The sequence below is a fragment of the Argentina anserina genome, chromosome 1 (genome assembly GCF_933775445.1).
Source record: "Argentina anserina chromosome 1, drPotAnse1.1, whole genome shotgun sequence".
Taxonomy (NCBI): domain Eukaryota; kingdom Viridiplantae; phylum Streptophyta; class Magnoliopsida; order Rosales; family Rosaceae; genus Argentina; species Argentina anserina.
In genome coordinates this window covers 225,280-451,075 of record NC_065872.1, presented here as the reverse complement: position 1 = coordinate 451,075, position 225,796 = coordinate 225,280, and the positions used below count along the sequence as shown (strand labels likewise).

Below are 225,796 nucleotides of genomic sequence, written 5' to 3'. Positions count from 1 at the left end.
TATTTTATATGCTGCATGCTTTGCTAGAGTCAGGTTAGACATTGCAGCATCGGCACTCAATTCAGGACACCGCCAATGTTCAACAAAAATCTTCCATTCACATATGGGGTATGCTATATTAAGGCCCATTAGAACTGATGGACTTTCCACATCACTATATTGGACCAAGCCCAATAATAATAATGTTTTCCAAATTTAGTGATACGGAAAAATGCTACATGGCATTACAAACGTACTGGGTTCCTCTTTTGTTTATTATACGTCTAACCTCAATTGTTACAATTGTTAGTGGATTGACTTGACTTATCATGGGAGTTTAATTTTTGCTACCAATTAGGGTACGTGCCCCCTCCTTGTAGACGACTATGCCGATGGTCTCTCCATGGGACCAACGGACTAGGGTTGATGATGGGGGTAAATTAGTGAGGAGTTCGACGTTCGATCGAGTCCTTATTTAGCAAGCCAACAATTGATATATACTTGTTGAGTTAATCGTTGTTATACAATGTAGTTCACCTAGCTAGGCTTTTTAAACTTGCATTGTGTCTCCATGTAACGTACGGAAAAATTATTATATATATCCGTCACATATCTTACGTATTTGTTCATTTTATTGTGATTGTTTCCGATTAATTATTGTATGTAAATAAACTTTTGTCATTTTCACCGCGTGCATGTTAATTATATAATGTCGTAATATAATTAACTTAGTACACCACATGACAGTATCACATGACGTGGTGGATACACAAAATAATTACTAAAATCAAATAGTCGATCTACTTGCATGGGTTGTTTCCCAAGGCTGTACGTGCAACAGTGTTTAAGGGGCCGGATCGAGTAGATGAACGCCCGACTGCTCTCACGTCGATCCAAGTCATGCTTTGATTAGGTCGATAGATAGATATGCTTAATTAATCGATACAACAAGAAGGGGGGCCGGAAGTCCTCATCTAGCTAGCTAGCTTCAAATGCGATAAGCCGGTAGCTAGCTATAGTAATATTACGTACCATTATTACGTATATAAATATATACGGGTCAAAGCCAGCACCGTAGCCGTCGGGACCTGATCGATCAATATTAGATATTGCCTGGCTGCTAGCTAGGATCTTCTATATCATGGGGACATATATGTCTCCGCTCACTTGGGTCAATTAACTTGATGTTACGTAGATTAAGTAGTTAAAGAAACTGAATAGTTGCATGTCTCAACTTTGACCTTATCGATCGATCGGGCCATACTTATTAATTTAACACGATACCTGCATGGATCGGAACTGTTGGCCTGGTGATGGAAAATATATAATACAAATCTGTATGAACAGGATGAAGCTTCCACTCCAGTCTCTGCAAGTCTGCATGCATCCAAATGAGATATTTATTTTGATAATTAAACAAATACACCAAGTCGATCACTGCTAACAATAGCATGCAATTTGATTTTGAAGAAGAGCAGGAAACCATTAATTAAAGCAACGCGTACGGTATGTATGGCAGAAAGCACATCTCGGAGATCATGGGCATCGTTCTGAATCATCATGAAGTAATGCATACATCTAAGACTTTATGGATGTGCAAAGATGGAAGCATATATGGGTTAGGTAGGTGCACTCCGTCGACTCCATAACAGAGATCGAGTTTTGCGTACCACTATCACTTACACACTTAGCAACACTACTTGTAGTCAGTGCATCGATCGCATATCAGGTTCTCAAATATTAGGATAAGTAACTGTCGGTAACGCTAACCTAACTATCTATATCAACATCACTTCGGTATTCTTATGCTTATTAATTATCTAAATTATTTTGGATTCATCAAACACTTAACCTAAACATTTTGGTCTCAATTCATTATCTATGAGTACGTCTTTGTTAATGATCTATCATTGTATATGTATCATACACGGTTCAGAACATTTTCTCCTGTTCATATCAATCATGCTTACACTCGCTTACGAAATTAACAACATGAAAAGGTTCAAGACTAGCTTGGACCAGATTTTGCATGGCCAAATGGCCAATGCCTCTATGCCTGTCTTGATTGACACTTTATTAAGAAGTGGTACCAAAAGAATGTCATGTTTGCAGGGCCGACACTGTGTCAAATTTTCTTCAAGGCGAAAAAAAAAATTAGAGGCCTCTAAGCTACAGTTCTATTATTTGTCTTTTTTTAGCCCCACATTTAAAATTATGGAATCGCGAGGTGTCCGTGGTAAATGTGGAGTAGAGATGACATAGCCGTAATGAGTCTACTTATGCGAGCGACATATCCGCACCTATTCTGACATTCAGTTAATTTCGATAACAAAATTTCTTTGAGGGAGTAGAGTGTGAGCCCTTGCCAAAAAAAAAAATTCTTTTCGGCATTGTTGTCACATTAATCGACATTTTTTCGAGATGTCAAATTTTTTGTTTATCATTTTTGTGTTAAACTACGTGTCGTCGCGAGCGTGTGAGTATTCACGAAATATTTTTCTACATATTTACGAAGTTTACGATTGTTTAAGTCGCAATTTTCAGTTATTACACTTTTTACATTTTAAAATCTCAATATTTGATCTTCGCCGTTGAATTTAAAGTAAAATGAGAGCCTAGGGTGGCCTCTCCCACACACAAACCTCTCTCTCATTTTTTTTTTCATTCTCTCTCTCTCTCTCTCTGTTTGAAACAAAGAAACCAAGAGATTGCGACCTTTAACCGGCCGCACCGCCGCAATCCAGCCACGTCAGGGATTGCCACCACTGCCATTCTCTCCCCCTCGACAAGCTCTACACAACCCGGTCATAACATGTGAGATTTGAGCCGATCTCTATCCCTTCAAAATTGGAGGCCCTTATTTTTGGAGGCCCCAGGCGCAGGCCTGCTTCCCCTTGTCCCATGGGTGGCCTTGCATGGTTGATGAGGCATGCTTATATCAGGATCGGTCATAAGTATTCAAGGGTCTAGTGCGAAATTTGAAATTAGACTTATATAAAAATAATTATTAAAAAAGAAATGGCATTCGATTTTTTATTGAGATTTTGCTATAAATTAGTGGCTTTATTGACTAATTTTTGTGATTCCTTAATAAGAAATTATCAAACGTCCCATTTTTTCAGATATAAATTAGTTCACTGTTCTTCTCTCTCTCATGAGTTTAGTTGATATTATCCAGTATCAACGACCTATTGAGAATTCTATAGGTAATTAATAAGAATACGATTGTGGGTGGTTTTTGGTGTTTCTACGTAGAAGTTAAATTAGGATATCAAATTATCGATTGATAATTATAATATATTTTGATTTAGAAAAAATATTAAAAAAGTGCGAGTGGGTCTTGCACCCAAACGTTTGCAAACTTAGCCAATAAAATATAAACTCTCTTGCCAATAAGACAGAAATGTATAAAATAATTTTAATCAGTATTTATTAGAGTTTTAATTTTTAATAAAATATAAATTCAGAACTTCACGAATGAGAGGGCCTTGTACCACCGCAGCAGTGACGCACCATGGCCGGCCCTGGCTTATATATAGCTGCCAAAGCAAATCTATATGAATCCATCTTAACCTAAAAGCCAAAAGGACCGAGGTAGCAGCTGGCTAGGACCAGTTATAAGGGGTTGAACAGGTACAATGAAAGATAAGATCGACCGCATTTCTGGCCTTGAAAAGTTGAAATATTCTCCATGTATCGATTGAATAATCGCTCAGACTCGCTACTTCGAGCATTCCATCTTCGAATTTAAAATATATTTAAATTCCGCAATAAGTGAACAAATATATCAGCAGATATCATTTCTTAATTAAATTTTCTATCAATTGTGCAGAAAGCTGAATTTGTTTCTATTAGCTAGCTGGCAAGAACTCGGGCTGGTGATTAATCAATTGACGTATATCGCTCACACGCTCAGTGGGTTAACTTAAAGAAGTATATGATTATAAATTTGTTGAACAAACTATGTTTGACAATTGATCGACAAGAAGTCCATTGATGGATCAACGGAACTCGATCAAAAGGTTCAAAACGTTGCTGAGCAAAGCCTGAAACTAACCCACTAACCACCACATAGCCATAATAGAGAAGACTCGATCAATCAAGTACGTACAATTATATTTATGGTTTGTTTGCATAAACAAATAATGGTTTGAAATGTTGTGCGGAAGCGACTAATAATTACACACACGAGTCCAATAATGTCGATACTCCCCTCACTTTAGTCACTCGGTGGAATTCAGGTGTGAAGTTTTCCACAAAAGACCTCAACATTAGTGTGTGGTATCAATCCATATAACACAAAGATGACTTTTCACATTTTATAATATGAGATTCCAAATAACTCAAATCTAAGCCAATCAATTTCCAACAATCTCCACCATGGCGTGATTCGAGTCATTACCAATTGTCTCACGATCCGAATAGCTCCACCTAATCACAAACATCAATCCAAGTCCAAATCTTGTGACCCCAATCCAAATGGGAGCTTCACCAAATTCAATTGTACGAGACACCGAATTGCAAGCTTAACTTGGGCTCTGATACCAATTGTTATGCGAAAGCGGCCAACAATCTCACACACGGGTCGAATAATACCGATATTCCCCCCACTTGAGTCACCCGGTGGAGTTCGGGTATGAAGTTTTTCACAAAAGACTTCAACATTAGTGTGTGTGTTATCAATCTATATAACCCAAAGATGACTCTTTACATTTTTCAATGTGAGATTCCAAATGACTCAAATTTAAGCCAATCAATTTCCAACATGAAATTTATGAATAAAGATGAAGATGAGAGTTGATAGATCGAGACTTGGTGTTGATTTGTGAACTATCAAGGGACTTTATATTCGTGTAGCCCCAGTAGTATTCTAGTCAGTAGTAGTAGTACTTGTCGTATACGATATTCAACAAATCAAACGACGCATACAACATGGTGAGCGTGCAGGCCAAGATTTGAGCATATAATGGTCACAACTCATAACTCACAAGACAAGAGAGAAAGAACACTGCAATTGTGTATCTGCTAGCTTGGGAACTCCTGTTATAAAAACAGTGATAACATATATAATTTAATAGGCTGAATTATAAATAATTATAAATCAGAAACGAAGAACACGAAAAGAAATTCAACCAAAATACCGAACGATTGATGATGGAAGAACTAGTCGAGACGTGTGTGATACCACACTGTCCTTAAGACGTTTACGCCTCCTCTGCCGGTACAAGGATGCTTGGCGCTTGTCTCCCAGGATATAATGACTAAACGATTCTAGGAAGTTGCACTACTAACTAGAACCTTCAACGAACTCGAAAGGTACCTCTTTCTATCACCAGAGAAAGGCTAAGAATTTTGAGAGTGGGAGAGGATTGTGTTTCGAATGGAATGATTTTACAATTAAAGAATTATGGCTATTTATACTGTGAGGATTTGCAATCAGCAATTAATAAGATGACTGTTATAGAAATCAAAAGATCATAACATATATGAGTTACATATGTTACAAACATTGATTTCAATTATGTTATAATTCTCCATAACACACAATAACTCAGTTGTTACAAAAAAAGAATTTGAACAGTCAAGAAAATTTAAAAAGTCAAAACCGAATTTTCGGAAATGCAAAAAGAATATGCGTTCCAACCCTCAATTCAGTGTTGCATTCGTGTCCGCAGGTCGCACAGACATATACGAGTTTCCCTTGTGACCTAGGATTTGCACTCCCTGCGCATGTGCGAGAGGGTATAAAGGAGCTTACACACTTTACAATCCATACACAATGGATTCTATATAAAGTTTTTTCAATATTTCTCTTTTCCAATGTGGGACAAATACATTTCTCTCATTCTAAGTAGCCATCTTTGAGTGACAATTTCTTATTCACCCACAAACCAAATTACACAAACAAGCATATGATCTTGTAGCCCTCATTATAGAGAACTCAAATATATGTTCATCTCTGATTAATTAAATTTAACTTAATTTAATTAATCAATTAAAAATTAGTTTTAAATCGTTTTTCCAACCATTTTCCAACAACTCCATCTTCATATCTATATGGTTTGGATTTGGACCACACCCTCACACACTCGGATCTCTTCCCTACGTAGTCAAATTAAGCTGCGGCTGCAGTCGCATAGCTTCAAAGAAACCGTTGCAAATCTATAGTATATAATATATATACTAGAACATTGGCTCGAGGACTATAATATAGATTCAAAGAGATCGAGTTCTTTGTTCATCTCTTCTAATCTATCAGATACGATCGAGCTTTTTATTTTTATATATATGTAGGCTCCGATTATGAAGATGGAGTTATTATTGAAACAGTTGACATATCAACAAGCTTAATTATAAAATTTTATGGGCAGTGGGAGCACCACTATCAACTCAAACTGCATACACGTACTATGCCCATACAGCCAGATACAGGTAGTCGATCCAAAAGGGAAAGTGTTAGCTATTAGCAAGCGAGACAGAAAGCTAGAGTCTTGTGAGGCATTTATGATGCAAGCTAGGTAAGCCTTAAACCAAAATCAACTGCTAAAGCTTTCTACGTATAGTTTGATTTAATTATCTGCAAGGCAATACAGAACCAGCTCACCTCTCATGACTCCCGATCTCTAAATCTCACTCAAAATCTGGACATATGCGCAGAGAGAGAGAGAGAGAGAGAGAGAGAGAGATGGTCCACCACCAAATTAAGCAGCTAGCTAGGCCTTGCAACTTGAAGTAACATATGCATGCATCAGAGTGGAGTTCCCTACTAGTATATATAATTGAAACTCGGCTAGTTAACTTCAATATACCTCGATCTCTATATCTCTCTCCCCTTATTCTGGAGATATACAGAAGAATGCTCTCTCATTCAAAGAGAGATAGAAGCTAGCCTATTTTTTTAGGATAATAGTATAGCACCGTCAGTGGATAGCAACAGTAGCAGTGCCATTATGATCTTCTCTTACTCCATATTAGTGCTCATGCTGTCTCTAACAGCCACCACCATCAATGTGGTTGCAACGACGAAAGAGCAAGAGCTAGATCGAATTTCAGCACTGCCGGGACAACCGCCTGTTTCTTTCTCGCAGTATTCTGGCTACGTCACCGTCAACAAGAAACATGGCCGAGCTCTCTTTTACTGGTTCACTGAAGCCACTGCTTCTCATCAGAACAAACCTCTCGTTCTCTGGCTCAATGGAGGTCAGTACTCAGTTTTTAACACCATGATTCCAAGAACTATTTAGTTACACTATCTATATATCCAGCTCAAGTTTCAAGTAAAGTTTAATCATTTCATTATCATTAGGTCGTTTCTAGACAGATCTTCTAGCTTGAGTTCTGGAAATTTGAAGTAATATGAAATATATTAACCGTGAAACTTACATGAGTCATCAAATCCGGCCTCATTGCATATGTTTTCTCATTCAAGAATAAAGGAAGAGAGACATTTTGTTCATGTTGTTAGGTGAGTCTTGTATTATGTGTGAGTGTGATTTATTTGGGGTTTCCCCATTGACGCCAAAATGATGAACAAATTATTAATTTCTGCTCCACCAAATTTAATGTCGACCCATAAATTTGCAACCCACCTATACCGTTGATCCTTAACTGGTGCTCAATGCATGCTCGATCAATATCTCTTGCACGTGTTGCCGACCCCATCCCCCCCCCACGTGCCGCTATCCTAGATTCTCCATCGACATATATTAAGGCGTGCGTATTTCAGTGAACCTGAACAAGTGAGCAGCCCAAGCTGACCTGCTAGCTCTTACGGATAGAGAACACACCAGACAGAAAGGATAAATATAGCAGAAACTTACGGTAAAATTCTAATATACATATATTATGCATTTCACATATGAGGGTCAGAAAAATAATATTTATTATCAACAGTCAGATGTAGATGTAGAATGTATAACATATCTTAATATATACTAAATTAACTTAAACTTAATATGGCCTAAGTTTCCACGGTTCTCTTCCTCGTGAACTCTATGTCTCTCTGTGTTTCTCTGTGTCTGTTTAGGGTTTATTCCTTTTGCTTATTAGCAGTCCCCATTTTGAAAGCCTGTGGCTGCAGAAACACGGTCGAATATTTCTCGTCACCTTTTTTGGTTAGTTCTTTTTTGTTTTTGGTTCGTGGCTTCTATGGTATAGTTGTTGCTTGTTGGGTGTGATCGATACACCAAATTCCAACCACAACAAAAGTGATCCAACTTTTCCATTCCCACTACTACTGTCAAGGACTGTGCATGCTACGCAAAATTCCATTAATTTCATATTGTCCAAGCTTGTAAGAAAGGATCGGAATTATCTCTGTATTCTTGTTTCTTTCAAGCACGCTTGTTCAGAAGAGATGATGGTGATAATGACGTCGCGTTTTTTTTATGCTTTGCTTCCAATGTATATAGTGAAAGATACAATTCCTGAATTACCTACATGGTTCAAACTTGGAATAGCACTTGCTAGTTACTGTTGATGACCATAGTTTTAATATAGTGGATTAGGTGGTGTTCAATTTCTTGTTGACCATAATTCAAATAGAATCGATTACGTAACGTAGTAAAATATTTCTTGCCCTTCAGGGCTCAGGTGACCAGAAGAACTTTGATATATCTAGGCATTTTGGCCTAAAGTACGTAACCCGTCACGTAAGTAATGAACTATAATCTACAAACTACGAATGTACATGGTGCAGGACCGGGTTGTTCATCTGTAGCTTATGGAGCATCGGAAGAAATCGGCCCGTTCCGAATTAATACAACCGGTTCATCTCTTTATCTCAACAAGTATTCATGGAACCGAGGTAAATATATGAAATTGAAAATCAAAAGTTTCAAAACTTCATTGAATTACACAGAACTATATGCACATGAAATATACATTCAATCACTGAATTACATGAAAGGTTCACTGCTATTACTATACTGCACTTGCAGAGGCGAATGTTCTCTTTCTTGAATCGCCTGCTGGTGTCGGTTTCTCATATACAAACACAAGCGCTGACCTTAAAGATTCTGGGGACAACAGGACTGGTAAAGAGATTGAAAATGACTTCTGAATTTGTAAATGTTAATCTTAAAAAATTCCTTACCTTATCTTCGGTGGTTGTCACACAGCTAAGGATGCTCTAATCTTTTTGCTCCAGTGGTTATCAAGATTTCCTCAATACAAATATAAAGAATTCTACATTTCCGGGGAGAGCTATGCAGGTAGATCGATCAGAGTTCATTACATTTACGTTCATCTAAAAGCTACTGTCCGTATTACAAAGTTACAATACTACTATATATTGCATATGCAGGGCGTTATGTTCCTCAGTTGGCAAAGGAAATTGTCAATTACAATAAAGCACATTCCCATCCCATTATCAATCTGAAGGGATTTATTGTAAGTTCACATCACACATATCGATTAGAATTGTCAATCCCAGAAACATATGTATGGTCTAGAATTCATGAACTTGATGAGTTCAAAAATACTAATGCAGGTGGGCAATGCTGTAATAGACAATTATTACGATAGCATCGGAACCGTGGCATATTGGTGGACACATTCCATAATATCTGATCACACCTATAGATCAATCCTCGACCACTGCAATTTCACAGCTGATAAATCAACAACACAATGCGATGACGCTGTATATTACGCAATGAACCATGAATTTGGAGACATTGACCAGTACAGTATTTACACACCATTTTGCTTGACAAAAATTAATAACTCCAACAGGCATCCAAGGCTTAAAAACACTCTTCTGCGCCGACGCGGGTATGATCCCTGCATTGAGAATTATGCAGAGAAGTACTATAATCGGCCAGATGTACAGAAGGCAATGCACGCAAATATTACTAAAATTCCTTACAAGTGGACTGCTTGCAGGTTTGTAATTTTCTACATACTATTTGAAAATCGAGGCGTAGAAAATCTTATTATGTTGAAAATGTAATTTGAAGAAACTTCTTGTACTAAGTTTTGTATTGGCATGCAGCGATACTATTTTCAAGAATTGGAATGATTCAGAAGATTCCATGCTGCCTACATACAAGGAACTGATGGCAGCTGGTCTAAAAATATGGGTTTTCAGGTAGATTACAATGTACTAATTTATATATACCATGTAAATATATATTGTAAGTCATACTATTGTAAGTCATTATTGGTTTTCTAGTATATATGCATGTTACTGGATGACCCTAACTCCCGAAGAGTTCAACATTGTATATATTCTAATAGCGAGGAAACCAAAAACTACATTTGGTTGCAATTACGTACTAGATAGTTTTCCACAGCATGCATTGATCTGGAACTGAAGTTGCCAAGGACAAAATCAAAAGAAGCGGATATAATATATACATATATGCTTACCTAGCTTTCTGATCTTATATGCAGCGGGGACACAGATTCAGTAGTACCAGTGACTGCTACAAGATTTTCTCTTAGCCATCTCAACCTTACTATCAAAACCCCATGGTATCCATGGTACACAGGAGGCCAGGTATTTTACAGCTGAAAAAAAACAGAAATAGTGAGATAAATTAATTTCATTTGTTTGCCTTAATATTTTGTAAAATAAAAGCGAAGAAACGAATTGGTTATACTTCCTTAATTTTTTTTTATTTGTTATATTTTGTGGGGCTTTATCAATACTTCTTTAATTCATAAGGTGGGAGGATGGACAGAAGTCTACCATGACTTAACCTTTGCAACTATACGAGGCGCCGGCCATGAGGTTCCACTGTTTCAGCCAAAGAGAGCTTTCGTGCTTTTCCAATCATTTTTAGCAGGAAAACAATTGCCAAGACCTAATAATACAGATCCCCATACAAAATTTGGCTGGTGATGGAAGTTATGGAAGAGCTAGCTAGGCAATTGATCAGTTTAGAATCATTTATTCAAAATATTCCTTACATATTCATCTTTTCAAGACAATGTATTTAATTTCAACTTTCAATTAAATATATAGATCAAGGTGAATCGTAAATTTTGAATACCTCTCAAATCATACAATGCAAAGCACAATAAAATGTATCTCTTCTAAAGCTCTGAACAACAATATGCTTATCTTTCTTTAAAATCAAACCAATTTCTCAGCATATAGCAGCTGTTTCTTTAATTAGTATGTGGTTATAGGGTGCAGATAATCTGTTTCAGAGTGATTCGCTAATCATATATGAACTATGAACGCATATAACAATTAAAACTGCCCAAATTAATACAACTGTAATGAAGATTGACAAGAAACCACAAGTAGAAAATTAAAACCTTGAGCTCTGAAATGTGGCCAATACCTCTCCCAATTAGAAGAAAACAACGTCAGAGACAAACAAGAAAATATCTCCTCTCAATATACGTATGTCATGCATATAAAACTTCATCCGTTAGAAAACTTCCTGTAATTCTGTAAATAATATGTGGGTGTGAGTGTGAACCAGTTTTCCATAATCTTGAATAGGAATGAAGCTCCTTTTCATACTAATTAAGCTCGCACACATTGCCCGAACCCAGCTGTTCCAGTACTGTAACACGTCTGAAATCAAAACAGAAAGATCCGTAGCCCGATTCTTGTGTGAAGAATAAGCCATGCTCCCATTCACCAACAACAAACGGGACAACAAACACACGACCTAATTCAAGTGTATTAATTGTGTAAACACACGACCATATCTCAATTTTGTTTCCGTAAGAAGTATCCACAATAGCAATAAATCCCAATAATCAAGGTCCCCTGTAGATAAATGGGCGTTGAAGGAGACGTCATGACTCGTGAGTTGATGGTGGTGATAATTTTGCGGATATGATGAAGCTATCTTGCAGTATACAGACCACTACGAAATTAAAGTGTCCAACCCAGTGGATTTGGGTTTGTCCAACTTTTCTGCGCAGGCCAACCCAATAGTGGCTGGGCTTAGACAAGCAGAAATACTAGTAGAGCTGCTATTCGCTACACTGCTCGCTCTGCATGATCAAGGCATCAAGCAGACTGTTCATTCTCCGTGATTCTTATATTGTTCCACCCAACCCTCCCATATCAGAAGCATATCAATTATGGGGCAGTTGGTAATGGAGTTTGACTGTTTCCCAACTCTAATCTATTCTCCTCAATTTCCATCCCACTTTGTTTTTCTTATCCTAAAACTTGATGCTAACCACCAAAAACATCAACCCATACAAACCTATCCCACACAATGAGACAATTGACAAAGAAATCAAACAGTGCCAGACCTTGCCCTCTTGCTAAAACCACCCATTCTAATTACTCAAAGCCCCTCACATCATACATACATAATGATAATGGGAAACATGGGTTTGCAGGAAAAGTTCTTCTCTTTCTCTCTGATCTGTGAAAGATCAAATCTTTAAACAAATGGGTGGGGGCCCAGAAAAGTTGGTTTTCATGGTCTTCTTCACGTCTGAGCTTGTTCTGCAAGGGCTCTCTCTGAAATGGAATTTGTTTTCAAGACTTCCCAGCAATGAAGGTAACCTCTGGTCTGTTTGCATTTACCAGAAGGGGCCCAGCCTCCTATGGATTTGAGGGGCAAAATGGGAAATTGGCCATCTGGTACTGGTGTGGTGGTGGCTGCAACATCACTAAACAGAGGAAAAGGCTATTAAGCATGGCATCCTCAACTGTTACTGGCTAGGAAGGTAGGCGCTGGTGCCACACAAAAAGTCCAGATTGTAGGTGGTGGATGGGCAGGATGGCATCTTCCTCCATTGATTGAGAGGAATATCAAGAGAATTACCACCATGCCCTGCCCCCAAACATTAAAAAGCCATTGAAGAATTGATTTGTAGTGGCAAACTTTAGTGACTGGCATGAAGCCAAAATTGGGACTTGTTCTTCTTTTGTTATGCAAAGACCATTGAAAGCTGTGTGGGGTTAAAAACAGCTAAGAGGATTGAGTGGAAGCAGCCTTGGAATCAAAGGAAAAACCAGAAGGGGGGGGGGCAGTATGGTAAATAGGCACTAAAATTGACCTGGCCTGGTGGGTATAATATATCACACCAGCAGCAGCACCACCACCACCATGGTGATCCAAAGCATAAAAATATGGTAAGAAAAGAAAGGAGTCTCTGAGCATAGCAATAGCAACAACAACTGCAACAAACAGAAACAGCTTCATTTTTATCTCTTTCTTTTCTTTCTTTGCCTGCCTTTATTTTTTATCATCATCATCATCAAGCCAAGGCAGACCCATCTTCAATGCCTACTCACTCACTCACTCACTCTCTATCTCTAGAAACCTCCTGTGTCTTTTCTCTCACATCATCACACAGAGAAAAACGCACATCCAAAGAAACCCTTCCCCATCAAAAACAAAGAAGAGTCCACACCACACCCAACTCTTCTCTCTCTCCATCTCTAACTTCAATGGCCCAGCTGGACCAAAATTTATGTAGAAGAAAGAAAAACAAAAAAAGAAGGAAGGAGAGAAAGAAAGAGATGATAGAAATGTCCTCCAACCAAACCCACCACACCAGCCAGCTCTCTCCATAAAACTAACAACAACAACAACATCTTACATCTCCCATGTTTGCCAGAAATGCCCTTCTGCAACCCCCCAAAAAATCCCATCTTCTTCATCACTGTCTTTCAATATATTTTTCACCAAGAGTTATGTGGGCTCTTTTGGGTTTTTTCTTGTTGTCTTGGTCAGAGTTTCACAGAGAAAACAGGAAAGCAAGAAATTTCTCCTCCCTTACTTCTCCTCTCTGCCTCCTTTATTATTTCTCTTCCCTTCCTTGTCCTTCTTGTTGAAACCTCCTTTTATTATTTCCTATCCCCTCTCCTTTTCATCACCCCATCTTCTTGTGTCTCCCACCTTTCTCTCTCTCCCCCCCCCCCCCTTTTATTTCTTGGTCTTTGGCTTCTGGGTTCTCTGTGAAAGTCTGTGATTGATCTGATGAAGGGGGTTGTTGCTGCGGAGCCTTCTTCGTATGCTCTGTATCAGGATTCTAGGGCCAGATTTAAGCATCAGAGTCTTATGCAGGACTTTGAGGAGCTGCAGAAGGTATATAAAGTTTCTGGCTTTTCATATTTCTTTTATGGGTTTCATCAGATCTGTGTATGTTATTGTTTTTTAAGCTGGGTTTTCCTAGATTTGGATGCTTCTGTGATTGTTTTTGATATTGAGCAATTTGAGCTTTTTGCAGCCTGATTTGAGCTGAAGAATAAGTAATTAGTGTCTTGGATCTATTTCATTATTTTGTTAGATAGAGATGAGATCTGCTTTGCTGAATTTCACGATCGTTTGTGTTCCCTCTTTGCTTGAGCTATGCAAGTCTGTAATTTACGTTACTTTTGTTTGTGTATTAGTGAGGACCCTAAAACACTTAGCTAATTGAGTAGTAGCCAATGACTTTTGTACTAAGCCAATTATTTGCTTGGATTTCTCCGTGTTTATGAGTAACGGTTCAGCTCGTATTCGGGTGGCCTTGTATGAAGTTTTATAATTTTGCGTCTAAAACTCTAAATCCGTATCAAGAAATTTCGAAATTTTATGATTATCGTGTTGTCAGTTGATAGATATTGTGTATAACTTTTCATCGTATGCAGCTAAGGTTTGCGTGTTATTTCTTTGCAGGATGCAGAGACGATGAAGAACAGATTTGAGATGATGAAACAGAAAAGGTCTATCCTTACCGCCGAAGTCAGGTATAGCATATAGGCTTTTCCACACCTTTGTTTCAATGAGAAGAAAATATGGAAATATACTGACTTGGTTAATGTTGATCTCATTGACTTGGCAGATTTTTGAGGAGAAGATACAAGTACATGATTGGGAAGCAGTCTATGAACCCTAAACCAAAGCAAGACCTTGTGCAAACACAGAAGTTCAAGGTCCAGCGTACCGATGTTTCGAAGGGAAATAATCACAGTAAGAAGGAATCTGCTTTGAGATACCAAAGGGTACGAATTAGTAATGCAATGGAAGTCGCCAAGCAAAAATCTACTCCAAATTCTGACTTGAACCATAAGGCAAGGACTGTCAGCTGGAAGGAAACTACTCTGCATAACTCAAATCCAGTTATTGACTTGAATCAGAAGGAGATGATTCTAAGTGGGAAGGAATCAACCAAGCGAAAGAACACTCCAGTTTTTGACTTGAACCAAGTTTCGGTAAACTCATAGTAACTCTTCTAAATACTGTGCTACCAAGTCCTGGTTATTTTCAGTGCAAGGAATAATGTCTCCTTTGTTTGGTATTGTCACAGCTAGAGGAAGAGGAGGAAATTCAAGCCAACTGTGAGCCAAACAAAAGTATACTTAGAGGGGGTATTGATGAGCAGCACAGTGATATGAAGTTGCTGGTTTGCAGGACTATTGGGAATGGATCGAACCGAACAGGGAAGAGGAAGATAACTTGGCAAGATCAGGTGGCCTTGAGGGTTTGATTACTTTCGCCTTGGAGAATTAGTACATTGAGAAGATCATATAGGGTTGAAAAGTTTGCGTAGCCTTGGCAAGCTATAGACTATAGTTTAACTATTATTCTTGTTTGATTTCTACCTTCGTGCCCTTTTTAGTTTCACCTTTCTTCGCTGTAAAGTAAAACATAGTTAACACATAATGAGCACATATAGATGAAATGTTAAAATTGTACCTCAGGATTCAGAGCTTTGTACACTGTTTATTATTTTGTTGAACTGGACGATGTAAAGCTTCTTGTTCTGTGTTCGTTACATCGTCCAAAAGCTTCTTGCCCTGCAGTTCATTAGATACGTCCAAGTTTTATTCGTCTCTCAGTCCAGTTCCAAATGCTTGGCCTCTAGCTTTAGATGAACTCTAAGATAATCCCAGTGTATAATTTAGGTTAGACGGCCTCCTTTATAAGCAGTTAACTCTCAAAAGTATGTTCTATAAGGTCAGGACTCAAGACTCAAGTTGATTGGGTCACAACCTTGATCAAGAATGTTATTGGAAATCAGTCGTAAGCATTCTACAGGAGCATAGAACCGGCCAACTTTAAGCATGGAATAGTACATGTTAGATTTACAAAAGAATCCAATCTAGAACCAAAATGTACTGGCGTATCAAAATTGACAAGGAATATCAAGCAGTCAGCAAACATTGCCCTTTCGTCATCCATATGCCTTATTCAGTTAACCTTGCTTTGATCAATTTTTCATAAGCCTCCAGTTTCCTAAAATTTTCTGCCGCCTCAGTAGCCCAGGATGATAGTTGCCGGGAAGAGGTTGTGGTTGACACGTTGACATTATCTTTAGTCGCATTACTGGTAGGAACATTAATCTTTAGAATTTCCTCAAGCAGCCTTCCAGGTTCTGTCTCCTCACTTGTTCCCCACGTTGGCACAGCAACTGCGGTTGGCATGCTCACATTTCCTCCCTTGGTCACGTAAATATATTCCTGAAGCCTAGTAGTTTCTGCCTTCTCAGGAGCCACCAAAGATGCCACAGCAATTGTGGTTGGTATGCTCGCATCTGCTTCTTCGATCACATTAGCAGCAGCAATACTATTCTTTGTATCTTGCTGAAGCCTATGTAATGCCTCCTGCGAAGCCCCTGATGATGCCAAGGACTTTGTGGTGGCAATGTTCACATTTGTTTCAATGGTGGTTCGGAGTTTATTCTCTCGCAGTTCCTTCAGCTTATCCATATGCTTCTTTCCCCTCCCATGTTTCTCCATCACCTTGAAATTGTTGCTACCAACTTTACAAATTTCACAGACGAACTCAAATTTTTTTGTTCTTGTTGGTTCTTCCTTTCTCTGCATCATGTGCACTGTTCTTATTACAACATTGTTCCTCGAATCCTCTCCGCATTGGTCTTCCTGCACTGGCAGCTCCACTTTTTTCTCTTCTGAAGTTTTCTCTTTTAAAATACTTGTATCCTTCTTGTCTGAACCATCACTGGCTTCGTTAGGGTCAAGCAAACACCTTTCTTTGGCCCTTATTTGTAAGCTTGCAGCATCAGTTGTCTCTAGCACTTTAGGCTCAGAAAGTTTTGCAATATTCTTTAATATTGGTGCGTTACTGGAGCTATTTCCTAGTTTTTCAGCTCCAAGCCGTCTTTCGCTGGCCTTATGCTTCCTGCCATTAAGGTGACCTTCAAATGTTTTCTCATTTGCTACAGTCACTTGACATAGAGCACAACTCCATTTTTCCTCGGGTACCTCCTTGGGTATCTTCTTTTTCTTTCTCATACTATATCGATGTATCTCATTAAGACCCTCTGATGGCAGTAATTTCCGCTTCAGTCCAGAAAGATCTGGGTTCGGTTTTGCCTGCAGCAAAACACTTATACACATAAGAGATCCATTTGATACTGAAGACCTGTTCATTGCTATAACTGAAACAGAGCCACAGTTTTTGAAGAAAGGGCTTGACCCCCAAGCAAGATACACCTAAACCCGCATGAGGGCTATTCACAAGAAAATTGAGAAGGTGAGGGAGTATTTTCTTGGTTAAGTAGGTTGATCATTTGCCACAAGTGCATTCAGAATAGCCTCTCATTCATGTTTTAAACTCTACAAGTTTTGTATATATTTTAGTGCTAAACAAACTTGGAGAAGAGTATAAAAGCTAATATCAAAGCAGTAACATAGGACTACAACAAAAGAAAAATAAGATTTATCAGAAACAAACCACATGTTTAAATCAAACCACTAATAAATGTGATGCATATAGAAGCTAATCATAGAACTTCAATAAAAGAAGTTGCACACTTAATAAATTATGGTTAAGTACAATTCTTGAAGTCCATTTCTAAATCAGAAGATTTTTCAACAATTCATGATCAAAGCACCAATATTTAATAGAAAGAAAACCTGTGAATCTTATTTATGACACTAATGGTTGTATTAAATAATCCCTTTATTCACTACAACTCAGAGACTCAAACTGAAAACACTAGCAGGTCACAGTAACGTCATAACCATGTTGATCAAAGAAAGTCTTATACCTAATGAAGAACTATGATGCTCACATTGATGCCAACTTTCTCAAGTGTCAGTCCACAAGGAAAAGGTTACCACATGCACAGGAACAAGGGTGGAACAATCCAAAAAACTAAAGCTGGAATGCAATTGACTATTAGTCTCATCTTTAACCTTGTTTATACCACTATCCAGTAATCACAAAAGAATCGTCATAACTCATAACATAATCACCACTAAACAACATTTACTTAGTAACCGACTAACCAGAACGATTAGCCTCCCCTTGTTCAGCTCCGGAGAACTAGCCGCCGGGGTCAACTCCTTGTTGACCTCCAACTTCCCCGGCGCAGGTTCCGGCAGCCGCGGCACCATAGCCGACGGTGAACTACTCCGAAAGCTAAACCCGAAGCGATGGTCGAAAGACTGGGCCCGCATTGGGCGGCACGGGTCCTCAAACCCGAGCCCGTCGTCGTCGGCTTTCTTCATGGCGAGCTGTCGCTCCAGCATGAGCTCTCTCCTGACCTCGGCTTCGAGAACCAGCCGCCGCGCCGTCTCCGCCGCAAGAATCTCCTCCCTGATCCTGTCCTTCTCCATCTGGCGCTGCAGGGCGTCGCGGGCGTTGGTCGGGTGAAGAATCGGGTCGCGGAGCAAATAGTCCGGAAAAAGAGCCGGATTCGGAGTCGGATCAGGGCTCGTAATTTGACCCGGATTCAGGGGCGGAGGCGAGACGACGGCCCAAGATGGAAGAACCGATTGGCCTGAAAGATAGATAGAGATTCTTGTGAAGAAAAAAAGAGAGGTGAAATTTCAAATGGAAAGAGTAAGTGAAATGCGGACCTCGGATAGTGCGCTCGGAGGAGAAGTAGCGGACGGTGGTGGCGGTGGTGGAGGGGCGGTCGTCTCCGGCTCGGAATTTGAACTCCATGGAGGGGTCTGATCAGGCGTTACGAGATGAAACCCTAAATGCGAAGAAATTTGAGAGAGGAAAACGAAAGATTAGGGGAGGGAATTTTGGGGTTGATGGTTGGTTGTTTTCATAAGAACAAATTTGAGTAAGGAAATAGTGACAAAACGGCGGGTTCAAATTATATAAGGAACGCCGGAAATGGAAGACGAATAGTGGTAGCTTGTGGGCCAGATTTTAGATGCAGGCCCAACCCCACGACACTGGATCCCAATGAGAAAAGAATGAGCTCATTTCAGAACCTATTTCTATACTCTCTAGTCTGGGCAAAAGAATCTCTCTTTTTTTGGTCAAGAAACTAACGGCTGCATCCCATGACAATGAGGCCATCACCTTCGGTCGATCCTTTGCCATTGTCTATATTCTACACAAGTCTCTCTCCTACCCAAAAAGGCAAAAGCATATCTTAGGAACATGAAAATCCCTCAGGTCCATGCCACTGCCGGCCAATTTTCCAAACAAGAATGCGACGCTGCATTTCCCATGCTCATCTCCATTTGTAGTATAGTGCGTACAATCTAATATTTAATTTTCTTCCTTCCTTCCTTTTGATCAATAGATACTAGCTTCTCGTAAAGCACTTAGGAAGTGAAAACTAACGCGAAAATTGTTAAATTTGGCTCATGCCAAAAGTTCAATATTTGGTTCACCGTGTTTATACACTTTGAAATTTCCACTGACAACTAGCTATATTAAGCAGGTCTTTCAAGAAATTTGATTATTAGAGGCATCTTGTTCTAAAAGTACATAACAATTTACTACTTAGCAGTATGACATTTAAGGCCAGATGCATTTTCAGGAGTCTTGATCACCTGGTACTCAACTGCTGACCAGGAAACGAGGCTGTGCATTTCAGTACTTCAGTTTTCTTACATTCAAGACCAACACGTGCATCGCACTTGTATGAGACTAGTGACATAAAAACAAATTTATTGTACACGAGGAGTATGGGCCTGGACAAAGCTGCGGTCCGAAATATATCCGTAAATATCTGGCCCAAGTCATAGTCCCATGCCCACCAACCTCTAGGCTGTCTTACATCCTCACAAATCAGAGATCAGAAGACAGGGTCAAACTCAGACTGCTACACACAGAGACAGTTGTGGTTGAGATCTCTACGGCAACCAAAATATCTGAATCCTCACCACCTCCGGTGGTCGCGCCAAAAAAATGCCGAGCCGCTGTGCGATCTGCTGCGAGATTCTGATAGCTATCCTCCTCCCTCCGTTGGGAGTTTGCCTCAGGCACGGTTGCTGCACCGTAAGTCCTCTTCTCCGATCTCCTTTCTGGTTTCTTGAACTCTATGTTTGTGAGAAACTGAGGCTAAATTTTGATGGGTACTGTTGGATTTTTACAGGTTGAGTTTCTGATATGCTTGTTGCTGACATGTTTGGGTTACATCCCGGGCATTATCTACGCGCTCTACGCGATCGTGTTCGTCGATCGCGATCAGTACTTTGACGAATACCGCCGTCCTCTCTATGCTCCCGCTTAGCTTGGTTGATGTCGTTGTTCAGTGATTTTCACTGTGTTGTGGACTCGATTCGATGCGTTTGTTTTTGTTCAGTGTTTCTTATATTCAATAAACTAATCTGAGTGTTTGTAATTTGATGATGTGGGATTACTTTTGTTGATGATGTGGGATTGGATAGTATATTATGTTCAGGTGAGGAAACAGAGCCATATATAAGCTTTTAGCCTCATGGTTAGATTCATGTTGTTCATTTCTCAATTGCTTGCTGCTGAGAGGAATAGTTACTTAGTTTGCTATTGGTGAGCTATACATGCAAATTAGGGCTTTATTGAATTGGCATTTGGGGTTCAAGATGAAGTAAGAGTGATGCAATGCATAACTAGGAAAAGGCTTTCAACTTTGTATTACATAGTGCTTAGCATAGAATCAGCTTTTGCTTTCGAATACAATCTAGCTAGGAAGGAACTGTAGGTTTATACAAGTGATGGATATTAGGAGTATTCATGACCCAAGTGAACATTTACCGCTTGGCTCTATGCTGCAATGTCAGTAAACATCATAGAGCAGCCTTTGAGTTGGGTAGGCCTGGAATGAGTAGTATCAAAAAAGAAAGCTAGCTGATGGTCTCCGTTGCATTATATATTCACACACACAATGCAGTCACAGCTTCTGGTTTGTAACAACAAGGAGAGCCAGGGGAAGATGACTTTGATGGAGCTGCCCATGGAACTGGTGGTGGAGATCATGAAGAGACTGCCTGCAAAGTCGGTGTGTCGCATCAAATGCGTCTCTAAGATGTTGTTGAGCATAGTCGACTCCCCATCTTTTGTTATGCTGCATTCTAAACTTGTTCTTGATCTTGATTCTCATGATCTACCACCTGCTTCCCCTCTATATTTCCTGCATTATCGCCTACCATACTCATCCAGCAGTTCTGGAAGTTTTCCTTCTTTCAATCACTTCATTACGACCCCTCTAATGCCCATGGTGCTCAACTTAGTGCAAAAAGACTTATTTTGCGGTCATCCAATCAAACCTTTTACAGTCTACAAATTTGTTTTCTGCAACTTACAAGATTCTTCGTATTACAGTCTATTGGTAGATACAAGATTCTTCGTATTACATGGATTGGCTTTCGGTTTGTATCCCTAGTGCTTGTACTGGGCACAAGCGAATGGCGACAGGTGGCCTCACATCCATTACCGTATTGGTTATATTGGCCTGATTATATATCTGCACTTGGAGATATGCATTGGCTCTTGGATAATCATATACTTTCTCTTTTTGATGGGATCATATACTTTCTTTTTTTCGGCTTTAGACGAAAGAAAGGAGTTCTTTCGGATTCCCTATCCGTACAAATCACTGAATGTGCGCCGCCATTTAGACTTTGATTAATTTTAGGGGATCTATGGCAATCGTTGATTCTACATCACTTGCGAATATCAAGATATGGGTGATGAAAGATGACAATAAAAAACAATGGATGTTGGATTATTCCATTGATACCCGCATGCATGAATTAGATCCTCAATTTAATTTTCCATGGTTTTGAAAGTTTAATGTTGTGAATGAGAGCATGTAATATTTTTCGGAAAGCTTATTCAGAATATTAATGTGAGTTTGTACCAACTTAAATAAACCGTCAGATTTCATTAAATATGCATTTATTTTTTAAAAGAAATATTTATAGATATTAATGGTTGAGATTGCATATTAAATATTGGTCTACTTGGCACTTTGATGCATTGAATACGTTCCATACTTTTCGTACTAGATGATGATAAATCAGACACTACAACATTGTTTTTGGATTTGAGAGTACTTGTTACCAAGAATCGTTTCAAATGTCAAATTGAGGGTGGCTTGATGCTTAGGCGGATCAAAAGCCTTTATGGGAGCTTGATATCCCTAATAGATTATGCAAATATAGAGGAAGAACAAGAACCAACTACTTATAGAGTTATAGTAATTGGACTGAAGGAGAAGCAAGCGGGAATAACTTCTTTTACTCGACAATGTAGCACAGCCCCCGCATTAGTTTTTTACTTATTTTGATCCGCCGGAAGCAAATTGAGGGTTTATTAGAAGTCGAATAGAGATACAACTTACATTGGAATGTAAGCATCAATGTGATCCTTTTAATCGAAATTAGATTTTTATCGTGCTCGATTACATGCTAAGTCTACTTATCCTTGAATGAAGAGGTAGCCTCGTTTAAAGAATTTCCACAATGGCGTTGTATATTTATTAGTTATTAGCTAATTTGATAACTTCAATTACTCTATTACCATTTTTAATTATACTAATCTTTACTATTATTCCAAATTTACACCTCTATTACCTGACTCTCATATGAACTATTACGTGAGATTGCTGGAATAACATGAAAAAGAAAGCAAAAAAAGAAAACAGTTCAAGACGGGTGGGATTTCTCGAAGAACAAATTAAGCAAATGTCATGTGAAAATTGTAGCAAGGATTGTAGTTTAATACAAAAGGAACAATGGAACATGTTGTAAGCGCAATTCAGTAAAACATTACAAATAAATAAATGAAAATATTTTATGAAAAAATAGATGTAATCATCTATCTATTCATGTAAACAATGACACGCGGCAAATTTAGGGAGTGAGCCATCCAGTATAAAAGTCCCCCACCACCGAACAAATCGAACTCGATCTCTCATACACTATCAATATGGATCAAACCAATGACGACGAGTCACTGCCCGAGTCCGAGTCCGAGTCCGGCTGGGCCGAGTTGACCCGCGAGTGCCTCGCCGACATCATTGCCCGCCTCTCCTTGGAGCACCGATGGCGTGCCATGCTCGTCTGCCGATCATGGCTACTCGCCTGCAGGGACCCGCGTCTCAACTCGGCCTTCGTCCTCCAGCCCGAGTCCGAGCCCAAGTCGGCTCGGTGGTGGCCCCCCGAGTTAGGGAGAAAGGTTGATTCCATTCTCCGATCTGTTGCCGAATGGAGCGAGGGGTCGCTCAGGGAGATTCGCACCAGGAACTGTTCTAATGCGTCTCTCTCCTTCGTCGCCCAAAGGTATAATAAGAGACCAAAATTTCGTCACTTATTTATATTTCGTATTTGATTCATTTTTCATTCTGATTCGGATTTTATAAGAAAGTTTGGGTTTTTATGGAATAAGATGAGGAATTGAAAAGTGGGGAGCTTTTGGGTTTGTGGGTTTTGATTATCTATGTGAGTGGATCGATAGGATGATACATAAAAATTTGATCTTTGAGGTCTGAATTTGAGTATCCTGTGTGTTTCTTCATTGGTACATTTGGAATGTTGTTTGTTAGGTGCGGCTTTAATTGGACTGTTGTGGGTAATTCTAAGTTAGATATGCAATGTGATGTGTGCTTGTAATTGTACTTTTCTAGGTGCCCAAACCTTGAGGTTCTTTCGGTCAGGAGCTCCCCGAATGTGACTGATGCATCCATGGCCGACATAGCGTTTCGGTGCCACATGATTAAGGAGCTTGACATCAGCTATTGCCATGAAATATCTGACGAATCTTTGTTGTTGATTGGGAGGAATTGCCCTAATCTAACAATTGTTAAACGGAATGCATTTAATTCGCTGGATCCTTCTGAGCACACTGGGATTGTTCCTGATGAGTATATGAAAACTTGCCCTCAAGATGGAAATTCGGAAGCTGATGCAATTGGGAAATCTATGCCGAATCTGAAGCACCTTGAACTAAGGTTCTCCAAGTTAACGGCTAAAGGCCTAGGTTTGATATCTGCAGGGTGTCTGAAACTTGAGTACTTGGATGTGTTTGGGTGTGTAAACTTGACTAGTCGTGATATCGACAATGCAACATCCGAGCTGAAGAACTTGAAGGAAATTAAAAAGCCAAATTTCTACATCCCTAGGTCAGTTTTCCATACAGAGAGGTATGGACACTGGAGGCTGTATGATGAGAGATTTCAAACAGATGTTTTCAGAATCTAATCAGCTAACTAAGCTTGGAACCAAAACATCTATGGGGCTGCAGCATCTATATGCATTGCGTTGCAGCGTCGTATTTCAAACCTTGCTCTATACTAGTAATACTACTATAATTCAGCTGTGTTGTATCTATATATGCCGTGTATCAACAGTACATGTATATTGGTGAAGACATTAAACCATGTATCTGTTTTCTTTTAGGACATAATCTCTTATACTGCCTACTTCTTTTAACTTGTTTGTGCTTTTCTTCCTATCTGGAAGAATAAATGATTTGATAATTATGTAATCCGTGACATAAATTACGATTGCTGGACATGGAATAGTTTGATATGATGCAGTCATCCTTGTTTGTGTTTCGTCAAGGATATATTTGTATGCATATCTAACAGAACACAATTACATCTGATCTTGTGATTAATGTTGCACATACAATTATGATTTCGGGCAATTGGTTCCGTTTAGGAACTAGATATCACACTAATCGTTTAGTCTTTTACCTTCCTATCCCAATGAGAAAAGAATCCGGGCTCCATTGCGTTATGCATGTGCAGGGTGAGGCCGGGAAACATGCATGAAGTTGCAGCTTCTGGTTGGGAACAATATGGAGAGCCACAGACAGTTAAATTTGATGGAGCTTCCCATGGAACTGGTGGTGGAGATCCTGAAGAGAGTGCCTGCAAAGTCAGTGTGTCACATCCGATGCGTCTCTAAGATGCTGTTAAGCATAGTTGATTCCCCTTCTTTTATTTCGCTGCATTCTAAACTTGTATTTGATCCTGATTCTCATCCGGTGGTAGCTCCCCCACACTTTATCCTGCTTTTTAACGTGTCATTATGTTCTCTTGAGCTTATTACCACCTTGCAATCACTGCATTACGGCCCATGGTGCTCAACTTAATGCACGACTTATTTTGCAGTACGTCATCCAGCCTACCCTTATACATTATGCAATATGTCTTCTGCAACTTGTTTTGCATCAGACGTTTGAGTGATGATGCTCTCAGCTTTTTGATCAATCCTCTTCAGGGAGAAGTTCTAAGGCTCCCACCCAGTCAGTCTTGCCCAGCAAGTTTGTGGTCTAGATTCCCAAGAGGAGCATGTTTTAGAGGATCTATGGCCATCGTGGATACTACATCACGTACGAATATTGAGGTGTGGGTGATGAAAGACTACAACAAAAAACAGTGGATGTTGGATTATTCCATCAATATCCACATGCTTGAATTAGACCCTCAAGTTGAGTTTTTGCAAGCTGAATGTTGTGAATGGGAGCATGGAATACTTTTCGTGCCAGATGATGATAAATCAGACACAACACCATTCTTTTTAAATTTGAGAGGACCTGTTGTTACTAAGAATCTTGTCAAAGGTCGAATTGAGGGTCGCTCGAGGCTTAGGCTAATCAAAAGTCTTAATGGGAGCTTGATATCCCTAAAAAGTAAAAAACTATGCAAATTTGGGGGAAGAAGAGAACCAGCTACTTATTCCAATTGGACTGAAGGAGAAGCAGGCGGGAAGAACTTCTTTTACTTGACAAGGTAGCACCACAACCGCATTAGTTTTTGTTTTTACTTATTTTGATGAAGTGTAGATCTAGATTTTCTTCCTGCGCATTTATAAGCTAAGTCTGCTTCTCTTCAGTCCTCATGTCATGCCATCTCTTAATTTAAGCATAAAGTTAGCCTTTTTTGTTGAAATTTCCGCATTGACAATTTCACAATCATAATCTATAAAGTTCATACGAAGAGGTATCGAATCTGGAGGCTGTATTGTGGAGGCTGTATTGTTACAGATGTTTTCAGAAAATAAAATGTTATCTAAGCTTGGAACTAAAACATCTTTGGGGCTGCAGCATCTATATGTGTTGTGACGTAGCTTCTTTGTGTTGATTTTATGCATGCTGTGTATCAGGCATCGTGCTAAAAATATGTAAGGTGAAGATGTTAAACCATGCATCTGCTTTCTTTTTGTACATCATCTCATATATTGCCTCCACAATTGTGCTTTTCTTCACAATCCTACTTGGAATCCGGAACAGTCCTTTTCTTTGGTTTTACACATTATACACAACACAGTCGAATTTAATTAGTCTAATATGATAATACCCTTACTGAAGCAATGGATTGAAAGAAGGCAGCTTAACATTGGAATTTTTCGAAAAGAAAAAAGAAGTTCCTGAGTTACAGGTTGAGTCCTAAATGATCATCTTCATAGACCAGGCAATCAAACCAGAGCAAATATGAACCATCCGATGATAATGTGCCTGATTACAGCTGAGAAGAATAAAGTGGGAGGTTTACCCAGGAAAGAGGTTGCTGCATTGCGGCTGGATTTTGGACGGTTAATGTCCGCGGCACCACCATATGTTCCCTTTGCTTTCTGGGAAATCTTCAAATGATGAACTACATGCATTTCTCCATGTATTTTTCGATGGCCTTTTCCACTGGATTTGGCCATTATATCATACACATCTGCACATACAACTTCACAATGACATAATGAGAATAAGATAGAGGGATCAACTAAGAGAAATTTGTATACTAGTGCTTACCCTTAAGCTGCTTATCTTTCTCCTGAGGTTCATGATCTCCAGCTTTAGGTACTATAGAAGTGTTTTCACATGCAAATAGAGCAAGCAGGCACAGAAAGACGAGGGTACAACACCATGTTAGGATACTCATTTCTCAGTTGTGTTCTAACAGCTGAAGAGGACACTTAAAAAGAGATTTCAGAGTTACTGCTTATAGGAACTGTTTAGCAAAAAGAATGAAAAAGCTAGCAGCATCTGGGTTTTCATGGCCTGTGAGGTAAAGCAAGATTCTCACTAATAAAAGTAGGAAATTACTTAATACATCATTCTTCTAATGGAGAATTTATTCACAACATACAATGTCAGATTGAATTGTCAGTCACTTTAGTTCCTTGGATACATATACTATGATGTTAATTCACTGCTGAGGATCAATATAATATACGTAGTCGATCGAGATTTATAGTTAGAAGAGGGGCTGAGAGAAGAATAAAGAGAAAACTTTGATTTACGTGAACAGACTTAGAAAAAATGCAAGGGAATGTGATGCCTTGCTTTTCCTTACACAAGATAATTAACTTGCTTCTGATATAAACATGTCCAGGACCAGGTGCTTCTTCCATGTTCCTACAATTAGTTCAGCGATCCAAGTGCTTCAATATGAGAACAAAGTGCTTCTCTCACTTAACTTTCATATATATGCCCTGCCTGCCAACACCATCCTTTTCACAATGCAAGCACCTAAAATCCATTAATAACAGTATTCAAAATTAACCTTGCTCTCTCACCAGAGTTGGTATTGAAAGATTTGAAACTGGGTTTTCAAATCTGAAACTTTGGAATCAGAAAGCTATATGACCAACATTCCAACAATGTATATAGTATGGTTGTTTGTCAGATACATTTCTCCAACAACGTACAAACATACTCGACTCTTTTCATTGTTCCAAGTTTACAACACAGGTGCAATATATTACAATTGTAACATGCAAATTTGATGACTCGTTCTCCATCAAAAGAAGAATGAATTCAAGCAGTACAGCTGATCGCGATAGCAGTAATTTGCAATTTCAACTCTCTAAACAGAGCCAACACGGCAACATCACGTTTATTACAATCCTGACCTAGGAGAGAAAGAGGTAGAGTGATAAACATATAAAATAACTGAGATGAAGAGAAGGTATCCGAGTAGGAATGGCTGCTGATACTTTACGAGGTGGTCGACGTAGTCTGGGAACTCTAGGAATTTTACCAATCTTCCTACTCAAGTAAACCACGGTAAGATTGTCATTTGCATGCTGTTGCATTTTCCGGGCCGGAACTTCACTATGTGGATTCGAAAAGCTTTCATGAGCTGCACTAGGGAGGGCTTCAGAAAATAAAAGAAGAACCAGTGCGAGAGAAAGCACAAGTTTCATCCGAGCCATGTCTGTTCCGAGCAAAACGTAGTTTACTAAATGACTATGGAACACCAATGACTGGCTGAATGGATAGAGAGGATTACCGATTACGTATATAAGGTAGTACGTAGCTCCATGGGGTGGACCATTTTTCTGGTCGACTCGCTTGACCACTAACTTAAAATGGCTAAGGAACAAGATATACTAGAGGAGAAAATAGAGAAAAAACCCAAAATGATACCTGAAGTATCGTGAAAGTTATTTTTTGGTACCTATAAATTTTTGTTACCTGAAATGGTACTTGAACTATTGCACCGTTAACCAATATGATACATCCGTTAGTTTCTCCGTTAAATTGATGATGCAGTATGTATTTAGAGTTTTTTTACCAAATATAGTAAAACCTCATTAAATAATACCCGATTAATTAATAACCTCGCTAAAATAAAAAAAAATTTCGGTCTCAACTCGGAACCAACGTGTTAAATTAATAATTCACTAAATTTATAAAATAATGGAAGTTTGAGAATTTATTTAGCTAGACCCCATCAAATATATAAATTATTAGTGTCATAATTTATATAATAAATTTTAAATTTATGAGGATTTCATTAAAAAATTTAATTAATATAATCATCATCAAACAATATAATATTTTAAACAATGTTATACATAAACAAATAGTATATTTAATAAAGTATACGTAATAAATTAAACAATGTAAGTAAAAAAAAATTTCTTCGACAAAATGAAACAAAATATTTATTATATCTTGATAAATTAATAAATTAATAGATTATTAATTTATTAATATATTAAATATATCGCTAAATTAATAAATTTTATTAATCCTGAGACTATTAATTTATAAAGGTTTTACTGTAAGTAATAGGAAAAACAATAATTTTAAAATTAAATTTTTTTATTATTGTTAAAAAAATATATATACTAAAACTTGTGTTATGTTTTGTGATACAAGAGTTGATTTTCCTCTTAAAATTACAAATTTAATAAAAAATATTGTAAATAAATTTGCAAATAATATATGTATGATTTATCAAGTCCAACAATTTTTCAATCAATTTGGTGAATTTGTGAGAATTTTGAAGGAAAAGAGATAGGAAATAAAAAAAACAATTGTGTATAGACCATTTTGTCCTTTTAAATACATGCCACAACGGAGAAAACTAACGGATGTACCATATTGGTTAACGATGCAATAGTTCATGTACCATTTCGGGTAACAAAAATTCGTAGGTACCAAAAAATACATTTCACAATACTTCAGGTATCATTTTGGATTTTTTCTCGAGAAAATAATGGGGAGATGAGACCAGAAACGAAATTGCCAAGAGTAAGAGCCCCTCGTAGACACGCCACCATAGTTAATTTCTTGAAAGATACGGAAGTGCACCATCAACTTCATAATCGGATAAGATAAGCATGCCTTTTTGGTTTAGTGCTGTGTCGAAAGTAGTCTCGCATACATATTTAGGGAGCTAAAATTAAAGAATTAGCCAATGAGTTCTTTGTGATTTTTGATATACTACTTGGAGAAGGATGAGCAGCAGCAGAGACGAACAATAAAATAGAGCAACGATCTTTCAATTTACTTGAATTCGGTGTTACAACTTACAATACAGGTTTGATAAAAAAAACTTACAATACAGGTATAAAATTAATCCCGAGACCTACAACAGAAAGAGGAAGAGGGATAAACACAGAAAATAAGAGAGACCAAGAGAAGGCAGCTGACTAGGAATGGCTGCTGATGCTTTGGGACGAGGTAGTTTAGGAACTTTACGGATCAAGTTCATGTGAATCCCAAGCTTCCTATTCAAGTGAAACATGCCAAGATCATTATTTGCAGGGTGTTGCATTTTCTGACCAAGAACCGCACTACGTGGATTCATGAAGCTTTCATGAGCTGAACTTGGAAGAGATACAGAGAATAATAGAATAACGAGTGTGAGAGCAACCGAATATTTCATGGGACTCATGACTGCACTAAGCAAAAGGTAGTTTGATAAACGAATATGGATCGGAGGATTACTTATAGAGTTATAGGGTAGTATCTGGATGGTGGACTAGTAATTTAATCGACACGCTTGAATAAATTGACTCCTTAAACAAAAATGGACAGGGGACAAGATGAAGACGATGTCAATTACGGTAGACCAAAAAATAAAGCTTCTACAATTATCTAAAGTTATAGCCCTCCAAAACAAACACGACTCTACAAATAATTGCTTGAAAGATATAGAGAAGCATTCAAAGAATTGAAATTAGTGTACCGGTAGCACAGAAATATGCGTCATGAATTTGGAAATTGACCAATTTGGCAAGAAAAGGAAGATGCCTGAGACCACACACAAGCAAGACTTCAATGACTAATTTCAAACCGCCCATTGGGATTACGTGAAACTGAGAGGTTGAAAAGGTCAAGCCACTGAGTAAGAATATATAGCTCAAGAAATCAAAAATATAGCTCGCCAACAGAAGAAAGGAAGAGAGTCCAATATGACTGCTGATATCTTAGCAAAAAACAGTATCAATCATGAGCTTGGTCTGATCTTCTTTGAGAGTCCTCCTATCCATGCTGCTCAGCAATATCTGGATGACATAGCTGCTGTTGCTAGCGCTAGAAGAAGTTCTCACTCTTTTTCTTAGAGCAAGTCCACCCATTCCATTTTTTAGGACCTGAGTCTTAATTCACATCATCACAAGACCCAAGTAGAAAAATCAAGTTTACACCCACAAAAAAAAGGGCTTGGGTCTTGCCAGGGTTTCCCTCATGCCACCATTTTTTGTGACCCAGGTCTTTCCTGCCATGTCAGCCTGAGCCCACAATTGGAGGTAACATCAGCCATGTGCAGCTTGAGCCCACAAATGTCTTTAATCTGGATCATTCAATTCAACTCATATTTGAATTTAAAGGCCATGAATCAATAATTAATTTAATTATAATAGTAATGAAATAAATAGAAAAAATATGAAACAACTGAGAATTTTTTTTCTAAATTTTTACCAAGGGCCAAAAATAAGATTATAGACAACTTTGGAGTATTCTCTATATAAAAAAAATTCAATACTTACTATTTATTATGCATCATAATTTATTTATAACCCCTTATTAACAAGAAAAAAGTAATACAAAATTTAATAATTTATAAATGTCACGTGGCGACCCAGGTCATTAACCAAATGAGAAACAAATTTGCGGACCAGCAAATGGGTGGAAACTGAGTGACCCAGGTCTTTACCCACGATGACCCAACGGGTGGACTTGCTTTTTCTGTTTTTGGGTCTTTTTGACCCCTTATGTAACCAAAAAAAAGAAGAAAGGAAGAGTTCAAAGTATTGGTGACAATAGCACTGCACATATGCTGGCTCTTATCTTCCTTGAAAGGCTGAGATCCAAAACAGAAACAGTGTTTATATGATAACCATTGATTCTAGACCTTTACACATACTATTTTTAATGGGTTAGAGAATTCAAGTGTACAAGTAAGCTAAATTAAAAGAAACTTGTTACCACATTCAAAAAAGAAAAAAGAAAAAAAGAACTTGTTACCTTCCCAGGTCTTCATACAAAATTTGGTCAGTGGAACAGCTTATCTAGTATCTCACGTTTGATCTTCTGCAGTGACATGGTAAGGCTTACTTGTTTGACCAACTCACCTATGACTCGATCCATATATAACGCATATAGCCCATTTCTGCTTTCCAAAAGTTCCAATGCTTTACGAGCGTGAAGAACTGATGCCACCCACTCTTCAAAGAGCCCTGCAATATCACAATCTTTAAGTTATTCCTCAGTTCTATATCATGCTTGGTCAGTAGGTAGTACCGAATTGATAGTACTGAAATAAACTACTTTCCGAGTCACAGGAAGTTCTACATTCCATGGAATATAGTTTGGTATGATCTAGGATTGTTAAAATACAGACAGGTTAAGTTCTGTAAACAGGACTGGCAATCAAGATACATACCGGTTTCAAAGCCTTCATCCTTTGACCATACTGATAGATAATCAGACACCAAAAACTCAATAAGCTGGATCCTGTCAGTTACATAGTCTAATATCAGTAAATAATAATCATTAGAAAAGCTCATTCCAATGGGAAGGTGGGAAGAGATTTCCCAGTAAGGAATGTGTTCCAGAAGACTTACAGTATGAACATGCATTGATGCATGTTTGTAAAAGCTTCATCAAATGGATCTGTGAAAAGGAAATTCTCTGCCAGAACGGCGACTCTCTGAGAAAGTGCATAAAGTGCACGTTGTCCAAAGTAAGGATCAGTACCAAGTTTTCTGATCAAATGTTGGACGAAGAACTGCCCATCATAGTCTGATTGTTTTGCTGCTGGAACAAAGTAGTAAAATAAATAAGTGATATATAACAAAAACTGAATGAGCATATTAGTAACATTTGACTGAAATGCCATGATTCCATATGATTAAGGATTATAGCATGACAAAAAATCTTTAGTTTGAATGGATAAGTTTGAAATCTGCTACATCATTAACAGAGCATAACCACAGACAACAGTTTACCATTTCCTTGAAAGGGGCAACATATCCTCGTAATCATACGCGTGATTAAGCTGCTGACAATTCCTTCTATGAGGTCTACATTCTTTCCAGTTGATAACAGATTCTTCAACGAAGCTTCAAAATATAGACAAAAGTTACAAAATGAAGAATAGAACTGAAAACAAATTTCCTGGATGCTATCACAGTCGAATGATAGTTGAACTACAAGAGAAATAAGCATTTGCTACCTAAAATAAAATCTACCGCTTGGTGTGACCAATTCAAAAAGCTAGCCTCCTCCACCTGACATCCCGAAAACCTGAGTTAGATAGAGCTACAACTAATATTTAAACACCACAGCAGCACAATGCATAAGTAATCATCTCTTTAGTGTTCGAAAACTGATACAAACGTAAGCTCTAAAACTAACCGGAGAATCGGTTTCACAAAGTTCCACAAGAAAGTCAACTGAGGCCCTAAGCAGCTCCATTTCATCTTCACTGTTCATGTCTGCACCAAGAACAAATACTAGCCTCAAATTTAATTCATACAAATAAGCAAACACCTTAAAGCTAACTCCATAGCTCTTATGACTAAAAACAAATCAAAATCCGAGCATAGTTTACATAATGTTCATCGAAATTAAGTATTGCACCTGATAATTGGTACCGCCGGGAAGAAGAGCCGGCGGTTCTTCTCCTCCTCTCCTTGAATCGCACTGCAATTTGTCAAAGCATTTATTAATTAAAGCAAGAACTATAATGAAATCTGGAGAAATAAGAAGACGAAGTAACCGTGTCTGAGAAATCGGCGCCGCAGGACGTCATTGAATCTGCACTGAGAAGCCTCCGGCAGCCGATTAGGGCTGAGTTTCCCCAAATTATCGAAGAAATAGCATTTGCAGGATGCGCTTTGCGGAAACAAGTCGCAGTGTGAAGAATCTGAAACCGAATCGGCAACATCCATCAGATTTGAAATCAGGAAATGAAGAGAGAAGAGATAGAGAGATTAGGATACCTTCGGCTTCTTTCAGATCTTGCCGGAGTCTCAAGAGCTCTTGCTTTCGCTCCTTGGCCTGAAGCTCAATCAGGACATCGGAGTCAATTAGGGCTCAATTTTGGTCAATATTAGCCGAGTTTGAGTGAGAAAAAGGACCTTTCGCTTCCATCGGAGAGCGTCGGAATTCTGAGAAGGAGATCTTTGAAGACGCTTTGATCGGAGAAGAGAGATCGCCACCGCCATTCTGAGCGAGTCGTCCGGCGGCGCTGAGTTTGCGGCCGCCGGCGCTTGTTCGCTGCTTGACATTCTCGTCTCGACGGCAAATCTCGCGGGAGAAGTTTTGTAATTTTATTATTTTTGAAAATGAACTAAAATACCGAACCGGCTAGCCCAATAGCTACGTTGTGATTAGACTAGCGCGTCTGTTTACATGTGATTAGTACCGAGACTCCAATTGCATGATTTCGTTACCATTATTTGAGTAACTATTATCTCTAACATTATATGTTTAACATTATGAAAATAAATTTACCGACCACTATTTTTGTGCCAACTCTTTTAAACTCATGACATATGTCCTATTGTTCAATTATTATCTAAATATACGTTGAAAAAAGACACATGACATTGAATTAAAAAAAGTGGACACAAGAACAGTAGTGGACAAATTTGCTTCTTTACACTAGTATACTAACACTTCACTTGAAAATTGTTTGGTTTACTAACAAAAATCTCACTTGAAAATCATTTGGTCTAGAACAAAAGTCTCATATGTAATCTGAACAGGCATATAGAGAAATTGATCACTTTCACATTTGTGTATGAACTACCAAACAACAACTTAAAAACTTATGCTCTTGTAAAACAACATAAGCATTTAAGCCCCTAGATCAAGAGCCAATGCCTTCCAGCATCAAGGACTGATAATTTCAATATCAATCAAAAATACAGAAATAACATTTACCACTACAAATCCAAATCCCAAAATTAGATCAAGTTCCATTATAGTGGAAGGGCAAAGACAGGGCATGACACTTAAGAATTAGCCAGGTTCAACATAGAGTAAAATAAACAAATAACTAATCAAGTACAAGACAACAAATTGATTTCAAAACTAACTCTTCAAGGGCCAACTATCCTCCAGCAAGTTGCCACATTTCATTAGCCACAGCTAGAGAGCAAAATTCATGCCACATTATGATTTGATTTCCTCACACTCTACTATGACCTCAAGAAATATACAACTCAAAAAAGAAAAAAAAGAAGAAAAATTAACCTGTTCTGACTCCACCCTTGTCTAATAGTACAGTAGTTCACCCAAAAAAGGGTGAAGGGTAAGGGAATTGGGATGAGGTGAAACAATAAGACATGGATACAGAAACTAGAGTTGCTCCTGCAAAGATTCAGAATAGACTCCGGCAGGCCTCAATATCAGATGCTTCTGAATCCAGCACAGCTTGCCCTGAAGGGCTAGAACTGATAACCTGCAGTCCTGCATTGAATATAGCTTTCTGATAGTAATCGTCATCCACCTCCTTCAAAACTTCTTTCACCACCTTAAAATCCAAAGCCCCAACTAAAATTAATTTCGCCATGACTTCACCAAAATAACTCGGTGCTTTAGGCAGGTCAATGCCGATATCACTCAGCAAAGATGCATAAAGCAAACATCCACTCCTTATGTCATTCGCTGTAAAGACCTTCTTAGAATACAAATGCCCGAGAAGCTTCACAAGTGGTTCAACGCAGGATGTACTTTTCTCTAGTGCAAGAAAGATGGCTTCTTTGACAACCTCAGGATGGTAAGCTGGAGACCCTAGCTCCTCCACACACAGTAATGCTTCATCTAAAATTCGCACATTGAAATATTCCTCCAAAAGGGAAACAGTTTTTTTCTTAAGTTCATCAAGCTTTGACTTTGAAGCCGGAGCTTGAGGCTTTTCAACAGATACAGATGCAGTAGGAACAGGCCTAGCAGGCACAGGAACCTGCGTAACAGACTCGGTGCCAAAAGAGTAGTTGGTTGAGCGAGCAGGAGGAGCACCACTACCCTGCAACAAGGCACTAGGTCGGCCACTAGTGAGGCCAGCACTACCCTGAGGTAACAGCCTTGTGTTCACCGATGGTGATTTGCCACTAAATGGCATCTGGCCCCCACGTCCAGCTTGCTGCATACCAGAACCATCACCTCTTGAAATTGACCGGGTCTTAGCAACCTCCCAATTGTCATTGTCCATTCCAGGCATACCAGGCATCTTCCTAGTTCCTGGAATCCCAGGCATACCAGGCATCATACCCCCTAAACCAGTTCGGTTGTTGGGGAAGGGCCCAGGGCTGGTACTCGCTTGAGTACCAGAGAAGTTCCCACGAGCAGTTCTAATGCTACCAGGACGTAATCCAAGATTCTTTTCTGCCTCTGTGTGTATTTCACTGATGGTTTTGGCTTTCACCTGTAATCAAAGTTCAGAAAGTTATGTGACACCAATATTCTAGCACACCACTCAAATATATGTAGATAGCACAACAAAATTACCTCCTCACGCCTGGGAACCCAGTTATTGGACCGCAAATCAACTACATCGCGAACCATAAACCTCAGCCTTGGAGCCAACTGAGGGATTGTTGCCAGTATCTTCAATCGGTTAATGTACGAATCCATTATAAGACGTGATTTTGGATTCTCATCAAGCTCTTTACCAATAGTGGTAAAGAAATGGCATATGGCCTCCACATTTTCCTCAGCAGGACAAACTTTGGTGTCAGGACCTAAGAGCTCCTGTTTCACATAACAGAACACAATTACAATGATATCTAGATAAATCAACAAAGAAGTGAGGAATTAGAGAGAGGGAAATTCAGGACCAACCCCAACAATGTGATGGACAATCTTCACAGGCACCATCTTCTGCTTCAGGAGCTCTCCAATTAGACGAATGTTTCCAAGAGTACGAATCTTAGCCAATCTTTCTTTATCCTTACGCTCCATTTCTTGTTCAGGGGCAGTCATCTGCCGCACTTCTTCCCTCAATTTCTCAGCACCATCAAAAGCTTCTTGGCAATTGTTCAAGAGAACACGCTTGAAAGTGATTTCTTTTCCATCTGGTTCATCTGATGGGAACTTGGGAAGCTTTTCATTAAGATCGGAGCATAAAATTGCATACATTGGACAAAATGTAGGTTCCAGCACAGCCTTATCGAAGATCAATGTAATGACATCCTGCATGACAAAATTGGCTCAGAATTTGACAACAGTAGTTATGAAGAACCAACAAAAATACTACTGATATGGTCATATAACTAATACAAAAAGATGATAACCTTTAGGATATCAGCTGAGGTAATCCCAGAGTCCAATAGCTGTCCTTTAAGGAGATCAAATTTTTCTGGGGTCAGCTTGTTCAATATCCTGCATGTACAAACATAAGTTAGCATTCAACAGTGGTCCGGCAGCGGCATCACTAAGCATATAACACTAGAGAGGTCATATTGAATAAAGCATGCAGTGAGCAGATGGCATAAGTATGTTGCCATATCACAGTATCTTACCCCTTTACAGTCTTCAGAACACGGTCCTTGTCAGATAGGGTACCTCTTCTAGCAGACCATGGGACCTCGGCTTTTACAAGAGCAGGAACCGGCCCTCCCTGAAAACATGACCAAAAAAAAAGGTTAAGTATATATATATATATATATGAGCAAGTAAAAGGCAGAATACAACACCAAATCTAACCATAAATAAAAAACAAAAAAAGGTTAAGTTATATATATCTTCAAGACGTGGAAATCAATTCAAATGATATACATATGGTTAATAGAATATTACCCCTTGGTTGGAAGGGTTTTGCCCCCTCTGATATTGTTGTTGATTAGGTTCCTGCTGTCTATAATTACCAGGCTCTCTATTCTCCCGAAGTGCATCAGTAACTGGTGCACGACGGTTGCGCCAATCCCGGTTGTCTGGCTCAGGATAATGAGCCAGTTGATTTGGCAACTGAAAATGAAGAAATAAAACCCATAAGTAAAACACGCAGCACAATATTACGATCAATTATTCTGCAAGGCTATATCATAACTCAATAGTAACTACAATCATTAGAAATGATAAACACTATGTATTGATATGAAACAAAAGAGATACTGAAATTAACTTCAACACTTGAAAAAAGAGAGCAGGTTGTTAGAATATTTCTGAGTTAGAAAGATACTGACATTGTTCACATTGGGTTCTGCACGAACCCAAGGTTGATCTTCACCAAGAAGAAACTCAGCTTCGACTTCTTTTCTGGCTTTTAAAATCCCATCAGGAACCACAACAGCCTATCAAGAAAATCAAATTAATTCCAAAATTCAGTAAATTTAATAATCACCTAATGACTTGTACATGATATCACTTTTACAATTAAAACTGTATTACAGAACTGGATTACCTCTCTAAGCTTCAAGATCTGCTCTCTAGAGTACTTCACACGGTCACGACCCTCAAATCGCGAATCTCCAGCCTGTCCCATAAAAAAATTTCAAATCTTTGAAAAGTATATAGTTTAATGATGTACATGAATAAAACGAGCACATGCTAGCAGTAACAATACAGTGGTCATTCCATAATGAAGCAACACCAATTTTTTTTTTAAAAGTTAATTAGCCGTGTAAGTCTTTTCTAAGCAATCTAATATAGCCAATTGTTCACCTAAAGCTTATGTATAGTTGTTCATCTATATATACAGCAGGCACACATACTAAGCACCACCAAGAATTAAGACCATAACTTGTTAGCTATATAATACTAAAGAAAGACAGAGGTTCACCCAAATGACAAAGACGAGTAAAATCTGCAGAAGTCAATTTGAAATAAAAGCCTTGATCTTTAACTGTGTGCAAGTCCTTTATGAGCAAACTGAACTCGCGGATTGCTCACCTAAAAAGCCTACATGTAGCTGTTCGTCCAAGCAAAGTACACATATGAAGTGCCCCGCCAAGAAAATTAGGACACTACTTACTTCTCCATCAATATTACCTCAAATTATCAGTAGTTTTTCATCAACCCGCTCTAATACAAAGGCAGCTACTAGCTAATATCGTTATGTAGGCCACAATAAAACTCTCAAAATCCCCAAAAAAAAAAAGAATCATTTAAGCTGAAAAGTGAAAAATCTTCAAGAAATCAACAAACACAAGTCATCAAACACTTGTTGACCAATATCTCAGATATCCTCCCTCACTGCTCCAACGCACATAATTCATCCAGACAACAATGTTATAACTTTTTCACAATTCATCCAAACACAAATCGCAACAAGCGGATTAGGTAAACAAGTATCTAATGCAAGGGCTGAAACTAAAGATCCAAATATAGACAATTGATATGGATTATATACCTTGATAGAGAAGCCAGCGCCGGCACCGCCATGGGGACGATCAGAAGAAAAGGAACCGAAAGCGAGGGAAGAAGGGTGGGCGGAAGAAGAGTCGAAGCGAGGACCAAGGAGTCTACCACGACCGCCACCAGGTCTCAAGCTCAATCCAGATTTATCAGCCTGCTGCATACCTCGATCTGAATAAACTTGAAAGAGAATCCGGAGTAGACGATTTGATATAACAAAGAAAGAATTAGACTCAGCGAAAGAAAGACGCTGAATCTGATGGGATTGGATTTAAATAAATAAGAATAAGAGAAGGATTCCGGAAGCGATGAGGATTTGGTTACCCCCCCCACTCTTCGAGCTCAGAAGAGGAGAGAAATAAGAGAGAAATGATCCGTGGGGCGGTGGACGAGCTAAAAACCCTTGCTGCCGATTTATTTATCTATTTTTGTTTTATTTCCTTTTCAGTATTTTTAGGTATGTCGGGGGAGTGTTATTACGTTACTGTCCATTTGAATGTGGGCTTTTGTGTCATGTTCAAACCCAGATTTCAATCGGCCCATAGGCCCATTTTCATACAGCTAAATGGAGGTCTCCTTCCATCCCTGCGCCGTTTTCGCCATTGAAACTCAACGAGGAATTAAATTTCAGAGCTTCTCTTCCTCTCTTTACATTCAGACCCAAAACAATAGAGAGACCCTAAGTTATGTAATCCTTCAGTTCCATCCATTTAACCTCTGGCGAAATCGGGTCTCAGATTTCAATTCAATCATCGGGTAGTGCTGAATCACTGGCAGCAGTATCTGGAAAACCGAGTTTGATCCGAAGCTGTGACCAGGTGAGTACTATTAATCTTCACCTGTTTCAGTATGGGTTAGTGTGCAGATGGCTTCCAAAGTGGCAAAGCGTAGAGGGCGATTAAGAGAAGACAGGATAAGCCAAATGCCGGATGATATTCTCGTTCCCATACTCTCGTTGCTTGATGATACATTTTCAGCTGTGCAGACCACCGTTCTGTCTAAACGTTGGAACAACTTATGGGTTCCCATTTCTAGAATTAGATGTTTTCGGCGCTGTCCACCGGGTTATTATGAGAATCAACGTGATGATCGTCTCATGACATTTGTTGATCGTGTTGTTTCCCTTCATGACTCGTCAGACATCCGAGAATTTGAATTTGTCTATGACAATCGTGATTGGGAGCGAGCACCCATGATAGCCGATGATTACGCTCGTATTCATAGATGTATTAGCACTGTTGTTGAGCACAATGTTGTCGAGCTTTATCTTACTATTTCTAATCGATTCGATGCTGAACCAGAAGCCCCTTTCTTGCTTCCTGAAAGTCTTTTCATGTGCAAACCACTTGCTGTTTTGAAGTTGGTTTTCATCCGTAGTATGAGTTTCTCAAACTGCCCAACAGAAGAGTGTTTCCCAAGCCTCAAAGTTCTTGATATTAGAGTTGATGATACTGACCCTCATCACCCAAATTTTGTACAGAACCTCTTTACCTGTTGCCCTGTACTTGAAGATCTGAGGATCGATGCGATTCTACGTGATTATAATATCAGTATTTCTGCTCCTGAGTTGAAGACATTACGAATCTCCATGTCATCCTTTGACGTAATCTTTTTCATTAATGCCCCAAAGCTGGAAAAATTGGTTCTGTGACTTCTGTCTGATGACATGTTTCATCCAAACAACTATCTATTTGAGAATGGAAAATCTCTAATCAACGTTAAACTCGAATGCGAAGTTGAGATTAATAGATCTCCTTTTGACGTGATTGCTGATCCTGCTTCTCTATTTGCAAAAAATTCCAATTTTGAATATCTGTCTCTTAGTCTCCATGGTGTGAATGCTTCCTACTTGCCTGAGTTTGTTAGTCTGAGTCAATTGGTACTGGTTCTTCATGGTTTCAATAAGTGGGAGTTTATTATACAATGTCTCAACAGAAGTCCTAATCTGAAGCATCTAGTCTTGAAAAGGAAATGGTGTTATAGACAAGACGAGCTTGAATGGAACTTTTTCAATCCACCTGAGCTTCCAGGTTGTTTGGTGTCTCACATCCGGACTATCTCCATAAAAGGGTTCAAGGGACAACGGGATGAGATGAAAATGGCCGAGTTTTTGTTGAAGAACGGTAAGTCTTGAAGACAGTGAGTATTCAGACTGGACTGTGGATAAGGGACTTCTGTATCCTCTCTCTCTCTCTCTCTCTCTCTCTCTCTCTCTCTCTCCTTAGAATCAGACGCCTCAGAAAGGATAGATGTATTACAACTTGCAACAAAATTGCATCCCACTTTTATTTGGCAAACCAAAAGGTAATGAATTAAACAAATACACCATACAAAAGTGTAAAAAAGAGGGTATATGGTGCAGAATGTTATTCATATAACACAATTATTCAAGACAATAGCGAGGAGGCAATGAATGTGTTCTGATAACAACACCAAAAACACACATAGCAAAAGAGTTGGAAAATCTCTCACAGTGATACGTTTAGCAATGAAGTAAACAAGTTTGTTGTGTCTCAGCTGGGAAGGGGCGTAGTTGGTGATTTTGTTTTTAAGTTTTGTTTTGATTCATGATCCTTCAACCCTTACACCGTTACACGTGACCAAAAGCAAAGACCCCAAGCTGCCCCCTGCTTCGCCAATCTCCCATTCCATTCCGCACACGTTGCCGCTCACTTCAGTCCTCTACCCATTCTGGAAGCAACCCACCGTTTCGACCACCTTCCATCGCTATCCCAAATCAACCACACATATTACACCACTGCCCAATCTGGTCCTCTCGTAATTTCCCTATATTTTAAGTCCATATCCTCAACCCAAAGCTACTTTCCTCTTCCCCGCCCTCTGGAGGGAACTCAAACCCTCCAGAACCATCTCACGCCTTCCATACTCTTCTCACCGCCATTTCTCAAACCCTCTCCATCTCTCTCGAACTATTCCATTAACCCCAATATAAACCCCCTCCTCCCTCCTCCCTTCCCCCCAAAACCAACGTCGAATTCTGAAAAGCCATCAAGAAATCTCAAAACACTCACAAACACAAAAGCCCTCTGTTTTTTTCCTTGCTGTGAAATTTATACAAGTCGTTTTTCAATGGCGGCCAAGACTGAAGGCAAAGCAATAGGCATCGACCTCGGCACCACCTACAGCTGCGTAGGTGTGTGGCAGAACGACCGGGTCGAGATCATCGCAAACGACCAAGGCAACCGCACCACTCCTTCCTACGTGGCCTTCACCGACACCGAGCGGCTCATCGGCGATGCGGCCAAGAACCAGGTCGCCATGAACCCGGCCAACACCGTCTTCGACGCCAAGCGTCTGATCGGCCGGAGAATCTCCGACCCGTCTGTCCAGGCCGACATGAAGCTCTGGCCTTTTAAGGTCATACCCGGCCCGGCCGAGAAGCCGATGATCGTCGTCACCTACAAAGGCGAAGAGAAGCAGTTCTCGGCGGAGGAGATTTCGTCCATGGTGCTGGTGAAGATGAAGGAGATTGCCGAGGCTTTTCTGGGCCAGACTATTAAGAACGCTGTGGTGACTGTCCCTGCTTACTTCAACGACTCTCAAAGACAGGCCACCAAGGACGCCGGAGTTATTTCCGGGCTCAACGTCATGCGGATCATCAACGAGCCGACGGCTGCTGCTATAGCTTATGGTCTGGACAAGAAGGCGTCGAGGAAAGGTGAGCAGAATGTGCTCATCTTTGATCTTGGAGGTGGTACTTTTGACGTGTCGATCTTGACTATTGAGGAGGGGATTTTCGAAGTCAAGGCCACCGCCGGTGACACTCATCTCGGCGGTGAGGATTTCGACAACCGGATGGTGAATCATTTCGTGGCGGAGTTTAAGAGGAAGAATAAGAAGGATATCAGCGGGAATGCCAGAGCTTTGAGGAGGTTGAGGACTGCTTGCGAGAGGGCCAAGAGGACTCTGTCTTCGACTTCCCAGACTACGATCGAAATCGATTCTCTTTATGAAGGGATCGATTTCTATTCAACCATTACAAGGGCGAGGTTCGAGGAGCTTAATATGGACTTGTTCAGGAAGTGCATGGAGCCGGTGGAGAAGTGTCTGAGGGATGCCAAGATTGACAAGAGCCAGATTCACGACGTCGTTTTGGTGGGTGGCTCAACTAGGATTCCCAAGGTTCAGCAGCTTCTGCAGGACTTTTTCAATGGGAAGGAGCTTTGCAAGAGTATTAACCCGGATGAGGCTGTGGCCTATGGCGCTGCGGTTCAGGCTGCGATTTTGAGTGGGGAAGGTGATCAGAAGGTTCAGGATCTTCTGTTGCTTGATGTTACTCCACTCAGTCTTGGGCTTGAAACTGCTGGTGGTGTTATGACAACTTTGATTCCGAGGAACACGACTATTCCGACGAAGAAAGAGCAGATATTCTCTACTTATTCGGATAACCAGCCCGGAGTTTTGATTCAAGTCTATGAAGGGGAGAGGGCAAGGACCAGGGACAACAATCTTTTGGGGAAGTTCGAGCTCACCGGCATTCCACCAGCGCCTAGAGGTGTGCCTCAGATCAATGTGTGCTTTGATATTGATGCTAATGGTATCCTAAATGTGTCTGCGGAGGACAAGACTGCTGGAGTGAAGAACAAGATCACGATTACGAATGACAAGGGAAGACTGAGCAAGGAGGACATAGAGAAGATGGTGCAGGATGCAGAGAGGTACAAGGCGGAGGACGAGGAGGTGAAGAAGAAGGTGGATGCTAAGAATGCTTTGGAAAATTATGCTTACAATATGAGGAATACAATCAGGGATGAGAATATTTCTGGGAAATTGGACCCTTCGGATAAGGAAAAGATCGACAAGGCTGTGGATGAGGCTATTCATTGGCTGGAGGGGAACCAGTTGGCTGAGGTGGATGAGTTGGAGGACAAACAGAAGGAGTTGGAGGGGATCTGCAATCCCATTATTGCTAAGATGTATCAGGGTGCTGGTGCTGGAGGTATGCCACCTATGGGTGATGATATGCCTGGTGCCCATTCTAATGGTTCTGCCACTGGTGCTGGCCCAAAGATTGAAGAGGTTGATTAAGCTGAGAAATGTGCAGGATGAGCTGCTCTGTTTGGCTTTTAGGTTTTTGAATGTAATGTAATGTTACTTAAGCATATATGGGTTTCTGTCCTGTTTTTGCGGTTGTGGGACTCAAAAGCCATAGTAGTATCACTAGTATGTGATGTATCATGAGTTTCTAATAGCTTTCAATAAAAAGTTCAGTTTACTTCTGTAAGACTCAACTTGAGTATCATCTTTCATGTCTGCCTGCTTGAAATCTGCTTCATAACAATTCTAACTACGAAATTTTACTAACATGCTTTCATTTTATATAACTAATGAGTACAACGCAGTTTCAAATGCTTAATTAAGCTGCACAGACCTGACGCTTTAACTGTTTTTTTCTTCTTGAAGTGAAAAACCTTTCCCTTGATTCTCACTAGGAACTTGCGTATTTTTTTGTGGCAGTTGAGCTCATATGTTATGGGCACCTTGCTGCAGCACAAGTACACTGCAGTTCAACTTCATCACCAGGCGGTGACAGTTGAGAGTAACCCGGTGCCTGAGCTCCCTAGGAGAATGTCGGTGCTTCCATGTTCTTCTGTTGATTAGGTTGCCCTAAATCATCTAGCAACCTAAAGTGACACAAGACTTGTATCTCTCATGGGATATTGACCTATAAAATGAATCAATTCAATTAATCAAAATACATTATTAGAGTATTAAGATCGAAACTTCATTGCGACCTAGACGAACATGGGCATTATGTGCTACCTTTATCCTTCAGAGTACTTGTAATGGATCCTAGATGAGAATAGGTGAGCTGTGAGCTCAAATGTAATTTCAAAGCCTTAATTATTACTCATAACAGAGTAGCTGAAACATGCCTCTTCATTTTATTCTCACTTCTTCAAACGAACTAAATATATTAGTCCTACAAGACGGAATTGAATTTTTTTTATAGAAAAAAACGTATTGAGGTCAAATGTTAATAATCTTGAGGATTCTATCATCACATAAAAGACAAAGCTCATCACATAAATCTGGTCTATAATTCTACACCCGAAGCTCAAACAATTTTTTTTGCGGTATTTCATTTTACACCCATTTTTGAAACATGTTTTTAAAATAAACCCACTTATCATTTAATTCTAATTTTTCCTCAAATATTTTTAATTAAACTTATAAATTGTCTTTCGTTTTAACAAGAATTACATAGGTTGCCACTATTTAAATCTGATTAGTCAACTATGGAATTAAATTCTCTTTTAAAGCACTCAATTATAGATTGCTTGTGATTCCTTTAACTCATTATTATTGCTAAAATTATAGAAATTATGTTTACAATATTAATTTAAATTAAGGTAGATAATGAATGTAATACTTATGTTTTGGTAATTTAAATTATCTTTCTTAAAGGTAAATTTTTATGTTGAAACTTAAAAATTTTTAGGTTGATATTTGCAACAGTAATTTTTTTCTATATTCATTCATCTATTTATAACCTAACATAAAGGTAGAAGTTAACATTGTTAGCTTAGTTAATAGGTACGAGACAACCTAGTTAATATGTATCTCTTTTAATTTCAACCTAAATATTAGAAGCATTTGTTTAGAAGTTTCACTTTAAAAAACAGTAATGACACATGGAAACTTTATAAATTTTATATTGTACCTCTTATTGAGGAAAACATGCATATAGAGAATTTTAATATACATCTTTATTAGATTTTGTAATGTATATATATATATATATACATACTTATGCTTCTCGTTCCAAAAAATAGTATTATACATCTTACAGTGAATTTATGTTATAATATACCTAGCATGAAGAAAATAAAATGTCATTCAAGAATAAAGATGTGTACGTACCTTACGATAAGAATTTCTCATATAATCTTCGTTTCACTAGCACTTATTGCTTAAATACAAGAATTGTGTAAAATTTTACAAAGTCAAATAGATTGATGGAAGAACAACAACAAAAGCTACGAAAATTTTGCAAAACTGAATAGCTCAGTAATCAATCTATATATATATATATATAGATTGAAGTTATTAATATAAATTTAGAATAATGAAATAATTATGGACGAAATTCACTAATTCCACATTCAAATTGATGTAAAGACCTAAGATTAAGGAAATACTCTAATCTAACTTTTTTTTATATTAGAAGGGCAAATCAGACATTTATAAAATGAAAAAGTATTGATAATAAAAAATTGTGGGTATAAATTGAAAGAAAAATTCAGTATGGATGTATTTTAAAGAGGAGGCTTTAATATTGGGCTTATATCTAATTTTCTCAAATTTTTTTCCTGGTTTTTCATGCATTTGCGCGCATATGTGATGCGCACCTTGCTGGTGCACAACTGCACAAGTAATGCAATTTATAAAGGTCGAAGATCTAAGAAACTTCATCATCAGGTAGGGACAGTGTACTTGATCCTAAAAATATAATGCCACTATGAATCTGCGATACCTCATCAAATAATTGAAATTATGCCTCTGTGCTACATTGTCAAATAAAAGAAATTTGAGAAAATTAGAGATAAATCCGATTTTGGAGCCCCCTTTTAAAATTAAACCCGTACCCTTTTTTTCTTTTGATTTAGACCCAATTAATATATATAATAAGTATTTATTATTGTTATTTTTATTCTTCGTTTTCTGTCTTCACATTTTTGCCCTTTAGATTGAGTAAAGCAAAATTTGGTATTTTCTCAATTTCAACATAAGTTTGAATTTTAAATATTAAACTAAAATTTAGCTCAATTTAAATGTATCATAATCAATTACATTATGACTTTCTTGATTTTGTACCTTAAGTACGTGTGTGTGTATATATACATATACTTGTGATATATTTTTATTTCCTAATGTGTATGTAATTTATTTTCTGATAAAATATCAGATTTTACCTAGAGTTCAAAGTCTCATTTCATATGAATCATGAGAAGAATTTTTACTTGCTTCAAAGAAATTAGGGGAAGAAGACAAGAATCGATAGTTTTGCTTACATGTGACTCAACAGGGTAATTGATAATCGGAGAACTACTCTAAAAGAAAAGAAAGGGTTGGAGAAGCATAAGAAATGACTCACATGAGAGTAAGAGTTTTGCATATTCACTTTTAAACTCATATTTGGTGTCTTTTTACATGCACGAATGATATCTGATTATAAGGTACATAGTGATCTTGTTCTTTGTTAAATTTTATCTTCTTTTTAGGTATATTATTATGATCGAGAGAGTTTTTTACTCATAATTATTTGCATTTCTAATTTACCTATTATGTAGGGCTTCAGTAATATAACCTTCAAACTAAAGCATAGGTATAATATAGTGACAAATCTAACGAAGAGGTATAATACAAAATTGGAGTCTAATACATAGGTATCAAACGAAAAGAAATATAAAAATAAATTTCCTACACACGAGATGATTTTCAAAACCTCAAGTTAACTACAAAAAGTATCTAATTAGATATCTTATGCATATAGCCAAAAACTACCAATATATACATATCTTCTATAAATCGAAACTCATTTTCACATACTTTTTCATAAGTTTTATTAAAAAGTTCCATGATTTTCTCAATAATTATGAAATTGATTCAAATAAAATGGTTAGTATTATAGAATAATTCATAATTAAGGTAATTAAGACATAAAGTCAATTAAGAAAAACGTAAGTTAAGACTAAGAATTACAAATTTGTAATTAAAATATTAATATAGTGAGCTTAATTTATGGAATTTGGTACATAATTTGCAACATGGATTAGAGGGAATGTATAATTAAGTGATTTAGAAACAACCGATTGTTATTTGTATTAGTGGCAAAAAAAATAATTTTGATCAAAAACAAGTGTGATTTCTTATATCAAATAATTTATTTTTCCGTTTTTATTCAACTTAATTAAAAGAGTTGTAGAGGTGAGTTTATTTTAAAATGGGTGTTGATTTTTAGGTGTATAATGAATTACCCCAAGAAATTTTCCCGCTTTCTTCTCCATCAGTCCAATTGCTATAAGTAGCGGCTGGTCTTCCTGCATCCACCGAATTTGCATAGCTTTCTTAGGAAATCAAGCTCCCATTAAGACTCTTGAATTGGGAGTTTAGGCACTAACGGCGCTCAATTGGACAAACATTCTTGGTAACAAAGGGTCCTCTTAGATCTAGAAACAATGTTATTGTGGTCGGTTCATCTATGAAAAGAATGCCATGCTCCGATTCACAACAAATAGCTCCGGAAAACTTAAATTGAGGATCTAATTCAAGCATGTGGATATTGATGGAATAATCCAACGTCCACTGCTGCTTATTATATTAATCTTTCATCACCCATATCTCAATATTCGTACCAGATGTGGTCTTCACTATGGCCATAGATCTTCTAAAATTAATTAAGTGTGACTGGCATCTCCCATCCTGTAATATATATGGATTGGGAGTCCAAAATAAGTCTTCTTTCTTGAAGTCGAAAGAAAGTATATGCACTTCTCCTTGAATTCCTTCTCTTGTATAATCAGACACCAACCAATGCATATCTCCATGTGAACATATCTTCTGATCAGACCGCTTTAAAATTACACCCGAAGGTGGAGCTGAGGATACCTGTCGCCATTCACTTGTGCCAAGTACAAAAACTTGGGATACCCAGAAGCTCTCCGGTGAAGATTTTGGAACGGAAAATGAGTCGTGCATTAAGTTGAGCACCTTGGGCATTGGAAGGGTCGTAATGAAGTGAATGAAAGGCAGATAGTAAGCTTGGTGGGTCAGAATCCTGGCGTGATACTTGATAGTGCAGGATGAGTTGAGGAGAAGCAGGATCATATAGAAAATTAGTGTGCAGCTTAACGAAAGAGGGAGAGTCGACTATGCTTAGCAACATCTTAGAGACGCATCGTATGCCGTACACCGACTTTGCAGGCACCCTCTTCAGGATTTCCACCAGTAGTTCCACGGGTAGCTCTGTCAGATTCAACTTTGTTGTCCTGTGCCTCTTCTTCATATTGTTGCAAACCACAAAGCCCTTCTAATTCTATTTACTTGAAAGATTTCTGGGTAACTATTTTTTGCTCGAGGATTGTGTTTCGAAAATCGAAATGGTCTGAGAATTGAGCACTGTATTTATAGAATAGCAAGTCAATGAAGGCTTTTGTTTCCTTGAACCTTATGGGGTGTGGCTTTCCCAGAGGCAGTAGGATATCTTTAGATGAACTTCCCAGAGGCGTTGGGATATCTGAGGTGGGCCTCACTATGGGAGGTTAAATGTTGAATGGGCCTTCATGATTGGGCTAGGTACAAACAAAGAAAGCCCACGGTCTCTTTCTTCACGACTTGAAAAACAATGGATAAGAAAGAAGAGTCTCACTCAGTGGAGTAGAGCTTCGCCGTTTTCTGAAGCCATGGCTGGGATGCCCACCAGCTTCGCATCCAAGCCTGCCATCCTATCCCGGCCAACCGCCAAAACGACGCCGTTCCCGTTCCCGTTCTCACAGTCCAACCTCTTCGGCCTCCGCTTTAATAACCTTTACCCGTTTAACTCCAGCTCCTGTAGCTCTCTCTCCTCCGCCGTCAGCAGCCCCGTCACCGCTCGTTTCGGCGGCGGGGGGCCCCGCAGGTCGAGTAATGACCGCCGGAAGCAGCAGAGCGATGCCGAGGATGACGATAAAGCCCTTGATATCTCCACTATCAGGTTAATAATACTTGATTTGATCTACTAGTGTTGATTCTGTATTTCTGTTGTTTATGTTCTTCAAAATTGCGACTTGAATTTGGTTATGGATGGGATTCGAATAGGTCAGCTTCGGTGAGGCTTATTGATCAGAAGCAGGAAATGGTTCGTGTTTTTTTGTTTGTTGTTGATTTAGTTGCTGAGATGTTGGTGGGAAAATGCAGTATGAAGGTCTTGAAATTTGTGAAATGTGCTGTGTAGGTTGGAGTGGTGTCAAAAAGCGAGGCGATTCGGATGGCCGATGAGGCTGACCTTGATTTGGTATGCATTTTTTGCTACTACCTCTTCCTTATATTATCCGAAAATCTTGAATGCTGTTACCTGCTGCATACTGATTTTGTATGCATTTCAACCATGCTGGCTGCCATTGTACTTGCTCAACTATTCTGTTGGTAGAAATTTGTAGAAGAACCGAGAACTGTGTCTTACAGAAAAAAATTGAGTTCTTTGTTAGCTGTATTGGTGACTGCCATTTGTGTGTGAAATATGTTACTTTTTCGCACAAGATTGAACATGGACATGGTTTCAAGACTAATATCGCATCCATTGTTGCAGGTAATATTGTCTCCAGATGCAGATCCTCCTGTTCTCAGGATTATGGATTACAAGTACGAATTTTTTTGTTAGCTATTAGATAAAGTCCATACTTCTCTCCATGTTGACCATTCCTGTTTCTTATTACCGTTAAATGATCAAGATGTCCTCATAAGGAATTTACCCCTCGTACATGTATATCATTAAGGAGGTAATAAGCAGAAACGTTCAGCATTAATTTTAGTTGCTGGGTATGTACTTTCATATCTTGTAGTCTGTGATGGCATCGGTAATTATCCTTTTCAGTAATGGAAGATTGTACAATAAATTACAGTGAACAATATGTTGCACTAGTAATTAGGATTGAAAAATCAGGGTGTATACTTACTACATGGTTCTCTGCGGTTGATCTACAAATACAATTTTTTATTTTGAATTGAGTAGTGAGCTTAATTATCTCTACCTTTTGCTTTTCTCAGTAAATATCGGTATGAACAACAAAAGAAGAAAAGAGTGTCCCAAAAGAAAAGTGCAGGCAAGGGTTTCTCTATCTTGAGCATGCTGCATTTCTTTTTAATTCATGCAGAAGCATGACCTCGGATTTGAGGAAAGTTACTGACTGAATATTCTCCTTCTTTTCTTAGCCAGTCGCATGGATTTAAAGGAACTCAAAATGGGGTAAACCACTGATTCTGCTTTCTTTGTTTATCCGCATTCAGTATTATTTTATTTTGTCATATTATTTTAGTCTTCTAGTATTCACACTTTATCCAAGTTTATGTTATATAACTAGAAAGCAATTATTTATTTCATAAGCTTGCCATCACAATAGTTTACATACTGGTAATAATTGGCTTGTATCAAAGATAATAAAAGGTTACTGTCTAGGAACTAATGTGAAAGAAAAGAAAACACGTTCAATTTGTTTCAAACTACAAAGAGAAGACCTTGCTTTCACAGCACGACATGTGATTTACAACTTAACTGGTTCAATAGGAATTATATCTACAAATGAGGAACTTTTTGTATCATCATTGAAGAAAATTTTACTGTCTCTTGACCAGAGGTATCCAAACCACATAACTTGAACAAAGCCTCATAATGCATCTCCTCATATCTCAATGACCTATCTCCAAACTTTTGGTAATGGAAACAAATGAGAGATTTATTTCATTTGAGATTTCTGTGGGGGTGTGACTAGCTCCTCTAGTTGTGATAAATGTCATATCTGTTAGCCGCAACTCAAGTTTAGGTATATTTATGTGTAATATTACCTGCTATGCTTTAAATTTATTATTTACTAAAGGTCTAAATTTGAGACTCGGAGCAGATGTTGCATATCATTTTTATGTATGAGTTTTGCTCACATTATTGTTATGTGTACAGTTACAACATTGATCAACATGATTATTCTGTACGTATGAGAGCTGCCCAGAAGTTTCTCAAAGATGGTGATAAGGTAGGTTGCTTAAATTTCTCAAGGAGGGCCTTCTTTTATTATCAAAGGATATCCCTGCGCTACACTCTTATATTTCTCTGCTTTGATATTATTCATAAGGATCATGACTAATTGCTGTAGGTCAAAGTTATGGTCAACTTGAAGGGTCGGGAAAATGAGTTCCGAAATAAAGCTATCGAGCTTCTCAAACGCTTTCAAAGTGAAATTGGGGAGGTACTGATGCCCTATCTCTGCTTCTAATCATTAACAGAGTTGCACATAAAAACATAAATTGTTGCATGACTCAACTTCCAGCTATTTATGTACAATTGTACGCTTGATGTGCAGCTTGCAACAGAGGAAGCCAAAAGTTTTAGCGACAGAAACATGTTTATAGTTTTAGTTCCAAACAAGGCTGTTCTCCAGAAAGCTCAAGAGCCGTCAAAGAAAAAGGAGAACCCTCAAGTGAATGAAGTGTCAAGTGTCTGAATGGACTCAAAGTTTCATGCAGGTTTAACAAATGTAAAATTCAGTGCCATTTCAAAGGAGGAAAAGTAAAAAGAATCAAGTGGCATCATCATAGTTCTTCAAACTAGGTTGGGTGGGTATCTCTGAGGTTGTGTATATCATTAGTGTAATACATGTATTAGAGTGTTAACTGTTTTTTTTTTTCAATCAAGGGCTCAAAAGTTACCAAGTTTTGTAGATCGTACTTTGAATAACTTAATAGTTTCTATCTGAAGCTAAATATATGTAATCAAATATGTTTTGACAAAAAGAAGGTCATCCATCCATTTTAGAACATTTTGAAGAAAAGGCATAATTCACGAAGGGCAAATACCCAAAACCAAGCCCCCAACCTCAATTACAGCAGTAAAAAAGACGAGTCAATTAGGACAGAGAGCAGCTGATCGACCACAATACCCCCAGGCTCAATTTCATCATGGTTTGCTGCCTAGTTAAATATATATTTTAACCAATGGATTGGACTAGTGTCCGCAGGAAAACATTTCCAGTTTCTACTGGGAAAACACAGAACTCAAACCAAATTTAGAGCAGCAGGAACTTATGTTAGTGGGAAAAAAATACCATTTCTACTAGGAGAAAAAATTATTAAACACTTTCCAAAATGTTAGTGGCTGGATTTCTCAAAGGAACAAGAATATACACTTATTCATTCCTATAAATACACAAAATCCTACAGTAACATGGCATAAACAACCACAAACAAATGCACTAGCAGGCTTGTTGCAATGAACTTCTTGGGAATAATACTTTTTCTCTTGTTATTAGTATCCACATCTATAGCTGATCAACGCAATGTCTTCGATGTGACAAGCTCAAAATATGGTGGTACACCCGACTCAGATATTTCAAATGCATTGGCAATGGCGTGGACAGATGCGCGCGTGTGAATCAACATCGATGAGCATTGTTCTTGTTCCGAGGGGACTATATCAATTATCACAACAGGCAACAATGGAAGGTCCCTGCCGGGCTCCTATACAGTTTCAAATCCAAGGAACATTACAAGCTCCAAAAGACCGGAGCCAACTCGATGAATCTTGGGTTTACTTTAGGAACATCAACATGCTTACCTTGACCGGAGGTGGAACTTTCGACGGGCAAGGAGAGCTTTCTTGGATGGACTCTACCCCCGTCGATATTAGTTTCAAAACCGTTAACAATTCCATCATTAGTGGCCTAACTTTCATGGATAGTGCAAAGTTCCACATTAAAGTTCATGACTCCAACAATGTCAAATTCCAACGGGTCACAATCACAGCACCAGAAGATAGTCCTAACACTGATGGAATCCACATAGCTAAGTCATCGAGGATCACAGTCTCTGACTCCAACATTGCAACCGGTGACGATTGTGTTTCAACTGGTGATGGCTCCAGCCAAATTCTAGTGTCCAACATCAACTGCGGACCAGGTCATGGAATAAGCATAGGCAGTCTAGGAAAGTATGAAAACGAACAACCAGTGGTTGGTATCACGGTCAAGAACTGCACGCTTACCTGCACAACCAACGGCGCGAGAGTCAAGACATGGCCAGACTCTCCGGGAACTAGCGTGGCTACTAATATACTCTCCCAAGACATAATCATGGTGAATGTGAAGAACCCTATCCTCATCAACCAGAACTATTGCGACAGAGGCAAGTCTTGTAAGTTAACGATTGTAGTCGCAGTTCACCGTGCCGGAATGTGGAGTTGTCCGGAATTGACCTCACGTACAGTGGAGACGAGAAAGAGAAAATTACATCCGAGTGTAGTAATGAATAAGTAGCGTTACTAAGGCTCTTGCTTGTGAAAATCTAGGTGACATACCTCAGGAGGCAGACACACCTCCCCCTCCGCCAGAGGTAGACACACCTCCTTCGGTGACAATGATATATGAGCATCCACATCCTCTGCCTCACCCGCCGGCAACATTTTCAAGGGGAAACGACCGACAATGGCGCTCCTGGTTTTTTTTTTTTTTTATAGTAATAGCTTGTGTTCTATGTTTGAAGAGGAAAGAAAAGATACGAACCGCATGTACTTATATCTGAAGTTAGTTTGTATCCCAGATGATTATGATCCAAGTTGACAACCTAACTTTGTAAATTTAATGTAAACAATCTTACTGCTTGAAATCTAGCAGTAAACCTTTGAAACAAGATCAATTGGAGTTTGATAAATGATAGAAAAAACCGTCTTGAACAAAAATGTTTGTAGAAGTGCTTGTATTTCTTATACTTTATAAATCTTCTACTTCGATGAATGTGTTTGTAAATTTTGTTCATGTTTTGCTGCCTACTAATATAGATCTTATGGTCTTCTGCTAACCTGTTTAGATGGCGAGGCTTGAACTCACTCACCTAACAATAGGAACTTAGCTTAGGTTCTAAGTTCTTAAATCCCAAGTATATGCTCTCGTGTAGTTTTCCTAGCTTTTGAAAGCAACGGTTTGGCTGTATTTTAAGTTTTCCTGTTTGGGCAAATGTTTTCCTCATCACACATATCGTCTATGATTTAATCATCATTAAGGTCATGAGAAATCTTTGGATTATCATCTAACAAGTAACAAACAGAAATTATCATCAAACTGAAAAATACAGAAGAACTAGAGAAATGTGCATATCATGTTTCGAGTGAGGTTGTGGAAAAGGAAAGAGCGAGAGAGAAGGGTATGTAGGCAAACATAGAATCAATGGATTATAATTGAAGAATGGAGGGAAGGAAGCTTAGCTTCAAGGCAATGGGGACCCTGCAACCAACAACTATAACATCTCTTATGTGGAGACTTTAACATTAGGTGACACCAAATATCCCATGACACCCCCTACCTAGTTCCATTCATATAACACAAACTCCTCATTCACCATCTCCATCACCATTTCTCCTTCCTATTCACAGCTGACACACCCACCATGGAAGCCAGCGCCGGACTTGTTGCTGGTTCTCACAACCGCAACGAACTGGTCGTCATTCATGGTCATGAAGAGGTACGTAACTAGTTTGGTTAGCTAGTGCAAAGAAAAGGTTATAATATATCTTATGAATACGTAAATGTTTGTGAGACTAATATGTAATATGAACTTTGCAGCACAAGCCTTTGAGGAACTTGGATGGCCAGGTCTGCGAGATATGTGGAGACGAGGTTGGACTGACTGTGGATGGGGACTTGTTTGTGGCTTGCAATGAGTGTGGATTCCCTGTGTGCAGGCCTTGCTATGAGTATGAGAGGAGAGAAGGCTCTCAGAACTGCCCTCAGTGCAAAACTAGATACAAGCGTCTCAAAGGAAGCCCCAGGGTGGAGGGAGACGATGATGAGGAGGATGTGGATGATATTGAGCATGAATTTAACATGAATGAAGATGATCAACACAATAAGGGTATCAAAAACAATGAGCAAATTGCCGAAGCAATGCTCCATGGGAAGATGAGTTATGGAAGAGGACCAGATGATGAAGAGAATTCTCAATTCCCACCTGTGATTGCTGGTGTCAGATCTCGCCCGGTCAGTAATCATTTTGTTTTGAGCACCTAGCTACTAGCTTTGCTAATAACACAAGCTCAACTACACACATCAAACTTTTTTTTATGTATATTCTTGTTCCAACCATTGACACTAGTATGCCTATATTCAGGTAAGCGGCGATCTCACATACTTATCTCATGGTTATGGAGATCAACCTTCTTCACTTCATAAACGAGTTCATCCATATCCACCTTCTGAGACTGGTAAATGATCAAATTGATTTCCATATTCTTTCTCAACATCATGTATATATTGGACCAAGTACTTTTTCACTGACCCTGATGCTGCAAATGCAGGAAGTGAAAAATGGGATGACAGGAAAGATGGAGGGTGGAAAGAAAGAATGGATGACTGGAAATTGCAGCAAGGCAACTTGGGAGGGCCCGAACCTGATGACATGAATGATGCAGACATGTCAATGTAAATGCTTCAAACAGAGATCACTGCATTTTCATGTTTACATTTTGAAGTCATATATGCATGATGTGAACTTTAATCAATACTGCAGGATTGATGAAGCTAGACAGCCACTGTCGAGGAAAGTATCAATTGCATCTAGCAAGATCAACCCATATCGAATGATCATTGTAGCTCGGCTGTTTATTTTGGCTGCATTCCTCCGGTATAGACTAATGAATCCGGTTCATGAAGCACTTGGTCTCTGGTTAACTTCTGTCATTTGTGAGATATGGTTTGCAATATCATGGATCCTTGACCAGTTTCCTAAGTGGTACCCTATTGAGCGTGAGACCTACCTTGATCGCCTTTCACTCAGGTATACATATACAAAAGCACTAGTGTATGGAACACAAAAACTGAGCAGACCTTGCTATTGCAGTGTCATATTCTACGTACTTAAATAGTCAACATCTAATTTTCAATTGATACGGTACTAATCTTACATGGGTAACTAATGCAGGTATGAAAGGGAGGGTGAACCAAATATGCTCTCCCCTGTAGATGTATTTGTGAGTACTGTGGATCCCATGAAGGAACCTCCACTTAATACAGCAAATACAGTCCTTTCAATCTTGGCCATGGACTATCCTGTTGAAAAAATCTCATGCTACATTTCTGATGATGGAGCTTCCATGCTCACCTTTGAGGCCTTGTCAGAAACAGCAGAATTTGCAAGGAAATGGGTACCCTTTTGTAAGAAATTTGCTATTGAGCCTCGAGCCCCCGAGATGTACTTCTGTGAGAAGATCGATTATCTCAAGGACAAAGTCCAGCCAACATTTGTCAAGGAGCGTCGAGCCATGAAGGTCAGTTTGTACTACTTGACCCTTTTAATATATCAAGGTTTAAGATATAAAAGGCTGACCATTTTTGTTCTGTTGGTGCAGAGAGAATATGAAGAGTTCAAGGTTAGGGTAAATGCTCTTGTGGCCAAAGCCACAAAGGTTCCTCCAGAAGGGTGGATTATGCAAGATGGGACACCATGGCCTGGAAACAATACTAAGGATCACCCTGGTATGATTCAGGTCTTTCTTGGTCACAGTGGAGGCCTTGATACTGAAGGAAATGAGCTCCCTCGTCTTGTATATGTGTCTCGTGAGAAGAGGCCTGGCTTTTCACATCACAAGAAAGCTGGTGCCATGAATGCTTTGGTAAATTTGAACTCGTTCTGCTCTTTTTCTACTGTTTAGTCACATTAAGCTCACAATCTCTTAACAACTTCTATGCATATACATTCAGGTTCGTGTCTCTGGAGTGCTCACCAATGCTCCTTTCATGCTCAACTTGGATTGTGATCACTATGTTAACAACAGCAAGGCTGCAAGAGAGGCCATGTGCTTCTTGATGGACCCTCAAATTGGAAGGAAAGTTTGCTATGTCCAATTCCCTCAAAGATTTGATGGCATTGATAGGAATGATCGTTACGCCAACAGAAACACTGTCTTTTTTGATGTAAGTCACTGCAGGAAATCAGCTTATCCCAATTTAATGACTTGGAAGTGCTGATGTTCATTTTCACTGTCTTTTAGATTAACATGAAAGGTCTGGATGGAATTCAAGGTCCAGTGTATGTGGGAACAGGATGTGTTTTCAGAAGACAAGCTTTGTATGGATATGATCCCCCAAAGGGTCCTAAGCGCCCAAAGATGGTAAGCTGTGACTGCTGCCCATGTTTTGGACGCCGCAAGAAGGTTCCCAAGTATTCCAAGAATGATGCAAACGGAGATGCTGCAAACCTCCAACTACAAGGTGGCCATCGTTATCAGTGTTCTTTACCAATTTGATACCTGTATATACAAATTTTTCTGGCCTAAAGTTAAGAGTTATGTTCATGTTGAGTAGGCATGGACGATGACAAGGAGCTATTGATGTCCCAAATGAATTTCGAAAAGAGATTTGGACAGTCGGCTATTTTTGTGACTTCAACTTTAATGGAGCAAGGAGGTGTTCCTCCTTCTTCAAGCCCTGCAGCCATGCTTAAGGAAGCCATTCATGTTATCAGTTGTGGTTATGAAGACAAAACAGAATGGGGCATTGAGGTAAAGTCTGAACAATATCACAGTTTTGTTGATTTACTATCAAGCTAGCTAAAGTAGATCATCTTCATTCTTTATGCACTGTAATTGCCACTTTTGCTTGTGCAGCTGGGTTGGATTTACGGATCTATTACAGAGGATATCTTGACAGGTTTTAAGATGCATTGCCGTGGTTGGAGGTCAATTTACTGTATGCCAAAGAGACCTGCATTCAAGGGTACAGCTCCCATCAACTTGTCAGATCGGCTCAACCAGGTTCTTCGTTGGGCACTTGGTTCCATTGAGATTTTCTTCAGTCGCCACAGTCCTCTGTTGTATGGCTACAAGGGAGGGAAGCTCAAGTGGCTCGAGAGATTTGCTTATGTCAACACTACTGTCTACCCTTTCACCTCCCTTCCTCTTCTCGCCTATTGTATCCTCCCTGCCGTCTGCTTGCTCACCGATAAATTCATCATGCCACCAGTACGAACTTTTATTTATTTTCCTCGATCATTGGATGTGAAGAAATGATACATTAACTGTAATTTAACTATGACACACCCAGTGAAGAAAGAGGTGTTTCCTGATACAGTGAGAAATCTTAATTAGTTCTAGAAATTTTGACAAATGTAATGTTATCACCTGACCAAGTTCTGTTTCATTCCAGATAAGCACATTTGCAAGTCTCTTCTTCATTGCTCTGTTCCTTTCAATCTTTGGCACGGGCATCCTTGAGCTGAGATGGAGTGGAGTGAGTATAGAAGAATGGTGGAGAAATGAACAATTCTGGGTGATTGGTGGTGTGTCAGCTCACCTCTTCGCTGTTATCCAAGGTCTACTGAAGGTTTTGGCTGGAATTGACACCAGCTTCACTGTAACAGCCAAGTCTTCAGATGATGGAGATTTTGGAGAGTTGTACGCCTTTAAATGGACAACTCTACTAATTTCTCCAACCACTATCTTAATCATTAACATGGTTGGAGTAGTTGCTGGTATTTCAGATGCCATAAACAATGGGTATGAATCATGGGGACCTCTATTTGGAAAGCTCTTCTTTGCCTTCTGGGTGATTGTCCATCTATATCCATTCCTTAAAGGTCTTATGGGGAGGCAGAACCGTACGCCAACAATTGTTGTCATTTGGTCAGTGCTCCTGGCTTCTATCTTCTCCTTACTCTGGGTTCGAATCGACCCATTTGTGATGAAAACCAAGGGACCTACGACAAAGCAATGTGGAATCAATTGCTGAAAATACTTGAATGTATCTAGTCTTTCTTGAAATTAGCATCTTCAGACACATTCTTGGCTTTACAAACTATGAAATCTAGACGAATACAAAGGAGATCCATCAGAGTGAATAAAGATAGAGCATAAAGTTTTTTGTAGCTTGAATGCAATGTACACAGTTTTGTATGCGTAAGTGAATTGAAAATGTTGTGCTATTTTTACTTCTGGCAAGTAGATGTTTGTGATGAAATAATGTATGTATCATTTGCAGGTTTGTCTTTTACTTTGTTGTAGATGGTATAAATTTCCTACTTAAAAAAGAAAGAAGAACAAAATCTTACCAGTGATAAGAATAAACTGCAGACTAGATGCTTGGATCAGGGTACACCTTTACCAGTGTTGAATAACTTCGTTTTCACCAGTAGTCTCCACAAGAACAGACACCGTCTTTGAAATGATGGAATCTATTAGCATCCCTAACTACAATAACTCTCTCTGTAATCTTGGATATAAATTTAGTTGCATTATGACAATCCAAACAAACCCGTAGATTCTTGATGATTCTGATTTCTGTTCCAGGTGCCGTCAAAATAAGGGCAAAAGCAATGGCCAACTTCTCACTATGAACGTTCACCATTAGCTCCTTCTCTTCCTCCTCCACATCATGCAAAGCAGTTCCAGTTTCAGTTTGAAATCCTGCCTCCCTCATTTTCCCTGTTAACTTTTCTAGCATCTTATAGATTGATGTTGTTTGAGGATGGGAATGATCACCACAAGTGAAGATATGTTGGGTGTCACCAATCTCAAGAAGAGTGCATCCAGGAGCCTTTGCCAAATTTCTATGCTTGGCTACCTGCCGGACTGAAGCAGCCTTGGGAAAGTTACCATCGGCTGATAATATATTAGAGAGCAAGACATAATATCCGGTATTATCTGGATCCAATTCAAGTAGCTTTTCAGAAGCCAAACGTGCGAGTTTGGTGTCTTTGTGTATCTTACATGCACCAAGCAAGGCTCCCCAAACAGCAGCCCCTGGCTCAACTGGCATTTTATTTATAAACTCCAAAGCCTTCTGCAACTGTCCAGCTCTGCCAAAGATGTCAACCATGCAAGCATAGTGCTCAGCTAAGGGCACGAACTGATGGTTATGAACCATTCTGTGGAAGATTTCATCTCCTTCTCTCACTAATCCAGCATGGCTGCAAGCATACAAGACAGAGAGAAAAGAAACGCCGCTTGGGGGAATCCCGGAGTCCAACATCTCATCAAAGAGTTTCAACGCCTCATAGCCATCACCATGGAGGCCATAACCAGATATCATGGCATTCCAAGTGACTACATTCTTCTCCCTCATTAAGTCGAATAGTTGCCTGGCTTCCACAATGCTCCCACACTTTGCATACATGTCAATTAAAGCAGTCAGCACGTAGATATTAGACTCAAGATTTTTGCTCTTAATCAAACCATGAACCCACTTCCCAAGACTTAAAGCTCCAAGCTGCGCACAGGCAGAAAGAACAGTAGTAACGGTAGTGGGATTTGGACAGAACTCAGAAATCATTTCTCGGAAAAGAGCTATCGCAGTCTCTGTAAGCCCATTTTGGGTATAACCTGATATCATCGCATTCCAAGACGCCAAAGTTCTCTTCAGAGACTCATCAAAAAGCTGCCTGGCCAACTCAATCTCATTCAGTCTACAGTACACAGTAACTAAAGCAGTCGAAACAGAAGGATGCGACACAATGCCAGATTTCACACATAAACTCTGAAGGGAGCCAGTGAGCTGCAGATGACCAAAAGGACAAGACACAGGAACCAACCCCACAACTGTGCTCGAACTAATTTTCTCCCCACACCCAAGCAACTCCTTAAACAGACCAACTGCCAACACTGTCTCATTATTACAAGTATACCCGGCAATCATCGCGTTATAACATATCAAATCCGGCTCGCCAATCATCCCAAACACCATCCTAGCGGCCTCAATCTCCCCGCATTTCGCGTACAAAGAAACCAACCCAGTAAGCACATGTACATCCTCATGAAACCCAATTTTCAGGGCCAGACACTGCACCCACATCCCTGCTTTCAGCTCCTGCAGTTCGGCCACCGCAGGAAGCAATGTCGCTAACGTAGTCGAATCAAAACCCGTCCCACCCAAAATCATGTCCCTGAAAACCCTCACCGCGTCAGCATAGTAACAATTTCTCACCAAACCAGAAACCATAGTGTTCCACAGCACCGTATCCTTGTCAGGCATTTCGTCGAACACCTTCAGCGCATACTCAACTCTCGAAATTTTAAAGTAGAGGTCCACCACAATTGAACCCACGTACAGATTTGATCCCAATCCATCGATAATGGAGTGGGCGTGGAGCAGAGCCCCGTATTTCTCGTCCTTAAACCCGGAACTCGCGGAGATGGCGAAAGCGTAGGTGTACTTATCAGGTTTAAGAGCGGTGCTTTTCCGGAGATGGGTGTAGAGAGAAATCGAAGACAGAGGCGAGGCGTTGGCGGCGAAGCCTTTGATGAGGACGTTGAAGAGGAAGAGGTCGGGTTGTGAGACGGAGAAGACGAGGTCACGTGCGTGGCGTATGGCTTTGAGGTCGGAGAACTTGTGGGTGAGCTTGGTGACTGTGACGAGGTCGTCGTGGTAGCCATTGCGGATGATCTGCGCGTGGGTTTGGGTCAGGTGAGAGAGTGTTGTGGCGTTTCTGAGGACGCTGAGGAAGAAGTTCCGGTCTTTGTGTGCCGAGGAGTAGCTACTTATGTTTCTGCTGATCATTTCAGTGTTTTGTCTGATGAGTTTGAACTCGGGCACGGCGGCACAGTCGTACATATACTAACCCAGTTGTTTCTACCGACGAAGACCTCGTCGGGATTGCTAGTGGAAGACATAAGGAAAGGTATGATACGGATGGTTACATATAATTTCTTCTATTTCATTTTCTTGGCATCTAAATTGACATTTCCAGAACCATGCTTCCTTTGCATTTTTTTTTTTACTTTTCATCAGCGTAAATACAAAAAGCTACTACTACCAGTGGAAGGCACCGGAGCCGATGGCTCTTTCGCTCGGGGAACAACACGTTGACATATCACGGCTTAAAACACAATTTACATTATTCACAGGGGAACCGAGGAGACACTTTTATCTCAGCTCGAGTATGTATCCGTTCGGAATTGGGAAGCTTGTGTGATTAGCTTAGAGGCTAGTCAGGGTCAAGGAGGTGTCTCGGTTGCCAAAATTGGCTGCTGGCAGTTCCCAAATCTTGTTTCATTTGTATGAGTTGCGTCGTAAGGCTGTATTCCTCTACCTGTTTTTACGAAGAATTAGAAGTTGATAAAAGCCAATTACAAAGGAACGAGGGCACAATCATATGGAGAACACAACTTGTGGCCAGATTATTGTACCTGCATAGCTGCTGCTGAGGCCAGCAATGCTTCACATTCGTCAAGCATGGCTTTCTCTTGCGCTGCTACAACAGCAAGTTCTGAAACCAAACCATTCACCCCCTCCACCTGTTCATATAAAGATAAAATTTCAAATTATTAGGTACATTCTTTCGACAGATGATACCCATCATAGACAGGTTTTCGGTTGCAAGAGATCTCTGAATTGGTGTTTAGTTCTAGTGCTACCCAGGTAACCCAGTACATGTAAAAAAAAAAACAGTACTGGAAACAGAAGGGGTTGAATAGAGCACTATATTATTGTTGTTGTTAATTTCCAATAACATAAATCTCACCCTTGAGAGCAAAGAGCATATGGAGGACCCCATTGCTTGCATCACATCAACAGCTGACCAGATAGCTACCTTCAAAGAGTCAATATCCGTCTGCAAAAGTATAGCTTATAGTTATAAAAAATATATTAAAAAAACAAAAAAAAACCTTTCATTTATGAAGAAAAAAAGTGATTTTCTTGCAACATATAACATACCCTTGCCCCTCCAGTTACTGGAAGCCGGAGAGTGCTTGCCTCCAAATCTTCCATAGCCCCGGAGAAAGCAGCAATATGATCTCTTTCAAGTAAAGCCCAGTCATCAAGGTAGTCCATCTGGACAATTATAATGCACAAATATGGAATCATATAAAAATTGTGATCTCACATTATAGTGCGTTGACTTAGAATCAATGCACCAAACCGGAATATTGACAATAAAGAAACCGCTGTTGTGCAAAAGAGGCATTACCTGATCATTCAATACTGACTTCAGCTTTTGCTCAAGATTTAACTGCTGGAGTTTGATTCTTTTCCTGATTACTAAATCCCACAAACTTAGTGTAGCGTTCCACACATTCAACAGAGTTCTCTGCATCGTCAAATAAAACTCTCATTAAATTTGGCTTATCCTATTATAAAGAATTAGAAACACACATTTCTTACGAACAAACAACACTCTAGTAGTTCAAAATTGCAAAGATCTAAGAAGGATTGGTGTGTGTAAAAGTGTTTGGAAGCCACTTGGATCAGCAGGACTGTCTCCAGATATGACATGACATAAAAGGATGTTCGCAGTATTACAGATTGTTAACAGAATGAGCAAGGCAGATGAATAGGCTTAAAAGTTTGCAATTTACACAGACAACCCACCTCTGCAGTTACTTTCTGAATATAAAGTACAGCCTCTGCCCTGGCATTAGCAAATCTCCACTGCAAAAATCTATTGTGAAGTAGCCGCAGCTGATGGGCATCTTCAATGTAAGCTGCACTCTTTTTCCCCTTGAAATCAGCAATGAAACTAAGCACAGAAGTCGCACTGCTTGATTGACAAGAAGCACTCGAAACCCTCGCCTTCGATGGACTAACTCCTCTAGAAGGAGGAGTAGAGGGTCTTGAAGACCGAGAGGGACTGGCACCCCTTGAAACAGAAGGCGAGAACAATGAGGCCTTATTGGGAGAGGACGGTCGCGATAGGGATCTGACTTTAGGAGTTCCACTTGACAACCTCTCTGAAAGCCTATTAGACACAAGCTTATGCAGTGTACTATCATCAGCTGAATTTGCTCTACCAAGTCCATGGACTGATGATAACATCGCAGCATCACCACCCGATTTCTGTACCGGCTTTCCCAATCCATCAGCTGCAGGCATTCGCCTCAGCATAGGCACACCAACTCCGGGAGCTGGTGTCGCAAGCTTAAGGATCCTAGGACCAAGATCCATGCTTCTATTTAACGAATTGGAATTGGAATTTGAAGATACTTTGCCACCTATTCTACTAGGCCACCGATGCTGATCTATCAATCTAGAATGCAAGCTGTCCACCGGTTTAGAATTCTCCGATTGATCAGACACATTCTTCCCTCTAAGCGGGCTCCTTTTCCTCTCCGGCGTGAGCTTCCTCGGAGCTCCCTCAGCCTGTCTATGAGCCACATTGGACGACGATCGCAGTGTCCGATCCGACAAAGCACTAGTGACAGGCTTCTCCTTCTTACTAACAGGAATCGAAATCGAATCAGATTGAAATGAAACACTCAAACTCCTCATCGTCGAAGGCCACAAACCACCATCAGCCAACCGGCCATTTCTTCTCGACGAAACATCAGCCGCAGAATCCTTCACCGGCGTCGATGGACACGCCGGCGGCGACGGCGAGGGAGGCGTGGCGGGCCTTCTCCGGTCGGCCGACAGTGATCTCTTTGGCGCCAAAGATGAGGGAGACCGCGGCGTCCTCGAAACACTCGGAGATGGAGCGCGTCCGGCGGTTGAGCTAGGGCGGGAGGGAGTAGGTGACTTGTAACGGGAGCTAACTTCCCGGATTCGAGGGCGGCGCGTGGAGGAGGCGAGTGAAGAAGGTGCATTGTACTTTTCGGCGGGAACCAACGGTGGCCTGCGCTCAGATTCACCTACATCCATGAAATCAGAGCATCACATTGATCGCTGCTCTCTCTTCACCAAAATCAAACCCGTAAATTCCAATGCTGCTTCAAAGATTGATACTTTTCTCTGCAATAAATCTGCCAAAAACAAGTAAAGAAGCAAAAAAAGAGTCAAGGGGGGGGGGGGGGGGGCAGTCTGGAAAGAGCAAAGAATAAATAATCAAACTGGTTAAAGCATACATCTTTACAGAGGCTCAGATCCAATTGGGAATCAATTCCACAGTTACAGCGAATAATTAGAGACCCAAATCCAGGAGGGGAGGGTGATAAGGTCAGGGAATTGAGGAGGGCACACAACATTTGTGGGCACAGCGATTTACGGAGAGTCGGTGTCACTGACGGTTATCAGGAATGGGAGAGGTTAGAGTTGTTGATTACCCACCAAATTATAACTGTGATGAAGGGTGGTGTAGGGTAAAGGGGGGGGGGGTACCCTAGGAAAGGGCGGAGAGAGTGGAGAGATGAAGGTGTAGGATAAGAGAGAGAAAAGAGAGAAAGGGAAAGGGGGAAGAGAGGGGTGGTGTACAAACTGGCTTTCAGTTTCTTTCTTTGGTGTGGTCCTTTCTCACGGGACTGCCATGGTCGATTGGGCTTGAAACGGGTCAACTTCAAAACCAACAACACTGTAACAACTAAGCACTAAAATGCAATAATGCATCATCAATTTCCTAATATAAGCTCCTGAAATTTACTTACTTTACTATAATTATTGTACTGTATTGGTTGTCCAGTCTCTAAGTTTTTGTGAAAGATTTAAGTAAATATTAGTTGATTCTGAGAGCTTAATATTATAACTTATAAGGTTCTATTATTCGAAGGTTGAAGCTTGCAGGTGGTGATGTTCTTGAGGGAGATGTGGGAAAAAGACATGGAGGTCCACGTGGACGAAGGATCATTGTCCATCCCCATGAATTTTACAGTGTTAAAAATTAGAAACCAGGGACAGAACTCAGAACCATATATGGATAGAAAATCAAGCCTAACACATCCCTTATGTTGGAAACTTGGAATTAACGATAAACCGATGAAATGCAGTAATAGAAAATTGAAGAGGAAAATGAATCCGAGGTGTGAGTGATCCATGTCATTGAACCGGGTTTTGTCTCTCATATTGAAGACACGTTCCAGGTATTCACTGCTCATCCAAATCTCTCCCTCCGTATATACAAAAATTCAATGAATCTAACCGAAAATTTCATACCTTGAAATTCCACCAATCAATTCGAGAGAGAAATTAGTGAGATCAGCAAAAACCATAAAATCACAAGCAATATACAAATCAAAGACTTACCGAGGGGATGTTTTAGAGCTTTGATTCTTCGAGAAATCAAATCGCGAGGCAGCGTGGCGAGGGGGAGAGGTTCGCCTGGAACGGAGGGGGCTTGTAGGGACGGTGATCGGAGAGTCGAGATTTTCCGGCGAGAGGTTTGAAGCGGCAGAGAGGGAGAGGGGGAAAATTAAGGAAAGGTTCAAAGGCTGTGGTGGTTGATTTGAGGAAATAATTAAATTTTTTTAAGACCAAAAGAGAAAAAAAGTGCATTTTTTAATTCTTTTAAATAAAATAAATTAAAAAAAGGGGGAAGGAACGGTTACAGTTAGGAGGGACCGGGAAAGAACGTTGTTTTCGCGCCACCTCTTGGCGCGGTTCTCCTGCGTGGCACCCCACCTAAACACTTGGTGTTATATAGAGGGGTATAACTGTCTTAAGTTACGAATCCAAACGTATTTGTAACGTTTTGCGCTCCGGATGTGGTCATCTCCGGCGCTTTTCCGAACAGTCCAATGATATCACACACTCGAAGACTTGTCAGATATCCGTCGGATATGCCGGAGACGTGTCGGGAAATTTCTGCTATGTTCACAAAAGACAATGTTACCCCTATCTAGGCTATGTGAAACTCTTGAGGACCCGTGCAAGCGGTTTTTCTACTTTTTTAAACCAGCCCATCGTTTTTACGGTCATATTTAGCATAGAGATAGTGTTAGATGAGTCGAATTATGATTGACCGCAAGAGAGAGCACGACCAAACATTCTAATTGTTTTTAACAATTTTCTGGGGAGGTTTGTTTTTGGTGAATGTCTAACTTGCTAAATCATACCGACATGCAATTAATCAGCAACTCATTGTATAAAACCCCAGAATAAGGGTCAAAGCTAAGCTAACTACATTTTCATACTGGGTGATATTTCGGGTTTAAATTGACCTTCAACGACTTGGCAAGGCTGCGTCTGGAGGAGTAGTCTTTATCGATGGCCAACCAAGAATCATGTCCCTGGCTATATGCATGAGTACACGGATGTTCTATTCAATTCTTTCACAAGAAGCAAGCAGTTTTGTTCTGTTTTGTACATTTCGATCTTGTTGTCAAAACTTTTAAGTTCATTTAATTTTATCTGGGAATAAATGGCCACCAAAAGCCACAAGACGAATTATTACGTAGGACAATTCTATGAAAATGATTAGTCCAAGAAAAGAGGTTTATGATTAATTTTGGTATTCAAGCCAAAATAAAATTAAGAAACAAGCATGTACTGGTGCATGGTGAGTAATCATGATGTATGAACTAATCAAGTAGCTAGCTAGGTCTTTCCTTGCTTTTATTTTCCCTCCATCACCACTTCAAAATTCTACATGATAAAAAGCGCAGAGTCAAAAGCTCCTTCTCCTTCTGTCAAAAGCAGCTTCTGCTTGTTGTGCATATATTCCTTTTATGGATCAATGTTCTAACTTTCTAAGCTTTCATGTTTGCTAGACATTCCTCTGATCATTTGATTAATCCTTAATTTGATGTCTTTAGTTCCTCCCCAGCCTGACACTAACTAACCAGGCATTACGCACTGGCAGTGGCTATAGTATCGAATCCCTGCTACTTTTAGCCGAAAGCTGGAGATCGATCGGCCCCATTGATATTGATGTACACCAACATTGATCGATTGGAAAAGTTCGTGATTCGGTGCGACAGAATCATGGAATATGTGAAGAAGTGCATGAGAAATAAACTTATAGGTTGAACAACTCTAACAGAAACTTTCAAGTCATTATATTCTGAAGAATAAAGCATAGATTGGACATCATAACTAACGATTTAAACATCTGAAATCTATATAAACCGAAGTATTGCAAAATATCTCCTAATGGTTCCTCTTCTGGCATGAGAACGTCTACTACAGTTTGTAACGCAGATGCAGCGAATTTAAAAGAATTGTATTATATATAAGAGGTCAGATTATGTTGTCTCACTCTTTTGTTAGTTTGATTTCAATAAATTAAAAACAGTTTGCCATATTAAAAATATATTATATATATGAGAAGTCCCTTTTGATAGTTTGGAATTTGGACACCTCATACGTTATGCAACTATCTGCTTTCAATTAGAAGTCAAAGCCTAAATTGAACTCTTTGTGAGACATCCCCATCTCTTTGGCCTACCCAGTTCCTCTTGCTTGTTCTTTCTGGATTTATTCACTTGTGAATCCTCCAAATACGAACAACTCACCATAAACAACGTTCATATGTATCATATACTGTAGTATTATCATGAAATCAATATAGATTAAGCTCATAATTAAGTAGTTGAACATGCATGTCATTCCATGTTACAATTTAAAATGTTCCTAAACAATATCAGAAAGAACTATGCAGTGATTACAATATCAATAATGCATCATTGAAATGCAGATTCTGCCAAATCTTCTTCTTGAATTAAAACTTGGAAAAGGACCAAATGATGAGGGCTCTTGTGCTAGAATATAATAATGGAATGCAATCATGGCGAATCGAACCCATGCATATGCCATGCCCAAAGCATGTCCCTACTATTAAACCAACATATGCATCTTCTATATTGTAGCTCTTCAAGGAAGAAAGACCAAGCAAAATCTGCTACTTGTTCGAAATTGTCACTATGTGCTTCCATCCCATGTGGGCAACAATGTCTACTTTAATTGTTCCACTAAATAACATGAGCAATGTTGATTATTCTGAACATAAATAATCCGCATTGACCATGTTGTCGTTCTTGTATTCATAATATATATGAATATACTCACCGATTTTACTTGTGTTTGGTTTCTAGTTCACAATGCACACCTTGGCTGCTTGGCAGATACTACAATTACAAAGAGGACGACCATTATGGGAACACAATGGTTCTCAAGTCTGAATACATTGCATGTACGTGTTTGACGTGCATTAAATAAAGAGATTAGATTGCAGATTATAAACTTCTAGAGTCAAAACGATGTACGTGATATATTGCAATATTTAGGTTTTCTGAAGTGGAGTTAAAACTTAAAACTACACAGGGTCCTGAATCTTACAGGATTTTCCCAAGTCAATGTCGCTTGGAACCTGGAGGGCGTCTGCCAATCTGTTCGTCTTTGGTTTTGTTTCAGTAGGAGAGACGTCTCTATATCATCAAACAGAAGGCTCATGTCATGGTGGCAATCATCCTCCTTTGCGACGAAAATCAAGTCTCAGCATTATATCCAATGCAAAAGAAAGTAATTGGTCAGATAAACTCTCGAGCGGGGACAGAAACTTCCTGTTCCATCATTTTGAATCCTTGACAGAAGTAGAGAAATTTCATCACTGCACAAGCATAACAACAGGAGGTTATGTTAAACATTACACACTAAAATAATCTTTTTCTTCTCTAGCTTCTTATGAATCATGCAAGTATCTACCTGAGGTCCCAAGATCTTCAACATAGATGATTGAGATTGTTTTGAACGCCAAACGAACTTGAAACCATGAATAAGCTTCTAGTATTCCAAAAATCCAGCACTTCGAGCCTTACCCAAAATTGACTCTATGCCATCACTACACAATCCAAAATTTTTTGCCACTGCAAAACCAGCATGCATACCATCCACAGCTGCACTTACAATCCCTCCAGCATAACCTGCTCCTTCACCAACAGGATAGAGACCTTTCAAAGATGTGCTCTCATAAGTTTCAGGACTGCGGGGAATCTGGATAGGAGAACTGGTCCTGGTCTGAAATGATATTATGATGGTGTAAGATACTGACATATCATTAGTGGTAACTGGTAACGAGGTACAACCCATTAGTTACATATCATCCTCGTAATATAAAAGTTCCTGAAAAAGCAATAACAACTTTCTGGTAGCTGGATTACCTCCACCCCGTGAAGAAGGGCCTCTTTGGAGATAAAGCCTGGCAACTGAAGGTTCAACATTTTAAGAAAACAAAAATATATTAGTAACGAGTAGCAGTCTAGCACATTAAGCATAAAAATACTGGAAGGATCAAAAACAAACAAAGAGAATTCTATACCTCTTTGTCAAACGCTGAAATTGACTGCTGCAAAGTCTCCGTTACATAATCAGGAAATAACTTGTGAAGATTTGCTGCCTTCACACCTAATCGATAACTTGACTGTGGCACAGATGTTACTGGAAAAACAACCCAACCTTCGCCTTATTAGCATATAATCTGATGGAACAATGACAAGATCAGTCAATATGATATAATAATATACCTGATAATTTATTGTCCATAAAATCTGTTACTGTCTGCACAGGTACCACAAAATTTCCACCTCCCATTCTTGCTGCTCTTTGCTCAAATTCTCTCTAAATGAGTACAACATCAGAACAAGTTTTGAAGTTTTAGGTCTTACGATGCTATTTTAGTTTAAATCATGGAGGAGATACCAATTAAACCAAAAAAGTATCAAATGAGCAACCAGACTTGATCTATCTCATATCACATTAGCAAAAGGAAAAGGAGAATATGGAAAAGGATTTGGGTTCAGGCCAAAATAAAATGACAAAAAAAAACCTTGACCTAGTTTTCAAGTTGCAATCACTTGTAACAAAAGCTGGAGGCACCAAATTCGGCACCTGTATACTGAATAAGAAGAGAATGGATCTAACAGCAAAGATACCTGAAACTCAACCCCTGCTAGAGGTCCATGGAGATTCAATGCACCAAAATCTTTCATTGAGACGGTCACAACTAGTGCAGCATTTGCCCACTTTGAGTCACGCCGAGAAAATGACATGCCATTGACACATATTTCAGATGGATTTGTACTTGTTAAAACAACCTGCAAATACCATTGTAACATATTACAGGTGAATCCATGATCATGCGTAATTCATAAATTCATTCAACTAGCCATTTGAAAGCCCATTAGTGGTTGGTTGGAAATCATTAAAACTTTGGATAATATGGTGCATAGAAAAGCAAAAGCAGCAATGGGATCATCAAAAAACTCAAAAACGGAAAGAAGTACCTGACCACCAGGACACATACAGAAGGAATAGCAGCTACGGCTAGTTGCATGCAAAGCTTCAGCCCCGTCCTCTCTACTTACGTACTTTGCAACCTTGTAATCTGCCACTGGTACTTTACCGCGTCCTCTGCAAACCTCAGTTGCCAATCCAGAATACTGCTTGGTAGAAAAAATTTATATGATCAGAAAGAATGTACAAAGACACATTCAGAGTTTCAAATCAAGCTGAATATGTAACCAACCTGTAAGCTGTTTACAGTTTCTTGAGGATGCTCAATGCGCAAGCCAACCTTCAGCAATAAAGCTTTTATCAGGTTTACAAAGTATTTTCAGAACTCAAGCACAAGAAGCAATGGGATTTTACATTGATACTTGTCATTTTAGCCACAAAAGGATGGTATCCAAACTTCAAAAACAGATGGAAAGATAGAAGCTCTATGGTGACTATGTTCAGCCATATATCATATGTATGTCATATGCCAGAGACAACTACTTGATTATATTAATTATGCTACTGATTCACTACTTTTATATGCTTCAGTGCTGTTATCATTGAACACAACTATAGCATCATAAGTCTCCAGAAAGCATGGTTATGGTCGGAAGATTCATGAAAGCATGCATAACTACATAGATACATGTATCTCTGAATACTGAAATAAAAGGAGGTAAATTAAGTAAATAACTCACAGCAAAATCTTTCGGGATCAACTCAATGTTATGAGACAGAAGTGTCTGATAAAGATCCCGTGCAGAATGTCCTACAGCCAGAACAACAGCATCGTATTCCCATCTCTTACTACTAGACTGTAGCCTGTCAACTGAATCAGAAACTTTGACACCTACAACCTGGTCATTGTCCACAAGGAGATCATCCACCCTTGTCCCAAATTTGATGGTAACCTGAGAATGTGAGTAAAAAATTACAAACAATTTAGGATATGTAAGAAATGATAAACGTATATGTAATAATGCAGAAATGGTTTCTGGAAGAAAATGTATATGTTACTCACACCCAGCTTTAGTAAATGTTGCCGAAACTTGCGAAGTAGTGGAACCAACTTATCTGTTCCCAAATGAGGCTTTCCGTTAACTAAAATTCCTTCTGGAGCTCCAAATTGAACTAGAGTTTCCATAACCTGCGAAGCAAGTCTCAATCAACTCACATAATAGTGGATAAAGGCTTCATTTGAAAGGAAGGAGACCAAGTGATACACTTGTTAGCACACACGCATAGTTTAAATATCTAAAACTATAGAGAAGAGTTCTAACCGCCAAAACACTGCCACTGTTTCTTCCTATCCTAGTCACGAGCTTTCCATCACTCCAGGTACCTGCACCACCCTGCCACGAATAAGTCCTTGATAAATGATTCAATAGTAAAGATAAATGTAAGAATGTGTTTCATTGAACGAGAAAAACATCTAAGGTGAATCAAGTTATAAGTATAACCTCTCCAAAGCAGAAATTGCTTTCTGTTTGCAGAATCCGGCGGACAGCCAAAGCACCAATGTCACGCCCCCTCTGTTCAACAGGCTGACCTCTTTCTATCAAGGTGACATCTGCACCAAACTCCGCAAGAACAAGAGCAGCAAACAGCCCAGACGGTCCACTACCCACCACCGCAATTTTCGGTCTCCTAGCTGTCGGAAATGTATATGATCCTTGAGACCCATTCAGCATTGTATTTTCATTTACTCCCGAAACTGAACCCTGATCTACTTGTTTCAAGTCCTGTATAATACCCGTCAAATCTCCGGACTTCCTCACTTAAGGCATGTGTTCTACCAGCCCAACTTTAGGCTCCAACTCCGAAATGAATTCCCAAGCACGAGGCTCTAAACTTAATAGCTTATCAACATCCATTTCCACTATGTAAACGAATTTCGGTTCTTTCAGCCTCTACATACAAAGTCATCACAGTACTTCTTACTTAACCAAAATTAATCCAACTCTTCTTCATCATCCAAACAATTAATTACAGGAAAATAAAACTGAACCCCTAGGCTAAATGTAAGTGAGTATAAACAGTTAAACACACACACACCTTCCTCGCATCAAACGATTTCCGAACCACCGTGAACGCCTCCAACGGCAGCATTGAAGCGACCTGTGAAAGCCACAAAGATTAGTATCACTACCGGAACAATTGAATTTCAGTGAGCTCTTGAAAATTGAATTACCGGAAACTCAAGCACTTTGGCGATTTCTTCAAGCAAGCTCTGGGAGACGCCGAGGAAGTCCTTTCCGGGGTCGCGGTCGACCGGAACGGCGAGCTTGGAGAGCCGCCAGATGCCTTGGTGTTTGTTCTTGACGTTGCCGACGATGTCCGTGTGCTTCAATTTGAGGACCTTCCTCTCCGACGGGTATCTCTGCTTGCCGGACCTTTTGCCGCTGAATATTTTGAGTGATTGACGGCGAGGGGGAGGTAGAGCACGGCGGCTAGGGTTAGGGTTTGGAGGGCGGAGGAGATGGAGATGGAGGTGGAGAGAGCCAAACTTGGAGGGAAGAAGTGACATTTCTCAAGAGCTCTGGAGTTGTCTCTCTCGCGCTTCCTGGCATTTGAGATAAGAAAAATCCATACGACGCCGTTTTAAGGATGCAGAGAGCCAGCCGACGTCGTTTATGGCAGATCAAACTATACGACGGGTCGCTTCGCTGCAGGGTCGTATCTTCATCACATCTCAAACATGTAACATTCATATTAGATGTTTACAATACCATCTTTCACAATCACTGTATATGTTTTGCTTATTTCAAAGCATCCAATCATCTACAAAACTTTAGAATGTTTATCATTTATCGTGATTCTCCCACAATAACTAAGCACGAAATAATACAAGCAGAGGACTGATGGAAGAGGTGTAAATAACTGAGATCTACACTTGACGTGCTGAAGCTTTCGGCGAGTTAGACTTTCCGAGAGAAATATTCTAACTTCACCAATTGCCTGCATCTGCGTCATGAGATTGGTAGAAGTCATCTGGTCGTACAATGTTCACTTCTTCAAACTCATCGTCATCTGAAAACAACCGAGAAAACTTTTAAAATGTTGTTCGGAAACAAACACAAGTTGAGAAAATATCTACACAATGCACCTGTCAGTTAAATTTCAGAGCATATAATGCATTCCGAGTCTAGGGACCTAAAGGAATTTACAGATATAAATCCCAGGCCTTTGTTTAACTTTCAAGGATAGAGCACTAGTACTACAAACTGCGAGTAGTCTATACACTCATTATAAGAGGTTAAAACATGATTAATAGATATATCAGAAAGCTATTATATGAATTGTCAGTCGAGAACTAATAATAACTATATGCATTGATATGGAATACTCAAAGATTATCATAATAATTTTTTATAACGACAAAGAAAATGCATCTGTAACTCACACTGCTACTCCATGGGAAGGTTGACTATATAAAGCGCAAAGAAACACACAGGTGCATCATCCACAAAGGTGGCTCTGACACACCGGTATCAGTATTCACCCATTGGTTTGATCCATATAAACCACAAACAACTCAAAAGAACTGGATAAACATCTCTAAATACGAGCTTGGACTGAACTTAGGTTACAAATAACAAAGAAAATAATTAACCAAATTTAGCTATATATAGCTATATTTCTTCCCTGTGCACAGAATCATAATCCAAGCATCAAACCTTTGCTTACAAACAGACTCAAGTCAACATGATGGCACAACTGAAAAGAACCGTGCATATACCAGTACAATCAATTAAACTGCAACTACTATCTTTATTTTTCTTTGAGAGGAAAAAAATTACTATCTATTCTATGAGTCATATTTGCAAAAGTCAATGACCAAATTATAAAAAGATAGAAGACCATACCCTTTCTCAAGGTCAGTGCAACAATGCCATCATTTTCCACCTGGAAAGAGCAGAAAGGAAAACCGATTTACAATTATGGTAGATCTACATATCGAGTGCTCAGTTGATCATTAACTAGAAATAGGTCACAACACAGGAATGAAATATAGTTGCAGAGAGAGAGAGAGAGAGAGAGACAGAGACAGAGACAGAGACAGAGGAACAATGATAATCAACTCAAGTAATATGTAAAGGTTGTATGGTACCTTCTGGTCTGCCAATGTCTTTGAATCTTCCAGTACTTCCCCAGTACTGACTAGGATCAAGCGCTGATCATTTGCCGGTTGATCAATAAGGTTTTGCAATTTCTGCTTAATATCTAAAATTGTCTCAGTTGGTTCACACTGGATGAAGTACGTTGTCTTACTACGCTTCACACGGATATACATGGCCTGGGAAAAGGATGTCACTAATCAGGATATAGTTTCCCACCAAGTGAACGACAGTTTAGAGTCCAAAAACAACAATTACCTTGACCATTACAGGCTACAGACAATTTTCAACAATTTTTTTTGTTTTCTAATTATAACACAAAAGAGATAACAAAAGATCAGCTAAATAAATCTCCATGCACAGAGACCAAAGGGCCCTCAGCATCGGACCATATCCACAAGCTTTATAATCTTTTAAACTGCCATAGTCTGATTCAAGTTGTTTTCTGAAACATCCTTTCAAGTTTTCTCAAGTTGCTCTTTTTTCCGAAAGGAAAAGTCCAATCCTCTTCGTACAAAGAAGGTTTGATAGGCCCATTTGTGTAACATATAGCCAATAACAAGGCTTTACACGAGAAACTACATAAAGGAGGAGACATCATATTCTGTTACATAAGTAACAACACTAGCTTCTTCCCATACCAGGAGACCCATGGGACGTTAATTGAACTCACTGTCTTGTTTTATGTAGTTTTAATAGCAACTGAATGTCAACTAGATGTTCAGAACAACTCTAAGCAAGTAAATTTTTGGGTAAGAAAACAAAATGGCCCCAAGCAACTTAACTAACCTCAGGTTCTCATTCTACTCATACATATTAACACTCAACATAATTGTTTAAAGCAATAAAGAGGATCATACACACACCATTGTTCAACTGTGACCTCAAAAAGAGCACGAACCCGCTGCTGCCACAAAATTCCTGCTAAATTCAAAACCAATATCACATGCCCATATTATGCATCACCAATAGAATCACAATCAAGCAATATGTAACAAGGAGATCACAATTTGATTCATGATTCTGAACTCGCAATAGTATCCAACAAATTCTTCAGTAAACTAAACATGGGTAAACGTTATTTTCAGAAGTATTGCGTATTTCGTCTTCAATGACCATAAACTGGGAATTCTATATATGGGAATAGAAAGCAGAAGGACCGATTTGCAAAGATACGGTACTCTGAATTGTTTGGTCGGAATGAAGAAACCAAGACAAGAATAACATTAAAAACAAAGACGAGAGTTGAGATGTGCAACCTGAGAACGCGAGGAGTAGTTTTGCTGGCCTCAATGGCTTAACGAATCGAGTTCTGACTTCTGAGCTTCTGAGCTTTACCCCCTCCACCGGCTCTTCATTTTTTTTATCCCAAGGATTCCCGGTAAAATTCCCGGTAATTTCTTTTGGGTCTTCCTTGAAATACGCATTAAATAGCAACAATTTTTATTTACTAATAAAAATAAATGTAAAGCTAACAACTTACCAAAGCAATTAGTTACGAGCAAGATGAGAATACAGTGAATTTAGTATTAAGAATGGCTTCTTTTCATGTTTGGTATTAGTAAATGTGGAATAAGTGAAAAATCCGCACAAGTTAATATCGGCGGATAAATCATATTTATATGCATATAGCATGATGTTTGGCTAGTTTAAATCATCTAATTTTTGTTTTACTAACTACTTGTTATCACTAATGACTAATTCATCTGTTGTTATAGATGTGTGTAATCCCATTGCTCGGCAAAATCATGCATTTGTAAGAACATGAATGCATCATGTTAAAGACTAATAGACTATAGCCGGTCATATTCGAGAACAAATCTATAAATATATCATATGCGAGAGAATGATACACTACTAGTCAGTGATTTAAAATATTCAATTTACTTATGATAAAAACCGTAAAAAGTATATATAATATGCAATAGTACATTATATACTACAATATTATATATACTTTTTACGGTTTTTATCATAAGTAAATTATTCACTTCATCTCGCAATTGCATCTTATTTCACTAGCAAAGTATAGGGTTTGAAGGTGTTGATCATTCGAGTTAGAGTTCATTATTTTCGTTTTAGTATATCTTTCTTTTTTTTGGTACATAACATATATATTGACGTCATAAGTCCTAGAAAAAATTGGAAAGAAAAGCACGTAACTTACAAGGTTGTGAAACTTTATAAGTGGGTTCAATGTTGGTTTTGGAGTGCTTAGACTTGGGCGGCACCATGGGCAACACATCGTCCATGCTCACGCAGTACGACATCGAAGAAGTACAGCAACACTGCAATCACACATGTAACTGCCCAACAATCTCTCGCTCTTCCTTAAGTTTATCAGTGAATCATGAACCTTAGGATTCCCATTTGACTTTGATCTCTGTCTGTCTCGTCTAGTTTCGCAGCAGGAGATAGTTTCTCTGTATCAGAGATTCTGTCAGCTCGATCGCAGCGGCGGAGGTTTCATCTCCGCCGACGAGTTCTTGTCCGTACCTGAATTTGCAGTCAATCCTCTCTCTCAGGTATGCCTTTTCCCCAAAGAAAGGTTAAATCTTTTGTGATCTGGGAGTAGTAAAATTTCAAAGATTGATGCTTGTATTGAATCTGATAGCATACACGTGTGTTGGATCTACTCGTTTCACAATTGATATGCAATCAGCTTATAATTATTTTACTTCATGCATGTAAGTTTTCTGTGTGAAAATAGGATAATGTGCAATGTCATTCAAATCTTGCAGAGATTGTTGAAGGTCTTGGATGGATTGAACTTTAAGGAATTCGTAGCATTCTTGTCAGCATTCAGTTCTCGTGCAAGCTTGCAGCAAAAGATTGAGTGTAAACTTCGACATCAATAACTCACTTTTAGAACTATAAGATTGTTACTTCCATGTTTCTGAAGTGCAGTTTGGTTTGTTCATCTGTTTGTAGTTATATTCAAGGTGTATGATTCCGATAACAACGGTAAAGTCACGTTCAATGACATGCTGGATGTTTTACGGGATTTGACAGGACAGTTCATATCTGAGCAACAGAGGGAGGTTGGTCATTATCCAAAAACGGTTTCTGGCTACTTTATTTCTTGCATGGATTGCTTGATGCATATTTCAATTTATAATGTAGTACAGCTGACAAGGATTTGCCTTTTAAATTTTAGGCTTCATACATACTTTGATTACATTCTCACTAGAGTGCGTTATTCAATTATAAAGGAAGTGGTAGATGGGATTAGTACTTAGCTTAAACAAGTTGCTCTACAGAAGAGCATGTAGTACAAGTTAGCTGGAACATGTTTAATCGCCTAACATATTAGCTTCTCTTTTGAAGCTATCAGTCTATAATAATCTTGTTTTTTCCTAGGGAGTCAGTTTTGGTTTCATGAAGGATTAAAAAATTGGTTCATATGCCAAACAGGCGAAAACAGTACTGAACTCAAAGTAGTATGCGCTCTCTGCAGATTAATTGCCTTCTTGAAAGTATCTTCCAATATTACATCCATATAACATTTTTGGTAATTGAAAAATTCACTTTTATTTCTAACAAGTTGTTCTCATTCGAACTTTTGTGGAGCTTTTTGTTGCGTGTTTGATGTGTTTGTGTGCATTTTTCTACAGCAAGTATTGACCCATGTCCTCGAGGAATCAGGCTATACAAAGGAATCTTCACTAACCATATCTGACTTTGTGAAGGTAATGTACCTAATATAACTCATATATTTCAGTTGATGCACATGATTATTGAATATTGATACAGGTCATATGTCAGTGTGACATAGCTCTTCTTTCCTTGTTTCATCTTAACAGTTGCTTGATTAGCTGATTATCTTATATATCTGGATTAGTACACTGGTTATAGTCTTATAGATACAATGAATATAGATGTTGTTGATAAACAGAGTTTCTAGATAAATGTTTCTGCCATGTGCATGGGAACATGGATTGAATTATGGGACATAAGACTCTGAATCTTCATATTCCTTCTCATATATGAATTCCAAGCATATGCCCTCAACTAGAAGTAATAGCTTGCCCTTGCACCAGTCCTAGGTTATAGGCACAGACAGATACAGAGATGATTCGTATGTGACAAAACCTTAATGTAATGTTTAATATCTCAAGAAGTAGGCATGTTTTTCAGCTTTAATTATTTTCTTATCAATTTGCAGTTTTGTTGACCTACCTTTTCTATTTATTAGTAAACTTCGTGAGTGCTTCAGTTCCAGAATTAGCAAAGGTTTTGCAGCAACTTTATTGAAATTTTCTGTTTGGCCTTTTCAGACACTTTGAATTATTTATCAACTGACCTTGCATTTCAAAACACCTCTATTCATATTAGGAGATGGGACGTTCTGCTCTTGTTTGGATGTCTGTAATTTGTACATTAAGTTAGATTCATGTAATAAGATGCAGGAGGAATTTATGTCCGGTTATTTATGAGAAAACACTAATCCCTCATTGTTTACAGACTCTTGGAAACTCTTCTTTGAAGATGGAGGTTGAGGTTCCTGTGGATTAAAATGGGACAAATCTCAAAGCTAAGTTGCTCATGTATGTACCATGCATTTTGGGAGCTATCACACAACCTAGAGCCAGTAGAATTAAGTAGGATTGAGTGGTAGTTCAGCTTGTAGAACAATGTAATTTATGCACAGACCAGAAGGCAAATAATCTGGTTTCTAGTTCGGCTTGTAGAGTAATGTGATTTCTGCACAGCTTCTGTCATTATCTTGAAAAAATGTTTCTTTGTTTGAAAGGTGTTTCAAAATTACATTCCATCAACCTGAGGATTTGCTTGCGTTGAGTGTTGTGGCTAATGTTCATGTTAGTGTTTTATCCTTTTAAGCATCATGCTGACATTGGTAGTCAAAATCCACGGCCACATTCAGCTAAGCTGATGATGCTTATAAGTTTTGCCTAATCTTACATCATTTGCCACTTGCGTACATTACTATCTCGATATACTTGGAGTATTTATGCGTTATGGTAAACTGTCATCTTCAACTTCATACATCATTAGGATTTCCTTCTCCTCATAGACTATTCAGTTGGACTTTCACTCCCTGGACGGCACCGTCCTCAGCATTGCAATAATCAGAGTCTGTTGCGGGGACAAAATCAAATCAATTGGGCATGGAAAGCAATCAATTCTCAACACCCCAAACTTAAATTTCGTATACAATCGAGTTTATGACCAAGCTCTCCTCGCCCCTACCTTATTCATTGCTTGAATTGTTTTCCTTTTTTCTCTTCCACTCTGCTGTCCATTAATGAGTATGTCAACCACGCTTGTGCAATGTGGCTCCCCAAAAAATCAGAATATCATTTGCCGGAATATCCTGGCTCTTTCATGGGGTACAATGAATGATTCAACAAAATAATAACACTAGCAAAAGAACCTGTCTCTTCCCTTGATGATTTGGTCATAACACATCAATATTGCTTGTGCATGACAATGGACCGAAAGAAGACCAGAGCTTTAAGTCACTCAATTCCATACTCTGCGCTGTGTTCTAAATCCCAAATCCAGATTCTAGGTTGTGTTTTCTATCACCACATTCCAGGGTGTGTTACTATAATTCTATAACCATAATGTCTATTGGATTCTCGTTTATGATTATGATGATGGTTAAAATAGTATAGTTCGACTCATCCAGAGCTCTAGCCAAATAGATAAAGAAGGAAAGCATATATAGTTGACGAGACATATATATAAGAGATGGTCGGCCATCGGCAACCAGTCGACTACTGCTGCCGATCCCGGTGGGACCATATTCTGATTTGTAGCCGTTAGAACTGCCACCAACGACTTTTTGAAACATATAAATGGCCCCTGAGATAGCGGTTGCGGGAGAAAAGGAACACGTAGAGGCCCACCTCGACATGATTAAGAAATCAGATTAAGGCCTCCAATCGATGGCCATGCTGGAGCTGTAAACACGATGTAATACGACCCCGTTTTGGGTTTCATGTGTTTAGGTTCATACACCTCGTTTTCATAGAGAAAACAAAAAAGGAAAGACAGTTCTGTTCTTCCTATTCATTCAATGCGTTCCTTCTGTTTCAGATAATGTTGCCAAACCAGTGCTGCTTTTTAAGGAAGGCAAAACAAACGTAAAGCTTTGTGATGAATAGACGACGAAATATTTAATCTTTGGTATGTAATGCATTTTCCTTGGTCATTTCCATGTTATTATATCATTTATATATATGCTCTAGAATTCTAGGAAGGAACTCAGAGCCTTCGTTGCTGTTTCTGATTTTGTATTCATTATAGATCCGAAAAAGTTCGATTTTGTTGGATTTGATGTTTTGTTTAGAATCTTGCATGTCTTCAAATTGTTCGTTTCTGCGCTCGTGTTGTTCTTCTTGTCGTTTCTGGCTCAATATCTCACAAGAGTGAATCTTTGGCAGCGATTTTTTTCAACTGTGTTTTGCTCTGAGAGCACATCCCACCAGGTAACATTATAAATTTATAATCCAGTTTTTCAATATGATGATTTGAAATTTAATGCCATAATCAACACAATCTATGTCAAATATTAATTCTGAAGCAATGTTTTTGATTCTTGATAGCTGATGGCATTGCATTTGATTCTAGAATTGCTGCAACATTGAATCATAACTAGCTGAGATGGCAGAGTCATTTGGGATGCCTGAGACTGATATAACAGCGCTGACTGAAGCGCTCAAGTCTCAACAACACCTTCTGCAGAAGCTTTATGCTGATCTTGATCAGGAAAGAGAAGCTTCATCTACTGCAGCTGATGAAGCTCTATCAATGATACTGCGTCTGCAAGGTGAGAAGTCTGCTATGAAGATGGAGGCCAATCAATACAAAAGACTGGCCGAGGAAAAGATCTGTCATGCTGAGGAAGCTCTAGCGATTTTCGAGGATCTAATTTATCAGAAGGAAATGGAAATTGCTTCTTTGGAGTTTCAGCTTCAGGCTTATAGGTACAAACTCTTGAGCCTGGGTGTCAGTACTGAATTAGGTACTGCCGAAAATGTGTATCCGGAAAACTTGTTGCAGCAAAGAGGTGATTCTGGGGAAGGGAGTGGTGTTAGTGGGACAATTAGAAGAATCAATTCTCTGCCTCCACTTGAGCTTCAGGATTTCCTCAACAAGAAATGCTCTATCGAAAGAGAGAGTGAATATGTACCAAAAGAAAAACCCATGATACCAAAACCAGAGTCTGCGATGAAAAAGGGGGACAGAAAGGTGGACAAGGAAGTTACTTTCCAGGGCCTTGATACGGAGAGGAAACCGAGGAATGCTTCCAGTGGCAACCTCAATTCGATTTGGGAACAGATTAAGAAGTTAGACGACCGAGTGAAAGAGATATCAGATTGTAAAGATTCTGGTAGTAGAGGAAAATCTGTAATTTTGAAGGGTCCAGCTAGGACATGTTCGTTACCTCCAATTCCGAAAGTAATCCCAAGCACATCCAATGATACAGAAGGTGAAGATATTATTGCTACCCTGGATCGAGTTAATCGTAATGAAAATGTGCAGAAAAGGGAGACAATTACAAGTACTTCATGCTCAACTGGCATCCATGATGTCTTTGAAGTTCCACAGAGCTATGAATGCAGTCCTAAAACCTTGGACAGTCCTAAAGCTTTTTACAGTCCTCAAGCTTTTGAAGGGGAGAAGAAAGAGCTTGATATGTTGACGTTTGGTGTTGAGAGTTCTAAAGCTTTTGAAGGTGAGAAGAACGCATTTATTGGCAAAGAGGATTTGCCATGTGATGAGATCAGTGAATTGCATGTTCAAGATGAGACAGAGAGGATCAAGAAAATGTTTCATGGCAAGTTACTCGAGAATAGAATGTTGAGTCGAACAACCACTGTTGATTCAACTGCAAGGGAGAGAGTGGCTGCTGCGGTTACTGAAAATCAAGCCAGATTTCAACAGTTGTGGAAGAGAATAGAGCGGCTTGAGGGAGAGAGAAGTAGTGTGAGAAACGAAATAAGTCATGCAGGAGAAGAGGAGATGAAGTTGTTTAGGGATATACGCGAGCAACTTAACTTAATTCAGTCTGAAATACATAGTTGGAAGCCTAAGCAACCTCCTCCACAGGATGACAAGTCCTTACATATTGTTCAAGAGGTATGAGTTTGTGACCTTTTTTCTTTACTGTACTTTTGCTGCCATTTGATTGACATGTTGATGATATATTGCGGTTTCTTAATTTTATTGAACAGGCAATGCTACATTTTTGGCTCTGATTCAGCAGTCATATCACCAATGAAATCAATGTATCATCAGTTTTGAAGATTGCATTTGCAAAAAAAGGAATTTGTAAGAGTATCCTGACTTTGTCTTCTCCAGTGACTGGTGTGAATGAACCAATAGATCGATTCTTTGATTTGGATACAGAATGTTAAATTTGCATAGTGTGCATTATGGACTAGGTGCTGACAAAAAAATGTGTCTTCTTAGATTGTACAAGGAATGCTTCGATGTAAATTGTTCACTGTTGCAGATTGTAACATGTAAGTCATATAGTCTTATATTGATCATTGACTGCTGTGTACATAAGATTCCAAGTTCCTAAAAGTGCCAGGAGTATTTCCAGAAAGTCTAACTAACTGGTGTTTAGTTGCAGAGGAAAATTGGAATAAGTACCAAAAGGTTTAGTAAATTAGTAAAACTAGGGAACAGAAGAACTCAGAAAATTGGGTAGCAATTTAGTCGAAATGGAGGACAGAAAACAATCAGAAAAAGACAGTTTCTTTAAATGTATGTGTGTGGTGTATTAAAATATTTTTACAGGACACCCTTTTTTTTTCTTTACCCTCTGATCTGAAGCAAACCAAAATGTTGCAGTTACTTTTCTAAAGAGAGTTCTCTATTTGTATGGAACTATGGCTAACTAGATTCATTGAACTGGTTGATAATTAGGATATTAGCACCCAGACCTTCCACTACTAACCTTAAAATAGGCCATTCTATATCAAGGGTAGGTAGAAAGATAACTAAATGCGTTTTGGAATGTGGATATCAAATCTGTGTTGGTTGCCACAAACACAATACTAAATATTATAGTGGTTATCTATAGTACGAAATCTTAATTTACTGGTTTCTTGAATCAGAGTAATATCTTTCTCCTTTTTACAATGAATTCTCAATATACTTCTCTAATTATTTAGTTACAGAAGGCACTGAAGTCTAGTCTAAACCACATAACTTGTACAGATTCAAGAAATAGTTGCCACAAAATCCATTAGTAAGAAATAAATGAATTCAATGATTAGTAAAGTATTTCAACAAAACTGTTCTATCACATTCCAATATTAGACTGAATCAACCGTAGTGTCCACTTCTTCGATCAACAATGCTGATGAAGGATTGGAGATGTACTCCTTCACCCGGCTCATTTCATGAGCGACATCCTGCATATTTGGTCTCAGTGAAGGATTGTGCTGTGTGCACATAAGACCAATCTCAATCAACTCCAGAATCACATCCCCCCATATTCTGTTATATTGCTTCGGCATTGAAGCTGGGGCACACCTTTCTACTGCTTGTTGGACTATAGGCTCGAGCCTCTGGGGGTACTGAGTTTTAATCCATTCCTGTAAGCTTGAACCTTTGTGAAATTCAACGTCTGTTGGTCGCCTTCCTGTAACAATTTCTAGCAGAAGCACCCCAAAGCTGAAAACATCTCCCTGAGTCGAAGCACATTTTCCCATTCCATACTCTGCATGTAGTGAAAAATCCAATTGATTAATACTGGCTAGCAGAATGTGCATTTGAATTTTATCATTTTTGAAAAAATTTACATACCAGGAGCTATATAGCCAATGGATCCACATAAAAAGCCATCTGCTGAGTTGAAAGATGTCGAATCAATCATGGAAATAGTCTCGTCTTCACCTTTAACCAGTCTTGCGATTCCAAAATCAGTAACTAAAGCTGTCATGTCTTCATCTAGTAGAATGTTGCTCGGTTTGAGATCACAGTGTACAACTCTGACAGGTGAATGGTGGTGCAAATAGGCAAGTCCTTCAGCTACATCACTGCAGATGCTCACCAGCTGGATCAGATTCAATCCACAGTGGCTTGATGACGATGAGTAAAGATGCCTCTCGAGGCTCCCATTCGACATCAATGGCAGAACGAGAGCCTTAAAGTCCGGTCTACTGCAAGTTGTGATGATTCTAATCAAATTTCTGTGTCTGGTTCTCTTCAAGACTTGGCATTCCCTTTTAAAGCTTCCAGAAATCTCTTCTTCTGTCTCCAAATCCAAAACTTTGACTGCAATCACTGTGTTATCATGAAGAACACCCTTGTATACGTGTCCAAATCGGCCTGAACCTATCAGGCTTGAAGCACTGAATCCACCTGTGGCTTCAATGAGCTGCTCATATGAGATTCTCGGGTACTTATGCTCTTCTTTCCCTTCTTCTTTGTCATCATCTTGCAATTCCCTTTCATTAACAAGTCCCAGGTGCCTTTGGATTTTTGATCTGTGCATGAGGGGGTAACCAACTAGGCAAAAAATGGGAGTGATGATCAATGACAGCAGGACTGAGAGTATAGCCAAATGATGAGAATTCTTCTTTTTGCATCTTGGCATGCCTTTTATTGAGCCACAGAGGCCAGCATTTCCGAGGAAAGAGTCTACAGTCAGCAAAGAAAAGGCGCCTTTGTTTGATACATTCCCAGAGAAGCTGTTGAAAGAGAAGTTAAGTTCCTTCAGAGTCAAGGATTGCTCCAGAGACTCTGGTATTTCTCCAGCCAACTGGTTTGAAGATACATCAAGTTTCTGCAGAAAAGGCAACTTTCCTATTGATTCAGGGACAGGCCCTTGTAAGGAATTTGATGAAATGTTGACAGACTCAAGGGCAATGCAGCTCCCAAGTTGCGAAGGGATTGTGCCAGAAAGATTATTGGAAGACAGGTCTATTGCTAGCACCATGTCCATTTTACTTAGCTCCATGGGTACCTCTCCATGTAAGTTATTACTTGACAAGTTCAAGTATAACTTCAAGCTCCTTAACCCTGCAACTTCACTAGGAATCACCCCGGACATTTGATTGTGAGAAAGGTCTAGTATCTCTAAGTTGATGCACTTTCCTAGACTTGGTGGTATCGTCCCTGTCAGTTGATTGTCGTAGAGCAATAGCCTTCGTAACTGGGAAAGGTTTTCAAAACTATCTGGGACTGAACCAGAAAGCTTGTTTCTCGATAAATCTAGAAGGCCTAGATGGGGAATACCACCTAGTTCAGATGGAATCTCACCAGAGAGTGAATTGTTCGACAGGTATACCCGTTCCAGCTTTCTCATTTGGCATAGTTTGGATGGGATTGTTCCATTCAAATGGTTACTGGACAAGTTCAAGAGGGTGAGGTTGACAAGGTTTGAGATGTGAGGAGGGATTGAACCATAAAGAAGATTATCATCTAAATGAACTTGTACAAGATTGGTTGAAAGATCACCAATAATAGGCGGTATCTCTCCCCCTAGGTTATTCCCAGCTAATTCAAGCTCTTGAAAGTTAGAGGCATTAACTAAAGAGGTAAGAAAAGGTTCAAGGTTAGTGTTACCATCATGGCTCACAAAGTCATTGTAGGACATGTAGAGGTATTGCAATTGTGGCATTTTCGCTATAATCTCCGATGGCAGCTCCCCACTTAGCATGTTGGACTCTAAGTCAAGCCATTCAAGTTTCGAGGAGTTTGAAAGTGCTGCAGGAACCTGTCCAACTAGATGATTGGACCAAAGTAGAAGAAACCTCAGTTTTTGCAGCTCACATCCATGTAATAAAGGAATTTTTCCGCTCAAAGAATTGTTAGACAAGTCTATGTACTGCAGAGAATTAGATGAGTGATTGCAGAAAAGCGGCATCGGAATTTCTCCCTCTAGCCGGTTGCTTCCTAAATCAAGATACACCAATCTGTGAAATAAACCAAGCTCAGCTGCAATGTTTCCTTCAAGAAGATTTGATGATAAGCTGAGCTGTGTGAGCTGAGAAAGAGAGCCTAGCTCTCTTGGAATGTGACCTTCGAACAAGTTGCTTGACAAATCAAGAATGGTCAAGGAAGAAAGATTAGAGAGAACTGGTGAAATAGTGCCTCTTAAGGACTTTCCACTAAGATCAAGCTCCACAACTTGGTTTCCGGCATTGTTGCAACTGATGCCAGTCCAATTACAAAAATGAACATCGTCCAAATTAGAATTCCAGTCCTCTAGAGCATGGTGAGGGTCTGAAACAATCCCGGACATGAATGAAACCAACGCTGCCTTGTCTCTCATTGCTTGAAGATGATGAACATTTTCTTGGCTTGAAGCAGCCTCGGCAGCCACGAAAATGATGATCAAACAGAGAAAAGTGCAGATGAAAGTTCTATGATGAAGAAAACCCATCACGATTATGAAATTTGTTGATCAAATGAGCACAGCAAAGTGATGGGAAACTAGAAAGAGATGAAAATAAGAGAGGTTGGAATGCAATGAAGTAAAACATGCATGCACCAACTTACATATATGAGATTAAACGATGAAGCAGGTAGAATTTGATTTTGATAAAAACAAGTTGTGCCTAACTGCCGTTGAAGGCATTGGGGCGCCGGTGATGTTTGACTGTTGGAAACAGTGCCAATAGTAGTTGTACAAGTGTGGAATGGCAACCTGACAAGTCATCGTCTATAAAAGCCGTATGTACGTGGAGATGTAATGCTATACATGTCAGCATGATCACCTTGCCTAACCATTTTCATATCTAATTAATTGGATGATTATGCTGCTAATCAATTGATTCAGAGGCGAGTGTCGAGATTAGTGGATGGTGTGCTGTGTATGTGGGTTTGGGGGGATGTTAAGATAATATTGGATGATAAGCATGCTTCAAAATTAGGCTTCAAGAAAGAGAGGGGAAGTTCATCTGTGGTCGAGATTACAGACATGTAGCACGTCCCGTTCATATATAACATACATCATACTTGGTATGGTTTTTGACAAAAATGAATTATCTTGAGTATTAATTTTATTTCTAATACTAGCCAACAGGATAAACATGTCATATAATAGAAACGCCAACCAAAAATTTCGCATTAAGAAATCATAAAGATGGTATTTAAGTTCTTTGTACTTCGGTACGAGTAGGTATATATGTCGGCTCAGCAGCTCCAGCTTGTGCATTTAGACTTGGCACCACTATTCATTCAATTTCATTGATTGGCACCGTAGCACTAAGATGCACAATTAACATGCAACTAATTACTTAAACAATTAGAACACAACAAGCTCATAAAACCTAAACCCTAATCTATTTAGTGTGTTGTTGGCACAAATTTAAAATAATGATTGTGGAGTTAGGTTATATAGTTTTAGGAAAAAAGCCATATTTGATGATCAAGTAATCTTTGTAAGACTCAGAATGGGGTTTATCTGTTCATATGCATCACCGACGGACCAATTGCTAAGCTGGTAATCATTAACTCCTGAAAAAAATGACACACTGCTTTACAGAAGATGGACAAAGCTAGAACTACGTAGAAGTCCTACAAAGTCTAGAACAGCTTCATGCCGTCAGCTTAGTACTTTTAAAGAAGTTACCATATTTGAAAAATAAATAAATCATAAACTTTGTTTTTTAATTGTAGTTAAATTTTCAAAGATGACGTTATCAAACCGCTCACTGTATGTGATCGTGTTAGGTGACATGTTAGACTTACCGTCATATTTCAGAATTACTATACGTAAGACTCTTATACCATTAGACATGGTAAAAAATGATTGGATAGCCATACAAAGCTTCATAATTTATAGAATTAGGCCTAAAATTGGACCTCTACAACTAAACCATAAGAAATATTTGGGTTTGTCACTTTGTCTTTAGTATTACACAATCATTTTAAGCAACTGGGCCTTTGCCTTGCTTCACATTCAAAGCCTTGTTGGTAATTTCTCCTTAAAAATACCGAAAACATAATGAAGAAGAAAATATCTTTGGAAATGGACAAGGGGAAGGTTTAAGGGAGGTTTCATATACCCTTCTCCTACTCCCCAATTCACTCTCCTTGTTGGGTATTGCTCTCAATGGCTTCCACAGCCTCCTCCTCCTCATTCTCTCCCAGCCCTCATACCCACTCCTGGAAAAGACCACCTCCCAACAACAACAACAACAAGCTCCACTTCCTCTTCAGCAACTCCAACTCCAACTCCCTCTTCTTCTTCAAGCCCTCCTCACTCTCTTTCAAACCCCCTCCCCACCCACAGCCAATCAAATTCCACCAGCTCCACGACTCCGTCCACGACAACCTCGAAAACTCCATCAAACTCACCCACCACTCACCCCAGAGAATCTTCATCCAGGACCCACCATGGATTGCGTCACTCTTTCTCAAGGGAATGTTCAACAAAGCCAACAAGGAGCTCAAGCTCGAGTCCAAAGACATCGACCGGAGGAAGTACAATCTGCTGCGGCGCCGCCAGATTAAGGCGGAGACGGAGGCGTGGGAGAAGATGGTGGACGAGTACAAGGACCTGGAGAGAGTCATGCGTGAGAAGAAGCTGGCCCCGAGCTTGCCCTATGTGAAGGCTTTGTTTTTGGGGTGGTTTGAGCCTCTCAGGGAGGCCATTGCTAAGGAGCAGAAGGCGCAGCAGACCAAGAAGCACAAGGCCGCGTTTGCGCCCCACATTGATCTGTTGCCGGCGGATAAGATGGCCCTGATTGTAATGCATAAACTCATGGGGTTGGTCATGATGGGGAATCAAGATGGGTGTGTTCAGGTGGTGCAGGCTGCCGTGCACATTGGTATGGCTATTGAGCAGGAGGTGAGTCAGTTAGTGTCGGTAATGTCTGTAATTTAGATGCATGTTTGTTTTATAATGAGCTTGACTCAATGCTATATATGTGTGTCATCGAAATTTCCTTGTTTTGAGCATTTTCAAACTGAAGTGAGGTGGAATTGTGATTTGAAGTTATGTTCTTTGAACTCTAGGTTCGGATTCATACTTTTCTAGAGAAGTCCAAAAGTCTACAGAGAAAGAAGACTGCGGCTGCGGATGATGATGAGATGAGCAAGGAGAAGGAGATACTAAGGAAACGAGTTAATGGTTTACTTAGAAGGAAAAGACTGGTTGAGGTGCAAAAGTTACTGAAGAAAGAAGATATGAAGCCCTGGGGTCGAGATACACAGGCTAAGGTTTGCTCACTCATTGCTTTCACTATTGTGTATATTCAATATGGCTGAGTTATTCTACGGATTTCATTTTCTTTAACATTTGTGTAATGTCATATTTCAGCTGGGAAGTCGTCTGATAGAACTATTAACAGAAACAGCTTATGTACAACCTCCACTTGACCAGTTAGCAGATGGTCCACCTGACGTTAGACCTGCATTTAGGCACAGATTAAAGGCTGCGGCTAAAAGTCCAGGGTAAGTCTTCGAACCATTAGATACCGTCAGCAGTTCACTTTTGAGAACTATATAGCACGATGCAATTCTATAACTCCTCAGAGTTTCATTTAATTTTCTTTTTTTAGTCAGGACTTGTTCAGATACCATAAATTGGCATATTATTCCTTTGCAATAAGATGTCTTCTTTGGTCCTCGCAGGCAGAAACTTGTGAAGAACTATGGAGTTATTGAATGTGATCCCCTAGTTCTTACCGGACTTGATAAAACTGTAAGTTGAGATAGCTCCTTCCATTTGAGTTTATATGTTCAGTACACTTGAAAATAGTTGCATTGTTATATACACATAACATACTGTCAATTTTCTGGCTTATATTTATAGTTAAATTGCCCAAGCTTACCTAATTGTTCCTCATTCTTAGACATCGATTTGGAATATATGTCCTCTTGTTTTGGCTTCCGTGATGTCTAGTGACATCTAACTGCCATTTTAAAGCTTGTGTATCTCCCAAGTATGCATTGTGTTGAACATGTCTTTGTTCTTTTGCACTGACCTCCCGTGCATTGTTATATTGATCATACCTTTACTCTCTTTGTGTCACAGCCCAACTAAAAAGTAACTTTTTGTCTTTGTTCTTGACAGGCTAAACATATGTTGATTCCTTATGTGCCAATGCTGGTGCCTCCCAAAAAATGGAAAGGGTAAATAAAAAAAAAAACTTATTTACATATGTCTCTTAGATATTTGTGTCAGATAAATCACAAGCCTGCCAATAGCTGTCATTAACATCTTTTTTTTTTTAATATTTGAGAATATTTCCAGATACAACAAGGGCGGGCATTTGTTCCTACCTTCTTATGTCATGCGTACTCATGGATCTAGGAAGCAGGTAGATACAATGAGAAATATTCCTGGAAGACAGATGCAAAAAGTATTTGAGGTATATAACTACATAAGTACCATTTACTGCTTATTTCTTCTTTTGTTGCAATAGGTCAAGGCATGTTCTTTTTCTCATTTGTTAAGAATTGACTTTATTCCTATCCCCACTCTTTTGAGTAGAACAATGACCATGATGATATGGGATACAGTTAAACGAAATAAACTATAAATGAAGTGGATTAATTATAACTGGACTATTTTTCCTCATTTGTGCGCAGAAGCTAATTCAATAGTATACTAATACACGACGTTTAGTCCTTTAACATGTACATTCTACACGGAATGAGAATGATATTCACTTTTGATATGTGCACAGGCCCTCGATATGCTTGGAAGCACCAAATGGCGGATTAATAAAAAGGTTCTTAATGTGGTGGAGAGCATCTGGGCTAGAGGTGGCAACATTGCAGGCCTCGTTGATCGTGAAGATGTGAGGACATATATATCTTGTGCATAATAGTACATACCACTCATTACTATTTCCAGCATTTAATCAAGCTAACCATTATATAGTACAAAGTTATTCTTATTTTGGAGGTGTCTAGCATGGGTTCAAATAAAGATGTCATAATCATGGGGAAACCAATCCTGGAAATTTTTACCACAGAATCTATTTCTTTTAGAAATTTTGTCACTAAACAGGAAATTTGTGAAAAGAAAATATATTTTAGGATATGTGAGCACTTGCAGGTGTCAGCACCGTTGAAATGAGTTACCAAATTTAATAGCAATTTGATTGAAGGATCTCTAATATATTGTCGAATAAGATTTATCCTTAAATATCTGTCATGTTCATTGATCCGATGAAAAAAAAGAATTAGACAAACTGACAGTTAGTCAATTTCCTTTGTCATAATTGGTGTTGTTGGTCGACTTCCTTACATTTCCAGTTGGTAGATGTAGATGTTCTCCTTTTGCTGATAGAATTAGTCTGGTCTGAATATTCATGGCGTGTAGGTACCTGTACCAGAGAAACCACCATCTGAGGATTTAGCAGAAATTCAGGAATGGAGATGGAGTGCACGAAAAGCAAAGAAGCTTAACCAAGAGAGGCATTCTCAACGATGTGACACTGAACTTAAGCTCTCTGTAAGGTCTCATCCCTTATCTTGTAAGGTTGAGGGCCTGTTGATATGCATTGATAGTTGAGCCAGTCACTAATCTAGTCAAAACTTGAATATCTAGTGACTTGCCTTGAATTAGTACATGAATACATACACGTGGTCAATGAATAGTAATTAAACAGGTCATACTTGTGTTTGGGTTGCATATTTATGAGACTAATCATTTTGACGGGATTTGACCATGACTCTGGAATAATTGAATATATCTTCATATTTCAGTCTACCAAAATCATAATGGTTCTACTGATTCTGAAATAGGTTGCCCGCAGAATGAAGGATGAGGATGGCTTTTATTATCCCCACAATCTTGATTTCCGGGGCAGAGCATACCCAATGCATCCCCATTTGAATCACTTGAGTTCTGATCTATGTCGTGGAGTCCTTGAATTTGCTGAAGGGCGGCCATTAGGGAAGTCCGGATTACGATGGCTAAAGATCCATTTAGCAAATTTGTATTCAGGTGGTGTTGAAAAGCTTTCATACGATGGGCGAATAGCATTCGTGGATAACCACATTGATGATATATTTGATTCGGCAACAAATCCTGTTAATGGAAATCGGTGGTGGTTAACGGCTGAAGATCCTTTACAGTGCCTAGCTGCATGTATCAGTCTATCCGAAGCCTTAAATAGCCCATCACCACATACTATCATTTCTCATTTGCCCATTCATCAGGTATAATGCTTCTTTGGGCTGCGGAGAAATAAAGGGGGTATTTTAGTTTATCCAAGTTACATATGTGTTTATATTACCTGCTATTCAAAGCGATACTTATTTATTTAAACTTCACAAATTGATATGCTTTTCTTGTAAGTAGCAACATTTTTGTAGGTCTGTAATTATACTCTTTGAACATAAATGCCAAGAAGCCTAGATCTTAATTTTTGCCTATAACCAAGCCTTGAAAAAGTGTGAAGACCTCATGAATGAGAGACAACACATTTGAAACATCATAGACAAGAATGCTAAGCAATCCAGAACATTGTATCGAATTCGGCTTATTGCATCAGTAGATTGTATTCGGTTTCTTTTAGGAAAAGGCCTTGCATTTTAGGGCCATGATGAATATGAGAATTTGAGCAATCAAGGTAACTTTCGGGAGCCTTTACAATTTCTTGCTGATCATGATGAATATGTCAGAGCTTTGGCATTGCTTGATTTTTCATTCTCTGTCATTTACTTTCTTCAATTTGTATTCAAGATCTTTTGGTTGTCTATTGTTCTTTGGGGAGTTGCATTAACAGCTGTCTCCAATTTTTTTTTAGGATGGTTCATGCAATGGCTTACAGCACTATGCAGCCTTGGGAAGAGATACTGTACGTGCTTTTCATTCTCATACATTCGAGTTCTTCGAGCTCTTCTGGCTTCTATTATTTCCCACCAGCAAACTGTTCAATTTGTTTTGTTGTTTATGACTTCCACTTATTTGATCATATTCTGTAACACACTTTGCTTAATTGATGTTTATTTTTAATATTGATTTGTTATGATGTATTCAGTTGGAAGCAGCTGCAGTCAACTTAGTTGCCGGAGAGAAACCCGCTGATGTGTACTCAGAAATAGCTGTGAGGTATACAACTTCTGAAAAAAAAAATGGTCTCATCTATCCCATGTTTTGTGTTATGTTAAGGAATCGTTTTACCAAATATGAAGTTTAAGAAAGACCATCGGGCACAACAATGTGAGGAAGATGCACCTTCTATAATATCACATAAAACATGTGCCTCACTACCACACCTTACAATATACACTGCATTTTTTGTGACTGTAGATACACTCAATATTACGTAATTGGACTCATCTAGCATATGTATATGTTGCCAGGGTACATGACATAATGAAAAGAGACAGCAATAAGGACCCAGCTACCTGCCCAAATGCTTTATTGGCTAGAGCCTTAGTCGATCAGGTTGATCTTTCTTACTTCTTCTGGATTTCAAATTGCAATATAAAATGAAGTGTTTTATTTTCTTTATCAATCATATGCCTGTTTATCAACTGACATTTATTGGTTTTGTAAACTTTCAGATTGATCGGAAATTGGTGAAACAGACAGTGATGACTTCTGTATATGGTGTTACTTATGTTGGGGCTCGTGAACAGATAAAAAGAAGATTAGAGGAGAAAGGCCTTATAACTGATGATAGACTATTGTTCACTGCAGCTTGTTATGCAGCCAAAGTAAGCAACCAGAGATACCAAAACTTCTTAAATTATTTGCAGAACGAAAACTAAGTGGATAGTTTCTTGGATTTCATTTCATTATTTGGATAATTAGTATATATAAAATGTTTTTTTCACCTATTTAACATGTTTGGTTTATACATTACTAGGTTAAGGATCTGTTAGAGAGATTCCCTCTCCACAATCAAAACTGATTGAGTGATTATAGCTCAGTTTTGATCTTCTGTATCAATTGTATTTAAAGCTCTTTATATGCTTTTGTAACTGTAGCTTATGTATAGAGTTTACAGGATCTTATTAGGGTTTCCTAACTGCCAATATTTTTTTTAAACTATCAATAGTACATGAGTATACAATTACAAATTTCACAGGTCATTTCTTAATATTCACTTATTTAATTTTTCCAGGTGACGCTGGCTGCCCTTGGAGAGATTTTCCAAGCTGCACGTGGCATAATGAGCTGGCTTGGTGATTGTGCCAAGGTACTTTTTTTCCTTTATTGTTTTGGTCACAAACCGAGTAACTGATCATATGTTCTGGCCACTACGTGGACTGCCTGGTAGACTTAAGTTGTTATCTGAAACTTTTCAGGTAATCGCTTCAGAAAATCAGCCTGTACGTTGGACAACTCCTCTAGGTCTTCCAGTTGTGCAACCATACTGTAAAAGTGAACGACATCTTGTAAGTTTTGACAGATTATATTAAATTTACTTTCATAGAGAAATCAGCATTTGGTTCAGTCTCAAATATTTTTTTTAAATAAAAAGCATATGGATTCTTGTGCTGAGGGGTTGATGTTCCTCTTTATGATACTTTTGCACTCTTTTCATCACAAAGGTCACATTGCTTTTGTGTGGCACTGGCACGGGAAATTCCACTTCCATTTTCAAATCTATTTTGGATGTGGTTTCTAGTGCAACTTTTAGTTGTAGGCTTTCCAGCCTTATGGTCAACACCACTTGGTGTTGAGCTGATGCCCATTTTTTTATAACAGCATTACATTTTTCTGATGGGTTGGTTTTCAATATGGAATGAATTTCGTGAAAGCTTCAAAAAGAGGTTTCTCTTCCACTTGAGATTCAATGAAAGCTAAAATAGAATTAAACAACTGTTGGAAAACGTTGAACGCAGGATGACTACCCCTTTCATGGTGCAATGACTTTTTTTTTTCCTGACAATTTAGCAACTTTTCTGTCCTTGGATTTGCAGATAAGAACATCCCTTCAGGTTCTGGCCTTGCAGCGGGAGAGTAACTTGGTAAGCTTACATAACCATCTATTTTTTTTCCGAGCTTGTTATTGTTATAATTAATTTGATATTGATACTCTGGGAACTCCAGGTAGATGTAAGGAAACAAAGAACAGCATTTCCTCCAAATTTTGTTCACTCACTTGACGGTTCACATATGATGATGACAGCTCTTGCCTGCAGGGATGCCGGCATACGCTTTGCAGGTTGGTCTCCACTCTGTAGTTTGTATCTCTGTATTAGACTAGATTTCATTAATTCAGTTAGACCTTTCAACTGGAGGCATGTTGAAAATTAAAATGGCATAAATTGTGTGTATCAAGAGCAGGGTGCTTTTGAATGTAAAAGTTTAACTGTATATTGGTGCTAATATATAAAATAGCTTCAACGTGCTGATGAGTGATGTCTGCTTCTCTCTTTCGAATCATATATCGTCACTTGTATGCAAGAAATGAAAATGTAGATGATATCTCCACTATGAAGTTAATTTCTTCTTACTTGTTTCTTATAATACAGGGAAATGATCACTCATGCCTGTGGCCGCATATCGTGTTTAGGTCTTAGTGTAAAAAATTGTGTTCAACGTCAAAAACTAAATTTAATGGTTCGCAAATTTGAGGATAAATACTGTCTTTTTTTCTTCTCTCTCCAAAAGTACTCAATTTTGCTAGAAAGATATTGGAGCTGACATCCTGCTTTAAGTTCTCTATAGCGGGATAAATATGTGGTTTAAATTGTTAAGTCTCTGGTTTTAAGTGGTTTGAATTGTGATAAATATGTTTATTTCTCACAAACATGTTAAATTATGTTATATTCTCATAGATTTTATACCATGTGCAGGGGTGCATGACTCCTTTTGGACACATGCATGTGACGTAGATCGAATGAATCAGATTCTGCGGGAAAACTTTGTGGAGCTATATAGCAAGCCGATACTTGAGAATGTGAGTTAATATGCCTATTTTCTTGAAATTGGATTTTTCTTTTCTCTGACTATGGGTGCTTTGATACAATTAGGGAAGAAGGTTTTAAAAAAAAAACAATTTGTTACTGAGAAACAGACTTCCAAAGTTTCAATAAAACAGTTGAAAAGCTACTTTCAATTTCTTAAGTATTTCTTCGATTTTATACTATGATATAATGAAATTATGAAAAGAACTGGCATCTGGAAAGGTGTTTTGCAACATTATGATATACATAACCAGAATCACGTTCGATTATATCGCTTTGAAAGTCTTTAACTTTGATTTTAACTCTTCCCTGACATATAAGAAACTTTTCTGAGCTGCCCCATCCTAAAGTTATATTACTTCTGTTAAATTCCTTTGTGTGACTTTGTGATAACTCTGATTATTTCCAGTTGCTTAAGAGCTTCCAAGCAGCATATCCGGAATTGACGTTTCCTCCCCTCCCAGAAAGAGGTGACTTTGATCTGCAAGAGGTTCTAAAATCCCCGTACTTTTTCAACTAAGTTTTCATGATAAGCAGCAATAGAAACCAGCATGGGGATAGCATTGTCACTTGTACCATCCCTGATAACCCAGAAGCCTTCATCAAGAGTTCTTCGAGATATGGATATAAGTTGAAATGGGTAACGGGAGGTTGCTTCTGAGAGAGCTGATAGGGAAACGTTTGATTTCCAATGCGCTGGATTCTGAAGCAAGTCTGACTGATGGAGTGATATCATCCTCAGATTAATGATCTGGTTCCCTGGTATAGAGGCGAACGATGTACAGTAAGGCAGACTCTTCGTCCGAAGTTAACGGTTCTATATTCATCTCAAGTGGGAAATATTTTCGGAGGCCAGAGACATACAAGCTGGGAAGTGTTTCCCGGCCATAGGAGCTAAATTAGCAAAGTTCATCCGTGGTGCAAAATTCTTGTATCTGAACATAGAGGGTAGAAAGAGATCAGAACATGTTATTTTTGGCATACCTGTATAATTGTGAATGGAAAATTCTTGCCAATTTTTGCGCAAGTGTAAAGAAATGAAGGAATTGCATTGATGGTTCTATACTTCTATACAAATGAAAACTTTTCAACTTGAAAACAATCCTAAATAAGTGTGCTTCAAGCTTAAAAGCCCTCAAAAGTAAATATTGCTTTTGGGTTTTGGCCAAACTTCTAACCCAAAAATTGAGAAGTGCTAAAAGCTTCTGGTACAGGACAGTAGTTATTGACTGCACAATATATACTTATATAGAGATAAATGAATACACTGCGGATTCATAACACCACCTGTAGATGGGGTATAGTGGCATACATTGTGTTTAAGGTATATACATCAGCATCATCAACTTTACAATCCCATCTGCTTCATCCACAAGGACCACTTTACAGCCTCCAAGTATGCATCATTTTTTCGCAGTGCAGTAATCAGATTGATGTATGTAATGTTATCAGGCTCTATACCATTTTCTCTCATTTCCTTGAGCAAACGGACAGCATCTTCAACCATTCCTGCAATTCCATATGCCTTGATTAATGTGTTATAGCTGCACAGATCAGGTCCCAGTCCACATTCTTTCAACTCAGTCAGCACCCCAGCAACTTCATCAATCCATCCTTGCTCTCCATAAATATTGAGCATAATGTTGTAGGTGTGATGGTCTGAATCACAGCTTGTCTTCTTCATTCTTTGCAAAACGCTTCTGAACTGCTCCATTTGGCTTTCTTTCCCATAAGCATTCAGCATACTATTGTAGACTTCAAGGGAAACAGAAAATCCTTTAAACTGCATCTCTCGTATTGTTGAAGACATGCTTTTGAAGTCTTTGTTCCTCCCATACGCAGCAATAATAGTATTGTAAGAGATTGTATCAACCAGATCCCATTTCTGGGCCATCAAGAACAACTTCTTAGCCTTCTTTAAAAGCTTGGCCTTCCCATATACATCAAGCATGACATTGAAAGTTATGGTATTAGGTACAAACCCACGTTGAAGCATCTGATCGAACATCTCTGAAATCTCATATATTGGCAAAGCACGAGAACAGCAGTTTATGACACAATTGTACATTTCCTGATCCCAAGTCACTCTACTCTTTGAGATTTGATAGTACAGATCTTTCAACTTATCTAGTCTGCCACATTTCTGATAAATGCGGAACATATCACGTAACATGTAGATGTCTGGAACTATGCCCTCCTGTTTTTCCATTGTGTCCAGAACAGAGCAAGCATTTTCCAGTGAACCAGATTTGACATACATTCTAACAGCAATACCGTAGGCAATCATGTCCAATGCAATTCCTGATGATTTCAACTCGACATAAACTTTCTCCGCTTCAGAGAACAGGTCCATGATGCTGTAGATGTCTATCATTGTGCACATGATGTGCATGTTTGGCTTGCCATCATGTCTGGGCATTTTATTGTATATTGTAACAGCATTCTCAAGATGACCCAACTCTTTACATGAGCAAATTAACAAATGGTACAAGTTATCTTCAAAATGTGGATCCCTCCACTTTTTTTCCCTCAACAATTTCATAGCATCATCCACCAAGCCGTGCTTCACATAAGCCATGACAAGACTTGAACAAGAAGTCCGGCTGGCAAGAACATGTTGATATAAAGAACCTCTTAAAATGAAAGGCACTTTATCAATCCTTCCGGCCTTCTCATATGCTTGCAGAAGAGTACCGAGCATTGATGAATATTGGCATCCTAAATTCTGCATATCATCCAGAGTTCTGATGGCCCCCTCTTCATCCTCATGCTTTGCTTGCAAGTTTATTAGTGTGTACAGGTTGGATGAATTAGGCTTGTAACCCAAATTCTTGAGCTCTTTGTAGTACCAATCTGCTTCCTTATAATTGTCAGCTCTACCCCAACCCTCAATCATGGAACGGTAAGTTGTTTCATCAGGCTCTAATCCGACTTTCTTAATGCCTAGAAACAGGTGATGAGCAGAATCCATTTTAGATGCCTTCCCATATCCGGTTATCAATGTATTGTATGCAACAATGTTTGGAGAAAATCCTGCTTCTTTCATGGAGACTAATACAAGTTCTGCATCTTTAACTTTACCCTGCTGACAATAAGCATTAATCATTACCAACCAGTTATCCAAGTTCGGTATCACCCCATCTTCTTTCATTACACCAATGATCTCTTCTGCTCTGTCATACAAGTTCATACGAGTGTAAATTGTGATCATTGCTGAGTATGCAGATTGACATACAATCCCAAAGTTCCTCATTCGAGAAAAAGTGAACTCGGCTTCCTCAACATTCCACCCCTTCTGGTACAGCCCCATCAGCATACCAAATGTCGCAACATTCGGCTGGACTCCATGTTCGCGCATCATTCTAAACCACTTAGCTCCCAACTCCACACGCCCCAACTTACTACATGCATAAATAAGGGTATTGAAGACCTGATAACTCAGCTCACATTCGAATTCAGTCACCATTTCCCGAATCAAATTCTCAGCTGCATCCCAATTTTCTCTCCTACCCAACACACGGAAAACCGAGTTAAAAGAACTAACATTGCATTGGAGTTTCCCATTGATTCTCATCCACTCAAAAAACCTGAGAGCCTTGATATCACTAGACCTCTCAAGCCTTTTCAAAATGTCATTACAATGCTCAAAGCTCAGGTCAGACTTGATAACAGAGTAATCAACATCAAATTCACTGTCACTGACAAACAAATTCTCCAATTTCCTAACCCACTTACTCTTTCTTGAACTAGACCTCAAGCCCACTTGTCTCTTACTCACTTTCTTTGTCCCACTACTTCCCAAATCAATTTCAAGTCTTGAAGAATCTGGGTTCTGCTCATTTAAACTCTCATCTATGGGCAGCTCAGATTGGAAACGAGTGGCCTTAATGGCACTAACCCTGTTTAGAGAATTAACAACAGAAGAAGCTCTACTGTAGCAAAAAGAATCGAACTTTTTAGAAGAATCTAATGTCTCCAAAGAAATGGGGAATTGCAGTGAGGCCATGAAAGAGAAGCAAAGTAGTACTAACCGAGAATAGAGAAAAAGCTCCAAACTTTGATCATCAAATGAAGAGGTGTGATTAATGGAGGGAGGAAATGGGTGCTTCCCAAATTGTAGGTAGGTGGGTAGGAAAGGGCATATAGCGTTTGGATTTGTGAGGTAGAGAAGCAGTGGAGGAAATCTAAAGGCGCTCAATTTATTTGTAGCTTCTGTGTTCTCTTTTCCCGGAGTTAAATTACTAGGAGATTTTTACTACAAGTAAATTATTTTAAACTCAAATGTAAGATCTTTCTACTTTCCCAATCCGTATAGGTAAAGTATACCCTTTACAGACGGCGCCATTGCATTCCCTTATATATGGGTGAGGGCAGGAGACATGAATTCACATACAGCTTGTGGTCTGGAACAAGATGGGGAGGCACAGAAAGTTGAAATTGATGGAGCTGCCCATGGAACTGGTGGTGGAGATCATGAAGAGACTGCCTGCAAAGTGGGTGTGTCACATCCGATGCCTCTCTGAGTTGTTGTTGAGCATAGTTCTCAACAAGTTTTTGGTCCAAATTCTAAATCAAAGCATGTTTGGACTGGTATGGGATTAGATAGTATAACCAATACCTACAAGATTCTTCGTGTTACAGATATTCAAAACATTGCAGATGATCCTCTTGCTGGAAGCTGCTACATATCTCAAGTGATTGTACTCGGCACAAACGAATGGTGACAGGTACCCTCAGCTCCACCTTCGAGTACAATATCACATTACAGCAAGAACAAATCCATATACTTTCTTTCGACTTCAAGAAAGAAGACTTCTTTTGGATTCCCAATCCCTACATATTACGGAATGAGAGCTACCAGTTTTAATCAAGTGTTTGTAGAGGATCCATGACCATTGTGGATAATCCATCGGGTGCGAATATTGAGATATGGGTGATGAAAGAATACAACAAAAAAGAGTACATGCTTGCATTATATTCAAATTTTCGCAAGCTATTTGTTGTGAATGGGAGCATGGTATACTTTTCCTCCTACTTAATAAATCATTGTTTTTGGATCTGAGAGGACCTGTTTTTTTTTTGGTCGAGAGAGGACCTGTTGTTACCAAGAATCTTGTCAAATGTCCAATTGTAGTTTGGTCGGGGCCTAAGCGAATCATGAGTCTTAATGGGAGCTTAATTTCCCTAAAAAGCTACGGTAATTTGGGGGATGCAGAAGAATACTTGTAGCAATTGGTCTGAAGGGGAAGCAAGCGGGAAGAATTTCTTTTACTTGACAATGTAGCACCACGGCATTAGTTTTGTAACTTTTGTTCGAGGTACCGAGATGAAGTTTCTGGTCTTAATAGTTAATACTATGATATCATAATTTGTTTTTGATTCTTAGTTGTTTTTTATTAGATCGTTCAATAGAAGCTAAATAGAGTTGCAAGTCAATGAACCAGGAGCATGACTGCATGAGTAGTGGGAAATTCAATCTTCAAGCTGACTTCAGAAACCTCTAATGAGAGAGCATTCTCAACTCAAATGTACCAATAAAGATTTCTTTTGTCTCCTTGGTGTAGCTCTGATTTGGTTTCAATGGTTAACTCTACCAATACTCGATCGTCATAACTTTATAAATTATAACTTCGCATGTCAAAAATAAGACAGACATGCTTTCTCATTACATTACAAACATTGAGTGATTAAGAAACTATGGTCCTATGAAACCCAGATGCTACTAAAGGCTTCTTCAAGTGCCCTCTTCCTGCTTATATTTGGACTCCACCCTCCTGCCCTTGGACCTCTCTCTACTCGCAGCTGCATCATTTCTTCGTCATCATATCCATGCATATCATGCACCCCTCCGAGTGGCAGAGGTTGTGGGCCTCCCATGCCAACTGGTCGTGGTTGTCCAGAAATAGTAGGTGCATATTGCCCCTGCGTACCAGTACCAAATCCTGCTTGAGAGCCTTGGTTCAGAGCCTATAAATGAACATGAGACATTAGCTGAGAGAACTCTTAAAATCAGGATCAACTGGTAAGATTCACGATAGCAACAGTCATAAAGAGTGCCACTGAAACTAGATTCTCCTGGTTCACTATCACTAACTCAAGAATTTTAATATTCATACCACATCAGCATCATCCTGTACAGGCTGACCCTTGCTTGCTGCTAAAGCTGCAGCTAGTTCTTCAGCCTATATGATTAATACCACCAGCATTAGAACCTTGAAATAAATTTCTACAATGTGGTAATAGGGATATCCAGCATTGCAGCTGCACTTTTTTTCTGTTTACTTTTCTTTTTTGCATAGCATATAACGGATGACACACAACAGCAGCGCAAAGCTTTACCACTTACAAAGGACAAAAACAGCAGGATATAAACAACAAAAGCAAAGGAAATGCAACTGAAATATTATTTGGGGTTACCTTGCGCGCTCTATTGATCATTATTTGCTCAGCATTTTCTTTCTCATACTGTGCAATTCTGGCATCAATAGCAGCGACATCTTTTCCTTCGATATAGTTAAATACTAACACAGAATGATTTTATCTTTAGTCAGACTATAGTTTTTGTTAAGAACAAAAGTAGCTACTGAGCTGAAAAGCTTACTCATATTCTCTACTTCCTCCAAGTAATCATTGTACTCTCTCAAGGAAGGAAAATCGTCTTCTCGTTTATTGAATCTACAGTCCATTGTCTCCATCAGTAATGAATTAAATAACTGTGATGTTTATACTGACTAAAAGTAGAATTCGTCTTCTCGTTTATTGAATCTACAGTCCATTGTCTCCATCAGTAATGAATTAAATAACTGTGATGTTTATATTGACTAAAAGTAGAATACGTAATTAAGCACCGCAATACTGAATAAGTCAGTAAAACCAATATGTCATTCCATGTTATAGTCTAGATGCTATACAAAATAGCAAAGCAAATCCTATTTTCTCCTGATCTTCTTAGCTCCTCTATTGATTACTTTGAAACTTTACAAATTATCACTTTAGTCTGTGACAGTGATGCCTTTCTAAATACCAAAGACAAAATATTTCACCGAGTCTAACTAATTTACTCATTCTACAAAATGACAGCCATTCCTTATGGATTACTTATCACTTGAAAGATTGTTGGGTTGATAGAAGAGTCCAGGATTATCTGAATCACATATCAACCTATTATTTTCATCGATTGGAAACTAACATAGTCCAATGCACCTACCAAAATGCTAGTGTCTTGATGCATGCGAGAACAGCTATCCACATTTAGAACAACGGTTGCATAACAACATGCGAACAGAAGAAAGAGTTCCACAAATGAGAGAGAGAGAGAGAGAGAGAGAGAGAGAGTTACATGCTCGCGATCCTTCTCCTGAATGCTATCTCCTTAACTTGGGGATTAGAACTGCCAACCACCATTGTTCTGCCCCCAAAGCCTTCTCCTTTTTGCTCCTATAACATTAAAACCATCATAAGTTCCGTACTACTATACAAAAACGCTAGTATATGTATTATAGACGAAATTTGAAGATGGTTCTCAGACCTATATGTGGTAACCTTTATGAAAGGTACTAAAAAATTGCAATCACCAAAGGTCTGCAAAATAAACTATCAAGTCAGTATTCCGGCCAGAATGAAACCACATGCATCAACTTGGAATAGCATTCTTTTTCCTTTACAAAGATTACCCAGATTTCATTATGGAATTGTAAAACACTACATACTATATGGTACACCGAAGCAATGCATCAACTCTGATCCCCTGAAATCAATTTAATCTAATTTGAGTTACTTCAATCCCTATCTGAAGAAGACTAAATGCATATAACCCACTTGGAATGTTGCAAAAGTAAAACGAGAAGAACCCAATCCCGCGAGAAATCGAAGAGAAAGAAGCTCCTTCCATACCAATATGAAGCATATGTAAATCTCTAACAGTTATCAATAAACAAATTAAAGGGATAGAATAGTTGTGTCACCACAAACTTGAGGGTCATGCCAGCTGAGAGAGAGAGAGAGAGAGAGAGAGTACCTGGTTTCGTTCTCATGAGACGGTCGAGGACGGCAAAAAGAAGAAGAAGAAGAAGAAGAAGGCACTGGGGTTGGTCTGGACCGGGTCGGGCTGCTAACGCAAATCATCCAAGCCCAAAACCAAAAATAACAAACGTGAAACGCCACAAACACAAAGTCCTGTATTCATTTCAAAAGTCCACCTGTTTGATACTCAAGGGTGCACTTAACTCGTTCACAAACCCAATCATTTTGCAGTTGCATGTTTCCTGTTTTATATTATTGGGTATATGTTTGAGCAAAACGGATTGAATTCTAGACCGAATGGGAAATCTATCTTATGTGTATATACATTCCCTATTCGAACGGGAAAAAGGACTTTATTGCATATATTATAAGTAGGGGAGAGAGCAGGCAGTTCAATTTGAGTTAATTTTGTTTGATCTGATATCACTAGGTGAAAATGGAGATGTCGATAATTAGGCCCCGCAAGAACATCAAGGAAAAGTTGAATTTGATCAACCTACCCGTGGAGAGAGTGCCTGCAAAGTCAGTGTATCACATTGGATGCGTCTGTAAGATGTTGTTAAGCATAGTCGACTCCCCCTCTTTTGTTTCGCTGCACTCTAAACTTCTACTTGATCCTGAGTCTCATCTACCAAGTACCACCTACTCCTCCTCAACTAATCCTACGCAATCTCTATCTAACTATTTGGCCCGTGTGTCACTACTTGTCGCCCTTGCATACCCTTCATTACAATCATTTCCATACCCAAGGTGCTCAACTTGATGTACGAGATATGTTGCAGACGTCTTCCTATACCATCGACCGATACGTTGTATCTTTTGTTTTCTGCAACTTGTTTTGTATGAAAAAACAAGGTGTTCATGAACTCAAGTATTGCGCCCAGTCACAGCATTGCGCAGCAACTTTATGGTCCGTCTTCCTTTGTTGAGTTGATTTGGACTGGTATGGGATTTGATGGTATAACCAATACCTACAAGGATTGTTCGTGTGTCAAACATTCGTGGTCCAAAATTGTATTCAGAGCCGTGGATACAACATCAGGTGTGAATATTGAAATATGGGTGATGAAAGATTACAATAAAAAACAGTGGGTGCTAGATTATTCCATCAATATCCACGTGCTTGGATTATATCCTCAATTTGAGTTTGAGCAAGCTTCTTGTTCTGAATGAGAGCATGGCATGTTCGTACATAAACCAGGCACAATAACTGTGTTTTTGGATCTAAGAGGACCTGTTGCTACAAAGAATATTTTCAAATGTCCAATTGAGGGATGCGATGTGCGGTGTCAGCGAATCATGAGTTTTAACGGAAGCTTGATCTCCCGAAAAACCTATGCAGACTTGGTCGAAGAAAATGAACTAGCTACTTATAGCAATTGGGCTGAAGGAGAAGCTAGTGGGAAAAGTTTTTTTAATCTGAAGAAGCCTTGGGATTCAATTAAGTTTATGGTACCTGTTGTGATGATATTAATTTAATTTGGTTTCTTCTACTCTATATTTCATTGCCCTGCTTATGCTTGTAACAATTTGACTGAAAGAGAAGCAAATTTCTTATACTTGAAGAACTCTGAAGAGGCAGTAGTATTCCATCACGCTTAAGCGTACAAAGGTCAGTCAATAAGAACATCTAAAATGTAATGTGTTGCCTCTACTGCATGTCTCTTCTCAATCACTTGACCCCAACAACTAAAAACACTGCATTGCACTCCATGAACCTTTCTTCGAAGAGAAACTTTCTAAGAGTCATTGACAAGTTGCATAGATGGCATTGAGGACCCTGACAAAAAGTTCTTAATAAGAGTGAGCGCTAGCTTTGGTTTGTGCAGCGGGACTTCATGGCCTGCTCCCCTCACTGATACAAATGTCAGCCCAGCATATTCTTGAGTCCAGCCTCCAACCTGTTGATTGAGTGTATTAAAATGTAGGTGTCAGTGAATAAGTTTTCTTAAAACAACAATGTAACATTTCTTATGCTGTTTGTAAGGAAATATATGGAAGGAAATTGCTATAAGAAATTCTTACCTGCCCCTCATCGTACCAGGCACGCCAAGGTTTGACAGTTGGAAGCTTAAGGGAGTCTATACTGTATCGGGTAGATGTAACTGGGATTACCGCATCTGTATCACCGCTGCCATAGCAGGAAGCATAAAATAGCAAAGTAGAGTGTTTAGCATGAGTTGACTCCAGGCATTCAAAAGAAGCAAGGTTTGCTAGCTGAAGTTCATTCAACAACCATATTATAAAATGCCTCCTCCATGAATGACACAAAATAATTCCACATGCAATTTATATCAAATATATGCAAAGCAAAACGATTGGAGAAGTTAAATTTGGTCTGTCATATATTGCTTGTATATGCAGTCATGATGTATGTGAACATCTTATTTAGAAAGAATCTATGTTTACAAGGTGTTGAAAGGAACCTGAACATCCATATACGAAGTCCTGAATGGATCAACTCCCGGTAGACATCCAGCACTGTCCTAGGAGAATCCTTCCAAGTAGTGTACACCACATCACTACAAATGAGAAAAAATGGATAGAACATAAGATGAGAGGCTCTTTGAAATCAAAAGCATAAATTCAGAAATATCCTCATGTGCAAATAAATCTTAGTTACAGGCCAGGCATCTTTTCTCAGCTTCTCCACCCAAGCTCAGACATGGAGAGAGATATAGAGATTGAGTTATACCTGCAGGTTCCCCATTTAGATGGTGCATGGTGTTGATCAACATGAAGAGCCTTTTGAACCTCAGGTAGATTGAAGTATACAACTGAGTGTTTCTCAGTGCAAGGATCATACTTTTCATTGATTCGGCCAGCCACCTACCAAATGCAATTACATTTTATCATAAATATCACAAAATAAATCAATTATAAGTGTTTTAAAAGCAGGAGTTGAAACATCACTTTTAGGTTGAATTCGGTCACTCGTTGCATCTTTTCTTTTGATGATGAAAGCTTGCTGTTATTAAAATCAGACCATTTGCAACTAAAGAAGGATACTGTGAATATAGTAACTTCAAACATTTGTAAATTAAACTTGTTTAAGGATCACCACACCACAAACTGCACACGATCACAACTACGCTATCATTCCTCAAACTATTGTAGCTGTTGAAAGCAACTCCCAATCCCTCCCATCTTATTCAGGCAAAGAAAAAGAACACAACTATAACTAGAAACTCCAAAGAAGTTTTTTTTCCCCAGTTTTCTTTCAATGTATAATTCTTAGGCAAGTTTAAGATACTGTACTATAAATTATTTGTTCGTTGCTATCAGCTGAAATTCCTCAAACTATTAACTGAAACCAAGACCTGTAGTTATACTCTCTAGTTCAGAACTTTATCCATTGTAGTAAACCATACAAAGTAACAAAGAAAAGAGTCCAGGAAAATGAGACTCGCAATTTAACTGTTGCTTGTGTGTGTGTGTGTATTTGTCAAAAAAATTAAATATTTTTCTTTTCTTTCTGAGAGCAAACTCGCATCTTAAGTAATAGAAAATTAGTGTGTCTCTCACATGCATTCGTTTCAACAGACGATTTGACTGGCTAACATTTGCAGGGCAAGACGGAGTGTAAATGCTGTAAGGGTCAATGTTTCCAAGTTCTGCACTAGCAATGTCTAGAATGCTATCACATGAATTTGAGGTGTGTATGAATGACTGGAAATCACAAAAAAGGTTAAGCGCCTTGTATGTTTGATCAGAAATCAAACCAGCTGACCACATAAACTGGAAAACCCCCAAGTGATCATGGTAATCATCCGTAAGAGCATTTCCCACCTGCATGGTAGATACTTTTTTCCTTATTTTCATGTATCCAGAAAACATATACAATATCTATAAAAAAAGGAAAAACGCATTGTATGATGTTTTCCATTGTGAAGCAAGAAGTTCATACCATATAGCCCTTCAGATTAATTGCCTTTTCCTTAGTTACCAAGTTGTATTTCACAATTGCTTGGCTTAACTGAGGAACATAATGTCCTGGTAAACAAGTTTGGATGGTTAAAACCAGAACACCAGGTCACTTAGACAAGTCAGTTGCCTCTACTAAAGTTCCATGGTAATTAAAGGGTTACAGAAATTACTTGTGTATATAAGCAAATTATTTTTGTGTACCTGCATAACTCTCTCCTGTGATATAAAAGTCCCTTCCTTTGTACTGGGGATAGCGCTCAAGCCACTTCAATAGAAATGCCAGGGAGTCGCTAGCTGAAAATAACAGGACTGTAATCTAACGGAAATAAGCTAAAAACAGAACAGATCATAATGAGATGCAGTATACAAAATAGTACCAGTCCTTATATCTCCATTAGATAGCAAATCAGAGGTTGTGTTTGAATAAGAAAACCCAACGCCAACAGGTGAATCAAGAAAAAGAATGTTAGCAACTGCGAAAAAAAAGTACAAGAATTAGACATGCTTGCATATGATAATCACTAAAAATACAGTCCACAGCCACTGAGAGCACCTATAGCTCAAACACAAGATATTCATCAGTAAATACAACTTCAACCTTGCTAGAATACAAAAACAAGTAATTGAAATCTTCACTAACAAGTCCATGCATTACCTTGATTCCAAGAGTAAGGATTCAAATACAAAGTCTTCCCATCAGCTTGAATATGAAATGGGCCAACTTCCTCTGCCATTCCATAAGCAATTGATGAACAACCAGGTCCTAACACAAAGAAAAACCAAGCCGCATATCACTAACAATACCAAATTAGCAAGTCAAAACAATAACATCACAATGAAACTTAAAACTTGAATCATTTTAGAAGCTGGACCTCCATTTAGCCAGAGAACAAGGGGCTTAGAAGCAGGGTCCTCAGCAGCCTCAACAAACCAGTAGAAGAGAGCCCTCCCAGCATCTTCATTAACATTGATGTACCCAGCATAGTGTGCAAAGCTCACGTTGAAGGTCTGCCCCGGAAGCTTAAGGACTCTATCCAATCGCTGTTGGACAAGTGGGTCTGTTGGAACAGTGGCAAAAACACTACCCAGATGAAGATTGAGGAGGAATATGAGAACACACGCCCATCTGGGTTTGAACATTTTTGGAAGTTAAGAGATAGATGATCGGCCGATGAATCAAGTCGCTGGCTTTGCGAGTTTCAGGTGATATATAGAGTACTACAAACCGATGAGGTAAACAATTGTGGACTAGAAACAGAAAGCCATCAGTTTGTTTAACAAGTTGAGACCTTTTCTGTTTTCCAGAGCCAACTAACTATCTATATAAAAGTGAAACTTTGAAGGAGTACACACCTAGTTTAACCTGTTTAAGCAGTAATTACCTTTGGTTATTTTCCTACAAACTTGGAGAGGGTGGTTTGGATATTAAAGTATCTATCTTTGCCTCTAATGGTCTTTGTCAGGTTGCTTGTGGAAGCAGGAATGTTGAGATAGCCACTTGTCATTTGAGTTTTGAATGATCGTGTTAATTTTTTTGGTAGTCTTTCTCTTACCAAACAAGCATCCTCATTTGTTTTTAGTATTGACTGCTACGGAAAATGTGTACGTTAAGGTTTGCAATGCATGATGTCAACAACTTAATTCCATTTTTTAATTCATTCTATGATATATGAAGTATGATTAATCAGACACTTTGATACTCAATGTTTCAAAGACTACAGTATGGTACCTAAAATTAGATTTTAAGTGACATGTTGGTACTTATGTTGACTTTTTTTTTATATATATAGAGAATAAAATTGATATTTACTATTATTTATCAAAATAAAAAAAAAATTATGGATTCAAGACTAATTTCTATCACGCTGGAATTTATTATTTTTGTATCGTTTGCGAGAAAATAAACATAAATTAATTTTAACTTTTAATTGAAGGTGAAAAATTATATTTTTATTTAAAAAATCTAGAATTTATGATTTAAATACACACGAGAATACTTTTAATTAATTAAATGTAGCCTCACATAATAATTTTATGAGACAATTGAATTTCATAAATATAAAATTGACTTATACTATCAACATGAACAAAAAAATATTAACTTAAACACATAAAACAATTAAGATTTGAGGATAATAAACACATAAAACTTATTGTATTTTTATAAATAATATACTTAAATGTCTATTTTGTCATTCCATTAGTCAACATAAGTACCAAAGTGTTTTATAAAACCTAACTTAAACTGTATTTTTTGAAACATTAGGTATCAAAGTGTATGATTGGCCATACTTTAAGTACCATAGAATGAATTTACCAATTCCATTCATTGTTGTATGTGAAATGTACAAAACTTAATAGGATAGACAAAAACTACGCTATAGTTATGCACAGAAGGCCGATGTGTCCCGTATAGTTGCATCTTGTTTGTACATATCAGTTAACTTTACTTCAAGTCATTGCACGAGAACTTTCAACCTCTACGCTTCAGAGAGATCTACATTCTCATTGACCGGATTTGTTGATCCAGGAGATGGATCTGGGAGGCCATCAGTATCAAAAGGTTGAGATTGATGCTTTGCAGCCGCTTGCAAGACCCGGTTTTTGACATCTGAGGAGGAAGGAGCTGTTGGCAGACCGATGCCATTCGATTCCAATTTTCCAGCTGCCCAAGAAAATGCCTGAGCTCCAACTTGTGCCGGAACAAGCAGCAACCTTCAAGAAACAATAGAGACCAGAATCCACAATAAGACAACATTGAATCAACACTAGAACCATGGAGTTTATTTTCCTATTGATATTACTCCCAAGTAATATCACATGTTATTTTCTGCCTACAAGACACATGAATCTTGATTTAGAATTCTCATGTCTGCAGACAGCAGTTCTAAGTAACTCCTATTTCCAGGACTTCAGAATGCTGCAAATCCTAGTTCTGGAGAGACCTTAGAGAATAATAAAATTAGCTTACCGCACATCTTGCTTAAAATCTTCAGCATTCTCATAAGATGCCAGCCGCCGATAGATGGTCTGGTGAATTTAAACAAAGAGAGCAATGAGAAAGGAAAAGATTCAGAGATTGTATAAAATTGCTTTAAAGCAAGTTTCGTATTAAGCAATTAGATGTCTAGCATATGGTTTTCTTTATCCAGATGACGGGAGAAGGACACATGTTGGGTATCTCAATTATCTTTTTCAAGTACTCAACATAAGCAGAAATACAAAAGTAAGCAATTAATTAAAGAACTCATCAGAATACCTGACCAAGGCCAACAATGCCAATTAGTTGTAATGTCTTTTCCCACTCTGAAAACACAACGAAAATAAGAAAGCCATTAATCCCAACGATAGTAAACCCTGTTCCTATTTGCTATCCCACATCCTAAACAATATCATAGATAAAGTGCATTGAATATATTGGTAAAACTCACTTCTTACAAATGGAAGTATCAACAATAAAATGAAACTTAAGGAGAATACACACACCTAGTAATGCATACAGTCCTGCAATCAAACCCTGTAAAGAAGGTTGCTAAAATATTAGTAAAGAAAAGAATCCATAGTACTGGCCAGGTTAGAATAAATCGTCTTTGTAAATGGCATATGGAACAATAGATAAATATAAACCAGACGCCTCTAGGAAACTCAACTAAAGATCATGAACGGACACTTGGAATAAGGTTTCCAATGTGAAACTCAGATGCATATATGTTCAAGAAAATGATTAATAGTCATCATGTGCAAATCCATCCCTAATGCCTTAACCAATTATATCGAATATCTTGTTTCAAACAAAATTAAAATGATGTTAACATAGTGGAGATAATAATTAAGATATCAGACGAGCAATTTCTTACCACACCATACCCAACTACTTGCAGTGGAGAAGGACTGATTTCCTCCAGAATAGCCTCAGCGTCCTGAAATTATACAATGGTTGCAATTACGAAATGAAAATCCCAAAATTGTATTGTACGGTTTGTAACAGTATCAGAGGATAAAAGTATTAATTACACCAAGATATCGGCAAGCATTTTTTTATATCCTTAACAAAAAAGTATATATTGATCTTCCTAATAATGCTCCAATAACTGTGGACAAGATCACATCAGAGATAATTTAAGAAAGAAGTTGATTATATAACCTACTTCATACATTTCCCATCTTTCTTTCTTTCTTTCTTTTCCTAACAGAGTTTATTATTTGTTCATTTGCAGTAAATGGTTACTGCAAACAATGTTGTTAAATAAGCAAGAAATACACAATGGTTGCAGAGTTGCAGTCAACGTGTTACATTTTACCCAAAACTAATCAAATAAATAATTTTCTAACTTATAAGACATGAAATTAGAAGAACAAGCAGCAGTCAAAAGTAATAACTCATGTACCTCATTAAGTATGGTCAGTGTTGTCTCAGGTTTGAGTTCTTTAATTCGAAGACCATCTTTTACCCAAGATCGAAAGCCACCTTGAACCAAGTAAGGATTCTGTCAATAAATTAAAAGACCACCAGATTATTAGTATCACTAACTAAAGAATCTACTAAGCATGTGGTTAAAGGTACAGCATAACTATCTTCATATTTTCATAAAACCAGTCAACTGTTTTCTTGCAGAAAAGAGCATTAACTTGCCTTAAGCCCCATTCTTCTCAAGGATCTTGCAATTGCTTTCGAACGAGTACCATCAGAATCCATAATTATGACCTTGGACCTGTCCTACACAAAGTATAAAACAAATAAACCTTATTATTCATGACTCAAGACAGATGCTAATCAGGGAGAAATCAGAAGGTAGTGAATGATATAGGAACCTGAAGACTCATGCATCACTATAATTTGATTAATTTCCCCTTAGTTTTGGGCATTAGAACTCTGTACTGAGTTTAGAATGTGAAGTTCTGAGGAATCTTATTTAAAGAACTTCATAATCATAAAATAGACTAACCTGAACAATCTTCAAGTTCCGAATAACAGCAGCAGTTAATGTGTCATCTAGATCTCTTCCATTCTTTAACAACTTCCCTACTATGGCATCAACCTGAAACTTCATTGAATATTTCAACTCAAAATTGCAGGAAGTATGTGGAACTATGCTTTAGTAGCAGAACTTACAATTTTGAACTTTTGACATAACACTAATTTGCAACAGAAATACTGTTTTTTCTGTTAATTTATTAAAGCACTAGAACACTTGTAACAGCTCGTTTACCAAATCAGTACTTACCTCAGGTAGAGTCACATTTGCATAGCGATAGCGAGCTGCTCGTCTTAGATCAGGAATACCTTCTTTTTCTCTCAAACCCTTCACAGCAAAGATAAAATAAATAAATTTATAAATAAAGAGTTCTCATTGGAATTAAGAATGGGTAAACTTTGAAGGGATATTCATATTGCCTTTAGAAGAACTCAATTTATTTAATATGGGTCAGAAGATTTTTCCTTTTCTCGATCATGTGCATTTGTATCATCATACTAAACTAGAGAAAGAATAATATTATTATCTTGGAATCTTTTGTTTCTCTTAGCTTAGGTTGAGAAAATTAAGAATTTATAATATCATCAGCTCAAAAAATTATGAGGGTCATATCTTGCCTCAGGTCGGACGTCAATGAGAACAGCATTCTCCTTCCCTGTCAAGAGCTCCAACGTAGATTGAGGAGATAAATCTCCAGAATAACCACTGTATGTCCGCACCATATAAATGACCCTGCAGCATATCTGGTATGAAATATTAGTTTCGCACAAGACAGGTTTATGTTTCTTGTATAAATAAAAAGGAAAAGAAAATGGGATAATAATTATTAAAAAAAAAAGGATATCCATACCATAAAGTGGCAAAGGTGCCGAGGAACAGAACAAATGGAATGATTGGATCATTTGGATCCAAGCCAAGATTTTCTTCCAATCCCTCAATAGCAATATAAACCTGCTTTCAAGACATTAGCTTCAGCTTATCCATAATTGAATAGATAATACTTGCTAGCTTAATTAACATTAAGCACCGCTATCAAATGTGTGGAAGTTTGCTTGGCAACAAGAACATATATCATCCACACATTACGTGAATAGTTGTGAATCTAGGAAATATTTTCAAGTGGCAGTCCTCAAGAACAACTATACCTGTTGCAAAGCAGCCTTGGCAGGCCCCAAAAACTCTGATGCTCTCTTTTCTGACAAATTTAGTGCATCACTGATGTCAGGAGGAAGAAAGGCCTTGGAAGATTGATAAGAGTTAATAGCGAGGGAAGCCACATTTGCTAGAGAATCGTCCACTACAACAACCGTGCGTCTCAACAGGTCAACAGCAATCACACTTCCTTTACTTGTGGCTTCCTTTAAGTCAGTTGAAAAGTTTGTCAATTTAGTACCAAAATTGTCCAGTTTGATCAGCAGTCGAAGAAATTCCTTTAACAACATTATCCACTGCTTCATTGACTCTTTCAACAACTGATGATATTGACGAAGAGATTGTATCTGCTGAGCTTTTCACAGCATTTTCGCCCTTATCTACGGACTCACTGAAGGACTTGCTGACCCCATCAATAAGATCCCCAATACTAGAGTTCACACTGGACAACTGATCATTGTTCATGTCTAGGGAGTCTGATATGGAGGTAGAAGTTTCTTGTGTCAAATCAGTAGCTGATATGGTTTCTGGTTCTACTTGTGTAATGAAAGTACCGCTATTCACAGTGGATTGGTCAGTTAACTCCACAAGTCCTTCATCAATGGTCAATACATCAGAACTGTCTACATATTTCAGCTCAAACCTTCCCAAAGGATGCTGGTAATCTACATTTCCACCAGACGAACTCAACATATCTGAATACTTGCAACTATTATATACTGATTCGTTTGGGCAGGAACTCCTGTCAACAAAATCCATGGGGATAGACTGTTCTGTGGTTTTCACAACATTCGAGTAGAAAGACTTGGTTGCATGAGCTTTCACCGAGTCTCTTTGGAAATGCATAGCATTCGACAAGCTCCTGTAATCCACAACATATCTGGCCTCGAAATTCTTGTGGAATAGAGAAATTGGATGTGATCCTCCATTCAACAAACCCTGTAAATTCCACCATATACACACACATAAACCAGAAAGTACTTATACTTGCAACTATCAATGCCATGATCACAACCAAAACGATCATAGTCCAATGTATATAAACTAATAATAAAGCAGCATAAGCTCAGCATTTGGGATTCAAAACTTAAAGCCAAAGAACTATGCTTTGCATGAAATTTACAGATTGGGTAAAGCTGTCAAGTCCTGACCTGAGAATGAGAAGAGCAGCAGCTAGAGGTGGCTGAGCAAACAGGTAACATTGTTGTCATGTCAACTAATAATCAAGCATTTAGTTTCATCCTTAGCACCTGAAAACACCCGCGTATATAATTTAAAGAAGAGCTATTGAACCAAAACTCAAGAACCAGTCTTTGAGTTGTGTCAGGGAATATCAGCTCAGTAGCTTATACTTGAGAAACAAAGAAATCTGGAAACTGGGTTTTCTATATTTGTCTGCACTCCTGCAGTGATAGAAAGAATATGATGATGATAATAATAATGGAGATATAAAGAGGAAAATCGTGTGGCTTTGTTCAATCCATTTTAGCTTCATCCTGGCTCTTGTTTGCCTCCCGGATTCTTGTAGGGTCGTGTTGACAATATTGTGGGCTGTTTTTCTTCTAGGTCAACTAGAACTAGAAGGCCAAAAGCCCAAAATTAAACTAGCAGGCCTCAACTTTATTGTATTCTGAAAAAAGAATTTGTGACAATTTGTAGTTAAGAATTGAGTTTTCAAGGCATCTCTAAAAGACTAGCTATTTTTAAAAAAAATCTAAAATTTAGCTAGGTTTTTGCTAACTTTGATCTCTAGCATAATAGCTAAAATGTATTTAAGTTTAGCTTTAACTAAAAAGAATAGCTAAATTTGACTAGAGTTGAGAAAAAAATAGTTTTTCGTTAAATTTTCTAATTTTAAATTTATAATTCAATTTAAGTCAAAATATTTACTAAAATGTACTTATTAACAAGCTAGTTATAGTTTATTCTTAGCTATTTATAACTATTAAGATAACTCTCATTATTAGAGATGTCTTTAGTGGTATTGTACTACTTTACTACCAATTCATCAAACTAGTAACAGCTTTATTGTTGGATTTTATCACCCACGTCTCTCTCTGCACCGTTTCTTTAAATCGAAATTTATGATTATTTTGAACTCATTATAATCGAAATATTTTAAAGAATTGTGTATATGATATTAAAATGGTGCATAAAAAGTATTAGGTGTATTGTCTTTTACTCAGGTGCCCACTTGAAATGAAACCGAAAGATGAAAGAAAAGTTTTGTCCCAAAGAAGAAAATGATTTATTCATGGAAAATACGTACACGAAATATACTGTTCTTTTCTTTTCTTTGGAAGGAGGAGGAGAAGAAAGAAGAAAATAGAAAAGATTTATATTTTGTCCCAAATAAATATTGTTTCCGGTTTTGGTCCTAACGTCATTCATATTTTCCGATGCCAGTTTCTGTAAGACCGGAGAGAACTGGAGAAGAAGAAGAAGTACTCTTTTCAATTTCTTCTTCAGATCGGGATCTCTCAACATGGAATCACCTGGTATTCTTTATCTTTCTGATCTATCTATCGCTTTTTTTATTTCTCATCCTTTTACCTCCTGCCTTTCAATTTCAACATCTCGAATTGATATACGTATTCGTAGAGGTTATGCAAGATCATACGCCCTCCGCTTTCTTATATATTGTTCGAATTTGAAGCTGCTTCAATTCCACACCTGCAATTTTTAGCTCCAACACTTGAGGATTGTGAATCTCGCTTTTGGATTTGAAATCTGTTGTGACTTGTTAGTTTTCTGGTAGCATAAGCCTGAGTAGGAAGAGTTGAAATTTGATTTTTGTTTTGGTCAATTGTGTTTGTTTCAGTTGGAGGTGTGAGGCAAACGTCTGTGATAGTTGTGACATTGGAGACTGGTGAAGTATATGTGATTGCGAGTTTATCGTCTAGGCTTGACACTCAGGTCATTTATGTTGATCCCACTACTGGAGCTCTTCGCTACAATGCCAAGCCTGGTTCTGATGTTTTTAAATCCGAGAAGGAAGCTATGAATTTCATTACAAATGGCTCAGAATGCTTGTGTAGGAGCACGACCTATGCGCGTGCGATCTTGGGATATGCTGCTTTGGGCAGCTTTGGTTTGCTTCTTGTGGCTACCAAGTTGACTGCTACTGTTCCGAATATGCCTGGCGGAGGGTCTGTGTATACGGTGACTGAGAGCCAGTGGATCAAGATTCTGCTTCAGAATCCGCAACCGCAGGGGAAAGGAGAAGTGAAGAATGTTAATGAGTTGACTGATATGGACATTGATGGCAAGCATTACTTTTGTGAGGCAAGGGACATCACTCGGCCATTTCCTAGTCGAATGTGCTTGCGTGAACCTGACGATGAATTCGTTTGGAATGCTTGGTTCTCGATGCCTTTCAAAAACATTGGGCTTCCACACCATTGTGTTACCCTTCTTCAGGTTTTGCTTCATTCTTGGACCGTTGCTTTCTCTTACATGACATTTATAAAGCATCAGCCATCAGAGTTACAGTTCTTGCCAATTTTTAGGTCCACAGTTCAACCAATTTCTTTTTATTATACTTATCTTCCTGATTTCCAATCACAGAAAATACAGACACTACAAGTAGAAAAGAGATTGTTTGTAATTAAGATAGCATATGAAATACCATAGTTGCGTGTACTGTTCTCTTACCTGTATTAATGTGTAGGGTTTTGCAGAATGTCGAAATTTTGGATCCTCAGGGAATCTGGAAGGAGTTGTTGCTCTCATAGCTCGTCGTAGCAGGCTGCATCCTGGTACTCGATACTTGGCTAGGGGATTAAATTCATGTTCTAGCACAGGTAGTATATATCCATTAACAAATATAGTGATCAGCATATGCTATTCCTATCCTTTTATAATTCAAGACAGGAAGCCTGTTTTGTAATTTGAGTTTGTTTTTGGGCCTGCGTAAACTTGTTTGCTAGGCTTGCTTTTGTGATGTTTGTTTCTTGAAAATGGCAGGAAACGAAGTGGAGTGTGAGCAACTTGTATGGGTCCCTAAAAGGGCTGGCCAAACAGTTCCTTTCAACACTTATGTTTGGCGGCGGGGTACAATTCCAATCTGGTGGGGTGCAGAATTAAAGATCACTGCTGCTGAAGCAGAAATATATGTTTCAGACCGTGATCCTTATAAAGGGAGCGCAGAATACTACCAGCGGTTGAGTAAAAGGTACGATGCACATAATTTAGATGTACCTGATGGGGGAACTCAGAACAGAAAAGCATTAGTTCCGATTGTATGTATCAACTTGCTTAGGAATGGAGAAGGAAAGTCAGAATCCATTTTAGTACAGCATTTTGAGGAATCTTTAAACTACATCAGAACCACAGGAAAACTTCCTTATACTCGAATTCATTTAGTAAACTATGACTGGCATGCAAGTACCAAGTTAAAAGGTGAACAGCAAACGATTGAAGGATTATGGAAACATCTGAAAGCACCCACTGTATCTATAGGCATTTCTGAAGGAGATTATTTGCCTTCACGAGACAGAATTAAGGACTGCAGAGGAGAAATCATCTATAATGATGATCTAGAAGGTGCTTTCTGCTTAAGATCCCATCAAAATGGTGTAATACGTTTCAACTGTGCTGATTCTTTGGATAGAACAAATGCTGCAAGTTATTTTGGCTCTCTTCAAGTTTTTGTGGAGCAGTGTAGGCGGCTAGGTATATCGCTTGACAGTGATTTGGCATTTGGTTATCAGTCAATGACTAATTATGCTGGGTACACAGCTCCTTTGCCGCCGGGATGGGAGAAGAGGTCTGATGCAGTAACAGGGAAAACATACTACATTGATCACAATACTAGGACCACAACATGGATGCATCCGTGTCCCGATAAACCTTGGAAGAGATTTGATATGTCATTTGACGAATTCAAGAGATCAACAATTTTATCTCCAGTATCCCAGCTTGCAGATCTTTTTCTGCTCGCTGGTGATATTCATGCAACACTTTATACTGGTTCTAAAGCTATGCATAGTCAAATCCTCAGCATTTTCAATGAAGATGCTGGAAAGTTTAAACAATTTTCTGCCGCACAGAATATGAAAATAACTTTGCAGAGGCGATACAAAAATGCAGTTGTAGACAGCTCTCGTCAAAAGCAATTGGAGATCTTCCTCGGAATGAGATTATTCAAGCATCTTCCATCAGTTTCTTTTTACCCTCTGAATGTATGTTATTCAGGACTCTCAGAATCAATTTTAGTGATACTTGCTCTTCTGTTTCAGTTTTATTTGATTGTTTTCTGCATATCTCTATACTTCTTTTTGTGCTTAGCACATCTGACAATATAGCAAGTATCGTTTCTTGCCCTCATGAATTCACTTGCAGGTAAATTGATAATTCAAGTTGGCCCAACTCTTTGAGGCTTTTAATTTGTCCTTCTCACATTTATAGATTAGCAATTTGTGTTTGATTCCATCTAGTACTTTTAGCTACAATGTTGAAGGCCCATTTATTACTTTGCAACTGAGAGCAGAGAAGTTTCACAACTGTTGAAAAAAATTGTAATAAAGGAGGCTGGCCTTGAATTTAAAATGCAGAACTGGTTTCTGTTCCAAGAATATTGGCTTTTCCTGGAGATTTTATTGAAATTTTGGCTGTAGTTGTTAGAGCTGATCATAGCGTAGAATTTGAGTTGAGGCCTGTAGATCCTGTAAATTCTGGCTATGTATGATTTAGTTACTTCTATTGTCTTATGATTTGCTTTTTGCCCACATTGATATGACAAAACTTTTCTTGCAATTGAATAGAAAGATTCTTTTTAAACAACTTTGATAAATTTCTATATAATTGAATCGAATTAGGTCTCTCATCCTTGCACTGTCTGACATTCTGATAATTGCAGGTAGTCTCTCGACCATCTGGTTTCTTCCTTAAGCCAGTTGCTAATATGTTTCCAAGTTCCAATGGTGAAGCCGGTCTTCTGAGTTTCAAAAGAAAAGACCTAATCTGGGTAGAGCCTTCTTTATGATTTACATTGCAAGAACTATTATTACCAACGTCATTTTGGTATCAATTCTTACTCATAATAGTTTCTATCGATCAGGTTTGCCCACAAGCTGCAGATGTGGTTGAACTGTTTATCTATCTAGGTGAGCCTTGCCATGTATGTCAGCTTCTTCTCACAGTGTCCCACGGTGCAGATGACTCGACCTATCCATCAACAGTTGATGTAAGGACAGGGCGCTGTTTAGATGGGCTGAAACTGGTTTTAGAGGTCTGTAAACACACTTCAATGCTCTTATTATTTTGAATTCAAAGTTGTCCCTCTGAACTTAGTTTGTATGTAGAATCACTGTCCCATCACTCCCATGTATGTATTACAACATAATGAACTAATATATGTTAAACAATAAATGAAAGTATAGTTTAGTTATGGTTGTTCGTGTTAGTTTCTTTTACTTGAAGCTAATGTACTTGGTGCAATGTTTCAAAACTTCTGTTACATTTCTAATGCTTCATTGGATTCTGATGACAGGGTGCTTCAATACCTCACTGTGTAAATGGAACAAATCTCATAATACCCATACCTGGTCCAATTAGTGCAGAGGATATGGCTGTAACAGGAGCTGGTGCACGCCTTCATGCTGATGACATATCGACCCTTCCATTATTGTATGATTTTGAAGAATTGGAAGGAGAACTTGATTTCCTCACTCGTGTAGTTGCCCTTACATTTTATCCCGCTGTCTCGGGAAAAACCCCTATTACTCTTGGTGAGGTAAAAAGAAACTCGTATAACTAGTAATTGATTCATCACAGTTTTTGGTCTGTGATTTTCATATTAAGGTATTATTGTACACAATTTCATTCTTAAATTTCTCAAAATGCACTTGTCTGCCACAATATGATGTAGTATTTTCTGAAGGTATGTAGTTCTACGGCAGCATCAATTGGACCATATTTTTTAGAGAGTGTTTTGTTTTAACAGTTCATTCCTTCTGTCCTTTTTCAGCAACTTAAATTATGGTTTTAGTAACATGTGTTTTGTCTTTTTATAAATGTCTTGACCAAACAAAGCAATGTGGAGTGCAAATTTTATTGCCATATTTTTTCATGAGCTTTTATAGTTTTCTATTTTATTTTGATTTCTTTTAACTTTTTTGCAGGTAGAAGTCCTCGGAGTTTCTCTTCCTTGGAAGGGTGTATTTAATAAAGAAGGCCCTGGTGCAAGATTACCTGAACAGGCTAAAACCTTTCAGAATGAAACCAAACCATCTTTTTCTCGTTCATATACCAACCCATTTTCTGGTGCTTCATCTATTGATGTGCCACCACCAGTGCAAACAAGTGCATCAGCAAACAATTTGGTTGACCTGTTGACCGGAGAGATCATTCATTCAGAACACATTGCTCAGCCAGTGATAGGAAATGACACTGACAATGGAGGTGACTTGCTTGATTTTTTGGACCAAGCTGTTGTTGAATATCATGGTGCTCAAAATGATCATAAATTGTCTTCATCGCACGATGGTAGAGCTTCAGATAGCAGATCCCAGCAGTACATTAATCAATTGAAATTAATTGCTGGGCCACGTATGGTATGATACTCTTTCTTATCTTCCTTTGAAATTGTTATTGTTTGTTAATTATTTCAATGGATTGGCCTAGCTTTTGATGAGGCTACATCATTGAAGGTCAAAACAAGCCGGGCGCTTTGATAGCTCATGATAGCTTGATGACGCTACTGATGACCTATTATGTTTGCAGGAAAGAAAACTAGACTTCATGGAAGCTATGAAACTTGAAATTGAGCGGCTCAGGCTGAATATTTCTGCTGCTGAAAGGGACAGAGCTTTATTATCAATTGGAACTGATCCTGCTACTATAAACCCTAACGTGTTACTTGATGAACGTTACATGGGAAGATTGTGCAGAGTTGCAAACGCCCTTGCACTTCTTGGACAAGCATCCTTGGAAGATAGAATTACATCTGCTATTGGTCTTGAGTCTACTGATGACAGTGTGATAGATTTTTGGAATATAAGTAGAATTGGGGAGTGTTGTTATGGTAGCATGTGTGAGGTGCGTGCCGAAGGTGATCCACGTACAAGTAAATCCTTTTCGGAATCATCAGGTGGAGGGTCTCCTTCAACCTCGTTATGTTCTCAGTGTCAAAGGAAAGCTTGTAAAGTTTGTTGTGCTGGAAGAGGAGCCCTTCTGGTTACAGGCTATGGCTCAAGGGAGGCCACAAATTATAATGGTGTGGTAAGGCAGGGGGGATCAAGCCATGGTAGCCAGGTTGATATCTCTACAAATCGCTCGGTAGTGCTTGATGGTGTTGTTTGCAAACGGTGCTGCCATGAAATCGTGCTTGATGCTTTGATATTGGACTACATGAGGGTTTTGTTAAGCATGAGAAGAAGCTCCCGTGCAAATACTGCTGCGCATGAAGCCTTAAACCAGGTGACTGGGTTTTCCTTAAACAATGGTCTTTCTGAGAGTAATCAGTCTTCTGGAAAGAGATCCATCAAATCTCTGCGACAAGTACTTGACGGAGAGGAATCCCTTGCTGAGTTTCCGTTCGCCAGCTTCTTACACTCGGTATAGTTTTCACTTTTCAGGCTTTCAGATACTATGCAATATTTCAGGTGGCTAACAGTAGATATGCAACTGGTTCCCAATAGAGTTTTTAAATTAATTGTTTTAGTACAGTGACTGGATTTGGTAACATTCATTGTTATTGTTACAAATGTAGGTTGACACGGCTACTGATTCAGCTCCACTCTTGTCATTGCTTGCTCCTCTTGATTGTGGATCATGGCATTCTTACTGGAAAGCTCCTCCTAGTACATCCTGTGTTGAATTTATTATTGTTCTTGGTACCCTTTCTGATGTCAGTGGGGTTTCTTTGCTGATTAGTCCGTGTGGTTACTCTGAGGCTGAAGCTCCCACCGTAAGTCTATATCCATGCATAGTTTTTTTACTTATTAAATTAGTATATGGAACGTCATCATTGATGTTTGTGCCTTATAGCACGCTCCTGGTTCCAATATGACTCAATTGTCAGGTTCATTGCTTTCTATTTTTGGGCCAGGTTGTTTTCATATAGAGTAAAGTTGGTTGTTCTGTTATTCTGTTCACTGAGATTATGGTGAGTAGGGTTTCGTAAATAGGGATTGTCCTATGGTGTTCTCCATTTCTGGCCTCTAGTTGGTTTAGTGTGGGAAAGAAATAGTAGCATTTGGTTTGGAACCTAAGCAAATTTCATGTGGCAGTCTTTGACCAAGCAATATAGGAAGTCCCTTCAATGAGATGAAGACTAGTCTGGAATTTTGCAATGAATCTGACTGCTTCTTGTTCCCCTGGGTTCTAGGTCTTAGTGAGGGTGTGATTTTTTGTACCTTTTCTCTGCTTGCAGAACTTTCCACTTTTCTTAAAAACTAGATTTCTTCATTTGTGGCTTTGTATGCTATAATAGTTGACAGAGTTTGCAGAAATGCTGTCAAGTTGATAACATATCTCGAATTTTTTTTACCTTTTTGTATCTTTAAATTATGTGGACAAGTTGATTAAAGTTTTTAATTGGTACAGGTGCAAATCTGGGCCAGCAATAAAATACACAAGGAAGAACGGTCATGCATGGGAAAATGGGATGTGCAATCCCTGATTGCGTCTTCCTCAGAATATTTTGGACCAGAAAAATTGGTTAGAGAAGATCAAGTGCCTAGGCATGTGAAGTTTGCATTCAAGAATCCAGTTCGATGTCGCATTATTTGGATAACGTTACGTCTTCAACGACCTGGTTTGAGTTCTTTAAATTTTGAGAACTTGAATCTGTTGTCTCTTGATGAAAATCCATTTGCAGAAGTAACTCGGTGTGCCTCTTTTGGAGGAGCTGTTGAAAGAGAGCCCTGTCTTCATGCAAAAAGGATACTGGTAGTAGGAAGTCCGGTGAAAAAAGATATAGCACGCACCTCTTCACAAGGCTCTGATCAAATGAATATGAAAAGCTGGCTGGAGAGAGATCCACAATTAAATAGATTTAGGGTAAAGCAAATCACTCATCTCCTTTATTCTTTCTAGTTTCTACATTCTTGTCTCCTTACTTATTAACTGTGTCCAAAGTTATTCATATTTGTGTTTTATTCTTTCAGGTTCCAATTGAGGCTGAGAGGGTGTTGGAGAATGATTTAGTCTTGGAACAATTCCTGTCTCCTGCTTCACCTTTGCTTGCTGGGTTTCGTCTTGATGCTTTTGGTGCAATAAAACCTTTGGTTACCCATTCGCCCTCTTCGAATGCATGTGTTTGGGATGTGTCAGGCACACTTTTAGATGACAGATACATCTCTCCTGCTGTGCTGTTCATACAAGTATCTACCTTCCAGGTACTTACTGAACCTGTTTTACATTAAGGGGGCTCAATTTGGTTATGTGCTTGTTTCATTAAGCTGATTAAACTTGGTGCATTTTAACTTCCATCTGAACTTTCAAAACATACATTATCGCAGGAACCCCACAACATGGTGACCGTTGCAGAATACAGGTTGCCCGAGGCTAAGCCTGGAACTGCTATGTATTTTGATTTCCCGAGAAAAATACAAACTCGCAGAATTACATTTAAACTTCTTGGAGATGTTACAGCATTTGCAGATGACCCAACAGAACAGGACGATCCAGGTTCCAGGGGTCTACCAGTAGCAGCCGGATTGTCATTAGCCAATAGAATCAAGTTGTATTACTATGACGATCCCTATGAACTTGGAAAGTGGGCGAGCCTTTCGGCAGTTTGAATCGAATTAGGTTCACTTATATACGGATGAAAGAACAGGGTTTTGGGTTTTGGGTTTTGGGTCATGGGTTATTGATTTTGATCGGTTGTGGTCGGTGCATTTTCATTTGTATTTTTTGGCTGTTGTAATATCATCATTCTTTGATGTAGTGATATCATTAGAAATAGGAAATCAGAAATGTCTTCTTTGTGCAAGAATCTGGTGTGATTATCTGCTGGAGTTGAGAGCCATTCTGTTGCATTCAATTTATAGACGAGCATCTTGACTCTTGAGGGTCCGCATCTTGAGCTGAGAGCAAAACGTGATTGATCTATATTAAGGTCCGAGCTACGTTCCTCCTGATTGTTCTATATTTTTGCATTTGTATAATTCACTTTCACTTGAAACATGCAAAGGGATTTACACAAATATGAAAATAAATGATATGTATATCCGTTCTTATTCCAAATAGATTTCCATATATATCTTATTTATCCACTTCAATACGATTGTACACATGCATCGCCAGTGAGGCATATTCAAAGACCACAGAAGTTCTTAACACAAACCCTGCTGGTAGGTAGAGCCAGTTGTGAAGCAAGGTAATCTTGATGATTCAGTGGCTTATATTTCAAAGGGTGTTCGTCATCGATCAACTCCTCCGGCACAGTTATGATCCCATTGTGGAAAGTAGAGAGCAGAACTGAGTATCTTACTGCATTTGCGCTCATCGTCACTCTATGCAGACAAGGTTGTATCCTGTCATTGCTCCATACCTGAAACCCGTCGCCGGTCATGAATATAAAAGAGTTAGGGGAGGCATCAAAGCCAATCCATTGTTCACCATGCTTTGTTTTGACCTCCAAGCCATTCACATGGTTTTGATGAATAATGGTAGTGAGGTTCAAGTCTGTGTGTTCAGGAAGAGCCTTGTGGGTTTTCTCCTTGTCAGCTGCATTGTATTTGTGGAGTCGAAGAACATAGTCAGTGGATCCAATATGAGACTCGCAGTACTTCTCCACTCCATAGTGCTCAAATATCATTCTTGTCACTGTCTGGTCTAACCCCGTCACCAGCTTGGCATATGAATTTGCAGTCTCACTAACAAATTAAACCAACAACAAACTAGTATTACATTCTCTGTTATACTTTTTTTTTTTTTGAGAAAAATATCGGTTATACTTTCATAGAAGCACGTTTTAGGAAAAGAGTAATACCATATACATGTATATTAGGTATGTTGCATATACTATAAAATTATAGACATGGCACTAATTCAGTAATTCCGATAGACAATCCCACGAAAAAATGGAAGAAGATGATCGATATTAGTGTACGTACTCACCCGAAATGATGATTTCCATGGGGCCAGAAGAGTTTTGTAAACTGATGAGTAGCCTCAGGGTCTGTTGGATCATCGATCCCCAAGCCTTCATGAACAGGGTTTGGTGAATGGTAACCACGGAAAGGCTTCTTGTAAGTGTTCTTGAGCTTGTTCTCTTTGGGGAAATCAAACAAGTCGTCCAAGCTACCAAAGATGGTGTTGTGAAGCTCTAAACAGTCTGCACCGGACAGTGTCGCCACAAAGCAGCCATAGTCTTCGAGTGCGTTGCAGACTCTGTTGCAGGCTTGGAGCCACGAATTTGTTCCAGGCTTTAAGTCATCGCCGGAGAAGTCTATGACCGGAATCTTGGCCTCTGTGTTAGACATTCTACCCATGATCGATTGATCTGATGATCGAGTTTATTTTTCCTCTCAGCTCAATATTATCACAGTCGCTTTAATACGAGTGCTATTAGTCACGTACTGCCCTCCACTCTTGACTCCAATATCGTCTGTTATCGTCTGGCTGGCATTGTTGAATTTGGCAAACGACTTATGGTACTCCAGCTTTCAGCAAAGCCCAGCCTAGCACAAAAGTTTATACAGAGCCTGTAAAATCTGTTCACATATGTGACAAATCTAGCTTAAAATCCAAAGTTTTATGCACTATTCAACATTTTGTATATAGGTTGGAGTGAACTAGTTTAGTTATTAGCTCATATAATATATATTGTATATATATGGTGCATATAGTTTTCCCTAGCTCACACAACACCACTTAAACTCCATCATTCTTCATTTTCACATTACTAACTAAATTCGTTTTTTTTTTTAACTCAGATATTTACAGATATTCAATGCAATTCTTGGAAATTGTATCAAACATTTTGTATCGAATTTTTTGAAAAAGAAGTTAAAAGGGCAAGTTTGAGAGAAAAGGAAAATTTACTCGGATAAAATTGATTAAAATACCCCTGCATATTTATGGTAATACCAAAAAAACCCACACGCCAATCAGAGCCGTCGAATAAACCACAAAACCCTGATTCATCACAGCCGTTGATGGCTGTTACCACTTAACACGGTCAGTATATAAAAGCCATCGTCTCCGTTTGCGAACCCTAGCCGCGTCTCTGCTCGCTCCCTCTGTTGCCGCCCGGATCTTCTGCAATGGTCAGTCAGTCTCTTTCTTCTCTCAGTCCCCATATTCTTCATTTCGTATTTACTTTCTTTTCTTTTTTACTCGCGAAATTCAAAATGGTTGATTTGTAGAGTGTTATTCTCAATCTTAAGCAATAGAGGTAGTCTCTTCTCTTATTGTCTTAAATTTGTTTTCAATTTTAAGTTATGTTTGTGTAGAATTTAGGGATTTTAGAAGATGTATCATTTTGATTTGGTACTATTCGTTTCGATTTTCGACGTCTGTGTGCATTGTAGTGTAATGTGCTTGCAAATTGTTTACGATTCAGCTACTTCAAACCTGAATTGTAAACTGAGTTTGTTTGAATTGTAAATTACAGGTTTTTGTCAAGTCTCAGAAGTCCAAGGCCTACTTCAAGAGGTTCCAAGTCAAATACAAGAGAAGGCGAGGTATTATTCGATTCATTTGTGATTTGTGTTTTATAGTCTATTATAGTTTGCCATTTATGACCTGTTGCGCTTATATGACTTACCCATCATTGTTCACAGATGGAAAGACTGATTATCGGGCAAGAATTAGGCTCATCAATCAAGACAAAAACAAATACAACACACCCAAGTATCGGTTTGTTGTCAGATTCGTATCCTAAAGATGGTGCTTTTTTTATTTTCTATATTTTATTTTGAACCCTATGGTTAGCCTGGTTGGAATTATGTCTTGCATTACCTGACCTTAACCGGTATTATTAGACAAACAAGGATATTGTGGCCCAGATTTTATCTGCCAGCATTTCTGGCGATTTGGTCCTTGCATCAGCCTATTCTCATGAGCTGCCACACTATGGACTTGAAGTTGGTCTCACAAACTATGCTGCAGGTATTCCCGTTAGTATTTTGATGTTCTCTTTCTTTAACTGCATGTGACGTTCTATTTTTTTTATCAGCATACTGCACTGGCCTTCTCTTGGCCCGACGTGTTCTAAAGACCCTTGAGATGGATGCTGAGTATGAAGGCAATGTTGTGGTAATTTGAACTGTTTTGTCGTCTTTCTCTTCTGCCTTGTACTCAACAAGTTTTGCTTCACAGGCTTTTTGTTGCTGCTTTAACTTCAAAAGTTTTTGCTAAGCAGGCTACTGGTGAGGATTTTTCTGTTGAGCCAACTGAGAGCAGAAGACCATTCCGTGCTCTTCTTGATGTTGGTTTAATTAGGACAACTACTGGAAATCGTGTTTTTGGTGCCTTGAAGGTATAGTATCATATTTTTTGTGGTGCTTGTTCCAGAGTGTATATAATCACACAATGAAATATTATATTGGTAGATGTATGTGCCATTTTCATTCGGTAGCCAAACAATGTGTTAATTTAGCCTCTTGACTTCTTAATGTCAATTTTGTCGCTACTTGTCTGTAGCCTCTTTATACTGTTATTTCTTAGTGTTTCTCTTAGTCAAAAGATTCTAATATTGTATGTTACTTTTTTTTTGTCCGGTCTTTCTGTGTACAGACTTGAATTTTAACTGTCATGTTGTTTTTTATTTAATTACAGGGAGCTTTGGATGGTGGTTTGGATATTCCACACAGTGAGAAGAGGTTTGCTGGTTTCTCCAAGGACAACAAGCAGCTTGATGCTGAGGTCCATCGCAAATACATCTATGGTGGCCATGTTGCTGCATATATGAGGGTAAGAATCAAATAGCTGTTCCAGACTTGCTTCTTTTGTTGATTTGTGATTTCTGAAATTGTTGATTATCTGTTTTCTAGACTTTGATGGAGGATGAACCAGAAAAGTATCAGACTCATTTCAGTGAATATATCAAGAAGGGAATTGAAGCTGATAATATCGAAGAGGTTTACAAGAAAGTGCATGCAGCCATCCGAGCCGATCCTACAATGAAGAAGTCTTCAAAGCCCCAACCCTCAGAACACAAGAGGTAAAAGTTAAAAAAAAAATGTTTCAGTCCCAGATTTGAATATTTCTGTGTAGTTGAAGTTGTTCTTGCCCCTATTCTTATCATTGCACTGCATGCTTTCTTCAGTTAAATCATCACGTGTTTTTGGCCTAGATATGAATGTAACACAATTTAAGCTGCATGCTTTATGCTTTTCCCTCATTTGTTTGTGTGTTATATACAATTGAATCTTGTTTGAGCTTTCATTTTTGCTTGTTCGACAGGTGGAACCTCAAGAAGCTTACATATGAGGAAAGGAAGAACAAATTGATCGAGAGACTCAATGCCTTCAACTCAGCTGCACATGCTGATGATGACGATGAAGAGTGATCAAGAGATCTGTTTCCTTTACCTTGTTTTTTACCTAAGCCTGCAGTGTCATTGAGTTATAATATCACCTAGTACACCTTGAAGTTAGAAACAAATTTTCTTCACTAGAACATGGATTACTCTATTTGGTGGTTTTCTTGTTTGGTGATGGAAGCTAGAAGTTTTGACGGCTATTTATCAAATTTCATGTCTCAAGTCCAGTTTTGAAGTTTTTTAATTGCCAATTAGGAAAGGGGCTCCCATATTTTCTTTAAAATAAAAGGCGATCTAACCCTGCTAAGCCGGACCCTAGAGATGACGCTGGTATGCTTCAAGTATTCATTGCAATTGATGAACATGATAGCTGACTAGCAGTGTATAATTTCGAAAAAATAGTGAGATCGGAACTTATTATCAGGCTTTTAGCATTTCTGAATTTCTGTTCACTAATTTGTGGGGACGTAAGAGACTAAGTGGCCGTTGTTGGTAGGAATAAGACTGAGTTTTCTGTTGTGAACAATAGGACATGCGTACGCATTCAAATTGTGTTGAACAAGAACAATTGTAACATGCAGTACTGGTGGAATATGCTGGTGCATAGTTTCGTCCGGGAGTTTAGTAGCTGATGTGTTGGTTTTACTAGAGCAATATTGATATATGAATCAATCGGATACGAGAATGGAAGGCAGTGAATGGGAGACGAGCTACTCAAGGGTCCACAAGTAATGAAACCTTATCTAGTTTCAACCAATAGCTTTCTAATTCTGGTTACAACGAAGCTCCATAGGCTTGAAAACCATTCCCGAAACAGGTTCCCGCAGTAGAGTAAAGAAGAAGAGAAGATAGAGAAGCTTTGGGCTATGGCTCATTCTCTAACCTCGTCGCCGGCTACTGCAACAACGCCAATATCAGCAAGGACCAAGAGCAGCGCCCATTTTCCGTCGTCTATCAAAGTTAAGGCCTGCCATCAAGTCTCAGATGGTCCCAACAAACTTGTTCACCGCAGGTTAGTCATTAGTGTGTGCCTTCATATGTTGTGAGTCACATTTGATACTGGTGCTACATATGTAGTCAATAATAGTGTGGTTGATGGAATGGTGCAGGGCTGCGGGCTTGGGTTTGGCTGGTGCCGTGGTGAGCTTTATCGTTGGTGACCGGAGTGCCAATGCAGCTGCCAGAAGGCCGCCGCCGCCTACGGTTGACGAGAAGGAGAAGAAGGATCCCAATGTGAGTGGTGCGCTTGCAAAAGTGTTGGCTAGCAAAAAGAGAGGAAGCCATGAAGGAAGCGGTGGCTAAACTAAGAGAGAAAGGAAAGTCTATTCCACAGTAGTCTGATTATATCTCTGTCCGGAAAAAAAGAGTGCTTTTCATTTTCTCATGCAAATCAAACAACATTATGAACACTGATCAATTTCCATTTGTCTGCCCACTCTCAAGTCTCAACCATGCAATCTCCATTCATTGTGATCTGAAATACCAACATATGTACAAAAGAGCTCGTTAAGATGAATCTTTGTTCTTTGTCTATTAATCAAATGGAAAATCACATTCATAGTACAAGTTTTCTTATTATACAGAGATTAAACGTGGAAAGGATCACGCTTGTTGGTTATGAATGAAGCTAGCTAATACTAAAATTCCCATAATTTTATCAACCAAGTAAGAAGTGGCCTGCAAATGGGCACAATTGATCTCAAACAAGTAAGAACAGAGAGTATTGTTGTCCATAGCAGATCAAACAAAGCAAACAAAAGGGTAATGAATTAATGATTGATTTACAAGGAAATCAAATGCATATTGCTCTGTTTTATCGCCAAGCATCTTGGATTAGCTTTTTGGGTTTGGCTCGAAATATGGGCCTTAGTACATATTGGTAGGGCTGGATTGGTTAGTATACTAATTTTAATTTTCCAATACCATATACCAACCAATATATATTTGGTATGAAAAATCTATAATTTATACCAACCAATAACGTTGGTATACCAATTAAGTGGTACGGTTGGTACTCGGTTGATACTGGGCTTATACCAATATATTTAAGGCCAAAAAAATTAAAGGCCCAATCCAAATAAGTAATAACAAATAAGTGAAATAACAATAAAATTTCAAAATCTTATATAACTTCAACCAAATTATCAAATACAAAGTCATAAATAGAAAGCCAAAGTCCAAATAGTCAAACTGTTAAAGTACTTATGAGTTCTCAAAACAATTGAAAAAATAAATGATAGGTTTAAATCCGATATATGTTGACATGTTCTAAGCAGTGATAGTGCTACTGATAGATCTAAGCATTTGTACTTGGGAATTCGATTGAATTGATTCATTCATAATTAAATAAAGAAATTGAAGACGAGAAAAAGAGTGTACTTGAGAAAGAAACTCAGAGAGATTAGATTAAGGTTAGTAAATTTATACGGTTTGGATTTATTTTTCAATAAATCTACGGTTGAAATTTAAATATATATATATATATATATTTAATTAAATAATTTAATATAATATAAGTTGGTATGTACGATATACCATGGTATACGGAAAATCTATATCATCTACCTACCGTATTTTTAATGTTGATACGGTATACTATATCATATATTATGTAACAAATATTTAATATACCAACATATTTAATACGGTTGATATATAAATTGGTTGGAATAGTTTTATACACCATGCCACCCCTACATATTGGACATCCTTAAATACATAACTTGGAACAACTTGGAACAAAAACTAACCGAAGGTCTTACCAGAACAACAACACACACCAAACGAAACCAACGACGAGAAGACGAACAAGATGATGGCGTTCAATCCCCAGATGTTCAGCTCTTTCAAACCATTACTGGCCGTCAGCAACTCGCCGAAGCCCACCGTTTTAAGGTTCCCATCACTAATTCATGTCCCTAACTTCGATCAAAATTCACTACTTTAGAGTGGAAAATCCATCATTTCTTTGGATGCTAAAGTGTGTTTTAGGCTTACTATAATTCAATGAAAACTTGAACTCAGTCCATTATCTTTCCTAAATATAATTGCACAGAAATTCAGGATACCACTGCTGAATGCATATTTAAGCTTTTTATGATTCCATGTACTCAAACTCAGTCCAGTCGCATTCTTTAACAGTAGTTCAATATCCTTGGGAAAAAGTTGTCGTTTGTTTGGTTGCTACTGTTGGTTTTGCCTTATTATGATTCGATAAACTCGAACAGAATCCTGGAAACTTCAGATTACATAGATTAATGTGGTTTGGTGATCTATGAAAATGCAGGCCTGATTATTAGATCAGTTTGGAGTACTCCACGATGGGAAGCAGCCTTATCCGGGAGCAACTTCAACATGTATGTTTTCATCTATTAGTTTTGGCCTATTGGGATTCGGGTAAGCTCTAAATTGAAACCAGAAGCTTTTCTAGTTTCGTAGTGCTTCATCGGTTCACTGATCTTCTTGTTTTATAGTGAAGAAGCTAGCAAATAGTGGTGCAAAGATGGTGATTATAAGTAACTCCTCTAGACGAGCGTCTACAACATTGGAGAAATTGGGAAGCCTTGGGGTCGATCCTTCTCTCTTTGTAGGAGCCATTACTAGTGGAGAGCTAACACATCAGAGCTTGCAAAGGTGAACCAAACCATCCTGTATTCTATCATTTATATATTCCTTTTTTTTTTTTTACCTTCAAGTAGTGAAAAATCGAATTCATTTCTAATATGATGATGGAGAAACCAGGAAAACTTTGGTTTGCCTTTGAGTAAGTCATCTTTGCCAACTTGATGTGGTTCAGTTTATCAAGGAAAGGCATCTGTGCTTTTAAAACAAGTTGTGACAGTAGGGCTGATCTGCATTATACAAATGAACTATACAATCTGTGCACATAATTTGCCAACATTTGTACCTGTGAAAGGTTGCACCTTTCTCTTTCGTAATAATACACTCAGGGCGTGTTTACTTCCCTGTAAAGGGATTGATTCCCTGCTCAATCCATTCCGTTTCTCCTTCAAAAGTGTGTTTACTAATGGAAATTCTGTGGGTCCCACCAAAAAATCCAGCGATCAATCCTCCAACATGATCCCAGTGGGAAAACTATGTATTCATCCCGGAAAAAAGGTTATATCAACTTTTATCCCTAAAATATCCTCATAATTTATTGATAATCCCAAAATACCTCATTTAAAAATGAAGGCTCATCATATACGTAAGGAAATTTCGGTAATTCCTTTTTTATGATTTTCATTCATACATATTAGTAAATACATGAATAAAAATCAATCCCCGGATTAATTTCAATTCCGAATAACAAGTAAACAAAGGATATTGAATGACTCTCTCTCCCATTCCTCTTTTCTCTGATTTCTACTTTCTCCGATTCCTCCTCAATCTCATTACGGTTTAGTAAACGTGCCTTCAAGGTTGCACCTTTCTCTTTCTCTTTCTCTTTCGTAACCATATTTGCTATGTGGTTAATTTACTCTTGCTATCTTGTTTATGTATCTATGGGGGTTGTTGTAAGTACTAAGTAGTGACTTCTTCTGTGTGCTACATTGAAATAGGAGAGATGATGCTTGGTTTGCAGCACTGGGAAAATCTTGCATTCATATGACTTGGAGTGCTTGTGGTGCCATATCTCTTGAGGTAATTTGGAGATATTTTAGATAAAAGGAAGTAGTATTGCATATTCCATGGAAGTTCCATTCTGCACTGTGAAACTAACGAAATCATTCTCTTGCAGGGCCTTGGCTTACAAGTTGTGGAAATTGTTAAAGATGCTGACTTTATTTTGACCCATGGCACTGAAGCCTTGGGGAATCCTTCTAGTGATGCAATTCCCATGAAACTGGAGGAACTTGAGAATATACCGGAACAATGTGCTGCTAAGCGCATTCCTATGGTGGTGGCCAATACTGATTTTGTAACTGTTGAGGCTAGAGCTTTGGGTGTAATGCCAGGTATAACTAGCTGCTTTTGCTGAACACAGCCCTGTGGATACACTCACAAAATATAGAATGGCGCACCTCATATATGTGTCAACTGTTAACATGTTGGACTTGCTATATGAATAGATGCTGCAGCCTGAATCCTAATATTGTTTGGTTATATGGTCCTCATGAAAATAATTTATCTCATATTAGGGACTCTGGCTGCCAAATATGAAGAGCTAGGGGGTGAAGTGAAATGGATGGGCAAGCCCGATAAGGTGATTTAATCTTATTGGTCTGATTACTTCCATGTGAACTTTCACCATAATACATGTTTCTTTGGCACATGACTGCATTCTCGCTCTAGGTTGCATCCAAGTATCTAAATCTGCTCCAAATACGATCTTTTAATGCAGTGTTTATCTTAATCTGTTTTACACCTTTTAACGCAGATCATCTATAAATCAGGCATGGCCTTAGTTGGTGTAGAACCTATTGATTCTATTGCAGTGGGGGATTCTCTTCATCATGACATCAAGGGTGCAAATGCAGCTGCAATCCAATCAGTCTTAATCACTGGTGGAATCCATGCAACGGAACTTGGACTTGGTAATTACGCAGACGTGGCAGATTTATCATCTGTGCAAGCTCTTGGTTCCAAGTATGATGCTTACCCGTCGTATGTTTTACCTGCCTTTACACGGTAGAATATCATCCAAGGATTGGAGTTTCTCGTCAAACATAATTGTATGATATATTGACAAATGCATATACTTATCACTCTGCAGTTGGCTCGGGATTCATAAATCCCTTTCATCAGCTCCATGAGCTAACAAAATGATGTTTGTGGTAAAGTTCAGTTGTTAAATCGGGTACTGTTGCAATAAAAAAAAAGAATGGGGGACTGTTGGTTGATAATTTTATGATGTCATGGAACTAGCATTAGCTTTTTTCCAGCATATTAACTTGTTATATTGAAGTGCAGCACACATTTATCATTACTACTTCATTAGGATGGCTGCATAAACTGAAAACACAATCACCGAAAACTGTCAGTAAAAAATGTCGAGTCACTTGGTCATAATACAATACCAAGAACCACCAGGATGATTGACTACACAGAATCTTATCACACACAAACAAATCACTACATGCAGGAAAAGAGCAGCGAAACCAAGGGTGAGTCAAGTCATAGGGATCAAAAGCATGAATACAAGTGTGAAATGAGCCAGAGATGCTTAAAAAATTCATATCGAGCACAAGTTGTTTATAATCTTATATGATTTTCTTTGAAAATAATCTTGCATAATGGAACGTATATGATTGTCCAACAGATAATTAAAAAACATGCCTCACTGTAAATGTCACGATAATAATGTCATTTTTCCTCTTATATGTACATGTCAGCACAAATGATAGTCTCAAATTACAAATTCTAAGATATTATTAAAGCCCGCTGCCTCTAAGAATTGCCTTGTTATCTGTAAGAGAAAGTTTTTCACCTACTACAGTTGTTGATCCATGATTAAAATCCTCAGACGTCAGGTTCTACCATTTTCCTAAATAAGGTGATGAGTTTAGTAATGTTTAAGTAGCATATTGCCAGAATTAATTAGTAAATGTGTTGGTAAATCATCACAAATGAATCTATCGGATTTTACTATACTTAGTAGTTAGTTACTTACTTACTGTTGTTGCGAACCAAATAGAGATATGGATTTCGATTGGAGATTTGGTTGGTTAGATGTGGTGTGACCAAAAAGGGTAGAGCAAAACAAAACAGAAGTATACATTCTTTCTTTCTAATAATCACAACCATAAACACAACACAAGTACCACCCCAAGTCCCCAACACAGGTGTTCTCTCTCTCTCTCTCTCTCTCTCTAAAAAGTCTAATAAGCATTTTAGCTAAACTTAGGGCTTGAGCTTGAGCTTCTCACTGCCTGCCATTAGCCCAGAGACTACCAAGAATAGTAAAGACCAAATCAATCAAATGGAAGTCGGAGGAGGAGGAGGAGGAGCAGCTCCATCGGGAGACGCCGAGATGTCAGAGGCGGGCCCCACCCAGCAGTCAGCTCCACCTCATCAGATGGGGGCGGCGGATGCCATTCCGGCGAAGCTGAGCCACGGCGGAAGATTCATCCAGTACAACATCTTCGGCAACGTCTTCGAGGTCACCGCCAAGTACAAGCCGCCCATCATGCCCATCGGCAAAGGCGCTTACGGCATCGTCTGGTCTGTCTTTCATTCTTCTTCTTCTTCCTTTTCATTTCATTTCTGCAAATTCACTCTTTTCTTATTAATAAAGATTGAATCTTTTGAATGATAAAAGCTCGGCTTTGAACTCGGAGACGAGCGAGCACGTGGCCATAAAGAAGATTGCGAATGCTTTCGACAACAAGATCGATGCGAAGAGGACACTGAGGGAGATCAAGCTGCTTCGTCATATGGATCATGAAAACGTTGTTGCCATTCGGGACATAATCCCCCCACCACTCAGGAATGTCTTCAACGATGTTTACATCGCCTACGAGCTCATGGACACTGACCTCCATCAGATCATTCGATCCAATCAAGCTCTCTCTGAGGAGCATTGCCAGGTTCTGCTCACTCCCTCTATTTCTCTCTTTTAACATATGTGCATCTGTTGCAAAGTGTTCTAAATCACACCCTATTGTTGTTGGCATTGAAATGGAAAGATTAAGATCGATTATTTTGGTTTGTGATTTCTCTCTCTCTCTCTCTCTCTCTCTCTCTCTCTCTCTCTCTCTCTCTTTGTTTCTCAAATTCCCTAAGCAAAACTTGAAGTTGGTAGATGAACTTCAACCTTGTTATCTATCAGAAGTTTGTTTTCAATGGGGTGGTACTTCCAGTTATCTGTTTAAATATATGTTCAAGAAGTATGAGCTACCTTCCTTGGGGTAAGTTTGTGTTATATGCCTAGTACTTAAGACCTTAGAATATGATGTCCCCACAAGCATCTGGTGATTACTAGATCAGTCCTGGTTGTGACCACCATCAGGAAACAGCAAGATACTAAGTTGGAAGTGTTTAGTTTGACATAAAGATGCCATTGAGAATATACTCTCCGAGATTTAGAGGGGCCTTCTATTTCATTCTTTTAGTAGCTTTTTGTATGTTGAACTTAAACCCTATTGCTTCTATGCTTATATACTTTAGTTTCAGATGTCTTCGGCTAAGGTTTTCTTAATATCCACATATCGATTGGCTATGATCAAGTAATTACTGTTTTTTCTTTTTTCATCTTTGCAGTACTTCTTATACCAGATCCTTCGTGGATTGAAGTACATTCATTCCGCAAATGTTCTGCATAGGGACTTAAAGCCTAGCAATCTTCTCCTAAATGCTAATTGTGACTTGAAGATATGTGATTTTGGACTAGCTCGGGTCACCTCCGAGACTGATTTCATGACCGAGTATGTTGTCACACGATGGTACCGTGCACCAGAACTATTGCTAAACTCTTCAGATTACACTGCAGCTATTGATGTATGGTCAGTAGGCTGTATTTTCATGGAATTGATGGATCGAAAACCATTGTTTCCTGGCAGAGATCACGTGCATCAGCTACGTCTGCTTATGGAGGTAAGTTGATTTTGCTTTGAATCCAATGTTGCATGTTGTTATTCCTTTGTTATTACTTAAATACAAGAATTGTGTATATGTATGCTTTCAATAAATTTGACTGAATAGACTATTTCTTCATAAACTTAATGCATAGAAAGAGTAATATGGAAGTCATGGTTCAGTATCATCCCACAACCTTGTTACGTTGTTAGCATCCTTCCATGTCAATTTCTACATTCTGCTTTCATTGCAATGCAATAAAAAACCATGAAAGATAAGCATAGCATCTCTCACTTCTCTAAAATCTGGAAATTGATTTGGATTTTGAAATTTCAATTTTTCTCATGTTTCTGTTCTTAGGTTTATAGTGTTTATAACTAAAATCACCGTAATTAATCATGACAAACCCCTTGCAGCTGATTGGCACCCCATCAGAGGCTGAACTGGGATTTTTAAATGAAAATGCTAAGAGATACATCCGGCAACTTCCTCTCTACCGCCGCCAATCATTCACTGAGAAGTTTCCTCAAGTTCATCCTTCAGCCATTGATCTTGTAGAAAAGATGTTAACATTTGATCCTACAAAGAGAATTACTGGTAATGTCACCTTTTTCTACTGCCCTCTCAACATAAGAATCTCTTTATGTACTTTAAGCATAACCAAGCCTCGATCAATTTCGTATGTGGTAAATGTGGATCTACTGCTCTGTGTTGTTTGTTGAATATGTGTTTGTTGACTGAAAATCAATGTGTCTTATGTTGTGTTTTAACAAGGCTTCGTTTGACAAATTTTATTAAAGAAAATGAGAAGATTTGGTTTCTATATCAAATTGAAGGTCTTGCTTGTTCTCCTACAGTTGGCATCCTTTGGATGTCATTTCCATGACTAGCCCTACAATGATTTGGAAACTGTCATTTTTTATCATTGTTGTTTTGGTGTTTCTACCTGCTAAGGTGCTAAGGTGCTACATAATACATTGGTCCTCTGAGTGCTGACACTTACGAAGAGTTCAGTACAATTTATATGTATTTTTAGGTATATAGACTCAGGAAGCATATGGTACTGTTTGATCTTAGTTCTGATGAGAATAACTAGTTAATAGACTCAGGAAGCATATTGTACTGTTTGACTTTTGATGTCATCCGAGCAGTTCTTGTCGCAATCTGGCTTTCAGTTTTATATTGTTGCTATTTTTTTATAATCTTTTTCAATTTTCATATGTTGCAGTTGAAGACGCACTAGCTCATCCCTACTTAACATCTCTCCACGACATCAGTGATGAACCTGTTTGCATGACTCCCTTCAGCTTCGACTTTGAGCAGCATGCATTGTCTGAGGAACAAATGAAAGAGTTAATATATCGAGAGGCCCTTGCATTTAACCCAGAGTATCAGCAGTATTGAGGAATCAAATATTTCTTTTCATTTTGGTTGTCATTAGTGTGTTTTTTTTTTCACGTTCCATTTGTTTGGTGATCAAATTTAAATCTTCCTGTAAATATGTTCCATCCAAAAGTGGAAGGTATTGACGCTATTTGATTCAACTGGAAGTCTAGAACAGTGGTAAACTGATAATGTGTTTGTATCTGAAAGCTTTCTATTTATTTTCTTGTCGAATTAAGTACTGCTGGGATCAGCTTTTCTTGAAATAATCCATAAGCTTCAAAATCAATAACATCTACTAGTTGTATTCTTGTTTCATTTAATCCCTCACCAGGATGACTTATAGGCCAGTTTTAGTTTCATTATCCCAAGCGCCATTTAAGGTGAAGCTTCCGTCAGGAGAGCATCCAACAAATAGATGAAAAAAAAAACAAAGAGGAGATTTATCTTTACAAACACATTAGTCGGACCCTCAAACTAACTAAACAGCATAATCCTTGGATTGCTGGCCCGCAGCTGGGTTTGAAGATAGCAAAATCATATAGCTTCATTCTGAAAACTCGAGAGTTGACATGAATTCGTTCTCTCACAAAAGGCTTTTATAACTTGTTGTACAACTGAATGAGATAAATAAATCCAAGTACTCTATCAACGGAAGCAAATCTCATCGGCGATAAGGCCTCAATATATCATGTTGAGAAATAGAGGGTTTCTTACAGACAAAAAGGGAAGAAAAAAAAAACAGGGACGAATGCAACTCGTACTAATCTCCTATTGTAGGAAGACACACCACAATAACTCATATAATGCCGCTAGCTCTTGACACTTTCAAAGAATCGGGAAAGTGGAACAGGCCCATCAGCCTTGTCATCGTCACTGCTAGAGTGCTTGGTTCTTGACCTGTGCTTCTTTTCCCTTTTTGTTCTCTTAGACCTGGACTTGGATCTTCTTGATTCTCTGTCATCTTCTTCACTACTGGAATAATCTGATGATGAAGATGAGCTAGACTCTGAAGACCTCCTTCTTGAATGCTGCAAAGCAAAACATTAAAATGAGAGTTCAAATTGTTTCTCATAATAAAGATCTTCAAATTTAAAATAGAAGCTACTCTCAGAATTTCTTGTCGATAAGAGGAATGCAAAAGGCAAATAGGGAGGGAACCAGAGTTTAAGATAGAAAATATCTACCGCATAATTAAAATACTACTTGAAAATTGATCAGCATGACAACCCAATTCTAAAGAGCAGAACAAGAAGCAACAGCTCATTTTAAATCGTTAACAAAATTGTACAAACTTAGGGAATTTCCGATGTAAGTTAAATGTCACCCAAAGATTGGAAAGACTGGCAACACAAATGTCAAATGTATCTTCCAAATACTATAAGTCATTATATGTAAAATGATTATTCATGCAATTTGCCAAATTTACAACTCCTTTCACATTATGCAAAGAGCAGTCCAGTAATAGCAGAACCAACTTCATATCATCCTTTTTCAATCCATGCTCTCTTTTTTTCTTCAGTGGAACGCACTATTGAAGCACATCCACCACCATACAAATCAGTGACACAATGACAAATAGTAGTAAAAAGCACCTTTCTTTTTTTGCTGCTGCTGCTGCGCTTCTTTATATCTTTATCCTTCTTATCTGCAAGAAATATGTCAATATTCAGTAACAAGAACAATAGAAATAAAGGCCTGATATTCATATTCAAACTTGGACAACAACCTTTTTTGCGATCAGACTTGCTACTAGAGTGGTTCCTTCCATTGGCAAGCTTGCGAGCCCTCTCGGCATCCAGTTGAGCCCTGTATTCTCTCATCATTTTATCAGTATCTTTTTCCAGTTCCCCTTGTCTGAGTTCATCTTCCTAGTACATCAACACACAAGTTAGTATATAAAAAATAATAGAACAGAAATAGAGTAAGAGAAAATGAATAGGTAGTAGTTACTTAAGTCCATTCAAGTTATGAGGGGAAATATCTAGTTATTATGGGTTTCTCTAAGATAAATTTAACAGCTAAGTTTTGTCTCTAACCAGCGTAAACTAATTCAAATATGAACAGAAAAGATAAGAAGCAGATGTTGAATGCAGGAAAGTAACCTTTTGCTTCTGTTTATACTCCTCCCAGGTAATTGTATGAGAAGTTTTGAGGCTAGCCAAACGAGCAGCATGCCACTCTGGTGTATGAAATGAACCATCCACCTGCGACAGTCCTCATCAGTAAAAGTAGAGGATACAGCACTATCAATTAGCCTAAGCTAGGCTCCTAAACAAGAAGCTAAAGGGCATTGGTAATTCACGTTTCAAATACATAAACCAAACTAGCCTGGGATGAAGCTATATCTAAGAAGGAGGCCATTAGCAGAGTCAACTATACATATTGGTAGAGAAAAGCATGAGAATATACAAGATTAAACATAAGGAGCCGAGTATAAAGCAGACATGGAGTGAACAGTAAATGGGATTGGAGAAGGGAGGGGTGGTATGAAAGGGTACAAACCATGCCGTCTTCGACCTCATCGGGGCCAGCAGAGCTGGATCCCAGCCTCGATCTCTGCATAGCTTTGTAAGCTTGATTCTTCCCCATTTTCGATATCAATGTAAAATCGAACCGCCACCCACCAAGAAGAAGAAGAAGAAGGACTAGAAGGGTCCAAAGAGCAAGGCCATAAAGTAGTAGAAGAGAAGAAGAAGAAGAAGAAGAAGAAGAAGAAGAAGAAGAAGGATTGGGGGTTTGAGAATTGGAATCCGAAACAAAACAAGGTGAGAGGTTCAGGCAGGCCCTGAGCAGATTGACAACAACCTTTGGAGAGACTTTGAGATTGAATAATCTCAACGTGTCCACATCTCATTCGCGGCGCAATATGTGAAATCATAACCCGCGTCGCACACTATCCAGCAGACGATTTGGGCCGCCTTGCACAACTCCCTTTTGTCTCATTTGGGCTTCGCTTTACTCTGGTCTAAATTTGTGTTTGGGCTTAATTTGAACACTAATTATAAGTGAATTTGGGGAGGATTCACTTGTAGCTAGCTACTGACAGTGGGAGGGTAAATAAATCAAAAATCTTACTGAAGAGAAGATTGAAGATGAAATATATGAGTTACGTACACAGATGATGACTTGGCACACCTACTCCCGCTAGTTTCCGAGTTTAGTTTTCATAAATAATCAAAGGATTTGTAGGTTTGAGATCGAGTGAAGAACAAAGGTGGAGATGGAAAAATAACAAATATGCATGCATGATGTTGGCGAATATTTGTGGGCACCGTGTTTTTATCTTGGTCGGATTCTTATAGCTCAATGGTCACATAGGACAACGTACGCTGAGTAGACAATTTCCCAACTCTGGAGCTTTTATTCTCTGCGCACTAAAACACCATTAATTATTTCCCTATTTTATGCTTCCTCTTTCCCACTCCTTATCCTTCTCCTCGATCCGAAAACTTGAGGTTTTACATGCATGCTATATATTATAATAAACTGTAAAGTTACTTCTACTCAGCTATCAGGGGATGAAGAATTGATCTTTAATTTACTTTTTACCAAACTAATGTATGTTTAATTACTGTATTATTATAAGTTAAGGTAGTGCTCGATCTCCGATCCTTTGGCTTTGAGTGAGTGGCAAAGTGGAGGCGACGATTCAGACTCAGAAGGCACGGCCCTCCAAGTCCGACGACGCGTTTATTAGGGCTCTCGGGTTGGGAACACTGCAGGAACCACGGGTTCTCCACTATTCCATCTTGTACGTACGGCCTACTACTATTGCCGACGCTCTAACGGCGTCGTTCTGGGGGGTGATCATGACGTGAGCAGCTCTTCGATCGTACGTACGTGTACAGTAAGTTCCAACGTAACCAGGAATCTTAATAGCATGGAAAAAGACTTGGAGCGGATTCAGCATGCTGCTGGTGCGAGTCGTTTTCAATCATGCATATATGTTCTTCCCAAGTGTACAGACAAAAATTAGGGGAGCATATATATTTTGTTTTAGATTACTGGCACTTCAATTAATTTCACGATCTGTCTTTCATATCATTTTCTGTATGACCTAAAGCTAAATTCACACACATGCAAATATACAAGTCTTCTTAGATTATCACTCAAACTCTAGCTGATGGAGTAATGTGACATTATTTATAGGCATCTCTATATTCCATTACAGAACCGAATTCTCACTACAAGGTTCCACTTAATTAATATTCCTGGAGATAAATTATTGATTCAAGCCGCCTATCATAGAAGAACAAACTTGAACGCTTGTGTCAATAACTAGCACTTGTTGATAGACTCATTAAACTCCCAACGACTTCTGTATCAATGTTGTTTTCAATTGCAGAGTGGCAAGAAAGCCATATTAATTTGTGACAAAGATCAGTGGTGGCTTGTAAAGCTGGCCATCTGATGGTCCTAACAAATAGTCCAAACCAAATTCAGAAGGCTAGGCTACCAATTACCTATTGCTTTTCATTCCCTTCAGCCTAATATAAGAAAAACTGTTGGTTGAATCACTTAAGTATGATTATGTGTATTTATGTGTGAAACTACCTACTCCCAAGTATAGGAGGTCAAGTTTTAGTAAGGGAAAGTGTAGAGTATCGTACCCAAGGGATTGGGGGAAACTCAACTCTAACTAGATTTTCGCAAGAAAAACTAGAAAAACATGCATTCTAACTTTTTACAAGTTCACAACCTTAGCCCTTTGGAAGCTAAGAATCATGGAGATGGTATTAACAAGTGGTAGTGAATCGACTTGGTTGATTTTAGAATTAAGCTAAGCAAACTAATTCTTGCACTAAAACAACAAAGAAATGTAAATGTAAAGATAAAATCAAAAGAGGAGTAGAGACTTAGGCATTGCACCTAGCCTTACTCATGCACAAATGTAACTCAAGATTAATGCATAACATGTTGACAAACTTCCCCCTAGTGCTTTGGTGAAGCTACTAAGAAACCAACTAATCATGCAATTTAATAAAGTCTTTTGGAGCCAAATTAAATCACAAAACCTTAGTCCCAATTATATTACCTTATAATACAAGTGGGCTATGTACCACAAGCATAACACCCCCTTAGAGTAATTACACTCATGGCACAAGCATTAAGTTCAAGGTAAGAAATTCAAGCAACTTAATATTTCCCGTAAGAAACATTAAGCCACCACCTAAAGGCTACCCATGCTCACGGATTCAAGAAGTTGTCAAGTTCAAGTTCCGATTCATTAATTACCTAAACATGTTTCTAGGTGACAAACTAGCAACACATTTAGTAAGCATTTTAAGTGTAGAAGCCCATAGATTCAACATGCATCAACATCAATTAAAAGTAAAATGAATTCATTAGCACATGAGTTTGGCTAGGGCTAGCCTAGCCTCAAATCCAACTACTCACAACCCATTAAATACAACAACCCTTGAAAATGAAATACATCAAAAGAGAAATAGAGTAAAGAGAGAAGAGATTACCAAGTGTTTGGTACAAATGATACCAAACCGTACCTCTAAAGGTTTACTACCCAAAAAGATGTAATAAGAAAGAAAATGCTTCTAAGTATAGTATTAATGAGTTCTAACAAAAGAAGAACTCTATGAACACCATACTTTATCCACACAATCTAGAAACAAAGAACAAGGGTTAAGAAAGAGTATGAGTAGAGGATAAAGAGAGTGAAGTGACCCAAATCTATGAAACAAGTTTGTGATTGATCAAGGGTGTAAAGGATCTTTAGTTTTTGGTGAAAACTCAAGACACTTTACACTTTTCTTTGCACAACTTAATATCTATGACTTAGGCCTAAGAAAACTATGTTAAAACTATGGAAAATATGAAGTTTTGATGGAGTTTTAGTGTGGTGAAGGAGAATGCACGAATTTGTGAAGAATGAGGGTATTTAAAGGCCTTAAGGTCACAAATGAATGGTGGAGATGTAAGGGGATGAATGGTTAGATATGGTGGACAAATGTGGAGGCACAAATTGTGGATCTTGTTCTTGAAATGGTCTCATTCATTTGTCTTCTTCCATTTTAAATTTAAATCCCCAATTCATGGAGCACATATTGTGGATCTTGTTCTTGAAATTGTCTCCTTCATTTGTCTTCTTCTATTTTGAATTTAAATTGTAAATTAAAATTTACAATTCATAATTCACCAATATGCTTCATTGACTTATTGACTTTAACCACCACAATTTCCGGCAACCACCTTCTCATCGCCGGAGTTTAACCGGCATTTTCCGGCGTTGACTTTTCTTTTCTTATGAAATCTCCACATTTGCTCTTTTTGGCTTGAAACTTTCACCCGAATCCATAATGTGCGCTAAATCCACTCTTCTTGACGTGTTTCCGATCATTTGCACATTTTCCTAGCATGAGTAGGAAACGTAAAAATAAATAAATAAATATACAAAAATATAAAGCAAAAGAATAAGAATAAGGCAAACATTACTAGGTTAATATTAACCTAACAAACTACCTCACACTTAGACTTTGTTTGTCCTCAAGCAAATCAAAAGTAAACACAACCAAACTAAATGGGTCACTTGCTTCCATCTTGAATTCAACCAAATCCTTTAAAGAACCATGATATCAATTGAGCATGATTAGAAACTAAATTTTCGAAATGCAAGGCTAATAAATGGATTTGGAATGTTATGCTCAAGAAAGTATATATATGCGTATGTCATGTGTGTCATCTTAAAGTCATCCATATACGATTAATTTGGACTACATTTGTCTAACAATCAAACTCACATGGATACACTCATTTTCACTCAAGTGTTTTTGGTTAGTGTTTACACTCAAAAGCAATTCAATGGACACGCTTTCCATAAGCTTGTTCTTCAATCTTTTCTCCACATGATCATTACATGAGTTCTCTCGGATCACAAGGTCTTTTATTTTGGTTGTATAGGGCTTAAGGTGGAAGCTTAAGAAATAAAATGAAATATATAACAAATTCTAAGCCTCATAGTAAGCAATTCTCTTGTTGAGATCCCATAATACACTTTCACAACTCTATGTGCTTTGTAACTTCTTGATTCCACAAACTCAAGTACAACTAGACTACTAAATTATTCTCCTCACTTTTTTTTTGGATTTTTTTTTTTTGCAACAAATTTTTTTTTTACTAGCACTAATTTTTGGTGACCCTAGTCCATATTTGATTTTGATTGATTCTTTTGATATTGTGAACATGTCTAGAGTCACCATTTTTCTTTTTCTTGGCTACACACAAGACTAATCTACCCCACCTCACACTTATTATTTTGAAATATCTCAAACTCATTTACAAGCACCAAACTAACAATAGGACTCACATTGCTTACCACTTGGCTTAGAGAGGATAGAAAAAAAATATTTAAGTTTAAGAATGGTAGACATTTATGGTGATAAAGAAATGAAAAGGCTAACACAAAACTACATAGGCTCAAATTGGCTTACTAATGGAAAATTTTTAAAGGATAAAAGCTATTTGGCCTTGGTGGATACCTAATGCCTTGGTCTTCCCCAATAACAACTCATGCCTTGATAAAAGTCTCGAAAGATTTAAAGCAAGTTCTAGATTGCAAGCACAATGAATTGATCGCACAATGAAACAACTAGTGCATTAGAAACTTTTATGCACTCTCATCGGCTCAAAATCTCACATAGGCATAGATCGTTTCAACAAAAATAGTCCTCATCTTTCACACATGAATGCATTTAAAATGACATAGGCAATATGACTCTAAACATATGTGAGCACAAAATGTCAAATCCTCCTATTAACAAAGCATTGATTTTTAATCGCTAAACATGCTCAAAATCAATCTATCCAAATATGATGATTGTTTTATTATTGGCACCAAGCAAGTAAACCACAAACAAACTTGTTTTTGCATTTTTCAAAATATCTCAATTTTTATGGGTTTTTTTTATAAAGTAAACATGAAAAAAAAATTATAAGGAATGAAATTACTTAGCCTTACACCTCACACTTAATTTACACATTGTCCTCAATGTGCCGTGAACAATAGTGAAATAAATATAAGGTATAAACTATGTATATTATTTACCACATGCTAGTCAATACAAACTAACCAACACAATTGCCTAGTAAGCACCTCACACTTAAACTTTGGATAATCCTTTCAATAAAAGCTAAATCTTTTGTGTTTCATTCATTGGTCAAGTATGAAATGACTATCCAAACTCTCATTGCCATAATTTATTAACATGGAAACACAAACACAACTAATCATGCTTAGAAAAATGAGAGTGAAGGATAAGAAAACGCAAACTCTTTGAAGATCTCATATAGCTCCATAGTGCCAATTGTGGATGGTGAAAACCCACAAAGCTCGTTGGTCCTTGCAATCCCTTAGCTCCATCTTATTATACTAACCCTTGGAGTCCGCCAAGACGGGTTTAAGTTTAAGGACATTAACAAGGTCCATAATGCTTGCTCAAATGGTGAGAGGGTCCTCGAAGTACTTCACCTCCGCATAAGTATCTTTTGGTGCACCCTCTAGGTAAGGCTTTACTCGATGACCATTAACCTTAAAGGTAGATCCATCTCTTAAGTTCTTCAATGTGACCGCCCCATGACTAAATACTTCAACAAGCTCAAATGGCCCAATCCACCTTGATCTTAGCTTGCCGGGAAACAACTTTAATTTGGAGTTGAAAAGAAGTACAAGTTTCCCAACCTCTAAGTGCTTGGTTTTGATCCTTTGGTCGTGGAATGCCTTAGTTTTCTCTTTATAAATCTTCGCATTCTCATAGGCATCCATCCGAAGCTCCTCTAGCTCACAAAGCTCTAACTTCCGCTCCGCACCACACTTTTCTATGTCAAAATTGAGGGTCTTCAATGCCCAATAAGCCTTATGCTCCAACTCAACCGGTAAATGACAAGCCTTTCCATAAACAAGGCGATATGGAGACATTCCGATAGGTGTTTTGAATGCGGTACGGTAAGCCCATAGAGCATCATCAAGCTTCATTGCCCAATCTTTTCTAGTTGTAGACACCACCTTTTCAAGGATGCTCTTTATCTCCCGGTTAGATATTTCAACTTGTCCATTTGTTTGGGGGTGGTATGGTGTCGAGACTTTGTGCTTAACCCCATACTTCTTCAATAAGGCCGCAAATGGCTTGTTCATAAAATGGGAGCCTCCATCACTAATTATTGCTCTAGGTGTGCCAAATCTTGTGAAGATGTGCTCTTTAAGGAACTTGAGCACGACCTTGTGGTCATTTACCTTGGTGGCCACGGCCTCAACCCATTTGCTTACATAATCAACTCCCACAAGGATATAGAGATAGCCATATGAACTTGGGAATGGTCCCATAAAGTCTATGCCCCATACATCAAATATCTCCACTTCAAGCATATAGTTCAAAGGCATTTGGTCTCTTGAGGAAATATTGCCTACCCTTTGACAACGATCACAAGAGCTCACATAAGAATGTGCATCTTTAAATAATGACGGCCACCAAAACCCAGAATTAAGTACTTTTTGGGCCGTTTTCTTTCCTCCATGGTGACCGCCACAAGCTTGATCGTGGCAAAAAGATAAGACACTTTGTATTTCTTCCTCCGGAATGCATCTCCTCACCAATTGATCCTTGCATTGCTTGAATAAGTATGGATCATCCCAAAAGTAGTGTCTTGCTTCTTTAATGAGTCTCCTTCTTGAATGGAAATCAAATGTCTTAGGAAAGCATTTCCCCCCACTTGCCAAGAAGTTAACCAAATGTGCAAACCATGGTAGCTTCTTCTCAACAATGGAAAACAACCTCTCATCCGGAAATGATTCATTCAAAGGCACCCCATTATCTTCACTTTGATGAGTAAGTCGAGAGAGATGATCCGCTACCAAGTTCACCTTGCCGGGCTTGTCGACAATTTCAATGTCAAACTCTTGAAGAAGTAAAATCCACCTCAAAAGTCTTGGCTTGGCATCACTCTTAGACAATAAATACTTGAGTGCGGAATGATCCGTGTGGATAATGACTTTAGACCCCAAGAGATAGCTTCGGAACTTTTCTAAGGCAAATACCACCGCCAATAACTCTTTCTCGGTGGTAGTATAGTTTACTTGGGCATCATTCAAGGTCTTGCTTGCATAGTAGATGGCATGTAAGAGTTTCTCCTTGCGTTGTCCCAACACTGCTCCCAAGGCGTAATCACTTGCATCACACATAATTTCAAATGGGAGAGTCCAATCCGGTGAGCAAATAATAGGAGCATTGGTAAGCAACTCCTTTATCCTCTCAAATGCCTTCAAACATGCTTCATCAAATATAAATTGAGTCTCCTTGGCCAATAGATCACAAAGAGGCTTCACTATCTTGGAGAAATCTTTTATAAACCTTCGGTAAAAACCGGCATGCCCAAGAAAGCTTCTTACACCTTTTACATTCACGGGAGGGGGCAACTTCTCAATGATTTCAACCTTTGCTTTATCTACTTCAATCCCCTTCGATGATATTTTGTGGCCAAGAACAATCCCTTCTTGCACCATGAGGTGACATTTCTCCCAATTAAGCACTAGATTCGTCTCTTCACACCTCTTAAGGACAAGGGAGAGATGATCAAGACATTTTTCAAATGAGTTCCCATACACAGAAAAGTCATCCATGAAGACTTCTACAAACTCAAGCAACTCGGCAAGAATGGCCATGACACACCGTTGGAAGGTGGCGGGTGCATTACATAATCCGAAAGGCATTCTTCGGTAAGCAAAAGTTCCATATGGGCATGTGAAAGTTGTCTTCTCTTGATCTTCGGGGGCAATTGGGACTTGATTATATCCACTATAGCCATCAAGGAAACAATAGAATGCTTGTCCCGCAAGCCTTTCCAACATTTGATCAATGAAAGGGAGTGGAAAGTGATCCTTCCTTGTTGCAGCATTCAACTTGCGGTAGTCAACACAAACCCTCCATGTGTTTGCAATTCTTTGTGGAACCATCTCACCCTTGTCATTCTTCACCACCGTCATTCCTCCTTTCTTAGGCACCACTTGTATTGGAGACACCCATTTGGAATCGGAGATAGAATAGATGATTCCATTATCAAGGAGCTTAATAATCTCATTCTTCACCACCTCTAACATGTTGGGGTTCAATCTTCTTTGAGCTTCCCTTCTTGGTTTTGCTTCATCCTCCATGTAAATATGGTGCATGCAAAGAGTGGGACTCAACCCCTTTATGTCACTAATGTTCCATCCAAAAGCACCCTTATGCCTCCGAAGAACATCAAGAAGTAAAGTCTCTTGCTCATGTGACAAGCTTGAAGAGATAATGAGGGGCAAGGTGCGGGAATCATCAATATAAACATACTTCAAATGTGCGGGAAGAGGCTTCAATTCAATAGGGGCCGAACTCAAAACCGAAGGATTAACATTCATTGAGAGATAATTGATAGTGGCATGCACCTCACAAGTCTCATCTCTTGAATAGTAACCATCCTCTTTTGTGGGCAAAGGCAAAGCAAGATATGTGTCAAGGTGATCCCCGGCTTCCAAAGTTTCATCCTCACAAAAATCCAACCCAAAGTGTGCTAGTGCCGACTCAAATGCATCATTTGTTGAAGTCTCATGAAAAGTGTGCTCCACCAAGTCATCAATCTTGTCTTCCACTTCAATAGAGTAAACTTTTTGCAACCTCATGGGCTTCTTTAATTCATCAAAGATCTTGAACCCAATTGTGGTGTCATACACGGTCATGGTGAGCAAACCCAATTTCACATCAATCTTTGTCCCCGCTGTGGCCATAAAAGCTCTACCAAAGATAATAGGGAGATCATCTTGGTAAACATCCTCCATGTCAAGAATAACGAAATCGGCCGGTATGACCAACTCGTCAACTTGCACTAACACATCTTCCACAACTCCTCTTGGATACCTCACACTTCTATCGGCTAGTTGGAGAGAAATTTGTATAGGCTTGATGTCGCTCAACCCAAGATCTTTGTAGACACCATATGGCATCAAATTTATGCTAGCCCCCAAATCCATGAGTGCCTTCTCAAATGGTCTCTCACCAATCTTGCAAGGAATAGTAAAAGAACCCGGATCTTTGAGCTTGGGCGGTAACCTCCTTTGAAGCACGGCACTAATTCTCTCATTCAAACACACCTTGTCATCATTCTTCAATGTACTCTTATACCGCTTGTGAGTGCACAAGTCCTTGAGAAATTTAGCATAAGTAGGAATGGTCTTGATTGCATCAAGAAGAGGAATATTGACCTCTACCTTCTTGAACACATCAAAACACTCCATGGACTTCTTCTCTTTCTTACTTAAAGCCTTCTCTTGGTATACCGCTTGTGGAAAGGGAAGTGGCGCTTCTTCTTGCATTTCTTCCACACTAGACTTAGATCCACTTGCTCCCATATTGTCACTCTTGGTGTTGGGCTTGCTTTGGCTCTTCAAATACTCCTCACTATACCCCAAGATCACTCCATCATGTCCCAAAGTATCCTCCATGCCCTTGTTCTTCTTTTGAAACCCGGGAGGCACTCTTGACACTTTAGGATTCAACAAAGGTTCCGTTGGTGCATCCACCTCATTATCGTCATCATTAGGAGCAACCTTATTGTCATATACCTTCCCCCTTCTCAAAGTTCTTATGGCCTTGGCTTGGTTGATTCGTGGATTCTTCTCGGTCATGGAAGGCAATTCTCCTTGCTTCCTTTCTCTCATCTCATTAGCCAATTGTCCCATTTGCGCTTCAAGCTTATGCAATCCTTGAGTAGTGGAGGCCACATCATTTCGAACACTTTGAATAAGCTCATTTTGATTTGCCAAAACCTTGGCAAGCATCTCTTCAAGGCTTGATTTAGGAGCATCCACTTGAGGAGGATGTGGCACTTGAGTATTAGGAGCTTGAAAAGGAGGTCTTGCTTGATAAGGTGGCTTAGGATAAGTATTGCCACCATAACTTCCATTAGTCGCACCTTTGTTTCCTTGAAAGCTTTGGCTCCCACTAGCACCTCCATAGTTGCCACTCCCTTGATTGTTGCAATTCATGCCTTGGTTCCCACCCCATGAGAAATTAGGGTGGTTTCTCCATCCGGGATTGTAAGTGTTGGAATAAGGGTCATTCTTCGGTCTTGAATATGCCATTTGCTTACATTCTTCAATGATCTCGGGAAAACAATCTCCATGAGGGCAAGATAGAGTGTCATGATTCACTCCTTCACAAATTAAACACACTTGTGGCCCTTGAACCTCATTAATCTTCTCACGGCCTCCTTGCTTTCCTTGCTTCAAAAGCATATCAAACTTCTTATTAAGACTTTCTTCTAACCTCTTAAACTCTTGATGCACATCCAAGCTTGATGCCTTGACTTCATATATGCCACCGGTTTTCGGTTGAGTTGCTTCCCTTAGAGATAAATGTGAAGAAGAAGGCTTGCGAACTTGCGGGTTATTATCCCACAATTGAGACCGCTCCGCAAGCTTCTCTAATACTCGATGGGCTTCATCCGCCACTAAGTCCATGAAATCACCATTGCTTGCATTATCCACCTTCCTTCGAGTCTCCGATGTCAAGCCTTGATAAAATAGGCTCATAAGCATATCTTGAGATTGGCCATGATTAGGGCAACCAAGCTCAAGATCCTTGAATCTCTCCCACGTCTCATGAAAGAGCTCATCTTGCTCCTCCTTAAAGGTCATCAACTCGGTTCTTCTTGCATTAGCCTTTTGAGGAGGGAAGTACTTCATAATAAACTTCTTTTGCATATCTTCCCATGAACCAATACTATTGGATGGGAGCTTGTTCAACCACATCTTCGCCTTTTCCTTCAAGGAGCAAGGAAACAACCGGAGCTTGAGAGCTTCTTCCGTCATGCCATTGAGTTTGATATTTGCGCATGCATCCTCAAACTCACTTAAGTGGTGATAAGGATCATTGTTCGGTAACCCATAGAACGTTGGCAAGGTTTGAAGAAAACTAGGTTTGATCTCAAAAGATGATGCACATGGAGGAAGCACTATGCATCTTGAGTGTGTAGAAATTGTAGGCAAGGCACAATCTCGGATAGGCCTTTGCTCTCTCAACTCATCCCTTGGTTCACCATCCGCCATGACTATCTTGTATATTCTTGGACCAAGATTAGGATTCAATTTCCGTGCCTCTTTGTCAAGATTGAACAACCTCTCAAAGGTGGCTAGGTCATTAACCACTAATTCCGGACTTTCCACATTCTCACTTGAATCACTTGAATCTTCCCCAAACAAACTAGTAGATGCAGAAGCCTTGAACTTTTGTCCAATCCCAATGGGAGTCTCTTGATCAGTGGGCTCTAGAATCGTTTGTAAACCTTTTTCACTCTTAGGAGATAAGGACATGAACACCTAAGGAACAAATTAAAGATCAAGTAAGTAAATAGCAATAAAACAACATGCAAAATATATACAAGAAATTAAAATTGCAACAATAATTATTTAGATTTTTTTTGTTTTTTTTTTAAGAATTTACCAAGGTACTTGTAAACAATTTCTAGAAAATTAGAAACCAATCAAAACTTGTAGTGAGAAAAACAAAAAGGATAAGGATTTTCCAAGTTGGCGTAATTCCAACTCAAGTGTAACGAAATTGGCGTAATTCCAATCCAAGTTTGGCGTAGTTCCAAACAAAGTGCGTTTTGGCGTAGTTCCAAAGTAGTTTGGCGTAGTTCCAAACAATGCACTAATTAGCTTAACATTCTTCTTTTCGGTAACTCTTTTCGAATTATGACCAGGTAAGCGTAGGCGCGGCTTTGGTAGGTGAGACCACTTAGTACACGGCACAACGCCCGGGATAAAATCCCTATCCACTTACCTAGACATCATAATCCTACTAAGGTGCGCCTATTTGGAAGAGCGATAAACAAATACGTTACAAAAAAAATCCAAATCCGATTCACTTAGTAAAATAGAAGAGGAATTCCATCCTTGGGTGTTGTTTACCACTCAACCTTTCGATGAAGAGTGATTAAACTCGACGGTACAAGGATAAAGCCCCTAATCCAATTTACTTTGAAATTTACAAGTTCCAATCAACCTCTAATTCTAAAGAAAATGAGTACCTTATATTTAAATTTACAAATTTTAACCAACTAGAATGTGAGCTTGCACAAGTAATAAGTAAATAATAATTGGGCAAGATTACTTTTCCATTTTAAACATGCATGCAATTTATTTTCTTCTTACCACAACTACCATTCCACTTATCAAAAGTACTTGTGTCAACTTCAAAAGTAACGTAGATATTTACAAAAATTAAACATAAAAAAAAAGTAAACTAGCAAAAAAAATGGGTTCTCTAGTCCCTTAGAAACCTAATAGGAATTAAGTTTTACCTCAATCCCCGGCAACGGCGCCAAAAACTTGTTGGTTGAATCACTTAAGTATGATTATGTGTATTTATGTGTGAAACTACCTACTCCCAAGTATAGGAGGTCAAGTTTTAGTAAGGGAAAGTGTAGAGTATCGTACCCAAGGGATTGGGGGAAACTCAACTCTAGCTAGATTTTCGCAAGAAAAACTAGAAAAACATGCATTCTAACTTTTTACAAGTTCACAACCTTAGCCCTTTGGAAGCTAAGAATCATGGAGATGGTATTAACAAGTGGTAGTGAATCGACTTGGTTGATTTTAGAATTAAGCTAAGCAAACTAATTCTTGCACTAAAACAACAAAGAAATGTAAATGTAAAGATAAAATCAAAAGAGGAGTAGAGACTTAGGCATTGCACCTAGCCTTACTCATGCACAAATGTAACTCAAGATTAATGCATAACATGTTGACAAACTTCCCCCTAGTGCTTTGGTGAAGCTACTAAGAAACCAACTAATCATGCAATTTAATAAAGTCTTTTGGAGCCAAATTAAATCACAAAACCTTAGTCCCAATTATATTACCTTATAATACAAGTGGGCTATGTACCACAAGCATAACACCCCCTTAGAGTAATTACACTCATGGCACAAGCATTAAGTTCAAGGTAAGAAATTCAAGCAACTTAATATTTCCCGTAAGAAACATTAAGCCACCACCTAAAGGCTACCCATGCTCACGGATTCAAGAAGTTGTCAAGTTCAAGTTCCGATTCATTAATTACCTAAACATGTTTCTAGGTGACAAACTAGCAACACATTTAGTAAGCATTTTAAGTGTAGAAGCCCATAGATTCAACATGCATCAACATCAATTAAAAGTAAAATGAATTCATTAGCACATGAGTTTGGCTAGGGCTAGCCTAGCCTCAAATCCAACTACTCACAACCCATTAAATACAACAACCCTTGAAAATGAAATACATCAAAAGAGAAATAGAGTAAAGAGAGAAGAGATTACCAAGTGTTTGGTACAAATGATACCAAACCGTACCTCTAAAGGTTTACTACCCAAAAAGATGTAATAAGAAAGAAAATGCTTCTAAGTATAGTATTAATGAGTTCTAACAAAAGAAGAACTCTATGAACACCATACTTTATCCACACAATCTAGAAACAAAGAACAAGGGTTAAGAAAGAGTATGAGTAGAGGATAAAGAGAGTGAAGTGACCCAAATCTATGAAACAAGTTTGTGATTGATCAAGGGTGTAAAGGATCTTTAGTTTTTGGTGAAAACTCAAGACACTTTACACTTTTCTTTGCACAACTTAATATCTATGACTTAGGCCTAAGAAAACTATGTTAAAACTATGGAAAATATGAAGTTTTGATGGAGTTTTAGTGTGGTGAAGGAGAATGCACGAATTTGTGAAGAATGAGGGTATTTAAAGGCCTTAAGGTCACAAATGAATGGTGGAGATGTAAGGGGATGAATGGTTAGATATGGTGGACAAATGTGGAGGCACAAATTGTGGATCTTGTTCTTGAAATGGTCTCATTCATTTGTCTTCTTCCATTTTAAATTTAAATCCCCAATTCATGGAGCACATATTGTGGATCTTGTTCTTGAAATTGTCTCCTTCATTTGTCTTCTTCTATTTTGAATTTAAATTGTAAATTAAAATTTACAATTCATAATTCACCAATATGCTTCATTGACTTATTGACTTTAACCACCACAATTTCCGGCAACCACCTTCTCATCGCCGGAGTTTAACCGGCATTTTCCGGCGTTGACTTTTCTTTTCTTATGAAATCTCCACATTTGCTCTTTTTGGCTTGAAACTTTCACCCGAATCCATAATGTGCGCTAAATCCACTCTTCTTGACGTGTTTCCGATCATTTGCACATTTTCCTAGCATGAGTAGGAAACGTAAAAATAAATAAATAAATATACAAAAATATAAAGCAAAAGAATAAGAATAAGGCAAACATTACTAGGTTAATATTAACCTAACAAAAACCTAGCTACTTCAGAATACACTAGGCTATTGAATTGATGAGTACATGGGTTACATGCTAAACATGTATGTTAGTTGATACAAGGACTTTTCAAATTAAGTGTCAGTGGATAGCGATTTTCGTGATAAAGATCTTATACATTATTAGGATATTTAAAGCCTGATTGATGAAGCTATGATCAAAAAGAGAGATACACAGAAATGTTGCTCTACTGCAATGCCTTCCAATTGTTTATGAAAGAACAGGACTTCAGGTTTTGGTCAAACATGAAGAAAGGGACTCTTTTCTGGTAAAGAAATTCAAAGTTTCCCTCTTTTTACCAGGCATTGCGGGAACCAACTTAATGATAATACGCGTGAGGTTCAAATAATCAAAGTGTTCTTCTTCTTTGTTCTGAGAATTCACTGCAACTACAAGACACCACCCCAGGTGAAGTGATAGGTGCATGGGTCCTTTTTCTGAAAAACGAAGCCCAAAAACCAAAGTGACAGACAGTAAAGACTAAAACAGTAAAAAGGAGCGTAGGAGAATGAGCATAGCCTTGAAATACAACCTCATTTTTCGATTGGGTGTGAGTACCCAGTTTTAACCAGCACAGTGCCACAATGCCAGTTTTCACAGATGGTAATCCCTTCCTGGCTTCACTTGTGTGATCGGTTTCACAGTTTTAACTTTTAACCGGCACAATTCCACAATGTGTAAACAGCTAAGAATCCACGGCAGTGTTGCAGTGATAATTGTAAGAGTCTTTTCACACAATGACACAGGCAAGCAGAGAGAAAAACAAGTCCCAAATCCCAATAATATGAGCAAGCAATGTTTTCCATGTCAGACCATTTTAACCTCTTCTCTACTCTCCCATATCTTCTTCAAGATCTCCTCTTTACCTTCCACACCCTCATAATTGATCACCATCATATTTACTCTGTACCTTTTTCAGCTCATCAGTGTTTCTCTTTCCTCTCCATAGGTGGTGAGAAGCTGAGTGATGGCCTCAAATGGGGTTTGTGAAAGCCTGAACTACCATTCTCTATGAGCTTCTCTCTCTCTCTCTCTCTCTCTCTCTCTGAGCTTCACTTCACTTCACACCTACCACCTTGTAGATTGTAGACCCTCTTTCATCTCCATCACCTTCTCTCTGTCTGAAACAAATTAACAACAGACATTCTTTCATTCCTTCAAAACCCAGCCTCACTCTGCATTTTCAGCTCCAAGAACCAGTCAGTGTCTCTAAACTTTCAAACTTTTTGCTTCTTCAGATTGAAACAGAGTAAAAAGACTGTTGCTTTTTCCAGTTCCAATGGCAGCTCTCACTGTCACTCTGATCAGCTTCTTCCTCCTCCGCCTGACCACCACCACCACTTGTCACCGCCACCTCCTCCACCAGCCTTTCTTCCCAGTCGAATCAAACCCACCAACCGCGTCACCATCTTCCTCTCCTCACCCCTCCCCACTTCCCAAAATGCCCTTCTCCTCCGCCACCTCCTCCTCCCAAACACCGCCTGACGATGACAAGCCCTTCTTCCCCTCCTTGAAACCCACACCGCCGCCTCCCTCCCCAACTGCCCTCACCTCCTTTCCCGCCAACATTTCCTCCATCCTCTTCCCCCAACCCTCCTCCACCTCCCCCCACCGCCACGTCATCGCCATCGTCGCCACCGTCTCCGTCGCCGCCGTCCTCATCATCGCCTCCGCCGCTGCATTTCTTCTCTACCGCCGCCGACGCAAGCTCGACCCGAACTACTCCTCCGACAAGGCCTCAAGAACCGACAGCCTCCGCCTGTTCCCGCCAAACACCGTCACCTCCGACGGAGCTCACAAGCACCGCGCCACCCCCAACAGAACCACCGAGAACTTCCTCTACCTCGGCACATTATCCAACGCTCAAGTCACCGACGACCAAAGCGTCGCCACCACCAGCAATGCCAGCTCCAAGTTCGGGGTTTCTTCTAGCCGGTCCGGCTCGCCGTATCAGCAAATGGGCTCGCCGGAGCTGACTCCGCTTCCGCCGCTACCCAAGCACAACTTCAGGCAGAGCTACAAGCACGAACTTGGTTGCGACGATGATGAAGGGGAAGAGGAGTTCTTTTCTCCGAGAGGGTCTTCTGCTAGTCCCAAAAACGTCGCCGGAGTAAGCTCAGGTAGAGTGTTCGAGGCTGTTGAAGGTGAGAACTTGGGAAGCAGAAGCTTCAATTCAAGGACTGCTTCGTACCCATGTTCAAAATCTGCTTCTCCAGCAAGCTCCGTGTCTAACATTGTCTCACCACAGCTTAATATAAGTCCCACAAGCTTGAAATCGAACTCACCGGACTCGGTGATCAACTTGATGGCACCATCGACTCAGCCTGCTCCGATTCCGGTGGCAGTGTCTCGGTCATTGTCTTCGTCGTCTACTATTTCAGAGAGAGTTTCAGGGAATGTTCAGAATTCCCCCGACTTTTTGACGCAGATGAAGCAGTCGCTGTTGAGAAATAACAGTGCCCCTAAGCGGTTTGTTCCAATAAGACTGCCTCCGCCGCCTCCTCCTCCGCCACCGCCACCGCCGAGGTTTTGGGAAGCTCCGCCGACTCCAGTGGTGAATGCTGGCCAACCTTTTCATGTCACGCCTTCCACGGCTGGTGAACCATCAGAGAAGAATGACGTTGAGGAAAAAAGTGAGGAAACTCCAAGGCCAAAGTTGAAGCCTTTACATTGGGACAAAGTTAGGGCAAGCTCAGACCGCGCCATGGTGTGGGATCAGTTAAAATCGAGCTCCTTTCAGTAAGTGAATAATCACACTTTTTTTTTCTTGTGTTATAGGATTAGAAGGGTATTTGTTAAGTTGTTCATGGCATCAATCTTGCTTTTTAGAGAGTAAAGTGTGTATCTTAGGGTTCGAGTTTTACAGAGCTTGTTTTCATCTGCAGATTGAATGAGGAAATGATCGAGACACTTTTTGTGGTAAACAATTCAAGTTTGGCACCCAAAGAAAATGCTCGGCGACAGATTTTGCCCTCTCTAAATCAGGAGAACCGTGTGCTGGATCCAAAGAAGTCTCAGAATATTGCAATTTTGTTAAGGGCGCTCAATGTTACCATTGATGAAGTCTGTGAAGCACTCTTGGAAGGTAATTAACCTAAATACTTCATAATATATCAGATGGGTACAAGTTTCTGTAAATGTGTTTTTGTGTCCTGCAAATTATATTCAAATGCATGCCTCTATTCATCCAGTTACTCCTTGGTTTAGCCAAGTTCAGTTTTCTGGTTTGGAATTAGTAATGCTGCTAATTACAATGTAGTTTGAGGTTTGAAAGCTGACAACTAGTCTTCATGCATTACGCGTACCAAGCTTCAAGCATCAAATTTGCTTTGTAATTCGATCGTCCTTAATAATTGCTAAACTTTCAAGCAGGTAATACGGATTCTCTCGGGACTGAGCTTCTTGAAAGTTTAATAAAGATGGCACCAACCAAAGACGAAGAGCGTAGGCTAAAAGAGTTCAAGGATGAATCACCTTTTAAGCTTGGGCCAGCGGAGAAATTTCTGAAGGCAGTGCTTGACGTACCTTATGCATTTAAGAGGGTGGATGCAATGTTGTACATTACCAATTTTGATTCAGAAGTAGACTATCTTAGAAGGTCTTTTGAGACATTGGAGGTAAATAACCATATGGTCTTCATTGTGCTATGTTGTAGCATTCAAAACAAAAACGTCTTGGCCTAATGCTTAAACACTTGCTCTGTCCCACTTTTCAAATTTCTTCTTGGGTACTAGCCAATAATGAGTTCTCTGTTACACAAGTGGTGGTGGTCAGGCTAAAATGAGCTCATTCTCTGAAACAAGTCAAAAGTTGAATAATGAGAAAATATAAAGGGGCTTTGTTTTTACTTTTCTTCTTTAGTTTGAATTTGCCTGTAAAGTTGCTGCATATTGCCATTGTTTTTACTGTAAAATGAGCTTATCCTTAACTGCTTTTCAACCTCCATATAGTTTAGACAAATCATATTTCAGAGATGAGTTTGTATTAAACTATGTCCATGCATATCTGGCTGCTCTGCTGAGTTTTTTTTTAATTATTATATATATGTTCCCCTCTGTAATTTTGTCATCTCAAGTAATCTAATTTTTCACATTCCTTTTTATTATAGTATGCAGTTGGTACTATCCACATATGCTTTTCAACTCGACTTGATTTGATAAGCATAAACTCTACTAGCCAATGCTGACATAAATACCTTTCTTTCAGGCAGCATGTGAAGAATTGAAGAGCAGCAGAATGTTCTATAAGCTTCTTGAAGCAGTGCTCAAAACTGGGAACCGCATGAATGTTGGCACCAATCGTGGCGATGCCCATGCCTTCAAGCTTGACACACTCCTCAAGCTGGTAGATGTGAAGGGCACTGATGGAAAAACTACTCTGTTGCATTTCGTTGTACAAGAGATCATCAGAGCTGAAGGTTCTCGGCTCTCAGGCATGAATGAGAATGTAACAGCTGAGTGCAGTCAACAATCTTCTTTCCGGGATGATGTTGAGTTTAGGAAGCTTGGCCTGCAAGTTGTTTCGGGATTGAGTGGGGAGCTCATCAATGTAAAGAAAGCTGCTGGCATGGATTCAGATGTGCTGAGCAATGAAGTTGCAAAGATTGCTGGTGGAGTTACAAAAATAGAAGAAGTTGTAAAGCTAATTGAAGGAAGTGCGTTGAGAGAGAGTAGCCAGAAGTTCTTTGGCTCCATGAATGAGTTCTTGAATAAGGCAAGGGAAGGGATTGTGATGATTCAAGCTCAAGAGAAACTTGCATTCTGTATGGTGAGGGAAATAACAGAATATTTCCATGGGAACTCAGCTAAAGAAGAAGCTCATCCTTTCCGGATTTTCACGGTGGTGAGGGATTTCCTTTCAATTCTAGATCAAGCATGTAAGGTGGTCGGCAAAGTTAATGAAAGAACCATAGTCGGGTCAGCACGTCAATTTTCAATTGCCATGAATCCAACCGTGACACCAGTGTTTCCTGGACCTAGTACCAAGCAGCAGCATGGTTCCTCGGATGATGAAACCTTGGTTTGATGGTAGTTTTCAGTGATTGGATTACATCCCATGGGGTTTGCTGAAGGCCTGAAGCTGATAAGTTGATTTATCTTTTTTGGTTCGGCACCCTTCTTGTACTTGTGTATACAAACACAAGATTTTGGAATCTTTTGTCTTGTGTAATATATAGAGGGAGTCTAATGTACATCTGGTAGTCGTATGTAAGCTTGTGTTCAGTAACTGGAATTTTCCCTCTCCCTCTTACTAGCATCGACTTGATTGTTCACTATGATACAGTATGACCAGATATTCAAAACCTTACGTGGTGACCATTTATTCACAAGGGAACCTAACCGAAACCAAAAGTTCAAGTAGAAACGTCATTGTAGGGACGGGAATCGATGAAAAAAAATGTGGAGCTTTTGATAAGAACACATGAATGTGCATAACAATATCTGTCTTGGCCTAGTCTAACCAAGATTGACACCACTTAACTAGAGCTGCTTGAATTTCACTATTTGCTTGCCTTCCTTGCATATTTATGATGCAGCAATGTGTGAATTCTCTGCATCCATACGTTCAACCACGCGCAGTGCTTCTTCTGTAGCGGGAACAACATTTCGGATCCGGACACCATCTTTTACAGCCTCGGGATGGATTGAAAATGTGAAGTAGAATTTGTTGGATACCTGTTCAGTAGCAAAACATGAACCAAAGTCAAATGTAGATCTATATTTTCTTCACTGTAAAATGCTGGTTCTGTTTCACAGGCCTTCTGCAAAACCCAACTTCATGTCTTCATCATTGTAACTAACTATTGTGCATTTGTGCTCACCTCACTGGACCTGAGCTCAGGCTGTGTAACATGAGCAACAACTTCCACATTTATCAGAGGTTCAGAAGGATTCTCAAGTTCCGTATATAGAACACAAGACTTAAAACGGAGGAAATTACCTACATCCACCTGCATCAGCGAACATAAACATTACATTTCCACAATCATATTTATACCAACATTTGACCAAAACTTTGTACATACTCTGACTGCTTATCAGTTTGAGAAATGACAACTTCTATTAAAGTTTGCCCATCATTGAAACTAGTAGCTCCACTGTATTAGTTTCAGTTTGATGGAAGATTAAATGTTTGTCCAAACCATGACACATAAAAAAGAAGACTAATAACAGTGAAGAGCAACTTTTGAAGCAATGTGTTTCAATACTTAGCAAAGATATTTGGATTGCAATATTAGACTGCTGATTAAGACAACCAGACGGAATTTTCTAATAGGAATCATCATCTTAAACTCCAAGAATAAATTTTCCAAAGAATTATGTTGAGAAAATTCAGATCTTGTATTTCATCTTTAAGATAATCTCTGAACCTAGTATTTCATCTTGACCTTGCACTGCTGCTTGCTCATAGAGCAACACAACGAATTAGATATGATGAGTTGAATCCTAAACTAATGTAAATATGCTGCATCCCTCTTCTGTGATACTTATGCAACAAGGAAAGTCTTAAAATACAAAAACAATTCTTATAACACTCCTAATACTTAATACTTTAACAGTAGCCAATTCAAGCCGAGTAGAAGATTTCTATAGGTAATAGTCTGGCCACTTACAGGTCTAACGAAATCAACATGATCGACTTCTAAGAAGTTTGGTGCTGCACCAGCAAAAGCATAAGTTGTTGCAAATGCGAGTTCAAATGCTCTTCGCATTAGAAATCCTCCAAAGATCCGACCATGGATGTTCCTTTGTTGTGGCTGGCAAATAAAAGAGTTCTGGAGGCAAGTATCCCTGATAAGAATGCTATCTCGGTCTGCCAGTGCCGGCATATCACAGAAGATTCGACCTTCAGCTAACAAGGCATTGAGTCTGTCTTTGTCCTTATCCTCAACATCTATTTTATGTTCTCCTCTCATCTTTTTCCTCATTAAATTCCTCTTATCTGCTGCTTCCCATAGCAACTTTTCTTTCTCAATCTCGGGTGTGATTTGGTTAACAGGAGCTGACTAGCCAGTCTTGGAATCACGGGCCACAAATGTGAAGTTAGCTATAAGAGCAACCGAGTCCGATGAAGCCGCAGTTCCTGCAAGTTGAGCTTTCCATAGTCAATACAAATTATAATGGAAGCAAGACATATATGATTTAGCGTGCGTGGAGTACCATCCGTGGATTGATTGACTTCAAGTTGAATCTCCATGGATGACTTGCCAACCCAAGCAACAGCACCAACTAGATTCAAATCAATGTCATCACGAATTGACTTCTTAAGCACCATCTTGTCAACAGAAGCAGTCACCAAGAGTAGAGGCCTTGTTGTGCCATCTTCATTGCAGCAGTGCTGATGATGCACACATAGATATGTTACATTTAAAAAAAAATTCAGAATGCGGTTTCTAATAGTTAAATGCTACAAAATCTGGATATCAGCTAATAAAATTAATCATTTTTAATGAAATTTAAACTAGTAAACAATTCATGAGCATTGTATACATATAAGAAAAAAAGTTAAACCTTGTATGCAATGGTGCCAGCAAGAGCATCGAGATCCTCAAGCAACTTGCCGATTCTAACGCCATTCCAGGGATTCCGGTATTGCTCTCTGAGTTTGAAATCAGTGGAAAACTGGTAAAGAATACTAGTGCGGCTCTGCGCGGGAGTTCTGGTGAGCAATTCAGTCTGGGGAGTAGTGGAGCCACTGTCCCCTGGTTTGTCAAAAATGTTAGACCTGGCTTCCCAAAGAGCGTTTGTGACGGGGGAGTGGTACATTCCGGGCCATAAGCTGATCGGCTTTCGGATTGAAGACCCTGAGTCGATGGAAGCAGCTGGTACTTTTGGCTCATCTGAGTATGGCTGTTGTCGAATTGGGCCAAAAGGTTGAGGTTTTGGTGAATTGGGTGGGCGGTTTAAAGTCAAGCATGAAGCAATTGATTTGCAACCGCGATTTCTGAGGAGTGGGATCATCATCATCTCCACCGTAAACAAAGTCAGAGACTAAAAAGAAATCCCTTTTTCCGGTAGCTGGTTTATTTTGAATGGAAAAGGGAGAGAGATATTATGTTGGGCTGGTCCAGTTTGGGAAATGACGTTCGGCCCAAAGGTCTTAAAAGACCCGACCCGGAGAGAGAAGTTGGCTTCTTTTTGCCCCAAATTATAAACCCTTGAGCTAGCAGCAGTGGTGATAGGATCAAGATCCATCAATTGGATTGAAAGAGATAAAATGCAGAAATTGAAAGGAAATAATTAAAATAGATTGATATTCATTTCTTAGATAAGAGTTACATTGGAGACTAAATGCCTTATATAGATATTCTAGCACAACCCTAGATACCCGTTTAAATTATGACCCGACCCGAGTCTACTAATGAGCTCATTTAACACACCAGCCCAACTAACATAAGGTTATAGAATATTGGTCCTAACAAGTCCTCCCCCCTTGAAAACAAGCTTGTCCTCAAGTTTGAGAAGTTGGAACCAGCAGGGGGTAATGTGAAGGCCTGGTTAAACAAAGTAACTGCATGCTCGAGCACAACCAGTGAAGATTCATTGGTATCTGCAAGATATGAGAGATTACTTGCTACTTTAGCAGGAGGGACGTCAGGCAAGGGCTGATCACACGCAATAGAGATAGCTGACTGCCTATGACACGCATGTGGCGAATTAGAAGGGACTTCTAAGGCTTTGTTATATGAAATAGGCAGACGATGGCTCAAAATCACAAATTGGAGAGGTGTCATAGTGTAAGTAGGGGAGTAAAGAGAACAGCTCGCCGAAGGAACACAAGCTGCAAAGGTCAGCAAGCTAGCAATAGCAGGAGCATCATTTTGACTTTCATGAGATGAATTATCACTTTGGGAAGCAACATCTCGGGCCACTAACACCGAAGCAACAAGCACAATCATGCCAAGGGCTTTGAATATCATAACAAGGATATTCACAGTAGCCATGCACTGAACATCATTGTAAGACAAACAAAGTGGCATATAAAAAAGTGGCAACCTCAGTGGGAGAAGTAGTACAGCAAACCCCCCGTGTTTGTGATCATGTGATGATGAGAGATGGGATACCTCCATAATCATTGCATAGAGACATTGGAAATTCTTTGCAAAGTCTTCAACAAATGAGTGAGACAGACGATCATCAGAGAAAAAGTTGCTGGGAGTAAAATGGGCTGGCAGTAGTGTCCCTAATATTAAACTGTACGCAGAAAGTACCTCGCCCAATTTTAGAGCCAAAAGCAAAGCATTAGAGTTATCCGCAAGCCAGTCAAGAGATCCTGGAGCCTCTTCAACATGATTCAGCACAATCTCTAACTCGGCAAATTCATGGACATGAACAAAGCAAGGATACTGATGAATGAAATGGAACACTGTCGACCAGAACTCAACGATATCCAAAGTAGAACATTGAAGATACTTAGCACAGACACGCCTCTCGGAACAAATGGTACCCTTAAAAAAATAGCACCGTAAAACAAGAAATTCTTCTATAAAACTCATCACCTCAATATGACCAGCAGCAGGCTCAAATTCAGGAATATGAAAATCCCAGGCAATATTAAATGATGGCACGAGTACAAAAGTCTCATGATTGTTCAGCACATGGGCCTCTGCCTGAATCAGCTCAAACCTTATCAGTACCAATAACCGATTTCCAACATTAATTCCAAGTGAAGTTGAAACATTATCCCTAGAGCCCAATAAGCAAGAGAAATCATTGATCCAAGCATGTAATGCAGTGAGAGCTTCCCCAAAAGAGTGAACCTTAAGATGCAGAGACCACCAAAACAAGTCATTAAACCTGGTAAAAAACATGTCACCTGCAATGTCAAGATCAGGATTTGCCATTACAAGTCCCATCATCCTAGCAGAATGATTATCATAGCAGACACAACAATTGTCTTGTGGGCAAACAAATCTGGCATTCAACACTACAACTTGAAGTCTGTATGAACCGTCTTGTAGTTTCACATACGTAGCACCAAGTATGATTACTGAGGAGCTGTCTTGATTAGGACATTGAAGAACATAGTCAATGAGCACAAATAGTTGAACAGTAGCACTACACAAGACATGGAATTTTAAAGATGACTCCATGTGGAGTGCCAACATACTATGATAATATCCAAGTACTCCAGTCAAATTCTCATACACTAGAAGAGTGGTTGCAGCAACAGCGCAATTAGAATGGTTCAAACAAGTGGGCAAGATGTTCCGCCAGCCATTTGCACTTAACACCTGTAAATTACTCCATAAACCCATTGTGGTGAATGCTCCTCCACAACAAGGAAGCAGAGTGGTTGTTTCACAATGACAAAAGTGGAAGCAACAAGATAGCCAAGGCCAAAACCTTGCATCAGAATGTCCAGTAGCAAAACATATCATCAGCTCATTATTAAGCTTTAGCCCTGCCCTAGAGGTGAAAAACAACTCTTTTGCACTCTGTACACTAACATGCACGGCATGAGCTTTGGATTTCCATTTCCCCCAGATTCTATCTAACTCCATTTTAGTACGCAGTTGCAAGTCTGCATATTTAACTCCAGGACCACAATTATCTTCACCAGTACCAACATGCAAGAAGCTAGTAGTAATAATCATGGGGTCAAAACAGGGTGTTATGACATCAAAATTTCCCAATTTGCAAACGAGACACACCAAACCAAACTTTGGTTTACAAAATGCATCCTGCAAGGGTAGCAGCTGGGGTATAAGATCATCAACACTCTGCACCGCTTCAGTATTATGAGACTCAGGCTCAATATTTCTTGTGCTAAGACCCATGCTATCATGCACAATATGCAAATTCTCGACCAAAACAACAACAACATCCTCACTACTCATTTCAAATACCACAACAGGATAAATATTATCATTGAAGCCTAAAATCACTTCACCATGTGACAGAGTAGAATTTGGGTTCTTTGAGATTAGAATACTACCTCCGATTGTAGCAATTGGTAGTGACCGAGACCCAGTCATAACAGCTTCTGTGGTGAAGGAATTTGCTTCATCAACCATAAAACTGGACTGATCGTACTTCCAATCCCGTTGAACAACAGAAAACCCATCACTGTGCTTCTCAGGTGAGGAGCTACCACCAAATGCAAGGGTAGTTAAACTCATCAAACACATAATCGGTGCCTTAACAACTGAGACTAGATTCTTGGTTGAAGTTAAACTCATCGAACACGCTCCTCCAATGTGGAATGGAGAGTCAACAGAGGCAACAAAGCCGTCGCTTTTGGGTTCCAGTGAATTGAGGTTGAGCTCCTCGACAACGGCTATGGGGAAGGATTGTGGAAGAGTCTCGATCTTAAGACCATTATCACTAGAATCACAACTATCATCTTTTTTGACCACACTAGGACCCCCAATTTCAATACCAGTCGTTTCAAATTCAGAATTATTAAAATCGAATAACTCAGACTCTTTGTTTGGGATTCGTACCTCAATAATAGCATCAAAAATTTGGAGGCCCGGCGTCGTTGTATTTGCTTCCAAATTGATGACGTTGTGCTCCTCCAAAGACGAGGTACAACCTGAGTTATCCTTTGCCAGGCCTTGGGTTGGCAAATCCAAATCCAAATCCTTACAACAGTAGAGGTCGACGCTGGTCCTCGTTGTAGTATCATTCATTGCCACGACGAGCAGTGCGGGAACAGAGATTGGCACATCGCAACCGTCGGTTTCGTCGGAAGGACTGAGAGAAATGACGGATGGGTGAGCGTCAGAGTCGAAGGAAGGGAAGGTCAGTGGAGTTTGTTCACATGGCCGCTCATACTGGGTTGCGTTAGTTTCCGGATTCCAATAGTACAGAGAACCCGATGAACCGTCAATTAAACCTCTCCAAGGGGCTGGGAGCGTCGGGTCTGCCGGAGCATACTGTGGAGTACTGTGTGTAGAGGTCGCAGAAGCCCGAAGTTTGGCGTAAGTTTCCCGAATTTGCACCAGTTTGACACGAGAGTCTTGAAGTTGACTCTGACACTTGTGCATCTGGGTCGTGAGAGTGTGGTTGAATTTTTGAAAAGCAGCAAGGCAAGCTTGTACTGTTGAATCAGGCTGTGGGTTGGGGTTGGGTGCGGCTGGATTGTGAAGAAACTGGTTGGGTGCGGCTGCTTGAGATGGGTATTGTGCATTAGTAGATTGGGGCACAAAGATGGGGGTTGAGGGTGACTGAAACGTTGGAATGGGAGGCGACCCATCATGTTGTGGTTGAAAGGAAGGAAATGCTGAGTAGGTTGGGTCGTAGGTTGTGGGAGTGAGGTTTGGGTAGTGAGAGCGGAAGACGTGATCAGAGTAAGCAATAACGGAGGGTGGATATGCGGCTGCGGAATGTGATGGGTAGGGAGATGGACAAGGAATCGAGTAAACAGGCATGTCGTATTGGCTGTGGTTTGTGTCTGGATTCCAGTAGTATAAGCGCCCAGTAGCACCGTCGATCACCCCTTTCCATGGCGGCGGGAGGGTGTGATCATCAGGAGTTACAAACTGCGTCGGCGGCGGGTAATAGTGGGTGGAGGTGGGTGGGACAAAAAAGTTCCTCACCGGAACTGGCTCTGAATACCAGTTGATAGGATCAAGATCCATCAATTGGATTGAAAGAGATAAAATGCAGAAATTTAAAGGAAATAATTAAAATAGATTGATATTCATTTCTTAGATAAGAGTTACATTGGAGACTAAATGCCTTATATAGATATTCTAGCACAACCCTAGATACCCGTTTAAATTATGACCCGACCCGAGTCTACTAATGAGCTCATTTAACACACCAGCCCAACTAACATAAGGTTATAGAATATTGGTCCTAACAAGTGGGGGCTTTGATTTCAGTTGAACACCGCCTCTCGCGCTCTGAAACCCTAAAAGGTACGATCTTGAAACCATTCTTGTTGCCCTTGTACTTGTTTCTTTTCATCTTCCAGAATGTAGGATCTTCTTGAACTCGCGCTTTAGGGTTCTTCAGTTTGAGCTGTCGTATGAATCTGGCTAATTTTCGTAATTACATATTTTGTGATGAAAATGTCGCGTAGTCAAGATTCATTACAATTATGAATGTGCCAATTGTTTCTGTGAAAAATGTATAGAATTTGCTGAATTTTAGGTTTACCTCTTTGAGGAGTTTTAACAGAATTTAAGATCGCGGTTTCGTAGTAGATTCTGTTTCCAAGGAGTAGCTGTAAGGGTGTTATGTGCTTATAAACTCGATTGCACTATGTTAATTCACATCTTATTCACTTCTGTGTCTCTTCTATACTTTGTGGTATCGCCTTTTATTGATGATTTCTAATGCGGTTGCATGAAGTTAGCTTTGGGTTGTATAATTTGTCGAGCTGGGACAGTGGGGTGATAGGCATAGGTTTAGTAGTAGTCTGCTATGTTTGTACAGTTTCCAAAACTGTGTCCGTCGTCTAAACAATGTGTCGGTCTTTCTTTTTTATTTCGAATTAACTAGTGCTAACAAGCTAGAATTCCTTGCTTAGATGGGCTCTGCTTCATTTTCCAGCCCCATTTAGAATTTTAGATTGTGGGTTTGATGTTGCTGGAATCATTCCAATGCTGAACATTTTCAAACATATGAGATGTGCTTTAGTTTATGCATTTTGGCTGCATGATCTGTTTATCTATTTAGTTTGTAACAAGTTATATCACTCCCTCAGGAAAAGGGAGTTAAGAGTAAAAGTGAAAATGAGCGGAGCAGGAGCAGAGAGAGGTTCTGGAACCACAAAAACTCCAGCAGATTTTCTTAAATCAATTCGGGGGCGACCGGTTGTTGTTAAACTGAATTCTGGTGTTGACTATCGAGGTCTGTCTCTTTAATCAATTCTTTCATGTCTATGTTTTAGTATTTGATCATTGTTAGTTTCTGATACAAAGATACAACTTCCCTGTAAAGGTTTCCATGCAGTATGCAGTAGTTTGTGTTTCTCTTAGAGGAACTAGAACTATAAATGTTTGTAGTTGCCTGTAAATTTTGTGCAGCTACGATGCAGCAAGCATTTGATTTCTTAAGCCTCTTGTGCAGGTATTCTAGCTTGTCTTGATGGGTATATGAATATAGCCATGGAGCAAACAGAGGAATATGTCAACGGACAGCTGAAAAATAAGTATGGTGATGCTTTTATTCGTGGCAATAATGGTGAGGGTACAAAAATTATGTTGTTATTTGCTTCTAGTATCGTTACCTTGGTGAGAGATAACTGAAACTCATGTTTTGCATTCATGCAGTTCTCTACATCAGTACAACAAAGATGACAATAGCAGATGGGGCATAGTATTGTGATTTTCTCGAACCAGGAAGATCATCTAATATCATGTGTTTTGCAATTATGGTGGTACGTAAGGACTCAAATGCAGATGTACCTAGAAGTTCTGTACTTGATACATTGTTCATTATGTGTTGTGGAATCCTTGAAATTGTCTGATAACTAGTGCTTAATTGTCACATTCAATTCGTATTCTTAAGGGTGATGATGGCTGTTTCTATAGATCTTTAAGAAAAATATGATCTACAAGAGTAATTCTAGGCACCATCTATTTGGGTTTATGAATTCATAGAACAGGGAGCAGTAGAGACTGTACTGTATTTGCCCTGCTGGAAGGATTCCTGTCCTGTGTGCTAGTATTTGGCCGCCCAGTTTGGCTTGTTTACCCTGGGTGTTTTTTTCTTTCTTTGAAAATAATTTGGGTGTCTGTCACAACTAAAATCACAAAACTCCATTTGAAATCCCATGGCTTAAACTCCAAGAGGAATTGAATCTGACATTAACGTTAATAGGATTCTTATTACAATTATAACCAGATTAAGATTCATTGTACATCTTGTGCTTGTTATACAGAAGTGTGTAATAAACTTGAGCGCCGACCAGAGATTGGCCACAGAGCATCCTTTGATGCGATGACTTTATTCACCAACAGCTTCCATTTAGCCTCGTCTTTCTTAGTCTGCTGCCGCATTTTCTCCTTGAAATGCCTGAAAACCCAAATTCTAGATTATTATTCCAAGCTTCTAAACATCAAACAAAGTTACACTCTTCAACAGAATATGGTAGAAGCATGTATTCATCACGTCATAACTTGGTGAGAATTGATGGCACCACGCAGGTATTTCTGCAGAAAATACTATTTCATACATTACCAGACGGCACATGAGCTACCAGCATCTCACTGAAGTCCCAAAAGCATCAGGTTCAACTTACGTTTTGTATCATCCACATCCATTGACATTTGTAAGCAAATTTGACTACTTAATATGACCCGATCAAATTATCATGCTTACCTACACAAAGGAACCTTGCATGAATCAAGCTGATTGCAAATACGAGAATGCAGTTCAAGAAGCTGCCACATGCGTTTGCAGTGAACACAGCCACCAGGTACCCGGATTTTACAGGTGGAGAAATGACGAACTAAAGTCTCAAGCCCCTTGCAAGCAGGAAAACCACAAGCAACCTGGCTTCCTTTAAACACTTTGTCACGGGGTCCAATCGTCCTACATCCATCCTTGCATATGTGAAGGAGGGCTTCCATCGCCTCATACAGTTGCATGTACACTTTTTTCTCTTCCTTTTTCTTCAACCTCTCCTCTTTCCCCTGGCACAGCAAGTCATATCTAAGAACCCAAAGTCAAAGGATTGAACTGATCCCAAATATATAGGATTGAACTAATTAAGTGATATTGCATATGCACTCAGTTGAATTACAGCATTACAAAATAGAATATTTTGGGAAGAGAAGGCAAACCAACTTACAGAATCTGCTTCAACAACGAACTCTAGCAGCTCTTGTTCAAGTGCAGGATTAACTCGTTTCATCACTTTCCAGCCCTCAGTTGAAGATATGGCCTTAAAATCTTTGACAATCATACGTACACAGATTAAAGAGAGCCGCGGTGCGTCACAGTTTCTTGCCAATTGAAGCACGTCAACCACATTTTCTTTGGTAAGCCACCCTTTCTCAAGAAGGTATATACAAACTCTCTTCAGTGATGGAACCGAGTAGGAGTGTGACAAAACCAACAAATGGAGAACATACTTGTTCATCTCTTCCCTTTCATAGCTGCATTAGGACAAAAATGGATATATAAGAACTTTAGTTAAACTAAGGACTAAAGGGGGCAACAAGCTGATCAAACAACGTAACCTGAACTTACCATGATGAGTACAGAAAGCGTATGAATGTATAGACAGCTTCATACGGTACCCCAGGAATTTTTATGTATCTCATTCCATTTTGCACTTTTGATTGCCGTAGGAAATCACCTAGCACTGGTGATGCAAGAGTCTGCACATTTCAAAGGAAATTAAGATCTTTTAGCCACATTATTAGCCTCCAACATTATTCATTTAAAGTACTGAATACTCACCAGAACACTCAAATGAGCTGGTATATGTGAATTGCCCTCGGTAATAATATACACATCAGCGCCACATCCTTCTTTGAAAAGCTTATCCCATGTATCTATTGTTTCCTTTGGGACGGAACAACTGTCTGAAAGCCTTTTGATAGATTTGTTTCCTGGATAGGTGTTACCGGGAACAGGAGGTGGTTTTGGGATGGTATGGCTATAAGATACAGAAGAGACCGGGTCTTCCAGCACAGGTATAATATCGGCTGAATGCTGTTCTTCCATATGTATATTGAAAGATCCACAAAATGAATCGCTACGCGAGGTTGGCCAGGTCGAGTCAAGATCAAGTGAAGCCATCATCTATGGTTTTTCTAAACGAACTACAAAGAGTATGAACAAAAGATCTGCACAGAAAAACAACATAATTGTAAAGAAGAAATGTCTTCAATAACTAAAACACTACTCGAATTATGATGAAGCAGAGCATTTGAATTGGTAGATATTTCGAGTTTCTGACAATAGTCTATTTATAAGGATGGCCTCAGTGGCATCTCATGGTTGGCTTATAACAGCAAAATCCACACGAGAAGGAAGGCCAACAACTTTCATTGGAAGAAACAATAGATTACATCACTTGACTTGAATGCATGAAATTGGAAAAGAATCAATTTTAGCAGTCTTTGACTTGTAGGCCAAACAAAAAGAACCAGGAATTAGAGGGAACTCTAGCATGCCCAATTTTGAGGTGAAAACTTCTTTTGCACCCTTTCTCAAACTGAAGGCACACGCATATACCCCCAAATTCAGGTTTCTTGCACAAATTATTACCATTTACCAACATGGTAAAAGTAAATATACAGGTTTGTATAAACTTTTGCATTTAGAAATGAGGAAACAAATTTGAGAGCCTTCGACTGCAATCAGAATCATGTTGGTTCTGTTCAGATTACAGTACAGGTATGTTAAATTCTGGATTGTATTTCTACTGATGCAGCACGTATAGCAACCAAGTATATTAATACACTTTCATGGATAATCAGAACAATAACTACAAACCAAATAAAAAAAAAGTGAGGAATATATAGAATTCTGTAAATGTAATAACAACTCCACATTACAGGAAGAAATCTAAACATGCCCTTGCAAATGATGCAACTCTGATTAGATAATTTAGATTATTACACCAAGACACAGACCTCAGATATCCCACGTGTGATGTGCACCAAGAAAGCCGAATTCATTGTTCATTTCCTCATTTCAACATTCCACAATCCCACGCATCTATTTCTCAACCACTTTCTTTTCCTAAACTTTTTATAAATTAAAATCCTATTTCACAATAATATTAAAAAAAATCATATTTCATATTCTAATTAATTGCTAATTTACATACATAAATGGATAGATAAAACCGGAAATATACAAGTAGAGACCAGCTTTGGCAGTTCATTAAAGAGTTTAGAAGAAGCTAGATGTCAAAATACAACTAGTAACCGAGAAATTAAATACCTTTGCTGTCTCTCGAAGAAAAACAATGGAGATTTGCGCCGATCTTGTTCGCCGGAGGAGCACAGTCGCTTCAGTTATATACTCAAGGCCGCAGAACCTCGATCATTAATTGACTGAAACCAACAATTATAAACATTTCCATTAAATCTTCTGAATATCCTTCGTTTTTGAAACGAAATAGCTAGAACAATTTAATCGAAGACGTACTGTTAGTATCTGGTGCGATTATATATAAATTGAATGTAAGAGCAAGATTGTAAGAATATTGATTGGTTGGTTGGTAAGATATGCAAAGCAGAAGATTGAGAATGAAAAGGATGTGGCGTACGTGAGAGAAACAATGAAATTAATAAGAATCACCTGAATCGATCGAAGATGAGATAAGATGATCATGAAAATGGGAATGAGAAGGAGAATGAGAATGAGAGAGGAGTCGAATTCTTCGACGATGGGGTGTGTTTGGGACTTGAGAGAAGCAGCTGAGACTAGAGAGCAGAGAGTCGAGAGCGACGTGTGCCTAGAATACGAAGTAAATGGCCAAATGGCTCACTCACCATATATACGCGTCTCCATCTCCCTCCCTTTCTACTTTATACATTGCCAGGTTTCATCTTCCATTAATTTTTACCTACTCATTTCTTGTCTCGTGAGATTAATACTTCCTTTTCTCACGAAAAAAACAATTGGATTTATATCCAATTATCCTAATCTTGTCTTTATATCATGGCGATTTATTAGCATGAGGAGTCCACAAACTAAGATTAGTGCCAAACATGCTAGCTTTGCTAATTGCTATGAATTATATACAACTAACTATTCATGCAGACTAACTATATGTATATTCATCTTAGTTTCTCTTAATGCAAGCCAACTCGGGTGCGTACTAGTACTAGTTGAGCAAGATTCCCAGGCCATCAACTTCAATTAGCTCACAAGTGGATAATGACGTCAAATATGTTTTATCTGGCTACTTACACAACCAATTAATTAAGACCAATTTCTGATCGATATGCTTATATTTGCAGATGTGGTAGTGGTGCTAGCGTTTTGTAGTCCACATACATATTAAACCTAATAACTACTTGTTTTCATATATAGTTACTTATCTTTGGTCAAAACAATAGTTATTACTTGATTGAAGCATAATCCCCCGCTCGATAGATGCCAAATCTGGTGAAGCTAATAAGAATCCCACTAGTAATTAAGTAATGTATATAAATGGAATTTGTTTTATCTCACTAATATATTAGCTAGCTAGAAATTTCATATTGACATCACAGTTACATGAATACACAGTCACAGTGGCTACCGATCGAATTAGTTAGCGACTTAACGTCATCTAATTAGTAAGTAGCAGATGGTTATAGTTACCTGAGATTTTGAGAAGAGAAAATGGAGTTTTACAGGGAATGAACTACAGCGTGTGTCACGGAGTGCGTGTGATCGACTTGACGGTGGTTTCAGACGGAACAGCATTTATACGATTAGACATTGGGTGGGTCGAGATTGATAAGCAATCAGTGAGAAACACGTGGATGCGCTATTTATTTCGATAAAGAACACGTGGATGAGTTGATGGAGAAGACAGAAGTTCTTAGTGGGGACATTGGACGGCGGGAGAGAGATTAGAAAAAGGCAAAGGAAAAGGAAAGAGACGGACGGTGATCAGATCCCCGTCGGAAAGCTGCTTTTGCTTGCGTGGATCGAACCCACATAGATTGCCATCCACTACATTTTTGTATTATTCTTCATTTCTTCTCAGTCCATTTTAAGTAACAAAACCCATCTCCACAGAGCACAACTACAAGGCCCGCTCATTCGATCTGACAGCCTTCAAGCCCAATAAGGAAAAGCCCCAACCCAATTGTGGAACAAACTAACTTCCCTTTTTTTTTTTGAGAATGTGGAAACTAGCCATTGAAATGATTGAATGATGGAATAATTTCCTGCTCCAAATCCACCAATTAACACAACTAAATTATTCTTAACAAGGAACAGAATAACAAGTCATTTACATTATGAATTATGAGAAGTTTTAAATACACACGTTATTTTATTTTTCACATAATCTGATGTAAGTAGGTTAAAAGACTCTAATAGATATTATTATAGGAAATGAAAAAAGAGGAAAAAATATTAAATAGGTCAATTTATTGAATATTAGATTTCTTTTTGTTTAGATTTCAACTTAGTTTTTTTTTTATACAAATGAAATAGCAAATTTGAGACATTGGGTTACAAGACTTCACTACTGAATAATAAATTCAATATGATGTCAAACGTTTCTAACAGAAAACATAAAGATGTGAAAAAGAACTATGTTATTAAAATATAATTATATTAAATAATAGGGCTCTATATAGAAAAGTCACTTTTGACACATGAAATTAAAAAACAAACACCTAATTTTTCAAAATTATAAAAAAGTCAAATAATAAAAAGGATTAAAGCTTTGCCCATGTTGCTAGAGATATTTACAATGCGTGCCATTATCATAAAGCCAATAACCATTCTAATTATCAATTCCTTGCCGAAAGAAAAATCCAAATCAGTGGTGGTTGTAGAGACTGAGATGTTGGCGAGGCTGTGGACGCTGATGCGGTGGGAGTAGATTAGGCTAGGGAAAGTGATGTCAACTTCAGCAACGACAAGCTGATCTCCGTCAAAGCTCGCAACAGTGGGCGATCTGGATCAGAATGGGACACATTGAGTTGAGTCAGAGCAATGTTGAAAACGTGCACTGGAGATCAATTGCTGGAGAAGAAGAATATACATGTCACCCAGATAGGATTCGATCGCCATGGGCTTAGATCGAGCAAGGCATAGGTTGATGTGCTCGTATTATCCTATATTTATATGCATCATATCCTTAGTTATTTGTTTAGTTCTCTAATTTATGATTGATTTATGTTATTTAATATATTTATAGGTTTGTGTCAAAAAAATAAAAGAAAATAAGCTAAAATGAGCTGATAAAGATTAAATGGTTTTTATGTTCTTCATTGTCAGAATCTGCCTATGTAGAACATCTGACTTTGCCGAGCTACTGTGAGATTTCCATATCGAATCAGACCATGAGCTTTATACCATTGGAAAGATACGAATGTCTATTTTATGTAAGATTTTACGGATCTTAATTTTGATACTCTGAGAGGAAGTTATGATTGTTTGAGTGACAAGAGATCAGAGCTGAAACCTACCTGGGTTCACTAGCATTCATGGAGAACTCAAGTTTAATGGCACAAATGCATCAATTTTAATACATCAAGGTCATAGATTAAGATGAAGATGCAAATAGTACATGGATTTCTACTTTCATAAAAGATATTTCAAGGTTTTCTCATTCTATATCTAGTTAGGAGTCTTAAACCAAATCTTACAAGGAAACTGAAGTCAAAGATGAGCAAGAATTTTCCCTATATAAAGGAGCACGAATTTCATATGAGGCGGAAGTCTCCGGAGCACAATGTAGATGCTAAAGGAGCAGAGACCATCCATCCATCTTCCTCATTCAATTTTTTTTGTTTTTCTTAGTTATAGTTTGTTAAACCTTTTTCTACGATTAGGATGATGCCCTATCATGATTGTCTGTGTAGTTTAATGTTTTATTGATGGATTTATAGTTTCTTTATGATGAATTCTTAGTCACTATTTGAATTGATGCTTTATGTTTAAGTTCTTTGATTGATCACCTTAGAGCTTTGCATATAGTAATTAGAAGATGAATTTGCGGCGTACCTGCAATATAATTCAACTTAGCTTCTTGTGATTAAGAGTTGTGAATTACATTATTATCATACTTGAAATAATGGTTTGCATGATTCTCTTGTTTTCTAGAATATAATGAGTCATTCATGTTAAATTTATGACATACCTGGATAGACTGCATGCTATAATATATGACCTCTGCCATATCTAAAGAGTATCATACACTGATACACTTAAGGAAAACTATGGTCTAAGTGTCATACCTGGACTTAGATACGGGAATTGTCATCTAGAGATACAAAAAGATCCATTAGTTTCATTGATACATAAATATGATTGTTAGTGGTTGATTATGATACTCTAGGTTCTATCTTGTTTGTTTCTTTTAAAATTTGTTATTTGAAAACCTAAAATATATGTCTTAGTTTAGATCAATTTTATGGTGAGTCATTGTAATAGAGATCGATTAGGATTTTCTAATATTCGTTTTCGTTAGCTGTTTCTTAGTTGTTTAAGGGATAATTATGTTTGTTATTCTTTATTCCTCTTTGTATCTTTTTTCGTTTCAATAAATTTTCGTAGGAGGATGTTGGTCCTCTATACGCTTACCCAAAAAAAATCGATTGCCAATCCCTAGTTGGAACGATCTCGTATTTGCACACTATACTAACGACGATTCATGCGTTTGCGAGTTTTAATTAAAATTTCACAACATGGGTCACCTATTTAGTTGGTTGTTTGACCGAAGCAGGAGCCGGCTTCGGTGGAGCTGCCGTGGCAAAGATGAAGCGGTACTGAGCCTATGTAGTTGCTGTTGAAGTAGCCATCACCGAAAGACACGAAAATCAGAGAAGACGGTAACTAATGGGTGCCCCCGAAAGCTTTTTGGGTGTCTAGCGCAGATTTTAAAATATTGTTTTCTTTTTTGTTTCGTCTTCAGTTTTGAACGGAGTTTTGACGACAATGCATTCCCAACGTCGTACATCTTGTGTTTCCTATTTGGTATCATGTCTTCCATCTATCCGTCACATTACCTGTCACACTACTCGTTACATTACCCATCACAACACAAAGTTAGTGTAATTGGTAGTGTGGCTGGTAGTGTGACTATTAATTTAGTTGTCACACTACATGTCACATGACCCATCACATTATTTGTCACAGCTACAAGTAAAATTTACATGTCACACTATCTGTTACACTACATGTCACAGAACAATGTGTGTGACTAGTAATGTGACTGATAGTGTAACTAACAAATGTTTTGTGTAGTAGTGTGGCAGGTAGTGATTGATGGTGATTGGTGGTGTGACAGGTAGTGTGACATGTGAGAGAAACAAAAGTTCGTTATTTCTAGTTATTCTTTTATTTTTCACATTTTTTTGTCACAACATAGTCATAGAAAACAGTGTGATAGGTTAAGTGACCAGGTAGTGTGACATACCAAAATGAATGTCTAAATATACGAAATGATATTAAAATTCAAAGGATTGATATGAGTATGCTCAGAATGAATAGAATAACTAGAATTAGATAGTTTTGAGCTCTGATTTCGCTGGAATAACTTGGAGCACCAATATGGTTGGCGCCAGTCCCTTGCAAGGGTTGCTACGCCTTGTACGGTGATCGGTTCGAACTGAGTAAGGTATCAAATGAAAAGATCTTTTCAACGGTAACAATCACGCTCAAATCCATCACCGAAAGGCAAAGTTATGGCTGAAATTTGAAGAAAATGAGAAAAAGTAAGAAATGGTAAAACAGTCTAGAAAATATTTAAAAAAGTGACTATTTCTAATTTTGTCTAAAACTTGTTTACCATTTTCTAATATATTGAGATGACCTTTTTATAATTGAAAAAAATTGATTGACTTTTTTATAATTTAGGTTGTCATTTGGTACTAATTTATAATATTTCATGATATATATAGATAAATGGTAATTTTGGTATTTTAGGGTTGCATTTAGAGAATAGTTTGATATGAAATTTTAAATTGATAGTGTATTAAGAAGTGGGTGTGCTGGTTTATGGACTACCTGGTTGGAACCATTTCACATGGACCCCGTCAGGGATTAGCCACATGCCTAAGGAATTACCTTCGGTCGTGGGGATACCCTGATGCTCGGTTTCTGAACTAGCCCATCTGCTTCGGTATGCAATGGTGTACCACCGTGGAGCATTGTGGAGTTTTCCTCCGTTGGGTTTGTCTTCAAACCCCACATAAAAAATGTCTTGGAACTGAAAAAAAAATTGGTATGTATTTAAAACTTCTCTTACATTAAATAATCGAGGGAATGCCAATATAACATTCTCAAGCTTTCAGCATAGTAACCCGATGATCTATTCAAACCTGTATATGTGTCGAACTGTAAATAGTATTCATAAATATCTCATGTCGATGATTGAGATAAAAACATACGATGTGAAGACGTCGTGTTCTAAGTTTTCAAATTCATTTATATATGGTTTCAATATTGTATTCGGTAGTGTAACATATTACAGTCATGGACAATTTCTTTTTGAATTCACGACACAACATTCACTATACTATTTTTAATCAATTTTCGTACACAACAATCAATTTACTATCAGATCTGATAGAGATTACTACGCATATATTATTGTGCTAATCAATCAATTATATGCATGCTAATGCAGATAAAAAAGCTTCTTCATCGATCTGCTTTTTCGATATCTTGGTGCTGATCTTCTCCATGCGTGAGACGGCAGAAAAAGGATAAATTAACAGAGAAAAGGGAGAAAATCTTGCGTGCGGTAACCGCACCACGTGTCTTATGCGACCGGTCACTCCACTATTGACACGTATATCATAAATTCACATGGGTATTACAATAGAAATAGACCGACGAAACACAAAACAAATCCAAAACAAATAAACAAACTTTCATCACCACCACCGCATCTGTCAATTTCACATCTCATCCCCCTTCTTATCTATCATCAATTATTCAATTATATTTTCTAACCCAGATTTCTCTCAATCTTCTTCTCTTTTCTTCGATCTTTGACTCTCTAGTGTGTTAGATTGCTATGTTGCCGGTCTTTGCAGGTATTTTCAGAGATTGCTATTAAAACCAAAAACAAAAAAGCTGGAAAGCCCATCTCTTTCTCTCTCTCCTTTCAGAAATCTCCATCTTCTTAATTATATCTCTTATGACACCTTTACTAATTTAGAATGGAACTAATCAGAATTGAAAGACTAATGTAGACCAAAAGGTGACTAGTACAACAGCTTAATCAAATCCTCATCATCTTTCTGACTTTGCAGATGAACAAACTGGGCGACCCAGGCAAATAAATTTCAATAACAATATTGCTTCATATCACCTTAAGTTCCTTCATTATATTACAAATTAACAACCATTTCTTTCTAGAAAGATGCCACATCAAAAACCAAATGGACTGACCTCTGTCTTTCGAGAGATTGCCTATAAGTTCTTGGACACCCTCCTTGCCTAAAGTATTCTTCAGATAGTTTGCAGCAGCTGCGACCTCCTCAGCAGTTACTTTCCCATCAAAATCCCTGCACGCATAATTCAATGCTGATAAACTTTGCTATAAGAAAAAATTGCCGATACCATACTGGATCAAATGATCATTGTAAACTAAAACAAGTTCAGGCAATTTTAAGTTGGAATATCAAGTAACATGAAAATATGGCAAAGGCTGTCAGTGTTTAAACATCTACAGTTATAAACCAAACAGATAGCTAAAGAAGATTGTCAAGCTCTGGGTCATATGAGTTCTAACTTGATGATAACAATACAGCAGAAGAGCAGTGCTTAGATTCAGTAACTACCATAACTTTTGGATGTATCATGTTGTCCCATGTCTGGCTCTTATCATATGCATACCAAATATCATAAATGTGGCATGCATTCAGTATTGGCTAATGTAAACAAGGGAAATAGGGGATTCCACGATGATGGCAAGATGTGAGCCTTTCAAAGAGCAAATTATGAAGAAGAAAAAAACAAAGAAATGGCAAAAGTATTAAGTAAAATAACAAATCACCTGTCGAGCAGTTGGTATCGATCACCAATTTGTGCATCCACATCATCTATTTCCTTTTCCAGATTTTGAAGCATTGAATCAACCTGAAATCCAGCAGAAGGATAATTTATAAAGTGAACAAAGAGTAACACCGTCAAACAGATTCTTCTGAGTTAAATATGCAACCTTATCTATGAGTGCTGATGAAACATGATCAGCTTCATCTTCAACACCAGCAGTATCAATTTCATCTCGAGCAGCTCTATAAGCCCTGAAGGCATCCTTTTCACCATCTGTACCATCCTTCTCCACAATGCTATTGTAAAGTTCAATCTGGAAACATCAGAGTAATCAATTTTCAGAAGAATATTCAAAAGACATTGCGGATTGGATTGAAACATAAGCATACATTCAAAAGTGAAAACATTCTGACTAGAAAATTATATGAAAGAGCTTCATGATTATAATGTTTAGAAAGCAATCTTGTAATTAAATGACACTTAAAGTTGGTAATCTACACCCACAAACAAGAAAACCAATACAAATAGTACAGGAGAAATACTGAAATGACTCAACAGTAGTAAAAAAACACCTTCAGACACGCCTGCTAAATTTTGGCAGGAAACGAGGCATGCAGAACAAGGGAAGGTATCAAAGATTTTAAAAAAAATGTCTTTAAGATTTTCTAAGAGATATGGAGAGAAATCCAAAGTTTTACATTACCTCCTTGCTTACGAGCCTCAGGAATTCTTCACGCTCTGTACTCACTGACTGAAATATATAGAAGAAATATGGTTAAAAAATTAAAATATACATGAAAATGCATGAAGCAATAACTAAAATCTTTGAGGGATAACAAGTTCAGTCATTACAGAAGCAGAAGCTAAAACAGCCAAAGCACGACTTAGTTCACAGAGCTGCTCTTGTTTTTCCAGTGTCCTTTCTCTGGCTTGTTCTTGTGCTTCTCTTGTTGTTGGAATAGTCATCTCTTTCAATGCCACATCTTCCTGACTATCTTTAGATTCCCTAGTTCTGCGTTGCTCTTCTTCCTCCCGCTCTTCCTCCTCCTGCAGCATTAGAGGTTACAATTAATAAAATTATCCAGCAGAATTAATCGTTGTAAAATCTAGAGACACGAGTGAACGGGTTCAGAGACTTCAGAAACTGCCTCAAATAGAGACAAGTGCAATCCACCCCACCCCCCCCCCCCCCCCACAAAAAAAAAAAAAGATGGAACTGAGCAAATTCACAGAACTCCAACTTTTTATAAGGGCATGGCAAGAAAAGATTCTAACCTTGATCATTTCTTCCTGCATCTCTAAGAACTCCAATTTCCTCCTCCTTTCAGAAACAGAATCCTCAGATGGCAATGATGTAACATTAATTGTATCCACCACTTCATCTGGCATAGAAGTGAGCGTAGCACGAACAGCTTCCTCTGGCTTCAATTTCCCAGACACATAGAAGGCCCTGCATAGAGCACATCAAAGAAGACTGAGTAAGACAGCTCTCCTCTCACAATTATATCCAGAAAAAGAAAAAGTGAGGTGGGCTACTTATTTTACGGAAAGTATACCTGGAGAGGATCAAAAGTGAGGATGGCATGGAGTGACTAAGAGACAAATCCAACCAATCACGAAGCTACATAGAGACATTAATGACTTCATGAGCAGACAGAAACCTTTATGATCACAACTACTAATGGAGCTGCAAAATAATTTCAAACTCAGATTCGCCAACTATGATTCGCCAACTATCCAAGTATAGTATACCTGTTGACGCATTTCTTCCACAGAACGCAATCCAAGCATGCCCCACTCCCTGCATTCCTCACGAAGCTCAGCTTCTGAAAAAAATTGATTGACTTTTTTATAATTTAGTTTGTCATTTGGTACTAATTTATAATATTTCATGATATATATAGATAAATGGTAATTTTGGTATTTTAGGGTTGCATTTAGAGAATAGTTTGATATGAAATTTTAGATTGATAGTGTATTAAGAAGTGGGTGTGCTGGTTTCTGGACTACCTGGTTGGAACCATTTCACATGGATCCCGTCAGGGATTAGTCACATGCCTAAAGAATTACCTTCGGTCGTGGGGATACCCTGATACTCGGTTTCTAAACTAGCCCATCTGCTTCGGTATGCAATGGTGTACCACCGTGGAGCATTGTGGAGTTTTTCTCCGTTGGGTTTGTCTTCAAACCCCACATAAAAAATGTCTTGGAACTGAAAAAAAAAATTGGTATGTATTTAAAACTTCTCTTACATTAAATAATCGAGGGAATGCCAATATAACATTCTCAAGCTTTCAGCATAGTAACCCGATGATCTATTCAAACCCGTATATGTGTCGAACTGTAAATAGTATTCATAAATATCTCATGTCGATGATTGAGATAAAAACATACGCTGTGAAGACGTCGTGTTCTAAGTTTTCAAATTCATTTATATATGGTTTCAATATTGTATTCGGTAGTGTAACATATTACAATTATGGACAATTTCTTTTTGAATTCACGACACAACATTCACCATACTATTTTTAATCAATTTTCGTACACAACAATCAATTTACTATCAGATCTGATAGAGATTACTATGCATATATTATTGTGCTAATCAATCAATTATATGCATGCTAATGTAGATAGAAAAGCTTCTTCATCGATCTGCTCTTTCGATATCTTGGTGCTGATCTTCTCCATGCGTGAGACGGCAGAAAAATGATAAATTAACAGGGAAAAGGGAGAAAATCTTATGCGACCGGTCACTCCACTATTGACATGTATATCATAAATCCACATGGGTATAACAATAGAAATAGACCGACGAAACACAAAACAAATCCAAAACAAATAAACAAACTTTCATCACCACCACCGCATCTATCAATTTCACATCTCATCCCCCTTCTTATCTATCATCAATTATTCAATTATATTTTCTAACCCAGATTTCTCTCAATCTTCTTCTCTTTTCTTCGATCTTTGACTCTCTAGTGTGTTAGATTGCTATGTTGCCGGTCTTTGCAGGTACTTTCAGAGATTGCTATTAAAACCAAAAACAAAAAAGCTGGAAAGCCCATCTCTTTCTCTCTCTCCTTTCAGAAATCTCCATCTTCTTAATTATATCTCTTATGACACCTTTACTAATTTAGAACGGAACTAATCAGAAATAAAATTCATTAGAAATTGGAACATAATCGATTTGGATGTGGAAATTTTATTTCTATTGAACTATTTACTTAAACCATGGAATTAGAACATAAACAATACCAATTACGATTGATATTGTTTACCTACCATCGGAATCAGAATTAAAATTAATTTAATTACTGAAATTCCCTTATATATCTATGAAGTCACTTACTTCCTATACTTATCAATAGTGTTATTGTGCTATACCAATTTTTACCATCAAAACAACATACAAGTATCACTACACCAATTTTCTTTTCATTTAACACCCAATAAGACAAATTAGATTACAACTAAATTTCACTTATCGATAATAAATTATGTAAATAAAAGAAAAAATAGAGAATATTATTAGAGAAAGAGAATAACTAACCTTAAGTATTTCCGTAGAATATATGTGATTATTTATTTTTATGTTTTAACAATACTATTATATATATATATTTATATTCTCAATTTGGGTTGGATAATTCGAAAATATTCTTAATTAAATTAAGGTAGTTTAGGTAACAAAAATTGATACCTAAATTGATGGAGGAATTGATTCTAATATTAATCTCCCTCTGTGGGTATCAAGTTAGGGGTTTTTTGTAGGAATTGATTCCTAATGAAAAGATGAGACACACATTCATTTTAATTCTCCTAAGTATTAGTAACGACAAAATTCTCTTATTTCGTAACCAATTCATCTATTCTCAATTTCATTCCACGTTAGCAAACATGTCATTAATAATGTTTTCTCTCTCTTAGTATTTCTAGATTTCAAGAACACAAAACCTATGGTTTAAAAAAATTGAAATCCATAACCAGAATACTAATTAATTTGAATTGCACTTATTTGTCAAATCTTAAAGTTGTGAAGAACACAAGAAACCAACAAACTCTATTTATTGTTCTCAAATCAAACATAGAAAACCCAGAAAATTGGATGTAGTGTTTTCAAACACGAGATTTGCTTCAGTACGTGTGGATTGTGTGGTGAGACACAAATGAGGGCAAATGAGGGCAAATGAGGGCTTGGATTATGGAGAAATGGGTTGTGTTTGAATCAGATATAATAGATGATTGTGATTCATACAAGTTCAGATCATACATTTATAGGAGACATATCTAATATGAACACGTAATACAAAAGTCAATTACTACAACTACATAAATAAAATATGTCCATAAGTCATGAAATTGTTGAGTTAACTCCATAAGTCAAGAAGTTGTTGAGCTAACATTCTCCCTCAAGTTGGTGCATACACATCAATCATGTCCAACTTATCAAGTGAGTCATAAAAGACAATTTTCAAAACACCTTTAGTTAATATATCTGCCAGCTGGTTTTCTGTATGAACAAAATGAAAACTGATAATATTGGCTTTAAGCTTTTCTTTTAAGTGACGATCAAACTCAACATGTTTAGTGCGATCATGTTGTACCAGATTATGTGAAATATCAATTGCTGGTTGTCACAATACAATTTCATGGTAGATTTTGGTTTGACACTTAAATCACATAACATGTTTCTCAGCCACAGTAACTGACACAAACCATGAGTCATACCTTTGTACTCAGCTTCCGCACTAGACCGTGCCACCACCTTTTATTTCTTGTTTTTCCATGTAACCAAATTACATCCCAAAAAGGTAAAGTAACATGATGTCGATCTTCTGCTTGTGATACTTCCACTCAATCTGCATCTGTGAAGCCACAAACTTCAAAAATATTATTGTGTTTAGAAAACATAACTCCTCTTTCTGGAGCTGAAATCAAGTGAATTAAAATTCTCACAACAGCATTTATGTGATCCTCACTCGGATTATACATGAACTGACTTGCAACACTTATTGCATATGCAACATCTGGTCTAGTATGAGTCAAGTATATCAAGCGCCCAACTAATCTCTAATAACGAGCTCGATCGGTAGGAACTTGATCTGAATATTCTGCTAAACGATGATTTTGCTTAATAGGGGTGTCAACAGGTGTACAGTCCAACATACATGTCTCTGCTAGTAGATCAACGATGTACTTCCACTGACATAGATAGATACTCTCACTCCCTCTAGCTACCTCAATGCCCAATAAGTACTTGAGTGTACCAAGATCTTTCATATCAAACTATGTGGCTAGCTGCTTCTGTAATCTATCCATCTCAACAGTATCATTACCAGTAACTACCATATCATCAACATATATAATTAAGGTTGTACCTTCCCTTGTTGGTGTTTGAAAAACAATGTGTGGTTTGAATTACTCTGTTTGTAGCCAATCTTCCTCATGAATTGTGAAAACCTTCTAAACCAAGCACGAGGTGATTGGTTAAGACCATACAAAGATTTTCTCAATCTGCATATGAAGTTACTTGGAGAACTAGATACATATCCTGGCGGAATATCCATATACACTTCCTCTGTAAGTTCTCTATGAAGAAATGCATTCTTGACATCAAACTGTCTATGTGGCCAATTTAAGTTAGCAGCAAAAGAAAGCCATACCTGGATAGTGTTCATCTTTGCAACATGTGCAAATATCTCATTATAGTCTATGTCATATGTTTGGGTGACTCCATTCGCTACTAGGCGTGTTTTATACCGACTTACTGATCCATCTGAATTATGTTTCACTGTAAACACCCAGCAACATCCCACAACCTTCTTTCCAAGTGGTAGAGATACAAGCTCTCGAGTATTGTTCTTCTGTAATGCTTCCATCTCTTCCTCCACTGTTTTTCTCCATTTTGGGTCTCCCAATGTATCATCCACTTTATTAGGTACAGATACAGCAGATATTTGATTTATAAATGATTCATATGACTCAGACAATCTTTTGGTAGACACAAAATTAGCCACATGATACTTAGCTTTGGCCTGAAGGGTAGGTTCATACTTTTTTGCTGGTAAACATCGAGTATACCTATTTGGTAAAGTATATTGTCTACTATTAGCCTCATTAGTATTAACTCCAATAGAGTGACTAACCTCATATGAGTGATCTTCTGTACTAGGGAAACATGGGTGATGGATAGAAGTAACAGCAGGGGAGGCAAGAGGGGCAGTTGCGTTGTCAGCTTCGGTACCTGAGTCTCTAGAGCAACTATACCATAATCATCTGGTGGTGTCTTCGGAGCTAATGCATCATTGATCTCAACTGAACCTATCTTAGCCTCTTCACAATACAACTCTTCAAAATATGAATGCTCCCCTTGAAGAGCAGTATCAGAAGAGATAAAATAGCTCATGTCCTCAAAGAAAGTAACATCCATAGTGACATAGTATTTCCTAGTATGTGGATGATAGCACCTGTACCCTTTTCTGATGTTCTCCATAACCAACAAACACACATTTAAGTGCCCGGACATCCAACTTTGACCTCTGACTTTTTGGAATATGGACAAAGACAACACAACCAAAAACACGAGCAGAGAGATTATGAAATGAGGTGAGGAGACATGAGATGCAAGCACCTCATATAGAACTTTTTCCTAGAGGACACTAGATGGAAGACGATTAATGAGATGGGTAGAGGTTTGTTGGTTGAATCACTTAAGTATGATTATGTGTATTTATGTGTGAAACTACCTACTCCCAAGTATATGAGGTCAAGTTTTAGTAAGGGAAAGTGTAGAGTATCGTACCCAAATGATTGGGGGAAACACAACTCTAACTAGATTTCCGCAAGAAAAACTAGCATTCTAACTTTTTACAAGTTCACAACATTAGCCCTTTGGAAGCTAAGAATCATGAAGATAGTATTAACATAGTGAATCGACTTGGTTGATTTTAGAATTAAGCTAAGCAAACTAATTATTGCACAAAAACAATAAGGAAAGGTAAATGTAAAGATAGAATCAAAAGAGGAGTAGAGACTTAGGCATTGCACCTAGCCTTACTCATGCACAAATGTAACTCAAGATTAATGCATAACATGTTTGACAAACTTCCCCCTAGTGCTTTGGTGAAGCTACCAAGAAACCAACTAATCATGCAATTTAACAAAGTCTTTTGGAGCTAAATTAAATCACAAAACCTTAGTCCCAATTATATTACCTTATGATACAAGTGGGCTATGTACCACAAGCATAACACCCCCTTAGAGTAATTACACTCATGGCACAAGCATTAAGTTCAAGGTAAGAAATTCAAGCAACTTAATATTTCCCGTAAGAAACACTAAACCACCACCTAAAGGCTACCTATGCTCATGGATACAAGAAGTTGTCAAGTTCAAGTTCCGATTCATTAATTACCTAAACATGTTTCTAGGTGACAAAACTAGCAACACATTTAGTAAGCATTTTAAGTGTGGAAGCCCATAGATTCAACATGCATCAACATCAATTAAAAGTAAAATGAATTCATTAGCACATGAGTTTGGCTAGGGCTAGCCTAGCCTCAAATCCAACTACTCACAACCCATTAAATACAACAAACCCTTGAAAATGAAATACATCAAAAGAGAAGTAGAGTAAAGAGAGAAGAGATTACCAAGGATTTGGTACAAATGATACCAAACCGTACCTCTAAAGGTTTACTACCCACAAAGATGTAATAAGAAAGAAAATGCTTCTAAGTATGGTATTAATGGGTTCTAACAAAAGAAGAACTCCATGAACATCATACTTTATCCACACAATCTAGGAACAAAGAACAAGGGTTGAGAAAGAGTATGAGTAGAGGATGAAGAGAGTGAAGTGACCCAAATCTATGAAATAAGTTTGTGATTGATCAAGGGTGTAAAGGATCTTTAGTTTTTGGTGAAAACTCAAGACACTTTACACTTTTTTTTGCACAACTTGATATCTATGACTTAGGCCTAAGAAAACTATGGAAAATATGAAGTTTTGATGGAGTTTTAGTGTGGTGAAGGAGAATGCACGAATTTGGGAAGAATGAGGGTATTTAAAGGCCTTAAGGTCACAAATGAATGGTGGAGATGTAAGGGGATGAATGGCTAGATATGGTGGACAAATGTTGAAGCACAAATTGTGGATCTTGTTCTTGAAATGGTCCCCTTCATTTGTCTTCTTCTATTTTTAAATTTAAATCCCCAATTTATGGAGCACAAATTGTGGATCTTGTTCTTGAAATTGTCTCATTCATTTGTCTTCTTCTATTTTGAATTTAAATTGTAAATTAAAATTTACAATTCATAATTCACCAATATGCTTAATTGACTTATTGACTTTAACCACCACTATTTCCGGCAATCACCTTCACATCGCCGGAGTTTAACCGGCATTTTTCCGGCGTTGACTTTTGTTTTTTTGTGAAATCTCCACATTTGCTCTTTTTGGCTTGAAACTTTCACCTGAATCCATAATGTGCGCTAAATCCACTATTTTTGACGTGTTTCCGATCATTTGCACATTTTCCTAGCATGAGTAGGAAACGTAATAAGAAATAAATAAATATATAAAAATATAAAGAAAAAGAATAAGAATAAAGCAAACATTACTAGGTTAATATTAACCAAACAAGGTTATGACAGCATCACCTAAAAGATATTTAGGCATGTGGGCACTAAATAGAAGACAACTAGCCATATCAAGTAAATGACAATTTTTCCTTTCGGATACCCCGTTCTGCTCAGGTGTGTAAGAACACGTTGTTTGATGAACAATCTCATGTGTTTAAAATAACTCATGAAAGACACGGTTCATATATTCCCTCCCCCCATTGTTGGAATGAAGAACTTTAATTTGGCATGGTATTGTGTTTAGACATTGGTATAAAAGGCGTGAAAAGCTGGAAAAACCTCACCCTTGATTTTAAGAAGAATAATCAATGAAAGACGTGTGCAATCATCAATAAATAACACATAGTACCTCATACCTTACATAGTAGGTTCTTTTGAAGTCCCCAAACATCTGAATTAATTAATTCGAAAGGAATAACGCTTTTATTAGAAATACTAGGAGAATAAGTTGCTCGATGACTCTTGCCCAGAACACATGTTTCACAACGTAAAATTGACTCATCTACACAAATAAACAAAGTAGGCATAAATTATTTCATAATACTAAAAGATAGATGCCCTAAGTGACGGTGCCATAACCAAACTTCACTTAGTTTATCAGAAGTGGAGATTAACTCGGTCCGAGACTGTGCTCCTGGTTTCTCCACTACGTATGTCTGATCCAGATGGAACAACATGCCCCTCAGATATCACCGACCAATTAACTCCCTGGTGAGAAGATCCTAAAGTATCACATACATGCGAGAAAAAGTCACTGAGCATTTAGCTTCTGTATTTAGCTGTGGGACAGATATCAAATGATGAGATAAAGTGAGTACATATAGCACATTATGAAGTTCTATTGTGAGAGTAATACGAACTAACCCTTTGATAGGAGCACAAAGTGTGATGTTCTTAATGTGTTTATGTCATATTCTTACTCTATGTTACCTCTTATTTAGTATGTTTTAGTTTCTTTTGTATGAATAAATGTCTAGGTAGAGCTTATATCGATTATTAGTGAATTGATGATGAAATCGTGCTAAGTGTTAAGAATTCTTGTTGAGATATGATTCCTTGTTCGAGTAGGATTCATCCTTTCCTATTTCTTTGTTTCTAACGTACTCATTTCTATTAGGAAAGATAAATCCATGTAGGAGAAGGAAAACAATCATAGTCGCGCAAGGAATAAGGAGACGTCGTACGGAATTGATGGTTTCTTATTGGGAGTTTGATTCTAAAACCAAGTTGGAGATGGATTTCCAAGGTGTATATGAAGATATTTTCGTGCATATAAATCTGAATTATTAAATAGAAGAAGATATGCACTTAAAAGCCCAATCCATGCAAGAATCACAAAGCTATCAAGATTCGTAATCTAAATTTGACGGGCTCCCCTGAACAGCTCAGATCGAATTAAAAGACGTACCATATATGGATATAAAGTTGTGTGAGTCTAGTTTCTGTAGAATTTATAATTAAATCAATATCTTATTCCTACATGGATATATGACCGAATCATTACTTAGAGGTCCAGTTGGCTCGGCAGAATTATCTCAGCCATTGATTTGCTTTTTATCCAAGGGCTGTGAGGGAAAGTTGAGACATTTTTTCTCATATATATAGAGGCACCAATTTATATCAGAATCACATAAATGCTTACACCAAAGAATGTCAAATAAGTCATGCAGCAAATAAATGAGAAGAGGTAAGAAAATCAAAAAAATCATGCAACAAATAAATGAGAAGATGTAAGAAAAATCAAACAAAGCTGCAACAATTAAAATTCTTTATGTCTCTCTAATTCAAATGAGGAAATTCGTGCAAAACAAATCAGCATTAAAGAAGGAAGAAGATATGCAATTAATGTCCAATCTTTATCAGAATCAGAATTCTGCCAGTGCAGGTCATCCAACTTTGACGGGCTCCCCTAGACAGCTCATAATGATTCAGACAATGCATGATATATGGATGAAAAGCTATGGAAGTCTAGTTTCAAATGCAATTATAGCACCTCATTTCCACAGAAAATAATGATCAACCTTGCACACAAGTATAGCCAAACCTCTGCCCAAACACTTTCATTTACCAAGAACCATAGAATCTGAATTCACCACCATTCACCATATTTTATGTCTAAAGCTTAGAAGCCTAGGATACCATACTCTTGAAGATTTCATGCTACCTTTGTAAGGAACTTGGGAGGAGAATTATAAAGTGTAAGTCTATGATTTTCATGTTTAGTTTTCAGGTTTTTTATGTTCTTGTTCTTGGATGATTTTTGTTTAGGTTTTGTTAAAGTTAATTTTATTCTTGTCTATGAGATATTTGTAACTTTCGAATGACATGATAAATTAAGGTTTTCGATTTTTATTCAATGATTTTAGGTTTTTATGCCATGAATTTCTGTTTATTTATTTAAAAGATTTTCGGTGTGTTCTTACTTATGTGTGATTGATACCCAGAAGTTGATGTTGCATTTGTAATAATCCAAAGTTATAAATGATTTTGATACTTGGGAGTTGATTAATTATTTGTTCTTTGTCACCTTCACCGATTATTGCATAGGTTCGGTTAGACTTGTGCCTTTGAATATGTTAATTTCTTTATGTTACTGAGGTTGCATGATGGGTTAGTATGTTAGATTTCGAATGAGGCTGAGACTAAAGTCGAATGTGTTAAAGTGTCATTGAGTTAGGAACCTTGGGAGGAACTTAACTGCATAACCGATTTAGAATGTATAATGAACCCAACAGCATAAACTTAAATGAGAGTAGATTTCGTTTCCTTTGTTCTTATGTTATTTGATTGACGATTGCTTATGTGTTGGTTGGTTGGTTGATCACATGTATATATTAGTTTAGTATTTGATCTGATCCTATATCAAATGTTTATATCTCTTATGAATTCGTTGTTAAATGTTTGTGATTCTTTACCCTGGATGGATCCCCGATTTGTGAGAGATACTCCCTTGCTTTATACTATTAACGATGCTTACATAGTTAATATTGATGTCAAATAATCGAACCGATCACCCTTTTCCTAACACAGAGAATGCCTCACCATTATCATTAGTAATATAGGGTACTGGTGAATAGGATAATAAGGTAAAATAAGATTTGTCATAAGTTATATGATCTGAAGCATCAGAATTGATAATCGATGTATCAGTACCAACAAAGTTAGAAATATTTAAAGTCATACCAATCTTACCACGACTAGTTATTGATGTTGTGGGTGTTGCTCCTCCGGCTGTATGATGATCATGTCCGACCATACCGTAGATATTTGGTTCTTGGACCAACTGAATGGCTGCATTTGCCTTATGATGATAATTAGGCCTTTTAGGCCTAAGATGCGGATACAACTTCCAACAAGTCTCACGAGCATGGCCAGTATCATTGCAATAAGAGCAAGGAGGACGAGGCTGATTCCTAAAGCGTGGTGATGGTCCTTGCTTATGAAGTGGAACTGAATTTGATTGTTGAAGGAGTGGTGCTGGAGATCTTGCATGAACAGTAAGGCATAAACTTCAACTTGTGTCTGATTAAGGCTTTCTTGCTGGACTCATCCTTACGGATATATGTGAAAGTTGTGGTTAGGCTAGGGGTTCTATCATTCTGAGCAGCTCTCATTTTAACACTTTATGCTTTGCATCAAGACCTCTCAAGAAATGGTGAACTTGTTCAAGCTCATTTTTCTTTTAGTACCAAACAATATCGGAATTTCCTCCTAATTCTTGATCTTGCAAGGACGTTTCACATCAATCTTAGCCCAAATATTCTTAAGCTTGGTGAAATATTGTGCCACTGGTTGCCCATTATATTGTATTGCTGAAGCGGTGCATATTAACTCATGAACCTATATGAAATTAAATTCATTGGTATAGAGGTCTTCCAAAGTCTTACATATTGCCTGCGCAGTGTCACATACCTCCACCAAGTCAACTATATCCTCATTCATAACTTTGTATAATACAGACATTACAAGACCATCATCATCTTCCCATTTAGTGTATGCATCAACATCATCTTCACTAGGGGCTTTAGTTACCTCAGTTACATGCCTCATCTTGTGCATTCCTCTGAGATGAGCTGTCATAATTCTTTTCCATTTACGGAAATTGGTTCCATTAAGTTTGCCCCCCCCCAAATGAACTACTTTCAGAATTCTTGACGGATACTTCAAATTTCTGAACATCATTGGCCTCAAAACTTTCTTTTGTTCCATAACCCATTGTAAAAAAAAATCAACAGATCAGTGGTGATGTAGCGGAAAATAACGATAACAACTTGTTTTAGGTGAACCTGCACTATCGGTGTACTTGCACAGACAGGGAGAAAACAAGTGAACATGCAGTATCTGTGCACTTGCACTGATAGGGAGAAAACATGTGAATCTGCACTAGAGGTATAAATGCACTAAAAGCTGGTTGAACACTGAAATCGGGTCGGAATATTGGAATCGGATCGTTGAAGGCTGCTGCCATGTCGGATTGATTTCTTCTAAGGGGACGACGGCGTCTGCACAACGGTGCTTGCTCGACAGCCTGGAAGCTTTTGAGAAAGGAGTCGAACGATCCGGAGGCTTCGACTACGGGCCTCAACGACGGCCTGAGACACAGATGTCGAACGACCTGATCGGAGAACACTACCGAACTTCACACAGCAATACCAAGACCTTTAACACATTCTCACAAAACACAAACGCCAGATGTACACAACACCGATTTGAGACAAGAAAATCCTAACAATGAGGTTTTATTTGAAAAAAGAAGAAAAAGAAAATAGCAAATCCTTTTTGATCTGCTCTGATACCAAATAAGATATAATAGATTATTGTGATTCATACAAGTTGAGATCATACATTTATATGAGGCATATCTAATATGAACACTTAACACAAAAGTCAATTATTACAATTAAATAAATACAATATGTCTATAAATCAATAAATTATTAAGCTAACAATTGCATTAAAAAAAATTGAGCTAACAGTTTGAACTCGAGGAGATCATAGATCATCACTGAGCTTAACGTCTCTTTTCTAGCAATGTTGAGGTGGAAATAAATTAATATGTGTCACTATGTGAGTGGAGGGTCGCACCACGTGTACGTTCAAGAATTTCTCGGGAAAAAGATGACAGCTTTCACTTCCCTAGTCCAGGTCGATAGACACACACAGACGGCCTACCAGTGAGCTAGTCAGTCGTCTCAGATTTGAATACGTCTCATTGCATTGCAGCTCGATCAGTTATCTCAGTCCAATATTGGCAAGTATATATATATATTCTCCATCAATAGAAAGTAGCTACAACAAGAGCATAGAGCCAGAGAAAGAGAGGCGATGACAAGAAACGGCTACAGAGCTCACGTTTTAGCGATTCCTTATCCCGCTCAAGGCCACATAAACCCTCTACTCCAATTCTCCAAACGCCTAGCCTCCTCTAAGGGCCTCAAAGTGACCCTAGCCAACACCATTTTCATCGCCAACTCACTGAACCTACCCAAATCAGCAGGCTCCGTCCAACTTGAGACCATATCCGATGGATATGATGACGGTGGCTTTCCCCTAGCTGAGAGCATCGCCGCCTACTTATCCCGGTTACAAGATGTTGGCTACCAATCCGTAGCCGAGATCATTACAAGGCACAAGGCAACCCCAAACCCTATTGAATGCATAATTTATGACCCCTTCTTGCCTTGGGCGTTGGATGTAGCCAAACAATATGGTCTGGTCGCTGCTGCCTTCTTTTCTCAAAGCTGCACCGTTAATTACACTTACTATCTTGAGCATCATCATGGAATAATTTGGAGTCCAGCTTCTGTTCCCAATAATCTTCCTCTCGGACTGCATATTCTTGAGCCTCAAGATATGCCGTCCTTCTTTTCTGTCCCGGGCTCATATCCAGCTTACTCGGAGTTGGTGTTGAATCAGTTCTCTCATATCGAAAAAGCTGATTTCATTTTCGCCAACACTTTCTACAAGTTAGAGGAAGAGGTGAGTTACTAAGTTTTTCACGAAATGATACTTAATTAAATAGTCGGTTTAGTTTGCTGATCATACGAGTATGATACATATCTGTGCAGGTGGTGGATTCGATGTCTCAAGTTTGTCCAATGTTGACAATAGGACCAACAATTCCATCTGCATACTTGGACAATAGCATCGAAGACGACAAAGGCTATGGGTTTTCTCTCTTCGAGATAGACTCATTCTGCACCGACTGGCTCAATACAAAGCCACCAGGCTCCGTCGTGTACGTAGCCTTTGGTAGTATGGCCAGTCTAAGTGACAAGCAAATGAAGGAACTTGCCTTAGGGTTGAAGGCAACCAACTTTCACTTCTTGTGGGTAGTCAGGGCTTCGGAAGAGGAAAAACTTCCGGACAAGTTGAAAGAAGAGACGGCGGAAAAGGGCTTGTTAGTGAATTGGAGCCCTCAGCTCGAAGTGTTGTCACACAAAGCAATAGGGTGTTTTTTCACGCACGGCGGGTGGAATTCGACGATTGAAGCATTGAGCTCGGGAGTGCCGATGGTTGTAATGCCGCAGTGGACCGACCAGCCTACCAATTCCAAATTGATCGAGAGTCTTTGGAAGGTTGGGGTTAGAGTGAAGGTTGATGAGACCAGTGGATTGGTTGGAAGAGAAGAGGTTGAGCAGTGCGTTAGGGAGGTGATGGGGGAGATGGGGATTGCAATGAAAAGAAATGCTAAGAAGTGGAGGGAGCTTGCTATTGAGGCAGTGAGTGAGGGTGGCACATCGGATAAGAACATTGATGAATTTGTATCCAAGTTGACCAGCGTTTGATTTGTTTCAACTGTTGATCGGATCAGTGTATTGTGTCATGTATACCATCATTACCATGACATGATGTAGTATAATCAAACATTTCTGGCTATGATTCACAAATATCAATTATTGCTTACGTATTGTGGTCTGTAATCACGTCTTTGATAAGATTTTTCTTTTTTGGTCAATCACAAGATCGAACACCATACCAGAGGAAAGGAATGAAAGTCGACTCTTTTCTCTTTCTCTTATAGGGTTTTCCCCTACGTGAGAAAAGAGCGACGGTGGCGACTTCTCCTCAGCTCTCAGTCGACGGCGGTTTATCCAGATCGTATTGGCGGCATGGGCTGGCTTTGGTGTGGATCGGTGGCACAAGAGCGAGTTCTAGATCCTGGTTTAGGCGGGGATTTTGTGATGGGGTTGATGGTGTGGGATTGTTGGGCCCATAGCTTGTGGTTTAAATTATGCCCTGGTTTATCCTAGGGCCAGGAACAATTTAAATTTGGTGGTTAGTCTATTGTTATATTTCAATAAATTGTAAAATAAGGGTTTTTTATGTTATCATTGGATAATAGTTCTTAAAAAAATAGACATATACTATGTGCTGATTTTGAGTTTCGATTTAAAACTTCTTATCTACTACACGATAACAGGATTAACAATGAATGAATATGTTGTTCGAGCTGGAAAAACGGATCCTCCTCATAGAACAATCAGCATGACCCGGCACTGAACCCTGGACGGTTCGGCCCCTTCGTTCTCTGTTGTTGTTGGCGTGCCAGTACCTTTGAGTTAGGTACAACTGTTGCTTTGGTTGACAATGTTTGCGCTCCACGTTTTGTCTTCCTCTCAGACGATTGCTCCGCAGTTGCTGATAAACCGCTGAAGTTCGAATGACCTATACACAACCGGAGTTGCTAGGTACCTTTCACTCCACCTCAAGTAGATGGCCGATCTTACTTTTGACCGCTTGGGGAAAAACAGAGCTTATACTGTGTCGTTAATAGCAGGACTCGAATTTGCTGACTAGTGCAGGCTTTGGGTTTGCTAGAAGCTAGGCTAGCGACTCGATTGCTGACTCGAATTGCCGAAGTTAAACGGACTTGTTGCTACATGCAGCGCGAGGCGTACATCTGGGTAGCTCCGCTCCGATGGGAGACTTGGTTGTCGAAATTAATCGGACTTTTACTCCGTTGTGAGATTTTGACTATGCGGGTGCGCAATAGTTTGTTTGACGTTGCGTGTGTTATTCTGTGCCTTCGACCCCTTTATATAGAGAACACATCTTGTTCTTTCTTACTAATCAAGTCATCAGAACCTCCTAGTTGATTAAGATTCACCTTCCTTAATCAACTCAGATTCTACACGGCGATAGTCCCCTACATCCACTCTAATTTGACAGGGAATCTTGCTCTGTCATCTTCTTTTCCGCAATCTCAGGGCCAGAGGTTGTCGCGATATACTTTCCCCAAATACCAGGGCTAGAAGAAATCTTGCTTTATGATATACTTTCTCCAAATATCCGGTCTACGGGCCTATGTGGTCTAGATAATACCGAAATATTATTTTAGGTCCAAACATATGTAATGAATTTTAAATTTTATAATCAAGTGACTTGTTTGTCAAAAAAATCACATATATATATTTTTTAATTATACTGTACTATGATCGATGTACGTATATGAAAAGTAGAAAACGACTTGCGCACTTTTAATGCTGCGAGAAGCAAAAGAATCAAAATCCAAAAATAACAATCCAAATAATTAAGGCAAATGCTTACATATGCACCTCTAGCCGCACTTGTAATTTGTAAACATAAGCAATGATGTCAAAAATCTTCATAGCTTCACATGCAGTAGTGATCAACGATCACTTTCAGCTGACAGTACGTAGCAGCTTGATACATGATAATGATCATCAGCCATGAAAATAACGTATCTTAGATTTCTGGAATTTCACATTGATTTGAGTTGTGACTCTGTTCCAACTATTGCGTCCGATAGTACGTGGTGAGTTCTATCAGTGGCCCAGTTGTGAGCAACGTTCGATAAGAAAGGCCAATTTAAGTAGCTACACGCTTATAGTCGGCTTTGTCGGACAAAATTTGATTTATCATCGGATTTGTCTTGCCTCGAGGCTATCCGACCAAACCCTATTATAATTAGTAAGTTAATTAATTATACGAGTTGTACGTCGACGTGTTTCAATCCAAACCGCTTCGTGTTATTTCTATACTAGCACATCTATCAGTTCGAGCTAGAGAGATGCATAATTTTCTTCAACTCTGAATTTGCGATCCATTCTTGCCTTGTTAATTTGATGGACATGGAGAAGACAATGAAACTAGTAAACATAATGGTGTAGCAGCTAGGGCTCAATCTCAACCTCAAAGCCACGTCCTGGTATTCCCCTTTTCGTGTGCAGGGTCACATGAACCCAATGGTTCAATTCGCCAAGCGCCTCGTCTCCAAGGGTCTCAAGGTCACCGTAGTCACTATCGTCCTCTCTGCCATGCACCAGTTCTTCGAAGAAGCACCCGAACAACTAAGCTCTTTCGGCTTCGATCTCAAACTAGTCTCGGACAACTCTAAATTTGTTCGCACACATGAATCCATTGACGAAACCACCGAACGTTTCACAAGGGTGACTAAAAAGACTTTATCCGATCTTATCACCAGAATCCAGAAGAGCAAGAAGAAGAATGATACTAGTATTCCTCATGAAGATAATGGTGATGATGAAGCCAGCAGCATGTCACGGACCTAGTCATTTGCTGCCACACTTGGTCCATGCGGCGCTCCATCTCCATGGAGCCAGTTTTATCCAACGGGGCAATGCACTGGTTTCGCCCTGCCTTTGGTTCATCAGGGGATCGGCTCCAGACCCCGACCAGTGTATAGGGCGACCAACTCCCTTCTTCGACGTTAAGTCCCTGACTAGCGACAAGCTCCCAAAACTTAACCGGGTCGGCCTGCCTGAGAGCAGCCATATATCTCTCACACCTTGTGGCCTTTGAGTAATTCCACATGTACATGAAGCTCATATAACCAGCGATGCCCACAGTAGACACTCCCGAAAACGGAACTTGACAAGCAGCTGGCCAGAACGAAAGATCTTGGTGTACCACTCGGGCCGGTATGCCATGGGCTTTGGATATAGCGCGACAACACGGCATAGATGGAGCTCATTCTTCACAAACTCTTGTTCGGTCGTAGCCATCTACCACCACTTCCTTAAAGGAGCACTAAAGATTCCCTCAGAAAATGATCGATCCACTACAACACTATCACTCCATGCCACCATTAGGTTTCGCTGATCTACCTTCATTTATCCGTGATGTTGAGTCCTATCCAGCTTACCATGAACTTGCGCTCGACCAATACTCCAATATATATAGGAACACTAAAATGGATCTTCATTTGCACTTTTCATGAGTTGGAAGAGGAGGTAACTAGCTCGGTTATCTAATTCACTAATTCATAATGCAAATGTAATTAGATGCAACTGGTCGTTAACATGCATGATCTTCTAATTTATTTCTGCGCTAAGTACTCTTATGTTTACATTATTGATAAATTAGTATTGATAATTTGTAGTTCTTCTTTTTTAGGTAGTGGAATGGATGAGAACTCAAGAGTGGCCGGTCCGGACCATAGGACCAACGGTCCCATCAATGTTTATGGACAAACAGTTAAAGGATGACAACGAATATAGTCTTAGTATGTTCAAACCTAATGTGGAACTATGTATGGAATGGCTAGATTCTAGAGAAACAAGCTCCGTCGTTTATGTATCATTTGGAAGCTTGGCCAATCTAGATAAGGAGCAGATAGAGGAGGTAGCATGTGGACTAAGAGATATGAACGCAACTTCATGTGGGCTGTTAGAGAATCAGAAATTGGAAAACATCCTGGTAATTTCATGGAGGAGACATCAGAGAAGGGTTTGGTTGTGAGCTGGTGCCCTCAGCTGCAAGTTTTGGCTCACAGAGCTGTGCGATGCTTTGTTACACATTGCGGATGGAATTCCGTTCTCGAAGCATTGGGCTTCGGAGTACCGATGGTGACAATGCCGCATTGGGCTGATCAAGCAACCAATGCTAAATTTGTTGCGGATGTGTGGAAAGTAGGAGTCAAAGTGAAGAAGAATGAGAAGGGTATTACTACAAAAGAAGAAGTAACAAAGTGTATCACACAAGTTATGGAAGAAGAGAAAGGGATGAAGATGAGAAAAGCTTCATTAAGGTGGAAAGAACTAGCTAAAGAGGCAGTCAATGAAGGGGGAAGTTCAGATAATTATAAGAACATTGAAGAATTTGTAGCAGAAGTTAAGCAAATTTGATTATTCCATCTGTTATATATTAATAATTACGAGATATTGATCAGCTCCTCTTCATACATAAACACGTATCACTCTCAGTTCACTCTCAATGCCAAAAGTGAAAAATATAGTATATGTATGTATGTACGTAAAACTTCGTGATGAATCCAGTTGCATGGAATTCTTAATACAAATGATTTGAGGGAAAATGATCATATCAGTAAAATAATAACTACTGAAGGAATACCGTATATTTATGCACTAAATTGAGGAAAGAAATCACAACCAGTAAAGACTTCCATGTAATTAGGTGTCTAGTCGTCTAGATACAGCTATAATCTTTCCTCATTGTATAAGCAATCTGTTTTACCTTGGCTAGCCCTTTAATCGTGGATCTAAATTGCCACTGTATATGGCGTAAACTATTCTGATGTAAATCAAGATTTTAGTCTTCTTCTCAATATCAAAACCCTTGACACTAGAATAGACAAGAGAAAGAGCAAGGCCCAAACAAATAATTAATCCGCAGTCCGCCCCACTCATCTGCGGATTGAATGGGGAATTTAGATAGAACTGATACAACAGATTGGAAGGCCGGGTTTCAGGCCCCTTATTTATATGTATAAACTATAAAGTGAGCAACTATTGTGATGGACTAGAATCCTCTCCTAAATCTGGTCATTCAATAAAACTGGACGGCTGAGATTTTTTTGTTAGGCAATATTAGGAGAAGGGCATTTGGAGAGGATCCCACTCCTATTGTGATCGACAAGGTAGCTATAGATGTAAAACACAGTTGAAAAGTGAATATCCAAATTATAAAACAGCCACGAGAAACATTTGGTTCTACACTAGATACTTAATTACATCTTCTTTGATCATCCCTATCATTGACTTATATATTTCTAGCTTCTTGCCTTCATTAAATACAAAACTCCCAGTACTATTCCGATGGAGTTCAATAATAGACGTTCGTACGTACCCGAGGCATATAATATATGAAAAATTCTTAGATGAGGACTTCCCGTGGCTATGGGCAACCCAATCAAAATCCACTATTTTATTATTCAGTTCTTATTTTGGGATTCGTTATGGTGCAACACTGCATACCATACATACTGAATCCAACGGTAGATAGGGAATGTCTTAAAATACACGTGGAGTCCGTATGATGTATGAACGGTGGATTAGATGCGCTGCACGCATGCAGCGCTGCATCATAGAATTTCCCCTTATTTTGCCCTCATTCCAAAATACCTCATGTTGTTTTATATTAGACAGACACACGGCCACCTGTGCGCTTGTCCCACATCAGAATTTCTCATAATATATTGGTAGAGAGCTCCAATTTTATTCACACATGAAGCATGCATCAAAGTTGTTCTGTCACCAATCTATATCATAATGATTGAGAGGGTCACAACATACACATGCACAAATTAAGCTAGATTTTAGTCGACGACAATAATCTCTCCTCCGATCTGTCCTTATTTTCTGTATAGACATGTCGATCACTCTCAGTCATAGTCCACAACAAAAAACATGAGTATTTAAGCACATTTATATGTGGCTCAAGTGTCGGTATTGATGGTGTGGCCAACCCCCAAAATCTCACAAATTTCATGTAAATGTGGTTTGTTAATTATAATATGGTTAATAAGCCACATTTACATGGAATTTATGAGATTTTGGGGGTTGGCCACACCACCAACACCCACACTTAAGCCACATATAAATGTGCTTAATACTGAATTTTTTTGTAGTGGTCATACCCTCAAATAATATTATCGATCAGAAATGAACGTAAGATTCGTTTTAGTCGATAACTCTTCAGCTAGACATTTGGAAAAAAGAAACACGTTTCTCTTACTTAGATCAATGTATCCCTTTCGCGGTCATCTGGACTTTCTTGTATATGTTCTCAAAAATTGATTAGTTTCTGCGTATGAAGTAAACATATCAGCTAGAGAGACTAAATTAACAAGAATTCGAAGCTTTCTAATTAGGATACATCCTTCTAGTAATTTTTCAATTTTCAGCAAGATGATCGAAGTATAAATAAACTTAAACAAGCATCGTACGTAACATGTAATTTTTATTAACTAATTAACGGCTCCATGGTTTTTGGTGGTGCACAAAAATCAGTAATCTTGTTCAGGCAGTTGAAATTAGTGATTAGTGTTGAGAATATACATCCCGCATGGAAAAATTGGGTATAACATGTGAGTTTATAAGAGTTTGAGTCACTCAATTCATTACTAATTGGTCTTAGATGTGAAACTCATATCACTTTATCATGGTATAAGAGTGAGAGAATCAAATTTTCCAACCACCTTTTTTGACCACCCTCATGCCCACCCACCTAGATAAAAACCACATGTCTTTTTTACATATTATAGTTATATCATAGTTAACTCTTAAATTTCTTAAATTAATTATTGATTTATTTTTACCATGTGTTATTAATTTATATAGATAACTATGGTTATATCATAGTTAATATATGACACATGACTTTCATATAGGTGGGTGGACATGAGGGTGATAAAAAAAAGTGGTTGACAAATTTGCTTCCGTAGAGTGGGTTGCTTACATTCACATGTGAAGCTCAAATAGCCACACAGACTCCACGTCACCCAATATATTGTCTACGTGTATGGTTTGAAAATTCGCCACACGTGCAGGGGCGTGTTGAGAATATACATCTCACATGGGAAAATTGGACATAGCTTGTGAGTTTATAAGAATTTGAATCGCTCCATTATCAATTGGTTTTAGATGTGAACATCAAATCACTTTATCAATTAGCTTATAAAGCAATTAGCATACACATATGGCCTGGTCGAGCTTGAACAGGCAAAATGCATGATACCCTTGTTAATTTCCTCCATCTTAACCTAGTAGTCCTAGTACACATATATGTAGGCATGTAGCTGGCGCAATCAGACAATAAACAAACTTTAATTAATTAGTTGCAAGGACCTCAAATTGTTTGTTACCAAATTAATTTAATATGTTCTTAATTATATATATATATAATTCCCTTATAAAACGGAGCCCCGATTTGAAATTAAAGTGCGAATGTCCTTATTTAATTAGTTTTTCGGTCATTTTTTCACATCTTCACTATTTAGTAGTTAGATATGTATGTGTAGATCATTTGAGTTTTCACCCAATTTGGTGACCATTTGAGTTTTCACAATTATGATTTATAAGAACGGTTATAGTTGGACAAATTCGGTTGGTTCATAGATTTAATAGTGTTTCGATACCTTAACAATCACTAAATTGGGTACAATTTTGTATAGATGATATACACATACATATATAACTATTGAATGGTGAAGATGTGAAAAAGTGACCGAAAAACTAGTCAAATAAGGATCTCCGCACTTTAATTTTAAAGTGAGACTCCGTTCTAAAAATGAACTATATATATATATATATATATTCGCTATATGAAAGTTGGGCACTTTTCCTGTAAAATATAGAATATAATGGAATTATTATGTCAACGGAAACAAACAAAAGTATACAACTAGAACAATGAAAGAAGATAGCCCAACTTGATAATATATATTCTAGAAGCCGATCGAGAAGATGTAGACATGTAGTTGCATTCTAAACTGCTTCCACTAGCATATATACGTACTGTTTTGCATTCGGTTCAAAGCCACAACTTATTAATGCATGTTACATATGGCTCGGCTGGCCGGGCATGCATCCTCCTTATGATTAGTATACTCATGAGATTGTATGCAAATATCTATTACCACATACTGAAACCTGAAAGAAATTAATTGCAAGAGCGTGGACGGCAGGTGGCAGGCCGGTTGCCGATTATCGGAATTGTGTACGGTTGATCGATAAATTGATTTGCATTCCTCTCAAGTCTAAACGTACAATGTTAAGATTACGTCATAGGATATATATTTGTACTGTAGATAGATGCGACTCGTGAGAATAATTAAACAACACTCCCCCACCAGACATTTCTAAAAGGCCGGAAACTTAATGCAACAAATTAATTGAGATATCCTATTCAAAAATAAATAAATAAACAAATAATTGAAATATCTTGTTATTCGATCTCTTTCCTGATAGAACAACAATTAGTATTAAAGAGTGGCTAGCGCTAGCTTGGGTATAAATCTTGTGCGTGTGAGGATGGATCTATCATATCTACAACAAATATAGGGTAATTCTAAGCCACAGATTCGGTGCATTTTGAAAGAAACATGGCAGATCCATTGGCAATCATACCAATTGACACTTGACACCAAATGGGATGATCACTGTTTAATTAAATTTGTGTGGGTTTTGATCATCCTCCGATATAAGCTATTTGATCTAAATTATTTTCGAGGTATTAACTGTATATAGTCTAATCTAGTGTGAAGGAGGTCGTCCTAACTCATTCGAATCATCCATCGTTGTACAGTTGTACTATTTATTATTTATCTCTGTTTTAGTTACCGTAGATCGGGATGCAAATCCAACTGCTAATCAAACATGTTGACCGAAACAAACTACCAATCAACGACCACTTAATTAAGCACCATACTTGCATGCCCTAGCCCAGCTATCTTTCTGCTCATTTTATCGCAAGTGGACACTCATTTACTTCCATGTTAGCTTCACATCTTCTATATATAATGTAACAGATCGAGTGACGATTCCTCCTCAAACTCGAGCAAATAATTAAGCGAATTGAGAGCGTACAATAGCTACTGCAAGTTCAGGATGAAAATGGAGAGGGAATCGCTGCAAATGGGTACTACTGCTCCTCCCCAAACCCCTCAAAGCAGAAGTAGTACAAGTGCTCATGTGCTAGTGTTCCCTTATCCATTTCAGGGCCACATTTGCCCGATGGTTGAATTCTCCAAACGCCTAGCCTCAAAGGGTATCAGGGTCACCGTCGTGATCACAACCATTTCTGCAGCCACCATGTCCGTGAAGCAGTTTCTAGCAGCTCAACCCAAAAACAAGACCAATTTCAGGGTGAAAATCATTTCTGATGGCTCCGAACACCTTCAAAAGTCGGAAAACAAAGACGAAGTTTTCAATAGGGTAGCTACGCAGAACTTATCCAATCTCATCGCCGACATCAACAACAGGAGAGATCATACCTCAGACAATGACAGTAGTGATGAAGACGAGGATGACTACCCACTCAAGTGCGTGATTTACCACTCAGCCATGCCATGGGTGTTAGATGTGGCGCGGCAACATGGCATAGATGGAGCTCCATTTTTTACGTGTGCAGCTGCGGTTACTGCTATCTTTCATCATTTTTATGAAGGTATATTGAAGATTCCTTCAAAAGGTGATGCAGCTAGAACATCTCATCCCACAATGCTAATGCCTTCCATGCCTGGACCGCTAGGGTTCAATGATCTACCGTCGTTCCTATCTGACGTTGACGCCTACTCAAGCTTTCTAAACACTACCCTGAATCAATTTTCCAATATCACCGAAGTGAAATGGATCTTCACCAACACTTACGGGAAGTTGGAGGAACAGGTAAGCTCGACATGGTCAAATTCTTTGTAATTTCAATCCATAGTTATATTTTCACCATGCATGTCTCTATATAATCGTAATAATTTTGAGATTTTATAAATGGGAAAAAAAACTGGGATACAGTGCACATATATAGGTTAGACAACAAATTTCTTGAAGGGGCTTATACAACAGATTCATGCATAACAATCTCGAGAATATATATATGTTAATGTTTTGAAGACGGTTGTCCATTATTTAATTAGTTGTATAAAACTATAAATTATATACATAATTAAAGTACGTTCTGCCTATGCATTTCATTCGTCTATATTTACTAGAATTCGTAGTCACCTCATCGATCCTCAAGAACAGGGAAATCCAACGCCCGAAGATCGATTAATGTTACATTAAGTTTGGGGGTAATTCATTATAGAAAAGTATCTGGTATGAGCTATGAAGACTCGATCAGTTCATGTGAATGATGTGATACAGCTTGATAGTAATCATAGTATCATAAAATTTCAATTTCAATTTCAATATATTAGATTATTTAGAGTGACACCTCGAATTAATCAGTTTACTTTCCCATGCCCTTCGTCTTGTTTATAAAATTCATGTGTATGTTATTTGTGTCAGGTACTTAAATGGATGGGAAGTCAGGACTGGCCGGTTAAAACAATAGGACCAACAATTCCATCGTCGTTTCTGGACAAACGATTGGAGGATGCCAAAGACTACAGTCTGAGCCTGTTCAAGCCTGATCATGTGGAGACTTGCACCAAGTGGCTAGACTCCAAGGAAACTGGCTCAGTGGTTTATGTATCGTTTGGAAGCTTGGCCAACCTAACGAAGGAGCAAATGGAGGAACTAGCATGGGGTTTAAACAATAGCAACCATAACTTCTTGTGGGTAATCAAAGAGTCAGAAAAGCAAAAGCTTCCGATCAATTTCTTCGAGGAGATATCGGAGAAGGGTCTTGTTGTGAGTTGGTGCTCTCAGCTGCAAGTCTTGGCTCACAAGGCCGTGGGTTGCTTTGTTACTCATTGTGGATGGAATTCCACACTTGAGGCATTGAGCTTGGGAGTGCCGATGGTGGTACTGCCGCAATTTGCTGATCAAACAACGAATGCTAAGTTTGTGGCAGATGTGTGGAAAGTAGGAGTGAGAGTGAAGGTGAGTGAGAAAGGGTTTATAACAAAAGAAGAACTAGTAATGCGTGTCAAGCAGGTTATGGACAAGGAGGTAGGGATGGAGATTAGAAAGGCTTCAGTAATCTGGAAGGAGTTGGCCAAGAAGGCTGTGGATGAAGGAGGAAGTTCCGACAGCAACATTGTGGAGTTTGCGGCACAGCTTCGATTATTGCCTTGATTGAAGTTATATCTCAATTACAACGTATTGCATGCACGTGTTATCGTCCTTTTTAATTAATCTCAACTAGTTTGGCAATGTAATAACGTTCTTAATTTGACGATGAAGGCCTAGCTATCGGATGTTACAATAACAGAATGAGCTACACGATATAGTCCATATGTGTCAACAAGATCTATACGATTATATCAAGGTAAATCTAAATTAAAGCCAATACCAAACTAACAGAGGTCGAACCATGAACCTGAAACTCCATTGTCTTTCAAATATAGGATACGTGGAAGTCCAAATTGTACGTTGAGGCCAGTAGTATTGAACTGAAGTTGAGCCGTTGAGGCCTGTAACCTACAGTGCTCGGCTGGAGTAGAAAGAGAAAAGCTTCTCATATTCAAACAAGTAGCATTTTCTGAGGAAATTAATTTTCAATTAGTCAAACATACCCATGTGCTTCATTATATACAATTTTTCTTTTCTTTCGGCGAAGTCATAGAAGAGCACAATTGCTCTCTACCTACCTACCCTTCAATTCACTTAATTATATATAATGGGTGTGAGCGAGTTACGTCCTTCCCGTTCATGTCTCTTGTTTTTGTTTAATCACAGACGGAGGCAGTGATGCAATTTCTAGAAACCTTGTTTGGGCCGTGTTTTCCATGTCGTGGGTGCAGGTACGTGTTCCGTGTCACTCATTTGGCAGGTGCATACAAACCTTTCTCTCTCCAAATGAAATGGAAGGATCTGCCACATTATTGTATCAGGGATTTACACTACAAAATTGCCTCGCCTTCCACGCGCAACAAAAAACAGATTTTTTTTAGCTTCAACATAGCAAACATCATACTAGAGGTGGACTTTTAGACACCGAAAAACCGAAAACCGACTAAAACCGACTAAAACCGAACCGAACCGACACCGAGAAACCGAAACCGAACAAAACCGATCTATCGGTTTCGGTTTTAACATCAAACTGAATAGTTCGGTTTCGGTTTGCGGTTTCGTTCATGTAAAAAACCGATCAAACCGAACCGAACCGAATCGACATATATGTATTTAATTATTAATATTTAATATAGTAATAGGTGTACATTATGTTTTTATTGATTAAGAGTTACCTACGATATACATGATTTTATATGATTACGACCACAAAATGTCTAACTTAATTGTTCACAGTCTTTAACTCATGAAATATTACGTTTTGGTTAATACTCTATCGTAACTTTGTTGATTTTATTTGTTGTTTCTAACTTATCGCAATCTAGTTTACTTATTTACTAATTTGAAGTACTGAACTTGTAGCTTACTACTTTATTTTGATTTTAACTTTTGTTTTAAGTAAAAGTGAAAAGTTATTACAAATGGTAGGTTATATAACCGAAACCGAACCGAACCGAACCGAATTGTAGGTTAACCGAAACCGTGATTAATAGATATTTTTTCCGGTTTCGGTTTTAAGAAATACAAAACCGAGGCCTCGGTTTCGGTTTTCGGTTAGTGCTCTTAAACCGAACCGATAGAACCGAGTCCACCCCTACATCATACCACGTAACAAGCATCTTCTCCAAAAATTATTTGGCCTGTGATCATGATGCTCACATCTACAGATGTCCAATTCCCGAACATAACCAACCATCACACCCAATGCCATTCCATGAGATGAGCACAAAAAAACAATCAGAAGTGACGCAAAGCTTAGAGACACGGGTATTGACCAAGAGCCAACATATCAATCATCTTCGGTTTTAACTCGAGATTCACCCACCATAACTATCACCATTTTCATGTGCAAAGATCTGTTATAGAGCATATATTTCTACAGCCATGTAGAATAGTATCACAGCTTCCAGCAAGCCGAACAAAGAGAGACCGCAATAAGCATTTGTACTTTTATACATCTGCACTGATTCTGATATTATAGCTCTAACTAACTAGCATTGTCTCTGTTTTTTTTTTGGATATTTTTAGAAAAGTCAAAAACACTTGTGTATATAGCAACCATATTCGCTGCTGCCATGACAGAAACAAGTCATAAAAAGTGACCATGCTACCATCTATATTCGCTCAGCTTCATCAGCATTATTTGCATCTTCAGTCCGACTTCCCAACTTGACAATGTCTTCCACAAGAATTTTACCATCTGCGACACAGAAGATTAAACATGAAACTGTAAGCAAGTGTAACAACAACCATACTCGGTCTCGATAAGTGACTAAAGAATTGAAAGACTAATGTAGACCAAAAGGTGACTAGTACAACAGCTTAATCAAATCCTCATCATCTTTCTGACTTTGCAGATGAACAAACTGGGCGACCCAGGCAAATAAATTTCAATAACAATATTGCTTCATATCACCTTAAGTTCCTTCATTATATTACAAATTAATGACCATTTCTTTCTAGAAATATGCCACATCAAAAACCAAATGGACTGACCTCTGTCTTTCGAGAGATTGCCTATAAGTTCTTGGACACCCTCCTTGCCTAAAGTATTCTTCAGATAGTTTGCAGCAGCTGCGACCTCCTCAGCAGTTACTTTCCCATCAAAATCCCTGCACGCATAATTCAATGCTGATAAACTTTGCTATAAGAAAAAATTGCCGATACCATACTGGATCAAATGATCATTGTAAACTAAAACAAGTTCAGGCAATTTTAAGTTGGAATATCAAGTAACATGAAAATATGGCAAAGGCTGTCAGTGTTTAAACATCTACAGTTATAAACCAAACAGATAGCTAAAGAAGATTGTCAAGCTCTGGGTCATATGAGTTCTAACTTGATAACAATACAGCAGAAGAGCAGTGCTTAGATTCAGTAACTACCATAACTTTTGGATGTATCATGTTGTCCCATGTCTGGCTCTTATCATATGCATACCAAATATCATAAATGTGGCATGAATTCAGTATTGGCTAATGTAAACAAGGGAAATAGGGGATTCCATGATGATGGCAAGATGTGAGCCTTTCAAAGAGCAAATTATGAAGAAAAAAAACAAAGAAATGGCAAAAGTATTAAGTAAAATAACAAATCACCTGTCGAGCAGTTGGTATCGATCACCAATTTGTGCATCCACATCATCTATTTCCTTTTCCAGATTTTGAAGCATTGAATCAACCTGAAATCCAGCAGAAGGATAATTTATAAAGTGAACAAAGAGTAACACCGTCAAACAGATTCTTCTGAGTTAAATATGCAACCTTATCTATGAGTGCTGATGAAACATGATCAGCTTCATCTTCAACACCAGCAGTATCAATTTCATCTCGAGCAGCTCTATATGCCTTGAAGGCATCCTTTTCACCATATGTACCATCCTTCTCCACAATGCTATTGTAAAGTTCAATCTGGAAACATCAGAGTAATCAATTTTCAGAAGAATATTCAAAAGACATTGCGGATTGGATTGAAACATAAGCATACATTCAAAAGTGAAAACATTCTGACTAGAAAATTATATGAAAGAGCTTCATGATTATAATGTTTATAAAGCAATCTTGTAATTAAATGACACTTAAAGTTGGTAATCTACACCCACAAACAAGAAAACCAATACAAATAGTACAGGAGAAATACTGAAATGACTCAACAGTAGTAAAAAAACACCTTCAGACACGCCTGCTAAATTTTGGCAGGAAACGAGGCATGCAGAACAAGGGAAGGTATCAAAGATTTAAAAAAAAAATGTCTTTAAGATTTTCTAAGAGATATGGAGAGAAATCCAAAGTTTTACATTACCTCCTTGCTTACGAGCCTCAGGAATTCTTCACGCTCTGTACTCACTGACTGAAATATATAGAAGAAATATGGTTAAAAAATTAAAATATACATGAAAATGCATGAAGCAATAACTAAAATCTTTGAGGGATAACACGTTCAGTCATTACAGAAGCAGAAGCTAAAACAGCCAAAGCACGACTTAGTTCACAGAGCTGCTCTTGTTTTTCCAGTGTCCTTTCTCTGGCTTGTTCTTGTGCTTCTCTTGTTGTTGGAATAGTCATCTCTTTCAATGCCACATCTTCCTGACTAGCTTTAGATTCCCTAATTCTGCGTTGCTCTTCTTCCTCCCGCTCTTCCTCCTCCTGCAGCATTAGAGGTTACAATTAATAAAATTATCCAGCAGAATTAATCGTTGTAAAATCTAGAGACACGAGTGAACAGTGAACGGGTTCAGACTTCAGAGACTGCCTCAAATAGAGACAATTGCAATCCACCCCCCCCCCCCCCCCCCCCCCCCCCACCACAAAAAAAAAGATGGAACTGAGCAAATTCACAGAACTCCAACTTTTTATAAGGGCATGGCAAGAAAAGATTCTAACCTTGATCATTTCTTCCTGCATCTCTAAGAACTCCAATTTCCTCCTCCTTTCAGAAACAGAATCCTCAGATGGCAATGATGTAACATTAATTGTATCCACCACTTCATCTGGCATAGAAGTGAGCGTAGCACGAACAGCTTCCTCTGGCTTCAATTTCCCAGACACATAGAAGGCCCTGCATAGAGCACATCAAAGAAGACTGAGTAAGACAGCTCTCCTCTCACAATTATATCCAGAAAAAGAAAAGGTGAGGTGGGCTACTTATTTTACGGAAAGTATACCTGGAGAGGATCAAAAGTGAGGATGGCATGGAGTGATTAAGAGACAAATCCAACCAATCACGAAGCTACATAGAGACATTAATGACTTCATGAGCAGACAGAAACCTTTATGATCACAACTACTAATGGAGCTGCAAAATAATTTCAAACTCAGATTCGCCAACTATCCAAGTATAGTATACCTGTTGACGCATTTCTTCCACAGAACGCAATCCAAGCATACCCCGCTCCCTGCATTCCTCACGAAGCTCAGCTTCTGAAAGTGACTCAACACCCTCCGATTGAATTAACTTATCATCAGCTTTAATCCTGATATTAAAAAAAATGAAAATAATATACTGATGAACATTCCAATCAATGATAAAAAATAATCTTATTGCTGATCGTTTTTAACAGAAAAGATGGTGTGGACTCATAGCATGAGTTTTTTGTTTTACTTTCTCTTTCCGCTAACACAGAAGAAGAAAAAATCCCTTATCTTCGTAGTTCTCTTATTAGCATTTTCTCTCGCACAAAGTATAATCTTGTACATAGGAAAAACTACGACGAAATGACTGGTATGAGAGAGCAGATAAGTTGGGCCCATCCACTACTATCTAGTTTTTAATTATTTAGCATCGGGCAAGCACTAAGAACCTACTAAATATAACCTTTTTTTTTAGAAGATACGATATATGACTTCAGATTCATCGTACTTCTAAATTCTTGTTTCAAATGCAAAACAAATAGATATATACTTTCTAGTGTATATAAAATTAGAAGTAGGCATGTAAATAAGCCCAAGGGCAGACCTAAACTTAACCCAAAAAATTAGGCCGCGGGCCGGCTTGGCCAAACTAATGGACGGGCTTTACTTGGCCTGTTTTGGAATGGGTAGGATATTGACAACACTTTTCAAGACCTAGGGCGACCCAAATCCTTGCCCATATGGTATATTATTGGGCCAGCCCGTAGCCCGACTCATTCTCGATGTCAAATTTTATTATTAATTTATGAGTGATTGATTGATATAACCAGCAAATTATGTTGGTTCAATTGGAAAATGTGTTATTCTTATAAGAAATGGTTCATGAGTTTAACTCTTATCTCAATCAAATTTTTTTAAATGAAAGTTAAATTTTTTTACAATTTAAAAATCACAGGCCAAATGTAGGCCGGACCATTGACGGTCTTCTTAAGCCCAAACTTTATCCACCCAAAAGGCGGGCTCAAGCGTCACATAAATTGATAGGGCCAGCCATGCCCTGCCCATTTTATACCTAGTTCTGAAAAAGACATGGGTCATGTAGTATGTGGGTCTTCATATCTTAGGGCCGGGCCGGCCATGCTCATTTTACAGGCCTAATTAGAAGTATATATATCTTACCGACTGAGTCTTTTCCGGAGCATATATCTCAAATATGCATCTGTTCCGTAAGGGCTTATTCCCATATACTTGCACATATTGACTAGTCGGGGCCTGAAATACAACAGAAACAGTTAACAGCAGAACTAGAATCCCATTACAAGTCCCGAAAATAATAAAGTAAAGAGTCTTAAAAAAACCTGCTGATGTTATCAAGGGTAAGTTCATCATTAAACAACTTGGCAAACCTCAAAATCTCATCATTAGAGACCCCTGCACCCGTCCTCAGCTGCATTTGCATATAGGCAGGTAAATAAGCAGAATATATACGAAAAAGAAGTTGGAAAGTGAATTATTGAAACAGATTTACTCACCCTGTTTAGAAACTCATCAAGATCTTCTGCTGTTTGTTTAATTTCTCCACTCCTTGAGTTTTGAACTTCCTTTGCCATTTCTTTGGCTGTGTCTTGAAGAAACTTAGCATATTCTATTCTGGCCTTTAGCTTCCTTTTCATTGCTTCCTACAAATTGAACATTCAGTTACTACTAAGTAAAGGGAAAACATAAACACACTAACACAACAGTTGAGCAAAATGTATCATGGTAAGCTAAGTATGCTGAATTTCATCACCGGTTAGTTAGGTCCAGCTTTCAGAAGAACAAGTTCTCAAGATACAGGAAATTCAAGAGAGTAACAGCCTACGTGAGACTGCTTAAGGCTATGTATATCTGGATAAGGCTTTCATACTGGAATATCCAAAACAAGAGACAATAGAATGCACATACATGAAAGCAAAAGTCGACAACCGTAACAACAAGTTCAGATTTGGTACCTCTTCTTTCAATTTGTCTTGAAAGGTCGAAGGCAACATGTTGGGAAACAACTTGAGGAAGACAGGCAGCAAGAATTCCATGAAGGGGACAATAATAAACACCGCAAATGGAACCAGCCTGAAAATATCAGCCGTTGTACGGGTGAGCTGTTGCCTCTCCCTCCTCGACAGAGTCTTGCCACCGGCGAGCTTGAGCAGCAGTCTGGAGCATATCCTGACATCAGCTCCCAGTAGCTTAAAACCCAACCAGTAATGCTGCAATGTCGACACAATCTCCTTCTTCCAGTGAGTCATCTTATTGGCCCAGTCCTCCCTGCACCAAACAATTGAAATCAACCATCTAGTTTCATTAATGCCTTAATCTAAGCTATTAACAATGAAAACACGGATTAGACAAAGCAGAACCTGCTCATGGAAGCCACAGCCCTGAGAGCGGGACCGATCCCCAAAAATGTGGCCCAGACTTTCTTCAACAATTTGGAAGCCTTGTGAGACTCCTGAAGCTTCTTGGCCTTGGCGGCCTTGGCGGTGGTGCTGAGGCCCTGCACAGCCTGATCGCAGTCCTCGGGAGAGGCTGTCTTTCTCTTCTCGCCGACTCGGGCACGGTTTTCGTCATCCTCCGACGGGGCGGTGGCGGTGGTGACGGAACGAACGGAGTGAGCAATCCATATTGGGGGCTGGGAGTGGAAATTAAATCGCCGGAAATCGTAGTGGGAAATCGAGAAGCGATTGTGGTCATCGGAATTGTGGTTGTGGGAATGGGAGAGGCACTGGGCTGTGCGGGAGGAGGCGGTGACGTAGTCCTTGACCAATCTGCTCCTTCTGAAAATCGCTCTTGACGCCATTGGAGAATTGAAACGACAGCGCTTAGATATTAAGTGGGATGCGCATAATCAATCAATCAATCGTGTTTCGATGTTTTATGCAACAAATGAGCGTCCGATTTAAACCACGAGGCTTCTCTTCTTCTGCATCTTTAGGGTTTATGGGGTTTTATGCAATCAAGTTCATTTTTTTTAATAGAGAAAAATCAAATTCCTGCCCAACCTTGAACACCTTTCTGTCCAAGAAAATGACGCCGTCAACAAACAACTCCGGTACCCTTTTGGCGTTATCACAAAGTTCCAATTTTTCAGACCAATACAGCATCAGATAATGGATATTCTTTATCAACAATCCTCATAAACTTGGATATGGGATTGCCGGATGTGATAGTTACTACGGAATTAAGTGCAATTGGTTTCGTATTTGTGGAGATTAAAAGTAGCTCTGCCCCAATTCTGTTGCTAAGAACAACAAATTTTATAACTCTTGTCATTTATCATGAGAGACAAAACTCCATTGATAATACAAGAGGGGAAATGTTGATTTGTAAACCATACAATTACCACCATTTCCATACATTCGGGCTTTTAATGTAGCAACTTTTCCGAGCCTAATTTCCATGACAAACGTAGTTACGTAGATGAGCTTCACTATTATTTGTGGTAGCAAAACAGGGAAGTCAAATTAAATTCAAAGCTTAGATATGAATTCATTGTCTATTACGTAGATGAGCTTCACTATTATTTGTGGTAGCAAAACAGGGAAGTCAAATTAAATTCAAAGCTTAGATATGAATTCATTGTCTATTAGTCTCTCAACTCAAAAGTAAATTAAAACATCCGAATATATAATGTTCGCTAACAAAAGAAAATGAGAACACAGGAAGTTGCTGCAGAGAAATGCAAAATGTGTAGAAGCTTATTTCTTCTTAGCAGCATCACCAGCCTTGGTCTGCAAATAACAAGTAGAGCATATATACATCAGAACAATAACATGTTACTGAAAAACAGTAAAGCCAATCATACTTGGCAAGCTTGAACTTTGAACTCCTGGCTTTACCAATTGCTATATTCAAAACCAGAATTAAACAGCTAAACAGCAAAAACAGAAACAATGTTTCTTACCTTCTTTATTCCACGGATCTTCTTAGCTCTGTTCTTCCTCTCCTTGATTTGCTTCCTAGATTTGGCCACCTTAGTGTCCAATCCATTCTGCAGAATAGCCCACAAATAATGAGGGGGAGGAAGATTATATCTCAGATTGAAAGATCAGGCAAGCCCTAAGAACCATGTGCATTTCACATCAAACCAAATATTGATGCTTTGGTATCAGAGATTTGAAAAAAAAAATAACTAAATGATGCCTTTGGTATCAGTGATTTGATCCATAACCCAAATATGTGTCGCAGAAGCAACAATAATACACAGTTGATGCTATCATTGAGCTACCAAAAGTCGTTACAAAAGGTGATAGAAAATTAAAATACACTAACAAGCTGATTCGGCCATTGTATTGTGTTGTACCCACACTACCAATTGATCGTAGATGTTGACAGAAAACAAATTGCAGCATACATGTAATGAACAAAAGGCAAGATGGAAGAGTTACCCTGATCAGCCTGTACTTGGGCTCGAATTTCTTGGCATTCTCTACCGAATCATAAATGAGACCAAAACCAGTGGATTTACCCCCTCCAAAATGAGTACGGAACTTGAAAACAAAGATGGCATTTGTGTCCTTCACTTCGTACATCCTTGCTAGTTTCTCCTTCAACTCCGCCTTCATTATGATTAACAAAACACATCAAGTAAAGCCACACAATGCATATCTACTAAAACTTGAAGAAAAGGAGAGATTAGAAACACAGTATGAATATGTCGGTACACATGAAGGCTTAAAAACAAAAAAGGACCGGGGAAACTGAAAGGGTGCAAGCTTCAATTTGGAATAATAATAATAATAAGGTTCAGCCCAAGAAAAGCATGGCTTTCAACTGTTAAAACTGAACAACACACAATATCTTAAAAGCAGTTCCTATAATTTCCACAATAACAAAACAGGGGACCTGACATATCTTATGAGCGATATTCGAAAATCATATGCGGGGGGAGAGAGAGAACAAACCTTGGAGACGTTAGGCCTTCCTGGATGCAAAACATCGATGACCTGTGAATTACAGCGAACATAATTAGATTGGCGAGCATCAACTGGTAACTACAATCCATACTGTGCGAGATCTAGTATTCAATATATGAATCGGAAATGAGGCATCCAATCAAGCAAACAAAGAGTAGACAGAAAGAAGAAGATAGCGGACTCACGAATTGCTTCCTGGAGAGAAGACGGTTTGTCATGAACTTCCTGGTACGGACGGTCACAGCCTTGTTATCTGCCATGGCTCTCTACTCTCTCTTTCTGGCTGCGCCTCCTCCGCTCTTGTTTCTCTTGGAGACTTTTGGTTAGTGATCTAGGGTTTTGTGGGATTGAGATAATATCAAATAGTCAGAGGCATTGGGCCTTTTAAACCCATTTCTCATGGGCCTATTTGTGAGAACGACTTCTGAACCATTATTTTTTTCAATACAAAATTTTAAATGCAAATATGTAACCCATTTCTTTTGTTACCATATGATTTCTCAATTTAAAACTTAGACCAAAGTATGCCGGAGCCAGAGAGTTCATCGGAGTTCGGTTGTATAGTCACACCGGCGTCAAGGGATTTCAAGGAGCATCTACCTAAGACTATCCTCTTTGTCTCCATCTCCTCTATAGGTTACGAGCCTATTCAGTTGTTAATGTGGGAACTGGGAATTGCGTCAACAAGTTTTTGAAGGTTTTGTTTCTCCGTGCTCCACAGTTGCATGCTTAGGCATATTCGATTAGTTCATTTAGTTGTACAATTTAGAACAGTATTAGTCGTCCTACAAACTACAAGCACGGCCTTGGATTGGTTGATTCATTAGCATTACTGCATTAGTCTTTCTTTTATAACTTGAAAAAAATACCTTTCAACGATTTTCTGTGATCAAATATGAAGGAAAATTTTGGATCAATTATCCCTGTGATTAAGGATGAAAACCAATCATCAAGTTCAATTTACTATCCCCAATGGTATAAATAGCGTTTATTGAGATCGTATCGGTTGTAAGAAAAAAAAATATCAGAGATATATCATAATATTTCAGATTTGTAAAATTTTAATTAAATTTAATATATTTATAAATATATACTTTAAAATATATTAAATAAACTTGATAAATTAACACTTCTTTAATTTGTAATAAATAAACTTGAGAAAATAAAAACATTTAATTGTTTTGATAATGAAAATACATAAATATTAGTTAGTACTAAAATAAGGTGCCTAAAGGTATATTGAGGTGATCATTCATCAAACTCTCTCATCATCCAAAGTTATTGCCGACTTTTTCATTTTCTTTAAAAAAAATTTCAAAACAACGCCATATAAAAAAAACACCAAAATCAAGTTTAATCCGGGTTGACTGATATAATTGACTGATAATCAACTTATCTTATCGTTTTGTAAAACTCAGCGATATATCGTTGTTATATCCTGATATTTAGAACATTGACTATCCTCATAAAGTTCCTTCAGCACATATAGAAGGCTAGCCATAAGTAAGCCTATAGAGACTAAGATAAACAGTTTTGGTTTCTACAGTAGAGATATTACCCTTTTGAATTATCTGCTAAAAAAACAGACAATAATCTACATGCTCCACATACTATCATATATCCGAAATAGTTCTACTTCCCATTTTCGGGAGCTTCCTACAATTTTGATACTCCATAGTCCATGCATAGCAACGTAGCCCCAGCAACAACATTTACAAGGCTTTTCCACGTTCATGTTATATTTATACAGTACGACTGTGTTTGGTAATGCCTATTGTCAACTATTATGTTTGGTAACTTTGCTTCTCGTCCTTGGCTTTCAGAAGCATTGGCTTTTTTCGTTCAAAAGCCAAAGTTGCTCGGCACCTTCTTTTAGAAGCGGAAGCTCATTGCAATATTGTAGCGCTGCTCTTGTAGTTAAATGAATTTTGCGTAATACCAATGGGTACCCTCATCTGCTTCCATGAATTACAGAGAATTGCCATGGGATTCTCGCATCTTCTTTAACGCAGGCGCCACTTTCATCAACACTCAAGTTCAATCACGATTCGTGAAACATCCATCACAGTTTTGAGTTCAAGCAGGCAACGCATATTCAATATCAATCACGAGCAGTCGTTGGCTTTCCAAATTCCATCCCTGAAACTTGAGCGAGTTTGGGCTAGGGCTGGCATGGTACGGTTACCAACATTTTTTTATTATTACCAATTACCAACCAACTATAATTGGTAAACAAAAGTTTATTACCATTACCAACCACCAAAGTTGGTATACCGACATGTTGGTACGGTACGGTTGGGCCTTTACCAACATTAAATTGGGCCAATTTTTTTTCATGAAAAATAAGACCTGACCCAAATCTTTTAGGGTTTTCCTGCTATGAAATAATCAACAAAGAGTTATAAAACAAACTTAACAAGATCCATATAAGTAAATCATACAACCACAAAGTCACAAACACAGTTCAAAACTTCAAATTGTTCAATAGCACATTAACAAATCATAAACATAGTTGAGAACAAGCTGCTGGACTGCTGCAAGGCTGCAATATTGCTAGTCTGCCTAGATGCCTAGTCATTCAACCATCCCTTGTAGTTCACTAGTTCTTGAGTTCTTTTGCCATTAACAAACAAGAAAACGCAAAAATGAGAGAAATGTATAGTATGTAGCAAGCCAACAACCTATAGTATGCAACAATGCAATAATTTGGCAGCTAATTAACACCTAGAGAGGTGAGACTTGAAAGGGCTGAGAGACAGAGAGAGTGAGAGGCGCTGAAGCTACGAATGAGGTATGAGGAAATGAGGAATATGTTTAGCCTTTTAGGAGGTTAGCGTTAGGAATTGACGGCTAAGATTATAAGATCTCCATTCAACGGCTAGGATTAATACAATTTAATATAAACAAAAATTAAATGTTGGTACAGTAATTACCGTGGTAATGAAAATCTATTACCGTGGTAATGAAAATTTATTACCGTACCGTACCGTCAAGTCTATAATTAGTACGGTAACCAACCGCAAAAGTCGGTAACCGACTATGTCAGTTACCAATTTAATTGGCTCGGTTGGTTTTGCGGTAATCGTGATAAATTCTCATACCATGCCAGCCCTAGTTTGGGCAACCCAGTTCAGCAGGTAAGCCCCACTTTCTCTTCTTCTTTCTCGCCTCAAAACCATGTCTTATGTGGAAACGGTTGTCCATTCAAAGTATTATCATGAATGTATTCTCATGTTTATGAATCCCTCAAAGTTTTGAGTGAATAAATCTCAATTTTAATTCTAGTGTGACGTAAAGTTTTGACCTTTCATAGGTAAAATCTCAATTGCTTGCTGGGTTCGACGTTATAGGATTAGAACTGTCGTGGATTGTTGGCTTTTATGAGGGTTGATTGTCATATGCTTTTTGTGTGGGAGTTGGAACAACTAGCAACCCATGGTTTTGAGGTAAAAAAGAAGGGTGGTTATGGTGATTTGTAATTGTTTTGAGTGGTGCTGGAATAAAATGAGATGATCTTTGACAGTGTTAGGGTAGCAGGGGAGGAAGTTTTATGTGATAGAGAAAAAATATCATCAACTTTCTGCCTAATTCTAGTTGATGACAAAACAAATGACTTCATTCTTTGATAATGCCTAGTATTGGTTAGATTGCTTTTGGGTGGCATGATCGCATATTCTGATGGATTCATATGTTGTTGTCATGGCTATTGTCTGTGTTTGCGTAAATTTCTTTTGGGCAAGGGTGCATTTGACTATGGCTTTTGAGGGCAAGCAGTGAAGAATTTGTTCGAGGACTTCTTCCGATAGATTGCCTGCCATTGATGGGTTTAGAATGAGAGAGTGTTTGCCCTAAGTTCCACACTTGGAATGAATAGTTGGGGTTTGGGGGTTTATATGAACTTATGAAGAACTAGTGTTGTGGGTTGGTTTTCTGATTCTGGGAAACATGAGATGGAGTTGAGACTTGGAAATTGGAATCCCCCTTTTGTAATTTTTTTTGGTTTGGTCTGATACCCTGTGGGGGTGACCGGGTGAGGCCGTGAGGGTAAAAAGGGTGACAAAACCGTCATGTTTTTGTGTGTGTTAAATTGTGAGTTTGTGACTTTTTTTTCATGTGAGTTTGTGACATTGTTGTGTGGTGTAAAGTGTATTAGCTATGACATTCATATGTTGCTGTCATGGCTATTGTCTTTGTTTGTGTAAATTTTCTTCTAATAGAGATAGGTTCGTATGCTGTTGTCATGGCTATTGTCTGTGTTTGTGACTTTGTGTGTATGTCTGGTGACGAAGGTATATATGGAAGTACCAATCATTATAACCGGCAATTAATGACATGAAAGGATCTAGGTATGATAGGCATTTTACCTTTTCTAAATTCTAAACTACGCATATAACTTTTAAACTTCAAGAGTTCATGATACATTTTTAGGCATTTTACCTTGTTTGAACTTTCAACATTATCTAAGATTTTGTTATTGGGATTTTGTTATTTTCAGTGAAACTTAGAGTTAATTTGTGCAGTGGGGTACTTTTGCATGTAGAATTCAGGTGATTCTTTTCTTATATGCATTGCTCTTCCAACTTTTGTGCTTGTTGCTATGTTTTTCCTATGTTCCAAGATCACATTAAAAGAAGACGAATGACACTTGAATTGCAGCCACAGTAACAGCAAATTATATAGCAGCCACTTGTGTCCTAACCAAAATTTCTTACTCAATAGAAACAACAAATTATATTTTACTGATTAATATGTTGTGCACATGCCTTCATGTACAGAATACAAGTAAACGCTTTGTATGGCTTTCAGTCTTGGTTATTTGCGAGTCAACGTTGGATTTCTGAAGGCTTCTTCATACTGTAATTGCATCTATTGGAATCCTCATCACGGTTCATTGGATTTAAAGTCTCACATCTTGAAGCCAGTGATAAATTAAGAAAGTCGATCAACTAGCATATTTGTGTATTCATTCTTTATGTTCATGAAGAAAAAATGACTTGTACATCACTGAACAATACATTAATAAGGCAAAATTAAAGATACATGCAATTGAATTACTATGTAGTTGAATGTTGATCAATACGCTTGTTCTTTTAGCAATGAGAAGGTCTTTGAAGCTAGGCAGTCACTGATGCCTCATGCTTCCACTTTCCACTGCTATTATCTCTGTGAATTTTTGAATGTTCATCTTCATTTCTTCAACTCCGAAGAGGCTTGGAAGCGCTTCTATGATATTATGAATGCTCTATATTGCATGATCAACACCTTTGGTTACTTGGGAGCTGCCCACTTATGAATGAAATGTGCACATTTCGGTGAGGATATGATTATGTGGTTACTCAAGTACCGAAGGATTTACTTCTACATGCACTTACCAATACAGTATGAAGA

The 225,796-nt window shown here is 38.5% G+C and overlaps 43 protein-coding genes, 1 non-coding gene and 1 pseudogene across 52 annotated transcripts; 23 read left to right on the top strand and 22 right to left on the bottom strand.

Moving 5' to 3' along the window:
• Positions 1–6,503: 6,503 nt before the first annotated feature.
• LOC126801671 (serine carboxypeptidase 24) lies at positions 6,504–10,958 on the top strand. Of its 2 annotated transcripts, XM_050529206.1 has the most exons (10): positions 6,504–7,222; positions 7,450–7,466; positions 8,678–8,785; positions 8,919–9,014; positions 9,099–9,191; positions 9,284–9,369; positions 9,470–9,864; positions 9,974–10,069; positions 10,375–10,480; positions 10,649–10,958. In XM_050529206.1, exons 1-10 carry the CDS (start codon positions 6,930–6,932, stop codon positions 10,823–10,825), a joined length of 1,467 nt encoding a protein of 488 aa, XP_050385163.1. In that variant the 5' UTR covers positions 6,504–6,929; the 3' UTR covers positions 10,826–10,958. The 2 variants fall into 2 exon arrangements, with proteins under 2 accessions (XP_050385163.1, XP_050385086.1); XM_050529129.1 differs by lacking the exon at positions 7,450–7,466 and having other exon boundaries at positions 6,504–7,179.
• Positions 10,959–13,049: 2,091 nt separating this feature from the next.
• LOC126802500 (uncharacterized) lies at positions 13,050–15,607 on the top strand. The gene is made up of 4 exons (XM_050530166.1): positions 13,050–13,997; positions 14,571–14,641; positions 14,737–15,106; positions 15,202–15,607. Exons 1-4 carry the CDS (start codon positions 13,890–13,892, stop codon positions 15,379–15,381), a joined length of 729 nt encoding a protein of 242 aa, XP_050386123.1. The 5' UTR covers positions 13,050–13,889; the 3' UTR covers positions 15,382–15,607.
• Positions 15,608–16,039: 432 nt separating this feature from the next.
• Positions 16,040–18,412, bottom strand: LOC126801812 (uncharacterized). The gene is made up of 2 exons (XM_050529304.1): positions 18,149–18,412; positions 16,040–17,230 (listed from the first exon to the last, which is right to left on the bottom strand). The coding sequence occupies exons 1-2, from the start codon at positions 18,389–18,391 to the stop codon at positions 16,082–16,084; spliced, it is 1,392 nt and encodes a 463-aa protein (XP_050385261.1). The 5' UTR covers positions 18,392–18,412; the 3' UTR covers positions 16,040–16,081.
• Positions 18,413–19,892: 1,480 nt separating this feature from the next.
• Positions 19,893–20,513, top strand: LOC126802893 (UPF0057 membrane protein At2g24040-like). Its single transcript, XM_050530639.1, has 2 exons — positions 19,893–20,108; positions 20,206–20,513. The coding sequence occupies exons 1-2, from the start codon at positions 20,019–20,021 to the stop codon at positions 20,341–20,343; spliced, it is 228 nt and encodes a 75-aa protein (XP_050386596.1). The 5' UTR covers positions 19,893–20,018; the 3' UTR covers positions 20,344–20,513.
• Positions 20,514–23,009: 2,496 nt separating this feature from the next.
• Positions 23,010–24,799, top strand: LOC126802409 (F-box protein SKIP1). Its single transcript, XM_050530068.1, has 2 exons — positions 23,010–23,374; positions 23,719–24,799. Exons 1-2 carry the CDS (start codon positions 23,022–23,024, stop codon positions 24,290–24,292), a joined length of 927 nt encoding a protein of 308 aa, XP_050386025.1. The 5' UTR covers positions 23,010–23,021; the 3' UTR covers positions 24,293–24,799.
• A 1,616-nt stretch (positions 24,800–26,415) lies between these two features.
• Positions 26,416–27,012, bottom strand: LOC126802744 (uncharacterized). Of its 2 annotated transcripts, none has more exons than XM_050530536.1 (2): positions 26,844–27,012; positions 26,416–26,763 (listed from the first exon to the last, which is right to left on the bottom strand). In XM_050530536.1, the coding sequence occupies exons 1-2, from the start codon at positions 26,971–26,973 to the stop codon at positions 26,516–26,518; spliced, it is 378 nt and encodes a 125-aa protein (XP_050386493.1). In that variant the 5' UTR covers positions 26,974–27,012; the 3' UTR covers positions 26,416–26,515. The 2 variants fall into 2 exon arrangements, with proteins under 2 accessions (XP_050386493.1, XP_050386423.1); XM_050530466.1 differs by having other exon boundaries at positions 26,416–26,775; positions 26,844–26,997.
• Positions 27,013–29,811: 2,799 nt separating this feature from the next.
• LOC126801982 (protein MULTIPOLAR SPINDLE 1) lies at positions 29,812–34,106 on the bottom strand. Of its 3 annotated transcripts, XM_050529599.1 has the most exons (11): positions 33,914–34,106; positions 33,776–33,833; positions 33,553–33,699; positions 33,414–33,476; positions 33,189–33,268; positions 33,007–33,061; positions 32,780–32,893; positions 32,396–32,588; positions 32,215–32,285; positions 31,797–32,008; positions 29,812–31,122 (listed from the first exon to the last, which is right to left on the bottom strand). In XM_050529599.1, the coding sequence occupies exons 1-10, from the start codon at positions 34,061–34,063 to the stop codon at positions 31,824–31,826; spliced, it is 1,116 nt and encodes a 371-aa protein (XP_050385556.1). In that variant the 5' UTR covers positions 34,064–34,106; the 3' UTR covers positions 29,812–31,122; positions 31,797–31,823. The 3 variants fall into 3 exon arrangements, with proteins under 3 accessions (XP_050385556.1, XP_050385484.1, XP_050385636.1); XM_050529527.1 differs by lacking the exon at positions 29,812–31,122 and having other exon boundaries at positions 31,513–32,008; XM_050529679.1 differs by lacking the exon at positions 29,812–31,122 and having other exon boundaries at positions 31,513–32,008; positions 32,396–32,585.
• A 628-nt stretch (positions 34,107–34,734) lies between these two features.
• On the bottom strand, positions 34,735–39,533 carry LOC126800963 (eukaryotic translation initiation factor). Its single transcript, XM_050528429.1, has 9 exons — positions 39,133–39,533; positions 38,185–38,256; positions 37,967–38,074; positions 37,581–37,748; positions 37,304–37,401; positions 37,076–37,163; positions 36,624–36,974; positions 36,291–36,533; positions 34,735–36,207 (listed from the first exon to the last, which is right to left on the bottom strand). The coding sequence occupies exons 1-9, from the start codon at positions 39,298–39,300 to the stop codon at positions 35,161–35,163; spliced, it is 2,343 nt and encodes a 780-aa protein (XP_050384386.1). The 5' UTR covers positions 39,301–39,533; the 3' UTR covers positions 34,735–35,160.
• LOC126805388 (small nucleolar RNA snoR103) lies at positions 38,624–38,723 on the bottom strand. Its single transcript, XR_007674058.1, has one exon. It is a non-coding gene; the product is annotated as a small nucleolar RNA snoR103 (small nucleolar RNA).
• Positions 39,534–40,002: 469 nt separating the features above from the next.
• On the top strand, positions 40,003–40,788 carry LOC126792424 (FBD-associated F-box protein At4g10400-like). Its single transcript, XM_050518847.1, has one exon. The coding sequence runs from the start codon at positions 40,003–40,005 to the stop codon at positions 40,786–40,788; it is 786 nt and encodes a 261-aa protein (XP_050374804.1).
• Positions 40,789–40,803: 15 nt separating this feature from the next.
• On the top strand, positions 40,804–41,271 carry LOC126792414 (putative FBD-associated F-box protein At5g56430). Its single transcript, XM_050518839.1, has one exon. It carries the CDS (start codon positions 40,804–40,806, stop codon positions 41,269–41,271), a length of 468 nt encoding a protein of 155 aa, XP_050374796.1.
• A 909-nt stretch (positions 41,272–42,180) lies between these two features.
• Positions 42,181–44,258, top strand: LOC126801206 (heat shock 70 kDa protein). Its single transcript, XM_050528714.1, has one exon. The coding sequence runs from the start codon at positions 42,228–42,230 to the stop codon at positions 44,184–44,186; it is 1,959 nt and encodes a 652-aa protein (XP_050384671.1). The 5' UTR covers positions 42,181–42,227; the 3' UTR covers positions 44,187–44,258.
• A 5,288-nt stretch (positions 44,259–49,546) lies between these two features.
• Positions 49,547–52,654, top strand: LOC126787128 (translation initiation factor IF3-4, chloroplastic). Its single transcript, XM_050513060.1, has 9 exons — positions 49,547–49,854; positions 49,959–49,998; positions 50,095–50,154; positions 50,449–50,501; positions 50,907–50,962; positions 51,072–51,105; positions 51,814–51,886; positions 52,007–52,099; positions 52,214–52,654. Exons 1-9 carry the CDS (start codon positions 49,565–49,567, stop codon positions 52,352–52,354), a joined length of 840 nt encoding a protein of 279 aa, XP_050369017.1. The 5' UTR covers positions 49,547–49,564; the 3' UTR covers positions 52,355–52,654.
• A 671-nt stretch (positions 52,655–53,325) lies between these two features.
• LOC126792396 (polygalacturonase-like) lies at positions 53,326–54,557 on the top strand. The gene is made up of 3 exons (XM_050518826.1): positions 53,326–54,038; positions 54,193–54,340; positions 54,515–54,557. Exons 1-3 carry the CDS (start codon positions 53,345–53,347, stop codon positions 54,555–54,557), a joined length of 885 nt encoding a protein of 294 aa, XP_050374783.1. The 5' UTR covers positions 53,326–53,344.
• Positions 54,558–55,212: 655 nt separating this feature from the next.
• On the top strand, positions 55,213–59,829 carry LOC126794573 (cellulose synthase A catalytic subunit 7 [UDP-forming]). Its single transcript, XM_050521328.1, has 12 exons — positions 55,213–55,361; positions 55,463–55,876; positions 56,007–56,100; positions 56,194–56,317; positions 56,406–56,672; positions 56,817–57,162; positions 57,244–57,507; positions 57,596–57,808; positions 57,886–58,105; positions 58,199–58,395; positions 58,501–58,854; positions 59,039–59,829. Exons 1-12 carry the CDS (start codon positions 55,287–55,289, stop codon positions 59,618–59,620), a joined length of 3,150 nt encoding a protein of 1,049 aa, XP_050377285.1. The 5' UTR covers positions 55,213–55,286; the 3' UTR covers positions 59,621–59,829.
• Positions 59,444–62,455, bottom strand: LOC126794612 (pentatricopeptide repeat-containing protein At4g30700). The gene is made up of 2 exons (XM_050521372.1): positions 59,940–62,455; positions 59,444–59,588 (listed from the first exon to the last, which is right to left on the bottom strand). Exon 1 carries the CDS (start codon positions 62,435–62,437, stop codon positions 60,014–60,016), a length of 2,424 nt encoding a protein of 807 aa, XP_050377329.1. The 5' UTR covers positions 62,438–62,455; the 3' UTR covers positions 59,444–59,588; positions 59,940–60,013.
• Positions 62,456–62,688: 233 nt separating this feature from the next.
• On the bottom strand, positions 62,689–66,959 carry LOC126794631 (AUGMIN subunit 8-like). The gene is given in 9 exon segments (XM_050521395.1): positions 62,689–62,864; positions 62,867–62,915; positions 63,013–63,120; positions 63,348–63,437; positions 63,542–63,658; positions 63,795–63,914; positions 64,196–65,562; positions 65,665–66,685; positions 66,776–66,959. Coding segments are annotated over 7 exon segments (1,794 nt in total). The 5' UTR covers positions 65,462–65,562; positions 65,665–66,685; positions 66,776–66,959; the 3' UTR covers positions 62,689–62,820.
• A 2,092-nt stretch (positions 66,960–69,051) lies between these two features.
• On the bottom strand, positions 69,052–74,398 carry LOC126794621 (uncharacterized). The gene is given in 14 exon segments (XM_050521384.1): positions 69,052–70,076; positions 70,172–70,483; positions 70,627–70,671; positions 70,785–70,903; positions 70,990–71,083; positions 71,398–71,559; positions 71,749–71,904; positions 71,991–72,038; positions 72,439–72,651; positions 72,762–72,887; positions 73,021–73,092; positions 73,201–73,650; positions 73,796–73,858; positions 73,932–74,398. Coding segments are annotated over 13 exon segments (2,118 nt in total). The 5' UTR covers positions 74,268–74,398; the 3' UTR covers positions 69,052–70,076; positions 70,172–70,249.
• Positions 74,399–74,512: 114 nt separating this feature from the next.
• Positions 74,513–77,223, bottom strand: LOC126794662 (uncharacterized). 3 transcript variants are annotated; one of them, XM_050521434.1, is made up of 5 exons: positions 77,118–77,204; positions 76,725–76,782; positions 75,852–76,037; positions 75,607–75,646; positions 74,513–74,770 (listed from the first exon to the last, which is right to left on the bottom strand). In XM_050521434.1, the coding sequence occupies exons 2-5, from the start codon at positions 76,725–76,727 to the stop codon at positions 74,688–74,690; spliced, it is 312 nt and encodes a 103-aa protein (XP_050377391.1). In that variant the 5' UTR covers positions 76,728–76,782; positions 77,118–77,204; the 3' UTR covers positions 74,513–74,687. The 3 variants fall into 3 exon arrangements, with proteins under 3 accessions (XP_050377391.1, XP_050377399.1, XP_050377384.1); XM_050521442.1 differs by having other exon boundaries at positions 76,725–76,779; positions 77,147–77,195; XM_050521427.1 differs by having other exon boundaries at positions 74,539–74,770; positions 76,725–76,779; positions 77,118–77,223.
• Positions 77,224–78,062: 839 nt separating this feature from the next.
• LOC126794651 (uncharacterized) lies at positions 78,063–80,652 on the top strand. The gene is made up of 6 exons (XM_050521417.1): positions 78,063–78,160; positions 78,259–78,383; positions 78,600–78,696; positions 78,790–78,899; positions 79,473–79,547; positions 80,323–80,652. Exons 1-6 carry the CDS (start codon positions 78,091–78,093, stop codon positions 80,371–80,373), a joined length of 528 nt encoding a protein of 175 aa, XP_050377374.1. The 5' UTR covers positions 78,063–78,090; the 3' UTR covers positions 80,374–80,652.
• Positions 80,653–82,464: 1,812 nt separating this feature from the next.
• On the top strand, positions 82,465–84,382 carry LOC126794641 (uncharacterized). Its single transcript, XM_050521406.1, has 2 exons — positions 82,465–83,967; positions 84,063–84,382. The coding sequence occupies exons 1-2, from the start codon at positions 82,489–82,491 to the stop codon at positions 84,084–84,086; spliced, it is 1,503 nt and encodes a 500-aa protein (XP_050377363.1). The 5' UTR covers positions 82,465–82,488; the 3' UTR covers positions 84,087–84,382.
• Positions 84,383–85,072: 690 nt separating this feature from the next.
• LOC126794591 (putative leucine-rich repeat receptor-like serine/threonine-protein kinase At2g24130) lies at positions 85,073–88,120 on the bottom strand. The gene is made up of 2 exons (XM_050521350.1): positions 85,648–88,120; positions 85,073–85,561 (listed from the first exon to the last, which is right to left on the bottom strand). Exons 1-2 carry the CDS (start codon positions 88,118–88,120, stop codon positions 85,155–85,157), a joined length of 2,880 nt encoding a protein of 959 aa, XP_050377307.1. The 3' UTR covers positions 85,073–85,154.
• Positions 88,121–89,882: 1,762 nt separating this feature from the next.
• On the top strand, positions 89,883–98,738 carry LOC126794581 (DNA-directed RNA polymerase 3, chloroplastic). The gene is made up of 19 exons (XM_050521341.1): positions 89,883–90,643; positions 90,811–91,014; positions 91,115–91,248; positions 91,429–91,498; positions 91,871–91,929; positions 92,051–92,168; positions 92,487–92,600; positions 93,128–93,259; positions 93,553–93,969; positions 94,560–94,610; positions 94,794–94,864; positions 95,119–95,203; positions 95,323–95,475; positions 95,886–95,960; positions 96,070–96,159; positions 96,688–96,735; positions 96,818–96,932; positions 97,567–97,670; positions 98,087–98,738. Exons 1-19 carry the CDS (start codon positions 89,906–89,908, stop codon positions 98,195–98,197), a joined length of 2,889 nt encoding a protein of 962 aa, XP_050377298.1. The 5' UTR covers positions 89,883–89,905; the 3' UTR covers positions 98,198–98,738.
• A 78-nt stretch (positions 98,739–98,816) lies between these two features.
• LOC126794602 (pentatricopeptide repeat-containing protein At4g30825, chloroplastic) lies at positions 98,817–101,786 on the bottom strand. Its single transcript, XM_050521360.1, has one exon. The coding sequence runs from the start codon at positions 101,681–101,683 to the stop codon at positions 99,026–99,028; it is 2,658 nt and encodes an 885-aa protein (XP_050377317.1). The 5' UTR covers positions 101,684–101,786; the 3' UTR covers positions 98,817–99,025.
• A 1,480-nt stretch (positions 101,787–103,266) lies between these two features.
• LOC126790855 (uncharacterized) lies at positions 103,267–105,685 on the bottom strand. Of its 3 annotated transcripts, none has more exons than XM_050517211.1 (6): positions 105,206–105,685; positions 105,017–105,114; positions 104,279–104,352; positions 104,095–104,198; positions 103,794–103,859; positions 103,267–103,644 (listed from the first exon to the last, which is right to left on the bottom strand). In XM_050517211.1, exons 2-6 carry the CDS (start codon positions 105,079–105,081, stop codon positions 103,381–103,383), a joined length of 573 nt encoding a protein of 190 aa, XP_050373168.1. In that variant the 5' UTR covers positions 105,082–105,114; positions 105,206–105,685; the 3' UTR covers positions 103,267–103,380. The 3 variants fall into 3 exon arrangements, with proteins under 3 accessions (XP_050373168.1, XP_050373183.1, XP_050373176.1); XM_050517226.1 differs by having other exon boundaries at positions 104,095–104,180; XM_050517219.1 differs by lacking the exon at positions 105,206–105,685 and having other exon boundaries at positions 105,017–105,159.
• Positions 105,686–107,225: 1,540 nt separating this feature from the next.
• Positions 107,226–110,898, bottom strand: LOC126805516 (serine carboxypeptidase II-2). Its single transcript, XM_050532335.1, has 10 exons — positions 110,499–110,898; positions 110,282–110,389; positions 110,004–110,099; positions 109,828–109,920; positions 109,607–109,692; positions 109,225–109,488; positions 108,395–108,528; positions 108,126–108,221; positions 107,725–107,830; positions 107,226–107,600 (listed from the first exon to the last, which is right to left on the bottom strand). The coding sequence occupies exons 1-10, from the start codon at positions 110,764–110,766 to the stop codon at positions 107,439–107,441; spliced, it is 1,413 nt and encodes a 470-aa protein (XP_050388292.1). The 5' UTR covers positions 110,767–110,898; the 3' UTR covers positions 107,226–107,438.
• A 1,038-nt stretch (positions 110,899–111,936) lies between these two features.
• Positions 111,937–117,165, bottom strand: LOC126781962 (uncharacterized). The gene is given in 15 exon segments (XM_050507132.1): positions 111,937–112,341; positions 112,598–112,656; positions 112,886–112,932; positions 113,113–113,143; positions 113,484–113,546; positions 114,015–114,113; positions 114,260–114,343; positions 114,573–114,665; positions 114,852–114,929; positions 115,220–115,334; positions 115,453–115,553; positions 115,748–115,997; positions 115,999–116,693; positions 116,906–117,004; positions 117,107–117,165. Coding segments are annotated over 14 exon segments (2,010 nt in total). The 5' UTR covers positions 116,966–117,004; positions 117,107–117,165; the 3' UTR covers positions 111,937–112,106.
• A 924-nt stretch (positions 117,166–118,089) lies between these two features.
• LOC126800211 (probable phosphoinositide phosphatase SAC9) lies at positions 118,090–126,842 on the top strand. Its single transcript, XM_050527528.1, has 13 exons — positions 118,090–118,252; positions 118,576–119,174; positions 119,425–119,557; positions 119,721–120,937; positions 121,615–121,722; positions 121,816–121,986; positions 122,248–122,490; positions 122,879–123,310; positions 123,480–124,313; positions 124,468–124,665; positions 125,304–125,759; positions 125,867–126,097; positions 126,221–126,842. Exons 1-13 carry the CDS (start codon positions 118,240–118,242, stop codon positions 126,500–126,502), a joined length of 4,917 nt encoding a protein of 1,638 aa, XP_050383485.1. The 5' UTR covers positions 118,090–118,239; the 3' UTR covers positions 126,503–126,842.
• Positions 126,843–126,906: 64 nt separating this feature from the next.
• Positions 126,907–128,222, bottom strand: LOC126800221 (probable 2-oxoglutarate-dependent dioxygenase AOP1). The gene is made up of 2 exons (XM_050527541.1): positions 127,827–128,222; positions 126,907–127,582 (listed from the first exon to the last, which is right to left on the bottom strand). Exons 1-2 carry the CDS (start codon positions 128,198–128,200, stop codon positions 127,021–127,023), a joined length of 936 nt encoding a protein of 311 aa, XP_050383498.1. The 5' UTR covers positions 128,201–128,222; the 3' UTR covers positions 126,907–127,020.
• A 673-nt stretch (positions 128,223–128,895) lies between these two features.
• Positions 128,896–131,431, top strand: LOC126800229 (60S ribosomal protein L5). Its single transcript, XM_050527553.1, has 9 exons — positions 128,896–128,977; positions 129,325–129,394; positions 129,494–129,585; positions 129,695–129,821; positions 129,889–129,968; positions 130,075–130,191; positions 130,491–130,625; positions 130,706–130,875; positions 131,118–131,431. The coding sequence occupies exons 1-9, from the start codon at positions 128,975–128,977 to the stop codon at positions 131,221–131,223; spliced, it is 900 nt and encodes a 299-aa protein (XP_050383510.1). The 5' UTR covers positions 128,896–128,974; the 3' UTR covers positions 131,224–131,431.
• Positions 131,432–131,572: 141 nt separating this feature from the next.
• On the top strand, positions 131,573–132,744 carry LOC126800237 (uncharacterized). The gene is given in 4 exon segments (XM_050527565.1): positions 131,573–131,924; positions 132,014–132,208; positions 132,306–132,470; positions 132,472–132,744. Coding segments are annotated over 3 exon segments (372 nt in total). The 5' UTR covers positions 131,573–131,924; positions 132,014–132,062; the 3' UTR covers positions 132,533–132,744.
• Positions 132,745–134,470: 1,726 nt separating this feature from the next.
• On the top strand, positions 134,471–136,992 carry LOC126795597 (uncharacterized). Its single transcript, XM_050522409.1, has 6 exons — positions 134,471–134,552; positions 134,670–134,829; positions 135,759–135,840; positions 135,938–136,154; positions 136,338–136,402; positions 136,577–136,992. The coding sequence occupies exons 2-6, from the start codon at positions 134,699–134,701 to the stop codon at positions 136,829–136,831; spliced, it is 750 nt and encodes a 249-aa protein (XP_050378366.1). The 5' UTR covers positions 134,471–134,552; positions 134,670–134,698; the 3' UTR covers positions 136,832–136,992.
• A 1,040-nt stretch (positions 136,993–138,032) lies between these two features.
• Positions 138,033–141,405, top strand: LOC126799552 (mitogen-activated protein kinase homolog MMK1). The gene is made up of 5 exons (XM_050526781.1): positions 138,033–138,360; positions 138,458–138,725; positions 139,399–139,731; positions 140,130–140,310; positions 140,942–141,405. Exons 1-5 carry the CDS (start codon positions 138,119–138,121, stop codon positions 141,115–141,117), a joined length of 1,200 nt encoding a protein of 399 aa, XP_050382738.1. The 5' UTR covers positions 138,033–138,118; the 3' UTR covers positions 141,118–141,405.
• Positions 141,406–141,763: 358 nt separating this feature from the next.
• Positions 141,764–143,822, bottom strand: LOC126790880 (uncharacterized). The gene is made up of 5 exons (XM_050517248.1): positions 143,602–143,822; positions 143,202–143,303; positions 142,826–142,967; positions 142,692–142,744; positions 141,764–142,127 (listed from the first exon to the last, which is right to left on the bottom strand). Exons 1-5 carry the CDS (start codon positions 143,686–143,688, stop codon positions 141,909–141,911), a joined length of 603 nt encoding a protein of 200 aa, XP_050373205.1. The 5' UTR covers positions 143,689–143,822; the 3' UTR covers positions 141,764–141,908.
• A 5,390-nt stretch (positions 143,823–149,212) lies between these two features.
• On the bottom strand, positions 149,213–159,356 carry LOC126792388 (uncharacterized). Its single transcript, XM_050518819.1, has 4 exons — positions 159,273–159,356; positions 153,227–155,452; positions 150,676–152,251; positions 149,213–150,171 (listed from the first exon to the last, which is right to left on the bottom strand). The coding sequence occupies exons 1-4, from the start codon at positions 159,354–159,356 to the stop codon at positions 149,549–149,551; spliced, it is 4,509 nt and encodes a 1,502-aa protein (XP_050374776.1). The 3' UTR covers positions 149,213–149,548.
• Positions 159,357–159,494: 138 nt separating this feature from the next.
• Positions 159,495–163,498, top strand: LOC126796729 (formin-like protein 2). The gene is made up of 4 exons (XM_050523473.1): positions 159,495–161,198; positions 161,345–161,544; positions 161,832–162,076; positions 162,666–163,498. The coding sequence occupies exons 1-4, from the start codon at positions 159,739–159,741 to the stop codon at positions 163,482–163,484; spliced, it is 2,724 nt and encodes a 907-aa protein (XP_050379430.1). The 5' UTR covers positions 159,495–159,738; the 3' UTR covers positions 163,485–163,498.
• A 452-nt stretch (positions 163,499–163,950) lies between these two features.
• On the bottom strand, positions 163,951–166,426 carry LOC126792369 (acyl-coenzyme A thioesterase 2, chloroplastic-like). Its single transcript, XM_050518807.1, is given in 5 exon segments — positions 163,951–164,134; positions 164,281–164,409; positions 165,073–165,542; positions 165,620–165,797; positions 165,971–166,426. Coding segments are annotated over 5 exon segments (1,383 nt in total). The 3' UTR covers positions 163,951–163,984.
• Positions 166,427–171,260: 4,834 nt separating this feature from the next.
• Positions 171,261–172,946, top strand: LOC126796778 (sm-like protein LSM36B). Its single transcript, XM_050523509.1, has 4 exons — positions 171,261–171,327; positions 172,119–172,264; positions 172,484–172,597; positions 172,687–172,946. The coding sequence occupies exons 2-4, from the start codon at positions 172,147–172,149 to the stop codon at positions 172,731–172,733; spliced, it is 279 nt and encodes a 92-aa protein (XP_050379466.1). The 5' UTR covers positions 171,261–171,327; positions 172,119–172,146; the 3' UTR covers positions 172,734–172,946.
• Positions 172,947–173,188: 242 nt separating this feature from the next.
• On the bottom strand, positions 173,189–176,855 carry LOC126796767 (BTB/POZ and TAZ domain-containing protein 3). Its single transcript, XM_050523500.1, has 7 exons — positions 176,678–176,855; positions 176,318–176,430; positions 174,824–175,212; positions 174,611–174,741; positions 174,210–174,516; positions 173,738–174,051; positions 173,189–173,431 (listed from the first exon to the last, which is right to left on the bottom strand). The coding sequence occupies exons 3-7, from the start codon at positions 175,166–175,168 to the stop codon at positions 173,290–173,292; spliced, it is 1,239 nt and encodes a 412-aa protein (XP_050379457.1). The 5' UTR covers positions 175,169–175,212; positions 176,318–176,430; positions 176,678–176,855; the 3' UTR covers positions 173,189–173,289.
• A 4,836-nt stretch (positions 176,856–181,691) lies between these two features.
• LOC126792351 (uncharacterized) lies at positions 181,692–196,786 on the bottom strand. The gene is made up of 11 exons (XM_050518798.1): positions 196,619–196,786; positions 186,128–186,269; positions 185,810–185,883; positions 185,614–185,678; positions 185,333–185,507; positions 184,910–185,104; positions 184,761–184,808; positions 184,224–184,370; positions 184,059–184,141; positions 183,452–183,567; positions 181,692–181,741 (listed from the first exon to the last, which is right to left on the bottom strand). The coding sequence occupies exons 1-11, from the start codon at positions 196,784–196,786 to the stop codon at positions 181,692–181,694; spliced, it is 1,263 nt and encodes a 420-aa protein (XP_050374755.1).
• A 1,230-nt stretch (positions 196,787–198,016) lies between these two features.
• Positions 198,017–199,612, top strand: LOC126796757 (UDP-glycosyltransferase 74F2-like). The gene is made up of 2 exons (XM_050523493.1): positions 198,017–198,685; positions 198,775–199,612. The coding sequence occupies exons 1-2, from the start codon at positions 198,032–198,034 to the stop codon at positions 199,492–199,494; spliced, it is 1,374 nt and encodes a 457-aa protein (XP_050379450.1). The 5' UTR covers positions 198,017–198,031; the 3' UTR covers positions 199,495–199,612.
• A 206-nt stretch (positions 199,613–199,818) lies between these two features.
• On the top strand, positions 199,819–203,817 carry LOC126792335 (mogroside IE synthase-like; annotated as a pseudogene).
• A 4,722-nt stretch (positions 203,818–208,539) lies between these two features.
• On the top strand, positions 208,540–210,784 carry LOC126796747 (UDP-glycosyltransferase 74E1-like). The gene is made up of 2 exons (XM_050523487.1): positions 208,540–209,319; positions 209,938–210,784. The coding sequence occupies exons 1-2, from the start codon at positions 208,540–208,542 to the stop codon at positions 210,667–210,669; spliced, it is 1,512 nt and encodes a 503-aa protein (XP_050379444.1). The 3' UTR covers positions 210,670–210,784.
• Positions 210,785–212,521: 1,737 nt separating this feature from the next.
• Positions 212,522–218,432, bottom strand: LOC126796738 (uncharacterized). The gene is made up of 14 exons (XM_050523479.1): positions 217,853–218,432; positions 217,448–217,760; positions 216,989–217,135; positions 216,815–216,903; positions 216,636–216,728; positions 215,452–215,578; positions 215,270–215,334; positions 214,989–215,163; positions 214,557–214,751; positions 214,408–214,455; positions 213,870–214,016; positions 213,705–213,787; positions 213,103–213,218; positions 212,522–212,806 (listed from the first exon to the last, which is right to left on the bottom strand). The coding sequence occupies exons 1-14, from the start codon at positions 218,290–218,292 to the stop codon at positions 212,721–212,723; spliced, it is 2,124 nt and encodes a 707-aa protein (XP_050379436.1). The 5' UTR covers positions 218,293–218,432; the 3' UTR covers positions 212,522–212,720.
• Positions 218,433–218,872: 440 nt separating this feature from the next.
• Positions 218,873–220,756, bottom strand: LOC126784826 (40S ribosomal protein S24-1). The gene is made up of 5 exons (XM_050510339.1): positions 220,594–220,756; positions 220,397–220,438; positions 219,881–220,051; positions 219,397–219,483; positions 218,873–219,223 (listed from the first exon to the last, which is right to left on the bottom strand). The coding sequence occupies exons 1-5, from the start codon at positions 220,666–220,668 to the stop codon at positions 219,191–219,193; spliced, it is 408 nt and encodes a 135-aa protein (XP_050366296.1). The 5' UTR covers positions 220,669–220,756; the 3' UTR covers positions 218,873–219,190.
• Positions 220,757–225,796: the final 5,040 nt, after the last annotated feature.

What these genes read in the sequence shown, in the direction of transcription:
- LOC126802500 (XM_050530166.1), top strand. Translation starts at nt 13,890, where the DNA reads ATGAAGGGGGTTGTTGCTGCGGAGCCTTCTTCGTATGCTCTGTATCAG. An exon ending in ACTTTGAGGAGCTGCAGAAG is followed by an intron (nt 13,998 to 14,570) that starts GTATATAAAGTT and finishes ATTTCTTTGCAG; the next exon opens with GATGCAGAGACGATGAAGAA. An exon ending in ATCCTTACCGCCGAAGTCAG is followed by an intron (nt 14,642 to 14,736) that starts GTATAGCATATA and finishes TTGACTTGGCAG; the next exon opens with ATTTTTGAGGAGAAGATACA.
- LOC126792351 (XM_050518798.1), bottom strand. Translation starts at nt 196,786, where the DNA reads ATGACAGCTCATCTCAGAGGAATGCACAAGATGAGGCATGTAACTGAG. An exon ending in TGCAGGAAGAAATGATCAAG is followed by an intron (nt 185,105 to 185,332) that starts GTTAGAATCTTT and finishes CTAATGCTGCAG; the next exon opens with GAGGAGGAAGAGCGGGAGGA. An exon ending in TGAGGCTCGTAAGCAAGGAG is followed by an intron (nt 184,371 to 184,760) that starts GTAATGTAAAAC and finishes TGATGTTTCCAG; the next exon opens with ATTGAACTTTACAATAGCAT.
- LOC126794591 (XM_050521350.1), bottom strand. Translation starts at nt 88,120, where the DNA reads ATGAGAGACAAGGCAGCGTTGGTTTCATTCATGTCCGGGATTGTTTCA. An exon ending in CATTGGCTATATAGCTCCTG is followed by an intron (nt 85,562 to 85,647) that starts GTATGTAAATTT and finishes CACTACATGCAG; the next exon opens with AGTATGGAATGGGAAAATGT.
- LOC126794662 (XM_050521427.1), bottom strand. An exon ending in AGACATTGGCAGACCAGAAG is followed by an intron (nt 75,647 to 75,851) that starts GTACCATACAAC and finishes TGCTCTTTCCAG; the next exon opens with GTGGAAAATGATGGCATTGT. An exon ending in TGCACTGACCTTGAGAAAGG is followed by an intron (nt 74,771 to 75,606) that starts GTATGGTCTTCT and finishes GGTTGTTTTCAG; the next exon opens with ATGACGATGAGTTTGAAGAA.
- LOC126787128 (XM_050513060.1), top strand. Translation starts at nt 49,565, where the DNA reads ATGGCTGGGATGCCCACCAGCTTCGCATCCAAGCCTGCCATCCTATCC. An exon ending in ATGAGGCTGACCTTGATTTG is followed by an intron (nt 50,155 to 50,448) that starts GTATGCATTTTT and finishes CCATTGTTGCAG; the next exon opens with GTAATATTGTCTCCAGATGC. An exon ending in TTCAAAGTGAAATTGGGGAG is followed by an intron (nt 52,100 to 52,213) that starts GTACTGATGCCC and finishes CTTGATGTGCAG; the next exon opens with CTTGCAACAGAGGAAGCCAA.
- LOC126805516 (XM_050532335.1), bottom strand. Translation starts at nt 110,766, where the DNA reads ATGTTCAAACCCAGATGGGCGTGTGTTCTCATATTCCTCCTCAATCTT. An exon ending in TTAATCTGAAGGGCTATATG is followed by an intron (nt 109,489 to 109,606) that starts GTATGAACTTCT and finishes TCTACCATGCAG; the next exon opens with GTGGGAAATGCTCTTACGGA. An exon ending in CCTGGTACGATGAGGGGCAG is followed by an intron (nt 107,601 to 107,724) that starts GTAAGAATTTCT and finishes CTCAATCAACAG; the next exon opens with GTTGGAGGCTGGACTCAAGA.
- LOC126796729 (XM_050523473.1), top strand. Translation starts at nt 159,739, where the DNA reads ATGGCAGCTCTCACTGTCACTCTGATCAGCTTCTTCCTCCTCCGCCTG. An exon ending in CTGTGAAGCACTCTTGGAAG is followed by an intron (nt 161,545 to 161,831) that starts GTAATTAACCTA and finishes ACTTTCAAGCAG; the next exon opens with GTAATACGGATTCTCTCGGG. An exon ending in GGTCTTTTGAGACATTGGAG is followed by an intron (nt 162,077 to 162,665) that starts GTAAATAACCAT and finishes CCTTTCTTTCAG; the next exon opens with GCAGCATGTGAAGAATTGAA.
- LOC126795597 (XM_050522409.1), top strand. Translation starts at nt 134,699, where the DNA reads ATGGTGATTATAAGTAACTCCTCTAGACGAGCGTCTACAACATTGGAG. An exon ending in ACACATCAGAGCTTGCAAAG is followed by an intron (nt 134,830 to 135,758) that starts GTGAACCAAACC and finishes ACATTGAAATAG; the next exon opens with GAGAGATGATGCTTGGTTTG. An exon ending in GGATGGGCAAGCCCGATAAG is followed by an intron (nt 136,403 to 136,576) that starts GTGATTTAATCT and finishes CTTTTAACGCAG; the next exon opens with ATCATCTATAAATCAGGCAT.
- LOC126800963 (XM_050528429.1), bottom strand. Translation starts at nt 39,300, where the DNA reads ATGCAGCAGGCTGATAAATCTGGATTGAGCTTGAGACCTGGTGGCGGT. An exon ending in AGATCTTGAAGCTTAGAGAG is followed by an intron (nt 38,075 to 38,184) that starts GTAATCCAGTTC and finishes TTTTCTTGATAG; the next exon opens with GCTGTTGTGGTTCCTGATGG. An exon ending in AAAACCCTTCCAACCAAGGG is followed by an intron (nt 37,402 to 37,580) that starts GTAATATTCTAT and finishes TCATGTTTTCAG; the next exon opens with GGAGGGCCGGTTCCTGCTCT.
- LOC126792396 (XM_050518826.1), top strand. Translation starts at nt 53,345, where the DNA reads ATGGAAGGTCCCTGCCGGGCTCCTATACAGTTTCAAATCCAAGGAACA. An exon ending in TTGCGACAGAGGCAAGTCTT is followed by an intron (nt 54,039 to 54,192) that starts GTAAGTTAACGA and finishes GTGAAAATCTAG; the next exon opens with GTGACATACCTCAGGAGGCA. An exon ending in GACCGACAATGGCGCTCCTG is followed by an intron (nt 54,341 to 54,514) that starts GTTTTTTTTTTT and finishes CTTGAAATCTAG; the next exon opens with CAGTAAACCTTTGAAACAAG.
- LOC126796767 (XM_050523500.1), bottom strand. Translation starts at nt 175,168, where the DNA reads ATGATGGCTTCACTTGATCTTGACTCGACCTGGCCAACCTCGCGTAGC. An exon ending in CAGCTCATTTGAGTGTTCTG is followed by an intron (nt 174,742 to 174,823) that starts GTGAGTATTCAG and finishes TGAAATGTGCAG; the next exon opens with ACTCTTGCATCACCAGTGCT. An exon ending in TCGTTGTTGAAGCAGATTCT is followed by an intron (nt 174,052 to 174,209) that starts GTAAGTTGGTTT and finishes TTGCTGTGCCAG; the next exon opens with GGGAAAGAGGAGAGGTTGAA.
- LOC126794612 (XM_050521372.1), bottom strand. Translation starts at nt 62,437, where the DNA reads ATGTACGACTGTGCCGCCGTGCCCGAGTTCAAACTCATCAGACAAAAC.
- LOC126794581 (XM_050521341.1), top strand. Translation starts at nt 89,906, where the DNA reads ATGGCTTCCACAGCCTCCTCCTCCTCATTCTCTCCCAGCCCTCATACC. An exon ending in GCTGCGGCTAAAAGTCCAGG is followed by an intron (nt 91,249 to 91,428) that starts GTAAGTCTTCGA and finishes TGGTCCTCGCAG; the next exon opens with GCAGAAACTTGTGAAGAACT. An exon ending in TGCAGCGGGAGAGTAACTTG is followed by an intron (nt 96,736 to 96,817) that starts GTAAGCTTACAT and finishes TGGGAACTCCAG; the next exon opens with GTAGATGTAAGGAAACAAAG.
- LOC126794641 (XM_050521406.1), top strand. Translation starts at nt 82,489, where the DNA reads ATGGCAGAGTCATTTGGGATGCCTGAGACTGATATAACAGCGCTGACT. An exon ending in CCTTACATATTGTTCAAGAG is followed by an intron (nt 83,968 to 84,062) that starts GTATGAGTTTGT and finishes TTTATTGAACAG; the next exon opens with GCAATGCTACATTTTTGGCT.
- LOC126794602 (XM_050521360.1), bottom strand. Translation starts at nt 101,683, where the DNA reads ATGGCCTCACTGCAATTCCCCATTTCTTTGGAGACATTAGATTCTTCT.
- LOC126796738 (XM_050523479.1), bottom strand. Translation starts at nt 218,292, where the DNA reads ATGGCGTCAAGAGCGATTTTCAGAAGGAGCAGATTGGTCAAGGACTAC. An exon ending in GCTGTGGCTTCCATGAGCAG is followed by an intron (nt 217,761 to 217,852) that starts GTTCTGCTTTGT and finishes TGTTTGGTGCAG; the next exon opens with GGAGGACTGGGCCAATAAGA. An exon ending in CGATACCAACTGCTCGACAG is followed by an intron (nt 213,219 to 213,704) that starts GTGATTTGTTAT and finishes TTATGCGTGCAG; the next exon opens with GGATTTTGATGGGAAAGTAA.
- LOC126799552 (XM_050526781.1), top strand. Translation starts at nt 138,119, where the DNA reads ATGGAAGTCGGAGGAGGAGGAGGAGGAGCAGCTCCATCGGGAGACGCC. An exon ending in GGCGCTTACGGCATCGTCTG is followed by an intron (nt 138,361 to 138,457) that starts GTCTGTCTTTCA and finishes GAATGATAAAAG; the next exon opens with CTCGGCTTTGAACTCGGAGA. An exon ending in AGCTACGTCTGCTTATGGAG is followed by an intron (nt 139,732 to 140,129) that starts GTAAGTTGATTT and finishes AACCCCTTGCAG; the next exon opens with CTGATTGGCACCCCATCAGA.
- LOC126796747 (XM_050523487.1), top strand. Translation starts at nt 208,540, where the DNA reads ATGAAAATGGAGAGGGAATCGCTGCAAATGGGTACTACTGCTCCTCCC. An exon ending in ACGGGAAGTTGGAGGAACAG is followed by an intron (nt 209,320 to 209,937) that starts GTAAGCTCGACA and finishes TATTTGTGTCAG; the next exon opens with GTACTTAAATGGATGGGAAG.
- LOC126784826 (XM_050510339.1), bottom strand. Translation starts at nt 220,668, where the DNA reads ATGGCAGATAACAAGGCTGTGACCGTCCGTACCAGGAAGTTCATGACA. An exon ending in TTCTCTCCAGGAAGCAATTC is followed by an intron (nt 220,439 to 220,593) that starts GTGAGTCCGCTA and finishes TGTAATTCACAG; the next exon opens with GTCATCGATGTTTTGCATCC. An exon ending in AGATCCGTGGAATAAAGAAG is followed by an intron (nt 219,224 to 219,396) that starts GTAAGAAACATT and finishes TGTTATTTGCAG; the next exon opens with ACCAAGGCTGGTGATGCTGC.
- LOC126801982 (XM_050529599.1), bottom strand. Translation starts at nt 34,063, where the DNA reads ATGTCAAGCAGCGAACAAGCGCCGGCGGCCGCAAACTCAGCGCCGCCG. An exon ending in CTCTCCGATGGAAGCGAAAG is followed by an intron (nt 33,834 to 33,913) that starts GTCCTTTTTCTC and finishes ATTGAGCTTCAG; the next exon opens with GCCAAGGAGCGAAAGCAAGA. An exon ending in CATCAATGCATGTTCATACT is followed by an intron (nt 32,286 to 32,395) that starts GTAAGTCTTCTG and finishes TGTAACTGACAG; the next exon opens with GATCCAGCTTATTGAGTTTT.
- LOC126802893 (XM_050530639.1), top strand. Translation starts at nt 20,019, where the DNA reads ATGCCGAGCCGCTGTGCGATCTGCTGCGAGATTCTGATAGCTATCCTC. An exon ending in TCAGGCACGGTTGCTGCACC is followed by an intron (nt 20,109 to 20,205) that starts GTAAGTCCTCTT and finishes GGATTTTTACAG; the next exon opens with GTTGAGTTTCTGATATGCTT.
- LOC126801812 (XM_050529304.1), bottom strand. Translation starts at nt 18,391, where the DNA reads ATGCTGGAGCGACAGCTCGCCATGAAGAAAGCCGACGACGACGGGCTC. An exon ending in AGGGGAGGCTAATCGTTCTG is followed by an intron (nt 17,231 to 18,148) that starts GTTAGTCGGTTA and finishes GTTTTGCTGCAG; the next exon opens with GCAAAACCGAACCCAGATCT.
- LOC126794573 (XM_050521328.1), top strand. Translation starts at nt 55,287, where the DNA reads ATGGAAGCCAGCGCCGGACTTGTTGCTGGTTCTCACAACCGCAACGAA. An exon ending in TCATTCATGGTCATGAAGAG is followed by an intron (nt 55,362 to 55,462) that starts GTACGTAACTAG and finishes TGAACTTTGCAG; the next exon opens with CACAAGCCTTTGAGGAACTT. An exon ending in TGCAAACCTCCAACTACAAG is followed by an intron (nt 58,106 to 58,198) that starts GTGGCCATCGTT and finishes CATGTTGAGTAG; the next exon opens with GCATGGACGATGACAAGGAG.
- LOC126794651 (XM_050521417.1), top strand. Translation starts at nt 78,091, where the DNA reads ATGGGCAACACATCGTCCATGCTCACGCAGTACGACATCGAAGAAGTA. An exon ending in CTTGCAGCAAAAGATTGAGT is followed by an intron (nt 78,697 to 78,789) that starts GTAAACTTCGAC and finishes ATCTGTTTGTAG; the next exon opens with TTATATTCAAGGTGTATGAT. An exon ending in CCATATCTGACTTTGTGAAG is followed by an intron (nt 79,548 to 80,322) that starts GTAATGTACCTA and finishes CATTGTTTACAG; the next exon opens with ACTCTTGGAAACTCTTCTTT.
- LOC126790880 (XM_050517248.1), bottom strand. Translation starts at nt 143,688, where the DNA reads ATGGGGAAGAATCAAGCTTACAAAGCTATGCAGAGATCGAGGCTGGGA. An exon ending in ATGAGGTCGAAGACGGCATG is followed by an intron (nt 143,304 to 143,601) that starts GTTTGTACCCTT and finishes GGACTGTCGCAG; the next exon opens with GTGGATGGTTCATTTCATAC. An exon ending in AGTATAAACAGAAGCAAAAG is followed by an intron (nt 142,968 to 143,201) that starts GTTACTTTCCTG and finishes TTGATGTACTAG; the next exon opens with GAAGATGAACTCAGACAAGG.
- LOC126792414 (XM_050518839.1), top strand. Translation starts at nt 40,804, where the DNA reads ATGTTTCATCCAAACAACTATCTATTTGAGAATGGAAAATCTCTAATC.
- LOC126796757 (XM_050523493.1), top strand. Translation starts at nt 198,032, where the DNA reads ATGACAAGAAACGGCTACAGAGCTCACGTTTTAGCGATTCCTTATCCC. An exon ending in TCTACAAGTTAGAGGAAGAG is followed by an intron (nt 198,686 to 198,774) that starts GTGAGTTACTAA and finishes ATATCTGTGCAG; the next exon opens with GTGGTGGATTCGATGTCTCA.
- LOC126800221 (XM_050527541.1), bottom strand. Translation starts at nt 128,200, where the DNA reads ATGGGTAGAATGTCTAACACAGAGGCCAAGATTCCGGTCATAGACTTC. An exon ending in CATGGAAATCATCATTTCGG is followed by an intron (nt 127,583 to 127,826) that starts GTGAGTACGTAC and finishes TTAATTTGTTAG; the next exon opens with TGAGACTGCAAATTCATATG.
- LOC126801206 (XM_050528714.1), top strand. Translation starts at nt 42,228, where the DNA reads ATGGCGGCCAAGACTGAAGGCAAAGCAATAGGCATCGACCTCGGCACC.
- LOC126790855 (XM_050517211.1), bottom strand. Translation starts at nt 105,081, where the DNA reads ATGGTGGTTGGCAGTTCTAATCCCCAAGTTAAGGAGATAGCATTCAGG. An exon ending in GGAGGAAGTAGAGAATATGA is followed by an intron (nt 104,199 to 104,278) that starts GTAAGCTTTTCA and finishes ATTCTGTGTTAG; the next exon opens with TATTTAACTATATCGAAGGA. An exon ending in TGATCAATAGAGCGCGCAAG is followed by an intron (nt 103,860 to 104,094) that starts GTAACCCCAAAT and finishes TTAATCATATAG; the next exon opens with GCTGAAGAACTAGCTGCAGC.
- LOC126792388 (XM_050518819.1), bottom strand. Translation starts at nt 159,356, where the DNA reads ATGATGGTGATCAATTATGAGGGTGTGGAAGGTAAAGAGGAGATCTTG. An exon ending in GTAGAGAAGAGGTTAAAATG is followed by an intron (nt 155,453 to 159,272) that starts GTCTGACATGGA and finishes TTTGTTCCTTAG; the next exon opens with GTGTTCATGTCCTTATCTCC. An exon ending in GAGATGCATTCCGGAGGAAG is followed by an intron (nt 150,172 to 150,675) that starts AAATACAAAGTG and finishes CATACCACCCCC; the next exon opens with AAACAAATGGACAAGTTGAA.
- LOC126800211 (XM_050527528.1), top strand. An exon ending in GGCTGAAACTGGTTTTAGAG is followed by an intron (nt 121,987 to 122,247) that starts GTCTGTAAACAC and finishes TTCTGATGACAG; the next exon opens with GGTGCTTCAATACCTCACTG. An exon ending in CCCCTATTACTCTTGGTGAG is followed by an intron (nt 122,491 to 122,878) that starts GTAAAAAGAAAC and finishes ACTTTTTTGCAG; the next exon opens with GTAGAAGTCCTCGGAGTTTC.
- LOC126796778 (XM_050523509.1), top strand. Translation starts at nt 172,147, where the DNA reads ATGAGCGGAGCAGGAGCAGAGAGAGGTTCTGGAACCACAAAAACTCCA. An exon ending in TTCTGGTGTTGACTATCGAG is followed by an intron (nt 172,265 to 172,483) that starts GTCTGTCTCTTT and finishes CCTCTTGTGCAG; the next exon opens with GTATTCTAGCTTGTCTTGAT. An exon ending in TTTTATTCGTGGCAATAATG is followed by an intron (nt 172,598 to 172,686) that starts GTGAGGGTACAA and finishes GCATTCATGCAG; the next exon opens with TTCTCTACATCAGTACAACA.
- LOC126802409 (XM_050530068.1), top strand. Translation starts at nt 23,022, where the DNA reads ATGGATCAAACCAATGACGACGAGTCACTGCCCGAGTCCGAGTCCGAG. An exon ending in CTCTCCTTCGTCGCCCAAAG is followed by an intron (nt 23,375 to 23,718) that starts GTATAATAAGAG and finishes GTACTTTTCTAG; the next exon opens with GTGCCCAAACCTTGAGGTTC.
- LOC126802744 (XM_050530466.1), bottom strand. Translation starts at nt 26,973, where the DNA reads ATGAGTATCCTAACATGGTGTTGTACCCTCGTCTTTCTGTGCCTGCTT. An exon ending in GAAAGATAAGCAGCTTAAGG is followed by an intron (nt 26,776 to 26,843) that starts GTAAGCACTAGT and finishes GTCATTGTGAAG; the next exon opens with TTGTATGTGCAGATGTGTAT.
- LOC126792424 (XM_050518847.1), top strand. Translation starts at nt 40,003, where the DNA reads ATGGCTTCCAAAGTGGCAAAGCGTAGAGGGCGATTAAGAGAAGACAGG.
- LOC126801671 (XM_050529206.1), top strand. Translation starts at nt 6,930, where the DNA reads ATGATCTTCTCTTACTCCATATTAGTGCTCATGCTGTCTCTAACAGCC. An exon ending in TTCTGGGGACAACAGGACTG is followed by an intron (nt 9,015 to 9,098) that starts GTAAAGAGATTG and finishes GTTGTCACACAG; the next exon opens with CTAAGGATGCTCTAATCTTT. An exon ending in TCAATCTGAAGGGATTTATT is followed by an intron (nt 9,370 to 9,469) that starts GTAAGTTCACAT and finishes ATACTAATGCAG; the next exon opens with GTGGGCAATGCTGTAATAGA.
- LOC126800229 (XM_050527553.1), top strand. An exon ending in CAAATACAAGAGAAGGCGAG is followed by an intron (nt 129,395 to 129,493) that starts GTATTATTCGAT and finishes CATTGTTCACAG; the next exon opens with ATGGAAAGACTGATTATCGG. An exon ending in TCTCACAAACTATGCTGCAG is followed by an intron (nt 129,822 to 129,888) that starts GTATTCCCGTTA and finishes TTTTTTTATCAG; the next exon opens with CATACTGCACTGGCCTTCTC.